The sequence below is a fragment of the Lissotriton helveticus genome, chromosome 8 (genome assembly GCF_964261635.1).
Source record: "Lissotriton helveticus chromosome 8, aLisHel1.1, whole genome shotgun sequence".
Lineage (NCBI taxonomy): Eukaryota > Metazoa > Chordata > Amphibia > Caudata > Salamandridae > Lissotriton > Lissotriton helveticus.
In genome coordinates, this window is record NC_136069.1 from 1,457,791,756 (window position 1) to 1,458,080,113 (window position 288,358).

The window sequence follows — 288,358 nt, forward strand, 5'->3', positions numbered from 1 at the left end:
ACCCTTCCTGGCTTTTCCCTCTGAAATGCCCACTCCTGGGCACCCCCAAAGTGAAGTCAGGCATCCCAGCGCTGTTGGGGCCATTGTGGAGATTAAACAAGCTATTGCCCAGAGTTGCAGAGTGGGACCCATGATTAGAATAGGCACTGAGGCGAGAATTATCAGGTCCGAGGAAATTGAACCCAAGACCCGCTGAGGCGGGAGTTGAACCCTGGTACCGGGCCAGACCTCTGCATCAGGGTCTGCCGCTCTAACCATTGAGCCACACTTCTCCACTGGGAACAGGGAACAGGGAAGCTTCAACAAGAGGCATAAAGTCCTGGTGTTGGAGATATGCAATGGGGCACTGCTGCACATGCCTACTTACATTCGAACTGTCTCTCCAAAATAATAATGAAAAAGAAAACATACAGAGGCACCAAAACAATTTAAAAAACAAGAGACTGTGTGTTGGTGTTGATTGTCGTCTGCTCTGGATGGCTCTGTGCTGGTGTTTAGATGGTTAAAGCGTGCTCTGGCGGCCAGAAAACTATACACGCAGGAGGAGGAGGAGGAAGCAGCTGCAGCGAGTATTCACAGTTTACAGCTAATAGACAAAATACTGCGTCCCGTCTCTATATATGTGTATATCCAGAAGTATATTTCTGCTTAGTGCCTTGACACTACAAGCAGATGTGTCCAGGATCACACAATTTGTTTACATGGAGAAGATGGGATTAGCCTCTGGAGAGTTCCAAACAACACAATTCAACACATTTCTTGGGCCACGGCAGAGGACTTCCCTACCATGGTGGGCTGCTTAAGCATTGGTATACAGAAATATAATGTGTACAGGCAGAGCAGCAATAGAATGTGGGATAAGGGGAACTCGAATGAGGGAAGAGGGGGATGGTTCCCTTAAAGTAAGAGCTACAAGTGCGGCTGGAGGCACGGATGACAACCATCCAGGGAGAACGATCTACAGACTGCAGATATGTCTTCAATGTACCGGTGCGATATGGGGCATGAGCCTGCATGGGTCCATGCACTGTGAGATGCCAGGGTGATGTTAATAATGGTGATGGGATGAAACCGGAGGGGATCTCACCTGTGGGGTCCAGACTACCCCCCAAAACCGGGAAAACATGCTGCTGATAGAGATAGCCTCCTAAGACAGCTCAGTTGGCTGAATCCTGCTGCAGAGACCAGAGTGTACATTGCAAGGTACAGATTTCTATCTCAGAGGTTCATGCCAGCTGCAGTGAGCATTCGCAGCTGTTCAGAATAACAAGGCAAGTTGCAGTCTTGCCGGCACAGTCTATGTTCCCACAATGGACATGTGTTGGCATCGGTTGCCGTCTGCTATGGATGGCTCTGTGCTGAGGTGTGGAGGGTTAAAGCGTGCTCTGGTAATGAAATCTGGCCAGAGCACGCCATGCTGAAAGATAAGACAGCTGTAATAAAACATGAAGTGTGGCGTCCATGAAGTGAGTCCCATATGGATACAAAAGCCAAGGGAAACAAAAAAAAAAAGATTGCACAGGAAGGACCATGAATTTAAAAAAAGAGTAAGACCACACGTAACAGGGGAAATCACCTGGGAGGGTCCGAAACACCAAAAGGCAGGTCTAACTAAGCATATCCACCAAACAAAAGCAGGCATTTATGAAGGGCACTAAGATGAGCCAATAGAAAAGATAAAAGGGGTTTCAAGCTCATATTCTAGATACAGCATGCCTCGCAGAGCAGCGTATGCGCGCAGCTAGGCTCAACCTAAAAAGTATGTATATAGGTGTGGGATAGGTGTGGGGGTTCACTACCATGAGCATGGTTGTGCACCTCCCCAAAAAAGGCTCAACTGAATTTATGCCCTCCGTGAGGTGGATGGGTGCAATTACACTCAATTTGCCCACCCCTTGGGGCCAGAAAGCCCACTAGACACCCAGGACTTTTATGAAGTATTTGTTTGAGGTGGGCATAGCCCCAAATGGAATGGGTCCACCCTGAGACCCAGTAGAATTTCTGTCTGCCCCCCGCCCCCCCCCGGGGTGGATAGAGGTTTTCACCCCCAAACACACTCACACCCCGGGGGTAGAAACCCCATTGAACACCAGGGATTCAAAACAGTGCCAAAACAAACAAAAGGAAGGGGTGGCCTACTGTGGCATTGGAGTAATACTCTCACCACAGATGAGGCAATAGTATCTTTCTACCCCTCCTGAGGGCAGAAAAGAGGTTTGTCCCAATAGTGGATGTTGGCCCTCAGGAGGCAGAAATTCCACCTGACACCAGGGATTTTGCTTCATGGTAAAAGGGACAAACCAGTCTTTTTGCCCCCCTCATAGGGGCAGGCAGGAGGTTTTCCCTCAATTTGCCACTGTGGGGACAAAAAGCCCACTGTATGGCAGGAATGCACGTTTTAAAGAAAATGTTGGGATGTGTTTGGCCCATCCTGACATCAAGCCACACTCTTTTTGCTCCTATTCAAACTAAAGAATCCCATCCCAATAGCATGAGAGGACATTTGATTCCTTTGGGTGTTGTTTTTACATGTGGTCCAGGAGATTGTGGCTACCTCCCACATTCGTCCCACTGGCAATGGTGAATGGCTGCCTGTTTTGGGTTTGTATAGGCTGCCACCTGGGAAAACCTACCAGACCCAGACAGTTCTAAAATCTAGAAACTCTGGGGAATGGAGGGTGGTGTACTTTGTGTGAACCCCTCGACATATTTCTACCCACAATGTCCTGCAAACCTCAAATTCTAACTAAAAACAAAAGAAAATCTAACATTTCTGTGAGGAAACGATCTGCAATCTGTGGGGAGCAACACATTTCTTGCCACTCTGGGTTCCCACACGTCTCCCAATAGGAACAGAGCCGCACTTGTGTGGGTGGGAACAGAACACATCACACCGAGGTCAATTGGAGCCCTAGCCAGCGGACTCCCATTGACCTCCGTTCATTCCGTTTCTGTTGCGGACTCTAGGCCTAACCGCACAAGTGGGGCGGCTTTTTTATCGGCACAAGTGGAAAAATGCTAGGTGTTCGGAATTTTGTGGATTCCTGCATTTTCTGGAAGTTTCCATCACAGAAATGTAAGAAAAATATGTGCTTTTTTTAATCACAGTTTGATGTTTTCAGGTATTTCTGGGAAATGTTACATAGTGAGAGCCACACAAGTCATGTATCTCTGTACTCCCTTTGTTGTCTAGTTTTCAAAAATGTTCAGGTTTGATATGTTTCCAAAGTTGCTGGCTTGGTTAGGGCCTAAATCCCACAGATACCACCTTTGCAAAAAAAAGGGTCAGTTTTGAGTGGAAACATATGATGTGTCCATGTTGCGTTTTGGTCTGTTTACTGTTGCAGGCACTAGGCCTACCCACACAAGTAAGATACCATTTTTAATGCTAGGCTGGGGGAATTCTGGGTTGAAGGAAGTTTGCTGTTCCCCACAGATTCCAGAACCTTCCCTCAAAGACTTGTGAGGAAAATATGTTTTTTAGTCAAGGTTTGAGGTTTGCAAGGGATTCTAGGTACATGGTGAGATTCATGCAAGTCACCCCCTTGGATTCTCCAAGTTATCTAGTGTATAAAAATGAGCAAGGTGCTAGGTTTACCTTGGTGCCAGCTGAGCTAGGGCCTAAAATCAACAGCTACCCACTTTACAAACAAGCATTTACAATGCAACGGTTTCGCCTTTGCAAAAGTTTGAGCTATTGGCATTGTAAATGACAACATTTTTATTTATGTGTTGGTTTTGAAAACAGATAAATAAATGACATTGACATTTACAATGCCAATAGCTTAATCTCTCGCAAATGCCACACAAACACCCACAGAGAGCCCCCAACACAGAGCCCTCCCCACACACACACAGAGCCCCCCCCCACACACACAGAGCCCCCCCACACACACAGAGCCCCCCACACACACACAGAGCCCCCCCACACACACACACAGAGCCCCCCCGAACACACAGAGCCCCACACACACACACACACACGGAGCCCCCCACACACCCACAGAGAGCCCACCACACACCCACACAGTTCATGTGACCATGCGGCCCCTGCAAGAACCGGTCACAATGAGTCCTGCCCTGGCCTTGAATAATTAAAAACTGGGGACTAATTACAGAATAAGCTAGTAATTATGGCTGAGTGGACAGGCGTCACATGGCTAGCTGCTGGATAGTGTTCGCCTCTGTTCGGCTTTTTCCAGACCCCATAAATGTTGCATCGTCCGGGTCCCAAGGGCACATGCTCCAGCATTGGGCGGGCCTGTGGCAGCCCCAGGGGGCCCTTTGTCTGCTCACACCATACTGGGGACACTGCGATGGGGACGAGGAGCTTTGCCGGCCTCGGTACAAAGACAGCTTTCCCTAGGTAACTGGTTGCTTATCACTGCCAGACACTATTGGTAATAACAATGCAATCGGCGTCCACATAAGAACAGGTAAAATGCGAGAAAACAGGAGCATCCCATAATCAGGAACTTGAAGGGCACGTATACAACGCAATGATGTCATGAGTGATAATATAATGAGAGTAAAAGAGAGGTAGTAAAATTACAAACCCACCTAGCTGTATTACACATTCGAAAAGTACAAACATGAAATACCAGACACGAACGGTAAAAATGGTATAATTCAAAATGATGAAAAAATCCGCGATTTTTCTGAAGCATTACTGATACGCTTTCTTTCGACGTGTGTTTAAATAACTCAAGTGTCCAGAAGTGCCATTTTATATTTTAGGTGCATATTATTAGGATTTTATACTAGGAAGTCGATATGTGTTTAGATGTGAGCGCGCACATAGACAATTTAAATATTTCTAAAAATGTAGGACTAAGGTGTGAGTCTTAATGTAGGGAGCTGTTATGAGTACCGACGACCACAGAAATGTTTATACAAATTTGTAGATTAACAATGTGTGCAGAAGGCGCTGCCCCGGAAAGCCGAATAGCCTCAGAAATTCGCTTTAATTTTAGTCCATCCATTTGAGAAGGAAAACGTTTGCATATTCCGGAAAAGGAAAAAAAGATTTGACTGTAAATTTGCTTTCAAGGACAAATACACTTAATGATACATTATGTCCCAGAGGGCAGTATCATTTTAATAACAATACTTGTTTTAATATGTAACACATATGTTGGGCCGGGGCTAAAGCTGTTCTGGTTGAACGGGAGCCTGCTTAACAAAAGTTATAGCCCGGGGCTATCGCGGGCCGTTATTAACTTCTGTTTGATTAGGGTAATTGTTCAAGTTTGCTCCGGACAGTATGATTAATTACAGTTTAATTAACGTGTCCTTACAGAGCATTTGAAGCCATAAGGCCGTTATAGGAAAGAGCCTCGGGAGCTAGGCTGTCTGAAAGGAAAAGGTTGCCCGCTCAGATGCGCTCACAATCCATCAAAGCCCCCGCAAGGCCAGGCTGCGTGCGCGGCCCAGCGCCGCCCTCGGTGGCCGCCGCTCCTCGCAAAAGCGCTTTACGGGCAACTTAACTCCAGTTGGAGATTGTAATTTGGGGATGGTGAATGCGAGCCTCCCCGGTCAGTCTGTATCTCTCTGTCCAGTCCACTGTAGAAGCAGCATGCGAAGAGTGTGCTGTCTGAGGAATAAATGTGACCACGGAGGTGTGTATCTGGGTGTGTGGCTCTGTAATCAGCAGGTCCGCAACGCCCATAGAGCTCAAAGGGCTTCAGCCACCCACTCCCCTCCCCACCTCGTCATGTGTGTCAGCCAAACTTCCCGGGCGCACACACAGACAGTTTTTTAGCTGCTGTGGGCTGGCGTCCGTCTTATTGCAGCCGCACCAGAGTACTTCATAAGACCATTTACTTGTTCTTATTTTAGCTTATCTATTCGATTTACGCAATGCTATCTACAGTGATAGAGAGTAAATCCAACGTCCTGCTCTAATGAGAACGTGTGGCGGCGTTGATAAACTGAGCGCAGGAATTCCTCAAGTTTATGATCTTATACAATTCATTAACGTCAAATTTAGTTTAATACGCATCACTGTATACCTGAGCTTCACTTAAAGTACAGTCCCCTCCACCCCCAAACCCCAAGGTAGCACGCCCAGTTTTCTCTCGTTGAACCAACATTGTCCTGGTGTCAACAGGGCTTTAAGTGGAAGCTTTTTTAATATCATATACAAGCCATAGTTGCTGCTTAGTTATCTTATGCAACTAACAAAGCCAATAGTCCTGACTTGTAGGTATGATGTTACTTATTGTATAATAAATCTGGATGCCATGACAAAAACAGCAAAATACAAGGCGGGCGACAGTATGCTAAGCACAGATTTTTAGCTTACAGTTTTAAGACACGTCCCTAATTACATTGGGCACGCCCCTTTGAGAGACCCTCAAGTTTTTTCATCCCACTTAAAGCTCTGAAGACAGCGCAATGCACTATGTATGCTGAAAAAATGGCACCTTTCCAGCGCAAAATACGCTGGAAAAAAATTCCCCTTTCAAGGGTTTGCATCGATTTGCCTCACTTTGCACGACCCTTTGCAAATCTGGCACTTATTGTACCAAGTATGCTTCACCTTTGAAACAATATGCTGCAGCTTTTGAACCTGCGGCAAAGAGGGCGTGCAGGCTCGGTGAACTGTATACAAGGGGTTTCAAGGGGCATCGAAAGCTCAATATAAATATACATAATATCACAACGGTATTCGGGCGCTTGATTTCAAGATAGGAATGCATGCATAACTGGAATTTTGGCGTGGCTGCTAGGTCTTTCACGGGAGGGGCACGTGACCAGTTGAGGAGCACAGCCCGGCCAGCCACGAAGGAAACAGCTGCTCTCTGCACACGCTCACAATTGGTAGCTGCGTGTGCGGAGGGTGGTGGGAGGGCGTGGAATACCTCGGCGCAGCAGAAGCACAGTGAGTGACCGGGACATGTCCGTGGGATGCGTTGTATTTTGCTGGTACACTGTGAGAGGGGGGCGGGGCACAAATGATTGAAACGGGGGTCTCTGATACTAACTAAAGTGACTCTCTGTGACTACGTGACCAAAACCCAGTAGATCCAACCCATTTCTTATTTGTAAATCACACAGTAGCATCACTTATTTGCAGCGCTTGGAAACGGCAGAATTGCGTTAGGAAAAACTATTCATTGTTGTGCATCCAGAGAAAGTAACGGAGCTTAGAAATGGTCCCAAAGTGACCACATTTTTAAACAAAATGGGGTTACTTTTTGCAGACATGTGAAACCTACGTTTCTTGCTGAGCAAATAAATACTGAGTAAAAGAAAGCAGAAAGTGCCTCCCTTAATCCGTAAGACATTCACGGCTTGTGACGGGTGAAACTGTAAAGTGACATTCACGGCTTGTGACGGGTGAAACTGTAAAGTGACATTCACGGCTTGTGACGGGTGAAACTGTAAAGTGACATTCACGGCTTGTGACGGGTGAAACTGTAAAGTGACATTCACGGCTTGTGACGGGTGAAACTGTAAAGTGTGGGTAGCTCGGCTTTGAGATTCATCTGCGGATTCCGCTCTTGGGCGCTATCTCCCCTGCCCCCTCTCCTCTCTTCATTAACCACTGCCCTCGGCGAGGATGAGACAAAGGCCCTCATCTGCATGCGCTGATTGGCTGTAATCTGCCGAGCACAGGAATGCGTTGAATGTGGTTAGGTGACAGAACCGTAGGGAAGAAAAGGCAATTAAGGCCTCCGAATGCATACATTGTACCTCAGATTACAAACAGATTCGCACCCCTGCTGAATCACGGGAACTCCGTCTCCCTGCCCCTTTAATGCAGTCAGCGCCGTGGCATTACAATTCAATATAAATATACATAATATCACAACGGTATTCGGGCGCTTGATTTCAAGATAGGAATGCATGCATAACTGGAATTTTGGCGTGGCTGCTAGGTCTTTCACAGGAGGGGCACGTGACCAGTTGAGGGGCACAGCCCGGCCAGCCACGAAGGAAACAGCTGCTCTCTGCACACGCTCACAATTGGTAGCTGCGTGTGTGGAGGGTGGTGGGAGGGCGTGGAATACCTCGGCACAGCAGAAGCACAGTGAGTGACCGGGGCATGTCCCTGGGATGCGTTGTATTTTGCTGGTACACTGTGAGAGGGGGGCGGGGCACAAATGATTGAAACGGGGGTCTCTGATACTAACTAAAGTGACTCTCTGTGACTACGTGACCAAAACCCAGTAGATCAAACCCATTTCTTATTTGTAGATCACACAGTAGCATCACTTATTTGCAGCGCTTGGAAACGGCAGAATTGCGTTAGGAAAAACTATTCATTGTTGTGCATCCAGAGAAAGTAACGGAGCTTAGAAATGGTCCCAAATTGACCACATTTTTAAACAAAATGGGGTTACTTTTTGCAGACATGTGAAACCTACGTTTTTTGCTGAGCAATTAAATACTGAGTAAAAGAAAGCAGAAAGTGCCTCTCTTAATCCGTAAGACATTCACGGCTTGTGACGGGTGAAACTGTAAAGTGACATTCACGGCTTGTGACGGGTGAAACTGTAAAGTGACATTCACGGCTTGTGACGGGTGAAACTGTAAAGTGACATTCACGGCTTGTGACGGGTGAAACTGTAAAGTGTGGGTAGCTCGGCTTTGAGATTCATCTGCGGATTCTGCTCTTGGGCGCTATCTCCCCTGCCCCCTCTCCTCTCTTCATTAACCACTGCCCTCGGCGAGGATGAGACAAAGGCCCTCATCTGCATGCGCTGATTGGCTGTAATCTGCCGAGCACAGGAATGCGTTGAATGTGGTTAGGTGACAGAACCGTAGGGAAGAAAAGGCAATTAAGGCCTCCGAATGCATACATTGTACCTCAGATTACAAACAGATTCGCACCCCTGCTGAATCACGGGAACCCCGTCTCCCTGCCCCTTTAATGCAGTCAGCGCCGCGGCATTACAATTCCTGTCCCGACAATTGGACAAGTAATTAGAGAAACAGTCGTTTTTTTGGGGAAAATGTCACATTGGGTTGTTTAAAGAACATGTCTGACTGGGTTGTTTAAAGAACATGTCTGTCTCCCGGGGAAGGCTCGGACTGCTCACCGTGCTCTGTCTGGGTTGTTTAAAGAACATGTCTGTCTCCCGGGGAAGGCTCGGACTGCTCACCGTGCTCAAGGAGAACGAGGCAACAATGACGAAAACCGCAAGCACCAAAAAAAAAATAACATCCGCCCACCGCCGCATGACGTGATGAAAGGGGGCAGGATGAGTAAAAATGGTCGGAACGCCCCCGAATCTGCTCCGCAATTGACGGACAGAGCCAATGGAACAGAGGGGCGGATTCCCAGCCACAGTGAAAGACATAAGATTTCGCCTGCGCGAACCGCTGCTTGCGCAGCTTTTCGCCAGGTCGAAACCTAAAAAAGGGTCAGTTTTTAGTGGAAAAAAGTGATGTTCATGTTGCGTTTTGGACTGTTTCCTGTTGCGGGCACTAGGCCTACCCACACAAGTGAAGTACCCATTTTATTGGGAGACTAGAAGGAATGCTGGGTGGAAGGAAGTTTGTGACTCTCTGCAGATTCCAGAACTTTGCATCATATACAAGTGAGGAAAATGTGCTTTTTTAGTTGAGGTTTGTGCTTTGCAAGGTAACTTGGGTTATAAAGCCTATTAAGCCACGGAAGTCACCCCACCCTGGATTCCCCCGGGTGTCTAGTTTTTTTTTTTAAATGTGCAAAATTACTATGTTTCCCTAGGTGTCGGATGACCTACGGCCCAAAATCCCCAGCTACCACCATTGAAAAAAGGGTCAGTTTCCAGTGCAAAATATGTTGCATCCATGCTGTGTTTTGGCCTGTTTCCTGTCGCCAGTTTATTATCCATTGGATTTTGCTGCATGTATGCCTTCCAAATGCCCTCTAAATCATATGCTATTACGGGTACGCACAAATTCAGAGATGTACAATTAACCAGAGACGTTTTAAGGCATGGGCAAAGTGGGCTCTGTCCCAGCGCCCCAGCCTTTCCGGAGGCCCCCTGATAGAGCCAATTCTGTTCTGCAGAGAGCCTTGCCCTGATGGATTTGTCTAATTCTTAAACACATAATTGCAAATAGCATTTTTCTTTAATATATTTTTATGTGGTTAATGTGGTAGAGTCTATTACATACATTGTTGCAGACAAATGTGTTTATTTTTCATGCAACATCCATAAAAAAAGTTTATTTTAGAGCCAAACAGTATATCACAGAAGAGAAATGGGGTGGTGTCATAGAGAATATTTGCAGTAATATTAGTGAATACATATCCCTATCCCTAAATATTAGATGTAAGCACGTTTTGAATTTGGATCAGTGTGCCTGTGCACTGTCAGTGACCTGGCCAAACAGGGCATAAAAGAGCTGAAACTAGATCAGAAATTCAAAGCTGATCAAAGCAGGAGCCCCACAATACATTTGGCCCAGGCCTGCCCAAATCCTTAAGACGTCACTGCAAATAACTACTGCTCCTAAACTCCATATCTTGTGACAATTTCAGAAATACATAGGTTTTCTTGATACCCAGTTTTCACCCTACATATTTCACCATATGACATGGTCTATAGTAAGTGCACAATGAAAAACTTTTTTGTACAATGTTATGTTATGTTATAAGGTTTTATTGAACGCACATATCATCCGGAGGGATCTCAAAGCGCTATAGCGAATACAAATGAAGGTGAAGATTGACGCCAAATAGGAGGACGAAAAGCATTCAAAAGAGCCAGATTTGAAGCTTTTTTCGGAACTGTTTGTGATCGGTGATCATACAAAGCTGCGTTGGAAGCTCATTCCAGAAGGGGGGAGCTAACTGAGAAAAGGATCTGCCACCATTCCTGGCGGTGCTGACCCTGAGAGGAGTGAGTAGGTGTTTCATTCCTGACCTAAGATTCCTGTTAGGTAAATACCAGTTATTTTTTTGGGCCAAGTAGCTTGGCCCATTTCCATACATAGTTTTATGTACCAGGCAGATGATCTTAAAACATAGGGGCATATTATCAAGAAACGGCGATAAACTTATTATCAAGAACAGGCGATCCAATTCTCTCCGCTTTATCGACAGGAAACTGCCGCTAAAGCGGCGATAATGGGCTTGGTAATATGTCCTTGTGAATTCCCATAGCAGCCCATGTTAACACCAGAACCTGGGCTGCTATGGGAATTCACAAGGACATATTATCAAGCCCATTATTGCCGCTTTAGCGGCAGTTTCCTCTCGATAAAGCGGCGATAATTGGATCGCCTGTTCTTGATAATATACCCCATAGTTTTTAAACTGGGAGCAGACGGAGATTGCGAAGGAAGATTTAACACCAATCTAGGGGCCGTGTTCCGCAACACTTGGAGTCTGGTAAATAGCACTTCATTGATAATGCAGCTCAGTTGATGGCTCTGGCTACTTTGGGCTCTTGGATAACCTACAACCCCTTTATATCTGCACAACATAAGGGGACATAATGGTGTATTGCTTTTGTAAACTGGCCCTCATAACAAAATGTTACAAATGAAAATGTCACAATTTGCCCTTTTTTTCATACTCATTTTCCTATCATTCTTTTTTTCAACAGCTTGTTTCTTTAAGAAATTCTTGAAGGATTTACACATATGACCACTTGCTGAATTTGGAAGTTTGTCTAGTTTTCAGAAATGTACAGTTTTTCTCAATCACCCATGGGTTTCACACTGTTTTCCACCACAAATTGGAAGTGGGTTGAGAGGACAAAATATATGAAAAATGGGTTCTCTTTCAAAAATGTCAAAACTGTGGTACGACTTTTTTTTAATTTCAGCTCTGCATTTTCCAGAAAGATGGGAAGATGGTAATTTTAACACAGCAAAGAGTTTATGGATACTATTTTTAAGAGAAAAAAACAGACACTTTTATCCAGAGCATATTTTTCTTATTTTTCCCAAAAAATGCAAAATTTACCTATATTTTGTCTATTTTATTGATACAACCAGGGGAATCCTTAAACCATGGATACCTTTAGAATCCCCAGGTTGTTGGAAAAAAGGACACAAATGTGGCATGTATTCCTTATGTGGACATAAAGTTATGGAGCCCTAAGAGTGAATTACCCCAAGTAGACAAAAAAGTGCTCAGCACGGGGGAGGAATTGCCCAGCAGTTATGGGGTTAAGACTTAAGCACAGCCTGTACAATGGTTGCAAGGATAATGGTATTAAGGCGTAAACGTATGTATTTTCGAACATGTAAGTCTGAATTTGCTATGCACATTCGTTTAAGCCATTGTTCTGTTTTAAATACAAAGCCTATTTTAATCTTAACTAAACTAGGAATGAAGAGTTATTATTTGATAAGCTAAATAAATGAGAGTAAATTCTTTTTTTTTAAACTCATGTGAGCAAGAATCCGATCTAACGCTTAGTATTAAAAGATAGGGACTAAATAAAAGACACTTCACAATGTACAGTGTTGAGACAATGGGGAGGAATGAGAACAGTATCCCTCCTCGAGGAGGTCAGAGATATATTTCAGTAATCTTTCAAATATTAACTTGTATTAGCACATATCAGACAGATCTGTGGATGTGAAATATATACTGGACTATTCAGGTGAACTTAGTCTTGAACTACCCACTCTCCCATCTTCAAAACAGGTGAAAGCATACATTTAAACATGAGGGGGACCCTATCCCCTAGAGCTATATAAATTAAGGTAGAGGTACAAAGGAGGACAGAGGTAGGCTGTGCCGAAGTGTACCCTGGTTTATGCATTTGGTAGAGGGAAAATGCAAATATAATTCCCATCACCGTGAAACTGTCATAGGACTAAACTACAATGATATATCTGATAAATAATCTAATATCTAGCCTTGGATATCAATATAGAAAACTGAAAGTTAGGTACCTAACGTAAAGGTGGGATATTTGTTGAAATTGTGTTCACTCTCTAGCTCACACATGAAGCTTTGTACTAAGGATTTTAATCGGTTTACAATAGATAATGAATGTTTACATTATTAGTATCAAAGGTCCTGCTTGGAAAACAGGAATTCGAATTAGTACTGATGAGGCATGTTGGTTTATTTTTAATGTGTTGCTCTCTCTCACATGTTTAATGCAAAGGGTGTGTTACATGATTGACATTATTATAGTGTCTGTGAAAGAGGTACACCCAAGTTAGCTTACCTTTATCTGTACGTTGCATATTAGATCATTCCATTTTTGGCTACTAGTCTATTTTTATTTTTATCTGTGCGTTGCATGTTAGATAATTTCATTTATGGATACTAGTCACTTTTTAGTTGCTGTTGAATCTGCCTGTCATGGTATGGTGTTTTTTTAATTATGCATTGTGTATGTTGCTGCATGGTTTGTGTAGCAAATTCAAATAAAATACTTTACTTACTTGCTAATTTTCTTCCAATACCTTTCTCTTTGCCAGTTTAGGCTGTAATTCAATTAACTGAGATCATAATTTTAAACAGGTTTTTCTTTTTTAAATCTTTGATATTCATTTAGCTAAGGACGTCACAGATTTACAAAATGACATATAAACTTAGTTGTTCTCACCACAGTACTAACATCAGGTGCCGTTTGATCGCCAAATACTTGAAAAGGTTAAATCATCGTGCCCAAACCATCATCCTTTTATTTTATAATATTCAACTTACCACATTATTAGTGTTTCCAGGAGAGACATTTTAAGGCGTGGACAAAGTGGGGCCTGGTCAAGGGCCCCAGCATTTTAGGGGGCCCCCTGATACAGCCAGCTCTGTTCTGCAGTGAGTTTGCCCTGATGACCTTGAATAATTAAACAAATCGTTTTAAACACTGTTTTTCTTTAATTTAATTTTAATGTGGAAGTCTATTACAGCCATTTTGCAGAGCAAAGTTGGTTTTTCAACACTATGCAACATCCATAAGCAATGTTTAAAAAAAAAATCAAAACAGGGCCACACATATGAGAAATGGGTGGGTGTTACAAAGATTATTTGCAATAATATTAGTGAGTATATTCCAGTATTTAAAACAAGTCATTAGCCTTGAATATTAGACTGAAACACATTTAGAACTGGGACCAGTGGGGCTGGGCACTGTCAGTGACGTGGCCAAAGAGGGTATGAAACAGGATCATGAATTTGAAATTGGATCATTAATACGAAGCTGTTCCAAACAGAGGCCCCCAAATCACGTTTGGCCCAGAGCCCTCAAAATCCTTAAGAGGTCCTTGGTTTTCAGTCTGCTTTCTCTGTAAAAGCAAGCATTGTACTGGTAGTTGTTAATACTGAAAACATAAATTTCATTTTGCAAATGCAGCCTTAAAGTTTTATGATCAGAATTTCTGTTTATGGTCGTCTCTTGTATAGTGTAGTACCATCCTCCACTGGGAGCACAAAACGATCATTTAAACAAGAACAACCCCTTTGGTATTTTGATAGTGTGTTCAAAACAACTATTAATAGACAAGCAACGTATAGATGTTCCTTGATTTTTTTATCAATAACAAACTACATTTTTAAAATTCTTTTACAAATAATATGAACATTTGTTTCTTGTGCTTTATTTACTACAATAGCTTTAGATATTTGCTCCAATTTTTATTGAATCCTTTTTGGTCAAATTTGAAACAATGGCATCTCTGTATGCTTATCAGACTAACAGAGAACCATTCACCTCAGTCCCACCTTCTCAGGGGTCAACACTGCAGTTAGGCTAGGAAGGTAGGTGACCAAGATACCTTACAACAATTCATAGAATAGAGGACTGCAGAAGACCACAATTTAGAACTCACAGCAACAACATCAAAAGAGAGGGTCCCCTCCTGAAATATTTGGAAACTTTAATTAGTTTGTCATAATTAAAGAAAATAAAATAGCTGTGTGTTAGAAATGGAGTTTCTGGTGGGCAGGGGTATTCACCCTGTCCAAGCAGTAACGACCACTCTAGTCAGGGTAAGCTAGATGCACATTAAAAGATAACCTCTGCTTACCCTCTGGTAGCTTGTCAGGCTTATCTAAAGAGGCAATGTGTAAAGTATTTGTGCCATACACACTTACAGTAACACAATGAAAACACCACATAAATATTCCCCAGATAGTTAGAAAATAGATTATATTTTTATGAATAAAACAAGCCCAAAAGGACAATAATCCAATAAGTGGAACCAGAGTTAGGAATTTGTAAAGAATAATTTAAAATATAGTGCTTAGAGTCATAAAGCGCCAACCTGGGACATCTGGTTGTGCTAGACCGGGGTAAATCCAAAGTTCAGGCCATTGGTGATGGAGGGCAGAATGGTTACAGGACTCACTCAGGTCCCACTGAAAACATACCTTGGATGGAGGAAGCCCTGGCATCAAATACTCGATGCGAGGAGTCGAGGAGGCACCGAGTAATTTTCGATCCTATGGATGGAGGTGAAGCGTCAGTTCCAATACGTGCAGTCGAGGAAGACTTCATCGATGTCGAAGGGCAATGTGTCAGCTCCGATCACTGATGCTTCAGTTTTGATGGATCACTACAGCAGTAATTACCTTTCAAGGGCCCAATACTGGATTGGTAGTACTTGAGTGGGCAGAGTCCCGGTGCTGTTGCAGGGTTGAAGGAAGTCTTTAATGGCCCTGAGACTTCAGAACATGGGGAAAACCCTCGGAGTCACTCTGGGTTCGAGTGAGATGGGTGCAGCCTTGTACTCAGCAGGGCAAATATCAGCAGGCAGAAGGGCAGCACACCAAAGCAGAAAAGCAGTTCTACCAGAGCAGCAGTCAAGCAGAGTGGCAATCCTCATACCACAGCAGTATTTACTCCTGGCAAAGTTCTTCACAAGTCCAGTAGTGTCTGTCTTTGTAGGGTCAGAGTCCCATTATGTATACCCAGTTATGCCTTTGAAGTGGGAGTGATTCAATGCAGGGCCTTGAAGTGCACAGGTCCCTCTCTGTTCCAGCTCAGTATTCAGTAGGGGGTAATTAGCCCTTTGTGTGGGGAACGGGACACTGACTATTCAGGTGTAAGTGTCAGTTCCCCCTCTTTATTCCTGCCCAGGAAAAACAATCAGAATGCAGATGAATGTAGATGAGTTCTCAGCCACACCCACCCTTCCTGTGTTTGTGGCTGTCTAGAGGGAATGTACAAAGTGTGGCTGTCACCCATCCCAGGCGTGTATTGGAAATAAGTTGCAAGGCACACAGAGCAGTAAGAGCAGAGCAATGTGCACTTTCTAAAAGTGACATTTCTGAGACAGTAATGTTAACTCCAACTTTACCAGTAAAAGGGATTTTTCATTACCATTCCCAAGATATGAACATGATGCAACTACTCCTTTCTAGTCAGGAATTACAGCTTTAAAGTTTTTTAAGTAATTCCCAATCCTCTAAGAGGAGTAGGCCTCACAGTAGTGAAAAACTAATGTGGGTGTTTTTTACCACCAGGTCATGCGAAACCTAAAAGTAAATGTCCTACCTTTTATTTACATAGGCAGTGTGCTCCCACCCTCTTTTTGTTTGTAAGGATTCCCTTGAGACAATAAACTGACGAGCTCTGGCTGATACATCTGACCCCAGTAAGTGGCACAGAGACCTGACTATGGCCTTCATTTACAACACCCCCAAAAGAATGTGTTGCTCTCTACTGAAGAAGAACAACTATCCTGAAACACGTGTCTAGATATACACAGCACTGGCTGCACCAACAAGAGTGAAAAACTAAACACTGTCACTGAAGCAAGTGTTATCATTCACTGCTTTTACCATGATGCATTGGGGGTGAACTGAGTGCTGGGATGTGATGCAGTGTGCTCCCACCCTCTTTTTGTTTGAAAAGGCTCCTAATGAGCTGAAGGTGTCTGGCTGATGTACCTGTGCCCAGTGAATGGTACAGAGACCTGAGAAGACTTTGAGCATCATTTCCAGCACCTCCAAAAGAATGTGTTGATATCTACTGAAAAGTACATGTATCCTGAAACATGGGTCTGGAGATACACAGGACTGACTGAATCAACAAGAGTGAAAAACTACAGCCTGTCACTAAAGTATGTGTGTGAAACTGTGGGCTGGACGGACCGGAATAACAGGCGGGGAGGCCGAATGTAATGAGCTATGGTCAAGGATTTATTTGTTGACAGTGCACACAAAGTCTGGATCAAAAGAGTTTGCAGGGAAGAAATGCCGCCGAGAAGCTCCCAGCCGGGAGGGTGTGGATGTTGAGTGGATATCCGGGTTGTGGTCCTCTGCGGGGCTGTTGTCGCCAGGGTACGGCCGGTTGATGGGTCTCCTCGGAGATATGTAAGAGAGAGAGTACAGGGGTTAGTCCCGTCCAGTAAGGACTACTGAGTACTTCCACCGTCACCGGGAAGAGAAGGGCCAGGTTATGAATGTGGGGAAGGTGGGAAGGGTAGGTAGGGATAAGACCAATCAGCAAGCAGGAGGGTAGTGTGATGGGAGGTGTCCGGGATAAGTGCGAGGTTTTTACGTACAGTGCTCGTGATACTTCTCTTAAGGACTAAGGCGAGTGCGGGGTGCTCGTGAGGCTCTATATACAAGATTTTACAGTCAATTACACTATTTACACTAAGGGACACGGAGAAGGATAGAGTGTACTCACGTGCCCCGCCGTAACTCTCATCCGAGTTACGGCCGCTCTCCAGCCACCTCCGGAGGTCGCCACCAATCCTCCGTCCACAGGTCTTCTTCCTCGTTCTCTTCTCCAATCTCCGCCTCCTCTCCGCTCTCCTCCTTCCTTCTGCTCTCCGTCGGGGGTTCCGCGCCGTTCGCTGTCTCCTGCCACGAGTCCGCTGGGCTGAACGATGTTTCCCCGTTCCTGCCGTCTTTTCTATGTTCCCGGCGGACTGCAGTGGACAAGCTTCCGGTTCCAGATGGGTCGGGTTCCGGGTCGCCGGCAAGGGTTCCGCTTCCGGTATCCTGTTGGTCTGTTTCCGGGTCTTCGTGGGTTAGCGGATCCTGTGGGCGAAGAGAGGATGTCCGGTGACCAAGGGACGCTGTTCCTCCCGGTGTGGGGGTGTGGCCCCCCCGACTACACCGCACTTCCGACGAGGTAGGGACCACTGGTCTTCCACATCCCCTTTCCCTAGCTGTCTTACTAGTAGGGTTGGTCGTAGCTGGAAAACGGGAGAGGTAATCTGCATTGCCCTGGTCTAGTCCCTTTCGGTGTAGTGTCCTGAATCGAAAAGGCTGCAGAGAAAGGAACCACCTAAGTACCCGGTCGTTGTGGCCCCGGTTACGGGCCATCCATTCCAGCGGGGCGTGATCCGTATACAAGAGGAACTCCCGGCCCTCCAGATAATACCGGAGACTGTCCACAGCCCATTTAATCGCTAGAGCCTCTTTTTCTACGACCGCATAGTTCTGCTCTCGTGGGAAGAGCTTTCGGCTGAGATACAGTATTGGTTTTTCGACCCCTTTTGCATCTTGCTGAGACAGGACGGCCCCCAAACCCTGATCGGAGGCGTCTGTCTGCAGGATGAAAGGTCGGGAGTAGTCAGGACTGATTAACACGGGTTCTGACAACAGGGACTGCTTGAGGAGGTCGAAGGCTTGCAGCAGCTGGGGAGTGGGTTGCTGTAACTTCTCTTCGGTTCGGGAGGATTTTCTCAACAGGTCGGTCAAGGGAGCGGCTATTTGGGAAAAGTTGGGAATAAACCTCCTGTAATACCCCAGCAACCCGAGAAAGGCTCGAAGTTCTTTCTTGGTATGAGGGAAGGGTATGGAGTGAATAGCCTGAATCTTATTGTTTTGAGGGCGAATGACCCCTTCTCCCAATAGATAACCCAGATATTTCACACTTTGGGCCGCCAAGGTGGTTTTGGCAGGGTTGATGGTAAAGCCGTGTTTACCAAGGGAGCGTACTACGGTCTGCAAATGGTGTAGGTGTTGTTCCCAGCTGTCACTATAAATGACTATGTCATCTAGGTATGCCCCGGCATAGCTGGTATGGGGTCGTAAGACCAGGTTCATGGCCCTTTGGAAAGTTGCCGGGGCCCCATGGAGCCCGAAGGGCATCACTCTGAACTGGAATAAACCCTCAGGGGTTGAAAACGCCGTTTTCGGTCTGTCTTCGGGTTTTAAAGGGATCTGCCAGTACCCTTTGCACAAGTCAAGGGTACTGATATATTTGGCTTTACCTATACGCTCTACCATCTCGTCTACTCGAGGAAGGGGATAGGAATCAAAGGCAGAGATCTTATTCACCTCCCTGAAGTCGATGCAGAAACGTGTAGAGCCATCGGGTTTGGGTACTAGAACGATTGGGGAATTCCAACTGCTGCTGGACGGTTCGATTATACCCATCCTCAACATCTGGGTCGTCTCTTCTTGTATGACCGCCCTTCGCGCTTCAGGGATCCGGTAGGGTCTCTGTCGCACTGTTTTCCCTGCTTCGGTGTGAATGGCGTGCTCCACAATGGTGGAGTGCCCGGGCATGGACGAAAATACTGCATGCACATAGGATAAGACTTGTCTAAGGTCCTGTTTGTTCCTTTCCGGGAGGTCCGGATCAATACAGCCCTCAAAGGGGAGAGAGGGAGTGGTTGTCAGAACAGGGAGGGGCCCCACCCACTTCTTCAACAGATTGACATGGTATATTTGGGTGACCCTCGGGTGGTATCGATATCGAGTTCGTAGGTGACGGGAGTCACCTGTCTTAAGATAGGGAAGGGGCCCTGCCATTGTCCCAACAGTTTATGGTCGGAGGAGGGTAGAAGCAATAATACCAGGTCTCCAGGGTTAAATGAACGGGCCTTGGTTCCTTTGTTATACTGTTGTTTCTGGGAGACCTGAGCGGCTACCATATTCTGTCTCACTATTTCTCTGATTTGGGTTAAGTGGGTTCGGAGATTGTCGACATATTCAGGGAGGGGACTGGTTCGATCAGGCTCGGCTTCCCATGCCTCGCGGGCCATGTCTAACAGAGTCCTAGGGGCTCGGCCATATAACAATTCATATGGGGAATACCCGGTGCTACTTTGCACCTTGCAACGGATCGCGAAGAGGGCAAGAGGAAGCATCTCCTCCCACTTTTTACTCTCAAGGCCTAGCAGCTTTTTGAGGGTGGTCTTTAGGGTGGCGTTATAGCGCTCCACCAACCCATCGGTCTGGGGGTGATACGCCGAGGTTCTTATTTGTTAATACCCAGATGGGCACAGACTTGACGCATGAGGGAGGACACAAAAGGCGTACCTTGATCTGTCAAGATCTCCCGAGGGAACCCTACTCTACTGAAGATGGCGATAAGGGCCTTGGCGATGTTTTGGGTAGTGGGCTGTTTCAAAGGGACGGCCTCCGGGAACCGGGTAGCATAATCCACCAACACCAGGGCATATCTACACCCCGTCCTAGAGGGCAACAGGGGTCCTATCAGGTCCATCCCTACTCGGGAGAAAGGCACATCAATAAGAGGAAGGGGCTGGAGCGGGACTCGGGGGGGCCGATACCGGCTATTTTTCTGGCAGACCGTGCACTCCCTGCAGTATTGCTTTATTTGACCGTGTACGCCCGGCCAGTAGAATTTTTCAAGGATTGTTTGCCCCGTTTTTTCATCACTGAAGTGCCCTCCCAGCAAGTGACTGTGGGCCAGATATAGGACTTTGTCCCGAAACAATCCTGGGATGACTAACTGGGCTGGGAGCTGTGGCCCCCCTTTTCTGTAGAGGAGACCATTCTTTCGAAAGAAGTAAGGACCTACTTGCAGTGGATCCTCATTATCCAGAGCACGATTCCAGGCTTCCTGCAGCACGGGGTCCTCTTGCTGGGTGGCTCGGAATTCGCGGTCAGTTTCCCAGGGGTGAACGTCAACCTGAGCAGGATAAGCCTCAGTAAAGGCCCTTTTCTCTTTTTTCTTTTGCTTCTTGGTCTTTCCAGGTTTTGAAGGAGAGTTCGCTGAAGGAGAACCCTGGGGAAACGGGGCCTCCGCCCACCACCTCTTTAGGGAGTCCGTAGCGTCTTCCAGGAGGTGGGGAAGACCACTGTAGTCGCTACCTAATATGATTTGTTCAGGGAGATTAGGAACCAAACCGACTGTTAGCATTCTACCCCCATCAGACTGTTGTTGTACCCGTACTTGGGCCGTCGGATAACTCCGGGTGTCTCCATGGACACACTTGATAGCGACCGTTCCAGTTAGTGGTCCGACAGGATGGGGTAGTTCCTGGGGTCGGAGGACGCTATGCCTACACCCCGTGTCGGCCAATGCCATCATCCGGTGTCCCTCGATTCTCACCGGACAGCGGAACGGCGGAGGGGTGACTTCGTTGGTAAGACATACATAATTCCGGACCATCCCTATGTCCATGGGCTCCTCTTTTTGGGGGCACACACGAGCTATGTGGCCATACCCTCCACAGTGGTAACACTGAGGACCAGGTGGGTTAGGTCGAGGCATGACTGGGTAGGGCAGCAGGGGAGCAGGATCTGGTCTTCTGGCCGCGGGAGGAAGTCTTTGTGGACGTGCGTGGCTGCCATGTGGAATCCGTGGATGAGGTTCCTCTTTGACCCGTTGTGACTCTTGGGCTCTACTATAGGCACTGGCTATCTCCACCGCACTGTCCAGGGTCAGGCGGGCGTGTTGTCTCACCCATTTTTGGGTGGCCGGATGTAGAGACGCCAGGTACTGCTCCAGATATATTTTTGAAAGAATTTCGTCTTTAGTGGCTGTGGCAGGTTTCAACCATCTGTTTGCCAGGTCCTGTATCCGGAATGAGAGAGCCCGTGGCGTTTCTTGGGGTCCCTCTTTGGCCTGTCTCAGACGAACCCTGTAGGTTTCGTCATCGATTCCCAGTCTCTCTAGAATACAAGTCTTTATGTCTTGGTAGGGAGTCAGGCCCTGGATATTGGCCTGCTGAAACGCTGCCTGCAGTTCACCAGTCAATAGAGGGCCCAGATAGTGGCCCCAGCGATCCTCAGGCCACGCTGCTGCCTGAGCCAGGCGCTCGAAATTTGTAAAAAAATTATCTGGGTCTTCACCCGAGACATATTTTTGGAGGACTACTGATGGTAAGGAGGCTGTGGGCCTTTGTTGCCCCATGACTGTGGTCAGTTTTTCAAGGGCTTGATCCTGAGCAGTCCCCTGTCCCTCAAGGACGTCATGGAGTTGACCCTGATCGTCTTCCGCGGTTTTCAGGAAGCGTTCCATCATTTTGCCAAGCTGTTCTTGGCTCTCTGCTAGGTGTTTGACGGCGGCCTCCATGCTTCCGGCGGATCCCACTTCTGACACCACCTGTGAAACTGTGGGCTGGACGGACCGGAATAACAGGCGGGGAGGCCGAATGTAATGAGCTATGGTCAAGGATTTATTTGTTGACAGTGCACACAAAGTCTGGATCAAAAGAGTTTGCAGGGAAGAAATGCCGCCGAGAAGCTCCCAGCCGGGAGGGTGTGGATGTTGAGTGGATATCCGGGTTGTGGTCCTCTGCGGGGCTGTTGTCGTCAGGCTACGGCCGGTTGATGGGTCTCCTCGGAGATATGTAAGAGAGAGAGTACAGGGGTTAGTCCCGTCCAGTAAGGACTACTGAGTACTTCCACCGTCACCGGGAAGTGAAGGGCCAGGTTATGAATGTTGTGGTAAATAAATAAATAATACCCTATTTTTGAATGTATAAATGAATAACAGATAGCTCAATAAATAAGAGTCAAAATTCGAGGTAGTAGGAGTTTCGCAGGTTTATTACAGCATAAAGGACAGGAACAGGACAACCTGCATAGGAATAGGATGGCAGGGCCCAGCAGCGCTGCTGGTGTCAGGATCGGGACAAGGGGAACGGATGACTTTTTTAATAACAGTGCATGAACATATATACATAACGCAAACACATAGCATTACATTGCAGTAGGCGTAGCAGTGGGTGGAGCAGAAGGTGTGACGCGTAGCAGTCGCGAAAGATAAGGGTGAAAAGAGGTGTAACAGGGCGTATACATAGACATGTGATGCAAACGTAACAGAATATGTCATGAATGGGGCGGAAACCATGGAGGGGGCTACCTAAGGAGCCGGGACCTCTAACCTGATGGTGCGCGCAAACTAGCAATGACGTATCACTAGGAGAAGCTGGGGGCTATGAACTCTGTGCTAGGAGCAGAGACTGAAGTCTGGAGAGTCAGGGCGACATGTACCTAAACAGTATCTAGTATCTGATGTTTAGAGAACATGTTGATATAAACTAGAAGTTAGGAGGGGAAAGGCTGACTTGATTCTAAGACTGGACCATGCATTATTCTACATGTAGTACGTGATGAAGAATATTAAATGACCATTAAATGCAGTATTTCTCTAACGTGGAGACGTGAAGGCTAGACAATGACGGAAACTATTGATGCGATTCAGTAGCTTAGGAATGCAGAGAAGGAGGACTGAACTGATAACTGGAACTATAACATACTTTTGGCAGACTCAGAGGCAGAGCCAGGCTGAACCGGGCACTGTGAGGCAGGAAGTAAGTGAAGGGTCGAGGATACAGGTGGGGGCTGTATCGCTCCTCAGCGAGGCTTTAGGAGACAGGAGCTGAATCTGATGTCCGGGCCCTTTTGAGGCCTAGAAACGGGGACTTTACAATGAAATAACGTGCACACTGAGAAACGTGGCAACGTAACTTTACATAGGCCTGATATTCGTAGTATTCACGAGGACTGGAAACTGGCATATTAGAGGTGGACACAACTATAATTGTGTCTTGAATCGAACATGGGGAATACATATGCATATTTAATCATGCACACATAACATATGATGGATGACACGTAGGGACACAGAACATGGCAAAATTTACTTTTCCACATTCCCTCCTTGTCACTACGTTTCCATCAGGAAACATCAATTTTCATGATACCGTCTATCATTTCATACAGTATCATTTGCTCGTCTCGAATTTTCTTGGAACGGGATTTAGAACGGGGCTTGGGACTAGGAATACAAGAGGTAGCACAAATGCCGCAAATCGCAGGGCCACATTGTATACAGAGACAGCAGCTGAATATGATCGCTACTGCAATACCTAGGAAGGACAATATTTTCCATCCCCATGCGGAAATTATATTCCAGAACCAACCGGACCATGTCCAGGTGCCTGGATCTTGGTGTAACAGATGGGCAATTTTATGGAGTCTGGTTATAGCTGAATAAACAGACGGCGCGTTATTTGGAATGAAAATACAGCAACTAGATCCGATGACTCTACAGGCCCCGCCCCTATCGGCCAGTATGACGTCAAGGACGAGACGATTCTGTAAAACGACAAATCTCATAGCAGATTGCTCTTCAGTTAAATTACCTAGAGCAGAAGCAGTCTCATTGACTACTGCTTCAAGGGTTCTGGTTAACCTACGGATTAGCTTACTATTCTGGATAGGTCCTATAAAGAAAAAGAAACCTCTGTTGAAATCTGTATACTGTTCTAGAGCAGTTTCAGTATAATCGACAATTGGGGACTCCCTTCTATGTCTAATGTGTACTGGATGTGTGTTTCTATGATAATCAGGTGGGGCTAGAAAAACAGGTGGCAGTAGGAAGGCAATGTAACAGGTTCCCTCCCAATCGAGGGGCAGACGAACATATGCAGTTTGACCACAAATAAAATAAGAATGACGTGAAGCTTTGAAAATAGATTTCCCACTGTCACTATACTTGACAATAGTAGTACAATCACTATGTCCTACATGTACAGAACCATAATTTCGGACACATAATTCGCCTTTGACTGGTAGTACTGAAATAGCAGGTAAGTCCGGAGTAGTATCAGACTGAACATTCAAGACCATGAAATTCGAAGAATAATTACCTAAATTATACACTTCATTTTCTAGATCTAACCCTGTTCTGTGGGGAAGACCTTGCTTGTCTGGAAAACATGTACTGTTAAGAAAAGACATATCTGTTGAGGATGACGTTAACGTGGACCATGCTCCACACGAACCATTATGTGAGAATGGATAAGGAAAAAGTGGCAGAACTCCCTTCGGTGTCTGGAAAGGGGGGAGTCGACCACACACCAAACAATTAGTGGCATTGCTGGACTGGTGTGAGTAATGTAACATGCGGATGAATGAGTTATTTCGCATAGCGAGGCGGTAAGAGAGTTCATGAAGAGGCAGATCACTAAACGTGTGCTCTACTGTAGCATTTCAAAAAGGGGGGTGGTGATGGACAGAGTATCTGAGTTAATCAGAACACTCCTACCCAGTCAACAGATCAGGGCTGGATCCATCAACGTTTTTTAGCTCACTGCACCATCCCAGTTCAGAACCTGGCTATATGCAAATTAGTCTGTCCCTGGCCCAGTGCATCATGGGAACAGGGCAGACCAAACTACCAAGCCAATTCTTCACTGGAAAGGAAACAAGCTTCCGGGGACCGGTTTCTGGCATTACAGCCGTCTTCGGCCCGGCTTGCTTGAATCCTGATGGTGCAGTGAGCAAGGGACTCATGTCTGAGCATACCCTTCCACACTCATGGTGGCCAAAATAATTTCAAAAAGGGGGGTGGTGATGGACAGAGTATCTGAGTTAATCAGAACACTCCTACCCAGTCAACAGATCAGGGCTGGATCCATCACCGTTTTTTAGCTCACTGCACCATCCCAGTTCAGAACCTGGCTATATGCAAATTAGTCTGTCCCTGGCCCAGTGCATCATGGGAACAGGGCAGACCAAACTACCAAGCCAATTCTTCACTGGAAAGGAAACAAGCTTCCGGGGACCGGTTTCTGGCATTACAGCCGTCTTCGGCCCGGCTTGCTTGAATCCTGATGGTGCAGTGAGCAAGGGACTCATGTCTGAGCATACCCTTCCACACTCATGGTGGCCAAAATAATTTCAAAAAGGGGGGTGGTGATGGACAGAGTATCTGAGTTAATCAGAACACTCCTACCCAGTCAACAGATCAGGGCTGGATCCATCACCGTTTTTTAGCTCACTGCACCATCCCAGTTCAGAACCTGGCTATATGCAAATTAGTCTGTCCCTGGCCCAGTGCATCATGGGAACAGGGCAGACCAAACTACCAAGCCAATTCTTCACTGGAAAGGAAACAAGCTTCCGGGGACCGGTTTCTGGCATTACAGCCGTCTTCGGCCCGGCTTGCTTGAATCCTGATGGTGCAGTGAGCAAGGGACTCATGTCTGAGCATACCCTTCCACACTCATGGTGGCCAAAATAATTTCAAAAAGGGGGGTGGTGATGGACAGAGTATCTGAGTTAATCAGAACACTCCTACCCAGTCAACAGATCAGGGCTGGATCCATCACCGTTTTTTAGCTCACTGCACCATCCCAGTTCAGAACCTGGCTATATGCAAATTAGTCTGTCCCTGGCCCAGTGCATCATGGGAACAGGGCAGACCAAACTACCAAGCCAATTCTTCACTGGAAAGGAAACAAGCTTCCGGGGACCGGTTTCTGGCATTACAGCCGTCTTCGGCCCGGCTTGCTTGAATCCTGATGGTGCAGTGAGCAAGGGACTCATGTCTGAGCATACCCTTCCACACTCATGGTGGCCAAAATAATTTCAAAAAGGGGGGTGGTGATGGACAGAGTATCTGAGTTAATCAGAACACTCCTACCCAGTCAACAGATCAGGGCTGGATCCATCACCGTTTTTTAGCTCACTGCACCATCCCAGTTCAGAACCTGGCTATATGCAAATTAGTCTGTCCCTGGCCCAGTGCATCATGGGAACAGGGCAGACCAAACTACCAAGCCAATTCTTCACTGGAAAGGAAACAAGCTTCCGGGGACCGGTTTCTGGCATTACAGCCGTCTTCGGCCCGGCTTGCTTGAATCCTGATGGTGCAGTGAGCAAGGGACTCATGTCTGAGCATACCCTTCCACACTCATGGTGGCCAAAATAATTTCAAAAAGGGGGGTGGTGATGGACAGAGTATCTGAGTTAATCAGAACACTCCTACCCAGTCAACAGATCAGGGCTGGATCCATCACCGTTTTTTAGCTCACTGCACCATCCCAGTTCAGAACCTGGCTATATGCAAATTAGTCTGTCCCTGGCCCAGTGCATCATGGGAACAGGGCAGACCAAACTACCAAGCCAATTCTTCACTGGAAAGGAAACAAGCTTCCGGGGACCGGTTTCTGGCATTACAGCCGTCTTCGGCCCGGCTTGCTTGAATCCTGATGGTGCAGTGAGCAAGGGACTCATGTCTGAGCATACCCTTCCACACTCATGGTGGCCAAAATAATTTCAAAAAGGGGGGTGGTGATGGACAGAGTATCTGAGTTAATCAGAACACTCCTACCCAGTCAACAGATCAGGGCTGGATCCATCACCGTTTTTCAGCTCACTGCACCATCCCAGTTCAGAACCTGGCTATATGCAAATTAGTCTGTCCCTGGCCCAGTGCATCATGGGAACAGGGCAGACCAAACTACCAAGCCAATTCTTCACTGGAAAGGAAACAAGCTTCCGGGGACCGGTTTCTGGCATTACAGCCGTCTTCGGCCCGGCTTGCTTGAATCCTGATGGTGCAGTGAGCAAGGGACTCATGTCTGAGCATACCCTTCCACACTCATGGTGGCCAAAATAATTTCAAAAAGGGGGGTGGTGATGGACAGAGTATCTGAGTTAATCAGAACACTCCTACCCAGTCAACAGATCAGGGCTGGATCCATCACCGTTTTTTAGCTCACTGCACCATCCCAGTTCAGAACCTGGCTATATGCAAATTAGTCTGTCCCTGGCCCAGTGCATCATGGGAACAGGGCAGACCAAACTACCAAGCCAATTCTTCACTGGAAAGGAAACAAGCTTCCGGGGACCGGTTTCTGGCATTACAGCCGTCTTCGGCCCGGCTTGCTTGAATCCTGATGGTGCAGTGAGCAAGGGACTCATGTCTGAGCATACCCTTCCACACTCATGGTGGCCAAAATAATTTCAAAAAGGGGGGTGGTGATGGACAGAGTATCTGAGTTAATCAGAACACTCCTACCCAGTCAACAGATCAGGGCTGGATCCATCACCGTTTTTTAGCTCACTGCACCATCCCAGTTCAGAACCTGGCTATATGCAAATTAGTCTGTCCCTGGCCCAGTGCATCATGGGAACAGGGCAGACCAAACTACCAAGCCAATTCTTCACTGGAAAGGAAACAAGCTTCCGGGGACCGGTTTCTGGCATTACAGCCGTCTTCGGCCCGGCTTGCTTGAATCCTGATGGTGCAGTGAGCAAGGGACTCATGTCTGAGCATACCCTTCCACACTCATGGTGGCCAAAATAATTTCAAAAAGGGGGGTGGTGATGGACAGTAGCATTAGCAGACTTATTTACATGAAGAACTGGGAAATACAAGAAAAATGCATAACTGGTGCAGGAAATCATAATGCTGAGAAACAATATGAAACATAGAAAAACGATACATCGAATTGAGTTTTGACTAACTCTCTCACTATGGGGGTCTATTTTATACATGTCAGAAACAGTCTAACCGTTTCACCTAGGGGAGGACTTAGACAATCAAACTGACTGACTTATTTTACTAGACCGGAGTTTTAACTTATACTCCTGTTGCGGAGTTTTCTCTAACAGGGGAGGGTTTGTAGCAATGTCTTTTGCGGGACAGTCCTTGAGAACAATATTTTGGCAATCCTTCAAATCCTGGGAAATGTTCTTTAAGACGGGTTTCAGTCCATTAAATTGTTTTACATGAGAAAGGTGCACCCAGCCTTTGCGACCTTCCAACTTCACGGCTGTACGGGTGGTGAGGAGGACCTGTCGGGGCTCTTTCCAGCGAGGCTCCAGCGGACTTGATCTGTCGAAATTCCTCACCAATACCATGGATCCTGGAACGATTTCATGCGGTGCCACCTCGGTATTGTCTGGAAATGCGGCGGCAACCTGTGAACGACATGAGTTGAGGGCAGACATCAAGGAAGCTAGGTAATCTGTCAGCATATTACTTGAAACATCGGTAATACTTCGGGGTCTAGGAGTACCCCACATGTTAGGGGGGCGGCCGAAAACGACCTCATACGGGGACAGACCTGATCTGGAATGTGCGACCATGCGCATATAAAATAAAGCGACTGGCAGAGCTACTAGCCAGTCCACACCTTTCTCTTTACACACTTTGGCAATTCGGATTTTCAGAGTCTGATTATGTCTCTCTACAAGACCGGCTGCTTCAGGATGGCGTACACAATGAAACTTCCACTGGTACCCTAACAACAGGGAAACATGCTTCATGAGTTCAGATGAGAATGGCTGGCCGTTGTCAGAATATACGACTCTAGGGAGTCCATAACGAGGGAAAAACTCACGAACCAACTGTTTGGCAGTGGTCGCGGCTGTGTAATCTGGGACTGGATATGCTTCTGTCCACCTGGACAAAGCGCATACAACTACAAGGACATACTTGAAACCTCGACATCGCTCCATCTGAATATAATCCATCTGGAGGACTTCAAAAGGGTGGTCAGGGGGCTGGAATCCACCTTGTTCCACCGGGACACTTTTACCTGGATTAAACTGACAACATATCATACAGGTACGGACTTTCTGCTTGGCTGCAGCTCGTAAATGCTTGTTGAACCAAATGTTCTGGATACTGTCTAACATAGCTTTTTCTCCTAAATGTGCTGGACTATGTGCGGTATTAATAATGACTTGAACCATAGAGTCGGGGAGAAACCATGTGGCTCTACCCTTTGTTAACCATCCTTGATCTGTCTGGACCCCTCCTTGTTCGGACCATTTCTTGATTTCTTCGGGAGTAGCATGTAACTGTATGTCTATGACATCTTGTGTAGGGTCCTTAACTGTCATGCATGTGGTCGGATCTGGAGTGTGTGTCATGTTAACTGGAATGTCTAGAGTCTGTGCTGTGAGCTTGGCTGTGCGATCTGCTAGATCGTTACCTTGAGAAATGGTGTCAGTAACTTTCGTATGTGCTTTGCATTTCATGATAGCGATAGATGTCGGTAAATGTATGGCATCTAACAGAGCTTGAATAAGGAGACCATGCTGAATCTTGGTTCCATGAGAAGTCATGAAACCTCTCTCCTGCCAGAGCACTCCAAAGTCGTGTACGACTCCAAATGCGTAGCGTGAATCTGTGTAAACATTAACTTTCAAGTTCTTGGCGTGTATGCAGGCTTGTGTCAGAGCAACTAGCTCTGCTGCTTGAGCGGACAGGGTGTCAATACGGTGTGTTTCAATAACTTCGGTATCAGTAGTCACTGCATACGCGGCGACTAGTTCTCCTGTACTTGTTCTCATACATGAACCATCCACATAAAGTGTCAGGTCGGGATCTGGTAACGGAGTATCTGTCAGATCTTGTCTTGGCTTTGTCGTAATGTTAACTACTTCCACACAGTCATGTGTGGCAGAATTCGAAGTAAATGATGGTAATAATGTAGCAGGATTCAGGATGTTGCAGCGTCTGATTTCTATGTGTGGCTGGAACAGTGTCAATTCATAACCTGTTAAACGTGCAATTGTCAAGTGCTGAGTTTGTGTTCGGTTTAAAAGAACTTCCACGGAATGTGGAACTTGTACTGTCAAGGAGTGTCCTAAGACTATGGAATCACTTTGTCTGATAGCTAGTGCTGTGGCTGCAACTGACTTGAGGCACGCAGGCAGAGCCTGGGCTACAGGATCTAATGTGCTCGAAAAATAAGCACAGGGCTTGTATTGTCCTGCCTGATCTTGTGTGAGAACAGATAATGCTGTACCTTCGCGTTCAGTAACGAAAAGTGTAAAAGGCTTACTGTAGTTCGGTGTAGCTAGAACTGGAGCTTGGCATAGGGCTTTCTTTAACTCATTGAAACTAAGTGTATGTTCAGATGTCCAAGGGAGGACAGTCGATACGGCTGCCTCCTGTGTCGTTAACTGTATCAGTGGCTTGGCTAGAAATGCATACTGAGGAATCCATTGTCTGCAGTAAGAAGTAAGGCCGATAAAAGCACGTACCTCCTTCTGGGTCTTGGGCTGAGGAAGACTCGCTATTAACTGGATACGGTCTGGTGTCAACTGCCTACCCCACTTGGACAGCAAGTGTCCTAAGTAGACCACTTGCTGGACACAGAATTGAAGCTTCGAAGGGGACACCTTGTGCCCCATCTCGGCTAGGAAATACAGAACTGTCAGTGATGCTCGCTCGCAAGCACGTTCAGAACGGGCTGTGATCAGTAGATCATCGACATACTGGAGCAGGGCAGTGTCAGTTGGCATGTGAATGTTGTCTAGTTGTCTCTTGAGTGCTTGACTGTAAATACTAGGACTTTCTGTGAAACCTTGAGGAGCGTGTGTGAACATATAGCTCCTTCCATTTAAACAAAATCCGAAAAGGAACTGGCTGTCTGGATGAATAGGAACACTGAAAAATGCGTTCTTGAGGTCTATGACAGTGAAGAACGTGGCTTCGGAATCAATGGCTGTTAATAGGGAAGAGATGTCTGGGACAACTGGGTACTGAGGAATAATACATTTATTAAGCTCTCGTAGGTCAATCACTAATCGATATACTGGGGGTGCATTTGGATCAGTACGTTTCATGACAGGAATGATCGGGGAATTACATACATTGGAGTCAGTTTCTACAACCACTCCTTGAGCCATGAGCTCGTCAATAATTTTGGATAAGGCTGCTACAGCCTCAGGTGGCAATCTGTACTGTCTGATTCGTGGTAACACTACACCTGGCTTGAGAGTCACACGATAGGGTGTGATTTGCATGTAACCTACATCAGTTGGACCTTGCGCCCATAAGTGCTGCGGAACATTAGACAGTCTTGAATCAAAATCTCGTAATACATAGTGACCCTTAAAGTCACGTAGGAACAATCGTATTCCCTCTGGGGAACAGCATATAACTGCACCCAACTCTTTCAGTGTTTTAATGCCTAATAGGTTTTCTGGACATGACTTAGTAAGTAACAGATCAGTAGTGCGGGACAATGGACCTACTTCTAGAGAAACTGGTTTTGAAATCTCATTTACGATAGGTTTTCCTGAAAATCCAAGGGAAACATTTCTTGAGCCTGAGAGCGGAGCCCCTGGAACTTCGGCGTGACTAATTGTGGTCCTACTTGCCCCTGTATCAATCAAAAACTTTCTGTCTTTCCCTAATACTTGACTATGAACATAGGGACCTTCCTGATCTACAGGTATCTCGATGAGAGGCAAGCCTACCTCCCTCTCTAGGCTGTTTCATGAATACTGCTGGTACTCTGGATACTCAGACTGTGCATACTGGTACATCTGCTGTGTGACATGCTGTGTTGCAGCGATAGGCTGCGGAGCTGTAACTGTCTGTGGCGCATTCTGTGGCTGAGGAATCTGTGAAACTTGTTCTTGTCTAGGCGGACGTGGTCTTTCTTTAGTCTTACCAGTAGCTATGTTGTGTTTCAGAACTGCACACCCATTTATAAAATGACCTGGCTGTTTACAGTAATTGCAGTTCCCTTTAACGGGAGCTGCAGGATGACTGGCTTGATTCGGACCCCTCTTCTGACTGTCTTGAGGAACAGATTGTGCAACTAGTACTTTCATCTTCGTATCTTTCATACGTTTTCTTTCGTGTTCTTGTTCTTCTCTGATTCTATTCTGGTGGTATTGAAGCATCCAATAACAATAGGAGAGGTAGGGAGAATGAGGCACTCTCTTAGTCCCCGGTTAGTCATACAAAAACAAGAAAAGAGAGGTCAGATCAAACACTTGATCAGTCTAAGCGTAAACTACAGACCACAATTCAGGGAGTCAACACAAGATTAGATTCTCACATCCGATTTGGATGATCAAGAAAGCCCTCACACACTGACCTAGTCAGTGTCATGCTTCATCATCGGGCCCCACCTACAGAGGCCGAGTGCCTCTGTGGTGTGCTACGACGCCAGAAAGACTGCGGAGCAGGTTTTTTTGTGTGTGGAGGGCGTGCTCTTAGTTACAGTGAAATTTTAAAAGTGCCTGAAGCAAGGGTATCGAAAAAAATATTTAATAAATGATCCCTGAGGCACAAAAATAAAGAGTATTACGTGTCTGTATTTATATGCCAAGGTTCAAGGTTGGTGAAATACAGAATATACTCAGTTCATTACAGTCAACATGTTTCAGCCATAAGGGTGGTATATTACCGTGGCATTCATCAGGACTATACCCCGGCGGTATGGGCTCTCTAATCACCCACCCTAACCTGGGGACGTGAAAGTGAAAAGTTGTGAAAAAAGTGCATAAAAATTATGGAAGAGTAAAAGTACTCAATTCCAAAAATACTCCGTAATTTTGGAGTGTAACTGCACTTTCAAAAGGGGCGCTACTCGCACCATGGGTCTCGGGAGGGGATCGGAGCGACCTGGCACATCGCCAGTCATGACCTCAAGATTCGGGGTCCGGTTTGGAGGTCATGACTAGGTTGATCAGCGGGTCGGAAGCGCTGAGGGCGATGTGCCAGGTCGCTCCGATCCCCTCCCGAGACCCATGGTGCGAGTAGCGCCCCTTTTGAAAGTGCAGTTACACTCCAAAATTACGGAGTATTTTTGGAATTGAGTACTTTTACTCTTCCATAATTTTTATGCACTTTTTTCACAACTTTTCACTTTCACGTCCCCAGGTTAGGGTGGGTGATTAGAGAGCCCATACCGCCGGGGTATAGTCCTGATGAATGCCACGGTAATATACCACCCTTATGGCTGAAACATGTTGACTGTAATGAACTGAGTATATTCTGTATTTCACCAACCTTGAACCTTGGCATATAAATACAGACACGTAATACTCTTTATTTTTGTGCCTCAGGGATCATTTATTAAATATTTTTTTCGATACCCTTGCTTCAGGCACTTTTAAAATTTCACTGTAACTAAGAGCACGCCCTCCACACACAAAAAAACCTGCTCCGCAGTCTTTCTGGCGTCGTAGCACACCACAGAGGCACTCGGCCTCTGTCGGTGGGGCCCGATGATGAAGCATGACACTGACTAGGTCAGTGTGTGAGGGCTTTCTTGATCATCCAAATCGGATGTGAGAATCTAATCTTGTGTTGACTCCCTGAATTGTGGTCTGTAGTTTACGCTTAGACTGATCAGGTATTGAAGCATCTGCAACATCTGGGACGGGGTATTAGCTTGCCAGGTACTTTCGACTTTCAAAACTCGATTTTTAATTTGTGGGCTTGAATTCTCGACTAATTTAGTAACAAAAAGGTGAGGGTATGACTCACTACTTGTCTTGAGGCCACTGTTGATGCTAAAACATTTTTCAAATCTAGAATAAAAATCACTAATATCTTCGTCTTGTTTCTGTTTACAGGCTGAGATTGCATCCCAGTCTTCTTTTCTAGTTGTCAATAATCTGGGTAAAACTTGTATTAATAATTCCGGTAATTCTTTACATTTATCTCCAAGACCGGTACCTGGTACTCGTGCCTTGTCTTCAGCTTCTAGAACTGCCCAATCGATCTTTTTCTCCCCCACCTCCCATTCTTTTTCCTTGAGCTTTTCATACACCCCTGCGGGCAGCAGAACCTTTAACATTTTAATTATATCTGGATACGTGTATTCTCCCATACGGAGCATGTCTTTTAATTCTCTATGGAACCCTGCTGGATCTTTGTCATGACAGGGAATTAATTTCTTCATCTCGAGGAGTTCCATCTTTGTAATCGGAGTGTAAACAAACACTCGTTCTAGTTCGCCACCCGTTCCTCTGACTGGGTGGACTTCTCGTAACGGATTCTGTCTCTCCATGTAAAATGGTTTACTTTCTGGGGGTGAGACATGAACAAAATGCGGGTTCAGAAACGTTCTATATTTGTGACGCTGTTCTAGAATGACACTAATTAAGTCGGTACCTAAACCTTTCCATCTATACTGGAGTAACTCGTTCAGGACATCATGTAACGGACCTGGATCAGAGTGCTGACCCTCATACAATGTAATGAGGTGCTGAATCATATACATACCCACCAGTCGTTGTTCGGCTGGGGGCATTTTCAGAAACATTTGTGCCACTATTTCGTCTGGAAAAGTGATAGAATCAGTAATCCATCGGACTGCTGATCGGGCTAGTTCTTGTTCATGCATGGTACTTAACTCACTGTAACCGATTCGTGATTTCAGAATGTGATCGGTAGCTTGAAACACTTGTTCTAGTGAACCTTGTTCTGGTGCTGGAGAATGAAAAATAGACTTGTGTTCTAGGCGTAAATGGCGATCTGGAAATCTAGATTTTCCTACATACGCTATTCTGGCGGGATTCTCGTCGTCTATCTCTTCAGTATCAGAATTACTTTCTTTCTCGCTTACTTGTGCTGCTTTACGTTGTTCGTGTATCTTTATTATTTCTCTACGGATTTTCTTGTACATACTCTCCATAGCACCGACGGTCTTGTGCTTACCCTCGGCTATATTATCACTCCACCTTGTCAGGATTTTCATTTCGGCCGGATCTTTAGACGGGTAATCTTGTTCTCTTATTAGACAATTGATCAGAAACTTTAATATCATGAGCTGGATCTCGGCTTTCCTTTGAGACATGGCCTCGCTAATGCTTTCTGGATCATCCCCTGTACGGATGAAACGATATATTCTGTCTAGATCTTCTTTCATATTCGGTAAGGTGACTAGATACTCGGCCACCTTTCTTACGCGGAATGAATATAAAACCATATTATCCTCGCCTGGGACTGGATCATAGCCGCATTCGGCAAGGGATTTTCTTATTTCTGCTACAGTCTGATGTCTGGGCGTACGCTGTGACGCTTGTGCATGTAATTCGGCTGTCGTTAAACGCTTGTGTGGCGGCGGGGTTTGAGGAGTACCTCCCCCTGCGGCCCCTAAACTAGAGTCGTCTACTGAGGCTCTTCGTCCTGGCAGAGTGGGAAATGGAAATGCAGGCTGGACTTGTATGGCGGGCTGGACCGGGGGTACCGTAACAGGTACTCCGGTGTCTGGAGGAGCGGGAAGTGCCTGATTTACAGGGACTGGCGGAGCGCGAACAGGATTTGCATATTCTGGAACTGTGTCGTCCAAATAGGACGAAATAAAAATATCAGCTGCGGTCTGTTTGTGACGTAGCTTGGTCGGAACTAATGGTGGCGGGAAATTACTGGATGCCTCTGGGGTCGCTTTTGGCAAGCCCTCGGCAAAGAGAGGATACATACCCCTATTAAGGGCATGCCTCTGTCTGTCTGACTGTTCGGCTTTGACTTGTTCACCTATTTCGATTAGTTCTTTTTCTTGTGCTCATTCTAAGGATTCTCTACTTAATTCTGACTTTCTGATTTCCTTTTCAGTTCTTTTATGAGCTTCTTTGCGCCATAACTCGATGGCATCTTTCTGTGACTGTCTGGCTTTCTTTTTCCATAATGCTTCTTCTACTCGCATGATGCATTCGGCATCCCATGTACCCGATACGGGCCATCTATACTTTTCTTCTAACCGTTTGGTATACTCTACCCATAAATCTAGATACAATATGGCGCTTATGCCATGCTTCTGATACATAAAATGACCTGGACTGTCCCTAGGCGGAACTGGAACTGCTGCTTCCAGCAGACCCTTTCTGGTTTTTAACTGACGTAATTTCGAAAAGAGCGGCATGACTGAACTATAATCTAGACACAATACAATACACAATAAACACGATACTTATTCCCCATTCATACCACGACATTAAAATACATGAAAAACATTTAAAAATAACAGTTCGAACAGAGTACTACCTGGAATACGGAACACAGAATACATGAATTTTCTCGAGAACAGAACTGACTAGAACAGGAACTAGATGCACTGCTGAAACAGTACGAAACTTACCGGTCTCATAAAGAGACACGTCAGGACCCGCATCCACCGAAGTGGATACTTCGTTTGTGGGTCTGTGTACCACCAACCCACGGACCAGAGTCAATTAAATTGACCCTGTCTAGATACCACCCCAGTAACGGTACTCACCGGGCAGCAAGAACGGAAGGCCTCGAACTGGACTGGACTGCTACGACGACGGACGACGAACTTCGGACTTCAGTTACGGGTGGGCCTCCGGATACCTCGGACCTTGGACTCTCGGCTTGGGCTCTGGTCGGGACTCGCCGCATTCCTCCACCGTCTCGTTTGGATGCTGGACCGCCTCCTCCGTCTCCTCCGTGGGCCTGAGGGATACTTGGAGCAGAAATATCTGCCGGTGCGCAGAAGAGTTCCGTCACGACTGCAGAGGGTCAGGGGGCCGGCGTGGCTTCACCGACGCGTGGGGAAAGGGCAAGTCCCTGTTCGGGCGCCATTATGTGGTAAATAAATAAATAATACCCTATTTTTGAATGTATAAATGAATAACAGATAGCTCAATAAATAAGAGTCAAAATTCGAGGTAGTAGGAGTTTCGCAGGTTTATTACAGCATAAAGGACAGGAACAGGACAACCTGCATAGGAATAGGATGGCAGGGCCCAGCAGCGCTGCTGGTGTCAGGATCGGGACAAGGGGAACGGATGACTTTTTTAATAACAGTGCATGAACATATATACATAACGCAAACACATAGCATTACATTGCAGTAGGCGTAGCAGTGGGTGGAGCAGAAGGTGTGACGCGTAGCAGTCGCGAAAGATAAGGGTGAAAAGAGGTGTAACAGGGCGTATACATAGACATGTGATGCAAACGTAACAGAATATGTCATGAATGGGGCGGAAACCATGGAGGGGGCTACCTAAGGAGCCGGGACCTCTAACCTGATGGTGCGCGCAAACTAGCAATGACGTATCACTAGGAGAAGCTGGGGGCTATGAACTCTGTGCTAGGAGCAGAGACTGAAGTCTGGAGAGTCAGGGCGACATGTACCTAAACAGTATCTAGTATCTGATGTTTAGAGAACATGTTGATATAAACTAGAAGTTAGGAGGGGAAAGGCTGACTTGATTCTAAGACTGGACCATGCATTATTCTACATGTAGTACGTGATGAAGAATATTAAATGACCATTAAATGCAGTATTTCTCTAACGTGGAGACGTGAAGGCTAGACAATGACGGAAACTATTGATGCGATTCAGTAGCTTAGGAATGCAGAGAAGGAGGACTGAACTGATAACTGGAACTATAACATACTTTTGGCAGACTCAGAGGCAGAGCCAGGCTGAACCGGGCACTGTGAGGCAGGAAGTAAGTGAAGGGTCGAGGATACAGGTGGGGGCTGTATCGCTCCTCAGCGAGGCTTTAGGAGACAGGAGCTGAATCTGATGTCCGGGCCCTTTTGAGGCCTAGAAACGGGGACTTTACAATGAAATAACGTGCACACTGAGAAACGTGGCAACGTAACTTTACATAGGCCTGATATTCGTAGTATTCACGAGGACTGGAAACTGGCATATTAGAGGTGGACACAACTATAATTGTGTCTTGAATCGAACATGGGGAATACATATGCATATTTAATCATGCACACATAACATATGATGGATGACACGTAGGGACACAGAACATGGCAAAATTTACTTTTCCACAATGTGGAGAAGGTGGGAAGGGTAGGTAGGGATAAGACCAATCAGCAAGCAGGAGGGTAGTGTGATGGGAGGTGTCCGGGATAAGTGCGAGGTTTTTACGTACAGTGCTCGTGATACTTCTCTTAAGGATTAAGGCGAGTGCGGGGTGCTCGTGAGGCTCTATATACAAGATTTTACAGTCAATTACACTATTTACACTAAGGGACACGGAGAAGGATAGAGTGTACTCACGTGCCCCGCCGTAACTCTCATCCGAGTTACGGCCGCTCTCCAGCCACCTCCGGAGGTCGCCACCAATCCTCCGTCCACAGGTCTTCTTCCTCGTTCTCTTCTCCAATCTCCGCCTCCTCTCCGCTCTCCTCCTTCCTTCTGCTCTCCGTCGGGGGTTCCGCGCCGTTCGCTGTCTCCTGCCACGAGTCCGCTGGGCTGAACGATGTTTCCCCGTTCCTGCCGTCTTTTCTATGTTCCCGGCGGACTGCAGTGGACGAGCTTCCGGTTCCAGATGGGTCGGGTTCCGGGACGCCGGCAAGGGTTCCGCTTCCGGTATCCTGTTGGTCTGTTTCCGGGTCTTCGTGGGTTAGCGGATCCTGTGGGCGAAGAGAGGATGTTCGGTGACCAAGGGACGCTGTTCCTCCCGGTGTGGGGGTGTGGCCCCCCCGACTACACCGCCCTTCCGACGAGGTAGGGACCACTGGTCTTCCACAATGTGTTATCATTCATTGCATTTACCATGATGCATTGGGACGAACTGAGTGCTGGGATGTAGGCAGTTTGCTCCATTCCTCTTTTTGCTTAAAAAGGCACTCCGCTTTTCTCAGTCTTTTAGTCACTCTGGCACCGGATCTAGTATTGGGAATAAATTCTGGTGTGAACAATGGGATTTCTGCAGCCTATTGAAAGTGCATTGATAAGCAACGCTGAACGCTTTCATGAATAACATAAAAGTGAGGAAGACTACAAATGATCTTCCCTGAGATATCAGACCATGACTGAAAGGTACTTTGATAAAAACCCACATTCTGTTGCCGCTAATTAAATCTTTCAATATCTCACTTCATAAGTAAACCTCCATCCAGGATCTCCATCTCAGACAGGCGAGGGAAGTCATGTTCCCGTTTTTCTCATGTATATTTCTCTGCAGCATTTTTGTTGGTAAATACAGGTTGGACTCTGGTCTAAGCCTATTGGGGATAGAAGTTAGGGGTTGGGGAGGAGTTACCTTGATATAGAATAAATAAGGAAAGTGGTAGCTGGAGACCGAGGAATAGGATGTAAGCAGAGACATATGAGTTTGAGATTGAACCTTCTTGCAACACCTCCGTGTGAGGCCTTCTAATTGAGGGATGTACCATGGATGTCATGGATGAATATGGGCCTTTATGCAGCACCTCAGTGTGAACCTTTTGAAGTGAGGGATCTGGGCATAGATGAATACGGATTAGCTATGAAATGCATAGTCGCCTGTTTCTCCAATGTCCCCATCTGATCTTCGGTTAGAGGCCACCTGTATCATCTTTCTTAAAGCAGTCTCTACCGAGGACCATCATTATGGCCTCTGCCCCGAAAAAGATTCTTCTTACTGAAAAAAGCCTCCTCAGAAAATGAATACAGGCTAAGGGGCTCGTGAGAAACATGACCCTGCGACTGTCGGGTACAAGCCCGCCGTTCTCTGAATCTCAGAAAAACTGCTCTGTGGCACCAACGGGCCCTTCTCCTAGGGAAATGGGGAGTGATAGTATACCTCTCCTCTCCCGAACAAATATTACTCCACCATTATTAATGGATGAGTCATCACTCCCTCCTGCTGATTCCAACCTGGCTCCCAATAGTGTGCCAGTACTTTCCACGGAACCCATTTCTCGACATGCCATCTCTTTAGTCCCCTCTAACCCTCCAGGTTCATCTGTCTTATCAACATCTGTGATCTCCGATGTAGCAACCATAGCTTATACCCCACAGCAAGTCACTCCTGGAGGGTCTGAATCTGCTAATTCTCCCCTTGATATCATTCTGCAAACACTAACTGATCATCGTCTGGAGGCACAAGAACACTTTTTGCAGTTGCGGGAGGACAATAACAAACTACAGAACTCGTTATCAGAGATGACATCTAAATTAGGGGGATCTCACAGGATATTGAGGAGCTCCAACAGAGGGTGGTAAAAATAGAGGAAGGTTCCGTACGTACCGAATCTTTACTGAATCTGCATGATGCCCAGATCATCTCCCTACATCTGAAGGTGGAAGATCTAGGAAATCGCCAACGGCGATCGAATTTGAGACTTTTCAGCATCCCTGAAGGGGTAGAAGGGTCAGACCCAAGGGCCTATCTTGTAAAATTATTACAGAAGGCTTTCCCTGATCTAGCCGATTGGGACTGGGACACTCAGATTCAGAGAACCCATCGTCTCCCTTTAGTTCAAAGGAACAGGGAGAGTAAATTCCCCAGACCCTTTCTCATCCACTTTGGCAATTTTCTTCTAAGGCAGACAGTCTCTCTGAAAGCACGCCCCAACTCTCCAGTTATAACTGAGAATCTGACCTTTTTTGTATGCTCTGATTTGAGCAAAGCAACCATGGAGAGGAGATGGAAGCTTAGGAAACTTATCAATCCTTTTAAAGCTATTGGGGGCAAGTGTTTTGACAGGAGCCAGCTCGCCTTAAGGTCATCAAAGGCGGCCATACATATTTCTTTACGGATGAGAAAGAAGCAGAGAGTGTGCTTTCTAAATTTGGCTAACTCCCTCTCTATCACTCCTTTTCTAATTGAAGGTCCCTTTCTCTTTAGACCAATATATCAGGTTATGGTGCACCCAGTCTCTTCCCCCCCTCTTTTTTTTCTCCGTTTCCTTTTTTTTTTTCTCCCCAATTAGGGGGAAAATAATGGGGTGGTACGGTGGTCCTCAGGCTGCTTCTCTTTGCAGCTGCCTCCACAGCGGCAGCAGTTTTTAGGGGGGCTCCCTTCCAAAGGTGGGGGGAGGGAGAAGGGGGTGGGGGGATTTAGGTTCTCCGAGGGTGGCTATGTTCTAGAGGGAAAAAAAATTAAAACAAACAACACGAGTTGGTGAATTATTGAATATGATGGGAAGGAATTATTTTTGTTTTTTCAGTGAGCAGAATGTTAGAATCTGTTTAAATTATACTCTGAAATGTAAAAGTTAAAATGTTTAGCTTGGAACGTTTCGGGCCTGAATAATAAGAATAAAAGACGGCTCGTCGCTGAAGAGCTTAGACTATATGACCCACATTTTGTTTTTTTTATCTGAGACACACGTCACTCATAAAGATAAGAAGCTACTTAGTCGACTCGGCTATGATATTATAATTTGTTCTATGCTGCAGGTATCGATTAGAGGAGTAGCTATCCTGAAAGATAAACGACTTAGAGCAGAAACTCTTAAAACCGCATCAGATAAAGATGGCCGCTGGGCTATTGCACAAGTATCCACAGGAAACTATAAATATGTGCTTTGTGTGATTTACGGGCCAAATATTGATCATGATCATGTTTTTGACCAATTAAATATGGAGCTGCTGGGGTGGAAGGGGAAACTTATTGTCATGGGGGACTTTAATTGTGTTATGGATTATAAGTTAGATACCACTAGACAAGGCGCTTTTCAGCGTATGCACAACATCAGGGATATTTGGCGTGTTATCTACCCTCACCTACCCGGTTACACTTATTACTCAGCCCCACACAAACTATGTTCCTGTATTGACATGGCCTGGGCGTCAGACAATATATCACTTACCAGTTCTATTGAGATTTGCCCTCGGGTCACTTCAGATCACAACCCAATTTTACTTATGTTTAACAACCCACAAGCCTCAGAAGCTTCAAGAACGTTTTCTTTCCCCCGTTATTTACTATCTGACGCAGGCTATATAGCACAGCTCAAATTACACCTCTGTGAATTTATCAAATGTAACTTTAATTCTGCTTCCTGTTTAATTGTCTTGGACTCTTGTAAGGTCAGTATTGGGGGTTTACTCAACAATTTGTTTTCAAACAGAATTCTGAACGCCGTAAAGCTAACACCAAGCTAATATCTAACATCTTGGCACAAGAATTGCTCCTGGCTGATGCTCTACGAACCGGTTCCCCCAATGTGGTAGAACTTGGACTAACACTTGGGCGCTTAAAATCTAATTTAAAAACAACTTTTATCGAAAAGAGCAGTGCTAAGCTACACAAATTGAAAATTTCCCACTATTAAGGTGGAGATAAAATTGGTAAAATATTGGCCTACAAGGTCGCGGATGACAGAGCCCATACTCTGATTAAAAACATTAGAGGCCCCAATAATATCATATATGATCAGCCAGCACAGATCTTGGCTCAATTTGTAGAATTCTATAAAATCTTATATACTCCGGAGAACAAACCCAATTTAGCGAAGATCCAAAACTACCTGGATGTTAACATTAAAGAAAAACAGAATACACCCGGGCTAGATCAACTATCAGAGGAGATCACTATGCTAGAGATTAGACAAGCTATTCTCTCATTACCCGCGGGGAAAGCAGCTGGGGAAGATACCATCCCAGTCGAGCTCTACAAATTGTGTATAGAGGAACTAACTCCTCTGCTCTCTTTGGTAATCCGATCTATAGGGGAAAGCGGGAAGTCACCTAACTCCTGGAATATGGCGAAAATGGTTTTCTTTCTGAAAAAAGGCAAAGCGGCAGATGAGTGTGGGTCCTATAGACCCATCTCACTTATTAACACTGATGCCAAGGTTTTCGCTAAAATTCTAGCTAGCCGACTGGCTCCGTTCATCCCTAAAATAGTAAACTCCCAACATCATGGATTTGTAATGGGTAGGGACACTACGGCCCATATCAACATGGCCATAATGGCATTTGATATTGCCGAGACAGAGTCCACTCCACTCGATATGATTCTACTAGATGCCGAGAAGGCTTTTGACCGAGTGGGGTGGGACTATCTCTGCTCGGTCTAGTCTCTCGTTGGATTTAGGGGTCAATTTGTCAGCTGGATACGAGCCCTATATGACAGACCCACAGCAAGTATCAGCTATGCTGGGCTGACTTCTTCTATTTTTTCCATCTGTCGGGGCACTCGGCAGGGGTGTCCGTTATCACCCCTGCTGTTTGCTCTATCTATGGAGCCGTTTCTCTATGCTCTCCAATTTCAGCCCGATTGTACCGTTTAGATCTGGCCTTCACTCTCTGAAAATTACCGCTTATGCGGATCACATCGCTATTTATTCTACGGATGTTGTAGAGTCACTAGAAGGTATCACGGCAGAGGCCAGCAGATTCGGAGCAGTCTCTGGATGTAAATTAAACATAAACAAAACACAAATAGTAGTTAACTATAAGCCAGCGGCTACCGTCTCCGGAATCTGTAAGGTTGCCACCTATTTGGGGGTTAAAATTTCCTCTAAAATTAGAGATGTTACTACAATAAAATATGATGCCCTCTTAAAATCGACAGCTCTGTCATTACAAAAATGGCATAAACTTCCTCTAAATATTATTAGCAGAATCAATGTGATTAAAATGAAAGTGCTTCCTAAATTTCTTTATTTATTTTGTTCTATACCGTTAGCACTTAATAATTCCTTTTTTAAAAGACTTGATGGGTTAATTAGTAGTTTTATTTGGGGATACAGGAAGGTGCGTGGATCTTTGAAGCTACTCAAAGGTTCACTAGATACTGGGAGACTTAATTTCCCGGATTTCAAATGATATTACTGGGCTACTTTTATAGGCCGTCTACGGTCTCTGTTGAATTCCGATACTCAACATTACTTCCATATTATTATGCTAAATACAGTTTCTAGAATGTTCTTGTTGAGACTAAACGACCCAAATTATTACAAAAGGGTCAAATTCAAGACTGCTAGAGACTTAGCCAAGATCTGGTTTAACATTATGACTTTTTGTAAAACTTCGTTTTTTCACTCTAAGTTGCGGCTTTGGGGAAACCCGGGTCTTCCCGGGATTTTCATTGATGGCTGGGCCAATATATGGTCTGGTTGTGGAATTACAACATTGTGGGACCTTTATGGTTCTAACGGCTTCTTAGACTTTGAGGCACTGAAAAATGTATTCAAAGTAACTGATTCAATGAGGTTTAAGCATATACAAATCTATGATTACTTGATACGTAAGATGAAAATCTTAGAAAGCCCAGATTCTGACATTTGGGATTTTTTTTACTCAACAAGGACAAAATCTTTAATTAGTGAAGGATACAGGTGCCTCAATACCTATAAGAAAGGTGGCTGCTCTAAATTAGCAGAGAAATGGAGCTGCAAGATGGGACTCAATATAACTTCTAATCGGATTGCTCATTCTTTTTCTAATATCATTAATCTTGTTCAATCGTCAAGTCTAAGATTGCCACAATTTAAAACCACCTGTTTGCTATATCACACACCTGAAGTGATCTCTAAATGGGCAACAAATATATCATTTAGTGACCGTACTAAGTGCCCTAAATGCAATCTAGCCGGTGCCGACTTAGAACATATGTTGTTCTCTTGTCCTGTTTTCAGTGAATTCTGGTCTGCCTTAGATAAGGTTATAAAAATGGAAATGGCTAGTCCACACTTTTGTCGGCCTTAACAGTACTATTAGATATACACTCGGCCACTCTTCCCCAACAGGCCCTAGCTACTATATTATTAGGGTGAAAAAGGCAAGAACTGGGGGCAGAAGGTTTTCAATAAATGTGGCCTCCTTGTGGAACTCACTGCCCCTACAACTGCGCTCCGAAGCCAGTCTCTTCAGGTTTCGTAAACTTTTAAAAACTTTTTTGTTCTCTGTTTGATCCTTGCATTCTTGTAGCTGTGTTATGTTCTGATAAGCGCGGGGATGCCTATTGGTAACCAGGCGCTATACAAAACTCGGAATAATAATAATAATTATCATGTGCTAAATTAACCATTGCCCGTGCCTGGATCTCTCCGAAACCCCCTCATATTATGGAATAGTGGTCACTGGTCAACGAAATACATTCCATGGAAGCGTCTCTGGCAAAGCTTAGAGGTGTTCGGTCTCTAATGAAGTTTGAGAAAATCTGGGTCAACTTTACCTAAATTGTAATGCATTTAATCTGTATTTTTTCTTCTGTTTTCCTTAAACTTTGGAAGGGATAAATCCTGCTTATATATTTATTTATTCATTCTGCTACACTGTTGTTAACCATATCCTTCCTGAAGATGTTTTGACTCGTTTTATTTTTTATATCCACAGTCGTGTTGTTAATAAAAATATTTTTTTTTTAAAAAGATGTTGCCACTGTATGCACCATTCTCTTTTTGTCTGGCTCCTGTATTTTACCTGTCCGTGACCCGACATCACTGACCTGCTGAAAGCAGAATCTCTGTGGGTTCTGGTGCTCATCCCTTAGAGTCGGGATGGTGAATTATGAACATCTTTGCTTTCCTGAGCACCTACCCGCCTTGGCTGGTTGGCTGCTTGAGGATCATCAACTCCCTGGGTACCCTGGTACCTCAGCTTCACTTTCATTTTCTCAGCAGGGGCCCCTAGTGCTCCCAATTCACACCCTCTGTGTTGCAGAATTCAGACATCTCTAAGCTAGTATAAGTCGAGCTAAAGCAGCGTTCAGCAGGCAGCCATCATTGTTCGGTCATGAATACAAATATCTTCCAGCTGTCTGGATCCCTAGGATTGGACCTGTAATTCCCTTCACCATTTCAAATAATGACCTCTCCGCCAAATGGCTCTGCCATCCATTCATACATTTTGCCGGGCTAAAATGTGGCTCACCACATTACTGTCCTTTGGACTAAACATCACTATAATATATGATTTTATTGTGCGGTTAATAAAAACCATCACATTTTTTAAGAAACGTACGGAATACAAGAAATCTTAAATCAAAGAGAAAAACACACACACACAGATAAAAAGTCATAATACTCTAAAAACCTTCGTGATAATATTGTTTCATAAGAACATAATGGATCAAGGTGCCATTGCAGAAAACCCCGTATAAGCAAGGGTGACAAGGTAATGTGGAAAAGTTCAGGTAAAAATACTGACAAATAGGACAGCGACACTCACCAGCACATGAGCCATTTAGCACATTTTAAGAAATAAATTCCGATCTTCAGCTTGGTAGGACTATCTCCCATGGTGCTGGTGCAAATTAGTAGTAGTGTGGCACCTGACCAAATTGTGTAACAATAAAGTCACTGACATATAATAATAATAAAAACACAAAGTTTGATGAGTGCCAGCTGCTCTTATGTCGGAAGAACTCTTTGAACTAAACATCAATATAGTGTTATATAATCCAATATCCTGGCACTCAATTGTAACCGTTTAGTTCCTTACTCGTTAAAGTATACAACTTATTCTATGCATAAATCCCAGGCATTTAACCACAAATAACAATTTTAGTTCTTATAGGTATGAAAATGTTATTAGTGTACACTGGTGAGCACAATCAGAAAAATGTATAATTTAGACAAAGGATAATACAAATGTTTACTGATAACAAATTGGCCAGGAGAGGATGGAAAACAAAGTATACTGGACATTTGGTATTAGTATGTCCTCCTCTTCCCGATCCACAAGAAACAACAGCCGACACGTGTTTCGTCACGTCATGTGACTTCCTCAAGGCTGCAAAGATAGTAATTTATCATATTTTAAAATTTATTCATAAATACACTTCATAAAAAACTCTATTTTACACGTGGACACTTCTGTCCTTAGCTGCAGGAAGCTAACCAATAAGAACGGAATAGTAAGGGAAGAGCTCTCAAGAAGAGTCAAAAAAATTATTACACCTTATATGTGACAGGGACGTTAGGGATGCCTATTTGTTTATTTGTGAAAAAAAGTGCAAGTGACCATCACCCAGATTGAAGTTGAAAGAGTGGCTAACCTTATAACTATGTACAAAGCGAGGTTGAGTATCTGTATCTGTGTTTTTCTCAATAGTTTCCAAGATTTTCAGAATTCTTTTGATGATTGACCTGTGTGATGGATATACGAAAGACATGTGGTTTTACTATTTAATTCCACCATTGATGTGTCAGTACTAAGACATTCCGGAGTGATCATACTCACTTTATATGAGTGTTTTCAGATATTCCTATTTAGTGTAGTTCACAAGTCGGGTCCATAGTCTAGGTATTATTGATCTCAATGAAACGATTTCAAAATGACGCAAAAAATTCTATGGTGCAAAAAGATTTTTAAAGAGTGAGTATTGCTGAAAGCACCGCCTGTCGCAATGCTAAAAAGGCATGTTGTGCGTTTCAAAGCACAACATGACAGGCACCGCGCGGTGCCTGCCATGTTGTACTTTGAAACGCAGCGTGGTACCTATGGTACCCCCCATGTGCACCCCCCTCACCCCCTTCACCCTGGGGGCCCGCAACGGGCCCCCAAAGCAAAGACCATATGCCTTTCCGTGGCGGCATTGCCGCCATGGAAAGGCATTCCCCAAAGCCCATCCTAATATGGCTGGCGGTGTCTCATAGACACCGCCACCATATTAGAGCTTTTCCACCATGGTCGCAAGCCGACCGCGGTGGAAAAGCGGCGGACGGTGTTTCTGTACGCCGCGGTGCCCCCGCCATTGTAATATGGCGGACAAAATTGGTGGCGCACGGGCACGGATGGCGGACGGAACGCCAGCGTCTGCATGGCGGTGGCGATCCGTCCGCCATCCTAATCGGCCTCTATGTTTGGTGTAGATGGAGCTGAAGGTCTGACATATATTGACTGAGGATCCAATGTCCAGCAGAGGCTCCACTAGCAAAACATGATGGCTTGCTGAACTCATGATAGAGCTGACAGACAGACAGACAGATTGCACCCAGTGTACTCCATCATGTTTGTGGCGGCCTACCCTGTCCATAAAACTCTAAATAAGGATGTACATTATAATACGTTTATTGTATAGCGGTTAACTCAAACCAGGTTCTAATTTTCATAATGACAGATCCTCCTACACTCACTGGTCTCAGTTTTCATCCCATACTTTGGAGTAATGTTTGGGGATACAACACATGAGAGTGGAGGAGTTCTGTTGATATTTCAAATTCCCACAGGGCGGTCTTTTCCAGTTTAGTAATATAGTAGGGTGTACGTGGTGTGGCAAGGGTGCCTGTTTTGACAAGGCAGATGCAGCTCATTTAGAACACACAGTCCCTACGAAGACTAGCACTATGAATAATGGCAATTGGCATTATGTGAAGAAAGCATTCTAAGGTATGGTAACCAAGTAAAACTTTTAAGGGTCACATGCAAAAGCATTTTTGCCTTCAGAAGTGCCATGAAAAATTCCTTTAGAGCGCTTACAACCCCTGATGAGGCAGCCTAACCTGGCCCAGGATCTTACATGCACACAAATTGGGTAACTTTGATAATTTGTGATGATTAAAGGTGGCTTTTCTTTAAAGAAAGCTTGGATTCCTCTTTGGAGACATGGGTGGATGGTAAGCGTTGAGTGCAGAAAAAGACTCTGTCCATATCCAGTTTTACTGCTCCCCCCCCTCACCCACTCCTCCCACCGTCGTTTTTCCCCCCTTCCTCACCCAGTCCAGTGCGCAAGAGTTTGTGATGGCAGTGATTATAGAAGGCATGTTTCAGCTGCTTTCCTCGTGCTCCAATGATTGCCAACCGCACTACTGGATTAATGCAAAACTGCTGCAGTGCACTTACACCACCGTTTGCACCGACCGGCTATTGCACACCATTGGCACCACCTAACTCAAATAGTTCACTATTGCGCAATAGATTTTAGCTTAGATCAAAGAGGAGCCTAAGACCAGTTTATGGCTCCCCCTGCTACGAGTGCGTTTTTCCAACAGCTGACCTAGCAGAAAATAAAACTTTTTCATTATGCAATCCACAATTTTGTGGGATTACAGACACTGATTTCAATTACAGGATTATTACGGGCACTTGCGCTGAGAGAGCAGCGTGCTGTTTTGCCGTTGTAGCATAAGGGTTAGGTACTATGCCTTGCCTGCATGACTGAGTGTGAATGTCCTGCTAAGGATTCTAGGGCCAGATGTAGGTCGCCCAATACCGGTCGGTAACGGCCGAAATTACCGAATTTCGGCCTTTACCGACCGGTATTGGGCTTTTTAGATGTAGGTGGCATTTTTGTAGGATTCGGTATTTTACCGAATCGGTAATTTAAGGATTCGGTAAAATACCGAATTCTTAACATACCGATTCGGTAAATTACCGAATCCAGGATGTAGGTAGCACTCAAGTTAGTGCATTCCTGAGTTAAGGATCCGTTATTTACCACCAACTACAAGTTGGTGGTAAATAATGAAAACCTTTGAAAAAGCATTTTTTTTGCTTTTCCAACAGTGCCATGTTGCAGACATACATGCCCTTAGGGCATGTATGTCTGCAACATGTACACCCATGCAAAATTGTGGGGTGCAACAGGGTGTCAAAGTGACACCCTGCCACCCTTCAATGTTTTCCCCCTTTTACCGAAAAATTACCTACATACTATTTACCTTTTCTTAAATACTGAATCGGTATGATTCGGTATTTAAGAATAGGTAAATAGTATTTACCTACATCTGGACCCTAGTCTTTTAGTCTTACAGTTTCAGATTTCCAGTAATTATGGTTCAATTCCATAAAAGAGGTGAAGCTCTCCCAACCGAATTGTTGCAGGCACTGTGCAGTGGGGGCACAGTTAGAAATATATCTTCAGACACTGGTGCGCTGCTAGCTGTCTTTGGGCATAGGAGGCCACACAGTAGATCGGAGTCACAAAGGGGAAGGGCATTACAACCTCAAAGAGCCCTATGGCCTGAGCACTGAGACGGATATGGCAGCCAAAGCTCGCGGCAAATCCATAATTGTGCATAAAACGCAGCTACTGCACACATTGTTTTTCCCAATAAACAAGTCATATCACCTTTACGTAGTTTCAGTAACTTATATTGCACAACTGCTCACCAAGCTGAAGTTTACAACCAAAAATGTTTATTATTAATTACATAGGAGAAACCTAATGCGTTTACCAATGTTTGTTTGTTTTATTTCACGTACATGGATCTGTTGTACTAAAGTGGTCTAGTAAATTTGGTACTGAATCAGACTTTATTTTATTTCTTTATTTATGAAGTGCAATTAAAGGTTGAAGTGTTCCTGGCCTAAAGGACCATAAAACAGTACAGCCATAGGCTTAGAAAAATTGGAAAGTTTTCAGTGGCCATCTGAAGGCTGCTGGTCGAGAAATGCTCTGATGTTCAAGGAAAGAGAGTTCCACAACTTTGGAACCAGGTGAACAGCAGAAGATCCGAGCATGTAAGGGGCGGGATTGGAGTACAAGGAGTTGAAAGTTTCTTTTGGTCAGATATTCCCAAACCATAATAAATCCTAAGTGCAATGTCTAATATCGTTTTATATGGTTTAGTGTTTACCTCTCACATATCATATCTGTATCCTTCATTATTTCCCTTGTAATGCTCCTTTCATTCCCCTCCCTCCTCCCTCGCGTATCTTTGCGTGCAGATTGTCGCGCGCTGAATTTAAATTGTTGGTGTTAGGGAAAACGGTTGGGACATTATGAGGTAATAATTGAGGGGCATATTATCAAGAACGGTGTTAAAATTATTGCTGCTTTAGCAGCAGGAAACTGCCGCTAAAGCGGCGATAATGGGCTTGATAATATGCCCTTGTGAATTCCCATAGAAGCCCATGTTCTGGTGTGAACATGGGCTTCTATTGGAATTCACAAGGGCATATTATCCAGCCCATTATCGCCGCATTAGCTGCAGTTTCCTGATAATATGCCCCTTATTGTGCCTGATTACACTATGGCCTTAATCTGTCCGGGCTGCTCAGCTGGGAGCCAGTGGAGGCAGGAACGGGCTTCTGTTATATCGTTACTGTAAAATGAGCAACAAGGGTACAGGCGGTAAGTCACAGGTCACAAATAAATGAACACCTCTCAGTAGGCAAGAGAGTTTAATTGAGATATTTATAGGTTTCTCTTATGCCTGGGGATGTTTCACCCTGACAACTTGCCAGACCTTCTGGGAAGAAACAGTCTCATTATGTAATAGTATTTCTCTTCCGTAAATATCACCTCTAAGACAGGGTGGTGCCTTGACACTTCTTCTGTAGATTTATGTATACTTTCTATTGAGTACAGGATGTCAACATAGTAATTGCTAGCGCATCTGCATGACGGATTGGGAAAAGTGGGGAAAGTGTGCCAGGGTTGGAAAAGAGGCTTCTGAGTAAAAAAATTGCAAAGCCCAAATCCCCACAAAAGGCAGATAAGCTTAAGAGACCTGATCGTCAGCATAAGAGGACAGCATGGCTTTGAAAATAATGGGACCTTCAGATAATTGGATTTCACCCATACAAATACGGCTGCCAAGGTGCACTTGTCTCCACTTGGCTGCTAAGGGGTGTGCGAGGGGTTCCATTGACTTTCCATTGAAATCAATGGAAAGTCCATGACGAGTTACCCTTGTCATTAGCGCTGAAGGGGTTAAGACGCAATACATGAGAGAGGACTTTCTAAACTAGCACACTTATCAATCAGACTGTGATTGTTTCTAAATCCAGTGTGAAACTCTGAAATCACGGATGGAATTCGACGTCTACACACACTTATTCGGCCTTCTTTTCTGCATGTATAGGAGTTGTTCACGCATTCAGAGTCTACTGTAAAACACATCAGTGACCTCCAATTTTGTACGAGAATAATTTGTAAACACAGATTTTCAGATCATATCTCTCCGACCTAGGGGTACTCAGAGTTAAAACACAGTGTTGTTTTGAAAGACAGAACATATCCTAGTCTAATGAAATTTAAGGAAAGAAAATACAAAGCACCGATAAATAGCAGCTTTAGCTTTTGAACGAGCATTTAATATCATCCACTCCTACCCTCTCACTCCATCCTCCCAAACCACTAGAGGTTTGATCGATAAGGGTGTGCCCTATTAGGCTAAAGAAACTTCTGAATCAAGCAGTATGTGGATAATTAAACCGCAACAAGCACTGACAAAGCCAATTGGTTTGACCTATACTTTTTCATTGATTGGCGAGCTAGTGTGTGTGGTGCTATAAAGGGGTGAATGCAAAAATGAGCCAATAGGTTGGCAGACAGTTGATGTTAGCCAGGATGAGTGAAAAAATGAGTGGCTGCGTGTTTGTATATGAGAATAGAATTAAAATTATCAAGGGGAGTTTCCTGTCCAACAGAGGTATTTGAATGGGACAAAGCACAAAAATGTTGTAACATAATAAGAATACAGAAGACTCGCAGAAAGCACTGTCATGTCCCTTTGTTGTGCATTTTAATGGACTGTGGTATAAGACTAGCCGTGGCACATGCATGCATTGCCCACTGAGTCTCAGGCATTCAAGCACAAGTGTTGCTTGGGGATGCAGGTCGTCCAGCTGGCAGAGCTGTAGATGTGGATCTTGTGGTGTGAGTGGAGTTGGGGGACCCCCCAACATGTGACACACGCAGCCCATAAGGTATCCAGAGATGGGTTGCAGTAGAGGCCCATCTGACCTGAGGCTGAACCCTTCACACTCAGCTTGTATTGAGGTGTGATGGAACCCGCCCAAGGAGCAGATCCTTGATGCTTGCAAGGGAAGAAGGGTGCTGGAGCTCCCAAACTAGAGATAGTTAGGTAAATTATTAGCGAAGGGTAAAACATGAATCCTGATTGACACATAGCCCCAGAAAGGGGTTTTGAGACTAGAAAATGGGATACTATGGTGTAATTTCGATGACTGCAAATTTGTTGCAACTAGCAAAACATCTAAGACCAAAAATCATGTAGCTTTTTATTTATATTTATACTTATTTAAAAAAAGACATTTGAATGTACTCATGTTCTACAAGAAATCTCACTTGACAAATTGGCTGGAACACACTTGTATGGAGGGACTGCTATGGAAAGAGGTAACAATATCAATAGGATGGTATAACATGATAATATGAGAGAACCACCTGTGGTATAATACAATAATATAAAAATTCACAGTTGCACTCGTGGTATTTTCTTTCAAACTATATGTTTAACAAAACAACTTGTATCGGTAATTTAAAGGTTCGGGTCTGTGGATGCTCGCCTTCTGTCCTCAAGCGAGTTAATGAATCCAACACTAGATGAGCCTCTTCCAACGAGATTAGGTCAATCCACAGACACACACTCAGCGACAAAGGAAGCTTTTTCCCAATTTGTTATGGTATTGAAACACGATTTATTCTTCAGAAAGTTCAAGAATTCCAATCAAATGTTATACTTGTTCCATATCATTGTGTATCAACTTTTTCGTTCCAAATTTTTCTCACATCCACATTATTTACATTTCTTCATCATAGGGTATTGGATGCCCCTATGCATTTCGGGACCTGCCCTTCGTCAGGGGGTCTACCCTACAATAAAAGTAAATAAAATATATTCAACTGAAGTCAGCAAACTGCTATAATGCGTGTTAATAAGTTTAAAGAAAAAGTAATACTGTGCACTCCAGCTGTAGATGTTAAAATATTGTATACGATGATTAACAGTGGTTGGATGATACACCGTGAGTATTAGTACGCTGTGACCAGCCTTAAAAACAAAATCACACCCAAATTGGTAGCGAGTGGTACTCAAAAATCGTTTAAAAATTCCCATTTTAGAATGCATCCTCAAAAATGATTGCACGTTATCGGCAAGCACTAGTAGTAGTGGTATCTCGGATTGTGCGGTTGCGATGTGAAATTAACGAAAGTACACTCAAAGTGTGCTTCTTAAAAAACCTGAAATGCACAGGGGCATTGAATACCCTATGATGAAGAAATGTAAATAATGTGGATATGAGAAAAATTTGAAATGAAAAAGTTGATATACAATGATATGGAACAAGTATAACATTTGAGTGGAATTCTTGAACTTTTTGAAGAATAAATCGTGTTTCAATAACATAACAAATTGAGAAAAAGCGTCTTTTGTCGCCGAGTGTGTGTCTGTGGATTGACCTAATCCCGTTGGAAGAGGCTCATCTAGTGTTAGATCCACCTGTGGGACAGTCATATCCTGAAGAAGGTGTGGTGATTGCCATGAATCCAGAAATAGGAAATGATTGGTGCAGTGAAGATAAGTGACAACCAAGTTGACTCGGACATGAAAACATCTGAAGATTTGGAGGAGGAGTATGGTTTTGAAGTTTTCAAATTCATCCAGCTTAGATACTCACTGCATAAATACAAAGAACAACGGGTAGATGTACTGGAGTGCTCGTCTCTAGAGAATTGGATACTGTTGGGTCATGTGCAATCAAATGCGATATAACTGACGTAAAACTCTGATAAAGAATGCACCAGATTGCCTGGGAGTAGAAAGAGGCAGATAGGTGAGAGAGCTGGGAGACCTAGATGACTCTGGTTGGGAGGTGACCTGGGTGCGCAAAACATTTGCTAAAAAAGCAGGGTTCCAAGTGGTGCAACTTAAGTTACTTCATCAAGTATACTAGTAGCTTACTAGTAGCTTACACAACTTATGTCCACCAGTCTGATTTGTGTCTAAGGGGTTGTGGGAAGTGGAGAAATTTCAAACATATATGGTGTGAATGGCTGATGATAGGGAGTTTGGGCGCAAGGTTTGAAAATGTCTGTGATGTGTAAAACAATAGTCCAGTATTCCAAAACAATGCGGTTTGGTCTATGGGGCACCACTCCCACCTAACTACGGGATGATGCTTGGCAATACAGGATTAGCAGTAGCAAGATGAGATATAGCCAAAGGATGGGGAAGTCGCAGATACCCAGCTTTATTGAATGTTGTTGGAATATCGATTTGAGTATGGATGCCAAGAGAGAGATATACAAGAGTAGAGAATGCCTGTGTAACATATAGGGCAGATGGAGTGAATTTTATGGACTATCCTCATATGCACCATGAAACGATAGATCTATGGCGTGGGAGGGGGAGTGTATACGAAGATTGTGAGATGTACTACTTGCTGCTACGACCCATCTGATGAAAGAAGCAATGTAATGACTCCATGCATTTTTCCTTGGTTATCTTTAAAATCAATAGTAAGTGTTTTTAGAAAAAGAATCATGTCAAGAACAAAATTAAGGGGCCGATTAGGATGGCGGACGGACTTGCGTCCGTCCGCCACCCCTGAGTAGGAGGGACCGTCCGCATGGGCAGCGGCGGTCCCTCCATGGCAATTAGGATGTGACCGCCACCCTGGCGGTCACATCCTGTATGTTTTACATTGCGGCGGGTGCTGCTTGAAGCAGCACCTGCCGCAATGTAAAAAACGAAAGCTGTGCATTTGCATGCACAAAGCGGCAGGCACCGCGCGGTGCCTGCCGCTTCGTGCACGCAAAGGCAGGGGGGTACCATAGGTACCCCCCATGTGCACCCCCCACGCAACCTTCACCCAGGGGGCCCGCAACGGGCCCCCAAAGTGATTGTCCGTATGCTTTTCCATGGCGGAAAAGCCGCCGCGGATAAGCATTACTTTCCCTACATCCTAATATGGCTGGCGGTGTCTGATAGACACCGCCAGCCATGTTAGTGCTTTTCTGCCGTGGTCGCCTTCCGACCGCGGCGGAAAAGCGGCGGACACATTGTGAGACCCACCAGCCATCCTGATTTGGCTGTGGGTCTTTCAGGCCTCCTCGGCGGATTTCCCGCATACTCCGGGCCGGCGGTGGCTTCCGCCGGCCCGGAGTATGCGGAAAATCCGCCATCATAATGACCCCCTAAGTGTTTTTCTAAGGGTTAGTAGACACCTGATTGTAAAGGGAAGTAGGGGAAATTGCCTTTTACAGCCCTGAAGAAGTTCACATATGGTGAACGAAATGCGTTGGCTGTCTGCTGTAATGTTTGGAGTCTTGTTTTTATGGAACACACGCAATATTGAATTAGAATTTTTTGAATGAACTGTAATTTATCTGTGCACCACCATCTGTGATTATTATATAATTTGACCGTAGGGTTGCGCCGTCTTGAGCAGCAGGGGGCTTGGGTGGGTGCACATATCAATGATTAAAATGTTTGGAAAGTATTTCTTGGGACAAGGGGGAGGTGCAGTATCTGTGTAGGTTTCGCTGCTCTGTTGTGTTGACCTTAATATAAAGTAATCCGAGAGACAAAACAATCTGATTCACTGCCTTTGTTATCTTCATTGATTCTAAATTATGCAAAATTATCTTGTGCTGAGATATAATGCAAGATTCTGCAAGATGCCTCTTGAACACATGCAATCTTGTTAGTGTTAAAAGGTTTTAAACCAACTGAAAAATAATGTAAATACATTAATTAGTAATACAGCACAATCTTTAATGATAGTTACTGAAATGTGCCATCACTTAATTTCGAACATTTGGCTGTTTGTAAACCTATCTGGAGAGCTACATGATTGCAGAAAAAGGGCAGGAGACCTGAGGAACGAGTCAAGATTGTTAACAAAGATGCAAAATATTTGTGGGTTGATGTTGTTATCATGAGGAAGTCAGTTTCATTCTGTAATTGCAGGAGGGTTGGGTAGTTTCGGTGTGGACTTGAACATTTTTTAAGATCCTGAGAGAGTAACTAGAGAAGGCAAGTCTTCTCGACTTCCTGTTCTTCATTTCAAACTAGCAGTTTCTAGGCTTTCACTGTCCATTTGAGGTGGTTGTTTTTTAAATCATTTATGCTTTGGTTCAGTTTCTAGTGGATTTGTGTAGGATGTTGATGGTCTTCAAGATGATGCAGATGTAGAGCCAGCCTTGTTTCTTGGGGGATGGGATGATATGGTTGAACTTTTTTGATCCCTTAATGAGTAATACTGAAGTGTGTATGAATCGTTTCATGGTGGCCAGATTGTTGACATTGTTCTGCATTCTGTCCATCAATTGTTCTTTTGCATTAATCACCCCGAGTGGGATGGGTATGCCCAGACGTGGGTCCCATACTCTCCATGACACTGGAGTCAAGTTAGCCTGGCTGATGAGGGATGAAACCCCAAAATTGGTCCTAGGATGCTTTTTTCCAGTCCAGGGAAGACCTGGCCTGGCAGTTTGGGCTGGACTGTTCCCATAGGGAGCAAGGTCAAGACTGATTTACATATGACTGTGTTCAAACTGGAATGGCATGGGGAGCAAAAGAACTAAAGATTTAGGTCCAGATCTCTGCACTGGGGTAAATGTATGACATTGTTCTACATTCTATCCATCAATTGTTCTTTTGCATTTGTCACCCCGAGTGGGACGGGTGTGCCCAGATGTGGATCCAGTGCTCTCCATGTCACTGGAGTCAAGCTAGCCTGGCTGATGAGGGGTGAAACTCCGAAACCGGCACCTAGGATTCTTGTTTCCAGTCCAGGGAAGACCTGGCCTGGCAGTTCGGGCTGGACTGTTCCCATAGGAGCAGGGTCAAAACTGATTTGCATGTGGCTTGGTTCAAACTGGAACGGCATGAGGAGCAAAAAAACGATGGATTTAGTTCCAGATCTCTGTACTGGGGTGGATGTATGACATTGTTCCGCATTCTGCTGATCAGGGATAAACCCCTAAAACTAGTCTAGGATGTTGTTTACAGTGTGTTTATGTTATTGTTTATTAAACTTGTAAAGCGCACAGCTACTCAAAGTGTCCCGGCGCTAGGAAGACCTGCCCAGGCAGTTAGGGCTGGAATGTTCCCATAGGGAGCATCGTCATGACTGATTTGAATATGGCTGGGTTTAAACTTAAATGGCATGGGGAGCAAAAATGATGGATTTAGGCACAGATCTCTGTACTGGGGTGAATGTATGACATTGTTCTGCATTCTGTCCATCAATTGATCTTTTTTCCACCCCGAGTAGGACTGGTATGCCCAGATGTGGGTCCTGTGCTCTCCATGCCACTGGAGTCAAGCTAGCCTGGCTGATTAGGGGTGAAACCCTGAAACCTGTCCTAGTATGCTGGTTTCCAGTTCAGGGAATACTTGGCCTGGCAGTTCGGGCTGGACTTTTCCCATAGGGAGCGGGGTCAAGACTGATTTGCATATTGCTGGGTTCAAACTGGAATGGCATGGGGAGCAAAAAAATGATGGATTTAGGCCCATATCTCTGTACTGGGGTGAATGCATGACATTGTTCTGCATTCTGTCCATTAATTGTTCTTTTTGTATTGCTCACACCTGTGCTGGCGTACAATTGTCTGTCATGCACCAGTTGAGGCATACTTGCACCATGGCGCTAGTGTGCTTGCGTTGCATGGATGTTTGCCTTCGTGCAGAAAGGGAAACCTTATAGAAATTGAATCACATGAGTGTTATTGCTAGTACTATGTGTTCTGCAGAATGCAGTTCACAGATAACAATGTACAATAATCTGAAATAAAGATATTTCTCATTGATGTGCCTCCCTTATTCATCCCATAGGGAGGCTTAACTTTTTTGCTGTGCGTCAGATAAACTATTGCACGTAAATCCGGGGCACTGTCATAATGCCATGGATGCCGCTGTGAACGCTAACCAGCAACATCCATTGCACGCCCCTTGAATGCAGAAAACTGTGTTAAAGGGATCAATATTTACAACGCAGCATCAAACCAATAAAAAAGTTCCTCAGGGCTGCCTTTTAAATATTGAGCATTCTTCTGCCCCACAGAAAATCATAGACAAATGTGCTTCTGTTAGTGCTAACACCCTCATAAAACTGACCCTCTGGGGGTGGTGAAGCGTGTTTTGTCAGACAACAATGAACCTGTGAACTGTGTGGTATGTCTCTTACATGTAATGACATGTAAGTATGTAATCAACCAATGATGCCAGCTTATGCCACATGTGCAACTGAAAAAAGCACTCTCCACACATCCCAGGCATTTGTAGAACTGTCACCCATGTAGCCGTGCTTCTTCTCCTACCTGCACTGAACGCAGTGCTCTACTGGGCTGATACTGCCAATATGTACTGGCATGACATGCCAGTTTCCATGACTCTTGTGTCGCAACATGGCTTGCCTAACAAAAGCCATTATATGTCAATTCCATGCTTGTGTAATGTCTATGTACTGTGCTCAATGCATTCACTGTATACAAGTCCAGCATTCACAGGTCAATGTACCTCTGTTTATGTCTCCTAGGTGGACCCCAGCCATACATACGAGGGGAGGTGGACTTGTTCCAGGACCCAAATGCTACCAGTGAGTATCAAGTCACAATGTGTTTGATCCTGGAGGACACTAGTAATAATTTGGATCACATGTGCCACAACGGACAGCAGTATGTGCCTCTAAATAGTACCATACATGTGCCCTGACCTACTATTTTGCTAGGTGTCACATCAAAGTATCCATCTGTATAAAATGTAACAATTCACAGTGCATATAATCCACAATTATATCAGTCGATACCCCCATAACATCATGTGTCAAATGTTCTGCTGCCATTGAATCCTTCACATGTTTCACAATTTGACGGAAAAATCAGCCTACATAGTGACATGCCACCTTGTAGGTTTTGCCCCTATTCATGCCTGATGTAGCGTTGTTGGTATGTGCAATGTTTGTTGCTGTGGAAATTCTACTTCAACACATATTGCAGGATTTATGCAGCCCCATATTTTCAAGGTGTTGCTCAGGTCCAAAATGTACCTGGAGTAATCCTGAACTTCAACAGGCGTTACTTGAAGCTACACTCATTTCAACTTGCATAATGCTCTTACCACATGTGGTGCATTGTGCAGCACACATAGCAAGATAAAAAACACATCACACAATTTGGCTGAGCTGGAGGGGGTATCTACCCACACTAACACAAACTTGACTACAATGTAGATACCCTTACAACATTGCCACATGACAAAATCTTGTTCCACTGTAATGTGAACAAGTGTACATTTAATAGGCTTGTGTGATCTTATGAAAGAGTCACCATGTATGAGGGCTCATGTCAGACTACTTTTTGATGTAAATGACTGGGACTTAACATGATCAGTATTTGAGGACAATTCATGTATGTATCTTTGGCCAGGACTAAAAGCTGTTTGAGTACCAACCCCAAACCTACTTTCCTTTGCCAAAAGCATCTAGTGAGTCACCTGTAGTTGTGCGCTGAGCAGGTTTCCATGCATCTTGCTTCCTGTGTGTGGACTGTCTATCAAGGCAATGGCTGCTTAGTTAGTATGTCAACCCCAAACATGTAGTTAGATTTCGAGCATTTGCTCTAACATCAGAATTTGTTTCCTTCTGAATGTTCATCACTTACCATGAGCTGTCACTGTATGCGAGCATCCTGGACAAGGTTGGTAAAAATGTTTTCATAACCACATGTAAGCAAGTTCACATGGTGAAAATTATGCTCTGGTACATCATGGAAATACCACATGTTAAGCTGATGTGCCATTGTACCAATCCTTTATTCCTGATGGCAACAAATAAGCCTAGTATGACTAGGACACCACAGATATCTGTGAATGCCTGACAACATTGTGCCATGTCATAATCACTTTGGTGTGCATTTTTGGGCTGACGTCACCCTACATCAGGGTTGCCTGCACAGCCTTCGGAGTCCTGCGTGTGGGTATTATGTGATTTTGTAGAAAACGTGATTGAATAGGGCATCAACCTGAGGCCTATTGTGTTGAACACAAAACAATTTGCACAGAATATGTGAGTGTATGGATAGGATGCAATTGCCCTAACAGGTGAACAAATAGGATGTACGGAATGGTGAGAGATCTACACAATGCACAAGGATATTATGTCCCAGGTAGGGACATGTGTGACTACATCCTTAACACAAAGGTTGTTTCCCCTTGCTGGTACATTCTTGCATTCTGTATGTCATTCCTCATGAGTACCTCGATGGTTCTTAGATGGGCACAGTACATACATGTTTCTGCACACTATTGCAAACACTAAATTCTGGTTTAGAGTTTCCCATGGCTCAGTGTGACTTTTGACAGTTAATTCCATTTTGTCTGATCACAATCCAATTGCAAGGCTGTTCATGTGATGCCATTGGATGTGACAGACAAACTGGATGTGTACTTTTGTAGTGTATTTCTCCCACAGTAATCAGATGTTTGGAACTAGTTTTAGCAGTCAGAATCTACAATGTTCTTATACATTGGGCAGCAGAGAGCGTCAGATATGAACTCAATGTCTGACACATGTTATGTTATGTTATGTTATGTTACGTTGTTTTTGTATAGCGTACGGCTACTCACTAGGAGTGACCCGACGCTTTTCCACCAGTGACTCATAAAAAGGTAACACAACACAGCTAAAACCAAAAACATAGAAAGAAAAATAGACAGAAACAATTTAATAAAAGAACAAGCTAAGCATTAAAAAGCCAAGTCTTCAGGCTCCTCCTAAACTGAAGCAGATTGGCAGTACTGCGCAACGCAAGTGGAAGCGAGTTCCACATCTGGGGAGCTCGACAGCTAAAGGATCGCCCTCCATGTGTCATTCTTCTCCAACAGACAACATGAATGCTGAGGAGGAATGGGCATTTAGGATCCGTAAAACAAGATACAGCCACATCTGCTGCATTGCCAAGGGTTTCTGCAAAATGTCCAGGTGATATGACATGGAGAAGGCAGCAAAGACCTGGATCTCTTCTGTCCCTGATAAAGTCCCAGCTAACAAATAGGACACCAGGGCCTCCAAGGGAAGGGCCAATGATGGTGGGCAGGATCAGACGGCAGGCCCTTCATCGGCAGAAACACAGGGCCAGGACAAGCTACGCAGTCCAGGGCAAGACAACTGGGTGGTCAGGCGGTTGCCACCCAAGATGTAGAATTTTTTTTAACTGAAGGCGCCCAGATTAGAGATGCAGATGGCCACAATGCTGAAAAAGATGGAAACGCTGCAGCAGTCAGTGGACCGTATCCTGGCACTGCTGTAGTTGCCAGTTGTTACAAACACTTTTATTACATTCTATTTTAGGTTTAGTGATAGTTAAAGTGTAAGTATAGTGTAGGTTAGGATTGGAAGGTTTAGATAGTCATGATTTTGACAGGTATGTAGGTAGTTTTATTGTTATATTTTGTTATTATTAAACTTACTTTTGCTCAGCTCGGTTTTATATGTTTCACATTTGTATACATTAAAAATAGAACAAAAATATATAATTGTGTAAGCTTAAATGTTTAGTTAGTTTGTATATATTTTAAGTATATGTAGGTCCAGTCTGCATTGATGTGTTGGGGGGCAGGTTTTTTAATGGTCTAATGTGATAATTGTGTAGCATAGAATAAGTTAAGGTTAGTTATGTAGTTAATTAGTTATTAGGATAGTTCTTTTATTATAGCTATTTTAGGGTCAGGTTTTATAGATTTTTCAGTAAGTTCATGTTTATACTTTTATTGTTAATAAAAAAGAATAGCTGTGCCATATATAGTCTTGTTCATTGTTGGGCAGCATTACAGTTCACATGAATGCTTATGGGTGATTGTGCCCATGCAATGTCATTTTGATTGTGTGTATGTGTGAGTGTGTATATTTATTATCGACCATCATCACTTGTCTGACATTTGACATGTGTTTTCCACACTTGTGACACAAGAGTTTAGCACACACACTGGTATGAGTTGTACTAACTGATCATATCATTTGGCACCTTGCAATTCTAAGTGCATGGGCATGTGGTGCCAATAAATTTAGGTTGATCAAGTTAGTGGCTATTACATATGTATCATTAGGTGTTGGTTCATACACAGATGGCAAGCACATACACACTCCACATTTGCACGTTATGTGTTGTATGACCTTTTTTTGGTGCAAGGTCAACATGATATTGTACAAAAAATGTTCATTGTATGCCACTGGTCATCACAATAGCTGCAAAGAAAACATGCTGTCTAGCAGGAATGGAATCTGGTGTTCAGCTGAACTACTTAGCATGCATCGTGGGTTTGGATATGACTCCTTACTCTCACTATGGCAATGTTGCTAAATGAACATGGTAAGATATTTGTTGTTGTACATGGTGTTGCCGCATGCACATTGTAGTACTTTCAAGACACATGTAGAGTCATTCCACACACTGGCACAGGTGTCAAGATTTATTTACACGTCTCACAGAAGGCAAAGTGTAAGTGCAGTACTCAAAACAATCATACATCAATATGGTAATAAGACTTTTGATGTGAAGTAATGTTTCCAGGGGGAGATATATGATGACCCATTTGGTCAAGTAGTGTTCAAATGAGGATTTGAATGACAGTGGCACGATGTGATGTTCTTCTAAAACAAAAATTGGGACTGCAATGGTGGAGTGTTACATGTGAACAAAGCAAGAGGAGGACAGTATCTTCTGATTTCACACAGGCACATTTGTGATCAGATTTCAAGTGTTTCACAATACATGTGACACAGGGAAATGTTATTGGGCAGTCTTACGCTGTAATTGTGTCTCAGACAAATCCTTTTCCTCAGATGTGTCTGTTGGCCGCTCTGTGTGGGCTGTTGTAGGTGACTGGGTTAGACGAGTTACACCAACAGCTGGGACAGAGGATGTTGAAGCCATGGCTGCAGGAGCATTTTCTGATAACAACAGGTGAGGCATTTGTGCATTTAGGATGTTCTACTGGTTTCTCAGGACAGCTACTACATCCCGGTGGTATGCAGCCATTGTAGTGAGGTAGGTATCCTGCTTCAACTGCATTGTCCTTAGACTGTCACCAATTTCAACAAGATATTTCCCCACCTCGCTGGTGACACTTTGGCAGGGCATTTGTTCATGCCTCTGCCTCACGACACCAGCGAAGGTGGCCAGGGATTGAATAAGGCCCTGGCGTGCAGGTTCGGTGCCTTGTGCACCCTGAAGGTTATCATCATTTGAGTTGAGGCATCTATGGATGGCCTGTAAGCTACATACCATGGTATCCATCCCCACATGCACCACTTGCAAAAGCTCTCGCTGGAGTCCAACAGCACTCTGTTGGAAAATAAGTTGGGTACCCTCAGAGTCTTGGGGGGATGTGTGCTACCAGGTGCACTGGCTGCACTTGTTTGGGGATCATCTAGAGAATCCACAACATTGTTGTCCCTCACAGAATGCGGAGAAGGTGACTGTATGGAGCCCATGATTTGGTAGAGGCTATCCTGATACAATGGTGGACAGGCTCTCTTCCATGTCCGGAAATCCCAGGGATCATCCACCTGGACAGATGGTGTAGGTGCATCCTCTGCAGAGAGATAGAGATGTGTTACTGCTGTTTGCAGAGTAATTTGGGCTACCGTTTGCTCTACTTCCTTTAAATAGGTATTTCCAAATTCGAGTGTTGTGGGCAAGCCCAGAAATTATTACTGTGTGTGAACCTAGGGTAAGACTTCTAACCTCTTGCACCAGCAGTGCATCACTTTTTGTGATGCATCTGTGCTGAAGTGTAGTGCCCCATATTGCCAACGACACATAAAGTCACACTACGTGGCTTCTTATGTCCTTGACAATATGGCCCCTTTACAGGCAACGCTTTGCATGAAAGCGGCATGCCATGGGTGTTGCTGTCGTTTTCCCCATGCAACAGCAATGGCATCTTTCACATTTACAGATTTAAAAGAAATTATAAAGCTGGAAATGTGTCAGTAGGCTATGTCTCCCCAGGGGAGGTGTATGGATGCACAACTAAGAGAATTATTTGCATTTCTACAGTTGTTTTCCTCATTCAATGCATGTTGCATTTCTGCAACACACATAGAAGGAAGGAAACACCTCTTGTGAGATTTCTAGTGCAGGATGGTGTCCCTTCCTGCAAGAAATCAATCTGTCCCGCAGTACAGGCACCCTTGACTCATGGTGCAAGGTTGCGTTCGTTGGTGCACTGCAGGCCATTGTGTGCAGGCGCAGGCGCTGGGGCAAAGGACAGGAATGCCCTGTATCACACAGATATGGTGCATTCCTGCCCTTTTCTTTTGACATAGGGCAGTGTAGCTGGATTACTTGTGGTGTTGTCCTATGTCCAAAATTCCTAATTGAGTCACATGGTGCTGACACAGCACTTTGTATGAAAGGGACGTTTCATGGATTTTGATGTGGGTGTTCACACACAAAATACATGTATTCATCTGCATTCCGTTATTTTCAACATTTCATGAACATAGGAGTCTGTCCAAAACATGAACCTACACAGGGGAGGTGTGAGGAGGCACAATGAGGAGTTATACCTCAATCAATCAATCAATCAGAACATTTGTATAGCGCACTACTCACCCGGAGGGTCTCAAGGCGCTGGGGGGGGGGGGTCCGCTACTGCTCGAACAGCCAGGTCTTGAGCTGCTTCCTGAAGGCGAGGTGGTCCTGGGTCAGGCGGAGGTGGGTCGGGAGGGAGTTCCAAGTCTTGGCGGCCAGGTAGGAGAAGGCCCTTCCTCCTATGGTGGCTCTTCGGATGCGGGGGACGGCGGCAAGGGCGTGGCTGGTCGATCGAAGCTGGCGCGTGGGAGCGTAGAAGTTGAGGCGGCTGTTGAGGTATCCTGGTCCTTGGTTGTGTAGGGCTTTGTGTGCGTGGGTGAGGAGCCGGAAGGTGATTCTCTTGTTGACCGGGAGCCAGTGCAGGTCTCTCAGGTGTCCGGAGATGTGGCTGCGGCGGGGTATGTCCAGGATGAGTCGTGCTGAGGTGTTCTGGATCCGCTGGAGTCTCTTCTGGAGTTTGGCGGTGGTGCCGGCGTAGAGGGAGTTGCCGTAGTCCAGCCGGCTGGTGACGAGGGCCTGGGTGACCGTCTTCCTGGTTTCGGTGGGGATCCATCGGAAGATCTTGCGTAGCATTCGCAGGATGTTGAAGCACGACGAGGAGACGGCGTTGACTTGTCTGGTCATGGAGAGGGAGGAGTCCAGGATGAAGCCCAGGTTGCGTGCGTGGTCAGTTGGTTTGGGTGCGCTGCCCAGGGCGGGGGGCCACCAGGAGTCGTCCCAGGCGGAGGGTGAGGATCCCAGGATGAGGACTTCCGTCTTGTCCGAGTTCAGTTTCAGGCGGCTGTTCAACATCCATTTGGCTACGTCTGTCATCCCTTCGTGCAGGTTGGCTCTGGCGGTGGCGGGGTCATTGGTGAGGGAGAGGATCAGCTGGGTGTCGTCTGCGTAGGAGATGATGTTCAGGTTGTGCTGGCGTGCGATGGCTGCGAGGGGGCTCATGTAGACGTTGAAGAGAGTTGGGCTGAGCGAGGAGCCTTGAGGGACGCCGCAGATGACTTCGGTGGCTTCCGATCTGAACGGGGGGAGGCGGACTCTCTGTGTCCTTCCGGCGAGGAAGGAGGTGATCCACTCCAGTGCCTTCTCCTGGATTCCGACGTTGCTGAGGCGCTGTACTAGGGTGCGGTGGCAGACAGTGTCGAAGGCCGCGGAGAGGTCCAGGAGGATGAGGGCCGCTGTTTCTCCGTTGTCGAGCAGGGCTCGGATGTCATCTGTAGCTGCGATCAGGGCGGTCTCGGTGCTGTGGTTGGCCCGGAAGCCAGACTGCGAGAGGTCGAGGGAGCCGTTCGTCTCGAGGAAGGCGGCCAGTTGCTTGTTGACGGTCTTCTCGATGACTTTGGCTGGAAACGGGAGCAGCGAGATGGGGCGGTAGTTCTTGAGGTCGGTAGGGTCTGCTGATGGTTTCTTGAGTAGAGCGCTGAGTTCGGCGTGCTTCCAGCTCTCCGGGAAGGTGGCGCTGTCGAAGGAGGTGTTGATGATGTCCCGCAGGTGGGGTGCGATGACAGCGTCGGCCTTGTTGAAGACGTGGTGAGGGCAGGGGTCTGTTGGAGATCCGGAGTGGATGGAGTTCATCGTGCGGATGGTGTCTTCGGTGCTGATCGGGGTCCAGGCGCGGAGGGTGGCGGTGGGGGGCGGTGGTTCGGTCGTGGCGTGCGTTGGTTGAGTGCTGAAGCTGTTGTGTATGTCCGCGATCTTGTTGTGGAAGTAGGAGGCGAGGGAGTTGCAGAGGTCTTGCGAAGGGGTGATGTCGTTGTTTCCGGCGTTGGGGTTGGAGGGCTCTTTCACGATGTTGAAGAGTTCCTTGCAGTTGTGTGCGTTGTTGTCCAGTCGTTCCTTGAATGCGGTTTTCTTGGTGGCGCGGATCAGCTGGTGGTGTTTTCGGGTGGCGAGCTTGAGGGCAGTCATGTTGTCCGGTGTTGGGTCTCTGCGCCAGGTTTTCTCGAGTGCTCTGCAGTTCTTCTTGGAGCTCTTGAGTTCGTCGTTAAACCATGGGGCTTTCTTGCTGCCGGGTCTGCTCGGCTGGGTCTTCAGAGGGGCGAGGTCGTCTGCGCAGTCGCTGATCCATTTCGTGAGGTTGGTGGCCGCTTGGCTGGGGTTCGTTGTGCTGGTGGGAGGGTTCTTGCTCAGGGAAGTAGTGAGCTGGTCTGCAGTGATCTTGTTCCAGCTTCTGCGGGGAGCCTGTTGCTGGAGATGGTGGAGCGTGGTCCTTCTGTAGCTGAAGTGGACGCAGCTGTGGTCCGTCCATTGGAGTCCCGTGGCGTGGATGAAGGCGATGTCCTTGCTGGAAGAGAAGATCGGGTCGAGTGTGTGTCCGGCATAGTGGGTGGGGGTGGTCACCAGTTGCTTGAGTCCGAGGTTGGCGAGGTTGTCCAGCAGGGTGGTGGTGTTGCGGTCGTTGTTGTTCTCCAGGTGGAAGTTGAGGTCTCCGAGGAGGATGTAGTCGGTTGAGGGGAGGGCGAGCGGGCTGACGAAGTCGGCGATGTCCTCGCTGAATTGTGCGCGTTGTCCCGGGGGTCTGTAGATGAGGGTGCCTCTGAGGGTGGTCTTGGGGTTGACGTGGATCTGGAAGTACAGGTGTTCGGCGGGTGCGAGGTTGTCGTCGGTGTTGGTCGTGATGCGGATGGAGTTCCTGTGGATGATGGCGATGCCTCCTCCGGTCTGGTTGACGCGGTCCCTCCGGATGATCTTGTAGCCGTCCGGGATGGCGATGGCGATGTCGGGCGCTGAGGAGGCATTCATCCAGGTTTCCGTGAGGAAGGCGACGTCTGGGTCTGTGGTGTCGAGCAGGTTCCAAAGCTCGACGGCGTGTCTGTGGACGGAGCGGGTGTTGAGCAGGATGCACTTCAGGTGGGTGCTGCTGGAGTTCGGCTTGGTGGGTGCTGGTGTAGCGTGGGTCCGGTTGCAGGTGAACTTGCAGGAGTGGCAGCTGAAGGGTCCGTGGGTGCGTCTCGGTGTGGCTCGGTAGCAGCGCGGGGTTCGGCCGGTGTTGAGAGCGTTGAGTTCGGTGGAGTCGTAGGTTCGTCTGGTCGGCTTCCGGCGGTGGGGGCCAGGGGTCCCGGCACTGGGCGCGGTCCAGGCGCGGACGGGCGCAGACAGGCTTACCTTTGGCGCACCTTCGGCGCTCAATCGGTGCTCCCGCTGCGCGCGTCCGCTGCGCGGTTGCTCAGGGGGCGTCATAAGAAGGGGGACGGGAGGGCGGGTCTGCTGGGCTGGGCGAGCGTCCGGGCCAATGGGCCGGTGGTGGGCGGGGCCGCAGGGGCCAGCGGCGGGAAAAGTGGCGAGCGGCCGGCTCCGCTGTGGCTGGGCCGCTCTGGGGTGCTGGGGGGGCGGCGGTGGCGGCAGGCAGGCGGCAGGCAGGCAGGCAGGAGGCTGGCAAGGAGGATGGCCAGCAGGGCAGCAGGCGAGTGAGGGGGGTGACCCGGCCTCGAGAGGCACAGTGGTCACTCTCGCGGTCACCCAGGCGCTCCCCTTAAGAAGGGGGACGGGAGGGCGGGTCTGCTGGGCTGGGCGAGCGTCCGGGCCAATGGGCCGGTGGTGGGCGGGGCCGCAGGGGCCAGCAGCGGGAAAAGTGGCGAGCGGCCGGCTCCGCTGTGGCTGGGCCGCTCGGGGGTGCTGGGGGGGCGGCGGTGGCGGCAGGCAGGCGGCAGGCAGGCGGCAGGCAGGCAGGCAGGCAGGAGTCTGGCAAGGAGGCTGGCTAGCAGGGCAGCAGGCAAGTGAGGGGGGTGACCCGGCCTCGAGAGGCACAGTGGTCACTCCCGTGGTCACCCAGGCGCTCCCCTTAAGAAGGGGGACGGGAGGGCGGGTCTGCTGGGCTGGGCGAGCGTCCGGGCCAATGGGCCGGTGGTGGGCGGGGCCGCAGGGGCCAGCGGCGGGAAAAGTGGTGAGCAGCCGGCTCCGCTGTGGCTGGGCCACTCGGGGGTGCTGGGGGGGCGGCGGTGGCGGCAGGCAGGCAGGCAGGCAGGCAGGCAGGAGGCTGGCAAGGAGGCTGGCTAGCAGGGCAGCAGGCGAGTGAGGGGGGTGGCCCGGCCTCATATTTTGAATGGGCTTCATTTATGAGTTTTTGTCTTGTGGCATCGTCACACGCCTTCCTGATGTGCTGCCCTAAGGCATGAGAAAAGGGAAGGACTGTGCCATATTTCTGTGATATTATGCATTCATGATCTTTACCTCTACTCTGAAGCACAATGGGCTGGCATATGCCATTGCAGGCACCTTTGCACCATGGTGCAAGTGTGCCTGCGTTGGCGCATAGTATCCAATTATGCAAATGCAGGAGAGAGGTCGGGAAGATGTCATATTGTTGTGAAGGTGGCGCATCACTTTGCTTTTGTAGTTACACAGCATGCTGCTGGCTACCTTTCTAATACAGGACCTTATTTACAGCAAAGTGACTCAGCATGGTGCCGCATTTTGCTGCGACGCACTGAATCACTTACAACACACGGGGTTGCATCATGTTTACAATAATATGACGGATCCCGGTATCTCTCCTGTGCTGGCACACAATTGGCTGCCATGCGCCAAAGCGGGCAGTGTTGCACCACCAGATTATTTTTGTGCAGGAAGTGTCGCCTTTCTGCACAAAAACAATCACAAGAGGTGATTTCCTCTTTCTATGTGTGCTGCAGAATGCAGAACACATAGAAAGTGGAAAAACATAGGAGAAATGAAAATATTTCTCCTCGGTGCGCCTCCCTAAGCCTCCCCTGGGGAGGCGTACCATTCTGTTGCATTCCCAGGTTTACGATTTCGCATAAATCTGGGAATGTGTCAGGTTCCCTGGGTGTTGCATGGGAACACCCACAGCAACGCTCATGGAACGCCCCTTTCATACAAAGTGCTGCGTGTAAAGGGATGGTGTATACAAGGACAGGAAAAACCATGCAGAAAGGCTTTTAGTGTCCTTGTAAATATGGGGCAGCAGGTTGTGCTCCTGGTGCATCACAAAAAGTGACACACCGGCGGCACAAGGGGCTTGTAAATTTGCCAGCAGTATATTGGATTAAGATACTTGTAAATCTTGTTACCATGTTGTACATTTAACAACAGGAGTCAGTTGGTCAAGTGGGACATGGACTGGTGTTGAACTTTGGACATGGCAGTTTGGTAAATGATGGAGCTGATTTGGCCTGTGCAATGTGTAATTGACTTGTGTCATTTACTTTAGGTATGGATACATGGAACAAGGCCCTGAAGACATAACATCAAGATGCACACAGCACGCTGGGGCATAGGTACTAATCTAGCTGTAATCAACACCATGGCCCATGACACACATATTTGCACTTGTTGTAACTTACCCAATGACTGTTGTTGGTTCTCATGTGCTGCATTGTCCTGCCCTGGGATTCCAGTTACCAACTCCTCTGGGATGACAGCTGCCATCTGCCCCTCCAGGGCATCCAACACCTCCTGATCAGCATTGCTGTTTAAGGTTCAAAACTAATTTTCCCTTTGTTTTGCGCCTGTTATCGTGCCAGCGCTTTTTGCAGTCATTGACTGTCCTCTGAGCTTGGCCAACAGTGTTTATTTTCTGCACAATAGTCTTTTTTCCAAAGTGGCAGCTTGTTTCCAAAGTGGCAGCTTAGAGCTCACAAACAGCTGATGTTAATGATTGGTCACCTCAGTGGCAGCATCTCATTTTCCTCATCACTGAAGTTTGACTTCCTCTTCCTCTTAACCTGGCTGTGTGCGTGTGCATCTGGACTGTTGTTGGAGTTAGTTGATTGGGTCTCCTGACTACTAGAGTGTGCTCCCTGCTCCATTGTAGACTATTCTATGGTCCCCCAAATGGTTTTTTTGGGGTGATGTGTCATTTTTTAGGGTATTTTCTGGCACTTGAAGCAGAGGAGACTGTCACTGGGTATTCGTACTCGCATTACGTGATGCAATTATTCTGCCTTCTGTCACTTTTTCTGCAGTTGCATCAGGTTGCGTTGACTTTTTTCTGACGCAGGATGCTGTGTTGCGTCGCGGTCTGCTAGATCAAAAACATGGCACAACCGTGGCTTTTTGCGTTGTGGCACGGCAGCGCATTATTTTTTGACGCATCACTGCGTAGTATTCTTTTACGTGCTTTTACATGCCTTCATGAATTTACCCCAAAACATTTAAATTGGGGGGGAAAATGAAATATTAGTATACAATTAGTATGAATAGAAAAGAGTGTGCCCTCTTCGCACATTTACTAACAAGGAGTTGGCAGTTGCAAGGCCCATTCTCAAAGACGTGTAAGAGTACGTTAAAAAGTACACCTTCAGTACTACTCCTGGTACTCATAAATGGTTTTGTGAATCGGAATGTATAAATGTCACAAAGTGATCCTTCCTTTGGCATGATGTTGCTTGTTCAGCCCGTCAAAGACCTGCTCTATTCTGTTTGCTGTTATCTCTTGTGAGAAGCGTGCAGCATGAGCAACACCCTTCTTGCTCAATGTCATATTTCTTACAAAGGTCACTGGTTTGGACAACAAACAATATGGCCCTATCTGCACAACAAAGTATTGCATTCATACATCTGTGGGATTTGACAATGGAATCCTTGCAGTGGCAGCATCTCACCTTATCTCTTGCAATTACCTTATCTTTTTCAGTATCAGTATCTTATCTTTTGCAAAAGTTCAAAAGGTTGAGGGCTGCTGGTTTCCTGAGCTGGTTTGTCATCTCCTAATGATGCTGTTATTACAAGAGTGCAATAAGGGCTCTGATGATTGGACTGTTCAGAAAATGCTTGGAATTTGCAGCAATTTATAGCTGTTTTGTGAGTTACTTTCTCACACAGCAGGAATAAGGGGACGACAGGCTTAACTTTATGCCTCCTTTAATAAGGCATGAATGATTAATCATATGCATCTGTCAGCAGCGGAATGTGCTACTTGTTCTCTTTGCTAACAGTGAAAGAGGGAGTCCACCAATCATTCGTGCTCTAGTCTACCCCACTCGTGAGTCGCTGTCCTCTGCCACACTCAACATCTGCAACAATTGACACCTTCCAGTGTTAAGTGGTGCAGAGAAGCATTTTGTTGTACGTTGGGTGGTCGCCCCCATGACTCAATCAAGTGCAGTGGAAAACATATGTTTAGTAACAAAAGAAAACTAGAAAACTTTTATGCAGCTTTATGCTCTTCAAAATACTATTATTTCCGCCTGATGCTTACATATCTCATGTACACCAGATCAGATAGGAGTACTGCTCACAGCTACAGACCGTAGCTTCATCTAATTAGAGAAACAAGTAAAAAATGTGTGCTTGTTTCAGTGACTTCCTAAATCATTTAAATCAGCTTGAAACACACGACTAACATCAAATTGCTACAGGTGGGAGGGGGAAATATTTCAACATCTGTAGCATCTGCATAAGTATACAGCGATAGTAAGGAGCATGCAGACTGGCACCCTCAAACAGAAACAGTGGCTAGACAGCAGGGCAACTTCACCCAAACGTGTTGTACCTTTATATCAATGATGGTTAAAGCTGATAGCCTAAGTCTTAATATCAACCCGAAAGGCTCACAAATGAAGTGCCTTTTACATGCATATTAGAGGTCAATCCAGTGCTTAATTTTTCAAATAGTTGCTCAGATCCCGCAGCCATCATCACTGAAGGTCTTCCTAGTCCTGACTGCACCCCAGGCCTCTTTAATCCACCACTCCACACCTCTTGCTTTTTTATCTGAGTTTTGCAGGTTGTTTTTTTATCACTGCTTTCTCCCTATGCCATGGTATTGCCATATTTCTCTTCCTCCTTCCCTTCCTCTTTTGTGTTTTTATCTATCTTGCTCTTGATCAAAGTCTGTTGAGGAAAAATATGCGCTGTCCATAAATGAGTGCCGGTGGGTCCACCTGTAACCACTGGTTGATTGTAGCACCTATCAAAAAGTGCTATAACACTGCCTAAACCTCCTGCTAACAATGCACTTTCATAAGCGGCACCTATGCACACACTGACATAGATGGCACATATGAACAATAGTTACTTACCTGTAATCTGTGGTTCTCCAGTATTGGTGTCTTTCATAGATTCACATGCCTGAATCATTCCCCGTCGTCGGAGTAGGAGTCCCACGGTATATAAAAAAGCAGTAATAAGCCATTTGTACATAGCAAATAACAGTTACAATAAACCAGGAAGTGAAGTAGCCTCAGCTACCAATGAAAAAACTTCCACATTAGTGACCATCCAAGTCATTATGTTAGACCAAACTGCAGCCAATCAGGCCACAGCTCCCACCTAGGTATTCTCCCCAGAGACCCAGGCTGTCAGATTTTTGTAGCACTGGAGTGTACCAGAGTATATACAGCTATATCATAACAGTCTGGGTGAGACTCTGAGGGGAGGTGGGTGGGTGCATGTGAATCTATGAAAGACACCAATACTGGAGAACCACAGATTATAGGTAAGTAACTATTGTTCTTCTCCAGTATTTGGGGTGTCTTTCATAGATTCACATGCCTGAATCCGAGTAGTTAGCAGTAATACAATATCTCGCTCTTATACGCCAAAACATAGTTATCATGCATAAAAAGAAAGCAATGCAACATCATAAGAAAGCGTAAAGAGTGTAAAGGAGGTGGGAGAGAACACCAGAGGCTCACCTTACTGAAACAGATTTCGCAGGACTGCTCTCCCCACCGAGGCATCGGTGTCGCTTGAAGAATCCAGACAGTAATGCCTCGTGAATGTGTGTCTGCTGGACCATGTTGCTGCTCTGCAAATATGCGGGAGAGGCACACCAGCAAACAACGCAGTTGAAGAGGAGACTGCTCTTGTAGAATGGGCTCTAGGTAAGGTCTGTAAGGGTTTACCTGCTTGTTGATGGCAGAGCCCTATCGTGGATGAGACCCACCTGGCGATAGTCTGTTTAGTAACAGCACAGCCTTGTCTTGGCCTGCCATATGCCACAAATAGCTGATCCGTCTTCCTGATGGCAGCTGTTCTTGAAAGATAAAATTTAAGGCATCTCTTAATGTCTAATGTGTGTAAAGTCCGCTCAGCTGGTGACTGCGGATTGGGAAAAAATGTCTTAAGTATCACAGGCTCATTGAGATGAAAATCCGATGGTACTTTGGGCATGTACTTCGGGTTGGTGCGTAGTATCACAGAGTCAGGTGTGAATTGCAAGAATGGTGGCTTAATGGTGAATGCTTGCATGTCACTCACTCGTCTGGCTGATGTTAGTGCCAGCAGTAATGCAACCTTCCAAGTGATGAACTTGAGATCGACCTTATGAATAGGCTCAAAGGGATGGCGAAGAAGCTGTGCTAGGACAATATTCAAATGCCAAGATGGAGGTGGCCGGCGTACAGGTGGAAACATACGAAATAAACCTTTAAAGAATTGTTGTATTATCCTTGAGGAGTATAGAGAAGTCTTACCGTCCTGACGGTATCGTGATATGGCGGCTAAGAACACTTTAAGTGTTGAGTGCGCCAAACCTGATTTAGCGAGCTGCAAAAAGAAGGGCAATATCGCTTCTGGCTCCGCAGTCATTGGATGCAAATTCATAGTGTGGCACCAAACACAGAAACGTTTCCACTTTAGTTTGTAAGTTTTGTTTGTGGAAGGCGCCCTAGCATTGGCCAGGACTTCCTGACAGTCTTGTGGAATGTTCAAGTGCGCAAACTCGTGGTGTTGAGGAGCCAAGCCGATAATTTCAGAGATTGAGGGTCTGGATGAAACACCTTGCCTTCTTGGATTGTTAGAAGGTGTGGAATTCGGGGCAGTTGAATTGGCTCGCACTCTGATAGAAGGAGAAGCTGCGTGAACCAATATTGTCGTGGCCACCGTGGAGCAATCAGGATAATTCGACACGGTTGCTTTCTCATTTTCTTGATGACCTTGGGTATTAGCGGAATTGGCGGGAAGGCGTAGGCAAAGATCCGTTCCCAATTGAGTGATAGAGCGTCCCCGCAAGAGTCCCTGTGGGGAATCCAGCTCGCAAAGTGAGTACATTTCTTGTTCTGATAAGTTGCAAACAGGTCCAGATCGGGGAGACCCCACCTCTGGAAGATCCGATCCAGCGCTGGCTGATGCAGTTCCCATTCGTGAGTGCTGTTCTTGGATCTGCTCAGCGAATCTGCCAGTACATTGGCTACTCCCGGAACATGCACCGCTGACAAGTTGATGTCGTGATCCAGAGCCCAAGTCCAGATCTCTTGAGCCTGTTGAGACAACCGGGCTGATCTTGTGCCCCCCTGCTTGTTCAGGTAATGCATGCTCGTTGTGTTGTCTGTTCGAATCAACACTGTGGAGCCTTGTAGGATTGCCAGAAAGGATTTTAGGGCGAGGAAAATGGCTCGTAACTCCAGCAGATTGATGTGCCATTTCTTCTGTTGAGCGTCCCATTTGCCGCTGATCGTCATCCCTTGAAGGTGAGCGCCCCAACCTTCTAGGGAGGCATCCGTGGTCAATATGAATCTTGGGACTTCTGCGAGGAAGGCACAGCCGATTTGTAGGTTGCGTGCCTGACTCCACCACAGGATTGTGTCCTTCATTCGAGGCGTCAGTGTAATGAGATCCTCGAAGGACCCCGATATCTGCATCCATTGGTGACTGAGTTCCTCTTGTAATGGTCTCATCCTCAGATGACAGTTTGGAGTGAGAGGGATGCACGAAGAGATCATCCCTAGGAAAGATTTGAATCTCCGAACAGAAACGTACTCTTTTCTGAGGAGTGTGGTTGCCATCGTTCTGATCTTTTTCTGCCTTTCGTTTGAAATGAAGACCTGGGCGAGCTTGGAATCCAGCGTTGCTCCTAAGAAGGACTTTCTTTGAGATGGAATTAGATCTGATTTCTCGAAGTTCACTGAAAACCCCAGGCTTTGAAACAGGCAAAGGCATTTTTGGACATGGTCGTTTGCTGTGGCGTAGGAATTGGCCTTGATAAGGCAATCGTCCAGATAAGGGTATATTTGAATTCCCTGCAATCGTAGGTGCGCCGCTACGGGTGCTAGCATTTTCGTGAATACCCTCGGGGCTGAACGTAGTCCAAAGGGAAGCACCTTGAATTGGAAATCCCTGCCAGCCACTCTGAACCTTAGGAACTTCCTGTGTCTGGGGAAGATAGGGACGTGGAAGTAGGCATCCTGAAGGTCGAGTGTTGCCAAGTGGTCCCCTTCTGCCAAAAACTGTAGGATCTCCTGGAGTGTTAACATTCTGAACGTCAATTTTTTGATGAATTTGTTCAGGGCACGCAAATCGAGGATTGGGCGCCATTCCCCTGATTTTTTGCGTATCAAGAAAAAACGAGAGTAAAAACCTGTCCCTCTCTGGTGTCGAGGTACTCTCTCGATTGCCCCTTTTCGAATCATGGAATTGATTTGGATGAAGAGCTCCTTGAGATGTGCTGGGGGCGGCCCTTTTGGAGGAGAATTTGGAGGGGTTTTTACAAATTCTAAAATGTGTCCCTTGGATACCACATCCAGCACCCATTTGTCTGTAGTAATCTTGGACCATTTTGAGTAATGTTGGGATATTCTTCCTCCAATTCGTTTTTGGCGGGGACACTTTGGCGGCAGGAAGTGAACCTCACTTCTTGTTGGTGTTATCTCTTCCGCGATATGTTGCTTTTCCTCGGGGCTGTGTGTAAGAGTTACGTCTTTGGCCATAAGGCTGTTGCTTATATGGCTGGTACCTCTGTGTGTTTTGAGAAGTGGTGTAGTTGCGCTGTTGGTAATATCCTCCCCTATTGGAGAAATTTCCCCTTCCTCTTGCGCCACGAAAGGAAGATTTTCGAAACTGCAGAGTGCCCAAAGATCGTGCAGTTTCAGTATCCTTTTTGATGGCCTGCAAAGCCTCATCCACGTGCGAGCCGAATAGGAACTCGCCATCATAAGGCATATTTAAGACCTTGGACTGTACTTCATGTCTAAAGGATGTAGATTTCAACCATCCCTCTCTCCGAAGGACTGCGGCTCCTGCCAATTGTCTGAAGCCTGTAGCTGCTACATCCACTGCAGCGTCAATGATCTCTGACGACGCACACTCCCCTTCTTGTAAAATTTTGATAGCCTCAGACCGGTCCGGTTCAGGCAGTTTCTTAATATAAGGCGAAATGTCAGACCACATTTGCCTATCGTATCGGCCAAGAATCGCCATAGAATTAGCAACCCTTACTGTGGTTGCTGCAATCGTGGAAACTTTTTTGCCAATGGTATCGAGTCGTCTTCCGTCTCTGTCTGTAGGCGTGGAGATTTGAGATGATGGGTTTTTCGCCCTTTTTTGAGCTGCTTGTGCAATGACTGAGTCTGTCTTGGCCTGTCCAATCAGGCAAGCCGGTGAAGAAGCAGGCGCTCTGTATTTTTTATCCACTCGTGGCAAAACTGGAGGTAAAGAGTTTGGAGTGGCCATGATCTTTAGACCTTCTTTCCAAATAAACTCTATGATCGGTATCGACCAGCTCTGTCTTTGGGACAGATTTTTGAAATCATACAGGAAACAATCATCCTGTTTTGTCTCCATGGTAATGAGAAATCGTTTGGTAGCGTTATCCATAATCCTATGGAAATTTGCAATATCCACCGGTGGTGATTCAGCCTTCGGCTGTTCATCTGGAGCAGGGGAGTCAGCCTGATAATCCTCATACTCCGAAGAATCCGAGTCATCCAATTCTCCTTCTTCCTGAGCCTCCTCTTCAGAATTGTCATCCACCGGTTGAGTAGATGGTACCGGCATGGATGGGGCATGTACCGATTCTTCCATGTTAGGAGGGACTGAATGCGGAGTTCCTCTAGGCGGGGGGGAAGTGATGTGTGATTCGCCCGATTCCGAGGGCGGAAAACGTTGATAGTAATCATCCAACATGGACATTAAATTTCTAAATAATTCCATGGGCATTTGTGTCCCTGATGGGGGTGCAGGATCCAACCCTGTGTGTTGCGTCACCTGCTCCTCTTCCTCCTGTTCCTTAACGTGTATGAGCAAGTCAGATGGACTCGTAGCTGCCGGAAATAAGTCTCCACCCGAGTCCTCGTCGGAATCCAAAAGCCTGTCTGGCATCGTGAGTGGTGACATACATGCAGACTGAGATGGGCGTTGTAGAATCGCCGCAGTGGTGGCTGGAGAAGGCAACGATATGGGGTTGCTCTTTGCAGACCATACTTGAAGATCTGTGCAAGTTGACAGTTTTGGCATCATTGGATTCCCTTGGGCCACCGAGAAGTCCTGTGGCATTGACTTTGCTGTGAGGGACGAACTCGCCGTCGTCGACGACTGTGGCTGGAGAGGTCTCGTCGACGATCCATTTTTCGATGTCGACGACGTCGTCGTCGTCGACGGAACACCTTTCGTCGTCGACGGAACATTTTTCTTCGTCGACGGGGCCGTCGACGGGGTCGTCGACGGGGCCGTCGACGGCGTTATCTTCTTCGTCGACGAGGCCGTCGTCGACGACTTCGTCGACGGGGCCGTCGACGGTGTTTTCTTCGTCGACGGTTGGGTCGTCGACGGAGTCTTCCTCGTCGACGATGAGTCCGTCGACGGGTGCTTCGTCGACGGTGAAGCCGTCGACGGCAAGGCTTTCTTCGTCGACGGTAGTGTCGTCGTCGACGGGAAGGGATTTTTCGACGCTGAGGAGGGCTTCGTCGACGGAGGCTCGTCGACGGTAGGTGAAACTTTCTTCGTCGACGAGATGGGACGAATTTGAACATGCACATAAGTAGGTGAGGACACTGAGGACACCACCAAAGAGGGTTTTGGTGAGGAATAGGTCGCAGTAGAAGTCACTGTAGTGGCAGTCTGACAGGAAACCGGCAGAGAAGCTGCTGCCTTGGTTGTAGGCCTCTGAGGTGACAATAAAGGGACAGTCTTTTTAATGACAGGCTGTTTGACAGATTTTTGACAGGCTTTCTTCACTTTAGAAGTCGAAGGTTCCTCAGCAGCGAGCGTGTGCTGGGCCTGTTTCGCCACCTTAGCCTTAGGGGTAGTTACTGTACCCTCAGCTATTCTCTTCCTAGATCCCATAGAAGACATAGAGGCCAAACTTCCTACCTCAGAGAGTGGCAAGTCCTTGTCCTTATTCCGTTGTATCCATAGTAGGAGGCAACCCTCTCTGTCCCTGAGGGTTTTTGTTGGAAAAGTGCGACAAATCTTGCATTCCTTAGCCTGATGGTCTGGATACAAGCAGTATATGCAGAGAGAATGAGGGTCTTCCTTGAAGAGCCTTGCCTTGCCACAAGAGTCACAAGCCCTGAAAAGGGACTTAGATGTGGACATGTTGGAAAGAAGAAACTTTCAAACTTTCAAAGTAGAAGAATAAACTGAGCAGAGCTCAGAGAGACTCCCTATCACACGACGTGCGGTAAAAAATCTGACAGCCTGGGTCTCTGGGGAGAATACCTAGGTGGGAGCTGTGGCCTGATTGGCTGCAGTTTGGTCTAACATAATGACTTGGATGGTCACTAATGTGGAAGTTTTTTCATTGGTAGCTGAGGCTACTTCACTTCCTGGTTTATTGTAACTGTTATTTGCTATGTACAAATGGCTTATTACTGCTTTTTTATATACCGTGGGACTCCTACTCCGACGACGGGGAATGATTCAGGCATGTGAATCTATGAAAGACACCCCAAATACTGGAGAAGGGCACATATGCATGCAGAGTAGCACACCTAGAGAAATCCTTTCACATTCAGACCAAAACATTTACAGACAAGCGTACAGATACACCACCAAACATATAGGTACTCAGGGACAGAGATATGTATACACCCATGAACAGACACTAACAGACATAGGTGCAAATGCATCAAAATACACAATACCGATCCTTTAATTATGATTCATAAAGAATCGCAATTAAATAATGGCTATTGCCTATGCATCTAGGAATCGCAAAAGAAATTGCGATTCCTACACATTCCTTAATTGCGACTCACAAATTGTGAGTCGCAAATAAGGAATTAATTCACATTCATTCCTATGTGCCTAGAGGCTCATAGGAATGAATGGGAATTGAATGTGCAATTTGCGAGTACCCAATAGGTACTCACAAATGGCAATGGAATTTCAAGGATGCCAAAAGGACTCCCTGTTGCACCCCAAGGGCATGTGTGTGTGAAACACAGGGCTTTGAAAAATGCACTTGAGTGCATTTTTTAAAGAAAGCTCAAATTACCATCAACTTTAGATTGACAGTAATTTGGGATTTATATTTGCCATTTTCTTTTTTTTTTTTTTTAATGCATTGCTTTTAAGGAATTGCAATTTGCGATTCCTTAAATGCAATCGCAATTTAAGTAATCACAAATTTTGCGATTCCTTAAATTGTGATTTTTGCTTTTGGAATGATGCACTGGTCGCAAAGGGGAAGATTCTGCAACCAGTTTTTATGTTGATGTATGTGGCCCATAATGATGCTAAGCTCGTAGACCGATGCCAAGGCACATCAGACAAAAATCACTTAAGGACTATAACCTACATTCTTCAAACATTTTATTACCACGCTCCTGTGTAAAAAAAACATCGCTCCCCCTTACGAGAATTTTTCACAATTCTTTTAAATTGCCAGTGGTTACATTGGCTAAATATATTTAAACAATGCAGTTAAGTTCTGTTATCCCTTTTAAAAATGCAATCAAATGCGTTTACGCCCAGCCAGAAAATAAATGACAAAAAGATGTTAGTGATGGCCCATTACAAAGTGGCTCACTGCCTCTCATTTTTTGCCCTAAAAACAAAGTATTCTTATCAGCATGACACTCCTCTTGGCCAGAGCCTTGTTTTCCCCATGGGATCAATTAAGCTCTCCTCCCCAACACACTTAAGTTTGAAGACTTCTGCAATAAATAGTCAGATCCAATCAAAAGCAGGCACATAGTGACAGAGTGACAGATGAATAGAAATATGGAGGGCTGTAGGAATCATTACACACTCATTAGCCCATCTGTGGAAGAAAGCAAATTTAAAGTGATAAAAAGAATGAAGTGTCAGCACCCATTCAATCATTGCCCTTTCCATAGAGAAATCATTTGTACTTGGTGATGGAGCACATCACATTCTAGTTCTCTTTGGGATAATCATCACCTCTAGGGCAGAATACAGTTCTCTCGGCATGCCTGTTTCATCCATTGCCTTCTTGTACGATCTGCATGCCCATTTCATCCACTGCCTTCATACACATGTAGCCCTGCAATTCTGTACTAGCTAGTGCAAGACTATGAAGCATTTAGATTTGCCAGGTGGCTAGACATGGTGGACAGAATACATAATATGATTTGGCAACCCCACTTACACTTTAATCTGTTCTGTAGGTTTAAATGTCAGTACAATAAAACATATGGGCCCAGATTTACTAAGGGCTTGATTTGCCCTTGCATCATGCAAAGCAGGCCTTTAAATGAGATTTACTATACTACACAGAGCCACCCTACGTGGCTCTGGATAACATAGTAAATATGGAGTAACGCATGGCTGGGTAAGTTCCTGCCTTGTGTTACTGTGCCCTAGGAAGGCATTCCACCCACATTTTGGGCACATTCCCCGATTTACTAAGACTAGCAAACATGGGACTAGATCAAAATGCTACCCTTTCCGAGGGGAGGCGTAACGAGGAGCAATATGTTTATTACTCCACGTTGTTTCCTGTTTTTCCTTTTACTGCATTCTGCAGCACACATTAAAACAGGTGAAAGCCTCAGATGATTGTTTTTTGTGCAGGAAGGTGTATTTTCCGGCACAAAACCAATCCTGCCTGCAACATGGGTACCCTTGCTCCATTGTGCAAGGGTGCCTGTGTTGGTGCTTGGCAGCCACTAGTGAGCCAGCGCAGAGAGAGAGAGAGCAAATATGTGGCATATCTCAGTAGATGTGGCACATTTCTGCCCTCCCCATTTGATACAGCACAACACACAAGTTATCTTGCTGTGTTGCGCTGCATCAAATGATAGTAAATCTGCTCCATGATGTTTGATAATTTCACTTATGTCTGTCTTCTTGCTTCAAAACAAATGAAATGTATTAAACATTTTTCTAAAGCAAACATTGCGCCTTTTGTTTACATTATTTCGTGCTGCAAGGCTATAACACCTTTTCACGATCCTAGTTACATTCCCTAACAGGGCAATGTATACCTGCAATAAATATTTTCATTAGGAAAAAGTTTGCAAAACGCCAAGGCCTATATTACTGGCACACAATGCAGCAGAGCACCCAAAGTTGCTATGGTGCAATGCAAAACAGGGAGAGAGCAGGATAGTGCCCTATCTACAAAGGTATGGTATTATCCTTTACTTCTCCCTAGTGCTGGCACACAATTAGGCTACTGAGCGCCACACACGCACATGGGTGCCACAGTGCAAATGTGACTGCATACACTTAGCTTAAGTTTTGTACTGAAACAATAACCTTCTGGTAAAAAATACAGTGCTTAGACTATTTTTTTAACTTTTCCCCTGGTCTAAGTGTACAGTGCAGCACACATGCAAAGTGGGAAAAGATAGGAGAAATACATGTTTTTTTCCTTTTGTAAAGCCTGCTTTCAAGTGGCATTATTTTTTGGTTCGAAACCCTGTCAACTATTATCAGTAGATAGCTTTATGGAAAATCAAACACTATGAACCATCAAGTGACTGCTGTGACAATAAGTAAGTAACTTTATTGTACAGTTAATTAAAACTCACAATTTTTAAAATTCACAATTTAACAAGAAGTATATATCAAGAGATAAAAGTGATTATCAAAGATTAAAATTCATCGATCACCATATTTTGCGATAGTAAATAAAATTCATGTTTCCAATTTACTTTTTAATGTTGTTTGTGTGAGCTACAGTCCCAGAATTGTGCTCTAGAGCGCTGTCTGCATGTTAGTCTGCTTCCTCATTTTGCTTATTCTTGAGTCTTTCCGTCACTGTATCAAAGAATTTTGAGAGACGGCAGTTTAGTTGGGTCTCCTGCGGGTTAAAACATAATTTGACTGCCTGTCTGCAGGTTCTGATACCCTTCTGGTTCCATATTGCACGTAGTAAAGATCTCCTTTTATCCGTTAAGCCTGGGCAAATACATATTATATGGGTTAACTCTTCAGGTCCAACTCCACAAAGACGACAAGTCTGATCATCTTGATTCCTATTGTCAGTAGATAGGGTTTTGCATCAACAACCATGGGTTGATGTGCAGGAAAGTGCATGTACTACCCTTGGAATGCCCCTTTGATGCAGGGAATGGAAAGCAGTGCTTTGCGCTGCTTCGCTCTAATTTTAGGCAACTGGTCAGTGACTGGGTACCTTACCAGTTCCATAACACATGCCCAAGAACCTGGGGTAATTCTGGACAGTGAGCTTTTCCTGGACCAGAAGGTCAACCTTACTATGACTAGTTTCTAGAACATCAGAATGTTGAAGAAAATCTTTCCATTCATTCCCTTTTCAGCACAGAAACAAGTAGCCTTGATGTTGGTCTACTCAAGGATCGACCATTGCAATGTGCTTTACCTTGAGACGAACAATAAGTCAAACTGCAGCTAATGCAGAATGTGCCGGCAAGGCTCACCTTGGATACCCCAAAATGTCATTCATGTTCAAGGGACTACACGACCTGCACTGGCTCCCAATAAAAAAAGTATAATGTTTAAGACACTTTGCATTGTACATAAAGCCCTCTATCATGTTAGTAATTAGGGAATTAAAGCTATGTTTCTCCGTTCAGCTCACTACAACTTGGTATCTGTGTCCAGAGTATGGAAGAAAAGATGGGGAGGCAGAGCTTTCTCGGTCGCTGCTGCGGGGCTCTGAAACTCGCTCCCCCATCATCTGACTTGTATTAAATTGCACTTTCCCTTTAGGAAAGCCTTAAAGACCTGGCTCTTTACCCTGTTGGGCAGGGATAATTAGTTCATCTTGCATCTCTGTCAACCGGGTGGGCGGCCGAGCAATTCTCTGAGGCTACAGCGCCTTGCAGCCTGTGGGTTTTTGTTGCTCTTTATAAATGTTGCTCGTATTATATCAAATCAAGTTTTGCGCTGGAAAGGAAATTAAAAAAAAGCCCACAGTTCGTGTCACACAGCGCAAAATGCTTATAAATTTGTCCGCAAGTGTCTTTGTAATGGAGTACATTTTACTACTAAGCACGGTGGAGTATTATGCTGCAAATAGACTACCAGAGCAAATACTTTCTTTGATATGGTTGCTTAAAAGATAGAATTTAGGCCCATATTTACTATCGCTTAGCACAGATGCTCAAGCTAAGAAATGTTTTGCACTACAAGCTGTGTAAATGGCACTTCAGTCAACTTCTAAACAGAAATGGGGGCATGTATTACATTTTTACAGAGCACAGGGAAGCAAGCAAAGTTGCTGCCGTGTGATGTCGGAAAGGGAGACAACAGAAATGCACCATATCTAGTAAGATATGGCTCATGTCTGCTGTTTCATAGAATTGGCACACTGTGTAATGGCCAAGGCCAACCCAGGCTGCCTTACAGGCAGGAGAGTTTTTGTGCAAGAAAGCTTTCCTGCACAAACACAATCATTGAAGGCATTTTTCTCTGTCTATGTGTGCTGCAGAATGCGGAAGTAACAAGATATACAAATATTTCTTCCTGTAACACCTGGTTGAGGGAGGCATAGTGTGAGAAGTTGGCCTGGCATTTGATGTTCACTATTCTAGTGGGCACCTTGCACCAGTCCAAACGACTTTTATTGATGGCAGGTTTGAAGTCAACCTTATAGAAAGCTATCCTAGTGGTAGCTGTGGAGAGCAGCCTTCAGGCTAAGACTAAGAGGCGAGTTAAGCAAGTTGTTTTACCAGTCTATAATCTCTTGACTGATTAAATGAAAGTACACCACACAAGGTATACATCAAATATATATGTATTTATTCTGAACACAACCCCTCTGGTCTCTTTATGAGGTTAGAGGTAAAAGTATAATACAATGAACTTAATTAGCATACGATAAGTTGCACAGTATACGTTATGCCCTAGGGGCCTCACAAACCATATACTAAAATAGTGGTATAAGAACCACGTTAGGGATAGAAGTCAGCCGAGGGCCTGTAGAACTGCTGGGGCAACCAGGAACCACCCAAGGTAGGGACGCAGGAGACCCACAGGGGACGTGTGCAGTGTCTAAACACAGCCGCGAATCACTATTGACTTTCCATGGAAAACGAACAAGTTACAATTTTAAAGATTAAGGACACTTAGAGGTGAACTACGATGAAACTGTTTTAGACTTAGACACTTCAAGAACCAAGACCCACGGGAGCACCGGAGTACTCGTGTTACCTCACCCACGGAAGCTGGGAACATAGGTGTCTTTTGGGGTCGGGTTTCGTCGTCGATTCCAATGGAGAGCTGCGAAGAAGTGCTGCAGGCGACCAGAGGAAAAGTGTCTGGGTGGATCCAAGGGTGGATCGGAGATGTGAAGAACCTGAAAGCAGAGAGGACAGAGTCTAGGTCACTAGCCAGTGACCAGGATGGCGACAAGAAGATGCTAGCTGATGTCTGGTGCTTTCAAGTGAAGTAGGTGAAGCTTGACTCTTCAGCCACGAGGACCAGGAGGCATTGATGACAAACAGGAGTTGGATTTGAGCTGTCCCATAAAGGATGTCGGATGCTGCAGCATCAGAATCTGAATTAGATCCAACAAGCCTTGGCAACACAACCCATGCAAGATGACAAATTGGCTTCGGTGCAGACCAGCAAGGTCTGAGGGACTCTTCCTTTGGAGAGGAGTGAGAGCACATCTGGAGCAACCAGGAAAGCTCAAGAAACAAAGTATTGGCCTTAGTAGGGGCTCACTAGCCAACGGACTAGGAACCGCAAAGGAGCCTTGAGCTGTGGTGAAGAAAGGAGACTCACGAGTCACTCGTGGAGTGCTGGCCTCTGTACTTCGGTGCAAAAGGTGCTTGGGGCAGGGGCTTCAAATACCCCAATGCACAGCTTTGAGAAACTTCGGGAAGAAGGTGCAGTTGCAAAAATGCAGGATGTCCAGGAGTTTCAGTCGCACGTCTCTCGTGTCAGCTACAGGTCTCAGCTCTGCTGGGAACTCGTGTCAGCTTCAGAGATGTCTGATAGTCTATGTCCTGTGTCACAGATTATTCTGGATCCGGCGGGAGCCTTGAAAATGCAGACTGGCAAAGATGCTTCTTTGGTGCCAGTTTGAACAGGGAGGTCACTTCTTGACCTCAAGGGAGATTCTTCAGTCTTTCAGTCAAAATGAAATGGCGAAGGTCCAAGATTTCTTCTTCAGAGTTTCGTCCAGGGTAATTTAAAGTCCTAGGGACTGGGTTCCTATACTTATAGTAAGTTTAGGGGTTGGGCTAACTCTAAGGTCCCACCTACGGGTGGACCTGGAGAGGGGGTGGTTACACCCCTTCCCCTTTGTCCAGTTTTGCACCTGAGCTGGGGCTGAGCGCCTCAGCAACCGGTTTGAACTGGGAAATGCATGGAGCACCTTGTGTGCCCCAGGCAGTGTCTGAAAAGCATTCACTGAATTCAACCCACCCTGCCCCAATACACTAAAGCCTGTCTGGGGAGGTGCCAGCACCTCCTTGGACAGGAAACCTATTGTCCAAGCCTCCCCTGTCGGAGTTTCATCCAGCAGCAGGAAGTCAGACTCATGTCTGTGGCAGCAGCATCCATTTTGTGATGCTGGGGCTCTGTTTAACTTTAGCCGGGTTTACCAGTGTGTACCTGTCTTCTCCCTCTAGAAGGGTGGAAGACTACCCCTCTTCCCCGCTAGAACTGGTTGGGGGGTAGTATTCCAAAGCAATTGACACCTTACACAACATGTTTTGATATATCCAAACCAAAGTTAGCATTTACCGCGAGGATTATAATGCACTTAAGAGTATATGGTGTGGCTATATCATAGAACAGCTATAAGGAGGTATTTACGAAAGCTGCAGAGGGGGTCAGCTCATGCTAGGGCACCCTCTCACACAAAACCAAGCACTCTGCCCTCAGGATTGTCAAGGCCTGCCATAGGAGTGACTTATAGGTTAATATGTGTCTACATGTAAAGGTAGATATAGGTATACTGTTAGACCGGACACCTTTTGGCGTGGTTCTTCCCCCATCTTTTTGCCTCTGATTCATGTGTTTTGATGCTGTGCTGGATTTCGTTTTTGCTGATTTAGATGCTTTGGACACTCTGCCACTGCTGATCAGTGTCAGAGTGTAAGTGCTCCCTCTGTAAATTGTCATATTGATTGAATATACCTGATTGGCATATTTGTATCACCATGAAGTCCCTAGAAAGGGGCACTGTGTGTGCCAGGGCTGGTGATGACAAATGCTACTAGTGGGCCTGCAGCGCAGATTGCGCCACCCACATGAGTAGCTTTAAAAATGGTGACTCAGGCCTGCCAGCGCAGGGCCTGTGTGCAGTCAGTGACTGCCATGTCAGCCTGGCCAGTGTGCCCACTGGCTAGGCCTAACCCTTCCCTGTCTGTGCACATCAGTCACCCCTATGGAAGGCTCTAGGTACCCCCATGAGCAGGGTGCAGTGTATGGATAAGGTAGAGCATGTACTAGTGCAGGTCACATGCTCTGGTAGTGGGATGCAGCCATTTTATGTGCTCACTGCTGTAAGGCTATCTTGCTCCATAGAGTAACATGGAGGAGGCTGGGCCCATGTGATACCAGCCTATCTTCCCATAGGAACAAGATGGGACATAAGTGAAAGATATCCCTGAACTCAGAATTTAATGACATCTTTTAGTGAAGGGTGTTTTTAAATCCTGTAATGGAGAATAGCCCTTTTAGAAAGTGGCTGTTCTCTTGTCTGAACCTTTCTGTGTGCCTGGGTTGTGGAATGCTTGGGTGTGACAGGGGGGCTGCAGAGCCCCCGGAGGAGAGGGTCGGAGCCAGCCCGGGGATGAAAGGGCACATCTGCTGCCCAGGAGGTGGGAGGAAGAAAGGCCTGATAAGTGCTGGGCTGTGCCTGCCTGCCTCCCCCATGCTAGCTCCCTCCTGCCGGCCAACTGACACCTCTGGCCCTGAAGCTGACAGGAAGAAGAAAACCAGAGACACCTCAGTGCTCCGCAACCCCCAGAACTGGTTTAGACTGGACCCAGGGCCTCCATGCACAAAGACTTCAAAGGACTTCAAAGACATTGAGGGGTATAAGGAAAGAACCCCTGACTACAGAAGATTAGATTCTGAAATTCTACAATCAAGAAGGAACCTCTGCTGGAAGGAGGACAGCTAGAGAACTAAAGGAAGACTGCCTTGCTGTGTGCTCTAAGGGCTGACCTGTTCTGCTGTCTCACTGGAAGCTGAGGAGGAGAAAGGGACTTTGCTGTGTGCTGTGACCCTGCCTGCTTGGAACTGCCAAGACTTTGCTGTGTGCTGTGTCTGCAACTTGAATCTCCAAGGGCCTGAGAAGAGCTGGCCCCTTGTCTGCAACCCAGGGACATAAAGGTTGCCCAAGGACTGCAAGACTCTGCTGTGCCCCCTGAAGCTGCTGTGTGGCAAGGAGATTGTGAAACCCTGCCGGTTGCCTGCTTAGCGCCCGGGCTGCTCTCTAATCTACTTGAGAGCGCCGCGCTGACCCAGCCCGCTGAGTGGCCAAGATCGGCGTGTTCATCGACACGCGGGTGTGGGGCTGGCCGGAGACTTGTGGGTCTTCCCAGTGCTAGGCGCACTGAAAACAATTGTCAGCCGTGTCACCACCGCGGCCCGGGGGCCAGGAATCCCCCCCCCCCAAGATCGCCGATCGTTGGGGAGAGGAAGCGGCGAAGAACGAAGCCGCCGCGCTCCCATTGGTGGAGGGAGCCGAGCCCCCTCACTAACGCCGCGACGGGATTGGCCCGTGTGGCGCAGCGTCATCAGTGGTGGTAGGCCGTGATTGGCCGCAGGAGCGGAGCGTCACGGCTTGACTGTCCCGGGAGCCGCTCTGCCATTGGCTGACTCCCGGGTACTGAAGGGGCTCGACCGGAGGGCCGCGACCTGATTGGCCGCAGCGTGGAGCAGCCTCCAAGCCGCCGAAGAGATCGTGATCTGGTGACCCCCAGCGAGGAGCCGACAGCCGGAGCAGCTGCCTGACCCGTCCTCGCCGAGGGAGTGAGTCCGCGTGGGCTCCCCACCCCGGGCCTGTCGTCCCCCGAGGTGTGCTGCATCCCCTGCCGCTCGTTGGATTGTCGAGAGCGGGCGGGAGAGCACGAGGGGACCGGCCGGGGCAAGGAGCGAGTGTGCTCTCCGGGGCGCGAGGCGCCTGAGACCATCCGGCGCACGTGGAAGTCCCAAACAGCGGAAAAGGAGTCCCCAGGATACCGGGTGAGGCGCGCTTGCCGCGCTTGGGGGGCTAAGTGCCTATGAAGGTTGGCTCTCGATACCTGAGTATTGTCCCAGCTTTGACTGCTCGTTTTTAGAGCGGATTGAATAGAAACCAGGGGCATTATTTTTAGACTCCTGATTTGAGAGACTTGAGACTATTTTCTTTTTCTGTTCTGAGAACTGCCTATTAACAAGTGCAACCATTAAGAATTAAGTGCAACCCCTAAGATAAAATGCTACGTTTTCTAAAGAAGTGATTATCATGCAACTGCTTCATTTACATGCTGAAACTAGATAAAGCTATATATTTTTATAAAATATACTTACCTGTGTGGTCTCAGTTTGTGGTGGATTGGGGATTATTGTTGTGTTAAGTGCAAATGTTATCCACATTGCCTCTGTTTAGCCTAGACTGCTCGCGCCATGCTACCTAGAGGGTGAGCAGGGGTTATCTCAGAGGGTTATTCCTTCACCCTGACTAGAAGCAAGGGTCCCTACTTGGTCTAAGGTACTTACCTCTGCCAACCAGAGACCCCCAGTTCTAACATTGTTGGACAGCGGTGCGGATTTTGAACTAATAATTGCACTTGACCGGCAGTGATTTCTTGTACATCACTAGTCTAGTTTAGCAGAACAGGTTGCGCAAGATTTTTTCTTTTTTGGTGAAATCTTTTTAGTGAAAAGGTTAGGAAGCATCATGTCTCGGAAAGCGCCAAGCGTGAATGGAGAAGTGGAAGTGGAATTTGAAATCCAGGAGTTGTTAACCTATAGCAAGGAGCAACTGAGAAAAATCTGCAAACAGCTTGAATGCCCAGTAAGGGGTGGCGCAAACAAGGAAGAGCTACGGACAGCTCTGAGGGCCTGGTGGGAGGCCAAGCATGGTGTTCCAGAAGCTACTACTGTAGAGGGAGACACACAGGAGAATGCGTTTGTGTCCAGTGAATTGCCAGTGACGAGGCAAGCGCCTAGGCCCAGCAGCAAGCACTCCGGTAGGGTTATTTCCGCAGAGGAAATAGAGGAGAATGAGAGAGCTAGGGCCCATGAGATTGAGCTTTTTAAGCTCAAAGCACAAGCAGAGGCGGAGGAGAGAAGAACTGCTTTCGCTTTGGAGGAGAGGAAACTCCAATTGGCTCATGAGAGGAGCATGAAGGAGTTGGACATCAAATTTAAAGAGAGGGTGTCCAGTTCTAATGGTGGCAGCGCACAACCAGTACAGGCGGGTAAGGTATACATACCAAAGGATCTGGTACAGAATTATCAGAGGAGTGAGGATATTTATGCGTGGTTAAGAGCGTATGAACTTGCCTTAAAGATGAATGAAGTGCCTGAGAAGAATTGGGGAGCAGGATTGTGGAAGCATTTTGAGGCCTCTGGGAGGGATGTTTTGGCACCCTTAGAAGCAGAGGATGCTTTATCCTACTCCGCCATGAAGGAGGCTTTGTGCCTCAGGTATGGGCTCACTGCAGAACAGTACCGCCAGAAGTTTAGGAACTTCAAGAAGCTTGATTCAAGTACTTGGGTGGAGTGTGTGAGTATGTACACGCGTGCACTGGAAGGTTGGATAAAGGGCAGCAAAGTTACTGATTATGTGGGGTTGTGTCACTTGATTAGTAGGGAGCACTTAAGTAGTTTATGTGTCCCAGAGCTGCGCCAGCATCTTTTGGATAGCAAGTTAACTGATCCCAGTGAGCTTGCTAAAGAGGCGGACCGGTGGACTAGCACCAGGGTCCACAAGGGGGTGGTAAGTACCCCAGCCAAAGGTGGACAGGGTCCCCAGCAGAAGAGTGGGGGGGGCACGGGTAATCAAAAGGAGTCTTCTAAAGGGCCCCAAAGTAGTTCCCAGGAGAAGGTGTCTCAACCCCCCAAACCTAAGAAGTCCTGGCCCCATAAGGGCCCGCAGGACAAGAAGACCCTTACTTGCTATGCATGTAGGGAGGTGGGGCACATTGCTCCAAACTGTCCAAAGAAGAAATCTGCACCCACTGGTGCTCCAGCTCCAGCTCCGGCGTTAGCCAGTGTAGCTTTGGGAGGGGATTTGATTTCTGGTGGGGAGGAGGGGTTAGCCTTGATGACCCTTGTCTCTCTAGGAGACCAAGAGATGGCCCAGGAAACCTTGCTGCCCCAAAACACTAAGAAATACGGGCAGAAGGTGACCATCAATGGACAGGAGGTGGAGGCTCTGAGAGACACAGGGGCCAGCGTGACATCTGTCAGGTGTCGGTGGGTGTCTGAAGAGCAAATTGTTCCCAAGGTACTCCGGCCTTGGTGGCAGCTGACAGTTCAGTGCGCTACTGCAAGTTGGCAAAAGTTCCATTTAAATGGGGAGGGGTCTCCGGTATTTTGGAGATTGTTGTAAGTGATGCCTTGCCTGTAGATTGTCTATTAGGTAATGACCTGGAGAGCTCCCCCTGGAAAGAGGTGGAGCACAGGACTCACTTGGAGATGTTGGGTTTGCCTGCGTGGATCTGTGTGTCCACCCGTGCAATGACAGCCAGAGAGGGCGGTCTAGCCGCACTGGAGCCTGGAAAAATGGCCCAGGAACCTGCCAAGAGAAGAAGGGGTAGAGGGCGCGGAAAACCGTCCCCCACTGTTCCCACGGTCCAGGAGGAGGCAGACCCGGAAGGGGATGCCCTGAAACCTACAGGGGAGCAGGTGGCCGAACTAGCCCCCACATGCATCATTGTGACATTTTGCACTTCTTAATTTGCGAAAAATAAGGAATCGCAAATTAAGAAGTGCAAAATGCTATGCATCATTATTTTCGGTATTCATTTGTGATTCGGTAAAAATCGCAATTTTTACCGAATCCCAAATAAATACCGAATTCTTAAGTTAATTTTCGCAATTCCCATTGATTCCTATGGGCCAAAAGGCCCATAGGAGTCAATGCAAATTGCGAGTGGCACTTAGAAAATTTCATGGGTGCAGGGGGGGGTCCAAAGGACCCCCCCATGCACCCCTGAAATGTATTTTTCGCATCATGTTTCACACACACATGTCCTAAGGACATGTGTGTGTGAAACATGAATGTTGAAAAAAAAAAATTTTCAGCTTTTTAAACACTTTTTCCAAATTTACCGAGTGGTTCAACCACTCGGTAAATTTGGCACCCTAATTGCGATTTTACAGTTTTAAATTTAATGATGCATTGCTTTTAAGAAATCGCACATCTGCGACTTCTTAAAGCACCCGCAATTTTAGAACTCGCAAACATGTTACGAATTCTAAAATTGCTTCATGCATCCCAAAAAGCACTTTTGCATTCGCAAACGGCCGATTTTAAAGAATCGCACCGTTTGCGACTACAAAAATGCTTGATGCATGTGGGGGATAGGGAATTACCTGAGCTGTCACAGTGGCAGCAAGAGGGAGGTCCCTCCAGGGAGGAATTCTGCCAGGCTCAGAAGGAGTGCCCTTCTCTCATTGGTGTGCGGCAGCAGGCTGCAGACCAGGCAGCAGGCCTGGGGTCTAAGGAGCATTTGATCTACTGGGAGGATGACTTACTTTATAGTAAGCCTAAGTTCGCTGAGCCCGGTGCCGCCCGTGTGCTGGTGGTACCGGAGCGCTTCAGGAACTTCCTACTGGGTCTGGCTCATGACGTGCCTCTCGCAGGACATCTGGGGCAAGACAAGACCTATCACAGGCTTGTCACCCATTTCTACTGGCCCCAGATGAAGACGCACGTCTCTGCCTTTTGTAAATCTTGCCAGACTTGTCAGGCCAGTGGCAAGAGTGGAGGGAAGCGCGTGGCCCCCCTCCAACCCTTTCCCGTGGTGAGCACCCCTTTTGAGCGGGTGGGAATTGACATCGTGGGGCCCCTGGATCCCAAGACAGCCCTAGGCAACAGGTTTATCCTGGTCTTGGTGGACCATGCCACTCGGTACCCGGAAGCCATCCCGCTCAGGACAGTCACTGCCCCAGTGGTGGGCCGTGCCCTGATGGGGATCTTTTCCCGTGTGGGATTTCCCAGGGAGGTCGTCTCAGACAGAGGGACGAACTTCATTTCTAAGTATATGAAGTCCCTGTGGAGTGAATGTGGGGTGACCTACAAATTCACCACACCTTACCACCCTCAAGGAAACGGTTTGGTTGAGAGATTCAACCGCACATTGAAGGGCATGATTATGGGCCTGGAAGAGCCCATGAGGCGGAAATGGGATGTCTTGTTGCCATGCCTGTTGTTTGCCTACAGGGAGGTGCCTCAGAAATCCTTAGGGTTCAGTCCCTTTGAGTTGCTGTATGGCCACCCTGTCAGAGGGCCTCTTACTCTGGTGAAGGAGGGGTGGGAGAAATCCCGTGGTAAAACCCCTCAGGATGTGTTCAGCTATGTGCTGGCCATTCGCAACCAGACCAAGCGCTTCAGGAAGCTCGCTCAAGAGAACCTGGAGGCTAGCCAGGAGGAAATGAAGAGGTGGTATGACCAGAACACTTCTCTGGTTGAGTTCCACCCCGGTCAGAAAGTGTGGGTAATGGCGCCAGTGGAGCCTTGTGCGCTCCGTGACAAGTGGTCTGGGCCATATGAGGTGGTGGAGCGCAAGAGCGAGGTTACCTATTTGGTTAACCTGAAGACTCCCAGGCAGCCCCTGAGAGTGCTACATGTGAACCGCCTCAAACCCCACTTTGAGAGGACTGAAGTGACTATGCTCATGGCTACCGATGTTGGAGGGGAGGAGGATAGTGATCCTCTCCCTGACCTCCTGGCAGTCAAGGAGCAAGATGGGTCAGTGGATGGGGTGGTCCTCTCCCCCACCCTGACTCCAGAACAGCAGGAGGACTGTCGCCAAGTCTTGGGTCAGTTCGCCCCACTGTTCTCCCTGACCCCAGGTGTCACCAAGTGGTACGTCCACGACGTGGACACTGGAGACAGCATGCCTGTGAAACAGAAGTTTTACAGGGTGGCTGACAAGGTCAAAGCCAGCATCAAGGAAGAAGTTTCCAAGATGTTGACGCTAGGGGTTATTGAGCCCTCCAGCAGCCCCTGGGCTAGCCCAGTGGTCTTAGTCCCTAAGAAAGCTGCTACCCCCGGTGGCACCCCAGAACTTCGGTTCTGCGTGGACTACCGTGGGCTCAATGCGGTCACAAAGACTGACGCGCACCCCATCCCCAGAGCTGATGAGCTGGTGGATCGGTTGGGAGCTGCCCAGTACCTGAGTACTTTTGATTTGACTTCAGGGTACTGGCAGATTGCCTTAACTGACGGGGCAAAGGAGAGGTCAGCATTTTCCACACCAGAGGGGCACTTCCAGTTCCGTGTCATGCCCTTTGGGTTGAAAAATGCCCCCGCCACATTTCAGAGATTGGTCAACCAGGTACTGGCGGGGCTGGAGCAATTCAGCGCAGCCTACCTGGATGACATTGCTGTGTTCAGCTCCACTTGGGAGGAACACCTGCAACACCTCACTGAAGTGTTGAAGGCTCTGCAGAAGGCAGGCCTCACTATCAAGGCCAGTAAATGCCGGATAGGGCAGGGATCTGTGGTGTACTTGGAACACCAGGTGGGGAGCGGCAAGGTGGCGCCCCTACAGGCAAAAATTGATACCATTCTGGCTTGGGAACCCCCCAAGACCCAGACTGAGGTGAGAGCCTTTCTAGGTCTCACCGGGTATTACAGACGGTTTGTCAAAGGCTATGGCACCATTGTGGCCCCTTTGACAGAGCTGACATCTAGGAATCAGCCCAGGAAAGTGAATTGGACTGAGGCCTGTCAAACTGCTTTTGACACCCCCAAAACTGCCATGTGCACAGCACCGGTGCTTAAGGCACCTGACTTTTCCAGTGAGTTCATTGTGCAAACTGACGCTTCAGAGCAAGGCGTGGGAGCAGTACTCTCACAGATCAATGATGAGGGAGGAGATCAACCGGTGGCTTTCATTAGCCGGAGGCTAATCCCCAGGAAACAGAAATGGAGTGCCATTGAAAGAGAAGCTCTCGCTGTGGTCTGGGCTCTGAAGAAGCTGAGGCCCTACCTGTTTGGGACTCACTTCCGTGTTCAGACCGACCACAGGCCCCTCAGATGGTTAATGCAGATGAGGGGTGAGAATCCAAAATTGTTGAGGGGGTCCATTTCCCTACAGAGGATGGACTTTACGGTGGAGCACCGCCCTGGTACAGAACACGCCAATGCTGACGGTCTGTCCAGATTCTTCCGCCTTAGTGATGAGGACTCCCAAGAGGTTGGGTAGTTCTCCCCACTTTCAGCTGGAGGGGACACGTGTTAGACCTGACACCTTTTGGCGTGGTTCTTCCCCCATCTTTTTGCCTCTGATTCATGTGTTTTGATGCTGTGCTGGATTTCGTTTTTGCTGATTTAGATGCTTTGGACACTCTGCCACTGCTGATCAGTGTCGGAGTGTAAGTGCTCCCTCTGTAAATTGTCATATTGATTGAATATACCTGATTGGCATATTTGTATCACCATGAAGTCCCTAGTAAAGGGGCACTGTGTGTGCCAGGGCTGGTGATGACAAATGCTACTAGTGGGCCTGCAGCGCAGATTGCGCCACCCACATGAGTAGCTTTAAAAATGGTGACTCAGGCCTGCCAGCGCAGGGCCTGTGTGCAGTCAGTGACTGTCATGTCAGCCTGGCCAGTGTCCCCACTGGCTAGGCCTAACCCTTCCCTGTCTGTGCACATCAGTCACCCCTATGGAAGGCTCTAGGTACCCCCCTGAGCAGGGTGCAGTGTATGGATAAGGTAGAGCATGTACTAGTGCAGGTCACATGCTCTGGTAGTGGGCTGCAGCCATTTTATGTGCTCACTGCTGTAAGGCTATCTTGCTCCATAGAGTAACATGGAGGAGGCTGGGCCCATGTGATACCAGCCTATCTTCCCATAGGAACAAGATGGGACATAAGTGAAAGATATCCCTGAACTCAGAATTTAATGACACATCTTTTAGTGAAGGGTGTTTTTAAATCCTGTAATGGAGAATAGCCCTTTTAGAAAGTGGCTGTTCTCTTGTCTGAACCTTTCTGTGTGCCTGGGTTGTGGAATGCTTGGGTGTGACAGGGGGGCTGCAGAGCCCCCGGAGGAGAGGGTCGGAGCCAGCCCGGGGATGAAAGGGCACATCTGCTGCCCGGGAGGTGGGAGGAAGAAAGGCCTGATAAGTGCTGGGCTGTGCCTGCCTGCCTCCCCCTTGCTAGCTCCCTCCTGCCGGCCAACTGACACCTCTGGCCCTGAAGCTGACAGGAAGAAGAAAACCAGAGAAACCTCAGTGCTCCGCAACCCCCAGAACTGGTTTAGACTGGACCCAGGGCCTCCATGCACAAAGACTTCAAAGGACTTCAAAGACATTGAGGGGTATAAGGAAAGGACCCCTGACTACAGAAGATTAGATTCTGAAATTCTACAATCAAGAAGGAACCTCTGCTGGAAGGAGGACAGCTAGAGAACTAAAGGAAGATTGCCTTGCTGTGTGCTCTAAGGGCTGACCTGTTCTGCTGTCTCACTGGAAGCTGAGGAGGAGAAAGGGACTTTGCTGTGTGCTGGGACCCTGCCTGCTTGGAACTGCCAAGACTTTGCTGTGTGCTGTGTCTGCAACTTGAATCTCCAAGGGCCTGAGAAGAGCTGGCCCCCTGTCTGCAACCCAGGGACATAAAGGTTGCCCAAGGACTGCAAGACTCTGCTGTGCCCCCTGAAGCTGCTGTGTGGCAAGGAGATCGTGAAACCCTGCCGGTTGCCTGCTTAGCGCCCGGGCTGCTCTCTAATCTACTTGAGAGCGCCGCGCTGACCCAGCCCGCTGAGTGGCCAAGATCGGCATGTTCATCGACACGCGGGTGTGGGGCTGGCCGGAGACTTGTGGGCCTTCCCAGTGCTAGGCGCACTGAAAACAATTGTCAGCCGTGTCACCACCGCGGCCCGGGGGCCAGGAATCCCCCCCCCCAAGATCGCCGATCGTTGGGGAGCTGAAGCGGCGAAGAACGAAGCCGCCGCGCTCCCATTGGTGGAGGGAGCCGAGCCCCCTCACTAACGCCGCGACAGGATTGGCCCATGCGGCGCAGCGTCATCAGTGGTGGTAGGCCGTGATTGGCCGCAGGAGCGGAGCGTCACGGCTTGACTGTCCCGGGAGCCGCTCTGCCATTGGCTGACTCCCGGGTACTGAAGGGGCTCGACCGGAGGGCCGCGACCTGATTGGCCGCAGCGTGGAGCAGCCTCCAAGCCGCCGAAGAGATCGTGATCTGGTGACCCCCAGCGAGGAGCCGACAGCCGGAGCATCTGCCTGACCCGTCCTCGCCGAGGGAGTGAGTCCGCGTGTGCTCCCCACCCCGGGCCTGTCGTCCCCCGAGGTGTGCTGCATCCCCCGCCGCTCGTTGGATTGTCGAGAGCGGGCGGGAGAGCACGAGGGGACCGGCCGGGGCAAGGAGCGAGTGTGCTCTCCGGGGCACGAGGCGCCTGAGACCATCCGGCGCACGTGGAAGTCCCAAACAGCGGAAAAGGAGTCCCCAGGATACCGGGTGAGGCGCGCTTGCCACGCTTGGGGGGCTAAGTGCCTATGAAGGTTGGCTCTCGATACCTGAGTATTGTCCCAGCTTTGACTGCTCGTTTTTGGAGCGGATTGAATAGAAACCAGGGGCATTATTTTTAGACTCCTGATTTGAGAGACTTGAGACTATTTTCTTTTTCTGTTCTGAGAACTGCCTATTAACAAGTGCAACCATTAAGAATTAAGTGCAACCCCTAAGATAAAATGCTACGTTTTCTAAAGAAGTGATTATCATGCAACTGCTTCATTTACATGCTTAAACTAGATAAAGCTATATATTTTTATAAAATATACTTACCTGTGTGGTCTCAGTTTGTGGTGGATTGGGGATTATTGTTGTGTTAAGTGCAAATGTTATCCACATTGCCTCGGTTTAGCCTAGACTGCTCGCGCCATGCTACCTAGAGGGTGAGCAGGGGTTATCTCAGAGGGTTATTCCTTCACCCTGACTAGAAGCAAGGGTCCCTACTTGGTCTAAGGTACTTACCTCTGCCAACATAAATAAGAGGGGTGTAGGGGGAAAGGAATGTGCGAGGCAGCCCCCCACTCAAAAAGTCTACAAACAATTAGTGCCTCGCCCATGTAAACATCCTTCTTCTACGTAGACCGGGTAGAGATGTAGATTATCACTCCTACCTTGGATATGCCCAATAACATAAACAAAAAGGTCTGGATGTATTCTTTTCACTTAAAAATAATTCACACAGGACCAAATCATTCACCAATAGAAAAGTAGTGAAAGATAGAGAGAGTACCTCACGGTAGAACAACCCGAGGGGGTTCCCGGTCAATGATTCCCGGTATACCCACTTCTCATCATCGGCGACTCTCTCTATTTGTGAAAAGACAAACGTGCACTCAACAGGAAAGTAGTGCGGACGTGAGAATAGTGAGAAAATGAAGACAAAACACAAATAGTGATCAACATAGAAAGGTGTACAAATACACGTAACGAAACCCCATGAAAACCACACCAAAAAACAAATCAAATGGGTGGTGGTGCTTTGCTTGCTGATGCCGTTTTATTCTGATGCAGCAAAGCACTACCAATTAAAATTGGTTACTATTATACCAACACAGATTATCTCCTCAAGCCGACATGTTTCATCGCTCCTTCCTGTGGCGATTTCATCAGGGCAACTGAGGGGTTTGTTATTCTCAACTTTTCACATTAAAAATGGACACAGTCACTCAAGCCGCGTCCCTCCGGTGGACCGTCGGAAGCGCCGGAGGGACGCGGCTTGAGTGACTGTGAATTGTCCAGGTCACTGTCACGGACACGTGAACATTTGGCACGGAGTCCTGAGGAGTGACGCGGGTATGTGCTGACATTGCGCACTCCAGGTCCATTTTTAATGTGAAAAGTTGAGAATAACAAACCCCTCAGTTGCCCTGATGAAATCGCCACAGTAAGGAGCGATGAAACATGTCGGCTTGAGGAGATAATCTGTGTTGGTATAATAGTAACCAATTTTAATTGGTAGTGCTTTGCTGCATCAGAATAAAACGGCATCAGCAAGCAAAGCACCACCACCCATTTGATTTGTTTTTTGGTGTGGTTTTCATGGGGTTTCGTTACGTGTATTTGTACACCTTTCTATGTTGATCACTATTTGTGTTTTGTCTTCATTTTCTCACTATTCTCACGTCCGCACTACTTTCCTGTTGAGTGCACGTTTGTCTTTTCACAAATAGAGAGAGTCGCCGATGATGAGAAGTGGGTATACCGGGAATCATTGACCGGGAACCCCCTCGGGTTGTTCTACCGTGAGGTACTCTCTCTATCTTTCACTACTTTTCTATTGGTGAATGATTTGGTCCTGTGTGAATTATTTTTAAGTGAAAAGAATACATCCAGACCTTTTGTTTATGTTATTGGACATATCCAAGGTAGGAGTGATAATCTACATCCCTACCCGGTCTACGTAGAAGAAGGATGTTTACATGGGCGAGGCACTAATTGTTTGTAGACTTACCTCTGCCAACCAGAGACCCCCAGTTCTAACATATACTATATCTAAGTAAGGGGTGCTTACACCACCTTACCCAGGCTGCAAGTGCAGACCTGTGGTGCCAGTTTGGATGGCTAACCAGGGATGCATAATACATGCTTCAGCCCCTGGTAGGCCTCTGGGGTACCTATGCCCTGGGTACCTAGGGTACCAGCTACAGGGACTCCCAAGGGTAACCCAGTAACCAATCTGGTGTGTACCTAAAGTACATGGTATCAATTTAGAGAGAGAACAGCTAGGCTGTGGTCCTGATTAGCAGGGCCACAGCCAGACTAAAGTCGAAAAACCAGGGAAACAGCAAAAAGTGGAGGTAACCATAGGAAGCAGACCATACTCTCCTACACATAGCATTTTGGTGCAATCCCAGGTTTACTCACCTAAAGTAAATCTGGAATTTCATCAAACTCCCTGGGTGGACTCTTGGAACGTTGTGTTGCTTACTTTGTATTTGCAATTCATGCAAAGCCTGAAGAACTGTAATCTTCATTCTCAGGGGTCTCACTAATACAAAAGAACTTGGCACAGAAGTTGAAATATGAAAAGACATCTTTATTAAACTTAACTAAGTGAGACTACGTCACACAGAAGCCTTTAGCAACTGAATGAGGCAGTCTAAAGAGTACAAAACACAGAGGCCTTTTATATGCTTAGGGTTACAAACTCAGCATAAAAGAAAGGGGCAGTCCTAGCTTCTGCAAGCATGCAAAATACCTAATATGGACATACAAGATCTGCAAAATATTAGCCAATAGGAGAACATTAAAAAAAGCATCATATAACCAGAACGTCCCCCTTACGTCGTGTTTCTGCCCAACCCACAAGTAAATTAATTACAGCACCTATAGGTCAATCAGTAATGGCAGGACATGTCTGTATGCAGTTAGGCCAGCTGGTGTCTGAGATTGATTTCAAGGCAAGGACAGAGGGAGGTTTTCAACACGTTGCAGTCCAAAGGGCAGAGACACTTCATGAATAGAGCAGCCTGTGTAAAGGCAATGCAAATTGATGACAAATGTAAGATGGAGTCAAAATTAAAGAACCTCAAGCCTTGCAAGGTCGCTTTGTGTGGTCTAGTTAAATATAAAGCAAAATCTTAGTAAAGCTGTTCCAATTTGTGCCAAAGCTGATGTAAGCCCGGCATCATATGTTACTGTGTGTTGCAGCATCAAACCCCTGATTGCCCATGCAGAGGAGTTGTAATGGGCAATAATAGCAGAAACACAGGGAGGATAATACACAAAGACAGCACCACTAAAGTAGCAGGCTTATCGTGGAACTATGGCACCCAATGAAACGAGACGAGTGGCAAGCAGAATAGAGCGTGCTATTTCCATTCATATGTGTCATTTCCACGAACCTACACATTTTACCTGGCTCAGCCATGGGTGGTTGTCTGCATGCAGAAATTCGTACTACAGGCTGAACCATGCGTACAATCTAATACAAACATCACCTTTGCACTGTAGTGCATTGCATAATCTTTGTGCTAATACTGTGGGGCAGATTTACAAGCCCCTTGCGAGACTTTGCGCCGCCGTTGTGTCACTTTTTTTGATACAATGGCGGCACAAACAATGCGACCGATTTACAACGTGACACATTTAGGGAGATGCGTCACTTTGTAAAGCCCTCAGTCACATTATACCTGTGCCAGGTATAATGTATGCAGGCTAGGCGGTCCCATGCAAAAAAAGCCATGTAGAACTGATGCAGTGAAATTGACACATCACTGCGTCACTCTACACCTTTACTGCGTCAAAATCCCTTTACCTGCTCAGACCAGGCATAAGGAATGACGCAGGGCTTTTTATATGGGACTCACCTATCTGTTGTGGCACATTGCTGGAGTTGCGTCACTTTCATGAGCAACTCCAGCAAAGCGTCACTTTTCACTTTTGTGCCAACAGATGCGTCAGTATTTTTGTGACGCATCTGTTAATCCTTGCGCCATGGAGCACTGCATTGTAAATACAGCACATCATTGGTGACGCAAGGACACTTGGCACTGGTGCAAGGAAACAGACGCATCTATGCAGATGCGTCAATTCCTTGTAAATCTGCTTCTGTATTTTTAGTATGAAGGCAACAAATGACACCTTTGGGAATGAGTAAATGTAGAGCAATGGAATTTTAATCCCATTCGTGCAATGTAGCACGGTATAATTTTATTAAGCATTGCACTGCCTGACTTTTATCAGATCTGTGCTTTAATTTCTATCAGCGCCACTGCCACATGTTCCACTCAAAGACTTGGACACCATTACTGTTACTTCCACGTGCCTGCCTTGCACAGCCATTCGCAAAACCAGAAATTCTACCTGCTGTGCCAAATACCTTTTGTTATCTTATATCAACAAGTTTAATTTGAGTGAATGACACTGCGTTCATTAAGCCAAATTTCAAATGGACCAAACCTATGGTGTTCCAATAAAAAAGACAAAGAACAGCAGAGATAAGGTCTAAATTATTTCGTAATGGCACAGAGGTTATATACACCAATTACTGCACTTACCGGACGCTCAGAATAAGCCGGGCCAGTAATTGTAAACTGGCAACTAAGCAGTTTATTCACTTGTATCAACAAATGACTCACATACTTCAATACACAGGTAAAAGAAATTCTGAAACTTTTTTGAGAGATGCATCATCTCCCCACTAGTACCTTAAGTGGCAGGAGAACGGATTCTAATGTTAAAAACGTCTGCAAATTATGGCAAATCGCCCACAGAAACCCAACATTTCCAATTCTGTAAACAGGCTCTGTTTGAGCACATACACTGACAACATCCTTGCTTCTGAGCAGAACTTTCATTATTCCCCCTGTTGTTTACGAACAAAGAACATATTCGAATCTGATTACCCATCAAGTAAGGGCATCACACAGTCTTCTCCTAACAAACATCAACACTGCACTAACAGCTAAAAGCAGCCCTCAAATGTGTGTTCTTCCCAGTCCCTAAGGTACAGAGATCCACCCTCTGCAGGAGGATTAGGGGGGGCTAAATGTCTACAAAGAAGTTGTTTGTGTTCCCTCTGGATGTTTGCCAGTGTGGCTAGCCAGTGGTTACTCCATCCAGCCACATCTAATATCAGCCTACTGGGGGTTTTCCTTTTGTCCTTATGGTAAGGACCAGACCTACAAACCCCCATTGATTCACCAGAATACCCTCACAGTCCCCCAATTCTACTGCAGCCATGTTCCCAAAATCATAATACAAGATTCTACAGAGAGGGGTAAGGACATGAAAGCATTTCACCAGAATTAATCAAGAATATATGATGAACTGCAAAACAACAATTAGGGAAAACATCGAGCTACAACCAATGTCATAAATTGCTGAAACAAGATTATGAGCTTTCAGAATACTCAGGGGCATATTATCAAGGGCCCTATCTCCGCTTTTTTGGCTTTAAAAGCCAGAAAAGCAGAGAAAATATTTTCGCCCTATTTACAAGGTGTTGCTAACATGCAGAAGCGCATGTTAGCAGCTGTTCTCAAGATGCCTCACCTTGCATCGCTAATGAGATGCATAGTAGGAGTTTCTTTTCAAAACAACAAAGAAAATATAGCTAACTGCACTACTCTGTGTTAACAAGCTGCCCTAGGACACCCATAGCGAAATAAAAAGCTGCGCTAACCGCGGTTATCGCCATAAGCTAGCGTCTGAAAAATGTCTGACTTAGCTATATATATATATATATATAAAGGAAGGTGGATTCTAAGGCTAAATCCACATCTCCCTATTACCAAGGATTCCCTAATCGCTGCAGTTGCATCGCTGGATTTCCAGCGATGTTCCCTCATTTCGCCACTATCGCCGGATTTTATATCGCCGTGGAGACAAACGTTGATAATAACGCGTTATGTCTGCGATTAAATCCATCGATAGCCAGCATTAGACAAAATCGCGCTAAGCGCACTCTGCGATATTTATCGCAGTTAGTTAATAATATGCCCCATAGTGTATTCAGAAACAAATCAAGCAGTGGTTTGTCAACAGGGGCTTTAGGACAGTGCCCTGCCACATCTGAGCTGCCAAATAACGCCCATGGACTCTTCCTACACTGACACTGCATTTCAGTTTGTGGTCCCAATAACACTGCCAGTGAACTTGTCAGTCCTCACAGACTCTCTAGGTTCCTGTTCTGATGATAGCAGGAAGACATTCTGCAAGCCATGGTAGACTGGAGGTAATTCTTGACATCTGGATAGTCAAATTGAAGGTAAATCCTGGCATAGGGGAGAAAATCCATGGGATACATTAGAGCAGATTCACATGTCAGAATGCAATCCCTGTTGGAAGTAATTCTTGCCATGTGGTGGATGGCACAAATGGTATATGAGGGGCACTGAGTGCAAAAGTCTGACCAGGGCTGGACTGGCTACCAGGTGTTTTAGTGGGCTGGCAGGGTGGGGGCTGGTTTCACTGCTGTGAAGCCAGTTTTGTTGCTTGGGACCTGCTGACCACATACCCCTAACACAGGCCCTGGCCAGTTCAAAGGGCAGGGTTCAGTTTATTGAAAAAGTTGGACAAGTACTCATGAGATACACATGTGGTGGTAGTGAAAAATTCTTAAATGAATTTTTCACTAATACAGGGCTTAGAGCGCTCATAAGATAACATTAGAGTTACCTTATTGCATTTTTATATGTGTTCCAAATGGACCAGGAAACCAGGTCATGTTTGGTGTCTCTGGAACTGTGATTTAAAATGCTAACTTATGGTGAAGTAGGATACTAAGTTGCAACTTTGAAAACACCACTTTTAGAAAGGTAAAAACAACAGTTGATGGACAAAATGCAGAACAATGTCATACATTCACCCCAGTATAGAGATCTGGCCCTAACTCCATCGATTTGTTGCTCACCATGCCATTCCAGTTTGAACCTAGCCATGTGCAAATCAGTTTTGACCCTGTGCCTCATGGGAACAGTCCAGCCCAAACTGCCAAGCCAGGTCCTCCCTGGACTGGAAACAAGCATCCTAGAACCGGTTTTGGGGTTTCACCCCTCCTCAGCCAGGATAGCTTGATTCCAGTGGCATGGAGAGCAGAGGACCCACGTCTGGGCATACCCGTCCCACTCGAGGTGAAAAATGCAAAAACAACAGTTGATGGACAGAATGCAGAACAATGTCATACATTCACCTCAGTACAGAGATCTGGGCCTAAATCCATCGTTTATTTGCTCACATGCCATTCCAGTTTGAACCCAGCCATATACAAATCAGTCTTGACCCTGTGCCTAGCAACACTTCAACTCAATCAAAAAGTGGGTTGTTCCACCCGTGTGAAAGGTCACCTGTTGGACCCCATCTTTTCAACCATACATAATCTTTTGGTTAATTAACCCATCCCACTGCCCTGGACAGACCATCACTTAATTTCATTTACGTGGACTCTGCAGGAATCCATTCTACCAGCTGCAAGGACCAAGCAACTGGCTCGCATCTGGTCCAAACTCCCATTGGAGTCTTGGGGGACTCTTTTAAAGAACACCATTCTAATTCCCCACTCAAACCTCATTGTTGCAAATGACAATTACAATAACTGGCTCGAATCGTCACTTAGCATGGTTCTCCCAAGGAAAGTGACCCAAAAAAAAGTTGGAGCAAAAAGAAACGCCTGGTATACCTTTACAATCCGAGCATTAAAACAAACTTGCAAAAGAAAGGAAAGAAAGTGGAGGAAGGATTTCTCTGCCGACAGTAAAACTAATTATAAGGTGGCATTAAAACTCTATAAAACTGAAATGAAAGCTGCCCAAACCATATACTACCAAAAAAATTACGTTGGCTACAACCACTCCCCCACAAAATGTTTAAAATTGCTGAATCTTTTTTCACACCCCCAAGTCCTCCCACTATTTCTGATAATCCTTAACACCGGTGCAATGAGATAGCAGAATTTTTTTCTGCCAAAACTTTAAACATTTATGAGTCATTTCCGCAGGCCACAGAACCACAAACCATCCCTTTGATAGATAGCATAACCCCAAAAGCACAAGCATCATTGGAGGAATTCCCGCCTCTGGACCTAATGTCCCTCCAAAACTATTTCAGTCAGCTAAAATCAGGTTCCCCATCTGATCCCGCTCCCCCGACCATCCTAAACCAAATTACGGAGATTGTACCAACAGTAATACTTGAAGTGATAAACATCTCACTCCGCACATGAACTCTACCTCCCTTATGGAAACAAGCTAGGGTGAAAGCTCTCCTGAAAAAATCGACTTGGACCCCGATGAGTGGGCAAATTATCGACCCATCTCTTTGCTACCTGGAATTAGTAAACTAGCAGAAAAACATGTGAATTCTGCCCTTTCCAGATTTTTGGAAGAAAACTACTGCGTCCACCCCTCTCAGACAGGGTTCAGATCCCAACAGGGTACGGAGATCGCTCTCCTAGCCGTGGATGAAGGATCAAGGAAAATCCTCGATGAGGGAGGCTGCGCTGCTCTAATTTTATTGGACCTCAGTGCATCCTTCGACACAGTGAACCATTGACTGATCATTCAAAGACTTGGGGAAGTGGGAGTAACCGGAACAGCATTGAAATGGTTACAGTCCTTCTTGGAAAATCGAGTCTTCAGTCTTTGAAGAGGAATTTACCTCGAAACAAAATCCCCTGACATGCGGAGTTCCCCAGGGATCCTCTCTTAGTCCAACAATGTATACTATCTATATGAGCTCCCTGGCAGGAATCGTATGTTCAGAGGGGATACAGATGGTCACATATGCTGACGACACCCAGCTAGTGGTCTCTCTTAATCAACACGACAAGTCTGGGCCTGGTCTGGTTTCATGCCTCGAGAAGGTATCCAGATGGATGGATAGTTCCTTTTTAAAGCTTAATGGAGCAAAGACCGAGCTCATACTCCTGGGTCATTCTGCTCCATCAGCCATAGACCTCCTCTGGCCCAGTTGTCTGGGCACAGCGCCTGCTCGGAAAAAACAGATTAAGAGCCTGGGTGTCTGGCTCAATGGTAACCTCAATTTTAAACAACAAGCACAAAAAGTTGCAGCCAACTGCTATGGTCTCCTTAGAATGATTAGATGGATCCTTCCCTTGCTCCCTTTTGGGGCCAACCGGCTACTAGTCCAAGCCTTAATCTTGTTGAGGCTCGACTATGCCAATGCCCGCTATCTAGGAGCCCCTCAAGTCTCAATAAAAAGATTGCAAATTGTGCAGAACTGTGCAGCTCTCCTCCTACTGAATATCCCAAGACGCCTTTCAGCAAAACCGGCCCTCGCCACTCTGCATTGGCTACCAATCCTAGAGAGAATTCAATTTAGTCAAGTCAAGTCAAAAATACTTTATTTTGGCTAAGCAGCCATAAAAGCACAATACATTTTACATTTGATAAAATAAAACAGAATATTAAACTAAAGAGGGCGATTAGAGGTGAAATGTTCATAGCAGCAATTCATTTCTAGACAAAGGTAAATTACATCTATGCCACAATTTTAACAATCAGTGGACGGCTACCCGACCTCCAAGTTAGTAGCGAGCAGGTTGTCAATAAAACAACAGGTCTCATATTTAAAAAGTTATAAAAGTATTAAAATGCAATATCAATACACATGCAGAATTGATTAGACTACTTGTTAAAAAGATACATTAAAAAGAAGAACGTTAAAAATGTACATCCTATACAACTAAGGTAAACACAATTATCATCATCACAATCTCTGAACAATACTATATAGCAGCAAAGGGCAATGGGGAGATAATATAAGGGGTAGCATCAACTATTGCCCATCTCTTTCCCCGTTAGAATTCCTCTACGCGTACACCACATTGCAAAAAGGAATTTCAAGGTTGCGACTGCAAATAATGGCAGTGTTTCGTATTTAAGTAGCCTAAAGACCTCGATATGGTTTCTAAGCCCTAAATTTCTACACAATTGAAGAATCCACTTCAATCTAGACCTATGCTATGCAGGACAGGAAAGCATTACATGGCGTTCTGTTTCTTCCGAGGCGGAACAGCCAGGACAATCTATTTTGGCTGTACCCTTCCATTTGTTCGTAAATGCACCTAACGGAAGTGTACCATGCCTAAATTGTAAGAACTGTTTTTTTGCCATGAATGGTTGGATACTGTCCAAGGTCTTTTCCAATTTATACTGCTGCTTGGCATCCAGAAACCTTGATGTCAAGGAGCATGAGGTTGTACTTTGAATTAAATGGGCAAGTTTGAATTCCTTCAAGGTTAAAGCTAGGGTTTTTTTGCAAGGACTGGAGCAGGTCTCCTCCGGATTTGACCACAAGTTACCACAACCCAACGAAAAACACAAATACCTAACATAGGACAGCCAAGGTAGATTAGTAGCCCCCAGTATACACATGACATCCCTCAGTTCCTCCCTGTAATTAACTAACTCTGGCGTATTCCAAATACGACGTCAGAAAAGGAGAGGACGAGAGGCAATGAAATCTAATATGGGCCAATACCCAGCTCCATCCTAAGCGAGGTTAAGGGCGTGCTTTTTGGGAGACCCAACAGTTGCCTGATGAATATATTCTCAGTCACCAGTAAGGAGTGGGATGGGCAGTGACCCCAGAGTTTGGCACCATAGAGGGATGCTCCCCTTGCTTGAGTTTTGTAGATTTCAGCCGGGGGGGGCAATCAATTTTTGGGAGCAGTTTTTATGCACTTAAAGAATGCCTCCCATTGACTGCGTTAATTTCAAATTGGCCTTGATTATTTGTGTCCTCCAGTCCATTTTATCATTCAATGTAATGCCCAAATAATCGAAGATGGGCACTCTCTCTAGGGGCCTACCATCCATTTGGGGATGTGGACAGTTGGTAGTTTTGGCATGGAAAACCATATTTTTTTTTTTATTTTTATCACCAAATTACTTTTCCTACAGAATGAACTAAACTCATCCAAAACACACTGCATCCCCATAGATGATTTAGACAGGAGCAGCGTGTCGTCAGCAAACATTAAAGCTGGTATTTTCCTGTTTGCTAACCTTGGTGAGTCTATATCCTTCACGGCCAAGAGTGTGTCAATTAAGCCGTTCAGGAAGAGAGAGAAGAGGGTTGGCGCTAGCACACATCCCTGCCTCACCCCTTTCTCCACAGGAAAAGGCGCAGTCAGTTCTCCATTTTTGCCAAACCTTACCCTTGCATAGGTGCCTTCATGGAGGCGCTTTAAAAAGTGGCAAAGGTAAACCGGCACCCCTAGATCATACAGGAGTCCCCATAACTGCTCAGGATGGACCAAATCAAAGGCGGACTTGAGGTCCACAAAGGTCAAATAAAGACTACCCCCTTCCAAGGTTACTGTCTTCCAGTAAATTAGTTGCAATCTAAAGATTTGGTCTATGGTCGAAATTTTGTACCTAAATCCTGCTTGTAAGGGGGTTAGAATATTTGACTCGTCCATCCATGATTGTAGTCGCCCCAAGAGGATGCGGGCGAATATCATTTGGGTGACATCAATAAGACTAATAGGCCGATAGTTTGCCGGGTCCAATGGGGATTCTTTTTTAAATATTGGAATAATCTCCGTGGCAGTCCAGGTCGCGGGGTATTCCATACCTTGAATAATTGTGTTAAATAAAAGCTGCAAACAAGGAGCCCAGACAGCCTGTTCTGTTCTGAACAGGTCACCAGGGATTCTGTCCTTATTAGGAAGTATCTTGCCCAATGCCAAGGTAACTTCCAACAGTGTGCAGGGAGGAGGTACCATATTTAGGGGAATATCGAAAACATCCACTAACCATTGAGCTACGCTATCGTTCAGAGACCTAGAGTATAGCATTTTAAAATACGATCTCCAAGCTTCTTCCACTAGATTTGGAGCGATAGCCAAGTTGCCTTCGGAGTGACCAGTCTTCACTAGATTCCAAAAGCATCGCATGTATCTAGTGTCCAAAGCTTTCCTGATTGCTTCGCATTTTTCATTCTCCCAGGCTGCTTTAGGTTCAGCCAAGCTATTTTTGTAATGAGACCTGGTTGCTCTGGTACCTAGGACATCCTTATTCTTAACTCTTTGTACCAGTGCGGTGTTGGCTTCCCTGCACGCGTTATTGAACCATTGATGTTTCGGTTTGAGGTCGGCCTTATTGTTATTTTCATGTTTATATAAGAAGGCTGCCAACTTTAAAAACATCTCCCGATGATTAGTTTTCATTAGCAGCATAGATTCTTGGCCTTGGTAGTTATCAGTCATACCGAAAGCAAACTCTAAAAAGGGGATAATCTCAGTATACAAAGACGCCATTTTCTCATCTGATGCAGCTAATGTACCCCAGCGAACTCCTCTACCCCCTTCTCTTACAATTAAATTTGGAGGGTTTTGGGAAGGATGGCCCTGAACTTTCCTGTTTTGGGGAATACACAAGTCAAGTATTAGTGGGTTATGATCGCTTTCACATCGTGGTTGAACAGTAAAATCCCGGATTTTTGGCAAATTCTCAACATCAACCAAAATATAATCAATTTAATCATTATGCATTGCACATAAAGGACTTACTGGCAAGGGCTCAGTATTGATTCATTCAATGATTCAACCCTCCCGATCAAACAGCGCACTACGATCTGACAAAAAAGGCCTAAACTCAGTACCGAAGATTAAGAGAGCACGAACTGGAGGCCGTCTATTTACATACAGCACGGCCAAGCTCTGGAATCACTTGCCTGACCACATACGGCCCAAACCCAATGATCTGACTTTTAGAAAATATCTTAAAACTTTCCTTTTTCCTTGAACTGTTTATAGCATAAGGGCGCCTCGGCTAGCGCTGGGATGCGCTAGGGTAACCACGTGCTTTACAAATGCCTTTTTCATTTCTTTTCCGGGGAACAGTCCGACCCGAACTGCCAAGCCAGGTCCTCCCTGGAGTGGAAAGAAGCATCCTAGAACCGGTTGCCGGGTTTCACCCCTCTTCAGCCAGGATAGCTTGATACCAGTGTCATGGAGAGCAAGGGACCCACGACTGGGCATACCCCTCCCACTCGGGGTGACAAATGCAAAAACAACAGTTGATGGACAGAATGCAGAACAATATCATACATTCACTCCAGTACAAAGATCTGGGCCTAAATCCATCGTTTGGGCGCAGGGTCAAGACTGATTTGCATATGGCTGGGTCCAAACTGGAATGGCATGGTGAGCAGAAAAACAATGGATTTAGGCCCATATCTCTGTACTGGCGTGAATTTATGACATTGTTCTGCATTCTGTCCATCAATTGTTCTTTTTGCATTTGTCACCCCGAGTGGGACGGGTAGGCCCAGTCGTGGGTCCCGTGCTCTCCATGCCACTGGAGTCAAGCTATCCTTGCTGATGAGGGCTTAAAGCTCGAAACACGTCCTTGGATGCGTGTTTCCTGTCCAGGGAGGACCTGGCCTGCCAGTTCGGGCTGGACTGTTCCCATTGGGTGCAGGGTCAAGACTGATTTGCATATGACTGGGTTCAAACTGGAATGGCATGGTGAGCAAAAAAACTATGGATTTAGGCCTAAACCTCTGTACTGGGGTGAATGTATGACATTGTTCTGCATTCTGTCCATCATTTGTTCTTTTTGCATTTGTCACCCCGAGTGGGACGGGTAGGCCCAGTCGTGGGTCCCGTGCTCTCCATGTCGCTGGAGTCAAGCTATCCTGGCTGATGAGGGCTGAAAGCCCGAAACCGGTCCTAGGATGCTTTTTTCACTCCAGGGAGGACCTTGCCTGGCATTTCGGGCTGGATTGTTCCCATTCGGAGCAGGGTCAAGACTGATTTGCATATGGCTGGGTCCAAACTGGAATGGCATGGTGAGCAAAAAAACGATGGATTTAGGCCCAGATCTCTGTACTGGGGTGAATGTATGACATTGCTCTGCATTCTGTCCTTGAATTGTTCTTTTTGCATTTGTCACCCCAAGTGCGACGGGTATGCCCAGTCATGGGCCCCGTGCTCTCGATGCCACTGGAGTCAAGCTATCATGGCTGATGAAGACTGAAAGCTGGAAACTGGTCCTAGGACGCTTGTTTCCAGTCCAGGGAGGACCTGGCCTGGCTGTTCGGGCTGGCTGTTCCCATTGGGCGCAGGCTCATGACTGAATTGCATATGGCTGGGTCCAAACTGGAATGGCATGTTGAGCAAAAAAAAGATGGATTTAGGCCCAGATCTCTGTACTGGGGTGAATGTATGACATCGTTCTGCATTCTGTCCATCAATTGTTCTTGTTGCATTTGTCACCCCGAGTGGGACGGGTATGCCTAGTCGTGGGTCCCATGCTCTCCATGCCACTGGAGTCAAGCTATCCTGGATGATGAGGGCTGAAATCCGTAACCGGTTCTAGGATGCTTGTTTCCAGTCCAGGGAGGACCTGGCCTGGCAGTTCGGGCTGGACTGTTCCCATTGGGTGCAGGGTCAAGACTGTTTTGCATATGACTGGGTCCAAACTGGAATGGCATGGTGAGCAAAACAACGATGGATGTATCCAGATCTCTGTACTGGGGTGAATGTATGACATTGTTCTGCATTCTGTCCATCAGTTGTTCTTTTTCACTTTTAGAAAGGTGGCATATTCTTGCCTCATCTGTTTGGTGACGGCAGCCTGTCTCTGGGTCACATGACTGGGTGTAGCTGACATTTGGGCTTTGTATATCCTCCTAGGCAACCACACACAATAGGTAGCTTAGATGTGACTAAATGGGCCATCACTAGCAGGATGGAAGGGAGGAGCTGGGCCTAGCTACACTTAACTTTGAATAGGCTGTGTCCTGTCTCCCCACAAAAGGCTACATACCCTCTGTAGTTAGTCTGGAGTCAGGAAGGCAGGGCACCTGTGCACTTCGAAGGCATGCATTTAAAATCTTCCCCACTTCGAAGACACAACTGGGTATAAATACTGGACCTCAGACACCACCTCTTCAGGACACTTCTGGACCAGAGGATAATCTGCCAGAAAAAAGGGCTGCTGCAATGCTGAAAGGACTGCCACTCTGCTGGTCTACTGCCCTGAAGGACTGCTGCCCTCCTTTGCTGACCGGCTGCCTCCTGGCCTATTGCCTGGGTGAGAATGACTGGGCCTGCATCTCTTTATCCCAGAACCCAGAGAGACTCAAAGGGCTAGTTGGCTGGCCTCCAGGTCTGAAGCCTCATGGACATAACAGGCTCCCAACAACCTTGCACCTGTACCTGGACTCTGCCATCTGTGAGCCCCCTGTCAAGTGGTGCCACCCCAGCCCTGGACCCTTAAAATTGGGTTTAATGTATTCTGCCAGACTCTGTATCCAGTTGAACCAATGCATCTCCTCTGCTGCACAGCACAACCGCAAGCACAACCCACACATCTCCACTGCTGTGGCGATTGGACCTGCTTTAAAGACCCACATCGCCCCCGCAATGCCATTGGAATCACCTTTGAATGACACACTAGGCCGGATTGGCCATACTGGGCAGTGGGTGCTTTCCCGTAAGGCTGGAAGGGTGGGGGGCAATTTTGTTATGGTGGGTTGGTTTTGTGGCATGGCAGCAGTTTTTAAAAGCACGTCTGAGTTCCATTTATATCCTACAGATTTCAGGCAAAAATAAAAGTGGCAAGATAACTCTGTTGTTTAATGTTTCTGCTGATCAGAGTTTTTTCTAGTGGAAGCTTTGATTCATCTAAGGTAGCGCAGAGGGCTTATATGCCTGTTGAAAGAGCGTGCACTATACAGATTACAGAATAGTGTTTTATGTGCATTGTTCATTGTGTTACTTCTTTTGTCACAGAGATCCTTTTGTTATTATACAGTTCATTAGTTACAATTGTAAGCTCGGTTACAAAGTTTTGTTTTTTCTCCACTCTTTCATTTTCCTAATTTTCCTTAAAAGGTTTTTTTTTTAATAGAAATAAATTCTTATTAGTAAAGTCAACCTCAACCACTGTGTTACGTTCTGAATCCCGAGTCTGTGCTTCCCTAGACCAAGCTGGCTACCAGTATGGATGGAATGTGAATCCTACACCTTGTAGTCCCTTTGTCTTATGTTACATATTCTATACACTCATTTACATATGTATGATTCATTGTCTCTGTATGTGTGTGTGATGTAAAATGCTCCAACACCCTACACTGGTATGAGAGGCACTATAAAACAAATTAAATGCATATGAGAGAGGGGCTATGGAGAGATACTGTTGGAGAGTGATAGTGATGGAATAACTGAGCGGGCCCCAATAAAGTTTGCTATTTCCTGGTGCACTGCAAGGTCATCATTTACTGTGCTTTTAAAAACGAATGCAATTGAAATATAATGATAAATGTGTTGTAGAATGCACAATTTCTACCATTTCCCCCACATTTTCTTAGGTAGAGAACTCCCAACCCCCCTGTAGTGGTCAGACTCACTCACTGCACTCACTATGCACTGTATAGGGCTGGTGGGACAATATCTGACAAGGCTGCTTTGGGTTCCCAGTCCTGCGTTGGTGATGCATCCTTGGCACAGACCCTCGCATTCCTTGTCAACGGCAGTCTTGACGATGACAAGGGACTCTGCATCACAGCTTTGCAGCTCCTCAGAACCGATGCATCGCCCTGACTGCGTGCCGCATCCTCGATGCCGGACTTCTAATCTCAAGTCCCTTCTACGGGATCCTCAATGATGTTGCAGGCCCTCGCATCGCTGCCTCGCTTCATCTCGGAGCTGGCACACAACTTCAGCTGCTCGACACATCTTTGACGAGGATACTCTCAAGCCTCAGCAAATCAGGTTTTAATAGGGCATTTCTGGGTCCCTATTGCCGATCCGCACTCCATCGCGGTCATCCTGAGCTTGTGATTTTGTCATGGTCCAGCGTGACCAGATATCCACAGTTGGTCCATTGTGCATTTTGGTGCTATTTTTACTAAAATCTTTTAGACTGCATATGTGCAATTCTATTGATTGGACCTTTGTCGTTTTGGTCTCAATTTATTTACTAGATGTTGGACAGGCCCCACGAAGGGCTCGCTCCCTCCCCGCATGACAGGGCCCAGACATCGGCTCTCCGGGGGCTACCCGCAGAAGCAACCCGCAACCCGTCCCCCTCCGGGACGCCTGCCCCCGGACATCTCTGTGCCACGGGCCCAGGCCCCCGTCAACCCCATTGCCCGGCCCAGCCGCCATCTTGGACACTGCACCACGCGGCCGCGTGGCCTCGGCTCGACCCCAACCCTGGGCCTGGCCGGGCCCCGACATCCCGGCACCACCATCCACCCAGGAGGTGAACGGACCACTTGGCAGGTTAATGGGAGAAAGAAGTGTCGATGGCTCTCCCCCCACCAGGGGCCGATAGCCCCCAGCCTCCCCGGGTGCTGGCTCCACCCCCCTGCTGGGTGTCTGGACTCCCTCATCCCGAACCTCCCGACCTCCCAGTGCGAGGGTCTGGACATCAAAGGGCGCCAGACCTATAACTGAGGCAGCCCCAGAGCAGGAAGGCAGTTGTATCCTGGAGTCGAGAGACACCGAGAAGAACTCATCCTTGACGGACTGCTGGCGCTGCCGCAGCCCTGCCTTGTGAACTATTGTCCTGCCTGCTGGCGCTGCCGCGGCCTTCTGCAACCTTCATCCTCGTGGGACCTGCTGGCGCTGCCGCGGCCCGTTGTAACCGTCATCCTCGTTGGGACCTGCTGGCGCTGCCGCGGCCTGTTGCCACCTACGACCTCTTCGGGACCTGCTGGCGCTGCCGCGGTCTGACCCGTCCGAACGCCGAGCTCGAGGATTGTGAGCTACCACCGTTTCACCTCAGTACCTGTAGGTACCAAGACTGTCCCGCTACCCCCTTTCCCTAATAGAGACTAGAATTGAGAGGATCATCGTGTCCTAATCTCCTTGTATCGTACCACCTTACTCAAAGAATTGCCTATAAAAGGTGTTAAGCTGATCTTCGTGTGGCGTCCATCTGTGGGGGGGAAGTTACTCGTCTGTACGATCGCTGGAGACGGCCCTCACCGGAGGCCTCTCCCCTTGTGCTCGGCCGACCCTCCAGGTCCCCGTCTAACATTGGTGGCCAGCGGCGCGATCCGAACCAACGCGTAACCGTACAGAGAGTAACTCACCCTACGACTAATCCACAATGACGACCAGAGAGAGCGGATCTGCAGAGAAATTCCAGATGGAAAAACTGGAAGAGTACAACCACCGAGAGCTAAAACAATTTTGCATAGAACTAGGCATTGCTACCACCGGTCTGAGCACGAAAGAGGACTTCAAACACGCCCTAGAATCCTGGGCAGAGACGAATACCGCCGAAGCCCCGGAACCAAACACCACTCTGACAGAAGAAAGGAGAACTGATCTCTCCCGGGAAGAGATCCGAGAACGAGAGAAAAATAGACTTCACGAGTTAGAGCTGGCACGGCTCAAATTAGACGGAGAATTGAAACTGGCAGAACAAAAAATGAACTTAGAACACTTACGGCTCCAAGAAGAGCGAGAGGAGAAGCAGAGACAGAGAGAACTCGAAGAAAAAAGACTGGCATACGAACACGAGTGCAAGCTAGCGGAGATAGAGATGCGCAAACAGAACAAAGACCTAGGGGTGCCCGAACAACCGCGCCCCCCAGGTACTACCGAACAGAAGGTCCACATCCCCAAAGATGTGGTCCGGGAATATTTTCGGAACGACGACATACAGCAGTGGTTCAAGGCCTACGAGGTCGCCATGACTGCCCACCGGATCGCTCGAAATGACTGGGGAGCCGGTCTATGGGGGAGATTCGTCAATGAAGGCCGTGATGCCCTGCTGCAGCTTCCGGACCATCAAATGACGTCCTATGACCACATGAAGGCCGCCCTCCTCAGTCGATATGGGCTGACGTCCGAGATGTACCGCCAGAGGTTTCGCAACTGCACCCGCATCCCGGGTACAACCTGGATAGAATATGTGAACTATTTCAGCCGAGCCTTCGAGGGATGGATCAAGGGTAGCAACGTAACAACCTACGAACAGCTCTTCAACCTCATTGTGTGGGAGCACCTCTCCAACAACTGCTTCGTCGAGCTCAGGCAGCACCTCCTCGACAGTAAATTGACTGACCCCCGGCAGCTCGCCGCCGAGGCTGACCGATGGGAGAGCACCCGAGTGGCCCGAAGTGGGCCCAACGAGCAGAACAGAACCAACCAAGGTCATCATCGTCCCCGAGGAGGAGGAGGAGGCCCGGGCCGGGGGAGAGACGCCGTCCCAGCCGCTCCCGCAAACTACACCCCGCCCCCGGCCGGCCGGGGCAACCCCCCGATGCGCCCGGGGTTCCGAGCCAACGTTACGTGTCATCGATGCCAGCGAGTCGGCCACTATGCCAGTGACCCGACCTGCCCAAAGAACCAGACCCCCGGGCCCCGCCAGGTGGCTGCCGCCGCCCTAGGAGAAGAGCAAGTCTCCGAAGGACCTGAAGAGTACGAGCAGGAGCAGCCCGAGTGGGAACCTGCCGCCATGACCCTGGCCTGCCTAGGGGGGAGAGACCTGATCCCGCGGGCTCCCCTACCAGCCAACACCAGGAAGTACAGCCAGTGGGTGAACATAAATGGGCGTAAGGCCGAAGCCCTGCGTGACACAGGGGCCAGTGTGACGGCCGTCCGTTGTCACCTGCTGACCCCAGAACAAATCCTGCCAAATGTTCTTTGCCCCGTCCGATCGGCCAACAATTCGGAGAGCCTGTGTCGGATGGCCTGCGTCCCCTTCGAATGGGGAGGAGTGTCCGGGATGCTAAAAGTGACTGTCCGCGACGATGCCCCCGTGGACTGCCTCCTGGGGAACGATCTCGAGAGTTCCCCGTGGGCAGCCGTTGAAAGAAGAGAGCACCTGGGGATGTTAGGCCTCCCGGGCTGGGCGTGCGTAACAACCCGGTCCATGGCCGCCGACACCATCCCTAGATCTGAAGAACCCGCATGGCCAGCACCTCCTCCCCCGATCGCTCCGGAGGGAGACTCCATCCCTACCGACAACCCAGAACAATCCCAAGAAGAGCCCGCTCAGCCCCAAGACCTTCCGGACCTGGCTCAGTGGCGTCAGGAAGGGGGGCCCACCCAAGAACAATTCCGGCAAGAGCAAAAGACATGTCCCTCCCTCGAGGGACTGCGACAGCAAGCGCTCGCCCAGAGCGCAGGAGACACCGCAGGGGCCCACTGGATCTATTGGGACAATGACCTACTGTACAGCGAACAAAGAGTAGCGGAGCTGGGGACCAGTCGAGTGCTGGTGGTGCCCCTCCGCTTCAGAGACTTCCTTTTGAACCTCGCCCATGATGTACCCCTGGCTGGACACTTGGGGCAAGACAAAACATACAACCGCCTGGTGACTCACTTTTACTGGCCGAGAATGAGAAATGACGTCTCCAACCACTGCCGGTCCTGCCCGACCTGCCAGGCCAGCGAGAAGAGCGGCCGCAAACTCAAGGCACCCCTGCAACCATTCCCCGTTGTGACCACCCCGTTCGAAAGGGTGGGAGTAGACATTGTGGGGCCCCTGGACCCCCGAACAGCACAAGGGCATCGCTTCATCCTGGTCCTGGTGGACCACGCCACCCGCTATCCTGAGGCGGTTCCCCTTCGAACTGTAACAGCCCCCGTGGTAGGGCGAGCCTTAATGGGGATCTTCTCTCGAGTGGGCTTCCCCAGGGAGGTCGTCAGTGACAGGGGCACGAACTTTATTTCAAAATATATGAAATCCCTATGGCAACAGTGCGGAGTCACCTACCGATTCACAACCCCCTATCACCCGCAAGGAAACGGACTGGTCGAGCGATTCAACCGCACTCTCAAGGGGATGATCATGGGGCTGGAAGAACCCCTACACCGCCAGTGGGACGTGCTACTACCGTGCCTCCTCTTCGCCTACCGAGAAGTCCCCCAGAAGTCCCTCGGCTTCAGCCCCTTCGAACTCCTGTATGGACACCCTGTTCGCGGGCCTCTCAGCCTAGTTAAGGAGGAGTGGGAAATGGCCCCCCTGAACACCCCTCCAGACGTCTACAAGTACCTCCTGACCCTCCGCAATCAGACCCGGCGATTCAGAGAGCTCGCCAAAGCCAATCTTGAGGCCAGTCAGGAGGACATGAAGAAGTGGTACGATCAACATGCCTCCTCCATCGAATTCGAGCCTGGCCAGCAGGTGTGGGTGATGTCCCCCATCGAACCCTGTGCCTTACAGGACAGGTGGACGGGGCCCTTCAAGGTGATCGAGCGTAAGAGCCCCGTCACCTACCTCATCGACATGGAATCCCCCCGGAACCCCCTCCGGGTCCTCCACGCCAACAGACTCAAACCCCACTTCGTGCGCTCGTAGCTCAGCCTGCTGATGGCCACAGACAGTGGAGCTGAAGAGGACTCCGAGCCCCTCCCTGACCTGCTGGGGACCGGGGAAAAAGATGGTTCAGTGGACGGGGTCCAACTCTCCGAGGCCCTGACCCCGGAGCAGCGCCAAGACTGTCGGGCCCTCCTGCTGCAATTTGCACGCCTATTCTCCCTCACACCCGGGGTCACCCCCTGGTGCCTGCACGACGTGGACACTGGTGACAGTCCTCCTATCCGACACCGGCCGTACCGAGTACCAGATCGGGTACGCACCTGCATCCAAGAAAAGGTCTCCAAGATGCTCGCCCTCGGAGTCATCGAACCCTCGGACAGCCCCTGGGCCAGCCCGGTTGTACTGGTCCCCAAAGCTGCGGCCCCGGGCACCACACCCGAGCTCCGGTTCTGCGTCGACTATCGGGGTCTGAATGCTGTCACCCGAACCGACGCTCACCCCATCCCCCGAGCCGACGAACTAGTTGACCGCATGGGGGCGGCCCGCTACCTCAGCATCTTCGACCTGACGGCGGGCTACTGGCAGATCGGCCTCACCCCCAGGGCACAAGAACGATCCGCTTTCTCCACCCCGGATGGACACTACCATTTCAGAGTGATGCCCTTCGGCATGAAAAACGCTCCAGCCACGTTTCAACGACTTGTGAACCAGGTATTGGCGGGCCTCGAAGAGTTCAGCGCCGCATACCTGGACGACATCGCGGTGTATAGCCGCCACTGGTCTGACCACCTCCGCCACCTCCGAGGGGTCCTGCAGGCCCTCCAACAGGCCGGCCTCACAATCAAGGCCAGCAAGTGCCAAATAGGCCAGGGGTCCGTGACCTACCTCGGACACCAAGTGGGGAGCGGTCTGGTGGCCCCCCTCCAGCTCAAGATCGCTGCCATCCAGTCCTGGCGGCCCCCCGTAACTCAAACCGAGGTCCGAGCCTTCCTGGGGCTCACCGGATACTATCGGCGGTTCGTGAAGGACTATGGCAGCATTGTTCGGCCCCTCACGGAACTCACATCCAAGACCAACCCAAAAACCGTCAACTGGACCCCCGACTGTCAAGCGGCCTTCGAGAGGCTGAAAGCCGCCATGTGCACCGCCCCTGTGCTCCAGGCCCCCGACTACAGCCGTGAGTTCATCGTCCAGACTGATGCCTCAGACCATGGCATCGGGGCCGTCCTCTCCCAACTGAACCCCGAGGGAGTCGACCAACCAGTGGCCTTCCTCAGCAGACGCCTCCTGCCCCGAGAACAGCGCTGGAGTACCATTGAGCGAGAGGCCTTCGCAGTAGTATGGGCCCTCAAGAAGCTCCGGCCTTACCTCTTCGAAACCCACTTCCAGGTACAAACAGATCATCGGCCCCTGCAATGGCTAATGCAAATGCGGGGAGAGAACCCCAAACTATTGCGATGGTCCATCTCCCTGCAGGGGATGGACTTCACTGTGGAGCATCGCCCTGGCCAAGACCACGCCAACGCGGATGGCCTGTCCCGCTTTTTCCGCCTCGACGAGGAGAGTCCCCAAGAGGATGGGTGACTCTCCCCGCCTTCAGCTGGGGGGGACGCATGTTGGACAGGCCCCACGAAGGGCTCGCTCCCTCCCTGCATGACAGGGCCCAGACATCGGCTCTCCGGGGGCTACCCGCAGAAGCAACCCGCAACCCGTCCCCCTCCGGGACGCCTGCCCCCGGACATCTCTGTGCCACGGGCCCAGGCCCCCGTCAACCCCATTGCCCGGCCCAGCCGCCATCTTGGACACTGCACCACGCGGCCGCGTGGCCTCGGCTCGACCCCAACCCTGGGCCTGGCCGGGCCCCGACATCCTGGCACCACCATCCACCCAGGAGGTGAACGGACCACTTGGCAGGTTAATGGGAGAAAGAAGTGTCGATGGCTCTCCCCCCACCAGGGGCCGATCGCCCCCAGCCTCCCCGGGTGCTGGCTCCAGCCCCCTGCTGGGTGTCTGGACTCCCTCATCCCGGACCTCCCGACCTCCCAGTGCGAGGGTCCGGACATCAAAGGGCGCCAGACCTATAACTGAGGCAGCCCCAGAGCAGGAAGGCAGTTGTATCCTGGAGTCGAGAGACACCGAGAAGAACTCATCCTTGACGGACTGCTGGCGCTGCCGCAGCCCTGCCTTGTGAACTATTGTCCTGCCTGCTGGCGCTGCCGCGGCCTTCTGCAACCTTCATCCTCGTGGGACCTGCTGGCGCTGCCGCGGCCCGTTGTAACCGTCATCCTCGTTGGGACCTGCTGGCGCTGCCGCGGCCCGTTGCCACCTACGACCTCTTCGGGACCTGCTGGCGCTGCCGCAGTCTGACCCGTCCGAACGCCGAGCTCGAGGATTGTGAGCTACCACTGTTTCACCTCAGTACCTGTAGGTACCAAGACTGTCCCGCTACCCCCTTTCCCTAATAGAGACTAGAATTGAGAGGATCATCGTGTCCTAATCTCCTTGTATCGTACCACCTTACTCAAAGAATTGCCTATAAAAGGTGTTAAGCTGATCTTCGTGTGGCGTCCATCTGTGGGGGGGAAGTTACTCGTCTGTACGATCGCTGGAGACGGCCCTCACCGGAGGCCTCTCCCCTTGTGCTCGGCCGACCCTCCAGGTCCCCGTCTAACACTAGAGTTCAATTTTTCTAACTTGACATGGGATCATTTATGTTTGGAATTTTCATTTTATTACTGATTGAAGTGTTGCACAAATACTTCACACAGTGCCTCTAAGTTAAGTTTGACTGCTCTGTGACAAGCTATTAGAGGGTTTAGCAAAGGTTAATTTAGGGTTGGCTTGTGCCTCACCCTGACAAGGTTTGTGGTTGCTGCTTGACCAGGGCTCACACCCCCATCAAACAACAACCCAATTTCTCACAGACAGTATCTCTGAGTTGTGCATTGTGACATTTGGATGACTTGGCCCCTCGCCTTTCATGTAAACACGCAGCACCCCAATGTTTCTCTGGCTAGGATCGTGCAATCTACCTGCCTTTATGGTCCTTTCCCAACAGCCTGTCTCTCAGCCCCCTGACCAAGATAAATTGCACCCTGACTGCTTACCAGTGCCCCAATGGTTGCTTATTCCATGATGGGCCCCTTGAAGTGTGCATTTCCTAGTTTCCTGAAAAGTGCCACTAGTAGTCGAGTGAATGTAAACTGATTCTGCTCTATCTATCACAATTCTTCCCACCATCACCCTATTAAGCACTGAGACCCATGACAAGATAGGAGCACCTCTCTGGTCTTTTACGCATGACCCCAAAAGATTTCCCAGTGGGATCGAAACATTTAACAACTTTTCCATCCACACTCCTGCATGGTCTGGCTTACTATTAGTGTGGCAAGTGCTTCATCATAGCACATAGGAGTTGTAAGTGCTAGGTAAATGCAACAATACATTAAAATTCAAAAACATGGGCTTTGATAAACTTTGGAAACTGGCACAAGTAAAAGACAAACTGTAATGTTTATTGTATTTCCAATCCTTATTTTCACTACACTTGTTTCCTTTGCCGTCACGAAAATTTAGTTGTAATGTATAATTTTCTTATTTCTGTCTGTGGCTCTGATTCACAAAGAACCACTGCACTCATGGGGGAGCCCTGCAGTCATGGGGGAATCTCTGCACTCTGGGTGGAATCTCTGCAATGAGAATTCTCATTGCGGAGATTCTATCCTGAGTGCGGAGAGTCCCCCACGACTGTGGGCCTCTGCCACAAGTGTGGAGGCCTTTGAGAATCAGGCACTCAGGGGCACATTTAAAAGGGAATTGCAGAGCATGGCATTAAGCACAAAATGCAAACGCCACGCTCTCCCATTCCACAAATGTAGGGATTTTGCGTTTTTACAAAGATACAGCACATTCTTATGTTTTCCCTAGCGCTAGTGTAAAGTAATCTGCCTAGTGCCAATGCAGGCACTCTTGCACCATAGTGCAAGGGTGCTTGCGTTGAATGAATGATTGGACATACCATACCTGTTCCGGCCTCCAGGTGGCAGTGCAAGCAAGCACTGTGAGCAGTTAGTGGCATCAGTAGCCGCGGCCGCAGCGGTTTTGAGCCCTTTATTGAAAACGCAGACGGGGGCCAGCTGAGCAGCAGCCTCAGCGGTCTGAGCGCATTTTGAAAAACGCCGACCGGGTCAAATGACCCGGCCGATTGACCGAGGCCTTGAAGTCGGCCAAGTGCCAAGCGGTGTGACGAGCGGCGTGCCCTGAGTGGCGGGCAGCAAACGAGCGTGCTGTGAGGAGCACACGCCGAGATCCACCGCAGAGACAGCCGGTTGTACCGGGTTGCACCGAGAGGAGCCCAGGCATCCAAGGAGCTGATAGAGAATTTGCGGTCCAAGGGCTACGGCTGCATCAGCACAGGGTAAGCGGCAATTCTTCAGCACACCAGCATCTGTCTTCCACCCTGCCTTCTTCCTCTCTGCTCCCTTTGCTCTAAGTGAAGTTGAGGCTGATAGAGGCTGCAGTGCCTGCGGTGCGGCTTCCTTGCCCCCTAGCTAACGGCTCTCGGCTACCGGTCTTCCTGCTGCCGTTTGCCGTGTGCCGTGCCGTGTGCCGTGCGCAGAGGGGGGCTGCCGCCTACAAGGTTGCCACAGTGTGTGGGGTGTGGCACATGGTGGGGCCTTTGCAGTTACCCCGGAAGCCACCGCGAGGCACCCCCAAGGCACCCCAAGTGAGTCACCTAAGGCGGGAGCACCCAAACAGTTGGAGCAAGCGGCAGGAGGCGCCAGTCAACCCTGCAGCGGCAGGGGCCGCGAGTTTCCTGGAGCGGCAGAAGCCGCGAGTTTTCTGGCAGCAGCAGGAGCTGAGAGTTTTTCCGCTAGCCACCCCGCAAAAGCTGCAGTAATTGTGTGAGACACCTCCGCAGCAGCAAGAGCAAAACCGCAAGAGTCCTCCTCTGCAGCGGTAGGGGTTGTGTGAGACACCCCCCAGTGGGGGGAGCTGCAATAGCCAAGTACCAGTAACCAGTATCACTCAGCACAAGTTAAAGTACACCGGTCTTCACCCTGGGTGTGTACTAAAGGACCAGGAACCCTTGGAAGCAGCTAAATCCTTAAGACACCTAAAGTAACGGCAACAGGTAAATGGTAGCAGCAACACCGTAGCGCCCCTGTACCCCAGCACCCCAAGATTATCTGGTCCGGGACTCAGAGTTGCCCAGGTGTTTGAAAGCTTGGACAAAGCCACTTAATAAGATCTTAATAAGATATCAATAAGAACAATAATAAGAACAACAAGAGCTGGCAAGGCAACGATATCCAAGCAAGTCGCTCTGCCCAGAAGGGACAAAACACAAAACAAAAATAAAAATAAAAAACCACTATTAAAAACTTGCGCAAGTTTACGCAAATAGACCACCATGAGATCAGGGAAGATTAAGGGGGCACTAGGCGACCACGATCAGAAACCTGAAAAGGAGGGAGAGGACCTAACAGAGGCCCAAACAGAGGACCAATCAGAATTGGAAAATTTTAGTAAGCTAAGGGATATGGAGCAGGAACAGTATTCGGAATCAGACTACGATCAAGAAAAAGATATGGAGAGCAAAACAGAAAAGGAAAACATTCAAGAAGACAACCATACCCTCACCATCGGCACTTTCTTTCCCACCAAAATTAACACCAAAAGCAACAAGCGGGCTCTCATTACTGATTTTTTAAAAGTATGTCGCAGCTTATCCCCAGGGAAGCAAAAGGCGCATAAAGCAGCCAAGGAAGTAAAGGAGGCAAAGGAGGTAAAAGAAGCCAAGAAGTATAAGTACAAGGGGGCAGCATGGACAATGAGACATACAAGGACAGTGCCAGTAAAACAACAAATAAGGAAGACACTGAACAAATGGCCCTTAAGCTTTCTGTATCAGAAGACGCAAGTAGTGCCAATCTCATTCAGAGTCCACTAATCGCTCATCACGGATGCCATCAACAGTCCATCCAGGCTGTAGTCCACAACGAATAGGGAGTTAATTGGGAGCCTGCACTTACACCCAAACAACGGACCTGTCATGCCCAAACAAATCAACTAAGTCAACAAAACCAATAACTCCAAACAGTCCAACAATCTGCTCAGCAGTATCGTGAAGAGCAGAACCCGGAGGATAACCTAGTGCTCTGGCAGGATAGTATAGACAGCTCCGGTGCAATACTAAACATATCTGCAGACCCACACCTTGACCAATCTCTCGTTCAGTTTGTGGGCCAAACAACCAACATACAGGAACAACTCTCCAATAATTTGAAACCACCAATTAAGCAACTTCAAATGGCACATCAGATGATGCAGATGCCATTTCAAAGCAAGACAAACGGAGACCGGCACAAAACCTCACATGAGACTGCACAATTCAGTTAGCCACTTAGAAGCCCAAAAATCACCTGCACAACGATGAAGCATGAAGAAACAAGAGGGACAACACTTCACGGAACAACAAGAAGAACCATCAACAGCGGCCTCAAGAAACTAAGATGGCTAAAACAAAAAAAAGGAAAACTTGTCAACAAGCAAAATATACGACATATTCAAGTCCTCGGTCGAGAGGGAACATGACAATGTCAAAAACAAAGAAATCATAAAATCAGACATAATTCAAACTTCTCAGAACCCTAATATAAAGAGAAATGAAATCGATATGCAGGACACAGCAATAAGTGGGAAAGGAGTCACACAGGCAAGAAACCATAACAATGAATTCCAAAACAATTTCCAGTTTCAGAGCTCTAGAGAGTCCTTTGAGAGTCCTTTGAAAACACACAACAAGACCAGGTCAAACCTGTCCAGCACACCGAAATACAACATCAAGATACAATAGAAGTATTAAAAGGGTGCCTGATCGATTACAACAAAACACAATCGCCTACGGCTCGAAGCCAGATAGAACTGATCCCACATTATAAATCGAGAGGAGCTCACTACATACTAAATCGAAGTGCAATAATAAAGCTATACAAATCTCTACCTGCCCTGAGACACATAACATCCCGTGATCTGGAAAGAATTGAATTCAAACCTAATCCCAACCAAACATGGGCCGAAGTAACAACAGTCACCTGGATAAACTATTCAGTCACTAAACAGATCTTGAGGCACAAGGAGGCATTTGCAGCATGGGGCATAGAACTAAAAGAGGTGGAACCTCCTCATTACCCGAGTCCCCTACAACACCCCCATTGTATAGAGGGCGTTTTAAAAGGAGCAAAAGGGCCAGAGACTCAGGATCAAATAAAGGACAACGTCAAATTCATAAGACAAATCACAATTATAATTTCACACCCAGACACAGTTAAAAAAGAGGACAATCAACATTGGAGATCCCCAAACACACAACAAGGAGCAGCATGAACAAAATCCCATAAAAACCCAAAAACATTGCAGGACATCAAAATCTGTTCCTGGAATGTGAATGGCCTAGCCTCAAAAATAGGGGAAATTGATTTTGCTGACTTCATTCTACAGTACGATATACTGTTGATAATAACAGAGAGCCTGTAATTAATATCCGGTCAGGGTTTACTGTAAATTTACTGTTCAATCTGTCCCCCATTCTTATCTTTATTACTGATGGCAACATCTATGTCAATGTCGCAACCACCTCCTTTTCTGAGTGAGGATGGAGATCCACTCACTCCATGGAAGAATTGGGTGAAAATAATTGAATCGTATTTAATAGCCATTGGGGGAAACAGATTTTCATCTGTGCGCAAGCTACACATTCTGTTACATAACTTAGGAAGACCTGCCCGAGAAATTTATGACAACTTACCTGATGTTGTAATTGAAAGTGGTAGTGAAGGGGGTGACAGTGATGCTCCACCAGATGTCTATATAACGGCTTTGAAGAAACTAGATATTCAATTTGGTAAGAAAATTAATGTGGTTCTTGAACGCCACAAATTCTTCTCAATGTCTCAAGGGAAAAATGAAAGAGTAGCAAATTATATTGCAGTATTAAGAGGGTTATCATCCACTTGTGATTTTGGAACACTAACTCATTCTCTTATCAGAGATAAGTTAGTGAGGTGCACATCCGACAAAAAAATACAAGAAAAATTGCTAGCGGATGCACCTGATTTAAAACAGGCTGTCGACTTAGCTAAGAGCATTGAGCACACAGCTTTCTGCATGAGAGAAATGAAGGACACTGTCGAGGTAAAACAAGTGTGTGAGGAAGATGTATTAAAAATCAAAAGGTTGAGGCTCAGAAGTTTAAGTGTTATCGCTGTGGTAATCCCAATCATTTAGCTAATAGCATAAAGTGCCCGGTGAGGAATGTTGTGTGCAGGAAGTGTAACAAATGGGGGCACTTCTCAAAAAATTGCCATGATGTGAAAAAAGACATAACCCATGTTATTCATGAGGAGGATGTACCTAGAGGTGACATTGTATTTCAAGTGGATGAACTTCATGAAGGTTCTAATAGTAATTATCCAGAGTGCAGAATTTTACTTGACAATGTGCCTTATGATGTTTTTTTGCTGACTCTTGTTCCCCATATACACTCATAAGTGAAGCAACATTCAAATCTAGGTCTGGTGACAAAGAGTATGAATTATTACCCCCTGACATCAACCCAGGGGGATACAACCGTGACACTATACCTTTAGTTGGAATGCTCATTATGCAAATTAACTTTAAGGATAGAGTAACGGTAGGCAAAGTATACATAACCAAACAAGGTTCAAGCCTATTAGGGTGAAAACACCAGAAAGACCTTGGCATTAAATTGGATCCTAATGCTTCCGAACCTGTGTACCTGGTAGAACGGCCAAGCATAGGAGCAGATGTGTGTGATGAGTTTCCTAAAGTGTTTTCTAATGAGTTGGGTTTGTTGAAGGGTTTCCTCCATAAAATAAAATTGAAGAAACATTATAAGCCATCTGTACATAAAGCAAGATCAGTATCCTTGGTTGCGAGAGATTCTCTCAAGAAGGAACTGGAGAGGTTGGAATCCATGGGGGTGATTGAAAGGATTGAGAACTCGAGTGGCTTGCTCCCATAGTGGTCACGGCCAAGGGAGGAGGAAAAGGGATTCGCGTATGTGTGGATCTCAGGGACCTTAATACCAACATCTGGGTGGAGAGACATCCCCTTCCCAAGATAAATGAGATGCTCAGTGTCATACAAGGAGCCCAATACTTTAGCGTTTTGGACCTCTCAGCTGCGTACCATCAGGTTGCCCTTCACCCGGAGTCTAAACACCTGACTTCTTTTATAACACCTTTTGGGGCATACCAATACAACAGGATGCCATTTGGATAGGCATCCGCAGCTGCCGTGTTTCAACGGATTATGCAGCACATTCTTGAGGGTCTAGGGAAGGTCTTGTGTTTCCAAGACGACATCTTGATTTATGGTGACTCGGAGGCTGAGCATAACAAAAATTTAAGAGAGGTACTTAGAAAATTGAGCAGAGCAGGTTTTACAACGCAAAAAGACAAGTGTAAAATTGGAGTAAAGTCTGTCACATTGTTAGGTCACACCATTTCGGGAGAGGGGATCAAACCCAAAGTTAGCCTGGTGGATTCTGTGCTATTAGCTCCTGCTCCAACGAATAAAGATGAGCTTAGATCCTTCCTGGGTTTAGCGGAGTACATGGCCAAATTTGTAGAACATTTTTCTAGTCACACATGTTCCATGAGAGAGCTGTTAAAGAAGGGTTGTCCTTTTGTGTGGAGTTCAGAATGTCAACAGGATTTCCAATATGTCAAGTCAGCCATTGCCAAAGCCCCCACTCTAGGTATGTTTGATCCCAATGCAAAAACTACCCTTACCACGGATGCCAGCATTAAAGGCCTCGGGGCATCACTCACCCAAATGGTGGATGGGAATGAGAGAATAATTGCATTCGCATCCAGAGCTCTTAAAGAACCTGAATCCAATTACTCAACAATAGAGAGGGAGGCTCTGGCATGCTGTTGGGCGATAAATCACTTAAACTTTTTCCTATGGGGAATCCCTTTTACATTACGCACAGATCATAAGCCACTAATTCCTTTATTTTCAACTAAAAACATTGAAAGGGCCACTCCTCGTATTTCAAAGTGGATTTTGGCATTGCAAGGGTACAATTTCTCCATGTGTTATGTGACGGGAGCGAAAAACACCATAGCCGATTGCATGTCGAGATTACCTATAAGTGGAGAAGATATCCAGTGTAGTCCACCAGAAGATGTTATTTTGTTTATGAAACACCCTGCTATCAGTAGAGAGGAGTGGGAGAAAGAATCTCAGGAAGACCAGGTGTTAAAGGATTTGAGGAGGTTAATTGTGAAGGGTTGGCCTGAGTCTTGCAACGAGCTGTCAGAATCACTCAAACCATACTGGGTTATTAAAGATGAGTTGTCTATCACGAGTGGCCAGGTGTGCAGAGGAACAAAAATTATTCCCCCTGGTAGCACGAAAGAACGCATTATTGCTATAGCGCACGAAGGTCATCCAGGAAGAAGTATGACTAAGAGTAAGATTAGGCAGCATTATTGGTTCCCAAAGATGGATGGGTTGGTAGAAAATACAGTAAAAGAGTGTGTAAGCTGTGGAAGGTGTGATAAATCCAAAGTAGTACAGAAAGCACCTCTCATTCCTGTAGTTGTGCCGACAAAACCTTGGGATAAGCTTGGACTTGATATTATAGGTCCCTTGAACTTGCTTAACGTTTCCCAAAGGTTTATGTTTGTACTTGTGGATTCTCATTCCCATTGGATTTCTACCAAATTAGTGGCCTCTATAACCACATCAGTCCTGATTGAGTTCTTGAAGGAAGTATTTGCCAAAGAAGGAATACCGAGTACTCTTGTAATGGACAACGGTGTCCAATTTACATCGGAAGTAATGAGAGATTTCTTAGCTGAGTTAGCCATTTCACACGTGAGAACACATTTGTACTGTCCAAAAGCCAATGGAATGGTAGAAAGAGCTAATAGAATGTTGAAAAACACAATCCAAATGGCTGTTACCATGAATGAACCTGTAGAGGAAGCAGTCAGGAAAATATTGTGCTCATATCATTCTTCACCCAACGCTGTGACCGGGGTTTCTCCTTTTGTATCCCTGAAAGGAAGGAATCCAGGGTCCAAACTCACCACCAACTGGTTGAATGGGGGTAATCCTGTATGGGTGGACAGAAAATCTGTCATGCAGAAGGTTAACCAACACCAAGTCGATTACAAAGCTAAATATGACAAGAAATGGGGAACCTCCAAAAGGAGATTCAGTGTGGGACAATGGGTGGTGATCAAAAAGCCTGGTATTGGGCGTGCAAAAGTTTCCTCTTTCTCCAAACCATCGAGCATCCAGCGTGTATGCAATAACTCTGTAGTATTGGATGACGGTAGCTCATGGAGCATGGACAATGTAAGTTATTGCCCAGATGTATGTGTTCCTGTACCTGGTTGCGATGAGAACCAAAAGGATGGGCTATCTGATAGTCTGTTACCTAGAGAGTCCAGAGTACGCCACGTTGGCAAGAGGATTTTGTAAAATAATCTGTGTAAATGTATAGTTGCCTCTTTCGGAGGATATTTTGTCTGTATCTACCTTTTTGTGTTTCTTTACAGAGGGAGATGTGTTGTAAACTGCTTAGACATTTTATTACATATGTTTATTGGTTTGATCCTACCACCCCTCCAAAGGTTCAGAAATAGTTTCTCCCAGGTGGAATGTTGGTGAAGAGCTCACTATAGAACGTTGTGTGAGGCTGGCTGTGCCTGAGGCCAAAAGTTCAATAAACTGCTCTTCAAATTCTACGTTGTCCGCAGTTTATTCTAACAAACACATACCCCGATTGTAGGCTATAAAGAACACTTAAATCAAGCTAAAAAGGAGTCAGTATACGGAAGAGCCAAGGGTGGTTTATTAATATACATCTCCACAGATATCCCCTGGGAAGAAGAAAACATCGACTTAGACTCGAGCTGGATGCAATGTATTAAATTCATAGTCACCATCACTTGCACATTGTTAACTTTGAAAATCTACCTGCACCCAGCTTACAAGCATAAGGGGAGAGATATCCAACAATTGGCTGCTACTATTAAAACTCTAAAGTCAATATACCCACACGCCAACATAATATTGTCTGGAGATTCTAATATGAACCTGATGCAAGCCCAGGAGAAAAACCTACCAAATGGAATAAGCGTCAGGAGTGACAACACAACCAGACGTGATACCTCGGGCAAGAAATGCACCACACTATTGGACAAACAATCACTATACACTTTAAATGGTCGAGGCCCACAAGACAGCCCAGCAGCTTTCACAAGAGTGATGGCAAAATCAGGAGCAACTATTGACTTCACCTTAGTAGATCCAGACCTATTCCCCTGCATCACGAATTTTCAAATAATGGATAGAGTAGACAGTGATCACTATCCCCAATCTTTTACATTAACTAACTTCAGAGAAATGTCCCGGCCATCAAGTGCCCTGATAAAATTCACCCAATTGTACAAACTAAACCGGCTAACATGGAACGAAAACATTGTAGATGAAATCATGGAGTTTTGCTCAGCTTGTCTTTCCACTACTGGGGCAAAACCTCTAGGGACAGAGGCCTGGGAGACCTTCATTAACCCCTTGGGCGCGGCCGCGATTCTGCACCTGTGCGGCATTTTTCGAAGTGGGTGGGTTTATGACGGCCCCCAGCCGTCATCAGCACACGAGCCCCGTGATGCATGACGGCTGGGGGCCGTCATCAGCATCGAAGGGGAAAACAGCTTGAACAGAAAGTTTTCACACAGCCCAAAAAAAACATAAAGCTGTCAGGATCAGCGTGTCAGAATGGTACACCTATGCTCCAAAGATAAAAAAACAAAAATTAAACAAAGCTTTGAGACAAATGCGAACTTATGGACAACAACCTTCCCGGGAGGTCCTGACCACAATTAAACAAATGAAAAGCGACCTAAAAAAAGAGATCCGGGAAGCAAAACGTACATATAATGAGCAGTTTTGGACAAAAATGCTCCACGTGAGCAAACAACAAAATTCCAAGCAGTTCTGGGCCCAAATTAATGTTTTATCAAACAGAAAAAATCGTCATTACAAATCCGACATAACCGAGCACATATGGCGAGCTCACATAGAAGCTACATATAATCCCCAGAAAGCCCCCAGAGCTACCTCTGAAAATGAAACATGGAAGGCGACACGATCCAACCACAGGACCTCCAGTGATATGCCAATAAGAGAGCAGAGGAAGGAAGAGATACTGAAACCAACTTCACAGGCCCTAGATCACACGACATGCAAACTGAACCTGAAACATCACAGTAATTCACAATACAAACAACAAATGGAAGGCAAAGTTCAGCAAGACCCATCAGGGTTTGATCAATCAACCGCCAACAGTCAGATTACACAAAAACAAGAATTAAAAGTTATAAAAAAACAGAGATCCGATGGGGTGCCGGGACCAAACGGCTTGCCCAATGCCCTATTCAAAAAAGACTTAGCATTTTGGTCGAACCATCTAGCCACACTGTTTGCCAATATTTCGGAATCTCATGCCATCCCAGACTCTTGGCGAGGAAGCATATTGCATCCAATATTCAATTCAGGGGCTCGTGCAAATCCCTTAAATTACAGGTTAATAGCCCTCATAGATGTTGAGGCAAAAATCTATGCTGCAAGACCTAGAGGATTGGGTAGATAACATCAAACTGATTCCTAATACACAGACAGGCTTCCGAGCCGGAATGGGCACTTTAACAAACATATCCTCCGTTACACTCTTGGCTAATCAATCTATTGCCAATTCAAAAGTTCTGTACGTGTGTTTTGTGGATCTCAAGACAGCCTTCGACAAGGTCCCTAGACAAGCCTTGTGGGCAATAATGGAATCCTGGGGTGCACCCACAAACCTATTGAATGCTATAATTAATCTCTATTCTAAAACATGAGTCCAAATAAAAATGGCAGATGGTCGAACTCTAACAAACAAAATTACCACCACCAATGGCTTAAAACAGAGGTGCGTTCTAGACCCCTTTTTATTCAATATATATACAGCCAATTTAGATTATAACCTACGTTCGACATTAGGTGATCCTCCAAAACTAGGGAACGTGAGAACAGCAAGTTTGCAACATGCAGATGACATTGTGCTGCTATCCCAAACGCCTCGTGGCCTCCAACATCTGATAAATAAACTAGTAGAATACACAGAACTAAATCAACTACAAATAAACTTTAAAAAAACAAAGGTCATATGTTTTACAAGACCACATAATAAAATACCAAAATTAACCTGGACGATCAACAGTAACCTCCTAGACCGCGAGGGGACATACAAGTATATGGGATTCATTTTGGATCGCCATCTTAATTATAAGCAACACCAAGAACAGCGGAAAACAAAAGCTTAACAGCTATTATTTGCATTCAAAACCCTGCAAAAAAACTCAGTGACTGTTCAACCACCTACTTATTAAAGGTCGTGGCATCAAAATTTTTACCTTCAATTACATATGGTTCCGAACTCTTAAACACAAAAGACGCAACATCTTTGAACATCGCCCAAACCAGTCTCTTCAAAAAATTGTTTAACATTCTGCGTCATATTTCTCAAGCCTGGATCAGACTTGAATCTGGGTTAAAAAACCAGACCATGTCAAGACAAGGAGCACTGGTTAAACATTACTGGAGAATGCGGGCAGCGGTGGATGACTCTCTGGATGACTCTCTGACTCTCTGGAGGTCAAAAAGCAATCCAAATCGAGTAATTCAGTTTATCCATTCTTAAAGAAATCGATTGAGGCCTTAAAGTTAGAGGAAGCATGGCACACAATTCCATCCTATCCGGAGTTTAAACAATTAGTCAACAAAACAGTTAATCAAATGTCTCAAGAACAGGAAAAAGCTGCATTCACTATGAAAACCAATGCATGGATCGTGCTGCCAACATATAAAATGTTAAAGCCCCAATCATACCTTTTGGAACACTTTGCAAATCGAATGAAACAGAAACTGATCTTACTGAGACTGGGAGTGTACCCAACCAAAGATCTAACTCCAAAATGGAAACGAGGCTCTCAAGGGACTGCTGCCTCTGCGGGCAAGGAGACGAATCAGTGCTCCACTTACTTTGTATTTTCCCGGCATTATCATCCAAACGAAAAGAACTGTTGCGAGCAGATAAGGACTTGTAGATCCGCAGTTATAAAATGTTTAGGAGGGTCAACTGTGCAATTAAAGTTTTTAAGTCTAGCTGCAAACGCACTAGAAAAGAGAGATACAGAACTTGAACTGGCTAAGCAAATAATGTGAAAAAGATTAGACAATTACCCCGAAGCCAGCATAAGAATTAGATATCTCATAGACAGAATGACTCCTATAAGACCAAAGGCACCAATTGCACTGTTTCTCTTTGTTTTATTAATCCCCCCCCCCAAAAAGGGGGGGGTTACATAAATTTTAAATGAGAAGTTTATCAACTAACTTGTATTTTACTCATGAATATTATGCCATAAGTGTTTATGTGTTTTAGCGGTTAAGACGCTCTTTTTATGATTTAAACCAAATCAAATAAAGTAATTTACTACCTATATGTAGGAAAGTTTTCCCTTCCTGCACATAAATAATTACAAATGGTGATTTGCAACTACTATCGGGCATATGTACAAGGGAATGGCAGAACGCAGGGTTAAGCACAAAATACTAACGACACGCTCCGCCATTCCGAAAACGCAGGCATGCTCGGTATTAACACAGAAACGGCATGTCACTGCGTTTTCTCTAGTGCTGGCACTAAATTAAGCTGCCTAGCGCAACCGCAGGCATCCTTGCACCATAGTGCAAGGGGGCCTGTGTTGGGGAAATGATTGTTTATGTGCAGGAAGGTGTCTCTTCCTTCACATAAACAATCACAAATAGTGTTATGTAACTTCTATGTGTGCTGCCTTGTGCAGCACACATAGAAGTTGCAAATCGTCATTTTTTTAATGATTGTTTATGTGCAGGAAGGGACACCTTCCTGCACATAAACAATCATTCATGGCGTTTTTGCTGTTTCTATGTGTGCTGCACAGTGCAGCACACATAGAAACAGCAAAAACAAGTAGTAATAAAGCATTTCTCCTCATTTTGCCAGGTTAGGACCAGGATTTCCCTGGTTTTAATTTTGGAGCTGCCTCCTATTTACTCCACCCTTTTAAGCAGGGGGCAGCATGGGTGTTACGGGAAAACACCCAACGCAACATCCATTGCACAACCCTTTAATGCTTAGTATAGCATAAAAGGATGCCTTATTTACAAGGCAGCATTAATCCACGTTAAGTGGCTTAATGCACCTTGTAAATAAGGCAAAAACTCTATCGCCACATGAACGTCATTAAAAGTGATGTTCCTGTGGCGATAGAGGCTTGTACATATGCCCTCAGTGTGTGGGTGTGAGCGTACATTTGCATATCGATAAATACCACAGGAAAGCCAAAGCAGACCCAGATTTTCTGAATAACTGCACACTGTATTTAAATTTATCTTAGATGAACCTTCTGAAAATCTGGCAATGGGTCAGGCTTCTTGTGTCCATTTTGGGAAAAAAACACTATTTTATGATTATTTTTAGTTCTCAAAATATAAATACCCCCTCACCCTCTCCGCCCCCCCCACCCCAAAGTTTACTTTAATAATTCCTTTAATAGGGGAATCAGGCATGCTTTCCTATGGTGACCAGTGTTAATAAAACATCACTGTCACTTGGCAAATGGGGGCAAGTGTCCTGTTGCACAGCTGTCACTGGCAGGCAGCGGTGCGAGACTGTCTTGTCAATTTATGACTGCAGCAGTACAAAAAGTACTGCAAGAGGGCAAGCCCGGAAAACTGGCAGCGTTCTTTTTCAAATCCAGATGGCTGAGAGCAGAAAAAGATGATGAAATGACACAGAAAATTCACTTTTCCAGTCATCTTAATCAAGAAAGATGCCTGCCTTTTCTTTCTTTTGATGTCTTGCTGCAGCCAGCGACTCCTCAGTGAGCTCTATAAACTGGAAATGAGATATGCGGAATCTTAAAAGTGAATTATGGCAAGCACTTAACATGGCAGGTCTTCAAGACAGAAATTAGATGGTGATATGTTGGAAGCTGTAAAGGGTTGGCACATAGAAGGCATGTTCCGTGGCAAAGTATAAATTATGCTGACATCTTCGTTAGAGGGAGATGAGGTTCTCTCTATGTGAAAAAAAGCAAGTAGCTTTGAAACCAACGATCATTGTCAATAAAAAGAGCTACTTGCTTTTTAAAAATGAGATGCCTCAATAGACTCTTTCATGTACCTCACGTCTGCGGCCGCTGGAACAAATGGGGTGTAAATACAGACGGAGTACACACTGAGCACGTGGACACCATAAGCATGCTCTCTGAGGGGCCTTCATGTGCTCTCCTGCCAATAAAATGAAGAAAAGAGTAGGGAACAAACGGTTCTTTTTTCAACACAATATTCCATAGAAACTGGCACATAACATACTGTAGATTTTAGAGGCATTATGTATTAAAAATAATCAGAAACAAATTAATAAAAAAATAAGCGTGAATGGTGAGAGGGTGCATTTTTCGGGATGCATCTTTAATACATTTAAGTAAGCTTAAAGGGTATGGGGCTTATCTATGAGCCTTTGTGTCACTTTTGCGCCGCCGGTGCGTCAGTTTTTGTGACGCACCAGCGGCATAAAAAATGCACCATGTTGCGTCATATTTACAAAGTGACGCTTATAGGTAGATGCGTCACTTTGTAAACCCCTGCGCCACATTATACCTGTGCCAGGTATAATGTATGAAGGGTGGGCGCCCTGACGGAAGTATGCCTGGTAGAAGTGATGAACTGAAATCTATTCGATTTCACTGTGCCACTTCTAGGACGGAAATGCGTCAATATCTTACGCCTGCATCACAGCAGGCGTAAGAAAGACGCAGGCACGTTTGAAACGGGACTTGCCCATGTGAAATTACCCATTGCTGAACTTTTGCAAGGCACTCCGGCAATGCGCCATTTTTACGCCTACAGATACGTCAGAAATACTGACATATCTGTAACTCCTTACGACATGATGCGTTATACTGTAAAAATGACGCATCTAGCATGTTGCAAGGAGGGCGCATTGAAAAGTGATGCATCACTGTTTTCACTCAGCAATGCATCACTTTTCATGAATAAGGCCCAAAATTATTTTAAGTAATTCTAAATATATCTGTTAAGTGATCTTTAATAACACTAAATAGAATTTCTAATAATTCCATTGCAGTCATCTTTACCTTTCTAATTTGAATCAAGCCCACAAGGGTTGATTGGGTTCCCCAATTTCCTATCACATCATGTAAACTTATCTAAGCATTCTTTAATTTCAACACATTTTGCAAGCAGTCTGAGGGATAATTTATGAAATATTCTAGCGCTTCAAAGTCTGTAACAGTATTCAGAAGAATTAAATTATTGCCAAATGTGGAGAGAAATGCATGTTGCAAGAGCTAGTGATGACTCTTACTGCACACTGCACTGAGAGGGGAGCACTGAAAGATGAAGTGAACAGAACCGGGCTGGGCTGGGGGAGGGGCATTCTGACACCACACAGAGGGTCCGATTTACAAAGGGCATCCGCTCTCGAGGCAGAGGCCCCGCAGTCATGGCTGGGGCCCGACACTTGTGGCGGGACCTCCACAACAGGTAATTTCAGTACAGAGGTCCCAACATGAGTGTAGGCCCCACACTACAACTGTGGGGCCTCCACCACTAGTGTGATGCCCTTTGTGAACCTGGCTCAGAGTCACTACTTATGATGTTAGATTAAAATTCACAACCCAATGGATGCCCCAAATTTAAATTAAACAAAATACCCATGGTAACTTCTTATATGGAATAATATAGAACAAGAAAACACTCTCTGCGACCTGCGTATATTTGGGGATGAAAACGCCCTTACCTTCTGCAGTCATGTACAGACTTCTTACATGGATTTGCAATTTCAACTAGTACATTTCTCGATCACACAGATTGTGGGGTTTAAGCACATACTTGCCCATAAAATCTCAAGGTTTCAGTAGCTAATTCTGAAATTCTCCAGGATGTTGAATTTTCTGAAGGATCAATCAGTATTAAATTTCCCAACTTGTGCTTAACTAAGATAACATAGAAAGTCTTTGAATATGTCTTTTGTTTTAACCAAACAATGCAATAATGGTCTTTTTTCTGCCTTCTTGGGTTTCCTAATATTTGTCTTCATTGTTTCTGTGAAGTGAGCTGGTAGCTAGCTAAGAGCTGATATTTTCAGCGAGAGCTAACTAGACCAAAACATGAAAAGACTACTTGCCTACTTGTTGCTGTAATAATTCCAATCTACTCGACAGAGGTCTATGGAGAGAACTTTATCTCAAACTCTTCCTTTTAAAAGGGGATTAAAGGTGTATGTTCATGGCTAGTTAAACTAGTCTCTTGCTGATCCTCACATTCAGGTAATACAGCAGACCCAACTTCTTTCCTGTGACTGTAGAGTGCAGGTGGTCCTGGATATAGAAGGAGCAATGGTCACTTGTAGTAAGATCAGTGGCCAATCGACCTCTGGATATTTCTACTTTCCACCTCTGTGAAACTTCTTTCCCTTGACTATGAAGACATGGTGAAAAAGATGATAAAAGCTGTTAGTCACACTGTAGGCAAAGTAAAAATTTCCCCTGAGGAAGATCCAGTTAGAAATAAAAAGGTTTTTTGTCATTTTGATTGGGAACATTGTAGAACCCACATTAAAAAAAAATGTTTTCATTGCGTCAAAAATCAAATTCAATGGAGAAAGTAGATTTCTGATAAGTCTCATGGAAAAAGCTTCTTTAAAAAGCCTCTTTTGTGCTGGACTGGTAGCAAACTGGAATAAAAACAGTTTGGCTGACTGCCTTCTATAGGGTGACTGTAGTTGGCATCCTAATTGGGTGAACACTACTGGCCTCCTAGAAGACAATGCGGCCACTTCGAAGATCAAGAAGGCTGAGTTGATGTAAACACTTACAAGTTGAGAGTGAACATAGTGGGTACAGAACAGATGGCAGTACAAATAAATATGCCACATCAACCTCCTCTTTCAAGTGGAAATTTCAAATGGGGACCCAGAGGACAGCAACCCGTTCAGCCATATAGCCCTTCCAGACATTCATTTCTGCTTTCAGTAGGAGGGGCAACTGTTCCCAGTAAAGAGGTGTAACTGATTTCAAATAAAGTGACCCAGCTGATAAAAAAGAGGAAGAAGGCAATGGCCATTTTGAGTGAGTGAATCTGGGAAGGGATAAAGTAATATGAGAGAGGAAATATTGAAAAATAATGTTTATTTTCTATAGGCATGTTGCCAGGGTCAGGTATAGTGCACACTGAGTAGTACAGAATAAGGTCCAATATTTATATCTGGTGTCAGCCTTTGTATGCAGGGGGAATACCATGTCCCAAACCTACATCTCATTCTGGAAAGTTCTTCCCTTCCTCTGTCAAGGGTCCAGGAAGTCTGGAGTGATAAACGGTTGGTGCCAGGATCCTTTGTGTGTGCTGGAGGCAAGCCCTTTGAAGTGTAAGTGGGACTAGGTGCAGCTCCGCCCACCATCTTGAAATAGTTAAGGGACAACCCTGTATTCCTGGGAACCTGGATATGTACTCTAGACTTAGAAAAATGTGCGATTCCCTCATAGAGAGGGATTGGCCTATGCTCTCTTGACAGTACAAAATAACAAAGGAAAAACAAGATTTTCTGTTATTTTCATGCAAATGTATTCCAACAGTTTTGAAATGAAAGAGGTATGATAATAATATGGAACATAGGCTAGCCTTGACACAGTAAAAAATAACTTTTGGGAATTTTCACTGCCAGGACATGTGAAACCTAAGTCCACATGTCCTGTTTTTAGGGCTCGGCCTACGTCACCACGAAGTGGGGCGGAGCTCCGAGCTCCTATTGTTAAAGAAAAAAAAAAAAAAAAAGGTTTCTTTAGGGCTCGGGCCAGAAACATTCCTTAGTGCGCAAGCTTTTTTTATGGCATCTGCATAGTGATTCGTCTTCGCTGTGCTGTCTTTTTAGTAGCCTTGACGCGATAGGCTATATTTAATTTTCGTCCGCCATTGTTGGCATTTTCTGTGCGGTTACGCGCACGGCAGACTATTAATCTTAATTAGGAGCTGTCAGAGTGCCCGTGTAATGCAATCCAGATGGTGTGAGCGGTGAGCGCGTTCAATGTAAAATGACGAGAGGAGAGGCAGCAGGCGAGGCTCACAGAAGATGACTCATACGTGCTCGTCCACAGCACAGATTAGGCTTCAGTGCCAGGCAGCGGCTTCTTGCAGACCCAAGAAGGATGATGAGAGGTCATCCAAGCAGCAGCAATGCAAGCTTACCTTGCACACCAGGACACCGTGCATGTGAGATAGAAGCTTGCATGCAGTGCAGCTTTCCCTGGCATTCAGCAGTGCTAAGCAATTAATGCAGACTATGATTGAGACGAAGGACTGAGACTTCAACTTCGAGGGAACAGCGTGTGCTCCATCACCTCTGCCAGAGGTTGGGGAGAGCTCCTGGTTATGTCTTAAGAGTCGGAGACCTGTTCCTAGGATGGAAATGATGCTGTTCATTTTTGTTTTTATGTAATTAAAGGCTAGGTGTGCATATTGGTAAAAGGATCGGTCACCGGAGCTGGTGCACAGCAAATGAATCGCACAATACTGGTGAACATTAAAGAACGGCAGCTCGCGTCGTTGCCACTAAAAGCAACAAAACATGAAGCTGTTTAGTTGGAAGAAAATTAGGGGGTGCCTCAAGTAGCCAGTTGCCGTTACCAACTAGTTAAAAATTAAAACGTCCTGTGCAGTCCACCTACCATGACGAGCTAATTTCCAGGTGTAAACAGTCCTTCAGGGTAACTATTTGCATTGCTCAGTGAAGCACAAAGGTCACATATATGTTGATGGAGAGGAAAATAACGGGAGTATCAGGACACAGCCAGCACTCAACCCCGTCCCCTGAATTTACCACCACCCACACAAGAGCAAACCCCCAAGTCAGAGCAGTGTGAACGACAAGGGAAAAGGACTTGAGTCGGAAAATTGCTTTTTATCCCGTTGGAAGGAACATGTTGCTTATGTTCTAGTACGGCAGTGTATCATTTTTTTGTATGCAAAGCGGTGCACTGCTTACCCTGATATGCACCTAAGCATAATTTAAAGCAAGGCAAGATCTGCCACCAGTACTACCACTACCACCACCACCAGTACTACCACTACCAGTACCATCACCACCACCAGTACTACCAGTACTACCACCATCAATACTACCAGTACTACCACCACCAGTACTACCACTACTACAGCCACCAGTACTACCACTACTACAGCCACCAGTACTACCACTACCACCACCACCAGTACTACCACCACCACCAGTACTACCAGTACCACCACCACCAGTACTACCACTACCAGTACTACCACTACCAGTACTAGCAGTACCACAAACACCACCACTACTACCAGTACTACCACCATCAGTACTACCAGTACTACCACCACCAGTACTACCACTACTACAGCCACCAGTACTACCACTACTACAGCCACCAGTACTACCACTACCACCACCACCACCACTACCACCACCACTAGTACTACCAGTACCACCACCACCAGTACTACCACTACCAGTACTACCACCACCACTACCACCACCACCAGTACCACCACCACCAGTACTACCAACACCAGTACTACCAGTACCACCACCACCACCAGTACTACCACTACCAGTACCACCACCACCACCAGTACTACCAGTACTGTGAGTAGTGAGTAGAGTAGTGAGTGGAGAGTAGTGAGTAGTGTAGTGAGTAGAGTAGTGAGTAGAGTAGTGAGTAGTGAGTAGTGAGTAGAGTAGTGAGTAGAGTAGTGAGTAGAGTAGTGCAGAGTAGTGAGTGCAGAGTAGTGAGTGCAGAGTAGGGAGTGCAGAGTAGTGAGTGCAGAGTAGTGAGTGCAGAGTAGTGAGTGCAGAGTAGTGAGTAGTGAGTAGTGAGTAGTGAGTAGTGAGTAGTGAGTGTAGAGTAGTGAGTAGAGTAGTGAGTAGAGTAGTGAGTAGAGTAGTGAGTAGTGATTAGTGAGTAGAGTAGTGAGTAGTGAGTAGAGTAGTGAGTAGTGAGTGAAGAGTAGTGAGTAGTGAGTAGTGAGTAGTGAGTAGAGTAGTGAGTAGTGAGTGCAGAGTAGTGAGCAGTGAGTAGAGTAGTGAGTAGTGAGTAGAGTAGTGAGTAGTGAGTAGAGTAGTGAGTAGAGTAGTGAGTAGAGTAGTGCAGAGTAGTGAGTGCAGAGTAGTGAGTGCAGAGTAGTGAGTGCAGAGTAGTGAGTGTAGAGTAGTGAGTGCAGAGTAGTGAGTGCAGAGTAGTGAGTAGTGAGTAGAGTAGTGAGTAGTGAGTGTAGAGTAGTGAGTAGAGTAGTGAGTAGAGTAGTGAGTAGAGTAGTGAGTAGTGAGTAGTGAGTGCAGAGTAGTGAGTAGTGAGTAGTGAGTAGTGAGTAGAGTAGTGAGTAGAGTAGTGAGTAGTGAGTAGTGAGTAGAGTAGTGAGTAGTGAGTGCAGAGTAGTGAGTAGTGAGTAGAGTAGTGAGTAGTGAGTAGAGTAGTGAGTAGAGTAGTGAGTAGTGAGTAGAGTAGTGAGTAGTGAGTAGAGTAGTGAGTAGTGAGTAGTGAGTAGTGAGTAGAGTAGTGAGTAGAGTAGTGAGTAGTGAGTGTAGAGTAGTGAGTAGAGTAGTGAGTAGAGTAGTGAGTAGAGTAGTGAGTAGAGTAGTGAGTAGTGAGTAGTGAGTAGAGTAGTGAGTAGTGAGTAGAGTAGTGAGTAGTGAGTGCAGAGTAGTGAGTAGTGAGTAGTGAGTCGAGTAGTGAGTAGAGTAGTGAGTAGTGAGTAGAGTAGTGAGTAGTGAGTAGTGAGTGCAGAGTAGTGAGTAGTGAGTAGAGTAGTGAGTAGTGAGTAGAGTAGTGAGTAGAGTAGTGAGTAGAGTAGTGAGTAGAGTAGTGAGTAGAGTAGTGAGTAGAGTAGTGAGTAGAGAGTAGAGTAGTGAGTAGTGAGTAGAGTAGTGAGTAGTGAGTAGTGAGTAGAGTAGTGAGTAGAGTAGTGAGTAGAGTAGTGAGTGCAGAGTAGTGAGTAGTGAGTGCAGAGTAGTGAGTAGTGAGTGCAGAGTAGTGAGTAGAGTAGTGAGTAGTGAGTAGAGTAGTGAGTAGTGAGTAGAGTAGTGAGTAGAGTAGTGAGTAGTGAGTAGAGTAGTGAGTAGTGAGTAGAGTAGTGAGTAGTGAGTAGAGTAGTGAGGTGAGTAGAGTAGAGTAGTGAGTAAAGTAGTGAGTGCAGAGTAGTGAGTAGAGTAGTGAGTAGTAAGTAGTGAGTAGTGAGTAGAGTAGTGAGTAGTGAGTAGAGTAGTGAGTAGAGTAGTGAGTAGTGAGTAGAGTAGTGAGTAGTGAGCAGAGTAGTGAGTAGTGAGCAGAGTAGTGAGTAGTGAGTGCAGAGTAGTGAGTAGTGAGTAGAGTGGAGAGTAGTGAGTAGTGAGCAGAGTAGTGAGTAGTGAGCAGAGTAGTGAGTAGTGAGTGCAGAGTAGTGAGTAGTGAGTAGAGTAGTGAGTAGAGTAGTGAGTAGTGAGTAGAGTTGTGAGTAGTGAGTAGAGTAGTGAGTAGTGAGTAGAGTAGTGAGTAGAGTAGTGAGTAGTGAGTGCAGAGTAGTGAGTAGTGAGTAGAGTAGTGAGTAGAGTAGTGAGTAGTGAGTGCAGAGTAGTGAGTAGAGTAGTGAGTAGTGAGTTGAGTAGTGAGTAGAGTAGTGAGTAGTGAGTGCAGAGTAGTGAGTAGAGTAGTGAGTAGAGTAGTGAGTAGAGTAGTGAGTAGAGTAGAGTAGTGAGTAGGACATCACAGGCAGCAGCTGTGCAAGCTTCTTACACTCACAAGGAGACCACAGGCAGCTGAGGTGCAAGCTTCTCCCACTCACAAGAAGGACATCACAAACAGCAGCGGTGCAAGCTTCTCACACTCACAAGAACGACATCACAGGCAGCAGCAGTGCAAGCTTCTTACACTCACAAGGAGACCACAGGCAGCAGAGGTGCAAGCTTCTCACACTGGCAAGAACGACATCACAAGCAGCAGTGGTGCAAGCTTCCCTCACACACTCACAGCAGGTACTGTGCCAAGGCAGCAGCAGTAACAGAGCAAGAGTCCCTTACAAAGAACAGGCACAGCACAGAGATGCACAATGCAATCTTCTCATACTCACAGGCAGCAGCGATGCAAGCTTCTCACACTCACAAGAAGGACAACACAGGCTGCAGCTGTGCAAGCTTCTTACACTCACAAGGAGACCACAGGCAGCTGAGGTGCAAGCTTCTCCCACTCACAAGAAGGACATCACAAGCAGCAGCGGTGCAAGCTTCTCACACTCACAAGAACGACATCACAGGCAGCAGCAGTGCAAGCTTCTTACATTCACAAGGAGACCACAGGCAGCAGAGGTGCAAGCTTTTCACACTCGCAAGAAGGACATCACAAGCAGCAGTGGTGCAAGCTTCCCTTACACACTCACAGCAGGTACTGTGCCAAGGCAGCAGCAGCAACAGAGCAAGAGTCCCTTACAAAGAACAGGAACAGCACAGAGATGCACAATGCAATCTTCTCATACTCACAGGCAGCAGCGGTGCAAGGACATCACAGGCAGCAGCTGTGCAAGCTTCTTACACTCACAAGGAGACCACAGGCAGCTGAGGTGCAAGCTTCTCCCACTCACAAGAAGGACATCACAAGCAGCAGCGGTGCAAGCTTCTCACACTCACAAGAATGACATCACAGGCAGCAGCAGTGCAAGCTTCTTACACTCACAAGGAGACGACAGGCAGCAGAGGTGCAAGCTTCTCACACTCGCAAGAACGACATCACAAGCAGCAGTGGTGCAAGCTTCCCTTACACACTCACAGCAGGTACTGTGCCAAGGCAGCAGCAGCAACAGAGCAAGAGTCCCTTACAAAGAACAGGCACAGCACAGAGATGCACAATGCAATCTTCTCATACTCACAGGCAGCAGCGGTGCAAGCTTCTCACACTCACACGAAGGACATCACAGGCAGCAGCTGTGCAAGCTTCTTACACTCACAAGGAGACCACAGGCAGCTGAGGTGCAAGCTTCTCCCACTCACAAGAAGGACATTACAAGCAGCAGCGGTGCAAGCTTCTCACACTCACAAGAACGACATCACAGGCAGCAGCAGCGCAAGCTTCTTACACTCACAAGGAGACCACAGGCAGCAGAGGTGCAAGCTTCTCACACTCACAAGAAGGACATCACAGGCAGTAACGGTGCAATATTCTCACACTCACAAGGAGATCACTGGCAGTACACACCACATGAACACACTCCATAACACATAGCAACAATACATTGGCATTTACAATGCCATTAGCTCAAACTCAAATAAATTCGAGCCCGATTGCATTTCTAATGCTTGTTTTAATATTATGTGCACTCCACTCTATGTCTTTAGGGCCTACCTTAGGGGTGACTTTTAAGTATTAGAAAAGATAGTTAAGGTCTGTCAAAAGGTTTATTTAGTCAAGACAAAATGGTATTTTTAAAACTGCACACACAGACTGCAATGGCAGGCCTGTGGCATGTTTTACAGTGCTACTTTAGTGGGTGGCACCATGAGTGCCTCAGCCCCCCTGGGTATATGTAGTATAATCTACTAGGAATCTATAATTAAATTACAGGTACCCAATCAGGTGTATACCAATTTGACCATGTTTGGAAGGAAGAGCACAAGCACTGTCCCACTTTTTAGCAGGAGTGAAGTATGCATAGTCTTAAAACCAGCAAAATGGGCTCAGCTAAAATAAAGTAGCAAAGACAAAATTTGGGGAATATCTCACAAAAGATTGCCTTTTTTAACATGTAACACCCGTTCCCACAAAAAGTAGAGATAACTACCCAACCTCAAGGGAGTTCTCATCACTAAGGCTGAAAAACATTGAAAGATCATCTGTTTTGGCATGGTCAGTCATAGGACGATGTTCCACAATAATGTCCATTAAATGCAGGGAGATGGTCCACCTCAACAGTTTTGGATTCCCACCTCACATTTGCATTAGTCATCTGAGGCTTTTGTGATCTGCGTAACCTGAAAGTGAGTCTCTAACAAGCATGGTCTCAACGTCTTCAGTGCTCAGACCACTACAAGTGCTTCCCTTTCAATTGCACTCCACCTTGGTTCCCTGGGAAGTAGCCACGAGCTGTTGCAGGTTACAGGCTAGTCTATGCACTCATCATTTAATCGTGACAGGACAACCCAAATGCTGTGCTCTGAAGCATCTGCCTGCAATACAAAGTCTTTGGAGAAGTTAGGTGCCTTGATCACTGGTGCTGTTTACATGGCTTTTTTTAGAGCTTCACATACTTTATGGCACACCTCTGTCTAGATCACCTTGTTGGACTGCTTCTTGGAAATCACTTCAATGGTGCTATACCCCTTAACAAACCTCCTGTGATATCCAGTAAGGTTAGTAAGGCTTTCACCTCAGATTGGGTCTGGGTGACTCCTAATTCAGGATGATCCTCATATTGGGCTGGAGAGGCTGCATCTTGTCAAAAAAGTACTTGGTAGCCCAAGTACACAACTGATCCCTGCCCTATCTGGTGCCTACTGTCCATGATAGTCATGCCTGACCCTTTCAGGGCCTGAAACACTTCCCAGCTGAAACTGAAGACAGCAATGTCATCTAGGTAAGTGGTACTGAAGTCCTCCAGCCCAGCCAGGGCCCGGCTGACCGATCTCTGGAAGGTGGAAGGAGCATTCCTTAATCCAAAGGGCCTCACTCTAATTTGAAAGCAGCCCTCTGGGGTGGAGACTGCTGACCTCACCTTGGGCCCCTGGTTTAAGGCAATCTGCTAGTATTCTGATGTCAGGTACTCAGCAACTTGGCAGCTCCCAACCAACCATTGAGCTTATCAGCTCTATGAATGGGGTGAGCATCAGTCTTGGTGACTGAATTGAGGCCCCTGTAACCTTAGCTCAGAAGTGTCTCCCGATGAGGCAGCCTTGGGTACCAGTACTACCTGGCTGGATCGGGGAACATCCTTTACAACGCAACTTTTACAACGCACTACCATTACGATGCAACTTTTACAAGGCAAGTTATTACAACGCATTGCGCTGGGGGGCGCTCTAGGATAGGGAATAGTTTAATTTACTATCCAACACCTTCCCTACTATCCACGGGGACTGGAGTTGGAATAGTAAATTAAACTATTCACTATCCAGCGCCCCCCAGCGCAAGTCGTTGTAACGACTTGCGTTGTAAAACCTGCGTCGTAATGGCATGTGTTGTAAAAGCATGCGTTGAAACGTCATACATCCGGCTGGATCAGGGACTACTGTAGGCTCAATCACCGATTGTGCTCCTAAATATGAACTCGAAGAATATTGACATACACGAATATTGAGGACAGAATTTTGAAGGACAAAATATAGAAAGGTAAGTGCATATCGGTAAGTATAGATTTACTCATCCTTACTCCATATCTACATACGTTGAAGATATATGTACCATGTAGATATATGTATGTGGAGTAAGGTATAGAAAATCTAGACTTACTTACCCGTTGTTTTTTTTAATATATTTTATCCTCGATATTTATACCCTTGAAATTCTGACTTTGAAAATTATTATGCACATTCACCCCCCTCCTTCCCCAAATCCAGCATTTAGAACACATTTTCTTAATGCTGGCTCTCATCTTGTCAGACATCCCGTAGATTTAATTCTTGACAGGCATGCTGTCCCTGCGTCGATGTCATGTGGGCACCAATCAGTGAACCCCTGGGAGATTGAGACGAGAGAGGTGGACCGCCCCAACATGTGGTAGCAGTTCCTCTATTGTTCTAGGGGCAGGGTAGGGGAGAGGTCAACTCCTTCCACTGACCCATTGTGCTCTTTGGAAGGCAGGAGGATGGGGAAGGGCTCACTTTCCTCCACCTCAGTATAATCTCTTACCAAGAGCAAAGTGAATTCAGACCTCTTAAAATGGGGGTTGAGGTGATTCAAATGTAGGACCCTACTATACAAGAGTTAAAGGTCCATGCACAGGCTGGCCAAGCAGAATCTCGAAGGGACTGAACCCCACTCACTTCTGAGGCATTTCTCTGTATGCAAGGAAAAGAGATGGAAAACATCCCCTCAGGGTCTTGTTGAACCATTAAACAATCCCATTGGTCTGGGGGTGGGGCGGTGTGAACAACTTATAGGACACCCTACTCTCATGCCATATGGACTTCATGTAGGCAAACATGCAACTGCTGCCCCTATTAGACACACCTTTCTTTGGGAAGCCCACATGGGTAAATATCCCCATGAGTGCCCGGTCCACTGTGGGTGCAGTCACTGGCCTAATGGCCCCAGGGTACCATGTCGGCTTGTCCACCAACAGAGGTGGGACTGCATCCAGTCCCCAGTGAATGCACAGCGAATATGGCGGTTTAGGCTAATTTTAATCCATTATTTTAATTGTTGTCCTTTTTATCCATTTCATCAAAAGCCCTTCGAACCATATTTTATCAATATTTCTGTGGGGCCACATGCTGCGTGTACACGTTGTTTCCAAATTTCTACTGCTCATGGTGTCACATCAGACTTTTTCCAAGAACATGACAAATACGTGAATTCATATAAGGCAGTGTTTATTTCACTAAAAACACCCAATGCATTTCGGGCTGCACGCCCTTCTTCGGGGGTCACTGTGGAATAATTATAAAATCATACAATTAGTGTGCTGTTAACTTAATTTATCCACTACTTCAACAACAACATGATTACTGTGTATGAGTAATCACCCGATTTAGAAACAATTCATGGTGGAATGAATGAACCGGCGCTATGTTTCTCCCATCAAGCCTTAATACTCCGCTTTATAAACCAACGGCTTGTCCACCAAGACAGGATGAACCTGTTTCGTAGGGCTCTGTTGGGGTCCAGAGGCCCAAAAATGTCTATGCCCACCTACTCAAAGAGTGTTCTCACTATGGAGAATGGAAGAAGAAGGGTGATTGTGCTTAGCCCCTTAATTCCCATTGTCCTACAGGTCATGCAACTTTTGCTGAAGGCATCAGATTGCATTTTCATCATCCGGGCCCAACAAAAGTGGATGACCAGTCAGTCAAAGATTTTGGCCTCCCCTTGATGTCTTGACAGGGGGATATCATGAACCAACTCCAGTAGGAAGGTCTGGTAGCCCTGGGGGAACCCCCAATTTAGTGTTGCTTCAGGTTTAGGAACCTTAGGCCAGTAAAAGAGTGATCACCAAAGGTGTTGCCAACTGCCTGGGCCACAGCCTTCCACCTTAGGCCCTCAAGAGTAGGGCACTCCCTCTGAGATTTTCAGAACTCTCCCTGTGACACCCTCCACCAGTTTGCCACTTAGCTAATTCAGGTAGGTCCCCCAGGCCAGAAATGTCTTCCCTGTAGGATATGGAGCATGCTTCTTCCTCAGGATCATCCTCCTCCTGGACCGTGGGAATCTCTGGGCACATCCGTTGCCCTTCCTCTTCTTGGTAAGGACTTGGGCAAATTGTTTCAGGCTTCAGGTCCTTTTGACTCCCCTGACAAACTGCCACGTATCCTGCAGTCTGGCACACCCACTCAGGCAATCTCAGCATCTCCAGGTGAGACCTGAGCCTCACCTGTGTCCAGGTGATGTGCTCTAGGTCATTTCCTAACAGACAGTCAACAGGCATGGCCGTATTCACAGTTATCTTTAAGGAACCTGAGACCCTAACCTGTTTAAAGGCAACTAGATTCATTGGATAGTGGGTCACCCGGTTGGCTGTCATCACAAATTGGTGGACTACATCAGGGACTCCCTTTTTTGAGGACACCAGATCACACCTAACATTAGTCATACTGGCTCCCGTGTCTCTCAGAGCCTTCACCCTCTGCCCATTGATTGTGACCCACTCACTATAGATTTGAGTACTGTCAGGCATGTGAGCCTTCAGCACCATCCCCTTGTCACCCAAGGACAGTACAGTAACCACAGTATTCCCCCAACACTAACTGGGCAACCTCTTCCCCAAGCACTGCACTGGCCATTCCAAGGATATTCCTACCATTGGGGGTGGGCCTGCTTCTTGCGCTACAGATAAGATCCCCTTCAAAGTGTTCATATTGGTAACACTTATGTCACTTGGTCTGAAAGTGGCCCGGGGACTTGTTCCCATTAAAACCACCCTTCTTCTGCTCAGGATTGGACAGGGATTCCTTCCCCTGAAAACTATTCTGGGCGTTTTGAGAACTCTTTAGGTTTTTTCTTGTCTCTCCTTCCTTCCTCTGATGGGGACCCGATCCACCCTTCTAGTGATCCCCCCATGTACCTTCTTTAATACTCTACTACTAATCCAGAGGTTAGCCTTCTTGACAAGCTTTAAGGTATAGTGAGCTGGGAGTCTATTAGGTGTCAAGCAAGTAGTGACCATGTGCTCTTTTAGAATTAGATTGTACAGTCCTTAATTTTTTTACTTTAGCCATTTTGTGCCTGCTGCCTGTCTCTGAATACACGTCTTAGGTGGGTGACAGCTGGGCTGTGTGCATTCCCTCTAGACAGCCACACACAATGGGAGTTTAGGTGTGGCTGGTGGGCACAGGCTCACACACACACCTGTATAGGCTGTGTCCTGTCCCCAAACAAAGGGCTGCATTCCTCCCTGTAGTGAGTCTGGAGCTAGGGCGGGAAGGGAGTATCTCTGTGCACTTCAAAGACATTTCTCTTATGTCTCTTCCACTTCAAAGTCACTACTGAGTATAAGTACTGGACATCTGACACCACCACTTTAATACACTTCTAGGTCTGTGAAGATTCTTCCAGGAAGAGGAACTGCTTTGCTGCTGAAGGATTGCCACTCTGCTGCCCTCTTGCCTGCTATTCTCCTGCCTGGGTGAGAAGGACTGGACCTGCATCACTTGAAACCAGAGTAACTTCAAGGGTTTGCTGGCTTGACTCCTGATTGAAGTCTCAAGGACATAAAAGCCATCCAACTTACCTGCATCTGCACCTGGCCATCTGTGAGCGTGCCCTGCCAAGTGGTGTCACCTCAGTCTTGTACCCTTGGAAGTGAGGCCTAAGGTGTTTCTTCAACCAATCCAATTCTCATCAGAACCAGAGCATGTTCGCAGTTTCGAGGATCAGAATTGGTGCCTCCTAACCTTTGCATGGCTCGGAACCGGTGTATCCTCTTCATTGCATGGAGTGGACCCAGCATATCGCCTTCAGAACCATTGAATCAACTCATCTGCACCCCACATTTTCTTTGGTGTCGACGCAAACCAGGATCAAGGTACTTTTGTTCAGCGGGCCCAAGTGGATCCAGGTATTCGACCTCTGCTGCATCGCGGTCTGCCTGACATTTTGACTTTGTCCTGGTTCAGCGTGACCAGATATCCCAAATAGACTCTTATTGCTTCTAAGCGCTATTTTACAGTTTATTCCTTGAAATTAATATCTCAAGTTGTACTTTTGTCATTTTTGTCCCTTTGGTCTAGTTTTATTTTTTAAATTAAGTTCTACTTTTTCTAACCTAGTGCAGAATCTTTTTGTGTGATGTTTTCATTGTTTGAATTGTTACGCAAAGGCTTTGCACATTGCCTCTTAAGTTAAGTCGGACTCCTTTGTGCTAAGCTACCAAAGGGTGAGTTCAGGCTAATTTAGGGTGTGTCTATGACTAACCCTGACTAGGATTGTGGTTCCTGCTTGGACAGGGTGCCTACCTCTGACAACCTGAAACTCAATTTCTAACAACTGGCAATAAATATTTTCAAATATGAATACATGTCTAGTACCAATTACAAGCTTTTAGGGCCATTCTCTGCATGTTCCTAGATTTACGATATCACAAAGTCATTTTTGCATTCATACCGCTTGCTTGCTATCTAGCAATGTGCCATTGGAAATCATCAGATTTCCCTAATTTTTTAAATGGTGGAACGTTCTTAATTACAAATATATATATGGTCTAGATTGGATTTACCCACTAATTGACTATAATAAACGACAATTAGTTAGCAATCATTTTATATCTTCTGCATCTTGATGAATTCTGTAATCATCAATTGAATCATTTGATAGTAAGCAAATGTGATGATTTTTGTATTTCTTGGTTCTCTTGTTATCTGTATTATGATGTTATTTTACAAAGCCCCACAAAAAGAAAAAGCAGGAGAAAGGATGACACCTGTTTTGTTTATATGCAAACTAGTAAAATAATTTTTGATCAGTATTACATCTGATTTAACTCTCCAAATTTATCAGCTGTGTGTCATAACTGAATAACCTGTTTTGACTACAAATAGTATGTATTTTAAAATAGGCATAATTAATTAACTTTGAATGCAGTCATTTAAAGAATATACATACAGGTATGTTCTCCAGACTATTAATACTCTAGGCTATATATAGAGAAAGATAACCTCTGCATGCGCTGGCTAGGCACCACTCCCAACCCTACCACATGTGCAAAACCCAGCCACATGTGACCATCCTGGCGCTGCACACGGCCTTGCACTACATGATGCTGGATCCCACACATTCTTCTCCAGGAGAAGCTTGCACACTGCCATGGTACCATAGGGTGGGCGCTTAAGCTGCTATGCCCTCGAGAGTACCACAGTATCCAATGAGAAGGCTACACTAAATACTGCACTTTCGCAGCCCATTTAGTTTTTTATATTGACCTCAGGGGTTGTCCATCTGGGTCCCCCTCACAAGTGACTGGGGATTTGAGTGTCCCTACCCCATCCCTTACTACTCAGTTTTACAAACTTTTTCAGGACCAGGGGATTGTGTCCCCTATTTCTGTAATGCTGGCCATAAAATGTTCTTCTGAGTTGTGGCAAGCCAGTTGGATGGTTTGGTCTCACAGTACCGAAAAGACCGATGGGAGAAAAAAGTTCCTCAGTCAATCAGAAGGCTCTATTTTCAATATGTTTGGCACCAAATGCATTGTGATTGCACACATGCACAAAGGCACAATAACTGAATGCATAAACTGACATACAGAATAGATATATGTACATAGGTTGCTGCAGGTTATGGCTGGCACAGTTGTGTGCAAGTGAAGGGTGGGGCAGAGAAGGCTGGGTGATCAATCTACACTGTAAGGAAAAGCTACAGTGCATGCTATGATTAGGAGAGCATGTGCTTTGCTCAAACGCTCCGTCCATCATCCCTTTTTGTATCGCTTTGTTCGCCCTAAGTGTGGCAGGGTATGCTCGGACGTGAGTCCCTTGCTCACTTGGCCACTGGATTCAAGATAGCCTGGCTGATGAGGATTATGAATCCGAAACCGGTCCCAGGATGCTTGTTTCCGGTCCATGGAAGACATGGCTTGGCATTTCGGGCTGTACTGTTCCCATGAGGCACAGGGTCAGACTGATTTGCATATAACCATGTCTGAAATGGGGTAGCTGAGTGGGCTAAAGAATGGTGGTGGATTAAACCCAGATCAGTTGACTGGGGGTGAGTGTTTGATTTGCTCAAACGCTCCGTCCAACATCCCCTTTTGTTTCGCTTTGTTCGCCCTAAGTGTGGCAGGGTATGCTCAGACGTGAGTCCCTTGCTCACTTGGCCACTGGATTCAAGATAGCCTGGCTGATGAGGATTATGAATCCGAAACCGGTCCCAGGATGCTAGTTTCCGGTCCATGGAAGACATGGCTTGGCAGTTCGGGCTGTACTGTTCCCATGAGGCACAGGGTCAGACTGATTTGCATATAGCCATGTCTGAAATGGGGTGGCTGAGTGGGTTAAAGAATGGTGGTGGATTAAACCCAGATCAGTTGACTGGGGGTGAGTGTTTGATTTGCTCAAACGCTCCGTCCAACATCCCCTTTTGTATCGCTTTGTTCGCCCTAAGTGTGGCAGGGTATGCTCAGACGTGAGTCCCTTGCTCACTTGGCCACTGGATTCAAGATAGCCTGGCTGATGAGGATTATGAATCCGAAACCGGTCCCAGGATGCTTGTTTCCGGTCCATGGAAGACATGGCTTGGCAGTTCGGGCTGTACTGTTCCCATGAGGCACAGGGTCAGACTGATTTGCATATAGCCATGTCTGAAATGGGGTGGCTGAGTGGGCTAAAGAATGGTGGTGGATTAAACCCAGATCAGTTGACTGGGGGTGAGTGTTTGATTTGCTCAAACGCTCCGTCCATCATCCCCTTTTGTATCGCTTTGTTCGCCCTAAGTGTGGCAGGGTGTGCTCAGACGTGAGTCCCTTGCTCACTTGGCCACTGGATTCAAGATAGCCTGGCTGATGAGGATTATGAATCCGAAATCGGTCCCAGGATGCTTGTTTCCGGTCCATGGAAGACATGGCTTGGCAGTTTGGGCTGGACTGTTCCCATAAGGCACAGGGTCAGACTGATTTGCATATAGCCATGTCTGAAATGTGGTGGCTGAGTGGGCTAAAGAATGGTGATGGATTAAACCCAGATCAGTTGACTGGGGGTGAGTGTTTGATTTGCTCAAACGCTCCGTCCATCATCCCCTTTTGTATCGCTTTATCAGTTTATGATTAACATTGATTGCAACCATTTGACACGAAGGGCTGATCTTTTGCCCCTCTCTGAGCAGGTTACATTATTTTTGTCATGAATGGTATAAGCATTGGGAAAACAAATAGGCACAGTGATTTTGTAAGTGCCTCTTCAGTGAAAGGTGAATTTGTGTATGGGGGTTGTAGGCTAGTAGGAGTGAACATGTGTATAAGAAAGTGCCCTAGTTTTGCATGGTTGCCCCCCCTGTTTGCTAAACTGCTGATGTGCTTTGACTGAGTGTGCCCTGGGTTCCTAGCAAACAGGTACCCAGGGCCTATGTTTTTTCCCTAAAACTGCATTGAAAACAAACCCAAATTGGCACTCTTTGGCCACAGCTCAGCTCCTTTTAAATGGTACCACGGGTACCAAGGGCACTGTGGCCAGGGAAAGCCTCTAAGCACTTATTATGCCATCCTTAGAGGCCCTGTACCTTTACACACACATTACCCTTGCAGGCTGTGTGTTTTGGTGCAGATCCAATAATCCATTTTCAGAACCTGATATTCTCTCCCTCCTCCTTGAGTACACCGCTCCCCAATATCTAATTTACTTTACGCGGACGACGTTGTTCTTCTCAGCTATACGGCAGTGGGCCTGCAACATCTTCTGAACTGCCTAGAGGCCTATGCAGAAGAAAGCAGCCTTTCAATAAACCTAAGTAAAACTAGGACCATGACAATTCACAAGAAACGAAAAAAGCTCCATAAATGGCATCTGGGCAACAAACACATTGCGCAAGCAGAAGCTTACAAGTATCTGGGAATTTATACAGACAAAGATGGCCTACTCAGCCGCCAGCAATTGGAGATTAAAAGGAAAGGGATGATACTCTCACTTTCTTTGAAAGGAGTATCAGCCAAACTGCTCGGCCCCACTCTTAATCCACTCTTGATGGTAGCCCGGGCAAAAATACTACCGTCTATTACCTATGGGACCTGTCTTGGCCTCATTAAAACAGCACGAAAGGTCCTTCACCTAGTCCCCTTCCAATCCAGGAAACTACTCATGCAGGGTTTAGTGAACTCCAGGCTGGACTACGGAAACGCTCTATACTTAGGGGCCCCCGCCTCGGTCATTCACAGATTACAATGTGCACAAAATGCCGCGGCAAGACTCCTGACAGGAACCAAATCCAGATGCTCAGCCAAACCAGCGCTCAAAAGCCTACATTGGCTACCGGTCAAAGAAAGAATCAACTTCAAGACCCTATGCATCTCGCATAAAATAATGCAGGGGAAAGGGCCAGCGATTCTGAGTTCCATGATCAAACCCCATCAGTCAAACAGGCAGCTCAGATCGGATTCCCTCTCACTGGCCAACGTCCCCAGAATACAAAAGTCTCGTTCAGGGGGGCGACTGTTTTCCTATAATGCCCCAAAGTTGTGGAACTCCCTACCAATTTTTATCCGGAAAGAACACAACCTTCTGGCCTTCCGTAGGCATCTAAAAACATGGCTCTTCCCATAGTCTCCATCTCTTCCTTGGCAAGATAGGTCCTCTGTTAGCGCTGGGATGCCCTAGGGTAGCTACGCGCTCTACAAATCCCTATCCAAATCCAAATCCAAAATGGTACTGAGGCACTCCGCGGGAGAGTTAGTAACCTCCTGGATAAAACACTTATTAAAGCATATAGAACAATGTTCAGCCTCCCAACCTACACCTCACCGGCACAAATTCATTTGGAGGTTGGTCTCATAAAGCAAACATGGGCCAGCTATGGAGCTTTCATCAATTGCTGGCACAAGGTTAGGTCAGCAAACTCTAGTATACTAAACCTCCTCTATCTTCAGGAGGCTTTGACATTCACAGGCCTCTCTCCCTTATGGGATACACACTGCCTCCATTCAGCGTTCAAAAAAACGGTGTGGAAGACGCTGAAGATGCATTCATTGCTAGAGGACAAGGCGACCTTCTCTGTCAGAGCACACGCCTGGATGACCCTGGCCACATGTAAGTCCCTAGCCCCACAAGACTACTTTAATTTGGTATACTCAAAATCATTGAAATTGAAATTCTTAAAGTTTCGGCTAGGAGTGTTACCGACCACGCAGCAGCTCCCCCCCCCCCCCCCCCCCGGAAAAGGGTGTAGGCTTTTACTTTATGCAGCCGGTGCAAAAAGGATCAGGGTGACATTACACACATCATCTGCACCTGCAAGGAATTGTGTCAAGAAAGGAGACTGCTGCTAAAAATCCCCTTCAATCAAAGAGGGATCAACGACAAGGAGACAAGCAGTCTTGGCATGCTTTGATGCCTCATCGCCACAACTGAACACAAGGCTAGTTAGATTTCTTGATGCAGCTCAGGCCAAAATGCCAAACTGACTCGCAATCTGCAGGGTATCGGTCCACGGGGGAAATTTTTATTAAGTGGTCGGCTAACTTGCTACAGCGGATCGCTTTTTTTTCTTTTATAGGTTGTAAAGGCATAATCAGCTGGGTCAGCATAATGGTAATGGTACAGAAATGTTTTTAGCAGTTTTTGCTTCGAAGCTCAGGAGGGAATATGATCATTTTAATTATGTTTTTACTATTTGTATGTACTGCAATGGTTTTAAGTAACTATGCAAATAAAGTTTTACATGGTTGAGTACACCCCTCCTCATTCAGTCATCTCAGTCCCTGCTAGACCCTCAAAAACAGCCCCATTAAATGCCCCTAGCTCGACATTCCCTAAGCATGGAATTGCGGAACCCATCCAAAGCATCACACCCAATCCTCATAGAGCCCCCAGACTCAACGACAATGCCATAAACACTAATAACCTCATGCAGATCCCCACAACACAGCCAGCGCTCACTGAGAGCCTGCACAAATCACACATGAAATGCACGTTTCTTAACTATCGATCAGTTATGAAACATGCCACAGACCTTGCTGATCTCATCCTTGCTCAAGATCTGGACCTCCTTATCCTCACAGAAACTTGCCTCAAAAACTTCTCTGGCCCTACTCTAGACTTATTAGTCCCTCCCAGCCACAACATTATCAGACTCAACCGAGTTAAGAAAATGAGAGGTGGCATAGCCTGTATCTTCCGTAACTCTCTCACAGCAAAACAGTCCCCTTTAGCTAATCTCTCCTCCTGTGAAAACCTATGCATAGATATCACTATCACACACAGACCCTTATGCAGCCTTCACATCTTCTACAACACCCCAGATGATAAAATCCCTCTAACTCAACAAACTATGGAAACCATATCCTCCAACCTGGGCGGACACTGCCCCCAGATCTTCCTTGGTCACTTCAATCTCCACTGGAATGACCTAAATGATCAGGTGGTTACTACCCTCAAAAACTTCCTGACCGACCTCTCCCTGACTCAATTCTACGACAGCCACATACACAACTTAGGCTCCACACTGGATCTAATCATTTCCAACCCCAACTCCATTCATCTCAAATCCATTCTCCCCTGTGACTGGTCTGACCATCACCTTATTAACTTCCTTATACTTAAAAGTTGGAACCACAAAAGTGCACAAGCACTAAAACTAAAACAGTGGAAAAGATCGCTCCATAACACATGCGTAAATGAGCTCATAAAGCGCTGCAATTTCTCCCTTCCGCCACCTTCAAACATGAACGATGTTCACAACCTCACTTAGCACTATAACAACGCCATGCTATCTGCCTTGAATGCTACGCCTCCCTTCAGCTAAAAAAAATACCCATCAAAGACTCCAAACCTTGGTTCAATGACAGCCTAAAAGCAACTGGAGATCCACTCCCTCCACGGATCTTCTAAAAACTCTACGATTCAAAAGAAGTATATACAACAAACTCATTAGAACGGCGAAAGCTACCTTCTTCAAACACCAACTTGACAAAGCAAAAAATCTCCCGAAACTAATTTTTGAGCTGATTAGTTCACAATCCAACAACACCTCTACTCAATCTCAGCACCTCTCTTGCCTGCAACCAAACTGCGATGCGGTTGCTGAGTTCTTCCTCGAAAAGATGAATAAAATCGAATCAGACCTAAGGTCTGCTGCACTCAACCTCTCACCCTCTCTTGACTCCTCTGTCTCCACACCCCTGCTCTTACCTCATGGACTCTCCCTCAAAAACAATGCTTCATGGAACCAATTCACTCCCCTCAATGACTCCTCTGTCTCCACACCCCTGTCCTCGCCTCATGGACTCCCCCTCAAAAACAATGCTTCATGGAGCCAATTCACTCCCCACAATGACATTACCATTCTCAATATTCTCCCAACCCTTAAACCCTCAAATCACTTCAATGACCCCCTCCCCCCAACTTCTTTAAAGAAATGATAGGATCACTTGTTCCGCTCTGGTCCAAGATCATCAGCGCCTCACTTCTTCAAGGTGAGATCCCGGCCTGCCTGAAGGCTGACCAATTCGCAAAAAACCCTCAGCCGATCCTGGTGACCTGAATAACTACCAACTAATCACAAACATACCCACCCTGGCAAAACTGCTGGAGAAATGTGTTCATGAACAAATACACAAACACATTGAGCAATTCCAGCTTCTCGACCTTTTCCAATTGGGCTCTCGCACTGGCCACAGCACCGAAACAGCCATCACTCACATATTGGACTACGCTCTGACTTTACTTGACCAAAATGAAGCCTGCCTTTTAATTCTTCTTGATCTCTCATCTGCATTCAATACTGTCAAACATAACTATCTTTTCTACCTCTTGGAACGCAGGATGGGGCTCTCAGGCACGGTCCTTAAATGGTTTATCTCTTTCCTCAACAACAGAACACAAAGAGTCAAATCCAACCATACTCTTTCCAACACTAGTCCCTGCACACTGGGTGTCCCCCAAGGATCCTCACTCTCCCCCACATTCGTTAACCTTTTCCAAATGTCCTCCCGCGAAGACATCATATCTCTCAGCGGAACCCTTCGCAAAACCCTAAACTGACTAACCTCCAACCATCCCAAATTAAACGCCCTCAAGACGAAATTCCACCTCATTACTCCTGCTAGGCAAACCCCCACTGTTGTGAAATATCTCTGTAACCTCACCGTTCTCAACTGCACACCACACATCATTGATTCCACTAAATCACTGGGAGTTGTGCTAGATAAAAACCTAAGAAGCGAACTTCTAACTTTGCATCCTAAGAAAACTCAAGCCCTTCCTTCCCCAAGAAGACTTTAAATCGGTGGTGCAAGCACTTGTCATCTCTAGACTAGAACACGGTAGGGCTGCTCTATGTGGACTGCCGAAACTCAGTTTAGCCCAATCAGAGTATCTCTAAATGCTGCTACTAGACTCTTCACAGGTTCTAAGAAGTCCAACCACATTTCTCCGGACATGAAATCACTCATTTGGCTTCCTTTTGAGGCAAGGATCCAACTAAAGATCGCTTGTATGACCCATAGAGCACTACACTTCAATACCGCCACTCTACCTGACAAACAAGCTGGAACTATCTGGTGGCTCCAGGTCCACAAGAAGCACTGGCACACTGCTGCTCAAGCCAAAGAGATTTAATAAGCTTAAAACCTACATTCGTACATTCTCTGGCATCGCCCCGAGAATATGGAACTTCCTTCAAGTGGAAACAAGACTGATTCCCTCTACACTTGCCTTTAAAAGGAAGTTAAAGCTCTAGTCCTGCCATCTTGCAGATGGGGGGACCCAGCCAACCAGAGTGAGGCATATGCCTCCCTCTCACTGAAGGGTGGCATAATAGGGGGTTTACCCACCCTAAGGAAGGGACCCATTCGTCCCAACCTTTCCCTACCTGTAACACCCCTAAATCTGGTATTTGGGGGGCAACCCTAAATCTTGCCTCCACAGACAAGAATCGACCAAGAAGAAACGAGAGTAAGGTGCTATCTACTTTTAACTCTACCTACCTTTGGGATTCCACTGGACTCTGTGCACACTATACCTCATTTTGGTATAGTATACAGAGCCACTTCCTACAATATCATAATGAGCCAACTGTTGTGTTGATAACTATGTGCATGAATGGATGGATCGACTGATTGAGTTCATTGTTAAAAAATTAGTGAAGGCATGGAAGGATCTAAGAATGGATGAGTGCATGGGTGAATTGATGAGTATGGCGAGACATGGATGGCTTGATAAATAGGTGAGTGTATGAATCAATGAAAGGCAAACGAGCACTTCCAGTCAGAGTAATACCATTTTACAAGCTAATGTCTCACAGAAGCAGTAGCAATCATGTTATAGAAGTGCCAAGAACTGCCAATAACATGCCAGTGCAAGGGTTACATATATACTTGGCCACCTCAATTATGGCCATTTTATATAAACAACTATCACGATTATACCAGTGAAAGCATCACAGCAGAGGCCATCACAATAATATAAAGAGTGATTACCATATTTGAGCATTATCACCATTACGCCAGTGCAAGCATTACACAGAAGTGGACATCATGATGCCAAGAATGCCCAAAACACATCGAGAATTACAACAAAAGCATGTTTGCATTGTACCATAATTTAGCATAACTTCATGATAGGATTTTTTCATTCAGAAATATTAAGTGTGAGTAAAGATTTGCACTGTCACTTGGTAGTTTTGGCTTTATGGCCACCTTTGCACCATCAATTAATAATCCTTACTACATGTTCAGGTTTGCATCATCACCCTGTAATCATAGTGTGTTCCTATTTTCTCCATCGCTCACAAATCTTTACTGCATTGTCAGATTTGCTTTATCTTTTGCTAATACTTAATATATGCCCATATTTCCACAATCACTCTGTAGTTATGCTCAAATTTGCACCCATGCTCAGAAATCACGACAAAATGCCTGGATACTACTACGCTGAGATCTTGTCTGCATGCCCAGATTTGTAACATCACTCATTCATCCATAGTTCAAGTTCAGAATTACCTGTTCCCCATCCTACATTACTCCATTGTCTTTAGATCGTGATTAAATTGGCAGCATACCTCATTAATCCTCAGTGAATATTCACATTTGCCTAATCCCCAAGCACTAGGATTTTTTGGAGTCAGCAGGGTGGTAGAGGGCACATAAAAAGAAATAGGAAGTCAGGTGACAACCATGTTCAGCATCTGTTCCCTTGCAGACCCCCAGAACAGGGTCAATGCACCCATTTACAATTAAATTTATTTTGAGAATGTCTTGCTCTCTCCAGTAAAATGCCAATTGTACTGAAAATTGGTGCACAGCCACCGTTCTGTCCTATTGCATGGGAGCTGACGCAATCATATTATGGATGCTGCTGTCCAGCTTCTCCAGCCCATGCACGAACCATGCTACCTCTCACCAAAGCCCAGCTACAAAAAACTGTTATCTGCGCCGCTGTTCACTCCCCTGCCCAGCTCAGCAGTGGTGATGCCATGCCAATCCTGACTAGCTCTGCCATCCCCAAGATGACAAGACTTCACTGCCTAAGCTAGCGTGGCTGATGAGGGGTGATGCCCTAAACCGGTCCCAGAATGCTTGTTTCAGGTCCAGGGAGGGCCTGGATTGGCAGTTTGGCCTGGACTGGTTGCATGAGGAGTAGGGTCAAGACTGATTTGCATATGGCTGGGTCCAAACTGGTGTGGCATGGTGAGCAAAAGAACAATAGATTAAACACATATCTCTTGACAGGGTACGAATGTTTGATTTATTCAGCAATCCGTCCATCATTTGTTGCATTTGCTTTTGCTGACAAAGCCCTTGCCCTACTTTAATCGTTCCTAACGGACAGAAGCCATTCAGTCATGTTGGAGTATCTCTCATCCGAGTCCTTCTCTCTTCCATGCGAGGTCCAACAGGGATCCTCCCTGAGCCCCCTGCTGTTGTACCCTACATCATACGGAGACGATACTCAAATTGTGGTGTTGGCCTCTAACAATGCGGATGTCACCATTTCTCAGTTTCACAACTGTATGAGAGCCGTCAACAACTGAATGGGTATGCATTGCCTCAAATTAAGCTTGGAGTAAACTAAGGTGATACTCTTCGGTAATAAACCACAGTTTTGGAGCTCAGCATGCTGGCCAACAGAGTTGGGTACTCTCCCCATTCCGGTCCAAAAATCAATAAGCATAGTAGCTCAGTTGTCTCTTCCAGTTTCAATACTTTGAGAATTGTCAGGAAGATTCTTCCGTTATTCCTCCTACTGCCACAAAAACATTAATCTCCTTATTAATACTCACAAAGCTGGACTACTGTAATGCACTTTTTGTTAAGCTCGAAAAACAATATGTGAAAAAACTCCAAAGCGTGCAGAATGTGGCTGCTAGGCTAATTCTTGATCTTCCCAAGTTCCATCCGGTTTGCGCCTCCATTAAGGGACTCCCCTGACATTCAGTGGGTAACCTCATCAAATTCAAGGCAGTATGCCTTACCTAAAAGGCCGAGCATGATCTAGGTCCTGGTGACCTCAAACAGTCCCTCTCCTGGTACATACCTAACAGAAGCCAACGATCTAAAAACACCTCAAGGTATCCCGCCCCAGATTTAAGAGACTCAAATGGGGGGGGGGCAGTTGCTTCTCCTCTGAAGCACTGGCTCTCTGGAACAGTTTGCCTATAAATATCAAAGCAATTCCCACATTACTGAGTTTTAGGAAACTGATAGAAACGTGGCTTTTTAACCTCTAGTCCTCTTCTGCTCTTGTCTATACTGCTATTCCCAATCAGTGCCAAGACACGCCTGGGTATTCGAGTACCTTGGAAATTTATAAACATAACATAACATGTATTGGAGTACAGGCTACAGGCTCTCGGCTCAGGCAGGAGTCAATGGTAACCCAAACCTAAATGTGCCACTGCCATGCAGCTGCTCTTCATCTGCAGTACCTCTTCATTCGCCAGTGCACTTTTGCCAGGTACTCATGGGCCAATGACTTGCTACCAGGTGGCCATGAGTAAAGACGTGCACAAGCAGTAGCCCCATCTGACAATGCCACTTCCATAAGGCTGCTCTGCCCTGTCATCTCAACTGCACCACACAGCTAGGAGGAAATAGCACAGCTAGGAGGAAATGGCACAGCTAGGAGGAAGTAGCATAACTAGGAGGAAATAGCACAGTTAGGAGACTAGGAAAGCTGGTGGGAGGTAGCAGAGCTGCAGTGCAAGGTTTGGGATTTTCTGCTTTGCCTGTGGTATTCAACTGTTCATGTCTCTGGGCAGAGACATAGGACTTCTCCTCTTATCAATTCAAGGTACCCGAGCTAAATAGCATCACTGAAAGTGCAATCAAGAACAAGCTGGCGAATGTAGAGTAGCCAATATGTGGCTGTTACACGCAGAGCCAAAGACTGAGGTGGGGATCACGTTTTTCCCTTATTGTCTGTGTAGGTTACATTATTGTAAATACAATTATAATTATTTTTGTAATTAATATTGTAAGGGCCATTACATGCCAAACCTAAAACTGAGATGTACAAATGGCAACCCCTCTGGAGGGTCGACCACCCAATGACTACTTTTACCTTGAAATCTATTTGTAAACAGCTGCTCCTATTTCTATAGAGTACAGTGGAAGATTTAATAGTTTTTGGCCACCAAAATGTTACTATGTTCAGATTTCGAAACTGAGGCGATATTGTACAACAGAGACACTAGATAGTCTGAGGAAAGAAGCATGGAAGGGGTCTAAAAGTAGGTGGGATCTATCACTACCTACTTGCAGTCCTCCTATATTAAACTAAGCAAGACTGAATCCCTCACTTTCCCTAAAACATTTTGAGGCAGTTTCTTTCTAATCTGCTTTGAAAATAAACTGGACGCATTTACTTAAACGCATAGAGGCTAGTTTTATACATCATTTATTTGATGCTAAATCAGCATATTGCAGCATTCCTTGTTGTAAAGGTTCTTGGAAGGCTGGCCAAACAACCAAACAGGAGACAACTAAAGCATCAGAGGGTCAAAAGCCAACCTCAGAAACGTTGAGTCAAAGCAGAGGTTACCAGGAAGAAAAGAGAGGGAAAATGTAGCTTAATGGGATGATTACATTGAAATGTAAAATGCGTTATATGTTTACATTATATGCTTGTGTATTGGTTTATATGTCGTTTTCTGTCCAAAATAAATAAATAAACCCCAAACAAAAAAGAATCAGAGCCTTATCTAGGAATTTATTTTTTAAAAATCAACCCGAAAAATGGAATACCCAAATAAAAAAAATCCCCACCTACATCCTGTAAGCCTCTTTCATCCCACTCCTACACAAACTAAATCCTGCAACACAATAAGGCTGTAAAATATCTTGTAAATGATTTGTTGTTAAAGAGAAAATTCTACCCATAAATGATTTAAAATACTCTCCACTGAGGCTCCATAATGCCCTCACATCCTGCTCTTAAACAAACAAAATCATCGATTTTTAACATACAAATGTTGATATTTATTAAAATAAATTACTAATAAAAAATAATAAAGAATTTAAGCAGAAAAATAAACGTCTTAGAATACTTACCAAATACTACAAAATAATCCCATAAATAAAAGATTAAATACTCAAATGTAAAACACTCTCCACCGTGGGCCTCTAAACTACAAGCATGCAGCACCTACACAAACACAATCCTATACTTTTACAATACAAATTGCATTAAAAACAATAAATTATTGTAAAAAAAGAACTTAATGAATAAAACTACAGGTAAATCAACGTCTTAGAGTAATAAATTCAATCACATAAATACAAATTAAAAACCTGCATTTAAAATATTCCTTGCCATGAACTCCTAAACCTCTAGCATCACGGTCCTTGCCAAACATAATTATGAATTTTGTAAAATACAAATGTTAATAAAAGTACTTTAAAAAAAAAGGTATAAAATTAATTTCAAATAAATCATTTTTGTTCATAAAAAGTTTTTTTGTAAATATACCTCCTAGAGTACCTATCGGGTATATTTTGGAAATAAAAAAATAGGTTTTTGTTTTCATTGGTAGGAACCATCCCCGCCCACCCTCCCACCACACAAGCATTATTTAGCAAACATATTTTGTTTTTCTTTTTTTTTTTGTTAACCCCAATTTCCTTTTAATCCTCCCCTTACCCACCCATAAATACCCTATATTATTTTTCTTTTTAGAGGGGGAGTACGTTTTTCTGGTGCAACTGGTTGTTGAAGCTTATTATATCATCAATGTTGATTAATGCCAGCCATCATCATTTTTAGTTTATATAAAAAGAGTCAGGTCCTATCTTAGTTAATTGCTGAATAACACGTGTCTTAAATATAATGAAATACCACTTATTTAAACCACATAACTAGAGGGGTGCCCAGGGTCAGGATGGGTGAGTATTATGACCAAACACTCTCCTGGTTATTATGTTTTGCAAGTATTACTTTTTTGGAACATCCTATCATGTGACTGGTAATGTTATCTACAAGTTTCAGTTCATTCATTGAGTTCTGAGCCTCATCAGGGCAATTTAGGCTTACTTTGGGGAGACATATCATTTAGAAATGTATATGTTTCTTCTCTTTCTTCATGAAAATGGTGGCTTGTTTAAATTCTCAGAATTTAGAAATACTCTAGGAGAATTCAAATTGAGGTTGTCTTTGTAGGAGCACAGTTTTAGATGAGTGTGCAAATTGCCCTCCTCTTACTGGAACTACTCAAAAAACCTTTCGCCATGTGTGACTTCTAGAAGTCATTCAAAGTAATTTAGTCATCTCATCAATCAGAAATCTGCATGTATGTATGTGGGTATGTTTTTATTTATGTGGTTACTTGTTTATTTATGTATTTATTTGATTATTATTGAGGAGTTTTATAAAATATTATGGGCCCGATTCCGATCTCACTAGAAAAGCCGTCCGTATGACTGGGATCCTGAGGGCTTTCTGAGCGAGACATGCTCCGGGAGTCCGAACAAGCGAGTACGATGCTGCCGTATGCTTACGGAGTCGGGGTTCCCTCGGACTCCCACTGAACTCTATGGGAGCCGGTTTACAGACGTGTACACAGGCTCCCATAGCAGAAAAGGCGTGGGTGGGGAAAACACCACACTGTGCACACCTAGATCGAGGGACCCATGGGCACACCCCGTGACAGATTCGGACGGCCCCGGGTGAAGGGGGGCCTGCTACGGCCCCCCGAAGTATGCTTCCGATAGCCGTTTCGTCTCACTGAGACCGAGGCAAAGCGCTGTCCGAAACGTGCATCGTACTCGCTCTGTCAGAATTCGGCTCTATAGCGCGGCACGATTCACCTACATACGAGTCGTACGGACAGGTTCGGGTCCCGGAAAGGATTCAGTCAGCGTGTACGTGATCTTCGCATCGTACTTGGCTGTCCAGACCTGTGTACGATTCGGTGGTAAACAAGGGCTACAAATCGGATCTGGCAAAACCAAGTCAGATTCAGAAGCCTTCCGAACGCCATCGGGCCTATGTGTAGCGTTAGATTACCTCAGCGTGCTTAAAGATGATTATAAAGATACATGGAGAATTTAAACGGCCACAGTAGAGCAGGTTAGAGTCTGAACAAATGAGCTCTAACCAATTTTGATGTTCTTCAGTCACAACCGCAAATTATGAGAATAATGCACCTGCAGTATTTTTTATTATTAGACCGCATGTTCAAGGCCAGGATAACAATTTATAAAAACATACAAAATAGGGAAAACAAAAATACATGCCTGCTATTGCTGCTTCTAGCACCAATTACAGCAACTATCTTGGGAAATAAACTAACTGGAATTCTAGTTTGTCCATCCTTTCTGTTCTGTGTATCTCCTTCAAAAATTAAATGGAAGATGAAATTCACATGTATGTGTAGCTATGCGTTCCAGGGAAATCTTTACCTTATTCCCGGGAGTCTCAAGAAATTAAAGTCAGGATGTGACTCCATCTTAAAAAATATTTCCCTCACTCAACTTAAGCGGACTGGCGCGGATTTAGGCACGTTGTCACATCTGAGCCCTGTGACATTTCCATCTCAGGCTCACAATTGCGCTGAGAAAAACAAACCTAGCTCACGCTTTTAATTTTGTTTGTGGCTAACATTAATATGGGCTCTTGTTGTCATAGCGACTAAACATGTTCAATTTCATGGTGAATTAAGATTTCCGAACTTTATTGAGCGGTGTGTTTTCACTTTCATTCCGCGATATCTATGGAATACAGGACTGTCTAAATGTCAGCAAGTTTCTTTTTTATCAGTTCAGACACAAAAGAGGCTTTCAAACTAAGTAAGAGGCATGGAATTTTCTCAGAAAAGTAGCTCTGTGGAATCGCACTTTTAAGCTGTAAAAGCTGCAATACTGCAAAGCAAAGCTTTTAGAGAAAAAAATAACTTGAAACGTATATCATAATAACAGGAAAGAACGGGAAAAAGCTTTCTCGAAGGCGAGTAAAGTTTCAAATTGAGGGAAGAGAGACTAATAAACTCTTGATGCCTTATAGACGTAAGCAGAGACGTTTAAAGGCATGGGCAATGTGGGCTCTGGCCCAGGGCCCCAACCTTTCAGGGTGGGCCCTGATAGAGCCAGTCTTTCCCTGATTAACGTAAATCATTCTTAAACAACGTTTTCATTTATTTAAATGTGGGCGTCGGGTCTATTACAGAAATTTCGCAGAGAAATGTTGTGTTTGTGTTTCATGTAACATCCTTAGAAGTTTCTTTTAGATCAAAATAGGTCCTCACAAATGAGAAGTGGGAGGGGGGTCAACTTAAAACAGTTCTGGGGAATGCAGTTCTCATTAGTATAAAGGCATTGCCTCTAGTGCTTGATGCCAATAGATAACATACATGGTTACAATTGCATGTAATCAGAATGCTGATGAACGTAGCTGCCAAGACAATCCATCAATGGATGCAACAGCACTATGTACAGGTTTCACACCCTGGGGTCCAAAATGTGGATCTTCAAATATGATTGACGCAAGACCGAATCCAAATTCCCCTTCCATGTTCTCTGGAAGTTAGTTCAGAGAAAGGTGAAAGGTGAAAGGAGAACCACCAGCTCAGAAAACTGCCGCCAATGCACACTCACTCCCTTCAGACGTCCCATGGTCAACAGTCTCAAAAGGAGTGGAAAGATCAAGAACAGACAGGTGCTAAAAGAGAAACACAGCACGTCAGGAAGCCTAAAGTCCAACTTGTGTTTGATGCTAAAGAGCAAGTAGCACACCAAGAGGTCAAAGACCATTGTCCTTTCAGGTAACCAGGGCTCTCGCTAGAATATGGTCAGTTGGAGTTCAGTACAAGTCAATGGAGCTTAATTATGTGAAAAAAACAAGTCACTTTCAGTGAAAACTTATCTGATGAGCAGGTGACTGGATCTTCTCCCTGAGGAAGTGCTGTACATCCTTCAGGAGAAGATACCATTCATACTAACTATTAATACTCCTGAAATCCTACTTTGATTTACCAAGTTTGAAAGCAATGTTGTGCTGCTAAGAAATGTGCAAAGGTACAACCGTGAGCTGTGTGGTTTTCTGGGCCGACTAGAACCATGAATTTTTCCAAGCATATTCAGTGCCACAGGAAGCCTTAAACTATTATAAAATAAAATCCATGTTTGATTAAAACTATCAAAGTTTTCTAGTTGTGTATGCAATTAATGACACTGCACAAAAAGGGAGTATATAAACACTAATCATGCAAAATGTAAGTTTTCTGTGTTGTCTAGCCCCTTGAGTGTAACAGTTCCTGGACTGCAGCCAGCATGAAAGCTAAACTGACAGCTCCTCAGCAGATTCCTATTCACAACAAGCATTGGAAATGCAATAGGTCTCGCATTATTAAAGTTTGAGCAGTTGGCATTGAAAATGGCAATGTTGTTAGTGCTAGTTATGGAATTGCAATTATACTGAAATACAATCACATGTAATGCGTAGGTGTATTTAAAAGTTAAATGATAGATAATGGTGTTGTAGAAGTAGTTAATAAATATTGATGTATGTATTTTGCATCTTTTAAAAAAAATCTTAGTTATGCAATGGATATGTATGTAAAATATGTGTTTGTGACTGATTTACAGCTTGCGAAAAAGAAAACACATTTTGCAAGAAAAAGATGTTTGTGTGTGGCATGCAGCAGCAGTGTGAGGCGTGCAGCAGCAGTGTGAGGCGTGCAGCAGCAGTGTGAGGTGTGCAGCAGCAGTGTGAGGCGTGCAGCAGCAGTGTGAGGCGTGCAGCAGCAGTGTGAGGCGTGCAGCGGTGTGAGTAATGCAGCAGCGAGAAGCAGTGTGAGACGTGCAGCCGTGTGAGGCGTGCAGCAGTGTGAGGCGTGCAGCAGTGTGAGGCGTGCAGCAGTGTGAGGCGTGCAGCAGTGTGAGGCGTGCAGCAGTGTGTGGCGTGCAGCAGTGTGTGGCGTGCAGCAGTGTGTGGCGTGCAGCAGTGTGAGGCATGCAGCAGTGTGAGGTGTGCAGCAGTGTGAGGCGTGCAGCAGTGTGAGGCGTGCAGCAGTGTGAGGCGTGAAGCAGTGTGTGGCGTGCATGTTTTGTTATGCTTTGCTATGTTTTGTTGTGTTTTATTGTGCTATGCTTTGCTATGCTATGTTTTGCTATGATATGCTTTGTTATGCTATGTTTTGTTATGCTATGTTTTGTTATGCTATGTTTTGTTATGCTATGCTATGCTATGTTTTGTTATGCTATGCTATCCTTTGTTATGCTGTTTTGTTATGCTTTGCTAAGCTTTGTTTTGTTATGCTTTGCTATGTTGTGTTGTTATGCTATGCTTTGTTGTGTTTTTTTATGCTATGCTATGCTGTGTTTTGTTATGCTATGCTATGTTTTGTTATGCTATGCTGGTGAGGGTGTGTGAGGGTGTGTGAGGGTGAGGGTGTGTGAGGGTGAGGGTGTGTGAGGGTGAGGGGGTGTGAGGGTGAGGGGGTGTGTAAGGGTGAGGGGGTGTGTGAGGGTGAGGGTGTGTGTGTGGGTGAGGGGGTGTGTGTGGGTGAGGGGGTGTGTGTGGGTGAGGGGGTGTGTGTGGGTGAGGGGGTGTGTGGGTGAGTGTGAGGGGGTGTGCGAGTGTGAGGGGGTGTGTGAGGGTGAGGGTGTGTGTGAGGGTGAGGGGGTGTGTGAGGGTGAGGGGGTGTGTGAGGGTGAGGGGGTGTGTGAGGGTGAGGGGGTGTGAGGGTGAGGGGGTGTGTGAGGGTGAGGGTGTGTGAGGGTGAGGGTGTGTGAGGGTGAGGGGGTGTGAGGGTGAGGGGGTGTGAGGGTGAGGGGGGTGAGAGGGTGGTGAGAGGGTGGTGAGAGGGTGTGTGAGGGGGTGAGTGAGGGGTGAGTGAGGGGATGAGTGAGGGGGTGTGAGGGTGAGGGGGTGTGAGGGTGAGGGGGGGTGAGGGTGAGGGGGGTGAGGATAAGGGTGTGTGAGGGGACTTTATAAGTGTGTAGCGTTGCAGCTTTCCAACGATGGTGCTAAATACAAGATGTGACTGACGTGCGACAGGAGGTTCGTCAACAGCAGAGAGGGAGCAGTGGCAAGATAAAACACTCTTTTTTGGGGAGATACTGTTGCGTTTTGGTACCACTCATTGGTATTGTATGGGCTAGCTAGCACTAGGAAACTTGCTTTAAGATGGCCATGGGCGCTTTAGACGTCTTTAATAAAATAAAATGCAATCTTAATAAGCGGAGGAATATTAACAAAATGGATGGATAAGAAGGATGGGAGAGGGGCATGGTCGATGTAATGAAGGGCGTGGCTTAAAAACCCAAACTGAAAATCAATGCCCAGCATAGTGTGTCGGCCCACTGGTATTTTGCTGTTTCGTCATTCCATCCATATACAACAAGTAACATTACATCTACTACAAGCCAGGACTATTGTCTTTGTCAATGGTTGCTAGTTGTATAAGATAAATATGCATTAGAGATGGCTTTGAAGCTTGAGAGGGCGCTGCGAGGGGTGAGAGACTGTAGCTGGTGTGAGAGTGGCACTGCGTGCGTGTGATGGGCGCTGCGAGGGTCTGATGGGCGCTGCGAGGGTCTGATGGGCGCTGCGAGGGTCTGATGGGCGCTGCAAGGGTGTGAGGGGCGCTGCAAGGGTGTGAGGGGCGCTGCGGGGGGTGAGAGGACGCTGTGAGGGGTGCTGCTGGGGATGAGAGTGGCGCTACTAAGGGTGAGAGGGGCTCTGCTCGAGGAGAGAAAGAGCTCCAGGTGGTGTGAAAGCTGCAGTGCTCAAGCGAGAGAGGGCCTGGTGGGGGTAACAGATGCGCTGAAGAGGGAGGGAAAGGGCACTGTACTAGACAAGCGGCACTTCGGGGTGAGAAGGGTACTAAGGGGTTCGGGGACGGAGGCTGCAGGGGGCAAGGGATGCCCTGCAAGGGGGGAGAGGGGACATTGCTGGTGTTAGAAGGGCACTGACGTGTGCCTGGGAGCTGAATTTACGCACATTTTGCTCATCTCTTTAAATAACATTCCTTGCGGTATTACGTCGGACTACAAAAATAAGAGATGAAAAATACTGCATTAAATAAATATTTAAAAAAAGATCAAATAGTTTATGTTCTGACAGCTTTTAAACTGTTGAGCATCTAAGGTGAAAGTCTTGAAACCAGACACTTCTTTCGCAGGGAAAGAAAAGCAACAAAAATTGGCCGAGAACTTCAAAGCTTCCCATTTTAAACGCGTGAATGCACTTGCCAGACGAGAGTGCATCGCTCTGCTGATGCAATTAAAGCTGCGCTCCCAGTTTACAGATGAGCAATAATGGCGCGGCAGTAAGGAGGTCAACGCGAGAGCTAACGTGCCCCTTTGGTCCTCCGTGTATGTGTCATCTCTCTGCCCTCTCCATGTGACGGACTAACGTTCATGGGTCCGGACCCCGGTCTTGTTTATTGTTGGATGGATGATTGGCGGGATACTCGCCGGTGTTCGGCTGAGAGTCATCTGCTATAATTGCTTTGAGATCTGAGTCCAAGATAACGTTCGCCGTTTTAAACTCCCTCAGATGCCTTAACTAACCCATATAACCCCTGGACTCCGAAGCCGAGGGACGGGCAACATTTACTATCAACTTGCGCAAAAGAATCAAAATTCACAGCTCCAAAGCATTGGAATCGCAACGCTTCACTATAGAGGGTGTCCGATCCAGTGCTGTTCCTCGGGGACATCGCACTGTCATGTGTGAAATCCAGTTTGTCAAAAACTGAAGTATTGCACAAGTGCTGCAGATAGCTAAACGGGCCTGTAGGATTTTCGTGGGTTTTAGAAAAGCGCTTAGCGGCTCCAGCGAGCTGAGGAGCGCTTGTTTGTGTTGCTGCCAGGGCGTGCTGAGCTCACTCTGTAGGGCTGCGGGCAGTACCCGGTCAGAGCTCTGTCCCTGAACTAGAGTGCGCTATTTCATTTGTCGTGTTTCTTGTTGTACAACGCCCTGGTGCTCTTGTGTTTTGTTGGCGTTAAACACAAAAGCACTACCCATAGAAGAAAAGCGTTGGACCAACCAAAACCCACGGAAGCCCCGCAGGAGAACCGCGCCAGTGTGCCCACGCGCGCACATATGCTTTGAATTATCGCGCACGATTCTGCCCACGTTAATTCAAAGCATATGTCAGGAAATGCACGTAATAGACACCAATAGGCCAGGGGCGGAGCTATGCGCCCGCCTCTGGCCTATTGCTGTCTATCTTACAAATAAGCAAGCAGTGAAAGGCCAATAGCAGGCCACAAAAATAAAATCACACGGACGCGCGTGAGGAATGTACAAGCCTATTTTGAAACCCCGTTCAAGAGGGCTCTCTTGCGAGCCCTAAAAAAGAAAAAGGCACAATGACACAGTCTATATAAATACCAATACTTTTTCCGGGAGCCCAGTCTACATTTGCGCCCTTTGCCGCTGTGAGGCCCTGAAGGTACGCCGGAAGCGTAGCAGTCCGCGGGTGCTCCCCGTACGCCACATACGCCTGAAGCGTACCCCTTCGCAGCATCCTGCAGCGTCCTCGAAAGTACGGCGCGCACGCCGCCTACTTCCTTTGGGCGGGACTTCCGTCTTCGGGAATCCCGCGCACGCGCCCACGGAGTGCCTGAGAGCGGGGCTCCCATGCCCGAGGGAGAGCCCCGGCTACAGAAGTTCCGAAGGCGGTAAGTGTGGCTTAGTTGTAGGGGGGAGGGGGGTGCGCTTGTGTGTGTGTATATGTGCGATGGCGGCGGCGGCGGGGGGAGGGGGGTCTCTGTATGTGTGCGTGCGTGTGTGTAGGTGCGCTGGTGTGTGTGTGGGGGGTCTGTGTGTGTGTGTGTAGGTGTGCTAGTGTGTGTGTGTAGGTGCGGCGGTGAGGGGGGGTGCGTGTGTGTATGCAGTGTGTGTTTGCCTGTGTATGCGTGTGGCTGTGTATGTGCGCATGTGTGACTGTAACTGTGTGAGTGCAGGAGAGGGGCACGGCGCCGTGCGCGCCCACGAGCTACAATCTCCGGCAGGAGAAGCGCGTGACAGTCTGCTGTCCACATTCCCCCAAAAGTGATAACATAAGTTGTCTCGCAGACAGCAAAAGCTTCGCTTTTGCCTAGGCGAGACCTAAAAACCCTAGTATGAGCCTGATTATGAGTCTGGTGGTCCATGGAGGGCCAAACTCACATTTCCGCTGCAGCCCCGCAATGCATATTACAAGTTTCCTGATCGCCAGCAGTCTCATGGAGTTTCTAGGTCCATGAAACTGCTGGTGATGAAGGAAAAAAGGGGCCCTACAAGGCCCCCTCTTGGCCCTGTGTACGGAGGTGCATGCTGTGTGCATGCACCCCAGTTCCTGCACAGCATGGACTGCAGAGTCCATGCTGTGCAAGAACTGCCTTTGGCGCTCCAAGTGCGGTGCCCATTTTCAGAGGCACGCCATGGGACCATCAAAGAAATGCCCGTCAGATATAAGAAAACTCGTAAGCTGGCGGTCAGTGCTTACAAAGCTTTGACGGTGTGGGAGCGGGGCAGAGGCATGGCAGACCAGCTCCCACACCACCAAAATCATAATCGGGCCTTAAGTTTGTTCACTACACAAGCCTCTATGCCTTAGTCGAGGTATGATAGGTGGGTAATTGCATTAAAATTAGCAACCACTGCTGTGTCTAGTGTGAGCTTTTTCAGAAAAAGGCATAATTGGATGCAGAGCTCTTAATCAGCTGTAATCATAGGACAGAATGAGAAGATTTTAGTAGAAATGAAGATAGTCATTAGCATAGAGTGGGCTTCATACTATGCACACTAGTTGTCTCTTGAAACAGGAGAAATTTAATCAGGGTTTATCAGCTGTTGATATTATTGATTTAGCTGACCTCACACCCTGCATCTTGCTGATATCATTCCAAGGATTGATATTTGTCTGGGAAAATTACTGGAAAACTAAGGGCTTTATTTATAGTTTAGTGGACATCTTACTCCCCTACAAATGTGGTGGAATGCCCTCTCTGCTAAATCCACTTTTACACTGTTCTGTTTAGAGTGGGTAAACCACCATGTTTCAGACAGCAGAGCCTCTGCTGGTTCTGCTAGAGGAAACCTTTGACTGATGGCCCAATATACATTGGGTTATATGCAAAAGTGCCCCATATCATCTGCCCCATTTCTGGCGGGTGTTTCAAAAATGATTTTTTTCCCAGCTGTCGGTCACTGGCTTCTCTAGAGAAGGGCTGATGGGACCGGTGTCCCAGCTCTATTTGTCATGCCTGTTCCATTCCCCACCCTTGGGCGCCACCACCACAGCTTCTGAATGCACCACACAAAAAACAATTAGAAGCTGCCCCTGGCACACACTTTAATTTGTCCAATTACATTTTACTGCACACTGCTGTTTGCTTGAAATGCTTAAATCTGACGTATGTATATGTGGGTGAGTGTGTGCATATATTCTTGTAAAACAGACCATGCAGTTTACGTGCTTGAATGTACATGTCAACTTCAATATGTTGGTAGTACAAAACTCCTTGTTTTTAACCGTATATTGCAGCATCTGAGGGCGATTGTAAATTCGAATTCTTCATACCCGGTCGCCCGTCATTTCAAATTGGTGCATCAAAATAATCGTAAAGATCTCTGTTATTTTGTAATTGACGGAGTTCCCAAATCAATCAGGGGTGGGAACAGAGAGAAAAAACTGCGCCAATAAGAGACCGGAGAGGATCTGTACAAATTTCTTTAACTTGTTACATTCTGAGTCCCTGATTCTGACATTTTAAGAATTTTTATCAATTATATTTTTATATTTATATATCTATATATATCAATATATTTGATTTTTGTGTTGATACTGATGAAATCAAGAATACAAGTCCATTCTTTGCTGCTAATGATGAGATGAATTGAATTTATTGCAATGATGTTTTTTAAGGTATTTGGAATGATTTAAATAATATTTATGTGTATTGTACAGTGTGTATGTGTTGGTTATTTATTGGATTTTAGCTTCACTTTTTCTGGGGTTTTTACTGGTTTTACTAGTTTTCTGGTTTTACTGGTCTTTATCTGGTATTTGTGTGGTTTTGAGGTCCGTTAGTATCCAATAATATGCACACTGGATGCACATGTTTACTTTGAATGTTTACTTCCACTATTTCCTGTTCACCCTACAAAGCATAGTCTGCTGTTGTTTGCACCTTACTGCATATACTTATATGAGAGGCTTAATGCATCCGCTAGTCCTATTTTAGGTCTATTTTTTATTGTATCGTGTTTACTAGGAAATTTATAGTCGACCAATACATATTTGCACTTGGGTGATGATTAGTTTAATTTTTTGTTTAAATGCTCTGGTTACTATTTCCCTAGGATGATCTGAAATTAGACTGACAGTGTTAAATATAGATTAGGGCGCTTGCCCTCTATTTCACATGTATGTAAGATTTATACATTTTTGATTTTACAACAATATTATGTAAAAATTAAGGAGTGGTGTTTTTTTGATTACCTCTTAACATTAGGAATAATATGTAACGAGGGTTGTCTTTCAAACATGTATTTTATACACCTATAGCCTGTTTTCTACATTTATGATCATAGTGTGGAGGGAAAACATGGAGTCTGTGAATATTTAAACAACTCGGGATTTCAAGCATGTCATGTGATCAAGACCAAGGAGACCTGGTTGAAACACGCCATGTTGAGAATGGAGGAATAAAAGCACTTTGAAAGAAATTAAAACTGAGTGGTGGTCCGTTCCTGGAAAGCATTGCTTGCAGCAGCATTTCGGTGTGGCCAGGATATATATATATATATATATATATATATATATATATATATATATATATAAGCATTATTTCGTTTGATTATAACATTGGCGCTGTTTGACGAATCTTCACGAAATTTTCAACGAAAACAAGTGGCCTCCTGTTTCTAGTTGTACACAGAAAGTATCGGGGTGATCTGTAAAGCGGGGTTTAAGAGAAAGGGTGGGTCAAAAAATGTGTGTTTTCAATGTTATTTCTTATAGAGAATTTAGACACGACTACAGCCCGAGCTGCTGAACAGAATTACACACATTTTGTCAGAATAGTGCTTTTTGTGACTTGGTGTAAATCCCTTTAGTAGTTTTTGAGATCATAATGGAAAACACTTTTGAATATCTAGGGATGTGAAGCCATCGTGGATACTTCACAGCGCTTCTTGAATCCTCGTGCCAACAGCAATGCTATAATTGGCTGGCTGGAATATGAGTAGAAAGTTGCGGCCGCCATATTAGATATGGGGGAATGGTTCCAGGCTGAGAAAATTCTGTTAAATGTAATAGAAGGGATCAGGGTAAAGGTTCCCTGACCCCATAGATGCAATATAGGGGTCTGTGAGGCGACTATGATAGGCAAGAAAATGCTCTGAAATTATTCTTTTCCCGTGTGCAAGGATTCACAGATCCACTCAGAAGGTCAGCGCCGCCATTTCTGTAAAGTCATGGCAGATCCATGAAATTGGCGGTAACATTTAAAGCATATATATATGTACTTATAAACATACTCAGACACTCATATACCCAGTCACAGACCCACTCAGACACTCTCACACCCACTTCCAGACCCACTCACACACCCACTCATACACCCATCGACAGACTCACTGTTTTGGTCTGTGGATAAGGTCAATATTGTTTCTAGGAAGCAGTCAAAGAATTCTTGTTCTCTAAGAATAGTTCTACTTTAGCAGATTACTTTGTGCCAAGTTCAATTTTAGGAAAAAAGTCAAATCAAGTCGTAGAAAAATACAGTTCCAAAGTTAGAAGTTTTGTTTTGAAAAAGCGAAGGTCGAATTTAGAGTTCATAGAACGCTGTGTGCTAATTTTCAAAAGTGATTCTCGGTGCCTGGAGAAAACATTAAGTCGTCAAGGCTGGCAAAGAAATCGTCTACCACAGTAGATGACAGTTGAACCACTTAATTAAGTAGATCAATTGTACACAGATGAGAAGCATCGCCGTCAGCGTCATTTGCATTTGCAATGTTCGCAGTAGATGGTACCTGTGTGCCTGTTGGTCCACGTATCTCACCCTCGGCTGGAATTGCCGGTGAGACCTCAATGAATGCTGTCATCAGGATTGGTAGCTGTTGGGGGCAACACAATGCATGAGCCGTTACCAAGCCAAGCAAAGCGTCAACATCCGTTGGCAGCGCTGATGGAAGTGTGAGACAGACATCCAACACGCATTCCTCTCCACAAAGAAGGCATCGTAGAATAGGTAAGATGCAATCTTGCCAGATTGGTCTGAACGATAGGAACCACGTCGTATTCAGATCTCTCAAATGAGCCAAGCCAAGAATTTGTGTTATGCGATCACGATACTGCAATGCCAGAAGAGCGTTCTCCATGGTAATCTGGGTATCGCTGGTGACTGGACTTGCCATAACGGAGCAGAAAGAACAAAAATAGTATCCCTGCTACGAGTCCCAAGATGAGAGGCAGGCAGCCGAACACAGAGTGCATGAAGTTTGGAAAAATGCCTAGGACTGCTTCAAACGGTGCTAATAGTCCCGAAAAAATCATCTTAAATACATATACAATACCACTGGTATCAGACATGTTTAAGATACGACCTAACATTTCTGCGAAATGTATTGGGCAGTTTGTTGATAATAGGGCATGTATCTCTGCAGAAGTCCTTGCAACTTGCAGATCATACGTCTCTCTGGACGAGATCAGTGGCACAGTTTTTTGTAAAAGAATGGCTTTCATTCTGCTTAAAGTATCAATTCGTATAGAAGAGATGCTCAGTGAATGCCATAGCGGCGACTCCCCGTCTGTCTTGGTTTTAGGAAACAATACTTGCATACAACAAGTGACCCTGGCTGACACACTAACGAGATAGGCTATTCCTGGCATCATTCCACAACAGCTGTGATCATTCAGTATTATGTAGCTCCCATTGGAAAGCTGCCTAAAAATTGGATCTATCACTGCTGCCGGGGATCCCTGCAGGTGGCATGATAAGTTGTTTGAAGAACCATCACAGGTTCCATGTAAATTAATGTTCTGACATAGAAGTGTACCGCTCAGTGCGTTTTTGCAATTTTTACCACTAAGAAATACCTCCTTTTCCCCACTCCAACATTTGTGTGTGTATGGTAAATCCCAGGTCGACTTTATGTATTCTTTACCCAACCTTTCATACAGGCCTGCTGGTATGTGTCTCAGGCAATACTGAAACTGGAAAATCGTCACTGTTATCGTGATGGTGCCATGTATTATCCATTCAACGGCTGGTTTCTAAGAAACGGTCAATGGTAATCTCTCTAGTTGTTCTATGGTCAGCACCGTATAGTCTGCTCCCCTCTGTGCCAAAGAGATTTGTTTATCTGTAAGGTAAAATCTAGTAAACAATGTCGTGGTGTTGATTAGACACCAAGGCACATAGCCTGAATGAAGGTTTTGTAACATCCAGCCTAGCAGCATTATAGAACGCAATTGAGACTGGCCATGTTGTAACATTAGCAAGTCCTGTTCCATTATGTCTATGGCAGAGGATACAATGCTGTCCAAAGAATAAATTCTGGACGATAGAGTTGTTAATCCATTGTCAACTACAGAGAGTGCTTTCTCTAAATTAATACGATCAATTTCTCGTATTCGTTCTGCAGTTTCCATTTGCGTGACTTTCCATGCTTCATTATACGCAGCGTAAATACCGGCGTATATGAAACGTTTATGGCGTGGTTTACCAGGCCCTTGTAAGAAGTCTCTCAAATCAACGCCATCTTTAAGTAAAGTTAAGTGTTGTTTTATTTCCAGGAGTGTGGACTTTTGTAGCCACTCAAGGCACAGTTTTCCCACACTGTAAGTTGTTATTATCCCTGGATGTTGTCTCTGGACATATCTTGGATCTGGCCTAGTTACTGTAAACCCTTGTTTCTTGTTCAGGAATCTATCTGGACAGTTATTTGTCTCTGTGGGCCAGATTAACCATTTTTTTCCATTCAGGATTAGTTCTGTTTTGTTGTAAAATGTAGTTTACGTCTACCTCCTCATCTGTAGTTCCATTACTATCAGGTGTGGGCTTAGGTATGGACGGTTTGTTTAAATCTTTTATCTTAGCCAGGCCAAGACAAGATGTCTGTTGAACAGTTTCATTTAAAAACAGTATTTGTTCTGGGATGATGCAGGCTCTAAATAAGGCTCCTAAACCTTGCACCTGGCAGGCTTTTGTGCCCCAGACAGTTTTCATCTCAATGTTGTCTTTCCAAAAGTTAAAACCTAATGTGGACAATTGAGCATAAAAGGCCGCAGAATACATTTGCTTAGTATTAGTCAACATACTTTTCATACCTGCCTTATTAACATTTTTAAAGTAAAAAGTTTCTGGATTTGTGACATTAAAACCTGAGAAGTATGGAAATGTTTCATAAAATGTTTTAGAGCTATCCTTTGGTGGCATTGAACAATGTTCCCATTGATTATAAGTTGAAAATTTTCTAGGATTTGAAGATTTATGCAAATAATGGTGACCAAAATGATTAAAACAATACATTTGTTCATAATCTGATGAACCTTCTAAGTATTCATGTTTTGCAAATTTTGCTGACATTTCTAATTCTGCCATCGTGTTATTAACAGTCTCAAAGTCCCAATCATCAGAAAATGTGCTGGGTGAAACAAAGTCACTCAAGGAAACCTTAAATTGGTGTGGAATCTTCAACAGCTCAACAGGACCATAAATGTCATAATCAGTTCTGTCCCATGCTATACCACCAGGTAGAGGAACGGCTGAGATGTTCACTGATGGCAGGTCTCTTTGTTCACGATAAGATGATTTGTGTGGTTTCAGGAGCAAGTTGATGTTTTTACTTGCTGTGTCCATTTTACTATATCTTCCACCTATCAGCTTTCCCAGACTTAAAAAGAGAATCAGCCATAGTAGACGAAAAAGTACACCTAACACAATCCAAAATTCAACCCATGGTGAAACCAGATATGTATTTGCAAGCTGGTGGCAAAGTTCTTTCAATTGTTCCTTGAAAGTTTTATTTGCTGGCGTTGTTTCGGGCTCACTGGGATCCTCAGACAAGTTATCAAAGTTGATGAAATAGCCAGAGGCAGTTCTGTCAATTGTTGGTATTGCATCCGGATTATTTAAAATCGCTGGAGCTGCTTGGTCCCTTGACATGTTATCTTAGTCAGATGCTACATCATTGTAGACGGGAGTGTCTTGGCGAACTGTTATTTGGGTTTCAAGCAGTACGAGTTCCATGGCTTTGTTGCACAGTCCTTCTTTTCTCACTGTAGATTCTACAAAGGCGATGAGTCTTTCAGTTTGAACCTCTTGGATAGTAGCAAGATTTTGTCTTCTCCTACATCTTTGGAGTCCACTGGGCCTACTACTTATTATCGGCCACATGATGTGGTTTGACCAGGTCGATGGACACGAACCGGTTTTCTTTTCTTCCAGCAAGGGGCGGCAGTAACACTGTTCTTGATCCGTTCTCGAATAAACAGGAAGGGATTAGTTTATGACAACCGCATAAACATGACAACTTTGTTTCCCCAAGATAAAACTGATCTTCAGAGTCGCGGAAACAATAGATGAATATTTTACTCAGTCATTCATGCATGCTTCGTTTCACCAGAGGTGCAGAGAAATAGGGAGACGGGCGTTTTCAATAAAAAGTATTTATTGAACAGTCTTCTTTCTCATGCAGAAGAAATGAACTGCTACAATCGTAATACTGGCTGTAAAGTATAATGCGTACAGCAAGAAGAGTATTATAAAATAATACTGTAAAAGCATGGTATGGTTTCTAAGCCATACAATACATACATAAATAAGAGAAGGTTAAAAAGTACTCAACTGGTGTTTCTAAAATGCGCCTACCCCGGTGTGCCTAATCTAAGTCTGGTATGAGGGAAGGAGTAAGTGAGATGTAGCATAAATCTAGTATTCTTTTTGCCAAGAATCTATCCAAGATTTCTCTTAGGATCTAATCAGCTCCGTTCCTTGGTTTAGGATGAAGGAGGTCTGGTATCTCTCTGTCTCAGGACTCGATTTCCCAACAACCCGCAAGGGTAGCTTGGAAGCACTGGAGTTGGATTTCTCGGCGAGAGAAAAGACAGCGTCTCTCTCAGTGCGTCTCCTGGAGGGTCGGCTTCCTTCGGCACTTGCTGTAGCGAGCTGTGTCGGGCAAGTAGATAGTTGAACTGCTCCAAACCACTGTGTGTTTGCTATGGCAAGTGTGGGCATATTTATACCTTGAAGGTGCCGAGTTTGACGTAAAGTTGGACATAATAACGTCATCAAAGAGTCTCAGTTCTTTAAAAACTCCATGAGTTCTTGGACAAATCAATATTCAAGCAAGGGGAAGTCCCTAACTGCTGAAGCCGAGTTTTTCCAAGAAATCGTTGTGGATTTTCGGAACTAGTGGAAGCAGTCATGCCGAATTTGTAAAACATGAGCTATGTCTAAATAAAGGTATGATTTCTATGCCTATATCACGATATGGTGATTTATAACTATATAAGGGCATGAATCGGGAAAATTACACTAGGGTCCTACAACGCTATACAACACACTCACACACCCACAAATACTCACACCCACTCACACATCCACTAAGACACTCACAGAAACACACATACACTAACACACCCAGTCACAGACAATATGACATTCAAACATGTGTTCACAGACCCATACAAACACTCACAGACCCACTAAGACATTCACACCGACTCATAGATCCACACAGACTCTCATCAACCCACTCACAAACCCATACTGATATTTACATACCCATTCACAGACCTAGTCAGACACTTCTGTGCCCACTGACAGACCCATTCAGACACTCATACACCCACTCATAGAACACTGTCAAATACCCACTCACACACCAACTCAGACACTCAAACATCCACTCACAGACCTACTTAGATAATCTCACACCGACTCACAGATTCAGTCAGGCAATCACACTCACAGTGCAATCAAACTCACAGACCCATTAACAAACTCTCACATCCACTGACAGACCCACTGAGACACTCTCTCACCAATTCACAGACACTCTTATACCCACTCACAGACCCACTCAGGCACTCACACACCCACTAACAGACACTCTCACACCCAGTGTCAGGCCCACTCATACGCTCACACACCCATTCACATACCCATTCAGACATTCACACACCTACTGACAGGCCCACTGAGAAAATCACAGACCTATTCAGACATGCATACACCCACTGGGAGACCCACTCAGACACTCTCACTCATTGACAGACCCACTTACCCACTCCCATACCCACTGGCAGACATACTCAGACATGCTCACACCCACTGAAAGACCAACTCACACACTCACATACCCACTCACAGACCCATTCAGACACTCACACACCCACCAAAACACCAACTGAGATACTCACACACCCATTCACAGACCCCCTCAGACATTCATGCACACACTGACAGACCTACTCAGATACTCTGACACCCACTTAGAAACACTCCTACACCTACTCACAGACACATTCACACAGCCACTGACAGACCAACACAGACACTCATGTCCACTTACAGACTCACTCAGACACTCTCAGACCCACTCACTCATACCCAGATGCAGGCAATGCATCAGTTCCCATCAGCGCAGTCAAAGTAGGCTTTGTCGACGAACCAGGTCCAGGTCTTTCCCTCAGCAAGGCAGAGGGTAGCAAGTAGCTGGCAACAGGCAGCACATCACAGTCGAAAAGCAGTTCTTCCAGAGCAGCAGTCCAGAGGAGGGTCAGTCCTTGTAGTAGCACAGCAGTCCTTTTTCCTGACAGGGTTCTTCACAAGGCTAGTAGTATACTGTCTTGGTAGCGTCAGAGACCCAGTTGTGCCCTTGAAGTGGGGCTGACTTCAAAGAAGGGTATTTGAAGTGCACACAGGTCCTTTCTTCGGAGACTGGCTCCGGACTATCAGTAGCAAAATGGCCTTTGAGTGGGAAACAGGATATTGACTATTCAGGTGTAAGTGTCAGCTCCCCACTTCCTTTCTGCTCAGGAAGAGCCATCAGAATGCAGATGAATGCAGATGAGTCCCTAGGCACACCTAACCTTTCTGTTTTTGTGGCTGTCTAAAGGGAATGCACAAAGTGTAGCTTTCACCCACCCCAGACATGTATTGGAGATATGCTGCAGGCACACAGAGCAGTAAGAGCAGAGAAATGTACACTTTCTAAAAGTTTAAACACAAAAGGGAGGTACCCTCTGATCCAATAAGGGACAGGGTGAGGTAGAATGAACAAACAGGTCCCTATAGCAAGACATAAAGTATCACAGAAGTCGCATTACCGTCTGCTATAGTAACCATATAGGAGGCAGTAAGCAACAAGTATCTAAAAATAGGCACAACAACCCGACAAAATATTTGGTCACACAAATCCCAAAATTGGAAAATTCAAATGTGCATTAATGTAAAGAAAATGCATAGAACGTAAGGGGAACACTGTAAAATACAATACACTAGAGAAATAATTCAAAGTTAAAAACATCAGTTATTTATTAAAAAAACGCTAGGCTTTGCCCTGTGAATAATACATGAACAACACAATATACAAATTGATAATAGAAAAACCAAAAAGTCGACGCAGCGTTTCGGTGCTTGTGAAGATGAGACACCTTCTTCAGGACGGTTTTATCTCTAGTCTCTGGGGACTAGTCTTAGTATTGAATAAAAAGAGGGAAAGAAAAAAGCTGCCTAATCATTTGCGCTGTTGTCTGAAGTTGGTGTGAGTCTTTTAAACATCCACCTGTAATTTAGAATTTCATTGATAAGGATGGAAGCTGTACCAGGGATGACCACCGTATAAATGGTTGAGTAGTAGTTCAAAGAGACAAAGCTTTTCTTTGGGTAAAAAATACAGTCCGATCATGGAATCTGGCAGTGTATTAGCTTCATACTGCAAAGGTGTTTAGGGACGAGTAACTTCTGTTTAGTTCTCGTGTCCTGAAGAGTCCTGTCCCAAGACTCTTCTGTTGCTGTGGGCTGCTCAGCTTGCTGGATTGGACCCAGAACCTCCAAAGTATCTCCAAGGGTCAGTTAGCTGACTTCCTGTTCTGAGGTACAGAGACACAATAGGCTCCTCTGCACAATGCTACTCAACACACCTTAATGCAGGACTGAGCATCACAGCTTTCATTCAGTGGCTTCGCAAGCAATTATCCATTGTGGCGCATCTCAATGCAAACAAAGGCGAAGCTTGATGCAACTCCACACAGGACTGCAAATCGCAGCTTATGTTCAGCAGCTTTGCAAGTACCAGCCCAACGTGATGCAACTCAACTCAGTGCATCACATCTTGACGCAAGTCCTTGCAGCACAAGTAGCTTCATAAGTCTTGATGCATCTCAATGCACCATGACGTCCGCATCGCAGTTCCTGATCGGTGGCTTCACCAGTACCAACGCAGTGTGACGCAAAAAAACGATGGATTTAGGCCCAGATCCTTGTACTGGGGTGAATGTATGACATTGTTCTACATTCTGTCCATCAACTGTGTTTTTTGCAATTTTCACCCCAAGTGTGCTGGGTATGCTCAGACGTGAGTCCCAGGCTCTCCACACCACTGGAGTCAAGCTATCCAGGCTGATGAAGGCTGATAGCCAGAAACCGGTCCTTGGATGCTTGATTCCGGTCTGGGAAAGACATGGCTTGGTAGTTCGGACTGGACTGTTCCCATGAGGCACAGGGTCAGAACTGATTTGCATATAGCCAGTGTCTAACCCAGGGTGGTGTGGAGTGCAGAAAAACGATGGATTTAGGCCCAGATCCTTGTACTGGGGCGAATGTATGACATTGTTCTACATTCTGTCCATCAACTGTGTTTTTTGCATCTCGATGCAGGACCTCACACCACAAACTTCACTTCACTTCTCAATGCCCTGGACACAAGAAACTTTACCAGCTGACAGAATGCAACCCCATATCTGGCCCCCACCCCATCGGGGTTGACCTGACTTTTTTATTTGGACCCAGTGCACGCGTCCAGGTAACCACACTTGGTGCTTCTTACTTCTAAGCACCATCTTTCTTCAAAACCTTTAAAATTGTATATCCCCGGTTCTACTAATTGGATTTTTGTCGTTTTGGTCTTAAATTAATTATGAAATTTTACTCCATTTTACTAAATTGGTGTGAGATTTTTTTCAGGGTTGTGTTTCCACTCTATTACTGTGTGAGTGCTACATAAATACTTTACACATTTCTTCTAAATCAACCCTGACTGCTGTGTGCCAAACTACTAGAGGATTAGGCACTGGTTAATGTGGAGTCTGCTTATGTTTCACTGTGACAAGAACTGTGGTTGTTCCTTTAGTAGGATTTCATCCCCCAAGCAATAACCAAATTTCTCACAATCTATAAATGTGCCAGTCTTGGCCATAATGCAAGAGGGTGTAGGTGGTAACCAGGTTGCACCCATTCCCGGTCATCCGTCTGTGATGGACTGTAAGATAAGGATGTGTGTCCACATGCTTTTATATCTTTCTCAAGGAGTAATAGTGGACCATGGTAATGTATGTGAGAAAAACTAAATGCTATAGTGGGAACACGCATGGGTATCTTGAGTAATGTTCTATATATGTTCTACATGCTGGAGTAAGGGCAAATGTTAAACGTTCCTTTATAGATGGATGATGTATTGACCAGTTTACCAATATTTTGTCTGGATATAAAATGTAAATTAGGTAGCTCATACATTGTACATCATCACAAATATGCCAAATGAACCTCCATTGCACAAATTAGGAATTACTGAAGAAACAGCTGTAAATTCTTAATATTCAAATAATGTAACCAAGGATACAGATTGGAAGACATACGTTACTGAATTAACTTCCATCAAAAGATTGAATTATCCATCTTTTATGGTTCACAATAGGGTTCTTGTGCAGTGACTAAAAGAGGCGAGGGTAAAGTTCAACCAATTTTGTATTGTCAGTTCCACATCCTTGTTTAGTCCATTTGGGAATTATGAGTTCAAATCTAGAATTAAACATGATTCCAATATCTAAAGTTGTTTTACTTTTTCACCACCTCAGCCACGGTCAATGATCCAGTCAATGCCAAAAAACTGAAGCATATGAGTCTTGCTGTCATATTTTTTTTAAGAAGTGTCTTGCAACAAGGAAGGTGTTTTTCACTTTTCTATTATGGGCAGGGACTATCATGCTACCTATGTATAGAAGTTTGCAAGGCCATCCCAAGGCATATCCACAATATTCAGATGAACATGTGATGTATTTGGAAATCAGTCTAGACTTACCTGTTGGAAGCTTGAGTCGAGTTCGGTTGGCACTGTACTTACAGTGTTGCAGGCCCTACATTTGGAAAATCCTTTCTATGTGCTCAGCTTAGGAATATTCAGATCATAATGTTCTAGGATATCCCTTGGGACTTTGTTTTAAGTAATAAAATCTCATGTGCCTACTTCCTGGGCTATTATGAGGTCACCTTTTATTTTAACATTCCTCAGTGTTTTGCTAGGATGGATTTACATCTGTGAGATTTATTCTGGTGAGATGTAATCAGCCTGATCTTGTTGGCACTATCCTTGCCTGAAATGTTTGCCTGAGCTGTTTTGCTCCATTATCAGTTGAAATGTTGATATAATTTTAGGCTGTTTTGGGAATCATAGTCAGGAGGGTTTGAGTCATCACAGAGCTACAGGTGTGTATTTGGTAGGCACCTTGGAGTCTCCACAAGAACCCCCAACATAGAAGTGTGTCCAAACGCAGACTTTGTTAAAAGGGGATCAGTATGGATCACATCTGAATGTTGCCTCTGTACCAAATGGGGAATAACCAGCTTCACTAGAAAATGACAGATGGACGCGAGTGATACCACCAAGAACGTCGCTAGCACACCACCCATAAGACACTGTGGATATTATTTAGTGTGTTCCCTCTATGCTTTGTGTGCTTAGATTAAAATACTAGTTTTTCATAAAAGCAAGCATTTGGCTGGACAACTAGTTTATTGCAGTTTCTATTCGTACTTTGAGTCTTGCGCCTGTGTATGACTCACACACATACCCCCTCCAAGTACAACCTTAGACTGCTCGAACTGAAGAAAATTGTCATGCAAAAACCTGAGAGTAAGTGCAATTTGGGTGAAACCCTTTACATGTCCAAAGTGTAGGTGCTAAAACTGCTTGCTTCCAGTTCCAAACTTACTTCTGGTCTCAAGGTGAGGCCCTACTCAGAGTGTCGATATTATTGAGCAGAAGGGCTATGGGTTGTAATTTTATGTGTTTCAGATTTATTATAAATTTGTAGGAGTTTTCAATAAAACAGGATTAAGCCATAAATCTACAGTACGGCGTGCATCGTGTTCTTGTTTAATTGCTTAAAATACTGATTTGTTCACAGCCCCTTGTACCACTAAAAGAAGCCACTGGGCGTATGAAATGTTACAAAGAGGATTGAAGGTTAATCCATCTCTTCACTGGCATTTACTTTGGAAAGTGATCAACTTTAAATAGTCTGGTTGGCACTTAAAGAGATTAATAGTTTATTTGGACGCTAGTCAACCAGGAGCAAAGGCCTTTAATCTGGGACGCTGTACTTGGAGTTTAGAGGAGGCCGATGCGCACAGGAATTTGATTATGTGTGTATTTTTAAATATAAATATTGTACCTTCTTAAATAGCGTTTTCACGCCTTACAAACAGAACCTGCGAGTATGAAAAGTTGTATGCGTGTAATACAATGCTTGGAATTTACATATAATACTGACATACCGTACTGCAGATAACCACAATATCATGATTACAAATATATTCGGGGGAAAAGTATTTTGAAAATCATACGGCCAGTACGAAGGATTTAGAAAAAACAACGCTCGAAATTACTCGTTGTGCTTATTTGTAGGGAGCAGATATTTTTTAGAGCTTGAAATATCACACCCTGTGCTTGACTGAAGCAGCAAGGCATGTCTAATTTCAGACCAGCGACTATCTATTTTTGGAAGTTTTAAAATGTATAGGGTGTGCCGCAGAAGGCACAAGTGGTGCCAGTAAGCACCCGCCCCTTCTAGTAATCTAAACAAACAAAATACGATTTTTGCCAAATGTCTCTCGTCGCCAGGTGCCGTACAAAGATCCGGTTTCGCGCCTGCGCACAGGTGCATCCGGGGTCCCTGCGCCCATTTTCGAATCTATCAATCAATCAATCAGTGACACTTATAAAGCGCGCTACATACCCGTAGGGTCTCAAGGCGCTGGGGGGGGGGGGGGGGTGCCGCTACTGCACGAACAGCCAGGTCTTCAGCTTCTTCCTGAAGGAGAGGTGGTCTTGGGTCAGGCGCAGGTCGGTCGGGAGGGAGTTCCAGGTCTTGGCGGCCAGGTAGGAGAAGGACCTTCCTCCTGTAGTCGCTCTTCGGATGCGGGGGACGGCGGCGAGGGCGTGGTTGGCTGATCGGAGGTGGCGTTTGGGAGCGTAGAAGTTGACTCGGCTGTTGAGGTAGCTCGGGCCTTGGTCGTGTAGGGCTTTGTGTGCGTGGGTGAGGAGGCGGAAGGTGATTCTTTTGTTGACGGGGAGCCAGTGAAGGTCTCTCAGATGTCCGGAGATGTGGCTGGTTCGTGGGATGTCGAGGATGAGTCTGGCTGAGGCATTCTGGATCCGCTGGAGTCTCTTCTGGAGCTTGGCGGTGGTACCGGCGTATAGGGCGTTGCCGTAGTCCAGACGGCTGGTGACGAGGGCCTGGGTGACGGTCTTCCAGGTCTCGGTGGGGATCCACCAGAAGATCTTCCGTAGCATGCGTAGGATGTTGAAGCACGCCGAGGAGACGTTGTTTACTTGCCTGGTCATGGAGAGGGAGGAGTCCAGGATGAAGCCCAGGTTGCGTGCATGGTCTGTCGGTTTGGGTGCGGTGCCCAGGGCGGGGGGCCACCAGGAGTCGTCCCAGGCGGAGGGTGAGGAGCCCAGGATGAGGACCTCCGTCTTGTCCGAGTTCAGTTTCAGGCGGCTGATCGTCATCCACTCGGCTACCTCTTTCATCCCTTCGTGCAGGTTGGCTCTGGCGGCGGCGGGGTCGTTGGTCAGGGAGAGGATCAGCTGGGTGTCGTCGGCGTAGGAGATTATGCTGAGGTTGTGTTTGCGTACGATGGCCGCGAGGGGGCTCATGTAGACGTTGAAGAGGGTGGGGCTCAGAGATGATCCTTGGGGGACGCCGCAGATGACTTCGGAGGCCTCTGACTTGTACGGTGGTAGGCGGACTCTCTGTGTTCTTCCGTCGAGGAAGGAGATGATCCATTCCAGTGCCTTCTCCTGAATTCCGACGTCGCTGAGGCGCTGCACTAGGGTGCGGTGGCAGACAGTGTCGAATGCCGCGGAGAGGTCTAGGAGGATGAGGGCCGCTGTTTCTCCATTGTCCATCAGGGCTCGGATGTCATCGGTGGCGGCGATGAGGGCGGTCTCGGTGCTGTGGTTGGCTCGGAAGCCGGACTGTGAGGGGTCGAGGGATCCGTTCGTCTCGAGGAAGGCGGCCATCTGCTTGTTGACGGTCTTCTCGATGACTTTGGCTGGAAACGGGAGAAGCGAGATGGGGCGGTAATTCTTGAGGTCGGTGGGGTCCGCTGTTGGTTTCTTGAGTAGAGCGCTGAGTTCGGCGTGTTTCCAGCTCTCAGGGAAGATGGTGGTGTCGAAGGATGTGTTGATGATGTCTCGCAGGTGGGGTGCGATGACAGCGTCGGCCTTGTTGAAGACGTGGTGAGGGCAGGGGTCGGTCGGTGATCCGGAGTGGATGGAGTTCATCGTGCGGATGGTGTCTTCGGTGCTGATCGGGGTCCAGGCGTGGAGGGTGGTGGTGGGGGGTGGTTGTTCGGTCATGGTGTGCGTTGGTTGGTTGTTGAAAGCTGCTGTGTATGTCCGTGATCTTGTTGTGGAAGTATGAAGCGAGGGAGTTGCAGAGGTCTTGCGATGGGGTGACGTCGTTGTTTCCTGCGCTGGGGTTGGAAAGCTCTTTCACGATGTTGAAGAGTTCCTTGCAGTTGTGTGCGTTGTTGTCCAACCGGTCCTTAAAAGCTGTTTTCTTGGCGGCGCGGATCAGCTGGTGGTGTTTCCGGGTGGCAAGTTTGTAGGAGGTCCTGTTGTCCGGTGTCGGTTCCCTTTTCCAGACTTTCTCGAGGGCTCGGCAGTTCTTCTTGGAGCTCTTGAGTTCGTCGGTGAACCATGGGGCCTTCTTGCTGCCGGGTCTGCTAGGCGGGGTCCTCAGAGGGGCGAGTTCGTCCGCGCAGTTGCTGATCCACTTCGTGAGGTTGTCGGCGGCCTGGCTGGGGTTCGCTGAGCTGGCAGGAGGGTGCTGGCTCAGGGAGGTGGCGAGCTGGACTGCTGTGATCTTGTTCCAGCTTCTGCGGGCGGCCTGTTGCTGGTGTTGGTGGGTCGTCGTTCTCTTGAAGGTGAAGTGGACGCAGCTGTGGTCCGTCCATTGAAGCTCTGTGGCGTGGCTGAAGTCGATGTCTGTGCTGGATGAGAAGACGGCGTCGAGTGTGTGTCCGGCGCGGTGGGTGGGGGTGGACACCAGTTGCTTGAGTCCCAGGTTGGCGAGGTTGTCGAGCAGGGTGCTGGTGTTGCGGTCGTTGTTGTTTTCCAGATGGAAGTTGAGGTCTCCCAGGAGGATGTAGTCAGCGGAGGGGAGGGCATGCGGGCTGACGAAGTCGGCGATGTCCTCGCTGAATTGCGTGCGTGGACCAGGGGGTCGGTAGATCAGAGTGCCTCTGAGGGTGGTGTTCGGGTTGGTGTGGATCTGGAAATGCAGGTGTTCGGCGCTGGTCAGGGTGTTGTCGGTGCTGGTCGTGAGACGGATGGTGCTCCTGTGGATGATGGCGATGCCTCCTCCCATCTGGTTGGCGTTTCGGTCCCTCCGGACGATCTTGTAGCCCTCTGGGATAGCGATGGCGATGTCGGGAGCTGAAGAGGCGTTCATCCAGGTCTCCGTGAGGAAGGCAACGTCAGGGGCTGTGGCGTCTAGGAGGTTCCAGAGTTCGATGGCGTGTCTGTGGACGGAGCGGGTGTTGAGCAGGATGCACTTGAGGTGGGTGCTGCTGGTGTTCGACTTGGCGAGAGCTGGTGCGGGGCAGGTCCGGATGCAGGAGAACTTGCAGGCGTGGCAGCTGAAAGTTCCGTGGGTACGTTTTGGAGTGGCTTGATGGCATTCTGGGAGTCGGCCGGTGTTGAGAGCGGCGAGGGTGGCGGCGGAGTACGTCTGGCGGGTCGGTCGGGATCTTCGTGGGCCAGGGGTCCTGGCCCTGGGCGCGGTCCAGGCGCGGACGGGCGCAGACGGGCTTACCTTTGGCGCGCCTTCGGCGCACAATCGGCGCGCCCGCTGCGCGTCAACGCTGCGCGTTCGCACGGTCGCCATTTAAGGCCAAGGGCGCGGGTGGGCGGAGCAGCTGGGAGGCGGGAGCGGGGAGGGTACAGAATAGAAAAAGGGCGGGGAAAAGCGGCGTTGGCGGGAAGGGAGGGCGGAGGGCGGCGAGGTAGGCGGCCAACAAGGAAGGAACAGCAAAACACGGGGAAAATGAAATTAAAACAAAACAGGCACAAATAATCTAAAAAACAAGGGCAAAATCAGAGTAAAACAAAGCAGGCACAAATTATCGTCAAAACAAAGGGCAAAAACAACCGCAGCGGCGGCAGCCGGCAACCGGCAAACGAGGCAGCAGCGAGGCACAAGGCAGGCAAGGGGCACACGCAGCAGCTGGTGGCCGTGCGGCGCGGGGGTGTCCCACAAGTGGGTCACACTCACCTGCGTCGCACGGTCGCCATTTAAGGCCAAGTGCGCGGGTGGGCGGAGCAGCTGGGAGGCGGGAGCGGGGAGGGTACAGAATAGAAAAAGGGCGGGGAAAAGCGGCGTTGGCGGGAAGGGAGGGCGGAGGGCGGCGAGGTAGGCGGCCAACAAGGAAGGAACAGCAAAACACGGGGAAAATGAAATTAAAACAAAACAGGCACAAATAATCTAAAAAACAAGGGCAAAATCAGAGTAAAACAAAGCAGGCACAAATTATCGTCAAAACAAAGGGCAAAATCTATGCGCTGTAGACAGCGTGATTCACCTGGAAACACCGGTCTAGCTCACTTCCGAGCCAGTGACACAGAGCTTGGGCCGTGATATGTACGGCTAGTGGGTTATATTTGGCTAGCTAATGTTCTGCACATGCATCTAAATATTTTCATAAAAGAGAGTTTCACATGCCCAACGTAGCCGGAGATGGTCTAGGTATCTAGAAGTGGGGGGGTTTCGCAAGTTCTGAAGTGCCCGGCATGTGATTGCGCTGAAGAGTCAGTACTCCATGTGTTTTTTAGCTGTCCTGACTAACATAAGGCAAGAAGACGATGGCTGGTGCAGATTTGTAGAAACCTCGGAACTAAGCATTGCGCTGAGGTTTTCAGGCTACTGATACATGATTGTAGTATCCCGATTGTTTACTCATTTGCAGGTTTCTTATTTTCTATGTGATGTACCCGCAGGATATTTTAAAAGCATCCTAAAAAAAGTTAAGATAATGATTCTTGAGGAAATTAAACAATCTTATCATCAATTATCCGGAAAATACATCTATTCATGGTCACCTCCGCCAGTTTTGTTTTTATATGATTGGTTTTAACTGACCATGTATGTTGGCCCCTCAATCAAGTCACAGGGAACTTGTTTTTTTTTATCTTATATGTTTTTAAAGTATGTTTATTTCCTATATATTCTCAATGTTTTTAATATGGTACTATTGTTCCCTGTTTTTGTGTAGTACTAGTCTACTACCACAATTGCTGTGAAAACCTCATGTAGAAGTAGCCTGCATCGTGGGGCTCCCGGTGCTAGGTCTTACCAACTGCTGTATGGCAAGAATAGCGGTCATCTTTTTATGAAAATGTTTTTTATTTAAATTATTTATTTATTTGCACTATGCACTTTCCAAAAGTGAATCCTTGTCCCCTGCTTTGAACAACCTTCTGTTATATGTGTTGCCCTCGATTTCTTTTGGTGAAGCAACTAGAATAGTGGGCATTTTAAAATTGAGTGTGATTTACCTCATTTGTGTGCCAGCAATGCCCATCATTGATTTTTTTATTTGTTTTTAACCACATGCAATTGATTTTCTATGCAGTTTTAAATGTATTTGTCTGTATTGTGATTGCACTTTTAAGGTCATACTGACCGAAATAAAGTTAATTGAATTGAATTGATTGTAATAATATAACACATCACCTCTCTTCTAATTTGTAAAAATTGAAATCCTGTATTCTCTCCATACAAATTTCACCAGCTATTCCTTTTTTATGGGAAAAGTATACCTGGTAAGAAATTTAACACATCTCGCAGTCGACTTTAATCTTTGTTTGTACATGGATCTGGTTTTCTGAACCAACTGTAAATTGGAACTTCTTGAACAGTCTAGAATGCTTATCATTAAGGATCACAAACATAGAAATTTGTAAAATTAATTGACCCATGAAAATGTATAAAAGAACAGAGAGAAGTGATATTGTATGGCAGTTTACCTACCATGAACGATAATAATGGTGGTAGAGTTAAAAAAGCAGAGAACACTGAATTTGAGTACAGGAGCATGCAGAATAATGCACTTTTTCAAAATACTGAAAGAATTAACCAATAACAAACAGGTTGGGTTTTAGGGAAACACAGTCTAAGCTCCTAAAAAAAACTTCAGCTACCATTAGAGACATGATCAGGCAAGCCGAGTTCACTAAAGGAAACAGTGATGCTTCAAAAAATATATTTTCCTCTTCTGAAAAACATCGGTAAGAGTTTGCAGTAGTCACCACTGCCTATTTCTCCTGAAGCAGATACCCCGATTCAGCAAGGGGACCATTTTCCCTGAAATTAGTAACCATTCACAATTGGGAATCAGTAACTTATCAATGCTTTGCAACCAGAATTACAGTCACAAACCATAAATACAAAGTGTTTGATGCATTAAAAGAAAGATTTTCTTATGACAGGGATATTATGATTACAGACAAGGGGGCGTGGCTTGGACGCCGATGGCGGAGGTCGCCTAGCGCCTCGGCTCCGCGGCCGAGCTCTTATTAATCCTGTGATAGGGAGATCCCCGGGACACCTATACCCCGCCTGGAACCGCCTGAGGACCTACTCGCCCTCTACTACACGCAGCGGCCCGCGGAGACCCCGGGACGGAGGGAAACGACGGAAGGCGGAGATCGCGAGGAAGAGCCCAAGATGGCGCCGGCGCCTCTCGCATAGACCCGGAGGTGAGAGCGACCGGAGCCCAGGATACACGGTAGCCCTAACTGACCGGGCATTCTTTTCCCCGCTGGGACGACGACCTGCAGCCTGTCCCCCGATGATCCCCGTGCCGACGTCCTGAGGCCGAGATCTGCTGGATTGCAGCGGAGCGGGGGAGGGGCGGGGAGCCCTGTTCGCTGCCGGGAGAGAGCTGTGACAGGGGCTGGCGGCGGAAACGGGGGCGCCCGACTCCGGGATCACTGAGTGGCGATGGTGAGATGGCTGGGGGCGATATGGGATGCTCCCGAGACCCCCAACAGTGATGAGACTGCAGCGCTGGGCCCCGTGACGCAGGGCTGAGGAGAAGCTGTCGGAGGACGGCCGGTGGCAGAGGAGGTCCCTGTGGTGAGCCCAACCGTTTGAGTGGAGAGGGGTGTGAGGACAGTCGAGCCGAACTGCTGGCTAAGGGGAGGCGCCTGGGAGCGCAGCCCGATGTTCTGGCGCTGACCTCCGGACTCACAGAGAGGGGTCGCCACCGAGTTCTGTGGAGTGGCCTAGTGGCCGCAAGGCTGCGGGGACTTCCGGAGGGGCTGAGTGCCGGTGAGACGGCCCTGGAGCACTGTGAGGGCCCGCTGCTTCTGTGACCTGCGCCGAGCTCCTCTGGGACTTGACCGCCCCAGAGGTTGTGACGGAGGGCACGCGCATGAACAGCAGCTGGTAACAGTGTGAAGCTCCTATCGGCGGCCCAGGACCCTGATCTAGCCCACAGTTGAGCGACCAACCTGACCACCGCCTAAAGGCCTAGTGGCCTGGAGGGGGACCCCTGGAGACGGCGGGGGGAAGAGCAGTGAATCCGACGCGGGCCTACTAGACCCTGCTTTTGTTGTAGCTGCACTGCAAGCAACACACGCCATGGGGAAACCCAGAGGACCGAAGGGGGGTGCTCAGACAGCGTCGGACGCAGAACCGCCGGACAACGAAGAACGACTGCACGCAGAAAATCCAGGGGGCCCCCACATTCAAGAACAACTGGATAAAATCCTGCTGGCGATCACGGAGACCAGATTGGCCCTCCGGGAAGACATTGCGCAGGTGGCGACGGGCTTGGGCCTGCTCCGGGCAGATCATGGCAAGCTCTCCGACAGAGTGAAAGAAGTAGAGGGGTCGGTGAGGCACTTGGAGCCAGCACAAAAAACTTTGGACGCAACAATGAAGGACGCTCTGGCCCGCATAGAAGCACTGGAGAGACGAGCGGAGGATGCGGAAGGGCGAAACAGGAGAAATAACATTCGCGTAGTTGGCCTTCCCGAAAAAATTGAAGGAGGAGACATAGTGGCGTACCTAGAAAATTGGCTGCGGACAACGGTGGCGCAGGAGGGGTTGTCCCCCTTCTACACATTGGAAAGGGCACACAGAGTACCGGCCAAACCCCCACTTCAGGGCCGACCTCCCCGTCCAGTGGTGGCGCGGTTGCTTCATTCTCGAGACAGGGACCTTTTACTCCAGGCTGCCAGACAGAAGGGTCCTTATCAGGTGGACAACAGCCGAGTAAATATTTTTCCGGACTACACCTATGAGACGCAGAGACGTCGATCGTCCTTCCTGGCCGTCAAGCGGGAACTGCGAGCAGAGGGCATCCAGTACTCCCTACTATTCCCGGCGCGACTTCGCATCATTGTGGATGACTCCACCAAGTTCTTTGACACCCCAGATGAGGTCTGTAGTTGGCTGGAATTATATAGGGCGGGAAAAGATGGCTTTGGAACCTCATCTCAAGCCACGTTGGAGGATGCGCCAAGGAGGAAGTCTAAGAGGTTCAGACACCGGAGGGGCAGGACTGCTGGGCCGTCCACGGTGGAGACTGCGGCGGAGCGGCGTGGTGCGCTGGAGATGGTCTCTTCCATATCTGGCCCCCAGGTGGACCATGGAGCTGTTCATTCGGAACCAGGAGAAAGTGGTGGCCAATCGGACACGGAGGGATCTGAAACGGAAAGCGTGAGACTGCCGGTGGTCACCCCTGAGACGGCGGAAGGACTGCTGGATGAACAATGAAGATCTGGGGTGAGAGGGTTCTGGTCGGAGGACTGAAGGGGGGAGGATGCGAGGAACAGTGGGACTTGCAAGGGGAATGGTAAATTCACTGTTTACGGGGAGGGGGTCGTGGGACTCCCTAATATAAATTCTAATGCTGTTGAGTTCGGCCGCGCCGCCGCCTGCAGTGGGACCCCGCGTCGACGCTCGGCCCCCCACATTGCCCTTAAGGCACGCCTACGGTGACTACCGGTAGGATAGTGGAAGAGGAGGTTTGGGAAACTACAGTTTGGATGGGGTCTGGATGGTACTGTTTGGAACCTATTCTGGGGGGGTTGGAAGGGGGTTCATGTTTACAAGTTGAGTTACAGTTGGTAAGGGAGGGACTCGTCATCGGTATGGATGTTAGTGGGCAATTACCCGTGGCTGTGATATGCTCAGAGACACTGGAAAACGCGATGTGGGATAATGGCTGACTTCTCAAATCTAAAATGCATCACCTGGAATGTACGGGGCCTGCACACCATGTCCAGACGCCATAAGGTCCATGCTTACCTAGTGCGCAGAGGGGTACAGATCGCTCTGTTACAGGAAACACATCTCAACAAAACCGAGGGACTTGCGCTACAGCGTAGATGGCGGGGACAGGTATACTGCACCTCATACTCAGCTTACGCGAGGGGCGCGCTGATCTGGATAAAGGCGGGAGTGCCCTTGCAGGTTGATAACCACACCGTAGACCCAGAGGGGAGATATGTGGCGCTGGCAGGGAAGCTAGGGGGCAGAGATTTGAACATTTGTTGCATTTACACGCCTAACACGGACCAGCTCGCCTTTCTTAATACGCTGTCGGGTTCCTTGGCTCGCTACTTGTCGGGACCAATCCAGCTGGGAGGTGACTTTAATTCGGTGCTCGACGTTGCCCTGGATAGATCTCATCCTCCCCTCCCGGACTCCCCGACGCATAGGGTGGCAAGGGGTAGATTGGGTTGGCAAACTCAATGGGGACTAACGGATATCTGGCGAGCGCACCACCCGCACACTCGGGATTACTCTCACTTTTCTAGCATGCACGAATTACATGTGAGGTTGGATGGCTTCCTGGGGTCGATGGAGGTGGCCATTTCGGCAGTGCGATCCGAATATTTGTCGAGGACGATCTCTGACCACAACCCATTGTTGATAGACCTCAGATGGCTCCAAGGAGCCCCTTGTGTCCCTACCTGGACACTGCGGCCGGAGCTGCTGGAGGACCAGGTGTTCCGGGGGGACCTGGGGGATAGGGTCGCGAGATACTTTGAGATTAACGAGGGCACGACGGCGGAGCGAGCCACGGAGTGGGACGCCTTTAAGGTAGTGGTTAGGGGATATTGTATAACACAAAAAGTAGGAGTGCGCCGCGTGCTCCTAGAGGACCTGGCCAGAGCTGATCGAGCCCTCCGCGACCTGGAGCTCTCCCGCCCTGGCCGCCCGGAGCTCCAACAGCAGGTCCTGGCGGCTAAGGAGGCGGTGGCGGTAGAGGTTGAGCGACTACGTGGCTACGACTATAAGACTTACCTGTCTAGATCGCTGGCGGAAAGCGACAAATCGAGTGCGCTGCTGGCTTGGCTGGCTAACCCTACTAAACGTTCCTCGCCTCGATTATGTGTGTATTTTTAAATATAAATATTGTACCTTCTTAAATAGCGTTTTCACACCTTACAAACAGAACCTGCGAGTATGAAAAGTTGTATGCGTGTAATACAATGCTTGGAATTTACATATAATACTGACATACCGTACTGCAGATAACCACAATATCATGATTACAAATATATTCGGGGGAAAAGTATTTTGAAAATCATAGGGCCAGTACGAAGGATTTAGAAAAAACAACGCTCGAAATTACTCGTTGTGCTTATTTGTAGGGAGCAGATATTTTTTAGAGCTTGAAATATCACACCCTGTGCTTGACTGAAGCAGCAAGGCATGTCTAATTTCAGACCAGCGACTATCTATTTTTGGAAGTTTTAAAATGTATAGGGTGTGCCGCAGAAGGCACAAGTGGTGCCAGTAAGCACCCGCCCCTTCTAGTAATCTAAACAAACAAAATACGATTTTTGCCAAATGTCTCTCGTCGCCAGGTGCCGTACAAAGATCCGGTTTCGCGCCTGCGCACAGGTGCATCCGGGGTCCCTGCGCCCATTTTCGAATCTATGCGCTGTAGACAGCGTGATTCACCTGGAAACACCGGTCTAGCTCACTTCCGAGCCAGTGACACAGAGCTTGGGCCGTGATATGTACGGCTAGTGGGTTATATTTGGCTAGCTAATGTTCTGCACATGCATCTAAATATTTTCATAAAAGAGAGTTTCACATGCCCAACGTAGCCGGAGATGGTCTAGGTATCTAGAAGTGGGGGGGTTTCGCAAGTTCTGAAGTGCCCGGCATGTGATTGCGCTGAAGAGTCAGTACTCCATGTGTTTTTTAGCTGTCCTGGCTAACATAAGGCAAGAAGACGATGGCTGGTGCAGATTTGTAGAAACCTCGGGACTAAGCATTGCGCTGAGGTTTTCAGGCTACTGATACATGATTGTAGTATCCCGATTGTTTACTCATTTGCAGGTTTCTTATTTTCTATGTGATGTACCCGCAGGATATTTTAAAAGCATCCTAAAAAAAGTTAAGATAATGATTCTGGAGGAAATTAAACAATCTAATCATCAATTATCCGGAAAATACATCTATTCATGGTCACCTCCGCCAGTTTTGTTTTTATATGATTGGTTTTAACTGACCATGTATGTTGGCCCCTCAATCAAGTCACAGGGAACTTGTTTTTTTTTATCTTATATGTTTTTAAAGTATGTTTATTTCCTATATATTCTCAATGTTTTTAATATGGTACTATTGTTCCCTGTTTTTGTGTAGTACTAGTCTACTACCACAATTGCTGTGAAAACCTCATGTAGAAGTAGCCTGCATCGTGGGGCTCCCGGTGCTAGGTCTTACCAACTGCTGTATGGCAAGAATAGCGGTCATCTTTTTATGAAAATGTTTTTTATTTAAATTATTTATTTATTTGCACTATGCACTTTCCAAAAGTGAATCCTTGTCCCCTGCTTTGAACAACCTTCTGTTATATGTGTTGCCCTCGATTTCTTTTGGTGAAGCAACTAGAATAGTGGGCATTTTAAAATTGAGTGTGATTTACCTCATTTGTGTGCCAGCAATGCCCATCATTGATTTTTTTATTTGTTTTTCACCACATGCAATTGATTTTCTATGCAGTTTTAAATGTATTTGTCTGTATTGTGATTGCACTTTTAAGGTCATACTGACCGAAATAAAGTTAATTGAATTGAATTGATTGTAATAATATAACACATCACCTCTCTTCTAATTTGTAAAAATTGAAATCCTGTATTCTCTCCATACAAATTTCACCAGCTATTCCTTTTTTATGGGAAAAGTATACCTGGTAAGAAATTTAACACATCTCGCAGTCGACTTTAATCTTTGTTTGTACATGGATCTGGTTTTCTGAACCAACTGTAAATTGGAACTTCTTGAACAGTCTAGAATGCTTATCATTAAGGATCACAAACATAGAAATTTGTAAAATTAATTGACCCATGAAAATGTATAAAAGAACAGAGAGAAGTGATATTGTATGGCAGTTTACCTACCATGAACGATAATAATGGTGGTAGAGTTAAAAAAGCAGAGAACACTGAATTTGAGTACAGGAGCATGCAGAACAATGCACTTTTTCAAAATACTGAAAGAATTAACCAATAACAAACAGGTTGGGTTTTAGGGAAACACAGTCTAAGCTCCTAAAAAAAACTTCAGCTACCATTAGAGACATGATCAGGCAAGCCGAGTTCACTAAAGGAAACAGTGATGCTTCAAAAAATATATTTTCCTCTTCTGAAAAACATCGGTAAGAGTTTGCAGTAGTCACCACTGCCTATTTCTCCTGAAGCAGATACCCCGATTCAGCAAGGGGACCATTTTCCCTGAAATTAGTAACCATTCACAATTGGGAATCAGTAACTTATCAATGCTTTGCAACCAGAATTATAGTCACAAACCATAAATACAAAGTGTTTGATGCATTAAAAGAAAGATTTTCTTATGACAGGGATATTATGATTACAGACAAGGGGGCGTGGCTTGGACGCCGATGGCGGAGGTCGCCTAGCGCCTCGGCTCCGCGGCCGAGCTCTTATTAATCCTGTGATAGGGAGATCCCCGGGACACCTATACCCCGCCTGGAACCGCCTGAGGACCTACTCGCCCTCTACTACACGCAGCGGCCCGCGGAGACCCCGGGACGGAGGGAAACGACGGAAGGCGGAGATCGCGAGGAAGAGCCCAAGATGGCGCCGGCGCCTCTCGCATAGACCCGGAGGTGAGAGCGACCGGAGCCCAGGATACACGGTAGCCCTAACTGACCGGGCATTCTTTTCCCCGCTGGGACGACGACCTGCAGCCTGTCCCCCGATGATCCCCGTGCCGACGTCCTGAGGCCGAGATCTGCTGGATTGCAGCGGAGCGGGGGAGGGGCGGGGAGCCCTGTTCGCTGCCGGGAGAGAGCTGTGACAGGGGCTGGCGGCGGAAACGGGGGCGCCCGACTCCGGGATCACTGAGTGGCGATGGTGAGATGGCTGGGGGCGATATGGGATGCTCCCGAGACCCCCAACAGTGATGAGACTGCAGCGCTGGGCCCCGTGACGCAGGGCTGAGGAGAAGCTGTCGGAGGACGGCCGGTGGCAGAGGAGGTCCCTGTGGTGAGCCCAACCGTTTGAGTGGAGAGGGGTGTGAGGACAGTCGAGCCGAACTGCTGGCTAAGGGGAGGCGCCTGGGAGCGCAGCCCGATGTTCTGGCGCTGACCTCCGGACTCACAGAGAGGGGTCGCCACCGAGTTCTGTGGAGTGGCCTAGTGGCCGCAAGGCTGCGGGGACTTCCGGAGGGGCTGAGTGCCGGTGAGACGGCCCTGGAGCACTGTGAGGGCCCGCTGCTTCTGTGACCTGCGCCGAGCTCCTCTGGGACTTGACCGCCCCAGAGGTTGTGACGGAGGGCACGCGCATGAACAGCAGCTGGTAACAGTGTGAAGCTCCTATCGGCGGCCCAGGACCCTGATCTAGCCCACAGTTGAGCGACCAACCTGACCACCGCCTAAAGGCCTAGTGGCCTGGAGGGGGACCCCTGGAGACGGCGGGGGGAAGAGCAGTGAATCCGACGCGGGCCTACTAGACCCTGCTTTTGTTGTGGCTGCACTGCAAGCACCACACGCCATGGGGAAACCCAGAGGACCGAAGGGGGGTGCTCAGACAGCGTCGGACGCAGAACCGCCGGACAACGAAGAACGACTGCACGCAGAAAATCCAGGGGGCCCCCACATTCAAGAACAACTGGATAAAATCCTGCTGGCGATCACGGAGACCAGATTGGCCCTCCGGGAAGACATTGCGCAGGTGGCGACGGGCTTGGGCCTGCTCCGGGCAGATCATGGCAAGCTCTCCGACAGAGTGAAAGAAGTAGAGGGGTCGGTGAGGCACTTGGAGCCAGCACAAAAAACTTTGGACGCAACAATGAAGGACGCTCTGGCCCGCATAGAAGCACTGGAGAGACGAGCGGAGGATGCGGAAGGGCGAAACAGGAGAAATAACATTCGCGTAGTTGGCCTTCCCGAAAAAATTGAAGGAGGAGACATGGTGGCGTACCTAGAAAATTGGCTGCGGACAACGGTGGCGCAGGAGGGGTTGTCCCCCTTCTACACATTGGAAAGGGCACACAGAGTACCGGCCAAACCCCCACTTCAGGGCCGACCTCCCCGTCCAGTGGTGGCGCGGTTGCTTCATTCTCGAGACAGGGACCTTTTACTCCAGGCTGCCAGACAGAAGGGTCCTTATCAGGTGGACAACAGCCGAGTAAATATTTTTCCGGACTACACCTATGAGACGCAGAGACGTCGATCGTCCTTCCTGGCCGTCAAGCGGGAACTGCGAGCAGAGGGCATCCAGTACTCCCTACTATTCCCGGCGCGACTTCGCATCATTGTGGATGACTCCACCAAGTTCTTTGACACCCCAGATGAGGTCTGTAGTTGGCTGGAATTATATAGGGCGGGAAAAGATGGCTTTGGAACCTCATCTCAAGCCACGTTGGAGGATGCGCCAAGGAGGAAGTCTAAGAGGTTCAGACACCGGAGGGGCAGGACTGCTGGGCCGTCCACGGTGGAGACTGCGGCGGAGCGGCGTGGTGCGCTGGAGATGGTCTCTTCCATATCTGGCCCCCAGGTGGACCATGGAGCTGTTCATTCGGAACCAGGAGAAAGTGGTGGCCAATCGGACACGGAGGGATCTGAAACGGACAGCGTGAGACTGCCGGTGGTCACCCCTGAGACGGCGGAAGGACTGCTGGATGAACAATGAAGATCTGGGGTGAGAGGGTTCTGGTCGGAGGACTGAAGGGGGGAGGATGCGAGGAACAGTGGGACTTGCAAGGGGAATGGTAAATTCACTGTTTACGGGGAGGGGGTCGTGGGACTCCCTAATATAAATTCTAATGCTGTTGAGTTCGGCCGCGCCGCCGCCTGCAGTGGGACCCCGCGTCGACGCTCGGCCCCCCACATTGCCCTTAAGGCACGCCTACGGTGACTACCGGTAGGATAGTGGAAGAGGAGGTTTGGGAAACTACAGTTTGGATGGGGTCTGGATGGTACTGTTTGGAACCTATTCTGGGGGGGTTGGAAGGGGGTTCATGTTTACAAGTTGAGTTACAGTTGGTAAGGGAGGGACTCGTCATCGGTATGGATGTTAGTGGGCAATTACCCGTGGCTGTGATATGCTCAGAGACACTGGAAAACGCGATGTGGGATAATGGCTGACTTCTCAAATCTAAAATGCATCACCTGGAATGTACGGGGCCTGCACACCATGTCCAGACGCCATAAGGTCCATGCTTACCTAGTGCGCAGAGGGGTACAGATCGCTCTGTTACAGGAAACACATCTCAACAAAACCGAGGGACTTGCGCTACAGCGTAGATGGCGGGGACAGGTATACTGCACCTCATACTCAGCTTACGCGAGGGGCGCGCTGATCTGGATAAAGGCGGGAGTGCCCTTGCAGGTTGATAACCACACCGTAGACCCAGAGGGGAGATATGTGGCACTGGCAGGGAAGCTAGGGGGCAGAGATTTGAACATTTGTTGCATTTACACGCCTAACACGGACCAGCTCGCCTTTCTTAATACGCTGTCGGGTTCCTTGGCTCGCTACTTGTCGGGACCAATCCAGCTGGGAGGTGACTTTAATTCGGTGCTCGACGTTGCCCTGGATAGATCTCATCCTCCCCTCCCGGACTCCCCGACGCATAGGGTGGCAAGGGGTAGATTGGGTTGGCAAACTCAATGGGGACTAACGGATATCTGGCGAGCGCACCACCCGCACACTCGGGATTACTCTCACTTTTCTAGCATGCACGAATTACATGTGAGGTTGGATGGCTTCCTGGGGTCGATGGAGGTGGCCATTTCGGCAGTGCGATCCGAATATTTGTCGAGGACGATCTCTGACCACAACCCATTGTTGATAGACCTCAGATGGCTCCAAGGAGCCCCTTGTGTCCCTACCTGGACACTGCGGCCGGAGCTGCTGGAGGACCAGGTGTTCCGGGGGACCTGGGGGATAGGGTCGCGAGATACTTTGAGATTAACGAGGGCACGACGGCGGAGCGAGCCACGGAGTGGGACGCCTTTAAGGTAGTGGTTAGGGGATATTGTATAACACAAAAAGTAGGAGTGCGCCGCGTGCTCCTAGAGGACCTGGCCAGAGCTGATCGAGCCCTCCGCGACCTGGAGCTCTCCCGCCCTGGCCGCCCGGAGCTCCAACAGCAGGTCCTGGCGGCTAAGGAGGCGGTGGCGGTAGAGGTTGAGCGACTACGTGGCTACGACTATAAGACTTACCTGTCTAGATCGCTGGCGGAAAGCGACAAATCGAGTGCGCTGCTGGCTTGGCTGGCTAACCCTACTAAACGTTCCTCGCCCATCGTGGCAATGAGAACTGACGGGAATGAGGAGGTTTATACTCCGCCCGAAATCCTTAATTGCTTCTGGAATTACTACAAGAGGCTATACCGTAGTCGATTACCGCCGGACGCCTTCCTGAGGGAACTGCCGATCCCCACACTAGAATCGGAGCAAGCGAAGGACCTGGGTCGCGACGTGGAGCTAGCCGAGATCAAGGGCGCGATTAAAAGAATGGCGCGTAATAAAACGCCGGGCCTGGACGGCCTGCCTGTGGAGTTTTACTCCGCATACATAGATATCCTTGCCCCCAAACTTCTGCAGGTTTACAAGGAGGCGAACTCTTTGGGACGACTGCCGGGCTCGATGCGGGAGGCTCTGGTGATACCTCTCCTTAAACCGGATCGGGAGGGGGCAGACCCGGCCTCCTATAGACCGCTCTCAATGCTCACGGTCGACTATAAGATCTTGAGCAGCATACTAGCCGCGCGGTTACTGGAACACATGAGCTCCCTGGTGCACGCCGACCAGGCGGGCTTCATCCCCAAACGCAACACAACGATGAACATTCGACGATTGTTCAGACTCTTGGAGGGAGGACACGAGGATGCTCCCGACCCTATGATTCTTTCGATAGACCTGGAAAAGGCCTTCGACAGCCTAGAATGGAGCTACCTCCACAGGGTTCTTGAGAGATTTGGGTTGGGGGAGGGATTCCTGAGGTGGACCAAGGTGTTGTACGCCTCGGCGGTGGCCAGAGTGAAGTCGGGCCCGCTGATATTTCGGCAATACCCAGTAGAACGGGGCACGAGACAAGGTTGCTTGTTGTCCCCACTGTTATTTGCCCTGGCGGTAGAGCCGCTGGCTATCTCGATCCGTACAGGAGCCCACTATAGGGGATTGCAGTCTCCGTTGGGCCCCCAATACATCTCCCTCTATGCTGACGACCTGTTACTTTTCCTCGAAGACGCTCGTACGGCCCTGACAGGAGCGGACTCGGTGCTCACGTCTTTTGGGGAGATATCGGGACTTCAGGTCAATTGGGCTAAGACCTGCCTATTTCCGGTACGCCATGATAGCCCCCAACCGGACATCCACAGAGATATAAGATGGGAACTGGCTTGCTTTAAGTACCTGGGAGTGCATGTTTACCATCGCCCCGCTGACATCCTAGAGGGTAATATCTCCGGGGGCATTCGGGCACTCAAGGGTAGCATGTCTTTTTGGTCTACCCTACCCCTATCGGTGGCAGGACGTATAGCACTGTTAAAGATGGTGGCATTGCCCCGACTACTGTACTACTTCCGAACACTCCCGATATGGATCCCCAGATCTATTTTCCAGGGATTAGATTCCGTGGTAGTGTCATTCCTATGGGGCTCAGGCCGTCGAAGGGTGGCGCTCCGGACCTTGATGAGACCGAGAGCGGAGGGAGGGTTGGCGGCACCGGACTTTGAGACATATTATTTGGCAGCCCAGTTACAGTTCTACACCCAGGAGGTCGCACGTGTGTTCCGAGGCCCGGAGGAGTTCAGGGACGATGGCACACCCAGACATGTTTTGTCGTATATTGCGCTGCAACAGAAACTAGAGCTGAGACACCTCACTCAGGAGGACCGCACCATACGTTCCTGCTGGAACCGGGTACATCGTAAACTGGGCAGACCGCGACCCTATGCCCCGGAGATCCCGCTGGGAATGCTTACTGCATTGCCCCACGGCGGTGACTGGTCCGGCCTCAGAGTTTGGGAAGATATGGGGATACAGACAGTAGGTGACCTCTACGAAGATGGGGCGTTGATACCCTTCCAGACCCTCTGGACCGTTACGACATCCCGAGAGGCGATTTTTTGATCCATGCGGCAGTCATGAGAGCGCTCCAGGTTCACTGGAGAACTGGTCACGAAGAACCACAACCATCAGCGGCGTGCCAATATGTCATGATGTCCGCGGGGACAATTAAAGCGGTGTCGTGCCTATACTCCAGAATGGTGGAAGAGAGACTGACCCCCCTGACGGCCCTCAAAGTCAGATGGGAGACTGATATAGGCAAGGAAATTCCAGAATCCACGTGGTCCCAGCTGCTGTTGAGGGTCTGGACTGAACGAGAAATGCACGATTCCAGCTGGTCCACTTCTATGTGTTGCATAGAGCCTATCTGACCCCGGTGAAGCTACAACAGCATTTTGATCTGGAGACGGCAGCCTGTCCTAGATGTAGGGCAACCAGGGCGGACCTTCTTCACATGCTGTGGTCCTGCTCTATGCTGACCTCCTATTGGTCAATCGTAGGGGACACGCTGACCGCAGTGACTGGAAGATCGTTACAGATGGACGCAGCTGTAGGGATCCTACACTGGTTCCCGCATACCCCTAAAAATAAAATTACAAGTAAATGCATCGATTTGGGGTTACTGTTAGCTAAACGGGAAATCACCAGACACTGGAAGGCGCGAGTTGGTCCGTCGGGCACTAAATGGCGCAATGAACTGCTTAAGTGGGCGGGGAGTGAGAGCACGCTGCGATTCCAGCGGGCGAGGCGACGACAAGATGAACGGGCGCTAGAGGCGGCGCAGGCTTGGGAAACGATAGTGCAGGCCCTGCGCGACCATAACGCTCATACTGACTCAGACAGTACAGATGGGGACAGTCTGGATCCCACTAACGTGCCTTAATAGAACGGCGTCACCAATGAAGAATCACGCCCACTTTATTACATGATGATCGACCACGAGATAATCTACCGATGACGAGAGGGGTGGAGGGTGGGGGATAGAGGAAGTGGGGTAACTTCGCTTCCATCAAGCGCCAGAACAATAAGTCGTGATGAACAACATTTTATTCCTCTGGGGGGTAAGATAAGCGGAGGGAGGGAGGGTATTTTGTTTTAAGTGTTTTGACAAAGCAGATGAGATTTATTCTATTGCCTGTGATATGCTACGCAAACGGAGGGATACTCACTGCGGGAGAATGGCACACGCCGCCCGACCCCCGGGTTGTGGGCTGAATGGCCGTGTATAGAGGTAGTGCAGATCCCACCTGCATTGGATTGTAATAAGGTACAGGTGCCATCGTTGTAATTACATTTATTTCCTGCAATAAAAATATATTTAAAAATAAATAAATAAAAATGATTACAGACACATGCAATAAATGTGAAATCTGTAATATGAAAGTTAACAGCCCAATGCAGCTTATAGGAAGCTGCACAATAGGTTTTAAGCAGTATAATGTAAATCACTGTCAAAAGAGACTGTTGTACAGAATATATGGTAACATTCAAATCGAGTCCTGCTTTCCTGAAACTTGATCTGCAATAAACATAGTGAAATCAATGTTACCTTATCAGCTAATCACAGAATGTTAGTAAAATAACTTAGTAGAGTTGAAAAGCTAGTTCTGCCTATAGTTTAGAGGACAGTTGTCATTCTGTCCTGTGACCTTTCTTTCACATATCTGATGACTCTAGCAGAGGCTATTGGAAACTATAATTCAACTGTAATGGGTTTTTGCAGTGTAGTAGCTGTGTAATTTTCTTATTATATGTGAGCAGTGATATCACAGCTATACTGTAAAATGGAAACTAAAGCCAGGCTCTAATTGTAGATTTGAGTTTCTGTTCACATCACTCTCTTTGGTCTTATTTTTACATTTTACCCTTTCCCTTTTAAGATCCTCTTGTTGAAAGAAACATAATTGACCATACTTGATGTGTGTAGTGTGCATTGTCTTAAATAGGGAAAGTGTAAATGGACACTATGGGGTCAATTACAATGTAGTTCGGAAACTCTTCAGACAGAATCGGTTTCGGAATCGTTTCGAACCGAATTGGGTCCTGCGAGTCCAACTAACCAATTATGATGCTCCCCAACATCGTTAGGTCGGACTCGCATTTACTTCAATGGGAGCCTGAGTTCCGAACAAGAACACAGGCTTCCATTGAAAAAAGGGGTGGTTTGGGAAAACCTTGCACCCTGTGGCGGGCACCCCATGGTGCCTGTCACACTGTGCATGGTTTAACAGGGAGGTGTGCCACCACGGGCCCCAATCAGAGACCTCAGGGTGAAGGGGGGCCTGCTACGATCCCCCAAAGTCAGATTACGAAAGCCATTTTGTGTCGGGCAGACCGAATGGGAACGGCTGTTCTTATTGGTCATCGTAATCGCTCGCTCAGAAACCGTGTCAATAAAGCTGTACGATTTGGCTCAGAAAGACTTGGGCTGTTTGAATGCCTTTCGGAACCGAATCGACAGCACGAACATTTTTCGTGTATCATAATCGGTTGGTTGGAAATGTGTATGATTCGGTCGGAAACATAGGTTCCGAATCGGATTCTGAGATTCCGAATCCCATTCGGAGCCTTTCCGAACGACATCGCAATCGATCCATATGTAATAATGCTCGGAAATATCAATAATAATCATTAATATAAAACAATAATAAGAAGGTGTAGGATGATTAAAAGACATCAGTAAACAGATGATAGTACAGTCTATACACAATGAAAACAACATGGACCAACACAAAAGAAACAACGACGAACATAGTAAAACATATGGTGCATACAGTGCACGCTTTTTCATTTATGTTGAAAATAACATGTGTTTTTGTATCTTGGCTATGTTCCGCATATACTGAGGATTAGCACGCTTTGACATACCCAAACCAAAGTGTTATGTAACTGATGTTTCAAAGACCTCAGTGAACTGGTTTTTTGTGAAGTCGTGGTGCTGCAACCTATTCAGTAAGAGACCTGGGACAATGATTTCGCTCTTTTACTGTATATTCACACCCACACACCTTTTCGTCCAGCGTTTCCTGTTGGTAGGCAGGGAGACCATGAGCCACATTAACCAATTTTAAAGATAACATATTAAAATGATTTCGTGCCGCATGCTGATTATTGGCAAACGCTATTTCATTCTGTGTGAAATGAAAATTCCATCTGCTTCTTTGTAAACACATTTTTAGCAACTGGACATAATAAATGTATCTAAAATGAGACACAATCTGAGTACAGCAAGCAGAGCCAAATGCAGTTCTTGACTGCAGTCCAACATTTATCAGGAAAACGCTAAGGCTTGTGAAAGATCACCACGCCCCAGCCACAGCCTGCAGCTCGTGAGCAAGCCGCATTTGCTGAATTTTAGCATTAGTGGTGTTTATGTCCACAGTCCACCCTTCTTTGTTTCATTATACCTATATATTTCATATGACAAATTTTGTTTGTAACAGTTACTATACTTATATACTTATTCACTTGCATGGATTTTACTCGTGAGTGGATCTTTTTACACCCTTCAACGTTTGTAATTGGGAGCAAATGGTGTCAATCTTCAAGATAATCCAGAAACAGGACTTGCTGAATATGGCGCATGCGTATAACAACAAACCTGGGGTATAGGAGGGAGTACAGGGGTCGTGTTCTTAGTAATATCTGCCATGCCTGTTCAAGTCAGGACATGGGGAGAGAGGATTTGTTCTTCCATCTCAGTAATTCACATCTGGGGTGTGGGTTGCTCTCTAATGCATTTGTGTAGACATTTTCTTTTCCTCTTAGACGTTTTTCCTCTTCCCGGGATATCTTTATCACATTATGAAGCTCCCAGATGGACCTCTTTACCTGTCAGATACTTTCCCTGTCGACTCAGCATTTAGAAGGTTCTCTGGCTTGTCAGTGTGGGTGGTGGACACTGCCCCCCTCCAGTAACCTAGCAATCTTATTTACACCTTCCATTATTTTCCATTTACTTCATGAGTACTAACCAAAGAAAGGGAGGGCGTGGTTGCAGGTATTATTAATAGTCTGGTTTTATCCCAAATGGAGCGTGGCGGACCCATATTGGATGTATCTAGCTGTGCTGTGCCCTCTGAACATTTCTGTGCAATTGATCATAGGATTCCCAAAAGAAATGAGTTATGAATCTCTCAATTTCAAAGACCACTCTTTCAGTCAAGATTCTATCAAATCATTTGAATTTATTTTTAAAAGTCACAATTTAAAAATTGATTCATAACTCATTTCTTTTGGGAATCCTATGATCAATTGCACAGTACTGGCAATTCTTTTTGTTTACTACGATATCGGCGCAGCCTTACTGTGCTTAAGCCAAAACCCTCGTTGCTGTCTCTCTGAATATTTCTGGCCTCTCAGCCCAGTCTGGTTCTTGAGTGAGATTACCGGTTTTAAAGTTTAGTAAGGCTTCAACAGCTGATCAAGCATGGTACCTGGAAGTAGTGATGCAGAAGCCTCATTGCCCTTCTACCATGCCATAATTTGTGTACTAAAGGACATTCTTTAGGAGTGGTGCATGTAGAAAGTCATTTGAATGTTGGTACTTCCCAGGTACTTTCCCACAAGCTCTGGATCAGGCTGGGTCTATTAATCATGTCATGGCCAGGTGTGACTATCAGTAAAATATTGGTAGGGCTGTGCTCAATTTGAGCCAGTGGTTTCCGTTGCTCGGTGCCGGCACTTAATTGTCAACACCGGCGCTTGTGACAGTCTGCCACAAGGTGGCGTTGTCTGACTAATTTAGAGATAACCACAACAACAGTTAATTATTAATTCAAAATACATTAAAAAAGATGGTTATCTGCCTTCCTTAGCCATTCTGATAGTTTTGGGGGCCTGAAATAGTCTGAATTGTCACACTTGTACGATGTGATGGCTAGTAGTTGTGTTGTCACTATCACTGGCAGCGTGGTGGGGCAATGTGTTGTGTAAGCTGCAGTGAACACCTGATGATATCCCTGGCCCTTATTTGTTTACAAATTAAGCACTGTGTAGGGTATTAGATACAAAAATGTTTGTTTCCCATTTTCTAACAATCCCAGAAGAAGACATACCCTCTGGTTTGATTATGGTGCTTTAGTGTTTTCCAACCTCATATTGAACCTCTGAATCCCCCTGAATTCTTTACCGCTCAAGAGTCTTTTTTTCATTGCAGTTATATCAAGTTGGCATCTGTGAAGGGTGGAGACTCTAGTCAGCTATACTTTTTTTTCTCCTCGTTTTCTTCTAGAAATAGATGCTTCTTCAATTGCTAAGCATCTGTCATGTTTTTAATGGAACATGGAGATTGTTCTTACTTTTATGTTCTTGGGGGCTTTTCTTGCTGCAACCACAGAATGTCTGCATAGCTTTAAGGATCTGGATAGCTCTATTTAGTTTTAGAAACATGAAAGCCCCGGTGTCATGACTGGAGGGACAACACATGGATCTCGACTGCTAAAGAAAGTTATAAACCTCCACCCTCGCTGTGTGCAGATATATGACTCTCAGCAACTCACAAAAAAGTAGTACAACTGAAAACGTCTGAGAGTTGCAGAATTCCAAGTATTCCCATAAAAAAACTTTGAATATGTGCATCGGCTCAGCAAGTGCAAAAGTATTAGCTACTTTTTTTCTTTCATTCTCTTGGGGGATTGCTTTTGCCCTTGGAGAAACAACTTCCTCGACACTCCCCAACATTTTCTCAACCTGAAAAGGCTTCCCTTTTCAGGAGTATATTTTCGTACTTTTAAAGGGTGAGAGGAGCCTGTGAACTGTGACAAACACACATTTTGGGGGAATTCATAAAATCACAGGACACCCACTCTTTACTCACACAAATATCTGTACAGGAGTAAATCCTTTTACAACAGCAAACCCAGGTTTTTTTAATTTAGAAATTCTTCTTTCACTAATAAAGAAGGCATTTTGCATGGTTGAGTGAAACTAAGGGGGTGATATCTAGGGCCAGATGTAGGTAATTTTAATTTACCACCTCTTAAATACCGATTCATACCGAATCGGTATTTAAGAGGTGGTAAAATAGAGGGGGGGACATGTAGGTATTTCAGAATCGGTAAATACCGATTCGTTAAGATTCGGTATTTACCGATTCTGTAAATACCAAATCGGTATTTCCCATTGATTCCTATGGGCCTTGCAGCCCATAGGAATCAATGGGCAATACCGATTCTGTAATTACAGAATCGGTAAATACCGATTTTCACAAGGGTGCAGGGGGTGTCACTTTGACACCCTCTGGCCCCCCCAAAACAGGCTCGGGTGCCATGTGGCAGGCATACATGCCCCAAGGGCAGGTCTGCCTGTCATATGGCAGAGGTGTGCATGCACACATGTGCATGCACACCGGAATCTGTATTTTACCATCAAATAGGATTTGATGGTAAAATACCGATTCGGTAAGGCTTGTGGGACTCAGAAGAGTCCCACCTACATCTCAATTTTACCGATTCAGTAAAAATACCGACTCGGTATTTTACAGAATCGGTAAATTTACCGATCGGTAAATTTACCGATTCTTTAAAATTGATTGACCTACATCTCAAATTCCAATTACCGGTCGGTAACGGCCGAATTCGGCTGTTACCGACCGGTAATTGGCCACCTACATCTGGCCCATAGTTCGATAGACAGGGTGCTCCGTGGCAAATCCACAGGATTACCCAGACCACCGAAATTACATTCTGTCCCTCTTATTTGGGGTCCTGAGGGATGTCACCTTTCTGTTGATGGAGGCCCCTTTGGCTCAGTTGATGGAAAATGTCCTCTGATGGCCTGATGGAGAATGGGGCCATAGAAGGAGGGTATCACACCACCTTAGGTTGGACATGTGTTATATCCTATTTTCTTATCTGTCACTGCCAGGAAAACCAGTCAGTGAGGGACTGAAAGAAAAAATAATGACCCCCCAGACCTATGAAAATACACCCATTGAAATATATTTTGTTGGAATCTTTTTATTGACTAATGATTTTTATTTCCAATTTAACTTGCCCCTAATTTTTCAATATTATTTTTTATAATTGTGTTTTTTTATATATCTCAAAATGTATTTCTCCCCCATGTATCTCTGTATGTATATTGCAATGATATTTATAGAGCTCGAACTTATTTTGAGAATAACAGAGCACTGAAATGGGGGCATGGCCCCCCGTTATTATGGAAAGGTCAAAGGTAGACTGACAGGTCATAGTTTTCCATTGAAGAGATATGCCGTCAGGTTTCTTCTGAAATCTGTAGTTGATGGTGCTCATCTGATATTGATAGGGATGCTGTTCCAGATCCTGGGAGCATGAACGGAGAAGGCTTGTTGTTTTGTTTCTATCTTCTTGCAATGTTTTGTCTCTGGTTTGGTGATCTGCAGGCTTCTGGTCTGGTGTTGTCTCCCAGATATGGCTAGTTTGCAAAACTGTTAACCCGGGATGTTATTATGATTTATGTTTTACTTTAGAGAAAGTTTATTGATACAAGATAAAATGCAATACAATATAATGAGAAAATGTTAACATAAGAAACGTTTATATGCACACTGATAAGGCAATTGAGATGAAAAAGGGGAAAGAGGAACAAAAAGAAATAAAGGGCAGGAGGTAGTCAATTGTCAGTATATCATAACTACTATATACATTTTAGTAAGATTTAAAGCAATAAAATGTAAAAGATATATGGAAGCTGAGCAAAATGGCTAAATAGAGGAAACAACAAGAAATATATATGCTTATACTTTAAAAAAATATTACTCATGGAGGTTTAGGAACTTCTTCAATTAGGGGGTCATGAGTTTGCGAGGCATGCACAGATACATCAAGAAAATGGCTAATAGGTAACCATAGGAGGTCTCTTTTAATGGCAAAGGAGATGGGGTGAACATATGCTCTGTCTAATTTATGGTTATAGCAAACTCCATACCACTAAGCATGGTTGGAAAGGTTGGAGCTATCTTTCCATGTCCTGGTAATCTTTTGGAACGCATCTGCAAGGAGTAGATCAATTATATGAACATCACAAGCCTGTGAATTCCAATTATCGGAGAGACTACTTAAAAATATGTTAACAAGAGGAAAAGGGACATAGATATGAAAAATGGTATTAATCCGTGTCCAAACTTGTTTCCAAAAACTATGACCCTGAGGACATAGGAAAAGCATATGTTTTAGGTCTGATGGGTTTACATTACAAGACCAACAAGAGGTGGAAAGAGTAGTATTCATTTTGTGTAATGAGATGGGAGTAAATAAAAGTCTGCTGTAGATGTACATCAAAGTTTGGGTAGTATTGGCAGCTCGGGAAGATATTCTAATTTTCATGCAAATCTTATTCCACGTAGTCGTAGAAAAGGAGGATTGTAGATCAGTCTCCCAGAGCATTTCCACTTCAGTTTTATCCCTAATGGGTGAAAAAGGTGATAGAGATTGGTTGAGTTGTGATGCTGATGGGGAGAGGGACAGGATGGATAAAGCATGTGGAGGCGAAGAGGAGAAATGGGTTATGGATGTCATGGTGTGATAGGATGTTTGGATTAGAGAAAGCAAGGAGGTATATTTGGAAAGATATGATGAAGGAAAGTAAAAGCGTAATTGAGCAGAAGAGGACAGCCAAGTACCCTCATGATGGAGTTGATGAACCCGATGAAGACCATTAAGATGCCAATCTTTCCGAAATAGAACTTTGTTATTTAATTTAATATCCTTATTATACCATATGGAAGATTGAAGACATTTGTCTGAAGGAGAAAAATGGTTGGTAAAGAAAGGTTTAAGAAGTTTGCAAGAGTTATTGAATATAGGGAGAGAAAAAAGGAATGGGTTGTTGAGAAAAGGATACAGTTTCTTGAAAAGAAAAGGGCTGAAAAAAAGACTTTTCAACATCCACCCATAATGGTAGAGAACAGGAATCATCGTCTTCTAATAAGAATAATAAGGCCTGCCTGAGAGAAAATGTATTGTGATAGTTCTGGAAGTCTCGGAAGTTAACGCCTCCTAAGAATTTAGGACATGTAAGTTTAAGCAAGGAGATGCGGGGGTTTTGTTGTTCCATAAAAACTTAGATAATATGGAATATATCCTTTTAAAATGAGAGTTAGCAATAGTTATAGGAATATTGGAAAGATAAAAAAGAATAACAGGGACTAGCATCATTTTGATTGTGTCAAGACGACCCCACCATGATAAAAACAAAGGATTCCATTTAGATGTAGCCGAGTTAAAAAAGGATTGAAGTTAGTTTAAATAGAATCTTTAATAGAGGGTTTAAATCATAAACCCAAATATTTAATTTTGTCAGCGTTCCATTTGAAACCAGATGTACTATAATCTGCAGAAAAGCACAATTTATTTAATGGAAGGATTTCACATTTGTCAATATTTAACTTGTAGCTAGATACAGAGGTGAAAGATTCTACTTCTGATAAGAAAGCTGGGAGAGATGATTGCGGATGGGATAAAAAGAGCAAAATATCATCTGCATAAACCGATAATTACAATTGATTACAGACATATTTAAAACCTGTGATTTGGGAATTTAAGCGGATCTTCATTAAGAAAGGTTCCAAGGCAAGAATGAAGAGAAGTGGAGAGAGGGGACAACCTTGTCATACCCCACGGTGCAGTTGGAAATTTGATGAAAGAAGACCATTTGAGAGAACAGAAGAAACAGGGGAGGAATAGAGTAAAGAAACATAATTTATAAATGTAGAACCAAAACCAAACCAGGATAAAGTAGAGAAAATAAAAGACCATGGCACTCTGTCAAAGGCTTTTTCAGCATCTAGAGAGATGGCTGCTAATGAATCATTATTGAATCTAGCTTTAGAAAGGACATTGAAAAAGAGTCTAGTATTATCAGAAAGTTTCTGCCTTTAATAAAACCACATTGTTCACCACCAAGTAACAAGGGTAAAAAAAATTCTAAACGAAACGCTAGGATTTTAGAAAAAATCTTATAATCAAGATTAATTTTGAGAAATAGGGCAATAATTCTTACACAGAAAATGATCTTTGCCGTCTTTAGGTGTTAAACATATTAGAGCTTCTTGAAAAGATCTTCCAGATTTTTTAGAAGAAATAAAGAAGTGAAATAGTTGATAGAGTTTGGCAATAAGGAAACAAGAAAAATTAGGATGAAATTCAATGGTGAAACCATCAGGTCCTGGGGCTTCACCCCGTTTAATAGTACGAATAGCATTACTGATATCAGATTCGTTAATGTCATCATTTCATACCGAAAAGTCTAGGTCTGGAGAGGAAGATGGGGTAACAGAAGAAAGGTACTGTGAGATTGCATCTGGAGAAACAGAAATGTCAGGGGTGTAGAGAGACTGAAAGAAATGAGTGAACTCCGACAAAATGTCTTCATTTTTATAAAACATACAATTATTGGAGTTAAGGATAGAGGTGATCTTAGTACGTTCTTTCTTAATTTTTAAATAATTGGCTAGAAGTTTCCCTGCCTTATTCTGGCCCCCATAATACTTGGCTGAAGATTTAAGTAGAAATGAGTTGGCATTGTCTGTGGAAAGTTTGTTGAATTGAAATTTAGCACGAACCAGTTCATCCAAACAAGATTTAGAGCCAGAGATAGCTGAATTTGTGTCATAAGATGTTGCAATTTAGAGAGGGAATATTTCTTGCGACAGGATATAAAAGAAATAAGTAAGTCCCTGAAGGCTGCTTTAAAAGAGACCCAAACAATTTGAGGAGATATAGAAGAGGATTTATTTTCAGTAAAGAAAGTAGTAGCAAATCACTCAAATTGTTGGGTAAAATTAGGCTCTAGAAGAAGAGAGTTATTAAATCTCCACCCTCTGGTGCCTTGTGCAGGAGAAGAGATATCTAGACTTAAGATAACCGGTGGGTGATCAGAAATTAGGATAGAACCAATGTCAGATTGTAGGATTTGTTGAGTGAGTGATTGTGAGGTAAAAAGGTAGTCAATGCGAGAATGTGAGGAGTGTGCTGTGGAAAAGAAAGTATACTCTAAAACGGTAGGGTTACATAAGCGCCAAGTGTCTACTAATGACTGTTGTTTAATCCTGGAGGTAAATTGGGGTAAAATAGTGGGCTGAATTAATTTAGAAGTGGATTTACGATCAATAATCAGATCCCTAACCATATTGCAGTCACCTCCAACTAATAAATAATCATCTTGAAAGGACATTAACTTGGATAAAATAGTGGACCAAAAAGCTATATCTGGAGCAGTAGAAGCAAAGAGTCATGGGGATATTATTAAGTAAAAGTGAGACAGGAACCCATCTACCCAAGGTATCTGATTCTTGAGTAACAATCTGCAAGTCAAGACGTTTATGACATAAAATGATAATGCCATTACGATGATCTGTGTCTGGGGACCCATAATCTTCTAAACTTAAGAACTTGAGAATGTCTTTCTCTACAACATGAGTCTCTTGTAATAAAGCTATATCACAATTCAAGTTAGATAATTGGGAAAGAACCCTCTGCCGTTTGATTGGGGAACCTTCTGCCGTTTGATCGGGGAACCTAAACCTTTAACATTCCATGAAACAACTATTAACGCCATTTACAAGAAATGGAACAATAGAAACAGTGCATAATAATAAATTTAATAATTGAAACTTAGAGAACAGTCAAAAATATCAATGAATAATACAGTAAATATGCAGTTATACCAAATAATAGTAAATTGCTTAGTAAGAGATAAAGGAATGTAGTTGTGAAGAGGAGTATAAAAATGAAGGAGAAAAGGACAGTAACAGAAAAAGGAAGACAGAAAGAAGAAAGAAAGAAGAGAAAAGAAAAGAAAAGAAAAGAAAAGAGAGAAGTAGAAAGAGGGAAAGAGGAGGAAAGCGAAGAAAAAGGTATCATTGGGAAATAAGGCGATTCAGAAGTAAGAGAAGAAGGATGAAGAAAATACAATGAAGAAAGAAAGACAAACTCAAGACAGCAAGGTAGAAGATTCTAAAACATACTGACTTACTACAAACAACATAAAAGGATGAGGGTGGTGAAGCCACATAAGGAAAATGGCACAGCTAACCGGGCGACTCAGGGCGGATCAGGGAAGGAGGACATCATCCAGAAGAGACTAGAGAGAACATAGATTATATATGCAAAATGACTGCACCTAGCGGATAAAAAAGATAGACATATAAAAAGCACAAAGAGACATCAGAGGACAACAATTAAGCAGGGACAAAACAAGATGTGTCCATATAATTTTCACGGCATTGGTCCAAGAATCTCTGGAGCAGAGCAGGATCTTCATAAGTCGTCGTTTTATTTCGATATGTAACTTTGAAGAGGCAGGGGTGGAAAAGTTAATAACGAGCATTGAGAGAACGGAGAGCTGGTCACATAGCAAGAAATTTCTTCCGACGTTCGGCTGTTGTCTTGGCATAGTCTTGAGCAAAGAATAGGGTGGAGTTCTGCCAGGTAATACCATCTTTAGATTTAGCAGTTTGTAATACCCTTAATAAGTCAGTATATTCTAAAAATTAGATAATGACTCCTCTGAGTTTGGATGAAGAGGATGCTGTCGTTGGATTCAGACCTAAATGGTGAGCTCGTTTGATGTGCAAAGCAGGAGACAAAGGGAGACCAAGGATCTGTGGAAGTAATGTTTTAAAGAAAGAGATTGGATCTGAACCCTCCAAACCTCCTGCCGGGCCATAAATGTGCAGGTTATTGCGATCGCTGCGATTTTCCAAATTTTTCACCTGTTTCTGGAGAGAGAAGATATCAGATTGTACCGCGGGCACTTGGTGGACTACATCTTGGACAGAATCTATTTGTCGCTCCAACAGAATGATCCTATTGTCCATAGTAGACCATTTGCCATCCAAGGATTGAAGACGTCTGTTTGTCTCTTCCATATATGGACGAAGAGCTCGTATTTCTTCAAGCAACACCTCCATATTGTCTGGTGTAGGAGATGTGGTAGGTGACAGAGGATTCATTTGAAGTCATTTACTAGTAGTGGTAGGTAATTTCGGATTAATAGTAGTTGAGGAGAGTGAGGGATTAGTAGATAATGCCAGAGCATCCATATGAGGCGAAGATGTAGGATTTTCAATTTTGTCCATATTTGTCAAGAGAATAGAATAAGGATTGTGATCCGCCAAAGAGGAAAAAGGGATAGGAGGACCAGCAACACTTCGTCGAGATTTAATTCTTCCCATACACCTTCAATTAGTAATGTAGCACTGTCTGTCACAAGTAATGTTTCCTCAAAGAAACCACAACGTTCATATATTTGTGGAGAAAAAGGGGTTGAGAAAAACAGGTAACCCACTCAAGTGCAGAAAATATTAAGAGGAGGCAGTCCTGTGAAGAAAAGCTCCAGCAAACATCACATTCCTGTCATAGGGTGCCAGGCTACAAAAGCTAATTTTCCAAATCAGGGGTCAAGTGAAAGTGTTTATAAAAACCCTAGCTTTAAAAATCATACATTGGAGAAGGAAAATGCAGGATTACATGGCAGGCACATGCCTCTGAAAACACTCCTCGTCAAAAAGGTGCCGGCATCGTGAAGCACAAGCACAAACTGGTGGCCGCGAGATGATGAAAATACGCTTCAATCGCGTTTATCCATAAAAATAGTCACTGAAGCCGTAGAAGGGTCTCAAACGGTGGCGGAATGTGTCTCATGATAGCTCCGGTCCACAAGGAGCAGCAAGGAGGGCAAGGTCTACCGGAAGGTTCGCACTTCTCCCGAGCAGCCACTGAGGTCTCTCAGGCAGCGGCCATTTTTGGCTGGCGCCCCTCCTGGGTTGTTATTATTGTGTGCTTTATTAGTGATACAGCTCAGTATGAAGATGATTCAGGCTGGCAGGAGGAGGCAGTGTAGGTCTTTTAACATGGGGTGATGGAGTAAAACATTTTTAGGCCCTTATAAACCATGCCGCTTCATTAAGGACCTGTTTCAGGGGTGCTAGGGTGGCATCAGAGAGACAGCTGAGCAGGGCATTTCCTCCATCCAAACTGGAGAGAACTCAGGCATGTACCGCTATTCAAAGTCAACATCCCGCAAGAAAAGGCTTTACCTTTTGAAGAAGAAGAGTTGAAACCGAGCAGTTTTTGCCTTCCTTGCAATATGATGCTCGAAGGAGAGGTCTGTTTCAAGGGTAAAGGCAATATTTTTTTCATAGTGTGTCAGCTTGGGACGAGGGATTAGTACTGCGAGGGTTTCAAACTGGAGAGCCAAACATTAATCTAGGGTTGTTTGGTGCTGCTGGCAAACAGGAGGAATGTGGTCTTTCTGGGATTTAGCTTGAAGAAGTTAGGTGACATCCAAGACAGTATTCTAGTGTCGATAGATGATAGGGGGAGGATGTTTATAGGTAGAGTTATCCGTGTATCTTGTTTTATCTGTGTACTGTGTGCAAGAATGGATCCAAGTGGTTTCATAAAGAGGTTATGGATGGTGAGATAAAGCATGGAGTCATAGGGCACTCTACAGGGAGAAGAGGTGTGGCCTTGATCTTGTGAAATATATTTGGATGAGTTGTCAATGATTGGTGGGGTAAGATGTGAATCACTTCAAGACAGTGCATGAAAGCCATGGGACCCAACGGGCTCCCATCAAGTTCTTCAGACTTGCAGCCATTAAGTTGACACCCCACCTTCGAGATGTGTACCTAGATAGTTATCAAAAAGGTCTCCTGACAGCTGAGATTTGGCTAGCTATGATTGTGTAATACACAAACAGGACAAGCCAACAGAAGACTGCAATGCATACCGACCCATCTCACTCCTTACTGTCGAGGCCCACATCCTCGTGAAAGCATTAACAAACAGACTTATCCCCATAATCACAAACTTGGTACATCCTGATCAATCAGGCTTTATGCCGGGCCGAAATACAGCCTTACGTTTATGCTGTCTGCATAGTGTTCTGGGCAGGGAGGATGCTGCCCTGCTGTCACTTAATGCAAAAATAGCATTTGACACTATTGAATGGCTTTTCTGATTTGCATTACTAGAACAAATGGGTTTCGGACTCAACTTCTTAAAATGGATTAAGCTCCTTTATACAGAACCAAAAGCACAAATAGTGGATAACTGCCACACATTACAACAGGGCCCCATTACGACGGTGGATGGACTTTGTCCGCCCGCCACCTTATTGGAAAATGGGACCGAACGCCAGATGTGTGGCGGTACTGCAAGGCAAATTAGGATGCGACCGCCACCATGGCGGTCGTATCCAGCATCTTTATCATTGCGGCAGGTGGTGCTGAAAGCAGCACCCGCCTCAATGTTAAAGTGGCATGTTGTGCATTGCCTGCTACTTTGCCTTCACCATTGCACCATGTGCAATGGTGAAGGTGAAGGCAAAGTGGACAGTCCAGGTCAAAATGTGTCTGATAGTAGACATTAGGAGGCTCTGATACATTGAAATTCCAGGGTTCTGCCTATGGCGTGGGTTGGGGTATTCATTAGTTTTTTCCAGTGTATGTAGATTGGTTTCCTTCATGCCCTTTGTGTTAGGGGTGCATGGGATGTTGAAGTATCAGAGGAATGTGGAGTGGGTGTGTTGGATGGATACAGAGGTGATGAGGGCTGAGATCTCCTATGAGAAGATCTTGTTTGGTCCATGTGATCTGTAAGTCAGAAGAAAGGAGGCTCTTTTGGATATTGAGAGATGGAAGTGTGAGGAAAGGTGCTTGAAAGACGTAGGAGTGATAGAGTTGCTAGGAGTGCAGGACCATGGTGTCCTGTATATGGCTGCAAGCCCCATCCTTTTTTGAGTGTACAGTGAATGTGCTGGATGCTAAAACCATTAGTGATGCCAATTTCTAGGATGTCTTTGGAGGAGGATGAGAAGCAGATTTTAATAATAAAAAAGTGTATCTAGGCCACGTCAGGTGATGATTCCAGCGATATTTGGAATGTGTATGACTGCAGAATGTGCATTGATGAGCATCAATGGAGGGTGGTGTGAGGGTGATCTGTGTTCTAATGAGTGGCTTGTTGATGAGGTGAGAGGCATAAGGTTTGTGAGTGGGGCTGGAAGTGTTTGTGTGGCCTGGGTGTGAGTATTGAATAGTGTGGAATGTTATGTTATGTTGTTATGTTAATTAAATTTAAATAAAGCACAACAGCAACCCAAAAGGGTTTCCATGTGGCCACCAGAGAGGAACAGAGAGGTCAGAATTTATTGATTGAACAACCAGGTTTTTAGTGACTTGCGAAAATGAACATAAGAAGTTTCCTTGCGGAGATCCAAAGGCAGTGTATTCCACAAGGAAGGGCCTAGGTAAGCAAAGGAGCGACTTCCGATACGGGACAATCTAATCCTAGGCACCTGGAATTTATCCTGGGTGGAGGAACGAATAGTGCGTGATGGAAAATAGGGATGAACAAGATTTTGAAGATACTGTGGAGCCGTACCCTGCTTAATTTTGAACACGTACTTCAAAGCTTTAAACTTGATGCGACTCTCGACCCTAAGTCAATGGAGGTCTCTCAGAGAGCCTGAGATGGATGCAGCTCTAGGAACCTGGCAGAGCAGTCTAGCAGCGGAGTTCTGCACCAGTTGTATTTTGCACGTCACATCTTTATTGGCCCCCAGATAAAGGGTGTTGCCGTAGTTCAGTCTATATGTAATAAGAGCTTGGACTACGGTCCTCTGGGTGGAGCTGGGCAGCATCCAGACAATTTTCTTAAGCCATTTCAGTATGGTTAAACATATTGCATCCACGATGACGACTTGTTGACGCATAGATAGTGAGTCGTCAATAAGAAAGCCAAGATTATGAACATGATGGGAGGGCTGAGGAAAAACACCCATTTCTGCGGGCCAATGGTGGGGGCCCTAAAGTTCTTTGTTTTTCCCCAAAATGAGGACATCTGTCTTTTCACCATTAAGCTTTAGAAAATTAGTTTGCATCTAGGAAGCGATTTTGCGCAATCCGATCTGAAGAATGGAAGGCTCCAACTCCTTCCCCGCAGAGAGAGAGAAAATAATCTGGGTGTCGTCTGCATAAGAAAATGGAGACACCTGCTTCCTCTGTAATCACTGCCAGGAGTTTGTTGTAAATGTTAAAAAGCAGAGGACTAAGATTGGACCCCTGGGAAACGCATAGGGAGAGGAGTGGATAATAGAAGAGGCCACGGGAGAAAAGACTTGAAACGTACGGTCTGTGAAATAAGATTTTAACCAACTCAATGCTAGGCCAACAACCCCCAAGGATTGAAGGGCCTTCAGTAACACAATGTGAGACACTGCGTCGAAGGCCGCGCTCAAGTCAAGCAATATAAGTGACTCTGGGGCAGATGTATGAAGCTCAAATGGGTTTGCAGAATTTCGGCGTTTGCGAACTAATTTTCACTAAATGGTATGTATGTAGCAAATTTGAGTGCAAAATAGGGAATTACAAATTTGCGATTCCTTATTTTGCGATTGCATTTAAGGAATCGCAAATTTTGCGATTCCTTAAATGCAATGTATGAAGCACCCAAGTTGTGCGAATTTTCATTAAGAAATCGCAAATTACCACCAACTTGAAGTTAGTGGTAATTTGCGATTTCTTTCACAAAAGCACTTTTTCAAATTTGTGAAGGTGCCATGTGGCCACATACATGCTCTTAGGGCATGTATGTGCGCCATATGCGTACACATGTGAATTTCAGGGGTGCATCAGGGTGTCCTTATGACACCCTTGCACCCTTGAAATTATTCTCAATTCGCCTCCTGGCCCATAGAAATGGATGGGAAATTATTCCTTAATTGCGATTAGCAATTTGCTAATCGCAATTAAGGAAATTTAAGAAATCGCAAAAAAAGCGATTTTCTACATACATACCAATTTGCAAATCTCAAATAACAATTTCTAAAAAATCGCTCTTTGAGATTCGCAAATCTTGATGTTGATACATCTGCCCCTCTGTATCTCCAATATCCAAATGATGACGTAACGCTTATGTACCTCCAAGAAGAGTTGTTTCTGTAGAAAAGCGGGCTCTAAAGCCAGATTGTGATGGGTGGAGAAAATCTTGAGTTGCGACAAATTGGGTTAGTTGTCCATTGATGTGTTTCTCTAAAACTTTAGAGAGCACTGGGAGGAGAGAAGACGGACGATAATTAGCAGACACAGTGGGATCAGTGTTAGTCTTTTTTAGCAATGGTAAAACCATTGTATACTTCCAACCAGAGGGGACCATTGCCTCTTTTAAGGAGGAATTGAGAAGCTCCATAATTATAGTAAGTGGAGGGGCAGATCAAGCTGTTGCAGTACTGAGATGGGAAGTAGATCACGAGGGGAGCCGGATTTAATGCTACCTAAGTGCTTTTTAAAAGTGGTGATATCTAGTGGTATCCAAAGTTCCAACTCATTGGCTAAATCAATGCGGCTCTCTCCATTTTTAAGTATGCTAGCTTCCTGAGAGAGGCTGAGTGGAGGTGAGCCAGTGTTATCTGACTTCTGCCCATTCAGAGCTGAGTATATTGTCTCCACTTTATTAGTGAAAAATTTAGTAAGGTCCTCACATTGCACCTTGTTCAAACTAGGAAGAGTGGGCAGAGTTTCAGAGCCTGCTAACTCCTTAACCATTTTAAATAATGTCTTAGGGCAATTCTGTGCTCCGATGATTGTGGAAGAGACATAATTAGCGCGTGTTGCCCTGCAAAGAGAATGATAGTCTCTTTTGGCTTTTTTGTAAGCAAGTTTGGAATTGGGCGCATAGTTCCTCCTCCAGCGTCTTTCCAAGTTTTTACAATTGGTTTTAGCAGCTTTTTGCCCATCTGTAAACCAAGGGGCTGGGGGACGATGATTGTTTACTCTCTTTATGGAGAGTGGAAGGCAAGCGTCAATAGCATTCTGAATCCAATTCTGAATAACCTCTGAATCAGAAATAATGTGCTTAAAAGTGGGGACATTAACGGATAGGAGATTGTTTAACATTATATGTCTCTGAGACATATAATGAAGCTAGTTTATCTGAAAAATTGATACTGGCACTAGGTCCTTCCAGGTATAAACTGGTGATGCCCTTATCTGTGTCCACCTTTAGCTACGGATGCCTGAAGAGGTAAATAAAGTAAGGGACTAGTCAGAAAATGAAAGATGGAAAACAATGATGTCACTTCCTGTTTACATGGATTTGAGGAACTATGGAGATAGCTTCTCGTTATGATGAATGATGAGAAATAAAGTCTGCTTACTTGGTTTCTTCTTTTAAAGATGTTTTAGGTGAAACTGTTGATGACAGTTCTTGTAGAGATGGGAGCTGAGAAAGGCATTAATGTCATTTCCTGTAGTGATGGATGATGGGAAATCTGAAGAGGGCTTCCTATTGACATGGATGCTGGGAAATATGTTCCGCTTTCCTAGCTTCTTCACAAAGACCAGACGTAAACCTTCCTATTAGCCCAGTGCTCACCTAATTCTCAACCTCACACTTAACTTTCCCTTCAACATAACCCCAACTCCCACTTTTCCATGGCCAATGACCTAATTCATATTCTACCATAACTCGTATCATAGGACTAACCCTAACCTAACAAAAACTGACCCTAATAGTAACTTTGGGGGTGATTTATATGTCATCGGTCACAATGGCGACCGAGTATAGATACTGCCAACATGTCAGATTTAAATGTGGGTGAACATTCAATTTGGCCACGGCGGAGACTACTCCGGACAAACTTCTCCGATGACCCTGGAGAGTAAGGGCAGTGAGAGAAATAGCTATATGTCCACCCGCCCAATTTAGATGGGCTGAAATGTAGTCATGTTTTAGTTTCTTACTACCAGATATAACCTGGTGATAAGGAACAGTAAAGCTCCCCCCACCATGTGAGAAGACTCCCATGTTGAGGGAAGAATTATGTGTTTTTCTTTACAAAAGGAAAATCCTGTTTTAGGAATTTCTTTTTGTAAAGAAAAAACAAATACAGCCCTGTAGCACAGAGTCCAATGCTTTTATAAATGACCACCTGCTGATAAATTAGGTGGGTCACCCCTCTATCATGGGGCCGAAGTATTTTACTCTGTCCTTATGGCAGAGCATCAGGTCGTCCACATAAATATAAATCACCTAGTCTGTTACTTTTTTTTATAAAATTTTTTTTTATTGAATAGAGCAATAGGTAAACCAAAGGTACAAAACATGTTACACTTTAGATTTTAATAACAACACGTTTTCAATAGATTTCTTAAATGACAGACAAGAGATAAAAAGATAAAACGATGTACAAAGATAAAAAGGGAGGTTCATCGAGATGAAAAAAACACTCTACTACATCATTAAGATTTCCAAGACATGTGCAAAATATGCAATTTTATAAAGTGCATCTGCAAGAGCGTGCAAAACTGCAATAAAATGCTAGTGCAAAAGTGCAAAGAGTACAAAAAAGTACCATCTTAAAAAGTGCGTAGTGCAAGCTGATGTAAGAAGAAAGTGCTAATAAGTGCAGATATCCTAGAATATTAAAAATCATCTACTCTCGATTTTTTTCACAAATCATCCTCCCTTCATTTCTTCTAGATTCTCAAAATATTTCCAGTTCCTCTCAAATCTCCCAATGGGTCCCACTCTGCCAGCATAAGCCTTTTCAAAAAAACATGTTCTCCTCATTTTATTAAACCAGTTTATATGTAATGGGATCTCGCTGGACTTCCAATTTTGAAGTATTAAGGAACGAGCAACTGCACAAGATATAAATATAAATACTTCTTCTGCTTTATTAAGGCCGCTCCTATCTTTGCATATACCGAACAGGGCTACTTCTGCTGCTGGTAAAAAAGATTTCCCAATAGCCAGTTCGATATCGGCAAATATTCCCTTCCAGAAAGTTTCTAACTGCCGGCAAGTAAAAAAAATATGATTCCATCCACCCTGGCTACCAGCCATACATTTGAAGCATTTATTCTCAACTTCAGGGTACATTTTATCCAAAGCCTCCGGTGTATAATACGCTAACGAGCGAGATAGAAAAGACATCCTTTTATAGTTGGCAGCACGTAAAGATCTATTCCCCAACTGACAAATGACCTCCCAATCCTTTGTGGAAAAATTGCATTGTGTATAGATATTTATTTTCTCTAGATGTCTATCTACTAATACATTTTGATTTGAGCAATGAAGCATCTTGTACCAATATCCGATACCTTTGCTCTTTCCACCATAGATGGCTGTTGGTATAGCATTAGGAGCATTAAGCAGGCCACTTTCTAATAAAATAGAAAATCTGCATATATATTCAAAAAAGGTCAGGCACAATGGACCATTAGTTCTAGCAACTACCTCCTGCCAGCTAATTACCCTGTTTTGGACTATCATATGTCTCAACTCATGAAGCCCACAAAGTTCCCAGATTTTAATATGATTCAAACTTAGTGGGAGGCCTATTTGAGTACATTCAAATAAACTTAAATAATGAGAGCCATCAGTACCATGTTTTTTAAAAAGGAGTGACATTCTTGAGGCATATTCTCTAAACGTCTTATATCTTGATCTCTTTGGGAGCTTTGCAATTTTTAAAAAAACTGGAATTTGGGAACCTGCCTCTTGTAACATTCTTGTAAGAAAAAAAATATCTCTTGTCTGATTACTCCACAATAATCCTGCCAATATATCAAAAAATGCAGCTTCATAAAGGTCCTTAAATGCGGTAGGGCTAAACCTCCTTGTTCAACTGGAAGTTGTAATACTGGAAGTTTGACTCTCGAAGCTTTATTGCCCCATATAAAACCACTCAGCATTGTTTCAAGTTCTTTAAAAAAAAGCTAAATTAATTTTAATGGGAACGTTACTGAACAGAAATATGAGCAATGGCAGCACCGACATCTTAATCAATGATACCCTACCTATAACTGATGATGGGAGAAGGAGCCATTGATCTAAAAAATTCCGAATTTTGTTCTTCATTCTAATGTAATTCATAGAATAAAGCATATCGTATTCGGTGGTCACGAATATGCCCAGGTATCTAATTGGGTCGCTCCTTGCAGCTTGGGCCTGCAGATCAATAGGGAGAAAATGGAGATCAGTGTTTAATGCAAGGACCTCAGTTTTTTTAGTATTTACTTTATAACCCCCGATCTTTTCGTAGTTATTAAACTCTCTCATTAGGTTTTCAATATTTTCTTTTTTAAGTATTAAATATAAAATAATATCATCGGCAAACAACTTTAATTTGGACATACCGATGATAGGGGGCAGAATAGCCACGTTGTCCCTAATCTTTACTACTAGAGGCTTGATAAAAAAAGTAAAGAGCAACAGGGACAATGGGCAGCCCTGCCTTGTACCCCTATTTACCTTGATTTTACCAGCTTGTTTGGCATTGATTATTACTTGGGCCGATGCTTCCTCATAGATGTTATGAAGCATCTTGATAATTGAGGCTGGAAAGCCAAATTGACAGAGAGAGTAGAATAGTGCTGCCCAATTCACCAAGTCAAACGCTTTTTCTGCGTCCATCATTAATATACAGGCTGGGGTCAAATTTGTATTAAAATAGTCCAATGCCTGGATTAAAAATTCAGTGTTTTCTGCCATACAACGTCCTGCGATAAACCCGGACTGGTCTTGGTGGATGACCTCCTGGGCAGTGAGGACAAATCTTTCGGCCCATATTTTCATAAGGATTTTATAATCCGAATTTAACAGGCTAATTGACCTGTATGAATTAACATCGTATTGATTTTTATCTTTTTTGATAAAACTTATAATTGTAGATTCCTTAAACTCAGCAGGGACGTGGCCACCTAACCTAACATAATTATATAACTTTTCAAGGGAGTTGCTAATTCTTTAAAAAAAAAACTTATAAAACTCAATTGGGAATCCGTCCTGGCCGGAAGCCTTTCCCCCTGAGGTTGCCTTTATACAATCTTGTATTTCTGGGGTATTTATTTCAAAAGTGATTTGGTTGACCCGGTTTTCGGAGATTTTGGGGATTTCTATAGTTGCAAAATAGTCCTGGATCATTACTTCCTCTACCTAATATTCCGTAGAGTAGATTTTTTCAAAATGATCCAGGAAAATCCTAGAGATCTTGTCTCTATCCTCCTCCTCCAACCCACTCTGAGGATCACGAATTTTCACTATCAGTGATGACTCCTGCCTTTTTCTTGTAGAGTTAGCTAGTAATTTTCCCACCAACTGGCTGTCTTCATAGACCTTTTGCTGGAAGGCTTTTGAACTATTAATCTCTTCCGCAATAAAAAAATCCAGAAGAAGAGTTTTAGCCTGCTCTAGTTTGCTCGAATGATGTTGGAGCTGCAAGGTAATTCCCTCTCTACGTCTGACTGAAGCTTGGCTATTTTTAACTTTCTTTCGTTTGCCTTAGCGCTAGTGTATGCGATAATCTGGGCGCGTGCTGTTGCTTTAAATCCGCCCCAGACAGAGAAGGGTTCAGCTGTGTTGTCGTTTGTTTCAAAGAATTGTATAATCCATTCTCTGAATTCTGAAACCCATTCCTGGTTTTGTAGCAGGGTGCGATCCAGCTGCCACCTGGGACGCACCTCATCCTCTCCTCCAAGTACTAGTTCTAATTCAAGTCTACAAAGCTTTATTTCGATATATTGATATCTTAAAAGCACATAACAATTAGAAAACAATTCATATTATTAAAAACACTCAATAAATAATTAAAAAGACAGTTTAAAACAGTATTAAACAATTTACAGCTTTGAGTTTAAAAAAGAAACAAGGAACCAGGGATTGCCTAGTTCTAATTCAATTCTGGCGTGGTCCGAAAACGGATTGCATCCAATCACAGTTCTTGAGATCTGGAAAGATCTGGATATTAAAAAGAAATCTATTCTGGATGTGGTCCGAAACTGGTGGGAATAACATGTAAAAGATTCATCTTCAGGATTTCTATAACGCCATGGATCCCTCAAGTGATATTCATGTAAGAGTGCTTCAAAAAAACATTTTGTTTTAGGCTTTAGCTGTTTCTTTTTCTTATTAGAAGTTTCTCTTGACAAATCTTGAATATAATTAAAATCACCTCCTAGAATTATCTGTCCTGGGACTCAACTTAAAGATTAATAAATTTCTGACAACCCGGAAATATCATCTAGGATGGGGCCATAGTAATTCACAAAATGTATAATTTTATCTTGCAATTTTGCCACCACCCATATCCACCTGCCCTTGGCATCTCTATGAACCTGTAGGAATTCCCAGGCTAGATCCCTTGAGAAATAAATAGCAACCCCTCTCTGGGCCACCCCTGCTGATGAAAAAAATATGTTGGAGAAGTATCTAGGAATAAACAACTTCGGACTATTAGACTTCAAATGAGTCTCCTGAAAAAAGACCACCTGGGGTCTAATAGATATTATCCATTTCACCAGCGCCCCATACTTCTGTTTGTTTAACATTCCATTTGCTTTAATTGACAGGATGTTGCAGGTATTACATTTCATCTAAAAAAAAAAAAAAAGAAAAGAAAAAACTCTTATCACTGTTGAGTACCTATTAATAGAACTAAAAAAAGTGAAATACCCATTGCTCATATTCCTTTTTACTGCATTTACCCCCCTCCCCCACCCTTCCCAGGAATGTGGAAAGTCCCCTCCCTGCCACGCTAGCCACATTCCTCCCACTTCTTCTGGTCTGGGTGTCCTTTTGTTACACCCTAAGTGACCCGTAGATCTGATTCCGCCCCATACTACTATTGTGCATTATTCATACTAGGAGAAGGAAAAAGAAACACAAAGTAAAAGAGCAAGAGAAGACAACTTCAGGAAAAGAAGAATATTGCCAGGCCTAGGTTAGATTACCCGATTTCAGGCCCTAGCTCCTGTGCGCCTCTTCTACGTCTGTAAACAAGTAGAATTTTCCTTTAACCAGGACCTTCAATTTTGACTGCTGCACAATCGAGGCTTGAGCGCCATTTGCCTTGAATAAGTGTAGAATTTTCACAAATTCTTTTCTTCTTTTTGCAGCTACTGCAGTCATATCTGAAAAGATCCTGCATTTTACAGTTTCTGATACTGAAAACTGGCGTTGTTGGAAAGCTCTGGAAAGAATCTTCTCCTTGATCCTGTAGTCAGCAAAGTTCAAAAGAATAGTTCTTAGAAATGGTGAATTTGGGAAGCGCTGGGCCGGGACCCGATGAGCTCTTGTTATTGTCAGGTGTCCCTCAAATTCAGGTAGAACTGTGTGGTGAATAAAAGAATTGGCCCACTGAATGGTATTGGAGCCCTCTATTCCTTCCGGAACCCCCACAATCCTTAGGTTTGACCTTCTGGAGTGATTTTAGAGCTCCTCTAGCTTGATTTCAAGAACGTTTTTCTTCTTGGCTGCCTCCTTTGCTTCCCCCGAAACCAGGTTCATTTGGTCTTCGAGTATAGAGATCCTAGCCTCTGCCTCTTGAAGTTTCCTCGGGATCACCAACATTGATTCCTCGAATTTATCCATTCTTGAATGAAGGGCGGCTATCTCCACTTGCTGGTTATGTTTAATTTCTCGGATCTCATCAAGAATTAAATTCAGCATTTCGCGGATGTCTAGCTGGTATCTCACCTCTGATCTCTCCTCTGGTCCCGGAAAATTATCTTTCCCTGCCAAAAGTTTTGTAATAGAATCGAATTGCTCTCATTGGAGCTCCGCTGTTCCTCATCACCCTCTGCACTTGGGGCTCCCAATACCTCGCTTTGTATATCTGAGAATGAGGAGCAGTCTTGCGTACAACCCTCCCCGCCCAACACATCTTCTATGGAGTTTCCAAGAGATTGCGAAGCACATAGAGGAAGAGGTTCAGGTGTCCCATCGCGACAGAGTGACTTAGACGGTCTCGTTGGGGCAGGGTCATTGGGTCGTGCAATATTGGCTGGTGAGGCCGGTAAGGCAGGTGAGGCTGGTGAGGCGGCGAGAGCTGAGGTTGTGGGGGATTGTACAGAGAGAGTCTTAGGAGTGGTTTTTTTTGCAAATAGAGGATACTCTTTTAACTCTTTTCCTCCTTTACCATCTTTATTTTTAGCCTCTCCTGCTTGAGGTGGTGTTTCTTGGACTGATACCAAGGTACCGACTGGTAACTCTGCTTCTAGCTCTGGTTCTGACTCTGGTTCTGGTTCGGACTGTATTGTTGAGTTATAATTATCTTGACAATCCATTGCGGGCTTCTTTGTCTCCTTGACTTGCAAAAAGATAGGAGGAATCGGTAGTTCATCATCCGAGGACTCCGGCAGTGTATCCCCCGGCGAGCTCTCTCCCCCGGTTTTACCCTTATTTTTGTCGTTTTCCTTAGCTGCTTTGCGAGAGGTCTTTCTAGCTAGGGCTAAACGAGTTCTTGCTTTCTGACAGGCAGCCAACTCGACTTTGCTGGACTTTATAACCTCCACTCCCTCCCTTTGAGGCTTGCCCATTTTAGCGTGCAGAATTGGTAAAGTTCAGCCTCCTTAAAATTTTCTTTCTGTCACTCCCGCAGAGAGAGAAAAGAGAGAGAAGAAAAGTTGTTTTTTTTCCCTTTGTATTTTTTTTTCCCCTTTTAGGCCAGGCGTTACTCACGGTGGTGCACGCGATGTAGGTCCAAAACTTCTTATCTTGCCAGCGGAGCGGGGATTTTCCAGGGGTTTTCAAATCCAAATCCAATCCCAAAAACCTCCACCTGAACCCTGGCTCCAGCTCAAGCCTCCAGCCTCTGGTAAAAAAAGTTGCAGCTGCAGCTGCAGTCACAGCATCCAATTCAGAACTCAGGGGGCAGTGCAGAATCCAAAAGTAGAAGCACCACAATCCCGAAGAAACCTCTGGAATGCTAGGAGCTGAACCCCCTTGATCAACAACTCCAATAGCGAGACTCTATGCTCCCAGCACCGAGCTCAAGGCGTGAAGCGTGAAGCCGGGAAGATGCAGTGTCCGCGGGACCCAGGGTGCCGAACGCCGAGCTCCGAGCTGCGTAAGCAAGCAAGCAAACTGTGGCCTCCCAGCAGCTCACAAGGGCTACAAACACCCCTCGGCCTTACACACCATCCTTGGACGCCAACCGCATCACCCCCACTGAAGTCCGTGAAGGCAAAGACGGCTGCGGAGCAAGAACAGGAGCAGATCCCAGCCGCAGCGTTTCAGTCAGCGTTTTGCCATTCCAGGGGGCGGGGTCGCAGACCACGGGTCACGGGAGGCTACACGGAGGCGTGGAGCTCTGCAGCCATTCAATTCCTCATAGAATTCTTGCTACCTCCTCTGTTACTTATCATATCACTAGCTGAGAACCTTACAATTTCAATTATCTAACTGTAACTCTGACCCTGAACTTGGCTTTTGACTCAGCCTGGCCAAGTCTAACCAACACCCTTCATTTTATTGCCTTAAATCTGATTACATTTATTTTTCTGATTTTATTTTTCATTTAGATGAGTTTTTCAATTAAACATATTTAATTGAAATGTGATTTTTGTGCAAAAATAGAATGATATCAAAACATACCCTAGATTACATCAAATCTTTCCCCACATTTTTATCAGTATCTGTACATTGCTGGGGGTGGAGAACAGAGCTTCAAATTGTCGTTTTATGTTCTTGAAGTCTGTTTATTCCTGATAAGGGTAATGACATGTCATGTTATTAGATTAGTGTATCATGTCTCTCTTCCCTACAAGAGTACCCTAAAATGATTCCTGCATGGGCAATTTAGCATGATGGTAACTACTATTGTTGCAGGGATGCTGCAGAGTCACAGAGCTATGCTTGGGATCATAGAACATTAGTAGGCAGGGACTGAGTTATCCTACCACAATAGTACCCATGAGACTGAGGCCAACTAGCTAAAGTGTCTCACTTGCCCTCCTACTCACTCCGCTACACTCCACAACAGAACATGTGCGACCCTCTCAGGAATCGAGGATGCAGGACACACCCTTTGGCTCTCGCACTCGTACTGGTCCACAATAAGATATGACAGAGAAAGAGAAAAGTTTAAACTGTTTATTTTAACTATCGTGCTCTAATATACAGTATACGTGACACAATAAGTAAGAAGATGCCTAATACAAATACGGTCAAGTAGTCCATAAACCATAAAAGGAGCTGTCATTATATAAGAAGGGGGTAGCCTAACCCTCCTCCCCTTCTACAGAAGCAAAGTGATTATATATCTGAAGATCTCTGGGTGTTGGCAGCAGACCCCATACCTTAGCATGCACAGCTGTAAGATCTACATTTCAGGTGCTTTCACGATCTCTTCCCTGGAAAGATCCCTCTCCAAGTGAGTTCGTACCTATTCTTGCATAAATATATGACAAAAGTATGCGTTCCCAAACAACATCTGCACTGGTGTGTTTTGTCGAGGTGCTAAGGCCTGACCAGAACAAAATAACAAGGGGCATTGTTGTTTGACCTTGTCTACGGTGTGAAGACTAAATCCCAGTAAAGAAAAGAATGTGAAAATAACAGAAGGGTCTGAGTGAAAGTACAATGTGGCACAAAGCAAAACATGAGGATAAACTGTAACATGCTCATGCTAACATAGAAAAAACAACAATGAGCCTACACAGGACATATGACACTATGAGGAGGGAGAATCATGTGGGTGAGATGATCCAACTACTTACCAGTACTCCCAATTCCTCCAATTTCTACTCTCCTGTTTCATAATCCTTATGCCATACATCCTAATATGCTTCATGTACCTATGGTTCCCTGAGTACGTTGATGAAACTGACAGTACGTTTATGATTGGAGAACTAGAGCATTTTGAAGGCTGGGCTAGCATCCTCTTAAAGAACTTTTCCACAGGAAACAGAAAAATGGTGTTGCTTTGTGAATCTTACATTTATTTATTTATTTATTTATTTATTTATTTTGCGATTTTTAAAGCGCAAACAATTACCCATACGGGTGTCTCGGCGCTACAGAACTCTGAGCTCACTACTGAAGACGAAGGGTTAGGAGGTAGAGAAAAGCCATGTTTTAAGGCTTTTTCGAAATTTAAGAAGCGTAGGTGCAGATTTGATATGGAGTGGGAGAGTGTTCCATAGCTTAGCTGTAGCAGTGGTGAAACATCTATCTCCCCAGGTGGCCTTTCTTGTACGAGGTACATTCAGCAAGAGGGCTGTGGAAGATCGTAACGTCCTGCGTTGTTCCACTGGATGAAGAGCTTCTTTTAGATACTGGGGCCCTGGATGGTTTAGGGTTTTATAGGCTATACATAGGGCCTTAAATTTGATTCTGCTCCTGATTGGAAGCCAGTGGAGCCTTTTGATATGGTGGGAAGTGGGAGTGAATTTAGGAATGGAAAGTAAGGTTCTAGCCGCCGCGTTTTGCACGGTCTGCAACTTGTTGAGAACCCCTTCCTGCGCATTCAGAAGGAGTGAGTTGCAGTAGTCTGTTCTTGAAAAGACTAGAGAGCTGATGAGGGTTTTGCCGGCTGATTGAGGTAGGTATGGCAGAAGCTTTTTGATTTTTTTGAGGGTAAAAAAGGCGGAAGATACGACAGCATTAGCATGATGGTGAAAAGTCAGCTTATTGTCGAAGATGACTCCTAGGTTCCGGACTTTTACCACTGGTTGGGGGGGGAAGCCCAACTCAGGTGGCCACCACTGTGGGGACCATGCTGGCTGCAAGCTCCCGAATGTCATCACCTCCGTTTTATCGGAGTTAAGTTTGAGGCAGTTTGATGACATCCAGGAGCTTATTGCCTTCATACCTTCCTGAAAGTTGGATGCGACACTGGCTCCATTGTTGTGCACCGATAGCACTAGTTGCGTGTCATCGGCGTACGTGGTAAGGGCTATTCCGTAAGTTTTTATTACTCTCGCTAAGTCCGATACGTAGATATTAAAGAGCGTCGGACTTAGCGAGGAGCCTTGAGGAACACCACAGGGGAGAGAGAAGGTCTGAGAAGTGAAATTCCCTACCCTGACAGTCTGCGGACGATTGGCAAGGAAAGAGGCAATTCGATCTTTAGCTGTGCCTCCTATGCCCAGCGCCGAGACACGGTCGATCAGTGTGACATGGTCGACCGTGTCAAATGCTGCAGAGAGATCTAGGAGTATCAGAACAGCTGCCCCTCCTGTATCCATGGTTGTTCTGATTTCGTCCGCAGCTTTCAGAAGAGCTGTTTCCGTCCCGTGTCCTTGTCTAAACCCAAACTGGGTGTCATCCAGCAAGTTGTTGTCGTTAATGAATTTCGAGAGTTGGATATTCATGGACTTCTCGAAAATCTTAGCTGGGAATGGAAGGCAGGCGATGGGTCTGTAGCTTGCAGGGAGGAGAGGGTCCAGAGTAGGTTTTTTCAGTAGTGGCTTAATTATGGCTTCTTTCCAAACTGCAGGGTATATGCCTGTTGAGAACATGGCATTGCAAATGGTAGTTAGTGCGGGGGAGATTGCTTCAGGGATGAGATTCAGAACGGAGGGTGGGCAGGGATCCAGAGGGGATCCTGATTTGGTACTGGCTGCCAGGCGTTGGATGAGATTTTGATCTACAGGAGTGAAAGATGAAAAGGTAGGCCGAGTATCCATGTGAGATACCAGTGGAGTGGCAGGGGGGGCGGAATGGGAAAAAGTATCAAAAATGGAGCTGACTTTTTCCTTGAAGAAACTGGCCAAGGCATCTGCCAGTAACTGAGTGCCTTCTATGCGGGGCGTAGGGGGATTGGCTAGGGTATTAACTACCCGAAATAATTGTCCTATTGAATTTTTTGCCTGATCGATTTGAGAAGTGAAATAGTTACTTTTCTCGGTGGTTAACAGTCTTTTATAGGTAGAAAGGGCATTTTTGTAATTAAGTTTGTCTACCATACTATAATTGCGGCGCCAGTGCCTTTCAAGGTTCCTACAGTGTTGTTTTTGCAAGCGTAGGGCTTCCGTAAACCATGGGGCTGATGGTGTTTTCCTGTTCCGGTGTGAACTTTTTGTCGGAGCCAGCTTATTGCATGCTATGTCTAAGTTTTTCAGGTAGTTGGAGGATGCTTTGATAGGATCTTGTTCGTTGGGAATATGGTTATCCTGCATTATCTCGGCTAGTGAGGTTAGATTAATATTTTTCCAGTCTCTGTAGGATGAAGGAGGTGATGAGGTGGAGTTTAGTTTAACAAGGTCTGTTTGAACTGTGAAGCAGATGGCTGAATGGTCAGTCCAGATGAGTGGGATTATTTGAGTAACCTTTACAAGGGAACTGCTGGTGAAAATGCCATCTAATGTATGACCTGCCTGATGCGTGGGGGAGGTTATTAGTTGTTTTAGGCCTGCGGCTGAAAGATCTGTGAGAAGTTGTGTAGTGTCCTTGTTGTTCAAAGTCTCTAGATGAAAATTGAAGTCACCTAATAGGGTAAAATGCGGGGTGTCTGCAGCCGCTTCAATTAGGCTGCCTATATTTGCTAAGAACTTGGCTCTTGACCCCGGAGGGCGGTAAATCAGCAAGCCCTTAAAAGAAAATTTAGCCGAGAGGCCAAGTGTAAAAATCATAGACTCGTATTCTGGGCAGGTAAATGTTTTCGTAGTGAGTTTAAAGAGGTCTTTATAAATTATGGCAATGCCACCGCCTCTTTTTTTTGGCCTGTCTAGTCTGCATACATTGTAGTTGGTGGGGGTGGCTTCTGTATACCAATACCTGCACTTGCACGGCTAGATATCGAATAATGTTAAACCCCGTGATGCTGTTTTTTGTGTGTTTTTTTAATGATTTTATAAAATATACTGCAAGACTTGCTTCTAAAGAAAATGGGTGGAAGACCTATTTTTTGTTGGAGAGTCATTGCCAACATATTCCAAATTTCCTGGAAAGCCTTCCTTACAACTGTTGTAAGCCACCTGAGCTTACAGTTCCCAAAACGTTTGTGTTATAAAGATGTTAGTTGAAAGTGTTTTGAGGAAGGTACACTCTTAATTTTTTATAACTGAGTGATATTTATTCTTTATTCTTAACTTTGTAAAGTTTATTTGTACTACAATCAACCTATTTCTCGTCAAACAAATGTGCATGCTATTATACAATATGTTTCAGATGGCCTAGAAGGGATTCATGGGTTAATTGTCAAATTCATTATTTTTATTATTATGCACCTTCTAACTTGACTAGTGTAAAGCATGCAATTAAATTTTAATTTGCATAGTTAATAAAAAACCATTACAAATTTACTCTACAAAGAATACAAAAACGTATAATTATGGGAACACAGCAACTACTCGAGACATAAAAATTGATATAAAATTTGTTTTCAAGTCCTCATGCCAGCTCCCAAGTGACAGTTCTCCTGTCCAGCTTGCCCGCATTACCTATCATCTCCTACCTGTCTACCTGCTGCCCTCTGTTTGTGCCTCTTCTGCTCATTTCTTGCTCTATTTTGCCCTCTTCTGCTATGTTTTGCCTCTTCTGCTAATTTTTATGCTCTCTGTTTTGTCTTTACTGTTCATTTTTCTGCTCTCTGTTTTGCCTTTCTGCTTGTTTTTTCTGCCCTGTGTTTTGCCTTTTTGCTCGTTTTTCTGCCCTTTGTTTTGCCCTCTTCTGCTCTGTTTTGTCTTTTCTGCTAATTTTTCTGCCATCTGTTTTGCCTTTTTTTCTGCTGGTTTCTTCCTTCTTTCTGCCGTTTCCCCTCCTCACTGTTTCCCTCCTCCCACCACCCAGCGTCCCGCTGTCCACCAAGGACCTACTTAATGGAGACTGCAGTGCGACCCCATTGAGCAGGTCCTTGTGCTAGCTCCCGTCTCTCCTGTCCAGCTTGCCCATAGTCTGCTATCCTCTGCTGCCTGTCTACCTGCTGCCCTCTGTTTGTGCCTCCTCTGCTAGTTTTTTGCTCTGCTTTGCCTTTTCTGCTTGTTTTTCTGCCCTCTGTTTTGCCTTTTCTTCTAGTTTTTCTGCCCAGCATCTTGCTTTTTCTGCTAGTTGTTCTGCCAGTGTTTTGCCCTCTTCTGCTCTGTTTTGCCTTTTCTGCTCCTTTATCTATCCTCTAGTTTGGCCTTCTATGTTAATTTTTCTGCCCTCTGTTTTGCCTGTTTTGCCTGTTTTTCTGCCCTCTATGTGGTGTTTTCTGCTCATTTTCTGCCCTCTGTTTTGCACTCTTCTGCTCTGTCTTGCCTTTTCTGCTTGTTTTTCTGCCCTTGGTTTTGCCTTTTCTGCTCACTTGCTTTTCTTACCTAGAAACCCCTGCAAACTTCAAATGTAGTTAAAAAAACAAATCAAATTTCCCACACATTTCTGTGTGCGATAACCACACTGGCTCTTATTTCCTACCACCCAGCTTTCCCCTGGGTCTCCCGAGAAAAATTATACCTCACTTGTGTGAGTGGGCCAAGTGCCTGCACCAGTGAAGGGCCAAAAATGTGTAGAGATGAGGGGGTATCACAGCTTGCACAAAAATACAACTTATTTATACGTTTTTAGGCTGACTCTGCTTTGCGCTCCCACACAAGTGAGGTATCATTTTTATTGGGAGACTGACAGGAATGCTAGGTGATAGGACATTTGTGCTGACACTGTGATCCCAGACAGAAATGTGAAGTAAATTCGATTTTTTAGCAAAAGTTTAGATTGCAGGGGATTCTGGATAAGAAAACATTGGCGGATAAATGCAAGCCACACCTCCCTGGACTCTCCTGGGTGTCTAGTTTTCAGAAATGTCTGAGTTTGGTAGGTTTCCCTAGATGGCTGCAGAGCCCAGAACCAAAAACGCAGGAGACCTCCTCACAAAACCAGGTAGTTCTGTGATTGATCATTTTGATGTCTCCACATTATGTTTTGAGCTGTTGCATGTAGTGGGCTCTAGGCCTACCCACATAAGTAAGGTAACATTTTTATCATTGCCCAAGTATTGGCTCTGGGTTGCCCAGGTTCTTGGAGAACCTACAAGCCCTCTATATGATCCGAACAAGAAGGGTCCACCAGATTTAATGCTATATTGCTTTTGAAAATCCCCCATTGATATAAGAAGTTACAGGTTAAAACATAGGCACAAATGGCTGTATTTTTCAACTCAATTTTAATATTTTGTTTTTTTCAACTGTTACTTTCTATAGGAAAACAGTGATGCATCTACACAAATGGCCACTTGCTGGATTCATAATGTTGTCTACCTTACAGAAATGTATAGCTTTCTGAGATACACCATTAGTTTCACATCCATTTCTACTACTAACTGGAAGGAGTTTGAGAGCACAGTAAAATGGCAAAACTGTGTTGGGAAATTTGGTTTTCTGACAAAAGTCTGCCTGTTCCTGAAAGCTGGGAAGATGGTAATTTTAGCACTATAAATCCTTCATTGATACCATTTGCAGGGAAACAAACACAGGCACTTTCTGCTGCAGAACTTTTTTCTCATTTTCCCCCCCAAAAACAATTTTTAACTGTAATTTGGCTAATTTCTCAGTCCACCCCAGGGGAATTCACAAACCCTGGGTACCGTTGGAATCCACAGGATATTGGAAAAAAGGATGCAAATATGGCATGGATACCTTATGTGGCCAAAACTTTATGGGGGCGTAAGCGCAAACTAACCCAAATAGCCATAAAAAAGGGTTGACAATGGAGGAGGGGGGGGGTGGTTGACGTCTGACAGTTAAGGGGTTAACATCAGTTGATGAGCAATAGTTATCAATCATGGCTGGCCCATGACTGTGTGTAGTGTGTGATGTACTGATATCCATCTTCAAATACAACAATGACACTCTGCACAACAGCATTGTGTCCCTTGTGGCATTTCATTGTATCTGCACTTAAGAAGACCTATAGGTGAGGCTTAAAGAACATAGGAAAATATAAGAAAGAATTGAAATTTACAGAACTAGACGTTGCCATCATTAATTTGTTGATTTAAATGCCGAAAAAGCTGGTAGGAAGCAAACACATGAAGTATTAGAAAGCAAAGCTGGGAGACCTATTCTATGCAAATACTGTGCTACAGGTGCTTAAATGCAGCAAACCAGAAACTTTTTATTGAAAATGAAGTCTGTGTGAGTTATCCACTGCAGACTCATTTAAAAGCTGACTTGGTGAGGGAAAGTTTGAATCTGCTTATTAGTGCCAGTCAAGGTCAACCACTGGACCTTATCATTTGTTTACCTATTAAAAGCCATTCCTGGACCATTCAAATTGTCCTTTCATTTACAGTTTTGAAGAGTCATCTCTTAGGTAAAAGATGCCTGGGAACACATAGCTAAAACATATGTCTTCATACATTTTAATTTGTTTGATTCTATTGATGGCCTACAGTAAAACAATCAATTTCCTACCAGTTAGATTTGGATTTTAGAAAGGATATTAAAATAAAGAGTAATGGTAACAATATGCTCACAATATATAAAAAACGTTTTTTGTGTTCTAATTAATCAAACACTCTTCAAAGTTAAATCGTTACTTTTCACGCTGTTATAATCAGGATTGAGATGAGCTCTAATAAAAAAACAATGAAATTACTATGTACCTTTTTCTGATCGTTTCAAAGACAGATGATACAAAGGGGTCGATTCCAATGTCGTTCGGAATGCACTCCTACGGAATCGGTCCCAGAATGCTTTGGATGTATCCGGATGCTTCCGGATACTATTCAGTCGGACTCCCATTGACTTCAATGGGAGACTGTGTTCTGAACGAGAACACAGGCTCCCATTGAAGAAAGGGGTGGCCGGGGAAACCTTGCACCCGCATGGTTGGATTAGGGGGTTCTGGATAAACCGAATTGGAACGGCCGTCTGAATCGGTCATGATACTCACTCGCTTGGAAAACAGAGTCCATCGAGCTCTACGATGTGGCTCCTAAAGAAGCGACCTGTTCGAATGCCTTTTGGAACTGATTTGGACAGCCCTACCTGTTATTGGATATCGTAATCAGTCGTTGGGAATTGTGCATGATTCGATCGGCAACAAGGGTTCTGGATTGGATTCGGTAAACCCGAATCTGATTCGGAGACCTTTCAAACCAAATGACATCGAAATCGGCCTCAAAGTTGTGAAAACTATGCGTTATTTTGTTTTTAAGTATTGTCCTGAGGATGGTCTTATTATTGGTAATTATAAAAGAGACTGATACATCAATGTCTGTTCACTACATGCTTCTTTGAAACCAGTTTGACTTTTATCAACACACAAATAGTTTTATCAACGGATTTGGTCCCGGGTTAACTATATTCTTGTAAGAGTGGATTAACACTACTTTTAGCGCTATCTATGGACTTGACAGTAGAATTGTGGGTCATTAGGTTGTTGAATGCTCAAATTTGTGTGACCTCTCATTTCTGTCTGCATTTTTTGTTTGACTCTAAGTAAAAAACTTTTGTTTGCGCCTGGGTGTTGAAATATTTTCTTTATCATTTTGATGGTCAGTACTAAGAGATATCTCTATGGGGTTCACTGACAGACTATTACCACCCAAAGTACTGCCATACCAAAATATTGTGACTAAAATATCGATGTCCAAAATATCATCATCCTCTGCTTATAATGGTAAGTACAAAAATAAAGAAAACAAATATCATTGTATTAAATATTGTTGGTTAAATATATGAAAATTCAAATATTAAATATATTAAATAGTAACAGGGAAGAGGAGTTGGCCTAACGACTAGGGCGCTCGACCTCGGACCTGGAGGTACTGGGTTCGAGTCTCGGTAACGACGCCAAAACCTCCTGTGATTCTGGGCAAATCACTTAATCTCTCCGTGCCTAAAATGAAAGTAACTGGAAAACGTAAAAATGTAACGTAACTGGAAAAATATGTAAAGCGCTCTGATACCTGATTCGGTTCGGGTCTAGTTCGCGCTATATAAAACTCTGAAAAAAATAAAAATAAATAACATTGAAAATAATAGATTTAATAAATATTTTAACAAATAAACTTATTTTCAAAAAATTAAACACACATATATAAAAATGTATATATGGACTCACATAGATCTACTTAAAATACAATTCTTTTTTAACTAATATTTTAAATTAAAAAAATTGTAATATAAAAATATAACAAATAAATACACACACATATATATATATATATATATTATATTTATGGATTGTGTCACTGCATGAGGTGTTGGAAAGACGGAACATCGAAAGGGACATATATATATATATATATATATATATACAATCATCAGGTAGCACAAAATAAGAAAAGCCTCAGGAAATTCAATCGTTCGTTTCTTTATTGTGAAAAACTCGCCAGCAGCAACCTCACTGGGGCGCAGGCATCCCTTGTAAAGCCAGGCGCGTTTCAGGAATAAATAACATTTCTTCAGTGGCAAGATGAGGAATGAAAGGTCGCGCTGCAGACAAACAGTTTTAAATTCAAAACACCTGCCCAGGTGGGCGTGGCGCACTTGCGCAGCCTCCTGGTGTTTGTAGTCCATCTGAGTTTTGCCCAAGTGGGTGCGCTTCCAAACATACCAAAGTTTTCATTTTTATCAATTACCCATGTGGGTTGATGCAATAGTCCCGGCGCTGTTGCTGCCCTGCTTCGTAGAAGTTCACACGAACTGTGCAGGCTCCAGCCCTGAAATGAAACCAGCACACTTTCCTTCCGATATTTTCCGTCTCCTGGCATGGAGTCAGAACGGACCTGCAAGCAGTGGGCTCTTCTTAAACGGCCGTGCAAAGCCGTAATAAATCCAATCATCAGGTAGCACAAAATAAGAAAAGCCTCAGGAAATTCAATCGTTCGTTTCTTTATTGTGAAAAACTCGCCAGCAGCAACCTCACTGGGGCGCAGGCATCCCTTGTAAAGCCAGACGCGTTTCAGGAATAAATAACCTTTCTTCAGTGGCAAGATGAGGAATGAAAGGTCGCGCTGCAGACAACCAGTTTTAAATTCAAAACACCTGCCCAGGTGGGCGTGGCGCACTTGCGCAGCCTCCTGGTGTTTGTAGTCCATCTGAGTTTTGCCCAAGTGGGTGCGCTTCCAAACATACCAAAGTTTTCATTTTTATCAATTACCCATGTGGGTTGATGCAATAGTCCCGGCGCTGTTGCTGCCCTGCTTCGTAGAAGTTCACACGAACTGTGCAGGCTCCAGCCCTGAAATGAAACCAGCACACTTTCCTTCCGATATTTTCCATCTCCTGGCATGGAGTCAGAACGGACCTGCAAGCAGTGGGCTCTTCTTAAACGGCCGTGCAAAGCCGTAATAAATCCAATCATCAGGTAGCACAAAATAAGAAAAGCCTCAGGAAATTCAATCGTTCGTTTCTTTATTGTGAAAAACTCGCCAGCAGCAACCTCACTGGGGCGCAGGCATCCCTTGTAAAGCCAGACGCGTTTCAGGAATAAATAACCTTTCTTCAGTGGCAAGATGAGGAATGAAAGGTCGCGCTGCAGACAAACAGTTTTAAATTCAAAACACCTGCCCAGGTGGGCGTGGCGCACTTGCGCAGCCTCCTGGTGTTTGTAGTCCATCTGAGTTTTGCCCAAGTGGGTGCGCTTCCAAACATACCAAAGTTTTCATTTTTATCAATTACCCATGTGGGTTGATGCAATAGTCCCGGCGCTGTTGCTGCCCTGCTTCGTAGAAGTTCACACGAACTGTGCAGGCTCCAGCCCTGAAATGAAACCAGCACACTTTCCTTCCGATATTTTCCGTCTCCTGGCATGGAGTCAGAACGGACCTGCAAGCAGTGGGCTCTTCTTAAACGGCCGTGCAAAGCCGTAATAAATCCAATCATCAGGTAGCACAAAATAAGAAAAGCCTCAGGAAATTCAATCGTTCGTTTCTTTATTGTGAAAAACTCGCCAGCAGCAACCTCACTGGGGCGCAGGCATCCCTTGTAAAGCCAGACGCGTTTCAGGAATAAATAACCTTTCTTCAGTGGCAAGATGAGGAATGAAAGGTCGCGCTGCAGACAACCAGTTTTAAATTCAAAACACCTGCCCAGGTGGGCGTGGCGCACTTGCGCAGCCTCCTGGTGTTTGTAGTCCATCTGAGTTTTGCCCAAGTGGGTGCGCTTCCAAACATACCAAAGTTTTCATTTTTATCAATTACCCATGTGGGTTGATGCAATAGTCCCGGCGCTGTTGCTGCCCTGCTTCGTAGAAGTTCACACGAACTGTGCAGGCTCCAGCCCTGAAATGAAACCAGCACACTTTCCTTCCGATATTTTCCGTCTCCTGGCATGGAGTCAGAACGGACCTGCAAGCAGTGGGCTCTTCTTAAACGGCCGTGCAAAGCCGTAATAAATCCAATCATCAGGTAGCACAAAATAAGAAAAGCCTCAGGAAATTCAATCGTTCGTTTCTTTATTGTGAAAAACTCGCCAGCAGCAACCTCACTGGGGCGCAGGCATCCCTTGTAAAGCCAGACGCGTTTCAGGAATAAATAACCTTTCTTCAGTGGCAAGATGAGGAATGAAAGGTCGCGCTGTAGACAAACAGTTTTAAATTCAAAACACCTGCCCAGGTGGGCGTGGCGCACTTGCGCAGCCTCCTGGTGTTTGTAGTCCATCTGAGTTTTGCCCAAGTGGGTGCGCTTCCAAACATACCAAAGTTTTCATTTTTATCAATTACCCATGTGGGTTGATGCAATAGTCCCGGCGCTGTTGCTGCCCTGCTTCGTAGAAGTTCACACGAACTGTGCAGGCTCCAGCCCTGAAATGAAACCAGCACACTTTCCTTCCGATATTTTCCGTCTCCTGGCATGGAGTCAGAACGGACCTGCAAGCAGTGGGCTCTTCTTAAACGGCCGTGCAAAGCCGTAATAAATCCAATCATCAGGTAGCACAAAATAAGAAAAGCCTCAGGAAATTCAATCGTTCGTTTCTTTATTGTGAAAAACTCGCCAGCAGCAACCTCACTGGGGCGCAGGCATCCCTTGTAAAGCCAGACGCGTTTCAGGAATAAATAACCTTTCTTCAGTGGCAAGATGAGGAATGAAAGGTCGCGCTGCAGACAAACAGTTTTAAATTCAAAACACCTGCCCAGGTGGGCATGGCGCACTTGCGCAGCCTCCTGGTGTTTGTAGTCCATCTGAGTTTTGCCCAAGTGGGTGCGCTTCCAAACATACCAAAGTTTTCATTTTTATCAATTACCCATGTCAATTTGCAGGTCCGTTCTGACTCCATGCCAGGAGACGGAAAATATCGGAAGGAAAGTGTGCTGGTTTCATTTCAGGGCTGGAGCCTGCACAGTTCGTGTGAACTTCTACGAAGCAGGGCAGCAACAGCGCCGGGACTATTGCATCAACCCACATGGGTAATTGATAAAAATGAAAACTTTGGTATGTTTGGAAGCGCACCCACTTGGGCAAAACTCAGATGGACTACAAACACCAGGAGGCTGCGCAAGTGCGCCACGCCCACCTGGGCAGGTGTTTTGAATTTAAAACTGTTTGTCTGCAGCGCGACCTTTCATTCCTCATCTTGCCACTGAAGAAAGGTTATTTATTCCTGAAACGCGTCTGGCTTTACAAGGGATGCCTGCGCCCCAGTGAGGTTGCTGCTGGCGAGTTTTTCACAATAAAGAAACGAACGATTGAATTTCCTGAGGCTTTTCTTATTTTGTGCTACCTGATGATTGGATTTATTACGGCTTTGCACGGCCGTTTAAGAAGAGCCCACTGCTTGCAGGTCCGTTCTGACTCCATGCCAGGAGACGGAAAATATCGGAAGGAAAGTGTGCTGGTTTCATTTCAGGGCTGGAGCCTGCACAGTTCGTGTGAACTTCTACGAAGCAGGGCAGCAACAGCGCCGGGACTATTGCATCAACCCACATGGGTAATTGATAAAAATGAAAACTTTGGTATGTTTGGAAGCGCACCCACTTGGGCAAAACTCAGATGGACTACAAACACCAGGAGGCTGCGCAAGTGCGCCACGCCCACCTGGGCAGGTGTTTTGAATTTAAAACTGGTTGTCTGCAGCGCGACCTTTCATTCCTCATCTTACCACTGAAGAAAGGTTATTTATTCCTGAAACGCGTCTGGCTTTACAAGGGATGCCTGCGCCCCAGTGAGGTTGCTGCTGGCGAGTTTTTCACAATAAAGAAACGAACGATTGAATTTCCTGAGGCTTTTCTTATTTTGTGCTACCTGATGATTGGATTTATTACGGCTTTGCACGGCCGTTTAAGAAGAGCCCACTGCTTGCAGGTCCGTTCTGACTCCATGCCAGGAGACGGAAAATATCGGAAGGAAAGTGTGCTGGTTTCATTTCAGGGCTGGAGCCTGCACAGTTCGTGTGAACTTCTACGAAGCAGGGCAGCAACAGCGCCGGGACTATTGCATCAACCCACATGGGTAATTGATAAAAATGAAAACTTTGGTATGTTTGGAAGCGCACCCACTTGGGCAAAACTCAGATGGACTACAAACACCAGGAGGCTGCGCAAGTGCGCCACGCCCACATGGGCAGGTGTTTTGAATTTAAAACTGTTTGTCTGCAGCGCGACCTTTCATTCCTCATCTTGCCACTGAAGAAAGGTTATTTATTCCTGAAACGCGTCTGGCTTTACAAGGGATGCCTGCGCCCCAGTGAGGTTGCTGCTGGCGAGTTTTTCACAATAAAGAAACGAACGATTGAATTTCCTGAGGCTTTTCTTATTTTGTGCTACCTGATGATTGGATTTATTACGGCTTTGCACGGCCGTTTAAGAAGAGCCCACTGCTTGCAGGTCCGTTCTGACTCCATGCCAGGAGACGGAAAATATCGGAAGGAAAGTGTGCTGGTTTCATTTCAGGGCTGGAGCCTGCACAGTTCGTGTGAACTTCTACGAAGCAGGGCAGCAACAGCGCCGGGACTATTGCATCAACCCACATGGGTAATTGATAAAAATGAAAACTTTGGTATGTTTGGAAGCGCACCCACTTGGGCAAAACTCAGATGGACTACAAACACCAGGAGGCTGCGCAAGTGCGCCACGCCCACCTGGGCAGGTGTTTTGAATTTAAAACTGTTTGTCTGCAGCGCGACCTTTCATTCCTCATCTTGCCACTGAAGAAAGGTTATTTATTCCTGAAACGCGTCTGGCTTTACAAGGGATGCCTGCGCCCCAGTGAGGTTGCTGCTGGCGAGTTTTTCACAATAAAGAAACGAACGATTGAATTTCCTGAGGCTTTTCTTATTTTGTGCTACCTGATGATTGGATATATATATATATATACATATATATATATATATATATATATATATATATATATACATATATATATATATATATATATATATATATATATACAGCTCCTGTACACCAGCAACACGAGTCACTCCAATAGCGGGTGCTGTAAACGCGGCGGTGTCCCGCGATACAAATAGTAGCTCCAAATCCTCTGCTGGTGTACAGGAGCTGTATATTTTTGAACGAGTGCACAGCCGCTATTGTGGACATTGTGGGAGGATCGAAAAAGACTGTAAACCGCCCCGAGACCACAGCAGATTGGATAGTGAGGAAACGCGGGCATTTACGAGCAAGAAAAAGAAATGCGGTAAGCCTGCCTCTTTACATTCAAACCTTCCTAACGTTCCTAGACTGCAAAGAAACAGCGGTATAGCGAGGGAATACGCAGCAATACAGCACGAACAGAACGTGGTATCCCGGGACCGGGACCCCATTTTTTAAACACTACAAACATGTTTAATATGTCAGAACGAAGAGATGCGGCTGTAGATATCTTCAAAAATAAGAATCCTGACATCTCAAAACCACCGCCAAAAACTAATTTGGAAGTAACGAATCCATTAACGACCCAATTTAACAAGCTTGAAAAACTCTACGAGCGAGAGCTAAGGAAATGGTGGGAAGGGACATCTTTACAGGGATATATCGAGGTACAAAGGGTACCGAGAGGATTACGGATTTTTACTGTCCCTGCTTATGAAAACCCGGACCCCCTCCTGCTAGAAACCTGGGCCACGCACATAGCTAACTCATGCAAAGGGATGCTTGAAATCTTAGTCCAATTTGCATGGAGCGATAGAGACAAAGTGGTAAAGGAAATCGAAGAGATGGAGGAAGAACTTTCAAAAAACCCAAACAAAGAGGAATTGGAAACATTAAGGGCAGCCATGAAGAAAAGATTACAAAAATATGAAATAAAAATCAAAACGAGAAAACAGGAAAAGTTCGACCGCGACGAACGAGACTACGCGATGGGGCGGGTCCTGACCTTCGCCAAAAAATATGGCCAGCCACGGAAAGATCTAGCCAAAAAGAATCTAATGCCAAAAACCCAAGCAGAAAGTAGAGTCGAAACTTCTGACTCCGATTTAACTTCAAACGAATTGTCTGGTGATGAAATGGGAGGCTCTGCAACGACATCTACAAAAACTCCTTTTCATCAGGAATTCGATCTAATCAAGGCAAGTTGGCTGAGGGATGGGAAGAACAAACCCCCAGAAGAGGCAGGCAAACCAGGCGCGGCGGCTGGAAGGGGAAGAGGCGGCAATCAGAACAACGCAGCCACAAGAGTGACAAGGAGTCAAAGAAGAGGGAGGTGGTAACAAACTCTGAGCACCTCACCATAGTAAACTTGTCACAGAGACCCCTAACATCTGCGGAAGAATCTGTTCTCAGATTGGGACTAACATTCTGTCCTAAAACGAACTTAGAATATACACAAACGAGGATAGATTTATATAAATTCATCCGAAAGATAAAACTTCATAAATTCTTCAAGGTGAAACCGACAGTTAAAGAAATGAAACAACTAAGGAATAATAAGAAAGACACTGACCTCCTGAGTGTGAATGATTTGACTGCATGCGAAGTTCTACGCAATCTTCGCGCGGAAGATCATAGTGAGGAGTGTGGAGTAACAGATACCCTCACACAGAGACTGACCAGGGTTGAAATTGATCAGGAAGCACCTGCCAGTGGGCTTAAACTACCATCCAAATTTGTCCCACAAACTGCCTTGGATGCAATTGACATTTTCTCGGATGCCGTCACCAAAGATCTGATGGATATGAGGAATAAACAGATCTCTGTAAAGAAAGCCTTTAATACCACCAGAGAGCAACAAAAGGCAATAAAAAATCTATCGGAGGACAATTCCATTGTCTGCAAACCCTCGGATAAAGGAGGGAATATTGTCATCATGTCGAGGGAACTATATGTAACTGAAGCAATGCGACAATTGAACGATGTAACCTGCTATGCAAAAACAACAAAGAAAGAATACTTGGCCAGTGTGAATACATTGCATGAGTTACTTAAGAAATGGCATGGCAAACAGATGATAGAATTGGATGAATATCTATTCCTGAAAACTGTCAATCCAATTTTACCTACTTTTTATCATTTACCAAAAATTCATAAGAACTCGGAACATCCACCAGGAAGACCTATAATCTCCTCAATAGGAGGTTTGACTGAGAATCTTTGCAAATATCTGGACCATTATCTTTTTGAATTTGTACTTTCGTTGAAATCGTATATCAGAGATACATCGGACTTCATCCAAAAAGTGGAATTATTGAACTGGCAACCCACATATGTACTTTTGACCTTGGACATAACAAGTCTTTATACGTGCATAGATCACGATCAGGGCATACAGGCCGTGGAATATTTCCTGAGCAAGAAACCGCTGAAGAATGCAATGCATAACAAAATGTTGATAGAATTAATCAACTTCTGTTTGCGAAATAATCTGTTTCTATTTCAGGAGGACATATATAAACAACTAACTGGTACGGCAATGGGCTCCTGCTTCGCCCCCAGCTATGCAAATCTTTTTGTAGGCTGGTGGGAGGAGCAGGTAGCCTGGGCCCCTAAAAATGCCACATGGAGCAGTAAATTGATAGCCTGGAACAGGTATATCGATGATCTGTTCCTGGTATGGGATGGGCCTGTGGCAGAGGCCAAAGAGTACATACAATTGTTGAATAAGAACAACTGCAATCTAAAGTTTACAGGAGAGGTGAGCCAAGAAAAGGTCAACTATCTGGACCTTGAGGTAATAGTAAAAAATGGTAAAATCTGCTCATCACTATATCGAAAGCCCACAGCGGGAAATAGTGTTTTACACGCCTCAAGCAGCCACCCAAAAAAACGTATTAACAGTATCCCCTATGGGGAACTGTTAAGATTAAAACGCAATTGTACTCAGGATGAGGACTTTGAAAGAGTTGCAAATGAGAGCATAGCAAGATTCTCTGAGAGGGGTTATAAAGATACTCTCCTATACGACACACTGAATAAAGTAAGGAAAATGTCCCGGAAGTCCCTTTTTGAAAAGAGGGTGAGCCCAGATACGAATGGAAAATTTCGCATGATCACCACTTATTCCTCAAACTCCTCAAAGTTAAGGTCTATTATGACCAAACACTGGCAGATCCTAAAAACAGATCAGATTGTTGGACAAGATATTCCAGCGACGCCCCTTATAACATTTAGGAAGGCGAGATCCTTAAGAGATCATATAGTCCAGAGTCATCTGAAGCCAGTATTGAAAACGAAGGGCACACTGAAAGATGCTAAGGGTTTTTTCCCATGCGGGAAATGCAAAGCCTGTACAAACAGCAAACGAACTTTGACCTACAGAGTATGAGGTTGCAAGGGAGACAGGAGAATAAACAAATTTATGTCCTGCCATACTGATCATGCAGTTTACTGTTTAATGTGTCCCTGCCAACTGAGATATGTTGGCAGCACCATTAACCCAGTAAAATTAAGGGTATTGGAGCACATGCGGGCAATCGTGAATAAAGACTTGTCTTATCCGGTTGCCCGACATTTTGCGATTAAACATGGTAGCAATAGGGACCTTCTTAGGTTCTTTTGTTTAGACTGTGTTCCTGAAAGTCCACGAGGTGGAAACAGATTACAGACCCTCAGGAGACTAGAATCCAGGTATATCATCGATCTAGAAACGAAGGCACCTGGAGGATTGAACATGGGGGAAGAAATGGCATCACACTTAGCCTGACCCATAAGTTGTATTGCTGGATAATGATGAAACATTAATAGCAAAGGTTGAGAAAAGATAAATCATGATGGGATGAAAAATGTAAAGGTTTTATGAAAAGTTTGGTATATGATTTTTTGAAAGATGGTTATAACTTAAAGAGGTTTTTGACGATAATGTGGGAGATGAGATAACGAGACTTCTGGGTGGGTAACATGTTATTGTTTGTTTTCTGGAATTTGATAATTGTTGCCAGAGTTTTTTGCGGTCCATGTAGCCGCAATTGCCGATACACGGCAAGATTGGATGATAATGACAACAAGATATTCGAATGATTTCGTTCGTCAAATATGATGTTCTAAGAAAATTCTTTAGGTCTTGGCACAATTATATACAGGAGAATGATAAATATTGATCATGAAAGGATTTAAACGCATTTTTTGCCGATTCACGGCGTTATGTATTTATGATAAATATTGATGGTTGAAGACTGTCTGCATTGCCAATTCATGGCTTGATTTGTTATACAGTGGAAGATTTCATGAAATATTTCCTTCCAATTATATGTATTGCACATTTAAATATGGCGCGTAAAAATGTAAACCCTATTGGTCCTATTTCTATTACGATTACCCAGAATGCAATTATAAAATGATGCCGCGAAAAATGTTCTGATGTAAACACTGACGAAGGGAACTTTCTCCCGAAACGCGTTTGTTTAAAGAATAAATTCGTGCTGTTAAGCTGCTTAAATCTCGAGAGTGCTGTATTCTTCTGTCTGGCCCGGCTGGGTATTTTTCAGAGGATTTGGAGCTACTATATATATATATATGTATATATATATATATATATAAATATTATATATGTATATATATGTCCCAACACTTTGCTTCTGCTACAACGCTGTGACCCATAGGAAAGTGGCGTACGCTCCGGTGAAGCACGCCGGTAATATTAAATCCAAAGAAGATAAACAGTATCTTGTACGCTCTCAGGAACCACACAAACAATCCAATAGTATTAAATCTTCGGTTGGTGTGAATAAACCGAAGATTTAATACTATTGGATTGTTTGTGTGGTTCCTGAGAGCGTACAAGATACTGTTTATCTTCTTTGAATATGTATATATATATATATATATATATATATATATATATATATATATATACACATATACCAATATACCAATAACATAATTTATTTTTAAAAGAAACATTTTTATTAAAATAAAAAAGTAAACAACATAAAACTCTTACAATTTAATAAATATATTTTACACATTAAAATCATTAATAATTATAAATGTTATCATTTTAAATAAATAAAAACATAATATAATATCAAGTATAACAATATAAAAATGTTTATAAAATATTAAATTTAATACATATACTATTCCCACTACAATTCACATAGACGCACACAAGCTATTATATTAAGTATGTAAAAAATGAACTACTCCCTCTTCACACAATGTAAAAGTCATAAAACTAGTTACATTTTACAGTTCTCCTGCAACAGTAGGGAATGTGTTGGATTGTGCAGGGGTAAAATGTACTATTCCCACTCCAGTCAATGGGACAGTAAAGAAAGTATTTGATTGCAGAGGGGTAAACCTTAATAATCCTACTCCAAAAATACAACAGTAGAGAAAGCATTGAATTGCAGAGGGGCAACATGTACTATTCCCACTCCAATTAGTGCAACAGTAGGGAAAGTGTTGGGTTGCACAGGGGTTCAATTTACAATTCCCACTCCAGTCAGTGAAACAGTATCGAAAGTGTTGGATTGCGGAGGGGTAGAATTTACTATTTCCACTCCAGTCAGTGAAAGAGTAGGGAAAGTGTTGGATTGCAGAGGGTAAATGTTACTATTTCCACTCCAGTCAATGCAATATTAAAACAAATAAATTATCTTCCAAACAATAAAATGATTTAAAAAACAAAGTAAATAAAGAAAAATATAAATATATAGAAACAAATTCAAATATATTTAATAATAAAAAATAAAAAAATTAAAACATACTAAAAGGTTAAATACATATGACAATTAATTACTAATATTATTATAAATAAAATACAAAAATAATGTTCATAAAAATAAATCTTTTTATTTACAAAATATGTATAAACAAAATTTCTAAATCATTTTAACTTTGTTACTTTTCACCACATAAACCCACAAAACTCACAACCTGCACCGAAAACCTAACTTTAAATAGCAAATTATTTAAACGTTTGATATACATATTAATAAACAGATTATCATTAATTATACCTTAATTATTAATTACATATATTTGATTTACTTCCCACAATATAGCCCCACAAAACACACTCCTTAAGTTTAATATAAAATTAATTACACAATTAGCATAATTAATTATCAATTTAATAATTGACATCAATTACAATATTTATTATTACTTAAAATTAATTTACTTCCCACCATATACTCCTAAATAGCTCACATCTAAAATATAAAAAAAGAAATGTAATTGCACAAGTAATATCAGTAATCCTCAATTAAATACATTTTATTTATTAAAAACTATTAATTACTTTAAATTAATTAACGTCCCATCCTTCACCCCTTTTAACCGCACAACCCGCATCCAAAATGAAAAAACAAAAACAAATGAATTACACAATTAGAATAATTCATTGTCAATTAAACAACTAATACTATTTATCAACCAATTATTAATTAATTTGAATATATTTACTTCCAACCCTTATACCCCTATAAACCCCTCATTCGACACCTAAAAATAAATTATTTACACAATTAGCATAATTAATTATCAATTTATAATTAATATTAATTAACACATAATTATTAATTAATTAAAAATAAATTACTTCCCACCCTGTACTCCTATAAACCCCACAACCCGCACATCATAAAATGTACATGTAACAAAAGTATTACCACACTTAATATAATAAATAATCAATTAAATAAATATTATTAATTAAAAACTAACTATTAAATACTTCAAATTAATTAACTTCCCACCTTTTACTCCTATAAACCCCTCAACCCACACCTAAAATGAAACAAAAAATTAATGACACAATTAAAATAATTAACGTCAATTAAATAATTAATACTATTTAACAACTTATTATTAGTTCATTTAAATAAATGTACTTCCCACCCTTTACACCTATAAACCCCACAACCCGCAACCTAAAAAAAATGAATTACACAATTAACATAATTAATTATTAATTAACTAATGAATATGAATTAACAAATAATTAATAATTAATTAAAAAGAAATTACTTTCCACCCTGTACTCCTATAAACCTCACAGCCCATACTTACAATTTACATTAAAACAAATTAATAGCCCATTTAACATAATTAAATAAATAATATTAATTGAAAAATAATCATTAATGTCTTATAATTAAATTACTTTCCGCCCTTTACTTCTATAAACCCACAACCCACTACGGCACTAAAAATAACAAAAATGTATTAATTTTATTTTATTTCAGTTCACAAAAGGTTTTATTGAAATAATAAAGGTGTCAATATACATTATAAAATACTAAACATTAATCATTACATCACATATTTACTCCAGTAAGAATACATGAAATGGATCAAGGAATGAAAATGATGGGAATATGAATGAAAAAGAAAGCATTTGGATAATATTAAAATAAAAGCATAGTAGAACCTCTAGAAAGTTTATGGAGGCTGAAGTACTTCTTGTTGTGATGGCTTCAATGGGATAGATTATTTAGCACTTGTGTCGAAAAATGAGATAACTGGTGACCATAATAGATTAAGTTTCGTAGCCATATGTAAAGGATAAACAAAGGAGGTATGTAACCTGTGGTTATGGCAAACATCACGCCACCAAGCTTTGTAGGAAATGTTTGTGAAGTTTTTCCAATTCCTAGTAATTTGCTGAAAAGCAACCGCTGTTAAGAGATAAATAATTTTGACAGTAAGTGTAAGATTGCTCCATATAGGTGAAAGACTACCCAAAAAAATATGAGTAAATGAAAATGAACATAAGGTGCCAAAAATTGAGTTAATCTGAAACCATACACTCCAAAAACTATGCACATGTTAACATGAAATTAACATATGAAACAAATCAGCATGTGGGTTCAAACATGTCCAACAAGTATCTGCTACAGTGGAAAACCGTTTACTTATATTACTCGGAGTTAATAAAAGCCCGTTGTATACAAAAAAAAGAGTTTGTGTTATGTTAGATGCTCTCGATGTTTTTCGTAGCTTAGACCAGATCCTGTTCCACAAAGAGATGGACCAACATTCATTAAGATCCTGCTCCCGGGCAGTTTCTATTTTTGGTTTTTGTCTGACCTTGTCTGCGCATTGTAAGAAGTTGTAAATAGTAGACGCTTTGGGTATAGTATGTAACAGGGTGCATAGATGTGAGGATGAGTCTGGAATATGAGTATTGGCAGGAGTGTTAGTGAAGTGAGCATGTGCATCTAGGACAGCTTATTTGAGGAGAATGTATTTAGAGTGGGATGAAGCAGGTAAACCAAATAATTGCTTAAGTGCGGAAAAGGGTGTAAACTCATTTTGTGAAAATAATTGAGGAGTCCAGATGAAACCTTTTTGTCTCCAAGTTTTCCAGTAGAAGGGTTTATTGCGTATTAACAAGGCTTTGTTATGCCAATTAGTTGAGCTGAGAAACAAATCGAGATTCTCAGGTATTAGGGGGGAGAAAAGGAGCCTAGAAGCTTAGATGTAAGTTTAATTATAGGAGTGGAAAGGGATTGGGATTTATGAGAGAAGGAAAGGTATTCCTTAAAAGAAAAAGGGGTTATGAATGAATGTTTGACTAATGTCCACAACGGACAATCTTCTATGGAATCAAGCAACCAGTACGAAGCCTGACACAGAAGGAATGCTTTTTGGTATGCAGAAAAATTGGGAAAATTAACTCCCTCCTCTATTTTAGGACGAGTTAGTTTGGAAATAGATACACGAGATTTCTTATTACTCCATAGGAATGAGGAGAGGATGGAGTTGATTTTTTTAAACAATTTCGTAGAGATAGGTACTGGAATATTAGAAATAGTACATAATACTATGGGTGAAAGCATCATCTTCACGGTGTCAAGACGACCTCATCAAGATAGATACAAAGGGTGCCATTTGGTTGTGAGTTCTGAAATTTTTTGGGGGCGTTTGTTCATGCATAAAGCCACTGTACCAGGAATTGAAGATGTGAAGTGTAACCCTAAATATTTAATATGATTGGGGCTCCATGTGAAATTCGAGGAGGCATAATCCGCTTTAAAAGTATATTTAGTAAGAGGCAACATTTCGCATTTGTCGCTATTCAATTTATAACCAGAGATTGAATAAGCTACAAGTTTAATATGAGATGTTGGTGTTTCAAAGCCATGAATATGTGGATTTTGACGTATTTTCGAAAGAAAGGGTTCCAGAGCTAAATTAAAAAGAAAAGGAGACAAGGGGGCATCCTTGACGCACTCCTCTGCCTAAATCAAAGAATGGAGAGATTAAGCCATTAGTGCAGACAGCAGCTCGAGGGTTAGAATAGAGAAGGGAAATTAGAGAAATAAACTTGGGGCCAAAACAAAACCATCTAAGGGTAAAAAATAAGTAGGGCCATTCAACTCTATCAAACGCCTTCTCCGCGCCCAGTGCTATTGCTGCAAGGGACTGCTTTAGTTGTGAGGTTTTAGAGAGAATATTGAAAAAAAAGTCTAGTAATGTCAGTAATAACTCACCCCTTAACCCCTTCGACGCTGATGACGAGCTGGGCTCGTCATGAGGTAGCCTCCTCGCACGCTCATGACGAGCCCAGCTCGTCACGTAAAGTGCGCTTTTGAAAAAGTCAGCGTACGAGCTGAATTCCGCCCGCACACATGCGGTTAACAAAACCTCATTGCTCCTTACCCAATAACTGTGGCAGATAGGAGTCTAAATGAAGAGCAAATGCTCTGGAGAAAATGTTATAATAAATGTCTTGGTACGATACATCCGTGCATTAAACATTCCGGCGGATCAAGCAATTGAATGACATAGCAATGTTATACACCTTCCCGTACCTACAAAGTTCAGTAACATGAGTCCTTTTCCGATTTCTCCGTATGACAGTTCTTTCTGTGAATTTTACAGTCAATGTTATACATCTTCAAGTACAGTAACAGACATTATATAGAGCAACAGTTCACCGTACTAGCCACCATTGACCACTCTTGCCTAGTATAATCATCTCAGTGCATGACCTATGGGGGGGGGGTTCAGGACAACCTTTCCATCAGTCTTCCTACTCTACCGGACCATCTTTTGCTGCCTGTCCAGGTCAACCTCTGCACCTTGAGCCCTTATGAGAGTTCGGCATGAGCTGCATTATCAGTTTCTCTTCCCGTTTCTGTGTCCCTTTGATTTGGTTCAGTAGTATCCCCTTGTGCTAACAGATAACTAGTCAATGGGCCCCAAATGTCCCTCGGGCGGGACTTCAATGGTAGTCAGTCTGCATAATGACCTCAATTTTCTTGCCATGTGGTCATGACTAGTATCCAGTCTTTAAACTTAGGGGCTCTCCACCTCCCCTAGCGGCACGCAATCTGCCTTTTCGCCAGAAGCAGCCCCATAGCAAGGAATTTCTTATGCAGAGTTTTGATGTCTTGCGAAAGGCCCAGCAGGCCTACCAGTGGGCAAGGGTTAAGCTCGATTCCTAACATAGTGGACAGGCCCTCAAACGTTTGCACCCAAAATAATGCAACTTGTGGGCAAGTCCACGCCAGATGAAGAAAATCCGCGCACTCTCCTCCACATCTGATGCACCTGTCCTTATTCCAGAGGTGAAATCTATGTAGCCCTGCAGGGGTATGATACAGCCTATGTAGATATTTATAGTGTATCAGCCGCAGTCTGCTGTTCCCTGTAACAGCTTCCGTGTGAGTGCAGCTGCGCTCCCTTAGCTCATCAGAAAGTGTGATCTCTAAATCTCTGTCCCAGTCCTGCCTGGCTTTGCTCTTATTAGAAGGCTGCGCTATTTGAGTGTGTCTATAAAGCAGGGACACCGCATGTTTGGGAGGTGTCTCTTGCAAGAACAGCTGTAATGCTTCTAATGTGGGAGGTTCCTCCGGAAAGTCCGGAGTCGCCGCTTTCACACTGAGTCGGAGTCTGGTGTAAAGGAATGTGTCCATAACCGTGGGTGCATGTTGGGTAAAGAATTGAACTAAAGAGCGAAATCTTCCTCCGATATACAGGTCCCCCCAAGTAAGGTATTTCAGGTTGTCCAGCAACTTACAAAAGATCCCCTCCATTGTGACGGCCAACAATGGGTTGCGTTTCAAAGGAATATTAGGAGCATACGTCATCAGGGCTTTCAGTTTCTGAGCTATTTTCTGCCAGGCAACCACCGTGCAGTCTACCGTAGACGGATCTCGTCCGCGCTCCTTAACCTGTGTAAAGAGGTAAGTCGACAGGTGGGTTGGTGCCATGTAGCCATCCTCCATGGCAAGATGAGGCATATAGGGCGGGGGGTGGAACCAGTATGTTGCGAAATGGGCCAGCGCACAGTAGTAATAATATTCGAAGTTGGGAACGTCGAACCCTCCCTGACAGTAAGGTAACATCAGAGTGTTAAGACTTAGACGTGGCTGCTCCCCTCCCCATATGAGTCTGGAAACTTGAGTTCTAAGTGTTTTATAAAAAAACCTGCCAGGGTGATACGGGATATTGGTAAATAAGTATAGAGGTTTGGGCAGTAGAACCATTTTGATCAGTGAGATCCTTCCTGCCATAGATAGGGGCAAGTTTAACCATTTAGTAATATTATCCGTAATTTTATCTATGGCTGTGCCGTAATTGGCCCTCATTAAAGCGTCTTTGTCTCTAGTGACATAGATGCCGAGATATTTAACCTCTTCCAGCTCCCAAATCAATGGGTACTCCAATTGGTGTTGCAGAGTTGCATCTGTGAGGGGTAAAATTGCCGATTTAGACCAGTTGATTTGAATGCCAGATATGGCTCCGAATTTGGTGATTTCTCTGAGGACAGGGTTCAAATGTTCGTGAGGCTTATGAATATAAAGGGTCATGTCATCCGCGTAAAGGGAGACAAGCACTTGCCTTGCTGGGTAAATCAATGCTTTATCGTTATGTAGTGATGTTGGCGCAGCTTTGCAGCGAGGGGTTCTATTGCCAGGGCAAATAGGATTGGAGATAAGGGGCACCCTTGGCGCGTTTCCCTGGAAATGGGAAAGGAGGGGGATTGTGCCCCATTTAGAAGCACTGATGCCATTGGCTGGTGGTACAGAAGTTGGATTCATTGGAGGAAAGAGATAGGTAAGCCCATGTGGCCCAATATACCCAGCAGATAGTCCCATTCCAGGGAATCGAACGCCTTAGTAGCATCTGGAAATATCGCCACTGCGGAGCTAGTAGGGTCTATGTCCTGTATGACTGAGGCTAGGGTTCTGAGGTTATGAGCTGTAGCTTGTTTCGGTACAAACCCCGCCTGATCAGGCAGTACTAATCTTTGCATGAGAAGATTCAATCTGGTCGCTATGACCTTCGCCAGGATTTTCATATCACAATTTAGTTGTGACAGGGGACAATATGAATCACAGCTAGGTGGGGGTTTCCCTAGTTTGAGCAAGGAGGTGATTATTGCTTCTCTCATAGATTGTGGCAAGCAACCTTCTTCTCGCGCTGTGTAAAATACATCCTTAAGGATCGGAGCAAGTATATGGACGTACATTTTATAAAATTCGATCGGCAACCCATCCGATCCTGGGGCTTGCCCCGATTTCATTTGCATTATAGCCTCTGTTATTTCATCTAATTCAAGCTCATGATCCAGAAATTTTCTTTGGGTGTCTCCTAGCCATGCCAGAGCCGTGTCATCCAGATAGGATGACAGGTCCAGTGGGTCCCCCCTCTGGGTGGAATATAGTGTGCTGTAAAAGTCCCTGAAAGTATGGAGTAGGTCAGGGAGGTTTCTACAAAGTGTGCCTTGAGCATCTAGTATCGTGGTAACATAGTTGGAGAATTTAGGAGGACGGACTGCGGTGGCAAGAGCCTTCCCCAGTCGGTCACCCCTCCCCGTATACCCTGGCCACATAAGGTTTACCACGGAATTTACACTCTCTAAGAGCAAGCTCCTCATATTCTGTTGTGTATCTTTGCCTTCAGGGCGTGCTCATTAGGGTTCGCAGCGATATCATGTTCCAGCTGTTTGAGCATCTGTTCCAGCCGGTTTAGATCCTGTCGTAATGTCTTCAATACCCCTCCACCCCTACAGATGCACCATCCTCGGGTCGTGACATTGAAGGCTTCCCATACCGTTGTAATACTGGGGATCGAAGCTATGTTACGCTAAAAAAAGTCTTGGATATCTTGCTCTAGGTCGCCTTAAAAACAGCGTCCTGTAAATGTAGGGAATTGAGGCGTCAGCTTCTATGAGGGGATTGCTGCGCCGGGATTCGCAGGTCAACGAGTACAGGGGAGTGGTCGGAGTTCGTGCGTGCCAAGTGTGTCGCTCGCTCAACCCGGTGTACAATTCCAGCTGATAAGAAAATGTAGTCTAGTCGGGCCCACGATGAGTGTACCTCCGAGTAGTGTGTACCTTCCTTTTCAGTGGGGTGCAGGTGTCTCCAAGAGTCTATATGGCAGCTGTCTTTCGTGAGGTCTTGTAGGACGTTGCAGGTGTTGGTTTAATGGGCAGGGGATGTATTAGATCTATCTTGGTGTGGGTGCATCACAGTATTAAAATCTCCCCACCAAATAACATATGTGGTATTCAACTCCTGAATCTTACTCCAGAGCTGCAGTAGTGTATGGGGTTCATCATAATTGGAGCCGTAGTAGTTGGCAAAGGTCACATCATAGGAGTTTAGCCTCTCCCATAGCAGACAATAACGGCCTCCAGCATCCACCTCTGTCCCTCCCAATACAAAGGATAGACCTCTTTTAATTAAAAAGGTAACTCCTCTGGCATAAGTAGAGTAAGAAGCAAAGAAGTGGTAAGCCGACCATCGTGACGCAAAGTGAGGTACGGTTTCAGGGCTTAAGTGTGTTTCCTGTAACATGGCGACTGAAATGTGATGGCGATCTAGGTAGCCTAGTACTTGTCTCTTTTTCCTCGGGTTATTAAGCCCATGGACATTCCATGATAGTATTGTAACAATATGCTTATCACACGTACTGTCTGTCATTCCTACTATATATATAATCCTTTCTCCATTGTGCTGTTGTGAACTCTGTACGAGAATAGGTAATCATACATTCGCGTAAAACAATCCCCCTCCCACCCGCTCTGGTCTCCCCAACTTGCCAGGTATAACACTTCCCACCCTCCCCCAGAATCATTCCACCATAAGTCTTACCATGCAATAGACCTATACCAGTTCCCTCCTTCCAACTTCTCTCTTCTTCCCCATCCCTCTCCCACACCGGCATCCCCAACTCGCCAGGAACATACTTCCCATCCCCTATTCTCATCCGCCCCAACTAATGGTGTCTGCATTCTCAACGTACAAGCCACCTCAAAACAAAGAAGAATAAGGGGAATGCCCTCAATTGGGGACCACTAGGGGCCTCCGTCACACCCACTCAGCCTCCTTATTTCACCCATCTGCAACCGCCTGTATACCAGGGGTCGGCCTGACGGGACGGGGGCGAGTGTCCGGGCGGCAAAATGTACATTCTATTTACAAGCTGTCTTTATACATCACCAATCCGCATAGCGTCTATTATGGCCAAGACAACAGTGTGGTCCAGCGTTGTATCTCAAGCGGCACAGTAGTGTCAGCCTGGCTCCGACATTGGTGAGTGGGATCTCGAGCGTCTCCTCTCTGCTTCCTCTTGTGACGCTGATAGCCGGTCGCATTTAAGGTACTCCTCTGCCTGTTGTGGTGTGCCAAAGATGTGCGGTTTTCCGCGATGATGGATCCTTAACCTCGCGGGGTATAGCATTGCATACTGGATGCCTTGTATTTGCAGTTTTTTCTTTACCGCCATGAATTTGCGTCGGGCCTCCTGTACGTTCAGAGTGAAATCGGGATAAAAAGACAGGGTGGTGTTCTCATACTTCACTTCGCCTTTTTCCTGCGCCAGACGCAGCACTGTGTCTCTATCGCGGTAATTCAGGAACCGCATGATTACCGGGCGCGGCGGGGTCCCAGGAGGGGGACGTGCTGCCAGCGATCTATGCGCCCTTTCGATGACCATGTGTGCAGAAAATGAGTCCTTACCAAACGGATCAGCCAGCAAGCGCTCCAAGAAGTCTTCCAACCTCCCAGTGTTGGTAGATTCTGCCAGGCCTAGTATGCGTACATTATTGCGCCGGGACGAACTTCCAAACCTTCATTCTTATCCGCGATGACCTTTAGCAATTTATCCATTTGCTGCACATGTTGCTGTCTGGTCCCCGCACCATCTTCCAAATTCGACACTCTATGTTCCACCTCCTTCAGGCGCTCTTGATGTTTATCCAGCTTCACCACTACCGCCTCAAGCCTGTTACTCATAGCGTCCATTTTGGAGTCGATGGAAGCTAGGCTCTGTTGCATCCCCACCAGGAGTGTTTTCCACTCTTCCCCTCTAGTCTCTGGTGGGTCTTCATCCCCTCTCTCTCTGGAGCTGGAGCTGGATGCCTTTCACGCGTCGAAAGTGAGCTTCGCTTGCCTGGGTTCCGTCCTTCCCATAGTTGCTCTCGGCAGTATGGTCGAGGTTAGAGTCTGCGCCTTAGGGGATCTCTCAAAATGGCTCCCCTCTCTCTCACACCGCGGCGGCCTCCAAACCTCTCAGTATATCTGTCAGGTAGATCAGAACAGGCTCAGGGTTGTGGCTCTCATGCGGTATAGGCAGAGGGTCGAATACGGATTGTTCCTCCCAGGTGGCCCTGTACCTGGGTAAAGAGGAGCAGGCAGATCACAGCATCCGTCACGGCTTATATCCGTAGTAACTCCGTAAGGGAGAGCGTTCTTCCACCTTGCATAGAAAATTGCGGACTGTGGTTTGTGATTTGTTGATGGACGCCGCCTCCCCCCATTACTCAGCCCGCCGCCTGCTCCCCGCAAAGTTCGCAATGGTACTTGTGCTACAATTTGGTGTCCCCTCTAACTTACTCGGTGGCCTCAACGCCTTCATGCAGCAGTGCTCGAGGTCTAGGCTTCCCCGGTGTCCGCGTTCAGCGCTGCTCTTCGGCCCCGAATACTTTGTATTTAGTCTGTAGGGCACCACGTTTACCTTCCGCTTAGCCTCTCTGGGGTGACTGCGTTCGCCTCAATCCCTATGAAGCGCCTGGTAGTTGAGGGCGAACTTCGCCAATGGCCCCAAGTCAGGTGACGCTCGGGAGTCCGGCCTATGCAGCCACGGCCTCACGCGAACATCTCTCCCAGCTGGGCGCTCCAAGCGTTCGCCACCCGCTCCGCAGCAGATCTCCGGTGCAAGAATCGGCAGTTGTGGGACGCTCTCAGCCTTGAAACTCGGGCAGGGCAGGCAGCACCACCTTCGCATCCGAATGGCGATATTTTAAAGGTCTATTATAGAAAAAGGATGTGGCGTATAGGGATTAATCCGCCGGGATCGGTGGGAGCCTCACATGAGCGCGGCCATCACGGTCCGGCGCCACCTAGCACCCCCCAATGTTATAATAAATCTTGACAATAGAGATGGGCCTGTAATTTTTGCAACGTTTTTAATCTTTACCTTCTTTCGGTATAAGGCAAATGTGTGCTTCTGAAAAGGACCCCATTGAGCTTTCCTTAGAGCAAAACAAATTTATCAGGAGATGTAGCAATTTCGAAAAGTGAAGAAAGAATTCAAAAGTGAAGCCATCTGGCCCGGGTGCTTTTTCTTTTTTGAGATGTTGGAGAGCATCCAAGAGTTCTTGTTGTGTGAAGTCTTATTCTAAAGAAGATAAGTTGAGAGGAGCGTATTGAGATTTTTGTATAGTGGAGAAAAATGGTGATAGTGAGTGGTCTGTGAAAGTTGTTAACGAGGAGTACAGTGATTTGTAAAACAAAGAGAATTTGTGCAGAATGTCTGCATCTTTAACTTTTAAGACAGTTAACATTGTGGATAGACTCAATATTTAGTTTTTTATTTCTAGTTTTCAGAGATTTAGCCAAAATCTTACCAGCTTTGTTTTTACCTCCGTAAAATTTCACACTAGATTTCAATAGGTATAGTGAGGCAGTGTCTGTTGATTCTTTATTAAACTGTAACTTTGCTTTTATGAGAGCATTCAAAACATCTTTAGAATTGGATGTATAGTAGGAGTGCTCCAGGTTCTTTATATCTTGAAAAAGAGTGTTGGTGCGATTCCGTGCTTTTTTGCGTTTCACGGCCACATAATTTATAATGAAATCTCTTGCTAAAGCCTTAAAGGTATCCCAGATAGTCAAAAAAGATAGGGAGTCATTTTGATTTAGTGAAAAGTATTCATTAAAGAAAGTGTTGAAAGAAGAGATGATTGCTTGATCCAAGAGAAGAGTATAATTAAATCGCCATCTTCTGGGGGGCATTAACCTCTGATAATATGTCTAAGTTAATTGAGATGGGGGCATGACCCGATAATAATATTGGACCAATTTCTGCATGAGTAAGCGCTTGAGCTATATTGTGGGAAACAAAAAAGTAATCAATTTGTGATTGTGTATGATGAACGGGGGAATAAAAAGTATATTCTCTAGTAACAGGGTTACAATGATCTCCATGCATCAAGGAGCTTATGTTGGGTGATAGCATGAACAAAAGATTTATGAGGTCTATTGGGAACGAATGTAATCTTGGAAATTCGATCTATAAATGGGTCAAAAACCTGGTTACATTCACCTGCTAACAAAAAGTTTTCCCCCATACATAGGGTAATTCAATGAGCAAGTGAGGACCAAAAAGATTAATTCTCTCCTGTGGAAGTGTAAACATTGAGAAATGAGACTAAAGCACCTCTCACCAATAGTTTAACACATAGCTATCGTCCATCTGCGTCAGACTCCTGTGATATGCATTTAATTGGAAGCAATTTGCGACATAGCATCATGACACCATTACTTTTGCCATCCCCTTGGGAGAAGAAAACTTCCTCTACCCATTTTAGTTTTAGTGATTCAACTTCTGTGAGATGAGTTTCTTGTAGAAACACCATGTCAGCCTCTGATTTAGCTAAGTGGGTTAAAACCCTCTGTCTTTTAATAGGAGAGTTCAAGCCTCTAACTTTCCAGGAAACTAATTTTAATGACATGACATGTCAGGATTGAGAATATATAGAAAAGTAGAATAACCACAATCCAGTTCACTAAAGCAATAATAAAAAGTACACACCGAAAGAAAACTCTTATAAATGATCAATCTAACTGCAAGAGACAAAGATATAAGTGAAAGAGTCAATAAAAACCAACAATAGACAAATATGAGAAAACATCTAGATGAATTGACACAATAGATGAATAACAAATGAGAAAAAGAATATAAGAAATAAGGTGAGCAATGATGGAGATATTTGAGGATGTGAAATGAGAAGAAATGCTGTCAATAAAAAAGACACCTAAAAGAGAAAAGGAATAGAAATAAAGAGAGAAGCAGGAAAGAAGTGCCTGCAAAAGAAAGAAAACTATAGTAAAACACAAACAAAGAATGTCAGTAATATCTGAGACGGGAGTGAGGTGGGGATTGCAAGGGAAATAAAGAAGAAAAAGAGGTAATAACAAACAAAGGTAAATAAAGAACATACCTACACAAGGGATATTCAAGATAAGGTCTAAGGGTCAATGGGGAGGTGGGACCACATGGACAACGCAAAATCTCTAGGAATGGCTATACGGAGGATTTGGGGGGTAATCACACCAAATAGACAAGAAAAACTGTGAAGGCGAAGAATAACAAATATTAGTCCCATCGCCATCTTAATCGGGCCCTAAGTTTGTAAAATCTGTATAGATAAAACTATGAAAACAAACAAAATAGCAGCAATAGATGCAATTAATAAGCTACATTTTAAAAAGAATTGGAACATTGTGACAATGTTCTAGATATTCATTCAATTGAATTGGACTCATACTTTGTTTTACCAACCCCTAACTTCTAGCTCCTAGCTCAGCTGTCTTAGCACCAAAGATGCTTGTCTGATTTTCCGAAGTGGGCTTCAGAATACACGCCTTAGTCAAACAACAGCTCTAGAGTCCTATACTTCTAGAATGTTGTTTTCTGTCCCTGTGTTTAGATATGGCTTTCCTGGCATGCCAGGAAGGCCAGGATGACTCAGAGAAGCCTGTGGCCCTTATTGAGGATGTTTACAGCTAGAGATTGCATGAAGCAAGTTGTCAATCAAACCTATCAGAAAGTCTAAGGGGCCGATTATGACTTTGGCAGTGCTGTGCCAGCTCTGAGCCAGTTCAGCACTACCAAAAATGTGAAGGACCGTCCACCAGATTAAAAGTAAAACTTGTGCGTGACGGGCTTTTACTGTCTTTTCTGTTGCATTCCCATGGCAGTGCCCTGAAAACAGGCACCGCAGTGGGAACGCAAAAGAAGTTTCAGAACAACATGGTCTGTGAAGTACATGCCGCCCTGGAACTTGAGGTGCATTCAAACAGTTGAGCACATGTTGTGCCTCCCTGAATGCATCCCCATGGCAGCAGGGCATGGGGGCCCTGTAGGGCCCTCTTTGTTTGCCCTCTGCCAGCCTTTCCTTGGCAGTGAGGCCACCATGAAAAGACTCACGGTGGGGAAACTCATAGTATGCTTGGTGGACCATAGCGGTCCAGGCTTGCATATTATATAAGCCCTCTGCACTGCGCCACTGCCAGGGAACGGCGGTTCCCTGGTGCAGATGACACAGGGATAGCTCGTCCTAGAAGCTGCCTCATAATGAGGCAGATGCAGGTCCGCCACCTCAAGCCTGGTGGTCTAAGACGGCCAGACTCGAAATCGGGCCCTAAGATTCCTCTTTACCTTATAGTTGTCTGTACCAAGCTTAAATATGCTTGAGTGGTTATTCTTAAAAGGTTATCTTACAGAATGATGCAAAAGGCAAGCATTAACATATTGTTCTTGTTGCACCGTCCCTGAATTTTGTCACATTTTGTAAATCAGATAGATATATGAATAATTTATGCTTTGTCAATCTATTATAAATGCAAAATGTTCACTCAAAATACATGAATATATGATATGCATTGGGGGGTACATAAAGAGAAGATGCAATACTTTTATCACACCAACTGAGGTTTAAATATATAAGTACTTATACATAATATTTATGTACCTTGCAACTATTATATATTTCATGGGAACCATTTTTCATAGGAGTATCGAGTGCAAACAAATCATCCCCTGCAGACAATGAAAATATATAATTCCAACCTTTCAGAGGAAGTTTCCAGACCTTAAGAAGAATCCTAAGGCATTTATTCTGCATAAACTACCTTATAACTACATGCAGATGATTTAGAGCTGCCAAACAGGGTCACAAATATGGAAAAACTCCTAATGTTATAATTTGCAATCATTAGTAACACCTGATAAGTTCAAAATCCAACATCACCCTTTGACTATGGCTAAGGATACACATTCTACCTTCCGTGTTTTATGCTAGTTTCTGGTAAATTCCAAGTTAACTATGTTATCTTAAGTTTAGGATATTAATGAAATTTGCTTTGCATGATTGCACTGATGGATTAAAACGGAAAGTGCATCAGTAGCTAAGTGATAAACAATGAGTGTCATTCCTTTCAGTGTTTTATTTTCTACCCTTGAATAAAGTTTTTAATTATTTCATCTTGTGCAAAATCTTCTAACCAGAATTAAGGAAACTCTCAAACAATTAGGACAACATTCTCAACATAATACAGATGGCAACCGATCCATTCCACTGGAAATTTTCTGCATCTATAATATACAAATACAAACCTATCCTTTATGATAATATATATTGTTAGGAAACCATGCAAAGTTTATGTTGAAATCCATATCCTGAATGCATATAGATCCACTTACATGGAACGTATTCCATACATCCGCCCAAACTTGGCAACAGTATTCAGTCCACAAGGATCATATTGCCAAATTATTGAAGACTTTGAAAAATGCATAAACTGAATTTGTGAGGTCATTCGCTGTCCTGGGGATGAACATTCCCTCAAGCCAATCTTACTCTTATGATGCTAACTTGCTTTACAGCAGAAAAACTGTGAAAAACTTTCACTGAATGTGGGTCATTGGCTTTAATCAAAAGGATTTAACTATTTCGTTCAGTCAAAATCTTAAATGACATCTCTGTTCCCAAAGAAGCCGATTTTAAAAGCTATGATTGCAGTGAAGTTGGATTTCATGTCCAACAGTTTTAGCTGAGAATTGGTTACTCGGCTCTTGCTCTTTTTGAGAAATTATAGGACTGCACCTTGGATACAGAAATACTTTTCACAAAGTATGGCATCAGTCCAAGAAATCTATCAGTAAAAGTTTGCTTAATTATCTCTGGTTCCTGTATACTTCCCTGTGGATATGTATATATGAAAATAATATTTCTACAGGGCAAACCCAAAAGTAAGCAAACAACTTTATCTGCACCTAATTGGAAATACTAATAAGCCATTATTGCTAAATTGCTAATTGTTATTGTGTTGTTTATGATGAGATTGTTAAGCCATGTTACCCCCAATTTATTGGGCTCACACCCAGGAATTCTCTAAAGCCCAAAAGGTATTACAGCATTTTTAGCTAAAATTAGATCTTCCTGCACTCCTCCCTCACTTTAGCTGGAGTTGAAAGATGTGCTTAGAGTCAGACAGGCCTGTCAGTGAATCATTCATTCACAAGTGGTTGGCATAGGCCCCACCTCACACTTCTGATATCATCATACACACACAGTAGATGGTTCCTTATTATAGGACTATTTATTATACACCATCTGTCTGCAAATCATTTGCATTAAAATGGTTGTAAATGTTGTAAACTGCTCAGAACAAATATGCATATTAGGGCAAAGGTCAATTATGCCCCAGTAATATTCATCACACATCCCTACTGTAGGAAATCCACCTTTTCACCTTTTGTTGGATCCTATATTTTTTATGTCTGTAGAATTCTGTGCACTTTACCTATGCTAAACAGTGATAAAGTGCTTATGCTGCTTCTTTCGACATGGTAAAATTCAGATAATCCTAAAGGGCATATTTAACTTATCTATAAGTGCCTGATACAGGCTCCTCCAACGAGTAGCTCGTGAGCCACTGGTAGCTCCCCAGCTACATATAAGTAGATCTTGTGTGTGCAACCCAGCCTACTAAATTAGAACTTTTTACTGGTGGCACTGATATATGAAACTCAAAAATGTAAAGTGTTTATTTGCGGCGCAGATGTGTGTCTTTTGAGAACTTAAAGCTGATGTTTGAAGAAAAATAATTAAATTCCAAAATATATTTTCAGTTAATAATTGATCAATAATGGCTATTATGTATTACCCACATAGTGAGATTCCTCATTGACAACTCCTTTTATAGATTACCACTAGCAACTATGCCTGATGAACTGATGTGATCACTGCTAGTACTCTTGTATATGGCAGCTGCTAATGTAATTGAGTCTGGTCATTTTATTACAACAGAAATAATAATAGTAGCTCGTGATAATTGTCATTGAACTTTAGTAGCTTTTCCAGAAAAGACTGAAGACCCCTGCTTTCAAATATGGTCTCTTTTAGGTTGTCTCTGGCTTTTAATAATTTGAAAAATAACTTGCTGAGAATTCTCAGCATGATGATTTTGAGTTCTCAGCCTGTTGATTTTTACATGTGCTTATTAGTTCAGTTACTTTTTTGATTGTTGATCCTTTGTGTGAAATCTGAGAAATTCAGTCTGAAATTCTGGGTCCGATTCCCAGGGTTATGCTTAGAAAATAGAGGTTATTGACAACAAATATTTTCCTGAAGATTCTCTGCTCAGGAGTTGAGGCCTTTTTAGGTCGAGCATTCAAGACCTCTTGTATATACTTTAGTATATACTTATATGTGTATGTATTTTGTGGGCTCTGGAGATCAGCCCTAGGACTTGTCTGCTTCCGCTTAAGGACTTTTTACTGTTCAACTACCTCTATTTAACTGTCTTGATAGAAAACGACCAGTAGAGGTCAGTAAAATATCAGAATTGCTTTCTGCTGAGGGATTTTCTTTTTATAATTTTCTGGCAGCTGCCTCTTTTTAACGTTCTTGATAGAAAACGGCCAGCAGAGTTCAGTAAAATACCAGAATCACTTTAGTATTCTCTAGATTCTAGTCCATAGAATTTGTCTTCCATGGCCACCCGTAGACAATAATATTTTTTTCAGATCTTGTATTTTCAGAGATATGACCACCAAAGGCCCTGATTTTATATTAAAAACAGAGCTTTGAATTATACCATTTCCTGCTGAAATTATTACTCTCCATGTGTTCCCATACCTGGCATGTCACACATATCCGCGATGACATTTAGCCATTTATCCATTTGCTGCACATGTTGCTGTCTGGTCCCCGCACCATCTTCCAAATTCGACACTCTATGTTCCACCTCCTTCAGGCGCTCTTCATGTTTATCCAGCTTCACCACTACTGCCTCAAGCCTGTTACTCATAGCGTCCATTTTGGAGTCGATGGAAGCTAGGCTCTGTTGCATCCCCACCAGGAGTGTTTTCCACTCTTCCCCTCTAGTCTCGGGTGGGTCTTCATCCTCTCTCTCTCTGGAGCTGGAGCTGGATGCCTTTCACTCATCGAAAGTGAGCTTCGCTTGCCTGGGTTCCGTCCTTCCCATAGTTGCTCTCGGCAGTATGGTCGAGGTTAGAGTCTGCACCTTAGGGGATCTCTCAAAATGGCTCCCCTCTCTCTCACACCGCGGCGGCCTCCAAACTTCTCAGTATATCTGTCAAGTAGATCAGAACAGGCTCAGGGTTGTGGCTCTAATGCGGTATAGGCAGAGGGTCCAATACGAATTGTTTCCCCCAGGTGGCCCTGTACCTGGGTAAAGAGGAGCAGGCAGATCACAGCATCCGTCACGGCTTATATCCGTAGTAACTCCGTAAGGGAGAGCGCTCTTCCACCTTGCATAGAAAATGGCGGACTGTGGCCTGTGATTTGTTGATGGACGCCGCCTCCCGCCATTACTCAGCCCGCCGCCTGCTCCCCGCAAAGTTCGTAATGGTACCTGTGCCACAATTTGGTGTCCCCTCTAACTTACTCGGCGGCCTCAACTCCTTCATGCAGCAGCGCTCGAGGTCTAGGCTTCCCCGGTGTCCACGTTCAGCGCTGCTCTTCGGCCCCGAATACTTTGTATTTAGTCTGTAGGGCACCATGTTTACCTTGCGCTCAGCCTCTCTGGGGTGACTGCGTTCGCCTCAATCCCTATGAAGCGCCTGGTAGTTGAGGGCAAACTTTGCCAATGGCCCCAAGTCAGGTGACGCTTGGGAGTCCGGCCTATGCAGCCACGGCCTCACGTGAATATCTCTCCCAGCTGGGCGCTCCAAGTGTTCGCCACCCGCTCCGCAGCAGATCTCCGGTGCAAGAATCGGCAGTTGTGGGACGCTCTCAGCCTTGAAACTCGGGCAGGCAGCACCACCTTCGCATCCGAATGGCGATATTTTAAAGGTCTATTATAGAAAAAGGATGTGGCGTATAGGGATTCATCCGCCCAGATCGGTGGGAGCCTCACATGAGCGCGGCCATCACGGTCCGGCGCCACCTAGCGCCCCCCAATGTTATAATAAATCTTGACAAGAGAGATGGGCCTGTAATTTTTGCAACGTTTTTAATCTTTACCTTCTTTAGGTATAAGGCAAATGTGTGCTTCTGAAAAGGACCCCATTGAGCTTTCCTTAGAGCAAAACAAATTTATCAGGAGATGTAGCAATTTCGAAAAGTGAAGAAAGAATTCAACAGTGAAGCCATCTGGCCCGGGTGCTTTTTCTTTTTTGAGATGTTGGAGAGCATCCAAGAGTTCTTGTTGTGTGAGGTCTGATTCTAAAGAAGATAAGTTGAGAGGAGCGTATTGAGATTTTTGTATAGTGGAGAAAAATGGTGATAGTGAGTGGTCTGTGAAAGTTATTAACGAGGAGTACAGTGATTTGTAAAACAAAGAGAATTTGTGCAGAATGTCTGCATCTTTAAATTCTAAGACAGTTACCATCGTGGATAGACTCAATATTTAGTTTTTTATTTCTAGTTTTCAGATATTTAGCCAAAATCTTACCAGCTTTGTTTTTACCTCCGTAACATTTCACACTAGATTTCAATAGGTATAGTGAGGCAGTGTCTGTTGATTCTTTATTAAACTGTAACTTTGATTTTATGAGAGCATTCAAAACATCTTTAGAATTGGATGTATAGTAGGAGTGCTCCAGGTTCTTTATATCTTGAAAAAGAGTGTTGGTGCGATTACGTGCTTTTTTGCGTTTCACGGCCACATAATTTATAATGAAATCTCTTGCTAAAGCCTTAAAGGTATCCCAGATAGTCAAAAAGGATAGGGAGTCATTTTGATTTAGTGAAAAGTATTCATTAAAGAAAGTGTTGAAAGAAGAGATGATTGCTTGATCCAAGAGAAGAGTATAATTAAATCGCCATCTTCTGGGGGGCAATAACCTCTGATAATATGTCTAAGTAAATTGAGATGGGGGCATGACACGATAATAATATTGGACCAATTTCTGCATGAGTAAGCGCTTGAGCTATATTGTGGGAAACAAAAAAGTAATCAATTTGTGATTGTGTATGATGAACGGGGGAATAAAAAGTATATTCTCTAGTAACAGGGTTACAATGATCTCCATGCATCAAGGAGCTTATGTTGGGTGATAGCATGAACAAAAAATGTATGTGGTCTATTGGGTATGAATGTAATCTTGGAAATTCGATCTATAAATGGGTCAAAAACCTGGTTACAGTCACCTGCTAACAAAAAGTTTTCCCCCATACATAGGGTAATTCAATGAGCAAGTGAGGACCAAAAAGATTAATTCTCTCCTGTGGGAGTGTAAACATTGAGAAATGAGACTAAAGCACCTCTCACCAATAGTTTAACGCACATATCGTCCATCTGCGTCAGACTCCTGTGATATGCATTTAATTGGAAGCGATTTGCGACATAGCATCATGACACCATTACTTTTGCCATCCCCTTGGGAGAAGAAAACTTCCCCTACCTATTTTAGTTTTAGTGATTCAACTTCTGTGAGATGAGTTTCTTGTAGAAACACCATGTCAGCCTCTAATTTAGCTAAGTGGGTTAAAACCCTCTGTCTTTTAATAGGAGAGTTCAAGCCTCTAACTTTCCAGGAAACTAATTTTAATGACATGACATGTCAGGATTGAGAATATATAGAAAAGTAGAACAACCACAATCCAGTTCACTAAAGCAATAATAAAAAATACACACCGAAAGAGAACTCTTATAAATGATCAATCTAACCGCAAGAGACAAAGATATAAGTGAAAGAGTCAATAAAAACCAACAATAGAACAAATATGAGAAAACATCTAGATGAATTGACACAATAGATGAATAACAAATGAGAAGAAGAATATAAGAAATAAGGTGAGCAATCATGGAGATATTTGAGGATGTGAAAGGAGAAGAAATGCTGTCAATAAAAAAGACACCTAAAAGTGAAAAGGAATAGAAATAAAGAGAGATGCAGGAAAGAAGTGCCTGCAAAAGAAAGAAAAAAATAGGAAAACACAAACAAAGAATGTCAGTAATATCGGAGACGAGAGTGAGGTGGGGATTGCAAGGGAAATAAAGAAGAAAAAGAGGTAATAACAAACAAAGGTAAATAAAGAACATACCTACACAAGGGATATTTAAGATAAGGTCTAAGGGTCAAGGGGGAGGTGGGACCACATGGACCACGCAACATCTCCAGGAATGGCTATACGGAGGATTTGGGGGGTAATCACACCAAATAGACAAGAACAACTGTGAAGGCGAAGAATAACAAATATTAGTCCCATCGCCATCTTAATCGGGCCCTAAGTTTGTAAAATCTGTATAGATAAAACTATGAAAACAAACAAAATATCGGCAATAGATGCAATTAATAAGCTACATTTTAAAAGGAATTGGAACATTGTGACAATGTTCTAGATATTCATTCAATTGAATTGGACTCATACTTTGTTTTACCAACCCCTAACTTCTAGCTCCTAGCTCAGCTGTCTTAGCACCAAAGATGCTTGTCTGATTTTTCGAAGTGGGCTTCAGAATACACGCCTTAGTCAAACAACAGCTCTAGAGTCCTATACTTCTAGAAAGTTGTTTTCTGTCCCTGTGTTTAGATATGGCTTTCCTGGCATGCCAGGACGGCCAGGATGACTCAGAGAAGCCTGTGGTCCTTATTGAGGATGTTTACAGCTAGAGATTGCATGAAGCAAGTTGTCAATCAAACCTATCAGAAAGTCTAAGGGGCCAATTATGACTTTGGCAGTGCTGTGCCAGCTCTGAGCCAGTTCAGCCCTACCAAAAATGTGAAGGACCGTCCACCAGATTAAAAGTAAAACTTGTGCCTGACGGTATTTTACTGTCTTTTCTGTTGCATTCCCATGGCAGTGCCCTGAAAACAGGCACCGCAGTGGGAACGCAAAAGAAGTTTCAGAACAACATGGACTGTGAAGTACATGCCGCCCTGGAACTTGAGGTGCATTCAAACAGTTGAGCACATGTTGTGCCTCCCTGAATGCATCCCCATGGCAGCAGGGCATGGGGGCCCTGTAGGGCCCTCTTTGTTTGCCCTCTGCCAGCCTTTCCTTGGCAGTGAGGCCACCATGAAAAGACTCACGGTGGGGAAACTCATAGTATGCTTGGTGGACCATAGCGGTCCAGCCTTGCATATTATATAAGCCCTCTGCACTGCGCCACTGCCAGGGAACGGCGGTTCCCTGGTGCAGATGACACAGGGATAGCTCGTCCTAGAAGCTGCCTCATAATGAGGCAGATGCAGGTCCGCCACCTCAAGCCTGGTGGTATAAGACCGCCAGACTCGAAATCGGGCCCTAAGATTCCTCTTTACCTTATAGTTGTCTGTACCAAGCTTAAATATGCTTGAGTGGTTATTTTTAAAAGGTTATCTTACAGAATGATGCAAAAGACAAGCATTAACATATTGTTCTTGTTGCACCGTCCCTGAATTTTGTCACATTTTGTAAATCAGATAGATATATGAATAATTTATGCTTTGTCAATCTATTATAAATGCAAAATGTTCACTCAAAATACATGAATATATGAAATGCATTGGGGGTACATAAAGAGAAAATGCAATACTTTTATCACACCAACTGAGGTTTAAATATATAAGTACTTATACATAATATTTATGTACCTTGCAACTATTATATATTTCATGGGAACCATTTTTCAAAGGAGTATCGAGTGCAAACAAATCATCCCCTGCAGACAATGAAGATATATAATTCCAACCTTTCAGAGGAAGTTTCCAGACCTTAAGAAGAATCCTAAGGCATTTATTCTGCATAAACTAGCTTATAACTACATGCAGATGATTTAGAGCTCCCAAACAGGGTCACAAATATGGAAAAACTCCTAATGTTATAATTTGCAATCATTAGTAACACCTGATAAGTTCAAAATCCAACATCACCCTTTGACTATGGCTAAGGATACACATTCTACCTTCCGTGTTTTATGCTAGATTTCTGGTAAATTCCAAGTTAACCATGTTATCTTCAGTTTAGGATAATAATGAAATTTGCTTTGCATGATTGCACTGGTGGATTAAAAAGGAAAATGCATCAGTAGCCAAGTGATAAACAATGAGTGTCATTCCTTTCAGTGTTTTATTTTCTACCCTTGAATAAAGTTTTTAATTATTTCATCTTGTGCAAAATCTTCTAACCAGAATTAAGGAAACTCTCAAACAATTAGGACAACATTCTCAACATAATACAGATGGCAACCGATCCATTCGACTGGAAATTTTCTGCATCTATAATATACAAATACAAACCTATCCTTTATGATAATATATATTGTTAGGAAACCATGCAAAGTTTATGTTGAAATCCATATCCTGAATGCATATAGATCCACTTACATGGAACGTATTCCATACATCCGCCCAAACTTGGCAACAGTATTCAGTCCACAAGGATCATATTGCCAAATTATTGAAGACTTTGAAAAATGCATAAACTGAATTTGTGAGGTCATTCGCTGTCCTGGGGATGAACATTCCCTCAAGCCAATCTTACTCTTATGATGCTAACTTGCTTTACACCAGAAAAACTGTGAAAAACTTTCACTGAATGTGGGTCATTGGCTTTAATCAAAAGGATTTAACTATTTCGTTCAGTCAAAATCTTAAATGACATCTCTGTTCCCAAAGAAGCCGATTTTAAAAGGTATGATGGCAGTGAAGTTGGATTTCATGTTCAACAGTTTTAGCTGAGAATTGGTTACTCGGCTCTTGCTCTTTTTGAGAAATTATAGGACTGCACCTCGGATACAGAAATACTTTTCACAAAGTTTGGCATCAGTCCGAGAAATCTATCAGTAAAAGTTTGCTTAATTATCTCTGGTTCCTGTATACTTCCCTGTGGATATGTATATATGAAAATAATATTTCTACAGGGCAAACCCAAAAGTAAGCAAACAACTTTATCTGCACCTAATTGGAAATACTAATAAGCCATTATTGCTAAATGGCTAATTGTTATTGTGTTGTTTATGATGAGTTTGTTGAGCCATGTTACCCCCAATTTATTGGGCTCACACCCAGGAATTCTCTAAACCCCAAAAGGTATTACAGCATTTTTAGCTAAAATTAGATCTTCCCACACTCCTCCCTCACTTTAGCTGGAGTTGAAAGATGTGCTTAGAGTCAGACAGGCCTGTCAGTGAATCATTCATTCACAAGTGGTTGGCATAGGGCCCCACCTCACATTTCTGATATCATCATACACACACAGTAGATGGTTCCTTATTATAGGACTATTTATTATACACCATCTGTCTGCAAATCATTTGCATTAAAATGGTTGTAAATGTTGTAAACTGCTCAGAGCAAATATGCATATTAGGGCAAAGGTCAATTATGCCCCAGTAATATTCATCACACATCCCTACTGTAGGAAATCCACCTTTTCACCTTTTGTTGGATCCTATATTTTTTATGTCTGTAGAATTCTGTGCACTTTACCTATGCTGAACAGTGATAAAGTGCTTATGCTGCTTCTTTCGACATGGTAAAATTCGGATAATCCTAAAGGGCATATTTAACTTATCTATAAGTGCCTGATACAGGCTCCTCCAAGGAGTAGCTCGTGAGCCACTGGTAGCTCCCCAGCTACATATAAGTAGATCTCGTGTGTGCAACCCAGCCTACTAAATTAGAACTTTTTACTGGTGGCACTGATATATGAAACTCAAAAATGTAAAGTGTTTATTTGAGGCGCAGATGTGTGTATTTTCAGACTTTGAAGCTGATGTTTGAAAAAAAATAATTAAATTCCAAAATATATTTTCAGTTAATAATTGATCAATAATGGCTATTATGTATTACCCACATAGTGAGATTCATCATTGACAACTCCTTTTATAGATTACCACTAGCAACTATGCCTGATGAACTGATGTGATCACTGCTAGTACTCTTGTATATGGCAGCTGCTAATGTAATTGAGTCTGGTCATTTTATTACAACAGAAATAATAATAGTAGCTCGTGATAATTTTCATTGAACTTAAGTAGCTCTTCCAGAAAAGACTGAAGACCCCTGCTTTCAAATATGGTCTCTATTTAGGTTGTCTCTGGCTTTTAATAATTTGAAAAATAACTTGCTGAGAATTCTCAGCATGATGATTTTGAGTTCTCAGCCTGTTGATTTTTACATGTGCTTATTAGTTCAGTTACTTTTTTGATTGTTGATCCTTTGTGTGAAATCTGAGAAATTCAGTCTGAAATTCTGGGTCCGATTCCCAGGGTTATGCTTAGAAAATAGAGGTTATTGACAACAAATATTTTCCTGAAGATTCTCTGCTCAGGAGTTGAGGCCTTTTTAGGTCGAGCATTCAAGACCTCTTGTATATACTTTAGTATATACTTATATGTGTATGTATTTTGTGGGCTCTGGAGATCAGCCCTAGGACTTGTCTGCTTCCGCTTAAGGACTTTTTTCTGTTCAACTAACTCTATTTAACTGTCTTGATAGAAAACGACCAGTAGAGGTCAGTAAAATATCAGAATTGCTTTCTGCTGAGCGATTTTCTTTTTATAATTTTTCTGGCAGCTGCCTCTTTTTAACGTTCTTAATAGAAAACGGCCAGCAGAGTTCAGTAAAATACCAGAATCACTTTAGTGTTCTCTAGAGTCTAGTCCATAGAATTTGTCTTCCACGGCCACCCGTAGACAATAATATTTTTTTCAAATCTTGTATTTTCAGAGATATGACCACCAAAGGCCCTGATTTTATATTAAAAACAGAGCTTTGAATTATACCATTTCCTGCTGAAATTATTACTCTCCATGTGTTCCCATACCTGGCATGTCACACAGTTTGTTGCTTACTGTCCCTCCATGTTAAAGAATAGTTGATGTTTCAGGACCCAGGCTAAAGTGTTGCATAACTAAATATATATAAGGTCCCAAAGGCGAGACCGATTGCATTGCAAATGCTTGTTTTCTTTCCTCCTGCTGCTGTAAAGCTGTGGCAGCTTCAGTAAGAAATAACTTACCAGACTGAGGTTGCCTGGCCCCAGTGTTACTCCGACAGAATCCTCCTGTACCTGAACATCAGCTAGTTAGTAGTCTCCTTTAGATTCCCCTACCTAGTTGTCCAACTATCCCTTATCCTAATGAGACCTTTTCAATTCAAACCAGGTCTAAACACTGTGAACAAGTAGCACGCACACCTATTGATTGGCTGTATTTAAAGTAATGTAAGCATATGAGAGCCACTTAGATACAGAATTGAAGGTGTGTGCTTTATTAGAACGCTTATTAAGCTTTCACTATATGCTCACTTACTTCCCCTTTAAGTGTTTCCACTGGGAAACAACACACACGATTTGTGTTTCTCCTTATGTGTATTTTCACCTGAAAAACGGACCAGTGATTGGTGGATATAATTTGTGATTCTTGTTTGTTGAATAACTTTTCTTTTCTCCTTCAATGGTTAGACAGACTATTTGCTCCTACACATTAAGGGGCAGATCTACAAGAAAGCGCCTCAGCGGGCACCGCAAGCCCATTGGCTGGGCCACGCTGCGGCACTTTCAGAGCACAGGAATGCGACATATCTACAATGATATGTCGCATTCCTGTGCTCTCCCCTGCGCTGGCGCAGAAACAGCTGCCATGTGCCTGCGTAGGCACCCTTGCACCATGGTGCACGGATGCATGCGCCATGGGGAGATTGCTTTTGTGAAGGAAGGGGCCCCTTCCTGCACAAAAGCAATCACTGCAGGAATTTTCCTCTTTCAATGCGTGCTGTAGAATGCAGCACGCATTGAGAGAGGAAAAAACGAGAAGAAATTAAAACATTTCTCCTCGTTTTGCTTGGCTACGCCTCCCCTATGGTGGCGCAGCAAACTGACGCATTTCCAGGTTTACGATTTCTCGTAAATCTGGAAATGCATCAGTGGACATGGGTGTTGCGTGGGAACACCCACAGCAACACCCATGTGCCACTCCTAACACGCAAAGTGTTGCGTGAACAGGGGCGATATTTACAAGCACAGGTTAAGTCACGCAGGGTGACTTTACCTGGGCTTGTAAATATCCCTCAGCAGGCTGCGCCACCGGTGCGTCACGCAACGTGACACACCGGCGGCGCATTGGGCTTGTAAATCTGCCCCTTGATGTATGCATTTATTTACCTGCCAAATACAACTGGTTTATAAATGAGTTTCAGGTGAACCACTGTTCCTGCATATAATAGCTACTGCCTATCTTGCATGGGCACATACGCTATTCCTGTCCTCTCTCAAGTTTTCTTTCTGTATCTTCAGGAGAGCAGCTCTCTGGATCAAAGTGGTGAGGTTCTTCCATCAAGAATCGCTGCCGGCTAACACAATTTAGAAAATTCAAGCTACTGTATCCTACCAAGATGCAACATAGCGAGATAGCTAGTTAACTGAGAAAGTTGGTTGTGCAAGGTCAGGACCCCTTGTTTAGTAGTCTTTCTGATGTTTCTCACATGTTTTTTTCTCTGTGGATAAAACCTATGTATGAATCTGAACAAGGAGAGAATGCATAACTGATACCCAGAAGTATTGGTTCAAAGAGTTACACAGAGTTTGACAAAGTTGGGTGATGGATGCCGAATCCCAAGCAAAGAGAGAAGCAGTGAATTGCAACATTAGAGATTGTGGCACACTTCTCTGCATCAAGGACCTGGAGATATCATTCTTAAAATCACTGTGAAATACTTCTGCTTTTTTTATAGTGTTGGAAAAGACCACCTTCTATGTGGTATTTCATCAGACTTTTGCCTTCTTTAGATGTACCTGTTTTTACTGGCCATAGATCTCTGCCCACTTTACTCCGGCTAACCAGTGATAAAGGGTTTCTATGACCCTAATTGCTGCATTTAATTTACTTTTCTAGTACATTGTACACATATACCCAAGGCCTGTATATTAAAAGCTACTAGTGAGCTGCAGCACTTAAGCATAACTGTAAAATTGATCTCCATGTCTGTCATTGCAGCCTGGATGAGCATTATTATTATTATTATTATTATTATTATTATTATTATTATTTTATTTCAAAGGATTTTATTAGAAGATTATTGTATATACAGTACAGTACCGATACAATGAGGGCAATACAGAGAGGCTACCAACGCCATAGGGGTTACAGTAGGCGTATCGTCAAACATGGGTGGTCAGCTGTGCCGGTGGTCGGTGATCGGTATCTTGGCGTATCCGGCTGTGATGTATTCTTGTATTACCCTCGAAGAGAGAAGGGTGAAAGTAGGAAAGAAAAGAGAAAGAGAGGGGGGGGAACAGAGTAGGTAGCGTGTTCGTTGTTCGCCATGCTTCCAGGCGCTGTGGTTCATAATGTTCATAATGTCGGGCTGCCTAGGGAGGTTTGTGCGATCCCAGGTATTATAAAGCAAACAGCTACCCAAAAAGAGTCTCCCAGCGCTAGAGCAAGGCAGCGAGCTGAGATGCAGAAAGAACCGCAGATAGCACAACGGCTACCCAAGTGATGCGGAGCTCAGTCATGACAACTGAAGAGCAAAGTCTTCAGGTTCTACAAAAAGTAAGTAGGGAATGGCAGTTCCCGAGATCTACAGGAAGAGAGTGCCAGAGTTTGGGGCCCAGGTAGAAAAAAGAACGACCCTTCATGCGGGCCAGACTGAAACCTGGGCGTAATAAACAGTGAGATGTATTAAGGGGCTAGGCCGTGTCTGGCTTGGAACATGTAACATAAGGCTTGAATTTAATGTGCTTATCGACCTTGAGGCAATGTAATTTGTGGATCAGAGGAGAGACAGAAGCATTTCTGGGCAGTCGAAAAAGAAGGTGGGCGGCCGCGTTCTGAATGTTCTGCAAGCGGCGGATGAAGGATTTGTCAGCGCCCAGATACAATACATTCCCGCAGTCCAATCTGGACATTGCCAGGGCCTGCAGCACTGTTCTCTGGGCTGCCAAAGGAATCAGCCAAAGGATCTTCTTGAGCCATTTGAGAATGGAGAAGCAGGAAGCTGTGAGCTTGGACACCTGTGGCTTGAGGAAAAGGTTCTTATCAATAATGAAGCGGAGATTCTTAACCTTATTTACCGTAGAGGGTAGTGGCCCCAGTCAAACAGGCCAATGGTTGACTCCCCAGAGTTTGTGGTTATTTCCCAGAACCATGACTTCAGTTTTGTTGCCGTTGAGCTTTAGGGCATTTCTGTTCATCCAACGGGCAATATTTGTCAAACCTAGCCTGAGTAGTGAGGGATCTCGATTTTGTGCATCTGATAATGAAAAAATAATCTGAGAATTATCAACATAAGCAAAAAGGGTGAGACAAGACCTTTCAATCGCATCCGCCAAAGGGCAAATGTAAATGTTGAAGAGAAGGGGGCTCAGGATGGATCACTGAGGAACACCAGAAGTCAGTTTTAGGGTCTTAGATGTAATGTTAGCTGATGAGACCTAAAAAGTGGAAACTTTCAAGAAGAAGAAACCCACCTCAAAGCCAGGCCATCAATGCCTGAATCCTTCAATCTGTCCAACAAGATGGAATGCAAAACTTTATTGAACGCCACACTTAAGTCAAGTAGGATGATGGCGGCCATGCCACCAGAGTCTAGTTTTTGCCTAAAGAGTTTAGTGACCCCAAGTAAACCAGATTCAGTACTATGACCTACCCTAAACCCAGACTGAGATGGGTGGAGCAAGTTGCAAGTAGTAGTGAAGGAGGAAAGTTGGGTATTGACATGCCTTTCCAGAATCAAAGAGAAGACAGAGAGAAGGGAGATTGGAGGAAAATTTGACCAGCAGAGAGGGTCAAAGTTATCTTTAAGCAGAAGGAGTTAAAGGCATGCTGCCAGTTCTGAGGTATGTAACCAGTACTCCGGGAAGAGTTGAGATCAAGAATTACAGTGAGGGCAACATCGTCTAAGAGTCTAAGTTTTGAAGGGGAAGGGGATCTAGAGGGGAGCCAGGCTTGATGGAACCCAGTATAGTATGCAATGACGCCAGATCCAGGGGTTTGTCAGACTTACAGTCAAAGGGGTTTAGGTCCAGGTGACCAAATGCTTGGGTAGCAGAAGTTGACAGATTCACTAGATTAGAAGCATCAGCATTTAATTGACAGTAAATTGCCTCTACTTTACTTAAGAAAAAAGTGGCTAGCTCATCACATTGTTGTTGAGAAAGGGAGGGGGGTGGTATAAAGGTGCTAGCTGCCGAAAGTTCATTCACAACTTTAAACAGAGTCTTCTGGCAGTGTTGGGAGTTAGTGATCTTCTTAAAGTAATAAGATGCACGGACAGATTTGCAAGAGGCATGATATTTTTTCAAAGCAGCTACATAATCTGCCTTAGCCTTGGGTGCATAATGCTTCCTCCAACACCTTTCAAGGATTTTACAGCATTTGTTCTCGTCGGAGGGCCTCAGTGAACCAGGGGATATGAGGGTGCATTCTGCATTGCACTTTAGTCAGTGGCCCCGTAAGCCATTGATGCACAGCGATTTGGTCAGGGTCAGGTTAAAAAATATGGGTAGGGATTCTGTTGAGAAGCAAATTGTTTAACTCAGCCATGTCAAGTTTAGACCAATGCCTGATTTTAGGTTGCAGAGCAGGTCGAGTAAGGGGAGAAGAAGGAACTGTAATACTGAATGGCACTGCATAATGATCTGTCCAACAAAGTTGGAGTGGAGGAGAGACGAAAAGGGTAGAGAGATTCGAAAAGATGGGGTCTAAGAGGTGTCCCGCAATATAGGTAGGAGCGGAATTTAGAAGGGAGAGATTGAGTGAGCATGTTTTAAATTATTTAGTCCTAGTAAAATTAACCATTTTGCCAGGCCTAAACCTTCCTATTAAATGCTTATAAGTCACCCTTAGGGTAGGCCCTAAATGCTCACAGAGGAGGTGCATGGTATTTAAAAGATAGGATATGTATATTTAAGGTTTTTCATGTCCTGGCAGTGAAAAACTCCAATGTTGTTTTTTACTATGGTAAAGTTGGACCTTCCATAGCCTAACACTGGTTCACACTATTACCTCTAATAAGTGCTCTTTTCAGTTTGGAAATACCTAGAAAAATAGTTTAAGTATTCATTTTAATAGTAATTTAAAATCCAACTTAATGGTCAAGTGGGATTTTATATTACTATTTCGGAACTGACACTTTTAGAAAGTTGTCATTTTCTGCGTAAAATCAAAAGGCTTTTCTGTCCAGCTGCCACCCGACCCCTGATGGCTCCCCTGTTGTGAGACAGTGCACAAAGGGCTCTGAGTGTGGGGAGTGGGACTCATCACTTAACAGAATGACCTGGGCTGTGCCCTTCTTGAACTTCAAACAAAGTTTACTGTGTCACTAGCAAAAGAAGCTCACACCTAAGCTTGCCTCCCCTTTGTCTCTCTAGCCAGGCTGGCACCAAATGCAGTAGAAATAGAGAAACGTGAAAGTACTGCTTTAGAGGGTAGGCAAAGGCTTACCGTAAACCAGGCTTCTCCAAAGAGTCAATCATAAGCTACTGGTGGCTTTCCAGCTGCACATAAATAGCTCTCCTGATTGCAGCCCAGCCTGTTAATTTAAAAAAGTTTTCTGGTTGCATTAATATATTTATATCGAAATTGAAAAGTGTGTATTTGAGACACCAATATGTGTATTTTCAGGACTCTAAACTGATTGTTTAATGGTTCAATTTAAAAACCAGCTTATAATTGACCAATCGTGTGGCGCTTGACAGACTTACTACTATTTTTATTGCCTTGGTGCATTACAGTTATGGCTGCTATGTATTACCCACATAGAGACATTCCACATTGACAACATCTTTTATGAATACCAGTGCCAATCTTGTTACGGAAAAGTTAGGAGGCCCCAGCCCTAATATATGGTACAAAGAGTACCCAGAGCCTGTAAATTAAATGACACTAGTGGACTGCAGCACCTATTGTGCCATCTCCTACAATGGCAGTGCAAATAGGGCTGCAGGCCTACCATTTGAAGCCTGGCTATTGAAAAGAACTGCTTTTGACAGGACTATCCCCTCTTTTTAAATATGTATTAGTCACCCCTAAGTAGTCCATATTGCCCATAAGGCATTGTGCATGGTATGTATCAGTGGGACATGTTTAATGTTTCATGTGTTCTTATGGTGAAAAAGCACCAACAGCAATGTTCAGAGTAGCAAGGCTGGCTGTTCCATAGGAAAACACTGGGGTATAATGTTAGATATGAATACTGCATCTTGGGAATGGGATTAATATGAAAATAATTAAAAAACCTCTTTCAAATAGCTATTACAAAATCCAATCCAGTGGTAAAGTCAGATGTTTACTAAATATTAACGAAAAGTATGTTTTATAAAGTTACCTTTTTCCTGCCTAAAGGGGCTGACGCTAATCTGCATTTTACTCTCCCACTTCTCCCAGCCAGTAATTAGCATTTCAATGGCCCTGTGATGTGGTGTGAACTTGTTCCCAGAGTTGAGAGAAAGGCCATGAGCGTAGGGATGTGTTTTGTGCCCTGGGCAGAATTGGCCTGTGTGCTGGACCCTGGCATGTGATTAACTTTAAAATACCTACCCTGTCACAAGCAAATGTAGCTAATACCGAGGTCTGTCCCCTTCTTTGTCCTCCCCAGCCAAGCATGCTCCAGTTACTGTGGCCCTCTTTTTGACTTTACAGTGTCCAAACCTGCTTGACAAGGTTTATGGTTTACATAACACGCGGGCCCACTTCAAAGGAGGGAAACAGGATGCCAGAATATCCACTGTCTTGTTGCCAAAAACCCTACTGTTTTGTTCTACCAGACGTCTGTCTTAGGGTTATTGGTGGTCCTGTGGTCGTTTCACACTAAGTTTAGTGTTAGATGTGGAAGGAGACTAGGATCACCAAAGTACACTCCCCGACATACACCCCTAGCCCTCAGAGGCCAATATTAGTGTGGTTGAAGACTTTCTCCATCTTGAAATGCCCAAAGTGGGACAACTTAGGCCTGGAGACCATTACCCCATTGGTTAGGGCATTCCGAGGGGTCATTGCCACCCATTAACTCATAACAGGCATAAATGAGACACCCACTTAACAGACTCCTAGGTGTGTAGAAGATCAGCAGAGGACAGAATCTGCTGTCTGGGACCTGTGAAGAGCCTAGAGGTCTAGACCTGCTCTCCCTCTGGTACCAAGGACAAAGAAGTGGATTCCAAAGGGTTTCAAGGGCCATAATTCTTACAACTGGCCAGTGAAAACAATACGAGGGCTCGACCCTGCTCTTGGCTCCTGCCTGACACCCAGCGAGTCTCTAAGGACCTCCAATTAGGTCCTCAGGGCTTTATGAGTATAATGAATTGGGAGCTAAAGGTCTAAGTCAGACGGTAAAACCTGGTTGTTGTATCCAACCTGCACTCCATCATGGTCAGTGTCAAATTGCACCTAGGTCCCGTTCTACCACAACCATTTACTATCAATGACACTTTGTGATTCTTGGTGCTATTTGTACTTAAAACATAAAAAATTCATATCTCTGGTATCCCTATTGGATTTTTGTCATGTTAATGTA